Consider the following 245084-nt stretch of genomic DNA (forward strand, 5'->3'; position numbering starts at 1 on the left):
CTTCTCAATACCATCATAGCTTCCTTAAAGTTACCTTCTAGGAAATAATGTAAATATGTTCATTTTCCTGCCACCAGCCATCTACCTCCCCCTGTTCATTCATTTCTGCTTGTCTCAGATATGGCTATCAGCAAGTTTCAAAGGACACAAAAGGTTTGATTATAAAGGTAATACGGCTCTACATTTTCCCCAGTTGGAAGCCTTCCTTTCTTTTTAGCCCCCAACCTTTGCCCCTGCTGCAGCTGTCAAGTTCTGCAAACAAATCCACTTCTCTGAGTCAGATAGTTCCCGGTAGGTCAAAATTGTGTAAAACATACTGTGCACAATAATCATAAAATCACATACAATAGTAATGCACCTAGATGAAATCAACTACTTCAGCTTCAGTCCTCACGAGATAAGAACATACCAAGCCCTTTTTGTGAAGGACAGAGATGTCCAGGAAAGTCACGAGTTGCAAAAACTGTACCTTGTTTTCCAAGTCCCAGTTTAAAGCCAGAACAAAATACCCTTTGCCCCTTTTAAAAAATAAATGTTAAACTTTCCAAAGATGCTCCCAGCCATCCGACCTACTGACCTAGTTCAGCACGTTACAGAAAGCCCAGCAGAGGGATGAAGTCTCCCCTACGAATGCATCAATCCTTCACGTTATGACTTGTTAAGACAGGCTACTACCATGAATGTCTTCTTTGGGCAGACCAGAAATCCAAAGGTACAGCTCCTCAGCCAAGATCCTGTCACTGATGCTACAGAAGCCGTGACTCCAGAATGTAACTTTACAGAAGGTACCACGCGGACAGCGGCAGGCTTTGGTGGGCTCTCAGTTTTGACCATCTATGCTTCAAGGTAAGGGCATGAGGAGAGAAACCGCATTGCTGCCTGCAAGCTGCTAACGCCACAGAGGCTGGAAAGTTCTCGGAGTTCATCCTTCAAATGAAGGGAAGGGAAAGTCTTTATGAAGCCTGTGCGCATGTACTCCTATTCACATGAGAAAAGGGCACAGCAGGGAGTGCCAATTCTCAGTGCTGGGCCAAAGTTTAGCTCACATGAAATGGTTCCCCTTCCACCTCTACTCTGACCTCTGCTCCTCTCTCCGGAGTACCACATGTACAGCAATACCAGAGGCACCTTGTCATGAATAGAGACCACAGACAGCGGCAGCAAGATTACTCCTCCACTAGCAGTGGGTGCTATGCAGAAGAGAATTGCCATTTTTTTTTTAGGGTACAGAGAATTTTCCAGCTTGCTCAGGAAACCATAAACTTATAATCACTTGCCTAGGCTGTGGTAGTGTCCTTGCTTGTCACCACCTTCAGCCTCAAGCAACATCTGAACAGAGGGGAAAAAAAGGTAAAGCTTTCTAAGGACACCAAGGAAAATGAATCACTCAGCAAAATTTGAAATATACAAACTGTTTACCAAAGAACACCTAAGAGTTACTAGCCAATAAACAATAAACTTTTTTTTGTTTAAATACATTATTTAATGAGTTTTCTTTAAGAAAGAGATATTTTGAAGCTCAAATTACAATAAAGTACAATCTTCTAGATCTACAGTAGACAGTGCTATAAACAGTTACCAAACCAGGTATTTTCATATTTGCTCCTCTGCTGTTATTGTTATTAAGGAAAAGAAACTCAAAATATCTTGTTAACAGCAATCCTGTCCTAACTTGGCTATTTCACCCTAGAACAGAATAAGGACAACAGTCTATTACCACAGTCCTCTCCCAAAATACAGACCAAATGTCAAGCAGGAGCAAGACACTGTCATGATCACACACTAATTCAGCTTTTCAAAGAGTGACAAGTAAAATGGAGCAGTTGGTTGCAGGCAATATTGAAAAATGGCGTTGCTCCTTTTCCACAGGAATCACAAAAAAATGCCTTTTTGCTACCAAAGTCAAACTGCTGTTGAACTCATGTTCATTCAACACATTGGAGCAAATCTGAATTTACGTAGGTAGCTTTGAGTTCACTTTTCCACCTTCTCCTTATATTTTCCCTCTTCTCTCCATATCCAATGTTTTACTTCTCCCTTTTCTAAGCCCGCATTATACCTTCATCATTTCTATCTTCAGTTACTCAGTGCCAGTGGGATAGAGCCAGAGCACCACTCCTCTTCAGTCTTCTGGCATTGTCAATACTGTGGCAAAGGGCAAATCAATAGTGCTGAATTAGTACTGAGAAAGAAAAAAAGAAACAGGTCAATTCCTCAGAGAGTTGTTTCGTATCTTTTAAAGGCCATTGTGCATGGTCTTTAAATTCTAAAAGTACATGTGAGCTTCTGCAGTTAGTGTAAAAATGTGATTGAGCTGAAAAAGTTTCAACGCTTCTTGGTTTAAACTGAGCTGAACTACAGCAAGCTACTGTTTGAAAGCTGCTGCTCATCTATTCAGACATAAAAGCAGACATCAGGTGTAAATTTCTTATTTATTATAACAAAAATTATGACATGTTCATTTATGCATTCGGCTTTAATATAGCTCTTGGTATGTAAATGTTCTACAGCAAATGAGCTCTATACAATCATGCTGGTTGTGGCAGCAGTAAGGAACACAAACAAAACGTGTCTGTAAAAGTAAGGAAAGAAAGAGACCAGAGAAAAAAGTGGGTTTCTTTAAATGGTCTACACCACCTCAGCTCTAGCTAACTTGTACACAGCCACTCAGTCCGTTACGCTCAATGACCATGGCCCAAAGAGTCACTTAAGAAAAAAGGTCAATTTTTCAGGTTGTGTCCTTAATGCCAAGGCTACAAAACATGTAAGCATCACTATACAACACTGAGCTATTTACAGGAATTTCCCAATCAACTGTTCTCTCAGAGAAAATTAGTGAATCTCAGTGACTTAAGTCACCTGAAAGAGTAAAGCAACTCCTAGGAGTTAGTCTCCATATTCTACAAATGTCTATCATTTTCAAGACCAAAAAAAGCCTTTCTCTCAAAGAAATACAGTATTACAATATTACTTAAATCATTTAGCACTGGCTACTGCCCTGCTTTTCAAACAAAACAAACAAGCCATTTTAAAAAATATTACATCATCATCTGTTTCTCAGCAATATATTAAACCTTTTTATTATTTTTTTACTTTTTTTGTTTGTTTTTTGTTTTTACACTTGATATGTTAAGGGAAGGTTAACTATTTTAAACTTTACCAGTCAAGCGTCTCTAGAAGAAAGTCAATGAATATTAAACCTAACAAACTGAAAAGCTGCAGTTATCTGTAGTGGCAGGATAAGGAAAAGGAAGAATATAAAGGAAAAGGATAAGGAAAACCCCTGCTGTAATGCGAGCCCACTGGGTCCCGCACTCAAGTCTCCTTGTTAGTTTGTTTCTGAGCAGTAAATAGAGTGGGTCATAGTGGTGTATCGTAATAGTCTGCCAGGTGGTCCATCGGATACTGCCGCTGCTGCTGCTGTTGCTGCTGCTGCTGCTGTTGCTGCTGTTCCTGGTGCTGCTTCATGATCTCCTTGACTTCTTCTTCAAGCTCTGGTGGGATAATGAACTGGTCATCGGGATCGGGCTGTGCTGGAGCAGCGAAGTATCCCCCTGTTTTTCTGAGCGGCGCATCCGTCGCAACTTCAATTAAGTTATGGCTCCTCTCTTGCGGTGCCACAGAACCGTTGCCCCGCCGGCGCCCTATAGTGCCCGTAGCAGAACATTCAGCTTTCCTGGGAAGGCCGGACTCATCTTCATTGGCACTGATGACGATACCTTCGTCGCTGGCTTCCACCGGCACTTGGAGAAGCTGCTTCTCCTTCGCTCGGCTGCAGTGGATGTCCACCTCGACTTCCACGCGGCTGCCATTGGTGAACACCCCCTCAATCGGCTCCTCGTCGTCGCTGTCAAGGCCATTGTCAGAGAAGGCGCTGGAGAAGGTGGCACTGGAGAGCTGCCGCTGGAAGGAGTTGGACAGGCAGACGGGGTGCAGCATGCAGCGCTGCTCCCCCGGGTAGGCCGGGCTGTTCTCATTCATGGCTACCTGGGGAGGCTCGTCGGAGGCCGTGGACCCCACCTCGCTGCTCATTTCGGAGGTGGAGATCTCGCTGCTGATCTCCGAAGCCATGCCGCTGCTGGAAGACGGCATCCCAAGCGCATCTGTTGGCCTGTCCTTGATGACCACGTTGACAGACTGGGGGAAGATGCCTGGGCTGGGGGGCGGGACCCCATTAAGTTCACAGCAGCAGAAGCTGTCCTCCGTCACGTTGAGCTGAACCACGACAGCGCTGATACTGTCGTTGCAGCCGTAACTCTGGGCCAAAGTGCAAAGCTTCTTCGCGGCCGCCAGCGCGTCAGGCACGTTTCTGACTGCCTCCACCGCTTCATCCATCGAGAGGCTGTCCCACAGCCCCTTGCTCCCCAGAATGAAGAACTCATCTTGCGGAGTTAAGGTGATGGACTGGACGTGAGGACGCGGCACAACACTTGGATGAAGGAAGGTGTACCCCAAGATTCTTGTTGAATCCGTCACACCATTCACTTTGCCATCCTGAAATTAGAAAGGACAGGAAATTGGAAACAAAGTAGACAAGGATACACAGCACTTCTATCTCGTGTTTTACCGATGGCTCTTTTTGCAGTACCCTCAGCACTGCTATTTACAGACAAAGAAGACGGAAAAGCAAAGTGACTTGCAAGGAGGTGACAGAGCTGGGATTAGAGCACAGCAATGGGTGGTTTGCAATCCTGCACTACGCCTCCTACACCCTACTGATTTGTCATCAGCATCACCTATGCACAGGCCAACAAAGCAGAAGTCTGCAACAAAGAGCCATCTATTCTGCTCCTGCAGCTGTGAGAGCCAACTGGACTAATGTTTTACCAGTGAGTCAGACTTATCCCTCCTCCACCCACGATATCTGGCTTTATACAGGGCAAAGCCACACACAGCTCCATTTGATATAGGGGCAGGTCATTCGGTTATGACTCTTCTCTTGCAGCTGTAACAATCATAGGTTTCATCTTGGCTCATCACTTCGAAAACAAAAGTTAATTTAAAAACAAAAAAGACTTTAAATGAAGCATGCAAGTCAAATGCAGCAGAGAGTAAGTCTGCATTTCTCAGTCAACTGAGTTCTTGTGAAATGTTTTACCAGCCCTGATTACTTACTACATTTCCACTTAGACAGGACATTTCCAAGGGGAGGAGGAGTAATATCCAAAGGGAAAACATCAGTAAAAATGGACGTATTTGAGAAGTAAAAATCATGCATGTCCAATTCCCAGGATCCTGTCCTGGTTAGAATCCAAGCTGCCAGAATAAGCAGAGCAAATGTCTGAAACAGCAAGCCTGGCTATCTGTCAGCCTGCTGGGGATAGCTGCACCCTGCTAACTGCCTACTCAAGAACAACAACAGAGATGAGGATTTACACTCATTTGGTCCAGCTGACGACTGCAGTGGTTATTATAAAGCAGATAAGCACAGAAAAGTGAACCAAGACTAAAAAAGCTTCCCCTTTAAAACCACTCAGAAGAAAAAAAAACCTTGTCGGCTTGTTAACTTCCCCATTAGAAGGCTGACAGCAGTGATAAGCCATCAACGTGCATGAAATCAGTGAGTCATCTTAAGATTCAGCACAGAAATTTCCCTTTTCCTCTACAGAGCAACACAATGAGCATGCCTCGGTGATGCACACTACGTTGGAGTAACTCCCTTCCAACTTGTCACGTTTGAGATCCCAGTCGTCACCTTCCCATGGCAAGATCAAGAGGCACATGACTTATTCCACACACACACGTCCCTACACACACACGCACACCCTGCTCATAGGCATACAACTGTGTTTTCTGCCCTTTCCTCCACCATTAGGAGGATTCAATATTTATGTATTCCTATGTGTGCGTCACACAAGGCAAAGCAAAACTGACAGCAGTGGCTTCAAGCTTGTGAGAAAGGAACAAATAGTTTTCTCCTCTCTCATGGTTCGGCTGAGCACAGGATGGGTTTTCCTTTTGGGCAAGTGCTCTCTTCAAGAGCCGCCTGTCAAAGGGCAGCTCTGGGAACATAGGAGCTCAGACAGCAAAGTCAGCCTGCCAGGAGCAAGGAGTGTCCTGAGGGAAGGAGAGCATTGCTCCAAGTGCTCTGCCCTCTCATCCTTTTCAGTTGGAGAGGCTCCTCATGACAGCTCCAACACAGCAATTCTTCTCCGCATTAGAAGGAGGGTGTCTGCTTTCCTGTTTCAACACAACATGCTCACAGTTGCTCATTTGCTGAAGCTAACCAAAATCCAGCATGGCAATGGGATAGAAAAGCAACTTGATTGCGTGATAACTTGATTGCATGATATGAATCACCTTGAAAGGTAAAGCGCAACTCTGGAACCCAGACCATTAACACTACCTCTTAGAGGTTACTAGTATAAACATGTAATTTCATGCATTGCTGTGGAAATACTCTCCAAGGAAGCTGCAAGTTGCAACTGTCCCTAATTGCTCTCTAACCTCTGTGATAATGGCCTTATGCTGCTTAATCCTCTTCAGCTCTTCTTCACAACTCATCACGTAACACCTGGACAAAGGCAGAGGTTTCCCATTCCGGCAGAGAACAGTTTGGCACTTCCCCACGTTTGCTGAGGTTAGCGTGAAGCATCCACCAGGGTCCATGGGATCATGTTTTATATGGCAAAGGACAGCAGAACCTCCAAGTTTTTGTCCAGCTGTTCCAAGTTTCCTGGAATTTAAACAAAACAATGATTGTTCTTTAATTGGAAAACAACTGTTTCGGGTACTATGGAGAAACAGCCGCTGTTCTGCAACCACGTGCACTCAGGGCCTTGACTCTATTGGATCACTGGGACAGAAACAAAAGTCTCCACTGAAGACTGTGACACTACAGCAGCACTTCGGAGAAATCACGTGCAACTCTCAGCCAGTGTGTTATTTAGACATATGCAGATACTCAAATCTGTTCAATTTTAGAACAACGACAACAAAAAAATCTTTGCACTTGTAAGAGCTGTACAGTTGTCTCTCTTCCTCTACATCTTAAAGGTGTTTGTTTTAAAGGTCAGATCAAGGGAAACAGAGAGGGTCAGAAAAGTACTGAAGACTATTAAATGAGTACACGTAGAGCTTAAAAAAAGGGGTTCATATTATCTAGCTGGTTCTTTGGTTTCTGAACCTACAGATTTTATTATAAAACTAATAATTTTAACTGTAAAAATTATTTTTGAGCAAAAACAGAAGGCAGAGGTTCACTGTTTTGTGCTGTCTTCAGAATAATGATCTTAAACTATCAAATGATGACCAAAAAAGCACAGTGGCTGTTAACTCCACTGTAAGGCACACTTCTCATTTATCCTATCAGTTACTAACCTGTTAAATAGGTTCTTAGAAATATTTAAGCCTGTTGTTTTAGCAGGAGTCATAGTGAAAAAAAAAATATGGATAAAACTGAAGTTTTCAGAATCCTGTCATTAGAATATAAAGTCATTTCAATACTATACTGTGAAAAACCATCCATCCTTCCCCAGTATCTTGTTTATCAGGGCCTTCTCCTATAGTAATTAGGAGTAATTTAGTAATTTAGTAAACTAAAACTTATATTAAGGCTAGGTATAGCTGGCAAGAACTTTTGATTCAAAATTCTGGGGAGAGAACACATGACTAAATTTGTAACCAAGCTTCAATGTGCTTTTTTATTTTGTTTTTTTAGAAATACACTTCAGGAGTGTTGCATATCATCTGTAATAATCCTCAATGAATGGTTAAATGCAACTGGAATGAATACTATTTCTGGTTCTCCAAAGAAGTGGTTAGCTTATTTTGACTTGACACACACACAAATAAAGCAGCTTTTTGTAGGAATGCCACATTCCTGTGAAATTCCATTAGTAGCAAACAAAACCACTTAATAAGTACTTTCAATACTCGGATTTGTTATTATTTTTTAATATTTTAAGTATATGGCAACCACCTTCTCTTTGTCTACTGGTCTGAGGCACTGTTAAAACCAATTATGGGAAGGAAGCATTTTCCCTCTTGTGTTCGTAAGGTTCAATACCACCCTGCCGCTTCTGTATCTTTCCCAATATCAGAACTTCAGTATTTTTCCTTTCCAAAGGTGCAGCAATTGAACGATAAACAATGCTACTTCTAACTTGATCCATTTCCTCAGTCTCTAAGCTCCTTATTTGCTTTCTCCTTTGTTTCCCTGACCTCTATTCTCCTTTATTCAATTCCCTTCATACTCCTTCACTCGGTGTCTCCCCAGGCACAATTTCTTCTTCTGTCAAGAACAGCATGCACGCAGGTTTCCAAACCACTACACTGAGCTACTATTACGCTCACAGCTATCATACCACAATCTCTTTGGATGGGTCCTGCTTGAATAATATTCTAAGGCCAAAGGGATGACAGGAGATAGACGTTTCTAAGGAGTCAGACTACATCTTTTAAATATTTGTGTAGCCTTAAATATCCTGAATTGGTACAGAGAAACAGAAAGGATCAGCCCAGGCTTTGCAGCCAGTAGTAGTAAGGAAGTTTAAAAGATGATCAAGAGATTTATACCACTGACTTGGTTACAGCCAATTGTGAATTGTTAAGACTTAAAGAATATACCAGAAAAGAGTAAGCCTGCATCCACAACCCATGAGCATTTAGTAACTTTGCAGGTGGGGTTTGGGGTTTTTTTGTTTGGGTAGGGAGGCGTTGGGTATTTTCTCCCCACACCTGAAAGGAACAGAGGGCAATATTCACAAAACAAGCAATAAAAGAAAACACCGTAGCCAGATACCAAGGCTTTTTTCCCCTCTTGTGTTTTTTTGAAGCAAGGAAAGAGCAGGGGTCTGACCTCAAAGCAAACAAACTGCCCAGTGAGCATACACAAGGTAAAAAAGGCTTCAGATCCAAGACTCACCTCTGCATAATGATGAAAGTGTTGATCATGTATTCCTCCTCATTTTTTGTTTTCTGCAGCTCTTCCGCTAAGATGTCGCTCATTGTGCACTGCAGCAGATACGGCACTTCCACATTGCGGTCACCATCAAAAACACCATAAAGGGCCTCCCGGTTGTCACAGAAGTTATTGGCTGAAAGTGCTGCCACACACAGCCTAGTGAAAAAACAAAGCAGGAGAATATCAAGGCTGTTACCCGCTACTAGTTTCTTACCTTGTCATTCTGACCAGAGGGATGCAGCCTGGTCTGAGAGCTAGTTTTAACCACCTCTGTTCACAAGCATTTCAGGACTGCTTTCTGAGCTGGGCAGAAGAGTCAGGCCCATCAACAGTGCTAAGATGTGGAAAGAACTACATACTGGAAGTTCAAGCCAAGCCCTAAGGATTCTTCCTCCTTTCCAGCATGTGAATAAGTCCCTTATTTGCAGAAATAGGGGAGGAAGGATCTCTGAAACAACACCAGTTTAAACTGCACTTGCTCCTCCAAAAGCCCTCCTTGTGATTTAACATGCTGATGACCAAGTTGTGCGTTAAATCAGTTAACAGTAAGTAAAGGCTTGCTGGCACTTGCTACAGAAACCTAGGTAGCAGAAGATTTCTAAAAAGGTATTTAAGGAACAAAGAAAGATTCATCACATTGCCAGCAACACAGAGACTAGCAGACTCTTGGTACATTATTTGTCAAGTGCTGCCTTAGTCACAGGAGCTCCGCACACTATGAATATTCAGAGTTTTGGCCATTCTGCCTCTTCCTTTAGTATCTCCGATTTGCTTCGTAAACATCCTTTGGTTGAAGATAAAGCAGCTTTGCAAAGAGGAAAATGCTTTTAAACACTCAGATCTTTTGCAAGTACCGGAGTCTCGCACAGACAAAATGTGTCGGTTATACTTGTATCTTAGCAACTTCCCTAACAAAGACCAAAGCGAAGAGCCAGGCAGGGGCCCGGTATACAAATATAGAGTCATGGCATGGCCTCTGCCTTTGTGAGGCCCAAAATGTCCCCAAAACTTTCACTGAAAAAAGGTTTTCTTTGTATCGGCATAGAGGCGCTCTGCTGCTAGGATGCTCGTATAATAAAAACCACGCCAGGTCATACTTGTTCTTAACGCCCGACGCTTCTGTGTAACCATGACTCCACACCGCTGGCGCTCCTGAAGCATCACCCGCCGAGGGCTGGTCGATCTTGAAGCAACGGATATTGCTGCAAGGAGAAGGGAAAGGGGAAAGATGCAATGGATTGAAGTGCTGACATGATCCAGCTTAAAATATGAAGATAACACTTCTTTCCCCCTCCCAGTTCTGAGTAATACATTTAATAGAAGAAAATGAAGCAGGACATCCGAAGGGGTTACTTTCATGTGTCTGTATACAAAGAACAAAAAAGCAGTAAATAACTGAGCCTCTATGAGGGTGTCAGCTGCACTGTTTTGCTTAGCTGGCTTTTCTTCCCTGCCCTCACCCCTGAGCTATTTGTTTCAAACCTGGCCCAGTAAGAATACAAGGCAAATTTGTCACTAGCTTGATGAAATCCAGTACAGGGGAGTAATTGTCTAACTTACACATTTCTCCCATCCATTTTAACAACAAGTCTCTGGGCTCATTTCATTGTACCCAGATGAAACCTCCTGTATGACCCACACCATCCCCCCAAATGAAAAAAAAAAAAAAAAGAAAAAAAAAAGGAAAAGAAATTCTTTAGGAACAGCAACATGTAGTAACAGCCTTCTATGAAAATGCCCACAAAACAGAAATTCACTCCATCCTGGTCCTGCACCAACCTGCAAGAGCCAGCCTGCGGTCCCGACAGCAGGCACAGCCCTTCTGCCTTCCCCAGTTGTGCAGTCCAATTTTTACTTAGGCCCTTGATCCTCTACCCTCCAATTTACTACCAACATAGCCTTTAGCCTGAATTTCAAATCTCTCACGCAGCGTAGTAAAGACTTAAAAAGGGCCCAGCCCTCTCTGTTTATACCCTTCTCTTCGCAGCCCTGCTTTGCTGGGGAGAGATGACCTCCCGCCTGCTCCCTACTGCTCTCTTCCAAAGGCAGGGAAAGCGAGCTCCCCACACGCTGCAGACACTTCAAAGGCACCCGAACCTTTCATGAACCAAATGAATCATAAAAGGACACAAGCAGAAAGGTCTAACTGTTCACTCTGAGCATTCATTTTTCTCTGTCCAAACCCCCACCTGACCTGAACGCACAGAAAAGTCTTTTCAGCGTTGCACAGCCTTCCTCAAATAACCTGAAGTACTGTCACATCCAGTTCGATTTCTTTTTATGCTAATAGTCAGGATGTGCATCAGAGAGGGCAGATTAAAAGCAAACAAATTACATAAATAACATTAGAACCACTGGTGCTTCAAGCCCTTGGTTTTGCAGCCCTCTGTGTGACAAACAGGAGGCAAACATCTCGCTGTGAGCATTAGAAAAGATTATCTGACCCCAAATCAAACTGGAAACCTGGATCTCTTCTAAAGTAGCAGAGATTTTAATTCTGTCTGTGCCTGCAAAACACTACACACACGAGCAAACACACTTTCTTTGCAGACTTCTCATACAAGGTACTTATCCTCCGGGGCAGAGGAACTTGGATCAAAAAGGTTTTCTGTTTGTTTCTTTTTTAACTGGGTTGACCAACGCCTGGTTCCTGGGCAGGTCAAGGACCCAGAGTTGTCTCAAGGCTTCCCAGCAGTGATGAAAAAAGCTACCTCAGTGCATTGCTTTCAGCTTCCTCAGTGGTACCCCTACAAATAGACCATGTGCCCAAAAAGGAATGATATCCAGCAGCACATCCTATGCAGGGAATATGGGCTAAGGCTTTCAGACAGCATGTTTTATTTTCCCCCTAATTTAAAATGACAGTTACAATTGAACTAGATGCTCCTTCCTAAAAATCAGAGTAGCAGCATCTTTTTTTTTTCTTTTTCATTTTAATTACTACTGAAAATTCTTACATCCAATAAATCACTTGGCAACATCCTCCTAAGCATGGAAGCCTCTTTTAAGATCTCCATACATATTAAAAAAGCAAGCATGCATGACAGGACTCTTCTCCTCAGCACCACTGAGAATACATATTAACCTACTGCCTGCTTGAATCCTGCCAGGGCACAGATGGAGAGCTGCCTTTCACATGCAGAAGGAAGATATAAAAAGTACCAAGTGCACAAGTATTTTTGTGCCTGCCACAACAAAACATGTAAAAGGAGAACCTCCTTCCCCACAGACAATTATAGCAGTATACTGTAGAAGTCAGTGTAGTGTATCAGTACAGACACTAAGAAGCCCATCAAGGGGCCTGAAACACCTCACTGCGGCTACAGAGTATTAGGACAGAGAACAGACCCGAGGTCTTAAGAATAGTTTCATAAAAAACCCCAACCAAACAAAACACATGCACAAGAGGAAAAAAGTTTTCTGTGAATTAAGGACAACGCAAATGCCAGTGAAAATACGGCATGTAACTGGGCTACAGTACTCTTCTACCACTTAGGACTTAAATTTGTAGAATACTGCTATAGGGCATGATGCCTGAACACTACAGTGGCAAGAGTTTGGCTTGCCCATCTTGTCTGCTGGGTTATAAACAAGAACAGCTGATCTTTCACTTTAAGTTTTGACACAATTCAATTAGCTTTGTAATATATATATATATATATTTATTTTTTTTCTCCCTATGAACCAGAGCAACGTTACACACTACTTCTTCGGGAAGGTTTCCTATATACAATAAAGCAGCTCTTAAAATAGAGGAACAGCCCTTTTTTTTTTTTGCTCTCTGCTGCAGAACTTGGGCTCTTGTTTTTATCTGTGAAAACTCATCATTATTCAAATTTCCATTTAAATTTTATAAAATCCACTGATTCAAGCTAAAAGCAAACTCACACTGTAAGTTTCCCTTGCTTGCACAACAGATGAGGTTTACTACTCCAGTGTCTGATCTTAACCATTTAAAAGCAAACAACACGAAGAAACTGCTCAATCCTTAAAAAGCAAATCAACCCTTCTTGGAATCATTCAATATTCAGGGATCAAAGAAACTTATTTCAGTTACTGATGACACTTAAGTCCCAGGGTAGGAAACAAACAGGTAGACAGGAAGGAAACAGAGGGACCCAAAGCAAGGGAATTAGCTTTGTTGCAAGCAGCGTGGGAGATGCGAGTCTTCAGGAGAGGTTTAAATATGAAAAAAAAAAAAAAATTCTAGGACAAAAGCGGAGAGGTATGAAGGGTAACAAGAAATAGTATGTGAAGAGGTAAAAAGCAGCACAATAGCAAACACAAACCCAAGCACATGAATGCAAAAAAATATAGTAAGCAGCTACTGGCATCTCGATGGTGGAATGAACTAAGTATTTTGGTTGAATCTAATGTCAGAAGTAAAATGAAGATCAAACTGGTCCAACAGTGGTTATCAGACTAGCAGATCCCTTCAGGAGTTACAGCTGAAAGCAGCTGCACTGAAGTGGGTAAAGTCACCATCTTTAATGAAGCATCAATTTCTGACCTATCTACATAACCCGTTACTTTCCGACCCACGGACAAAAGGGAGCCCTACTCCTTGAAAGAGGTTTACACTCCTGTGTATTGTGGTTTTGTCACATCCTACTCACAGGAGTCGTTCTGCCCCCTCCCCGCTCCGTAAGGTAACTTACTTCAGCAGCTCTAGGGTTTTGTGATCCAAGGCTAATCTGGGATTTCCAGTCAGGTCCAGCTCTTGTAGTTTTGGAGGCAGGTTTTCAGGCAATGTGACTTCACTCAGTTCATTGCAGCTTAGGTCCACGCACTGCAAAAGGAAGGCAGCCAAATAAGAAAGAGAATTCAGCTGTCATCAAGATCATACAAATTTTGATTAAACGTAGTAATGCATGTTTCATGAACAAAAAAGTCTGCAACTGAGACCTAAGACCATTCATTTAAGTAAGTGGTTCTTACAAAGGAAATGCATATGGCATTTAGCCATCTTACCAGATGTCTGGGACACCTAGAAATATGTTCCCTCCATTTCCATCTCTGGCCAGGTGTCATCTTGTTATAAAACTAGTAAGTTTTGCCTGCTCTTCACAGAGACAAAGATGGTCAGTGTATTTTCAAGTATTTGAGAAAAAATGTTACTGATGAAACCAGTCTTTTAATAGATAAAGGAAATGGATATTAATACATTTGGGGCTTCTAAGCCACTGGCATAGCAGTCCCTCCTCCAAAGTCAGTTTAAACCAGCACGAGTATGAGCAGGCTCTCAGGAATTCAGTATTTACTGAGGGATATTAAAATAAGCAGGGTTATGAATGCATGTGGAGGAGTAGTAGAGAGGGAAAGGAAAAAAATATTGGAACAGTTTTAAACATGGTTTTAATTCGTGTCATCTTAGATGAATTAATATTTAAATATGAAGTCAATAAAATGAGTGAAAAAAATTAAAGCTTAAATATTTCACAAAAAATATGACAGAAAACAGCAGAGAAACTTGCTGGCTATCCACCAGCTTAGCACAAATTAGCTAGAACAAGTGCACTAGAAAGACAAAAATCCCCAAACATCGTTTAAAGCCACATATCCAGATAAAAGTTAATACACAATGAAAAATATGGCATTTTGGAACAAAACCAACTCTCCAAACCCTATTACAGGGCCATCAGTGCGGCATGCACCAAAAATTGCACACAAAAAAATCTGGAGAGGACAAACCAGGCTGGTATTTAAAAGTATAGAAGAACTATGAACATCTTGGAGAAAGATCATTTTCTACTTTCAATGTGCAAAAAGAGAAAGACTTCAAAAACTTTAATAAAACAAAAAGCTGAAAGGGGTTGGGGGAGGTTTTTCCTAGCTGCACATTTTGACCATTACATAATTTCCGTTGATACAAGAGAGACACTTTCATTTCTGTAGGTATATTCAAAGAAATTGGGTCCTGAGCTGGAAGAAGGCATAAGATAACCTAGTCAAATCTGGAAAAGAAAAATGTCCTGAAACTTTATTAAATACAGGCAATGGAAATAATGAATTTCCAACTCAAATCTTGACTCCTGAGGTTGTCTAATATGGAGGCCTTATTATCTATGAAGAACAAACTGCTGACGTTATCTAAGCCTGATAAGGAAATCAGAGTTTAAATCTGTCACGCAAACAAAGTAGTAGACAGCTTAACAGAACAGTTATTCCAGCCAGCTATTTTCCTCTGCGCAACTCCTTGCTGCTTCCAAAGAGCCAGTAATTACTTTGCAGATTAAAGAAGCTGCCAGCAGGCCTTGCTGTGTTCAACACCCCAATGCCATTCCAAATTTGATGGAAGAGCATGCTGGAATAACAAGTACAAAAATCAGTAAAGTAATTTCATTGTTCTCATTAAATGCCCAATAAGCCAAAGGTAGCAACACGCTACAGCAGATCCCTTCGTCCCTAGGCACTAGTGAAGACAGCTTATTTATCAGGTTAGGATTTCCTAGATTTTATTTGTACTGTTTGAACAATAGGCTAAGAGGGACTTTCTGCATATCTATGTTAAATTAGTCCTTATTCTACTCCACAGGCAAGCATATTTCCTAACTGATCCCAATTTCCTCATGTATTATTTAAATGCAAGCTGGTTTAGCCCCACCCATGCAGCACCAGAAGAACAACTCCTGCAACTGCACACAGGATTTTGCACTGGACGGGCCAGCTGAAAGGCAGGGTTTAATATTCAGCATTTGCTTACACTGCATTTACAGCTTTGTAACTGTTTCGTTCAAGGCTGGAAGGGACTTGAGATCTCTCCAGTTGCAACTGAAGGTGGTCGTACCAATACTAAGCTATTTAACTAGGAGAAAAACTACCAAAGATTGAGAGCTTCGTCTTTAAGATGCTACTGCTACTAGATTGTGAAAGACAAGCTTGACCAAAAACCGCGACAAGAAACCTCCGTATCACCCTCACCGCCGCAGTCCAGCAAGACAACCACAAAAGAGAAGCAATTCATCAGTCATCAAAAACTTTATGATAAAGTAAAGCCAGATCCCAGGTGGGAAAAGCAAGCCTGGGTCCCTGAACTCTGTTCAAGCAGTAAGGACTACTCAACTGTTTGACTGCGAAAGAACACCAAGACGCTGGATAACAATTTAAAAAGTGCCCTTTTTTATTTTGTAAGGCAAGGAAACTGAAGTCAAACAATGGCTGTAAGGAAGACTCTGCTGGGGCATTGACTCAGGTGTGTGTGCTTCCAGCTGTTCGACCACTCGCAGAAGACCTTTCAGTGTGCACAGATAAACCTAACTCTGACAGTACTGTCATAAAATACAGTAATAACCTTAAAAAATGTACAGGATATCTCAGAGACATCCACCAGGCTCTTTAATGCAGGGGACAACACATAACTTCTGTAGCCCTGACGGTAGTGTGTAAAAAAGGCTTAGAGACAATTGTACCACTAAAGTGACCTTGTGTCTGGAAATCCTGGAGTTACTGCAAGTGTAGAACCATCATCATTTATACCAGCTTTCCTTCTGAAATTATTTCAGACAGCATAGTAACTGCTGCTACTAACTGATCCAGTATCACTGACTCCAAAAACACATCAGCCTCTCAGGCTAATTTAATACAAAACAGCCATTACCTCAGGTAACAGAGTTTCCCAAGAAGTTTAGAGTGTTTGAATGCCTCTTCAGTTAAAATTAACCATCAAGTGTGATATAATCACAGAGGTGACATGAGACTATACAACTTTGTGCTTTGCTACAAGCAAGCTCCTTTCACCAAATGATCGAATCCACACTTAAGCAATAGATTCTGAACTTAGTTTGGCATATTTTGAATGCTCTCATGTACCTAAGAAGGAGCTCTGGTTAAGCTAAGTAACAGCTACAGGCAGGCACCACAAGCTTGGCCTCCAAACTGACAAACACCAATCCTGACCTAGAGAAATCACCAAGAGGCCAGAAGAACCCCTATGCCCAACAAGGCACCTTCCCATCTGGCAAATATATGAACTCATCTCATGTAAGTCAAGACCAGGCTTGAGTACTGACTAGGCATTTTCTTTCCACAAAGGTGGAGTCCCAGAGCACTGTGCTGTCTTAGATGAAGTCAGGCACTGCTATCCCTGCAGTCCCAAAACAGTTAGTGACGTCTGTGACTCTTCCTTCTGCTAAAGAGAACTAAGTAACTGTAGGGAACCAGCAGGAAGAAACTGCCAGGTCTTCCAAGAGCGTTTTTCTGCTAAGTGTTGTGGCAGAGTAGCCACACTACGTCTACTGACGCTTTTATAAAACATTCTGCTTTCCCCAAAATGCACGAACAGAAGGAAAAAGCTGTTTGTTCCCTATCAGCCTGTTTACATTATCCTCAAATTTTTTTTGGGTTAACACCACCCTCATATTTTTAAAGAAATGTTTACCGCACAGAGCCTTGCTCCCCCACCCCAATTCTTCCTCTCAGAAAAAAGGTTTTGCTTCTGATTGATTCTAAATGGCCCTCCGCTTCCTCTGGCCATTGTTCCAAAGAGGGAGGAGTAATCAAAAACCCACAAGTTTGTTTGAGATTTCCTGGCTAAAACCACAAAGCTCATCTTTACATGTACTCACTGTCCAACAGAATTATTGCTCCTGCTGCTTTGCCTGACCCCAGACACTGAGGCACACATGGCAGTCTGGGAACTTAGCCTTTTGACTTTACAGAGCACCCGAAGGACACTTAAGTTGTTTTGAGTCCATGAATAGGTAATCAGTTCTCAGCCTCGGAGAACGACAGATTTTCTGCTGTATCACAAGATTTGTATGCTGCAAGTTAACTGTCTCCCAGCTCTGGCCAGCGGAAACAGCACGCAGTGTGAAATATTCTGCACTACAGCCAGGCGAGAAGCAGGAACTCGATTCACAAAAGGTAAGCAGTAGTGCTCTTCAGCGTGGTCAAGCAAAGAATGCGTCCCACAAAAAGAAGTGTCAGGAAAAGTACAGAATTACTTCTCGAAACACATACAAGAGACGGATTAAGCATTCCTCCGGTTGTGCAAAATATGACTGCAATTAGGAAAATTAAAGTAGCTTGCCTAAATACTCAAATCCTGTGCTCCTGGAATTTATCTCTGTCCCCAAGGCCTATCCTATTTTGCAGCTTCAGCGGTTTTTAACACGTGCTCTAAACAAAGTCCATTCCTACACAATCAACCAATTGCCAAGGCAGCAAAAGTTAATTACACATAGCTCTTGCCAAATATTTAAGTCCTATCATAACAGACCGTCACAGGAAGACAATTAACACTTATTTGGCAGAGAAGATAGGATCTAGTGAAGGTGAGTGTAAAAACCAGATTTTGAGGCTCTTCTTCCATTCCACTCTGAGGCAGCACAGGGGTGAATATTTTGCATATGACCTCAGAGGAGAAAGAAGCTGTCAGATCTCTGTAATTTCTGAGAATATAAAATCCTGTAGCAATGAGAGACCTGAGGGGAGAATAAAATTGGTAAAGTTGCATTATACTTGTTTCTTCCAAAGCACATTCATTCCTTACCTTTATTTCAGAAAGCTGCATGACTTCTGGAAAGACTTCGATGCAGTTGGAGTGAGCAATTACAGTATGCATACGTCTGCAGTTCATGATGGTTGTTGGAATGGCTTTCAGTTTGTTCCCACTAATATCAATTTCCTCCAACTCTTCCAGCTTGGCCATTTTGCTATGAAAACAAGAGTTTGAGAATTCTTCTTTTAAAAGACATGCATATTTTATTTTGCAGTGGTGATAAGAGCAGTGGTTTTCATTATTTTAAGAAAATAAAGTCGTGGACTTTGATCTTTGTTCACAGCAGTGCCTGTCACCTCTCCTCACATCAGACAGTAACACAGTGGTGGAACAAAATGTGTGCTGCTTCTGTCAATGTTTTGTTAATGCTACCTTTCAAATGATTTATTTTGCTTACATTGCCCCTGCTCACCACCTCACTTTCACTCTTTTTCCTCCTTTCTTCCCCTTTCTTTCAACCCTAGTTTCTCACTTCATCCCAAATTTTCCCCTCCACCTTCTAGCATCCCACTCAGCCCTTCCCCCTAATTCATCTCCCTCCCTCCCCCTTGCCGCTGAAGCCCAGCTGCTCAGAACATCACACAAGGACAGAGATGTCTCTTCCTTTATTTATTGGCATCTCTTTTCCAAGGTTGTACCCCATCAGCATTACAGCACATCTTACACTTGAAAGATTTCTGATTAAAACAGAGTGAACTGAAAGTACAGAAATTGCTGCCAAGGCAGAATCTCCTTCTGGAGTAAGAGGATTTTTCCCTAGTGGAGTTTAGTCCACTTCCAGAGGACATTTCCAGACTGCTATGCTCAGAAATCTTTTGTAAGGAGAAGTACACCAGGTGTAAGCAAAGTGACTAAGCCAGGGAAAACAGAAGACCTCCTTGCTTGACTTCAAAAGCATACTGTGGTCATGCTGGATTAGTCCAGTTGAAGAGAGTTTCAAGTGCAATCAAAACACACCAACTAACACGTAGCGCTCACTTGTCTGGGTAACCCAAGAGAGGGTAGCAAGGTGCAAAGGGCATAGCAGGTGAATCCACCCGCTGCAGTATCACTGCATTCAAAATACAGCCCGTGCCACCACATCTCTGTGCAATTTAGTTCTCGCTGTGAAAATGTTTCATGATGCCCACCCCGCCGGTGGGCCAGAGGCAGTGAAACCAGTTACTTACCTCGCAGGGAAGCTCTGTAGACGATTGTAAGCCATGTGCAAGATTTTCAGGTGAGGATGGCCTGTTAACAAGGGTACGCATTTATCTGTGAGGTTGTTATTGGTCAAATACAGCTCCTGCAAGATACTATGGGTTTCTTCAGAAAGAGTGGCTGGAGGAAGCATTTCCAGTTTGTTGGCAGAGGCATTAAGAAATCTCAGGCTGCGAAGAGAAGTTGCGTAAGAGAGTTCAGTGAAACATCCTGCAGGTTTTGTCCAAAAGCACAAATAAAATCTCTCTTTTTAAGAGTTAAGATAGTTATAAAGCAAAGATCAAAAGCAACAAGTTCACAACAATGGACAGGAAGACGGAAAGTCTAGCATTATATGAACAAAAATTCTGATCATGTTTTTAAATGAACACATTTGTACAAACAAAGTATCAGCAAAATGAGTATGTCAAAATGCCTCTATCCCCTTATCAAGATGTCAGCACTTCCGACATTAGTACAGATGTTCCTACAGGTAAGCAATAACAAACCACATCATTTCCATATTCGTTCCACATAAAAATGAATTCTGAATTCATCATCAATGAACCACAAGAGTATAGTTGCCCTTCAAGTGACTAAAAAGTCCCTGGTAAAAAAGCCAGCCAATTTTTCAGTATTTTAAATACTGGCTAGGGTGCAGACAGTATTTTGTTTAAACCTGCAGGCCTGAAAGTAACTACAAAACATGAAAAAGTACTCTGAATATTTGGGTAACTAAAGATGCACCAATCACAGAAAAAAACCCTGAGACCAAGCAGTAATTTGCCTTTTAGATTTTAAAGACAGACAGTGCTAACAGTAAATTAAATTTAAAAAGTTATATACTTGCTTGCTGATGTATGCAGCAGGACAGCCAGATCTCTATGTAGTTCCTGAATGCCCTTCCCTTACTCACCAAGTAGCAGAAGCCCTTGTCAGTATTTTCTGCAGTCCCACCGCAAGCAGCAAGGACTGAAGAAGCACAGAAATGAAGTTATTCTTTCTCCCTCAAAGGAGTTTTTCCAGGATGGAAACAAGACTTGTTGAGGTATAGGCACTGCCCACTCCTGCCAGTCAAGTTCTGAGGGCAGAGAATCCATGTTTCTTTAGGGGAGTTTAGTGATCACAGCAGCACTGGAGGAATACACACTGAAGGGATCTTGAGGGCTAGAATTCACACAAGCAATTCCAAAGAAATGGAAAAATAAGGCTATTTACCCTTTAGTAACCAACTCTGGCACGACCATGCCTTTTCAACAGAAATAAGACCTCTCTCTTCCTTCCTCCCCTTTTCAGAAAAGGCTGCCTTGGAGAACTTGCAATACAGAAGTAAGCGTGTGCCTGCTAGTCTGCAGTGACCATGTACAAACCAGGCTGTACTGCTGCTACCAACTAACAGGAACTGGCAGCTGCAAAGTTGCATTCAAGAAACAAGACTCAGAAATGAGCTGGCTGAAGCCTATAAAGCCACTGATCAGGACACAAAAGGTAGATGTGCTCCTGTCATCAATCATAAGAGAAAATAGTAAAATATTGATAGCTTCTCCCATGCATGCAGGAATCCACACTGACCTTTAAGATCTATTAATGAATGAAATGGATTTGCAAGAGTTGCAGCTGGCTGAAACTTGCTTAGCAGCAAATAAGGGTCACACATGCTACAGAGGAGTCACGTGGAATGCCAAAGGATTATAAAAGCCACTATTTCCATTAGAAGCAAAAATCTCTTAGCACTGCACACAACTGAAACTAGGTTAGCTGTTTTACACAGACAGGGGAGTCCACTTTGGAGAAACACAGTTTAATCCTCAGGCTCATTCATTATTCACAAGGGTGGTAAAACTCCAGAGCAGGAAGGGAGGAGAGGGAGTATTAATACAGAGAAGGGAATAAGCAGCTGAAAGGGCTTTTAAAATTATTTATTTATTCTAAAAAGATGCTGCTCAATTTCACCCCTTAGCTATAAACTAAAAATATATTAAGCTTATTCAAAGTTGGATTATTAAACTGAAGCATACCACATCAACGGTTCCTGTACTTAATTAAACACCAGCAAACACACCTTTTGCTGAAGTACAGACAACTATTACTTGGCAACTTGAATCTAATATGCATGATAGTCTTCTCTCTCCACAAAAAAGGCACTTTGATTAACATTAAAGCCACAATATCCTTTGTACCACTCATAGTACAAAATAGTTGTCTCAGCTCAGCCTGGAAAGGCTTAAGTAACAAAAAGGTTTAAGGCTGCCGGGAAAAGTGAACTTTCACAGGAATACGATGGGGATGAGGAAGTGGCAGCAAAAACAACCCCAAGAAAGGGCATGTTCCCCTACCCTGAAGAGGAATCTGTATTTTACTTATGTTCTTGCAAGCTGCAGCAGAATAACCTGGAGTGTTTCACAGGTACCTTCTTTTAATAACCAAATGGAGCCAAATAGATAACCTAGAGAGCATCCTATGGCTATGAAGTTCAGAAGAACTTAAGTTCACTGAAGTACAGCTAGCCAAAAGCTTTAGGTAAGAAAAGGTACATCGCTATGATAAAGCTGAAATTAATACAGACTACTGCACTGAAGCCATTTTAAATTCAAAAGAAAAATGAATCAACCAAAAGCTTTTTCTTTTTAATAAACTTTCAACATTGGTGGACTACAACAAGAAATTTCAAGCTGTTCCCTCCCTGGTATTAAAAGTGAACAGAATCTGTGTATTCCTGCCAAAAATAAGTTTTGATGCATCTATTTTCCAATGGGGAAAGGAGAAAGGAGAGCTGTTGCTCTGTACCCTCCCACCCTTTTGCTGAATCTTCCAGAGAGCGATACGACAATGTTGGAAATAAAACCCCACCATCCTGACCTACAGCTTAGTGCCTTGACGTGAATAAGGTTTAGGTGGCTAGCAAAATCTTGCCAAGGTCTAGAATGTGAACCCTGTGGTAGCAGGGTATCTCATTTACCCCATACGTAACAACACATGGCTGGGTAACACTCAACAGTCAGATTCAGGATAGTCACATACAAATCTCTGTCTGTTGCTGACATCATTAAAATTAAATTAACTTTTTAGAAAAGAGTATGCTGCTTATTTACATGTTCCTTTTGACCAGCTGTTATATTAAAATGGTAAAAACATTCTCAAATGCTAAGTCTTTCAAGATATTATCTGATTTTAAATAAAAAAAAAAAAGGGGGGGGCGGGACACCATTCTTTGGGCAGAAAACAGAACAAACCAGCAGATTGCTACTGCCAAAGCTTCATCAATTCTGTGCTATAATCTTATGTCCAAAAAAGAAAAAAAATATCTGTACTTGCCTATCAGGTTTCCCCTCACACTGATTTAAGACAGAAGTCCTCCTCCAGGTTATTTCCACTCCCCTATTTCTTCATTCTCGTGCAACATGCCAGCTGCCTCCTTAGAAGGCACATCTTACAAATGCCCTCCAGAGGAGTGGAAATTTACTTGGGCACAACTGTTCCCATCTCTCTTGTGCATGGACTTAAATTGATTCATGTTCCTTGAAGATATCCCACTCATATTGCTTATCAGATGGAAGCAGAATGTCAAGTATTAAAGCTCAGTCCAAAATTAATTGTTTCCCTTTCCAATTCCACCCACACACTATACCACAAGCTCATGAAAAAAGTACAGCTTCACTACAAAAACCTGAATTCAGCAGCCTGCACACATACCAGAGTATAATATAGCGAGGAGAGCATGAATTAACAAGTACTAAAAGAGTGTCGGAGATTAAGAAAGAAACGAAGGCGCTGGCAGGGAGATGCCAGAATTCTTCAGCTTTGACAAGGTGCAAATTCTCCTCTGGGGTAATAATATAAATATTGATCTCCGGCTGGAATAAGTCACCTTTGGTTTTATGGGGTATTAAAGTACAATCCTTTGCTGGATTTAATTCTCCAAGAGACAACATAGACAAAAAAAAAAAAAAAGAAAAGAAAAGAAAAAAAAAAGACTGTCCCAAAGAAAGGCTAGAATCAAGGACATGTATCTAATTCAACAAAACAGACCTAATATGCAGTCACACGCATTCCCTATTTGAACCCAGAGGACTCTGATCTCAATCTGAACTTCCAAAAGCAGAGGAAGAAAATCTACTGAAAACTGCAAAAGGTTTGAAATCTTAAAATCAATGCCTACCTCTAGCACACACAAAAGCTGAATATAGACAACTGTGAGAATACAGCATCTCCCAATTCCTCACTGTTTTCTGAGATAGCTTGGCAAACTTGGCTTGCTGGTAAGACAAAACCACCACTGAAAAATCTAAGTCCTCCAAAAAGCTTTGGAATGTTCAACATTAAAAGCAGCAACATAGGCAACTGCATCCAATGGTGAAGCAGCAGCAAATCAAAACCCCTGTGCTTAGCTTGAAAGTACTGATAAGCATTGGAAAGAATACTGCAGCTGCAAAAAAGAATATGCAGAGAAATCAAGATCTCCAGTTTGGCCTGTGCCCCAGGATCTCCATCAGCACTGAGCAATCAAAATACAAAATTTCTTCTTCACTCCCTTCTGCAGAGACATGCCCTCAATTTCTGATCATCTAATCCTAAAATAATTTATGATTGTGGTAGCAGGTGTGTGAGGAAGAATCCTGTAAGCTAAGTGTGTCTGGGAGGAAAAAGAAAGAGGAAAGAAAAAAAAAAAAAATCAAGGCAGTTTTGCCAGCCTGTGCAAAAGAGGGTATTTCCTCTCCTTTTAAAAAAAATAAAATAAATGAAAGGACGGAAACATTCAAGTGAATCCCCTTCCTGTTGAGGGACTGCCAAAAAAACCACTTAACTGCTGCTGTCTCCTCACAGCTCTTACTTTCTAACCTATCTTTAGCTGTTTCATTAACTGGGATTTCCCCAGTTTCTAATATATCTGCTTGCAAACCCTAACCTACCAGCAAAGAAACAAATGCAGCTAAGCATTTCTGCAACAAAAGTGTCTGCATCAAACACTCAGATAGCTCTTTGCATTCATTTGACTTTGTTTCCTCCCTCACTTCTGTATCCACGATCGGACTGAATAGTTGCATCAAAAAGCAGCAGCCACAGTGGGTAGAAATGGCAAATATCAAACAAGAGCAAGTTTAACTGGGTCACCTTCCAGAACTCCAGCAAAAAAACCAACCCCAAACCAAATTAAATCAAATCAAAACAAACAAACAAACAGAAAAACAAACCAGATGAGAACAGCTGAACAAAGCTGAAAACAAGAATCGTGCAGACGAGAGCCTAAACAGGCTCCAAAGAGCTGACACCGGCTTAGCCCCTGCGGCTGGCCACTACCAGACACTGCAAAACAAAGCCCAAGGTTTAAGCTGGGCACATCACAGCTACACATCTTCACCACACAACTGCTTTAAATAGTCCAATGGCTGTTCTAAGGTTTATACTGAAAACATTCCTACTAACTGGAAAGGAAGCTTAGGCAAGAGGGAAACCCTCACCCTTCACCACTGTGTCTCCATTTTTAACCCCCCTGACCACTGCCACCGCTTTTCTACCATACCCAGCTAAAGCTCTTGCATGCTTACTCGTCTTATCCAAAGAGCATTTTATACAACAGTTTCCATGCCATTAAACGGTAGTTTGCTGCAAGCTGGTCAAGCAAGGCAGTAAAAAGTCTGTATGAGAATTGGACAGAGGGGGAAAGGCATCGCAACAAATGAAGCAGTGGATAGAAATGAAAGGCTGCAGGAATGCAGGTGCACGGAAAAAGGTTCAGGACTCAGCTTGGGAGTTTTCCCCATCAGCCGTAGCACTTGCACAAATTCTCTGTTTTTGCAGCATCTGGTAATGAGAAATGAAGAGATTATCTGGCTGCCTCTGTGGCGCTCATCTTGCCAAGAAAATCCCCACCCTACAAGAGAAATCCTTGCTAACATGATCAAGATGTGCATACTTTCAGTGCAATAAACAGAACCAAGTTCTGTCTTGGTTAGAGAAATGTTTCATAGGCTAGTTCTCAATTTCTCCTCGAGTAACAGTTTAAAATAGAGAATTAATTAAAAAAAAGACCAACAAAATATCCCTAAATTATACTCTTCAGCAGAGGAGGACACCTTTTCATTGTTTTTTGAAGGAATAAGGCAGAGAAGCAATGTTTGTTGATTCTTCTACGAAGAGAATGGAGGCTTTGAAAGTGTTTTTTTCTTTTTTTTGGTGAAAGTGATATTCTCTCTTCGTGCACCAATGCACTGATTTCCCTCCCTTCCTCAGATGTTCTAGATGTCAAAGCCCACCAGTGCTTGTGCTGAAGTTCGCCCAAGGCACTTCACACCCACTTCGTCAAATATTCAGGATTGAGAAGGAGAAAGCGTTTATAATTCACAGCATGAGACTTCATATCCAGACAAGATCTCATCTGTCAGTTGCACAGAGCCGAGTACCTTTCCAAAAAAATAAACTAATCTTTTCAAGGCTGAAAAAGGTAAGTCATTTTATGGAGAGACAAAGGTTCTGTAAAGTAAAGGGATTTGTCCAACATTACACGCTGGGTAGAGACCACGGCAGACCGCCCAGGAAACCCAGTTCTCTTGGCACGTCTGGCAGTACAGATTGTGCTTCCCAGGGAATGCCTGGAGGAGAGAAGCATTTTACCTTTTTAAAATAAAACAAAACCCCTGAACACCTTTCCCTGGCCCAGACCCAGATCTGTTGACACTTAGCTGCTGACAGATGTAAACACTTGAAAACAAAATAAAAAGAAAGATATTTCCTGTAGGAAATTCCAAACTTAAAACTCCGTGCACTGATCTGCACTGCTGTTTTCCTTCAGTTACCACTTTTGCAGCAGTCAGTGGAGCACCAGCATGGACGAGCCTTTTGTAAGCCAAGTCATCTAAACCAGTAAAGGGGTAGGGAACAAGGGGGAAAACCCCACCCAAGCCAACTGCTTCTATTATCATCACAAGCCAGGGAGACTGCAGCGGTGGTGAGATGCCAGAATGGGTAAGCTCTGTTCAGCTCCTGCAACGGTACATGACTTTGTTAATACCCACAGAAGACTTGGAAAACACAAGACCCGTACTGCTCGAAAGCTGCAGAGGGGAAAAAATCCCCAAGTCTGAATCAGCCATTTAATACTGTTATTCAATATATTTTTTAATTCTACTTCTTCTCAGCACACTTTCAGCAAACTTCTGGAAATCTACCCCCAGTTGTGGTTTTAGCCTGTACTGGTTCATTTTGGCATCACACACAAAAAAAGCTGTCTACAGTTTTGTAGCTCAGTTTAAAAAGATGAGTGGCAGTACAGAAAATTTAGGTTCTCTCTCACTGCCAAAATTGCGCTAATCTACATCCTAGACCTACAACCTGTTTTTTATAGAAATTTTACAAAATTATTTCTCTCTTTGCTTTCAAAGATGCCAGTAGCTTTCTGAAACTTACTTAAAGGTTTCCTTCCCTTCCAAGTTAACAGATAGGAATTTCAACTTGGGACCTGTAAATAGCTTTTTTTTTTTTTTTTGACCTAATTTTGCAACTTCCTGTACAAAAAACTTTTTACAAGGTTTCATTTCTGAAGTTCATACAATCTCGAATGTACAATAATTTGAAAAATCATCCACAAGACAATTACAGCTGCTGATGTGAAACATCCTTGCCACATGAACAGGCTATGAATTTCACCACTTTTAAACAGAAATGTGCCAGATAATCGCAATTATTACAGTAGTAACATTACTAAATGTCAAAGCGTTGACTGCACTTTTATGTAAAGTCTCAATCGAATCAGTAAATTAACATCAGAATAACTTTGCTGATAATCAATTTATTCCAAAGGTGGTATCCTGCTTGGGCTTGAATGTGGACAGTATGCAATAGTGTTGTTAAAAAATAATAATAAAAAGAATCAAAGTACAAAAATTATTTTAAAGATTCTTTAAAGCAAATCAAGACCAAAATGTCATACTGGTTTCCAGAACCAAAACCCTGCCCTAGTGAAGTTCACCTTTTGAAAGATAATTTTTAACCTAAATGACAAATCCCTCAGAACATTACTGTTCAGGAGTAAGTCAAGAGTTTATTTAGAAATCATCTCAGCCACCAACCTAATTCTCCAACTCCCAACGCCGTGAATCCCAGGAAATTTAACCAAAGATTCATGACAGAATGAACAACAGTATAAAAGTAGGGGGTTTGCAATACTCTTAATCGGGTGAGGAGCTGTGACAGTGAGATCACCACTAATTTTGCTTCTCCACCTCTCAAGAAACCCAGGAGCTATGCATTCCTTTTCTCACAGCTAGGATCAGAAATAAAACCCCACAGCACACAATCTCACTCTCTGTTAAATTATGCATGGGTTGAGCACTCAGAAATCCCATGACTGTATGTGGAAGCACAGAGGTGCAAGGAATGCTTGACACCAAGCAGGGCAAGCCCATCCACCATCCTCAGACTATGCTACCAACCTCCCATATTTCAATCACAGCCACTTTACAGTGAATGTTCATATCCAGGAAGAAAGATTATGAAGACTCTGAGACTAAAGAAACAGCAGCCTAAAAATAAGAATCCAGAAAGCAGATCAAGTGGTGACACCAGCTAAATTAGTGGCAAACATATGAAAAGCATAAAAAAATTCACAAAGCAAGGACAGGGGAGCAACTGAGTTATTCTGACAGCCTTATGCACAGATTTTGTTTTGTTTGACAGGTATAAATAAGTTCTAGCCTCTGACTGAAGGGGAAAAAAAAGCTTTCACACTCCATCAAACAAACCTAAGAAATATGTATTTAAAGAAACTGCCACTAACCCATCTCAGTGTATGTAGTAGAAAATAGCATGTGCTTCACTTTACAGCTAGATTTCAAGAAGTAGGTGTTCAGCAGGAGCTTGGTGGGGAAAAAGAAGCAACCATATAAGGCAGCAAAACCAGAATAAAAAGAATGTGTTTTGGTGAGTTGGGCAGACATCTGTTCTTACCACACAAGGCTTGGCAACTTTCAAATTAGGGGAACCTCAGATTACCCTTTCAGCTAGGAAGTAACACACAAAGCAAGGTTCCTCACGTGCAAGTCAAGATCAAATTTCTTTATATTTACCTGTCTGCTTTCAAAAGCAGGTTAGATGGCAGTTCAAGGAGCTGGTTGTGTTGCACGTCCAGGACCTCCACTTGCGTTCGCTCGAGCCGATCCGGTAGCCTTCCTAACATGTTATGTCCTGCCAGCAGCTTACGCAAGCTACTATTGTAAAACAACCTTAGAGAAATAAACAACACCAAAAATGAGAAAAACCTAAACCAAAGAGTTGCTTTGAGAATTTAGGAGCGATACCACAGTTCATTACAAGAAAGTGATTCAGCCAACCGATTAGCAGACATGGTATTAATTACGCACAGATCCAAGAACGTCTTCCCACTCTCCACCAACTTCTTGAAAAGGTTGTTCAGAGACAGGGAAGGAGGTTTAAGGATGATTCAGGAGTTAAAGTAGTGAGAAAGGGTTCTCTTACTGCACTGTATAAAACATGAATATAGAAGCACGACAGTGAAGGAGGTAATTGCTAACAATGGCTGCAGAAAACTGCACATGTGGGATCCCCCTAGCTAATGGAAGAACTTCAGAAGTGTGGGTGAAATCACCAGTCACCCCACAAACTTCATAGTGCTCTATTCATCATGTGCTGACTCATAATCCAATGCAACTCCCCCCCCTCCATTTTCCTTTTCTGTTAATACCAGGCTAACATAAAGCCTCCTTTCCAGTTCTACAGCGAATGAAATTTATCTAATCGGCTTTCCTTTCTTGAGCTTTTACAAGCGATAGATGACCTGGAGTCCCATCCCCCTGCTCCATTTTCTGGGGGGACTGGGTGAGAAGGGGAGAGGGAGAAGAGGGCAATGTAAAGAGACAAGAACAAACAGCTGTTTTGATCAAATAGTAAAGCCAAAATTTGCAGTATAAACAACATAATAAGGAGTTTAAAATCTGCACCTAAAGACCTCAAAAATGGAGCAACTCTTTGCTTTTGAACAGGAACCACTTTCAGCAAATTACAAAAAAAAAGATTATTCTTCATCTGCCACCTGTCTTACATTCCCGCTACTGTACTGTTTAATCTGGCAAACCTGTGCATCATGCTGACCTGTTTCAATCAAAGACTCTCAAATTACTCAGCATTAAAGCAAAAATCTTCTTCCCTCTGTTACAATGACCCAAATACACATAAAGAGCCTCCCTGCCCCTTCCCTACAATACATCAGGTCATCGGATTATTGTGCCAAAATAATCATTGAAGTATGCTGAGTATTTTCCCCTTGACAGATACAGTCATGCTCCATATCTGTGTGCCAGCATTAACAGTTATCTCAGTTGGCTGGATTATCTGTGTTATGACCACGGATGCAAGTCAACAGCCAGCGGTATCATTCCAGAAGGCTCAACACAGGGTGAAAAGACTTACCATACAGTGATAAGCATATCTATTGTGTTTTCATCATTTAACCATTTTTGTTTCACTCCACTTTTACTTGAAAATCTCCCTCAGTTACGGATTTGCCTTTCTATTCTACTTCCTTTTCTAATCAAGACTGGCCAGCATCATCAACACCAAACATTACAGGAAAAAGCAGAATTGGTTGACAATGTCTCCAAAAAAATTTATCACTTTGGGCATTTTTTTGGATAGGTGGGGGCAGTGCCACTTTAAAATAAAAAACATTCAAATCATGGCAAAACCCTTCACAATCAGCTTTTCCATGAAAATACATTTATAAATAATTCAGAAGAGCTGAGTACGTCTTTGGGGTTTTGTTTGTTTTCTCTATTTTCCAAGTTACACAAGCACCAAAGGAACTGGGCTGCCTGAAGAGAGACTGAACCATGAGCATTTAACTAAGCAACTCCCGATGAGCCTGGGACACCTAGTTCTCAAGCTGGGTGGGGAACCAGAATGCTGGGACTGCTCTTCCCTATGGGCAGCTTTCCCACTTGCCCAACTCCCACTGGAATTTTTGATGGGATCAAAAAGTTCTAAGGACAAGCATGTCACTCAGCATCAGCATCTTCTGAGAAAACACGGTGAAAGCATGCAACCAATTCCTTTAGTAAGCAACTGTTCTAGAGAACACAATGTTGAATACAAATAGATCTTAAAAAAAAAACAGACAAAAAGGAACAAAAATACATACAGACATCTGTTCACTGGTGGTGGCAAGGTCATTTTGGCAACTCGTAATTGAAGTATTTCCATTTTCTTTGGGGAATCTTTGGCAACGTCAGTTTTATGACAATGAATTTGTCTTGCATAGCTAAGACTAAGTACCCTTTTTGTTATTTTTTCAGTACTTTTAGAGCAGAAATGGCTGTATTACAGCCCAGTGTGCGTTGTTCCCATTTGCTTTGAGACAAACATTAGTACACAATCCTCTATCTCAACTGCTTCAACTCTTTTGTCTTCAAGGATTGTTTTTCTGTTTCAAGAGGCAAACGCACACAGAATCAACTGTAGTTTGTTTAGGTTAGGTGCAACCTTCAGCCTTCTGGGAAACTGCTGGTCAGTCAAGGCTTGGACATTTGTGGTTAGAGTAGCAAGTGTCCTCCTAGGAGAGTCCTGCTCACTCACCCCACAGGTTTTCAGAGTGCTGCTCTGTGTAGAAGGAAAAGCACACAACAGTGCACATGAACACACTTACTGGGCACTAGAATTTACCTGACACTCCACATTAGGTCTATACGCCTGAGCCATTTGCATTTGAATCCAGACCCAAATTTTCCTGAAGTTCAACAGACGTTCAAAGCTTGTGTTTTGAACTGGGCCTTAAAACTGAGCTGACTTATTAGGAGCTACACTATCTAGACACATACTACAAAGAGAAGCTTTCAAAGATAAGCTGTTTCCTGGGGTTAATGATAAGATGGCAGGAGAGACAAGTGGGATGTTGACTGTACCTAATTTCAGCTAATCATTAATCTCCCAAAGATATCCGGTATGCCTTGATAGTCCTTGCTGTTATGAAGTGCAAATGAAAGGCAAATGAACTTTTGCTCCCCCCACCTTCTGAGTAGGCACAGTTTCACTTTGTGTGAAAAAACAGAGGGATTAATAGTCTGCATGTTAGCCTGTTAGTTTCCTCAGTAAATCTCTTCACATCCTTTTCTGCTCACATTTGTGAAATCTATTCTGTTCCCATTTCTGACACTAAAACTGCCAGTTTACACCATATGGCACACTCATCTGACCCAGACAAAACTATCCTTTTTAGTTTCTGATGCTCTTCTGTGCTGTACAGCTCCATAAGGAAAATATTTAATAGCTCACCATATACTAGTTGTCTACAATCTTCAATGGCTCTGCACATCCCCATACAATTTCACCCTTTGTGCCTAGTATGTTCTCCCTCTTTCACAATATCTTTTCTGAAGTGCACAGAGCAGCGAAAACTAACAGCTCTCTTCCAGTGAAGTCAGGGACTTAAAAACTCTCAATACCAGCACCTGACCAGTGATACTCACCTGGAACAGGTGTCTCTAGAAAAAAAACCTGTAAGAGCCATTCATTATTTAAACTCAACTCCTATTTTCCTTTCCTGTTCACTTGCTTTCCTATCATTTGTATTTATCAATTTTATGTTTAGACTCCTGTAAAAGAGATTATCTTTGTAGTGAAGGCGGTTGCTCTACTTGCAGGAGTTTGCTTGCTTGATGAGGCTTTACCTTCTCCTATCAACCCTTTTTCAGTCAAACAGGTCTGTGAACTGGAGTCTCTAGGCACCACTGAAACTAAGTTACAAGCTCTGGATCTTTAAACTGTCATGCAAAGTTATGGCTGTTAATATTTAATATTCAGTATTAAAAATGAAGGGCTTTCCTGCCTGAAGAGCCACATGAACAGCTTCAAAACTTCCACCTGGAGTTCAAAGGCACTGCTTTCTCTGCATGAAAGTAAAAGAAGAAAGGCTGGGTGGAAGCTTGAGGCATGACGACACCCCACAAGGTAAAAATAAAATCAAACAAAAGATAAAACGGGCCTGACAGTCATAGGAACAAGCTAAACACTGAATCAGCAATTATTTCTGAATTGCTTATTCTGTTCCACATTGTGCAACTGGTCTGCAAGACTCACCGGGCAGGCAGCTCACGTATCTGATTGTGGCCAACATCCAACACTTCCAGTTTCCTGCTGTCACATACCCACTCAGGCAGGTTTTCCAGGTGATTTCTATGAATAAAGAACACAAAGAGGTGTAACTAAACGATAATCGAGATGTAAAGGCTACTAGCAATACAGCCTCAAGAGAGGTGTAAATACCTGCAGGAAATAAATCTGCTACATAATATATTTCCTATGAGATTGTATCACCCCTCCTTCTCTAAGGGCACTACCAGTGCAGTAAGGTTCTGAACGAGGGGGCAAGAAAGCTAACAGCATTATTATCTCCCTAGATGTGCATCCACTAAGAAAATGGAAGAAGCTGCTTCCAAATTATTGGGGAAGAAATATTAAGAGTATCAGAGTATTGAGGATGAAGAAGTCTCTCCATGGAGAAGAAAACTTGTGAGATACTGCTCAGAAGATATTCACACCCTACACAGTTGAAACACACCTCTTCGATCCCCCATAAATTCAATATAAAACCCACTCTACCACTCTTCAGCTATCTCACTGAACAGAGCAAAATCTTTTTTCTTATGTATCTTTAAAGTCAAGCACTCAGCTTTTCTTGCATTTGTCTTCACCGAAACTAACCCTTCTAAACATTAAGTGCTTAGAGGTACGTTTTTCCAAATATTGCACTGAAAACATGCAGCTAGGCACAGTGGGGCAGCCATGTATCTTGCCTTAAAGACAAAAATTAGCGGCACAAAATACATGGAGCAGATTGTGTGCATGTGCATTCGCATAATCACTATTTCAGATAGACAGATGCAAAACTGGGCATCAAGTGACGTTCAGGCACTCACAGACTTGAAGTTCAGGAATAAGAGCCTTACACGGCATGAACATAAATCAATACTCATGCTCATTCATGTACCTGTATCCTATAGTTTATTCATGCAACGGCCTTTAACCAAAATATGCAATAGCAACCCATCCCCTCATCCTCACATAGCTTCCTTTTCAATATCAAATGGATTTCCCAAATTCCAGGCGAGCCAAGAAGCTAAAGACACGCTACCCATTTAGTTACAATGCCACCACTGAACTGAGGCACAAAAAGGGTTTTGTAATCAAAATCATGCATTCTGCACCAATTTCATTTACAGCTAAATGGAGAACACAGCTTTACAAAGAAAGCTTTTCAATAAATCACACGTATTTAATCACACCTGTGTGTAACATTTAGGTGCACAATGCAAGTAACTCATGGTTGATGAAACTTTGAAGTTGATGGCCACTCGCCCAGGTTAACTCACTAATTGATACAATCACCCTCAACAGCTTAAGAGTGCTTTAAGCAGGCTTTTTAATGAATGAGATTATCACTTCAACATGCAGATGAGTAATTCCTTAAATAAAACAGACATTAAGCACATGTATAAAGTGTTTTCCTGATTCAGTCCTTAAATTGTAAAACAAACTAAAACACCCCCATTTCCATTTCTTTCCTTATCCCACCTCCCTCGTTAAGGTGAGATTTAGAGATGCATACAAATGGCAACTGCAGACAGCCCTGCAGCAGCCAGGGCTGCGGAGAACAACGACGAGCTGCAGGAGCTGCTGAGTGAACTATCAAACTGTCACCTACGCTGGGCTTGTGACACAGACATCCAAAAAGGAACTTTTGTACATGTCTCTCACTGCTGTACGTTTGAATCATTGTGTTCTGTCTCTATAAAATAGGAAATCTTTAAATCAGGGAAACCCTTTTCCTTTAACTATAAAGGTGCATTTTGCTTTTAGCACAAAAAAAAAAAAATTTAAAAAAAGTAAATCTATAAAAATGAAACAGGGAACAACTGGCCAGTACAAAAAAGCCCATCCTCTACCTCTGAAAATCAATATTCTTGTATCTCAAGGTCCAACTCCTGCCCCAACTCCCTCCTAGTAAAATACCAGTGAATGTCATTTTTCCATAAGCCTCATTGATGTATATTTTACAGGCCCAAGAAAAAACATACTCTTACCTAGAAATATCCATATAAGCCAGGCAATTAGGAACTGGATACACATCAAGGTGAACAAGTTCTAGGGGGAAAAATACATAAAAACAAAAGTGGTGACAAAGATTTGCATCTAAATGGCTGTTCCATAAGAGTTACTTTAAGCAGCTAACACCCAGAGATTTCAGAACAAGTCAGTAACTTAAGAAACTTCTGAGAATCTGGACCTTTGTGAAGTGAATTTTGTTTCTTTATTATGTGTGACTACATTTGCTATATTACGTTGTACTTGCTATGACAGACTGCATAACTGATCGGAGAGGACAAACTGGAGCATTTTAAAAGTTTCATGGCAAATTCTCATTTTTCCATGTTTGTCCCAGAGCTGTAACTTCACCTCCACCACGCTCTGCCCAGAATAGTCAGTCACAAACCTGCTCTACTTTTTGTCCAGTGGTCACTAATGGTACAAGCACAGGAAAGGGAGACTCCCCACTCTGGAATAGCAAGCTACAGAATACCCCAGAGTCCTCCAGGTCATGGCAAGATCCAGAGTATTTTTCAACACATTACATGAACCTTTCCATATGCCTCTGGAGTTCTGGTTGCAGGCAGCCTTACAGACCTTTCATAGCATCTCAGCTCCCGCTAGTAATGTTATATTTTGATTGCTTCAATAATATTTCACATCCTAAGGTTTTTAGGTAGCTAATGCTTAGCATTAAGGTTGAAACAAAACCAGCAGACACTTATTTAAGCCTACAGAAAATTCACTAAAGGGAAAGTGTAACAAGCATCACAGTTCCTTTGGAAGATGAGACTAAAAGAAGGTGGCTGAGCGTGCAGAGAGACGATAGCCAGGAGGAACAGCAAGACCAAATAGGCAGTTGATTGCAAGATATGGGTTGACTTGGGTTCTCAGCTCACATTGCACAGCACATGCTCAGATTATGTTAACTTTTCTCAGCTACAAAGATCCTGGCATGAATACTTAATGAAGGCACAGGCTTGGATATCATTAAGATGACAGCCTTTTAAAGGCAGTTCAGACTGTTCCATCAAATTCACAGTGCTCTGAGCTTGCATTTTGTTTATTCCATAACAAACTACTCCAAACAATAAAAATGCTGGTGAAAACTGAGTATTTTAAGTAATAGCAGCTTCCAGAGACAGATCAAACAAATCCTATTCATGGAACACAGGAGTTATTCAACTGGAAAAGGCTGCATTATTTTTATTATCGAATACATAAGTTGTTACTCATTACACATTTTGTAGCTTTCTGGCCAGAGTAAGCAGCTAGAGGTAGTAGCAAAAATATACATTGTTTTAGTTTGTCTCACAAACGGCCACTTGTTCAAACTTTCTCAAGTCTGTGGAGAAGCAATAAATTCCTTATTTGCCTTAGTAAAACACATTAATACAACCCAAAGAAGTGACAACTTCAAGACCCCTCCCTGCTGACAGAGAGAGGAATTTCAGCCCAAATTATAAGATTTTCACAGTTTTGAGACCTCCAAATCAGCGGCCTGGTGTTATTTGAAAGTCACTTCTGAAGCTCAGAACTGCCAGTAGCATGACACCGCACATGTGAAACCCTTTTCTCCAAGCGTCATGTCAAGAGCCTCCCAATTATGTGCAATGCCCTCCACAAGCATCCCACAGACAGGTACAAAACCAGAAGTCCGATGACACCACCACAGCTGCCCTGAAAATGCACTTACCATTCGAGGAAGCGTACAGCGCTTTGAGAAAATATCCACTGATTTTGAGGGTTACCAGTTGATTCCGTTCACAGTGTAACACTTCAACATTGTTAAAAACTGTTGCATCCAGCTCCCCAAGTTTGTTGTCTCTAAGATCCAGTTGGGTCACGTGATGCAGAAAATCTATTTCATCACCCTCCAGCCTCCTAATTGAGTTCAATCTTGCAAACAAAAAAGGAGATTAAGTGCAGTTACACAGCAGGCTCCTGCTGACAAACCAATGCTCACCCTACAATCAGTTGCACTGGATTAAATTAGCATGCCTCCAGATTCTGATCAAGGTTGATTTTAAATATTTTCCCCTTTGTTATGGTATTTTTAAGGCAGGATGGAGCTGCTCTGTCGTTTTATCCATCATGACAAAGGAATGATGACACCAAGCTCCTTTCCAAACTACTTTGAAAACTACTGATAAAAAGCTCTGCAAGAAGGTAAGTATGTGTCTATAAAGGTACGTATGTGTTATTGTGTCTATAAAAATAAAAGGTGATCTGGCTGTTATTTGTGCCCGATAGTTTGGAAAAGAGCAAAACCTCTACAGTTCCTGGTGGCCTATCATGAGCATCTGCTGGAAAAGCCTGGCAGATAGGAGTAACCTGCGAGTCTCTTGCCTTACTGAAAGGCCAAACTGAGATTTATGAATTCCCATATATTTGCCTCTCGCATCACCATGTTCCACAGCAAGCAAATTCAGAGACCTGAAAATGGGTGTGGAAAGAAAACAAAGCAAAAACCCAAGACAAGTGGATCTGTCAGATAAAGAGAACAGGTTTTATCACATCTTCACTGCAGTGCATTGACACTGCCAATACTCAGCAACTTCCCCAGAAGTTACAACTGAATGAGATTATCTATAACCCAGCAATGTTTGAGACTGCAGAACACTCCAAAGAGTTCAGTTTCAAATTCCCCGCTCTGACCAGAACACTAAAATCAGTATAGTAACTTCTGCTGGCCCATTAAGCCTCCCTAGTGAGGATAAGGGCAAATACCTACAGTTCTGTTGCTGATGTTGCTTTCAAAGAGTTGCCCTCTGTGTAACAGTTGTATTTTCAGAGCAGCTACATTTTCCAGTTAAAAGAACATGGGTAACAGGTCCCCTCTAACACCACAGCCTACTTTTACTGTTTTCAATTTACAAGCAGTGCTTCCTTCTGATTTTACTTAAGCAAAGCACTTCACTGTGCAGCAAGTACAGTTTACAAACATGTTTGACATTTACGATTCCAGGTAGCATGACAAAGAACCACTGTTCACCGCTCGGTGCAGAAAGGATGCAGCAGACAACGAGAGGGCTGGAACTGCACCACTGGAACTCATGGCCAGCTCAACCACAGCATCCCTACTCTGAGGCCAATTTATTTGTTTATTTGCTTTTAACATACATACAAAGACATAGACATATTTTGACCCCACCATAAATGCTTCAGAACTCATCCAACTATTTTAGCTATTTTCTTAACTTATGCTGGCCCTTCCTTGATTGCAAAGTCTGACAGCTACACAGCAGTATGGTACACTAGGTTTTAGCTTGAATAGCTGAACTAAATGGTTCCAAAATTCATTGTTGTTTGGACCTCATGGTCCAGGCTCTGAACTGAGCCTTGCCCAGCTGATTGCAAAGGCTGGCTTCCCCAAAGACCATAAGAATAAAGAACCACCTCATACCGGAGCCATTTGTAATAAGGATCTGTTCAGACTCTGCTGAGGGCATCAATAAAATAATGTTACTCATGGTGGACTAGGTTTTTTAACATACCAAGAAGTATTAAAATACCTATTTTTGTCCTTTCACCTTCACTGCCCTTCTCTTCATCTCACGCATCTGTAACATTTCAGACAGAAGCTTTTTGGGTCAGGGACTGTCATTTATATTATATTAACACTGCAGCAACAAGAACTGCAGAAATCACCAGTGTCCCAGGCTTTGCTTTGTTTGATCTTTTGGTGTAAATATTAATTTCCCCCCAAACTCATTTTCCTATCTATTGATCCCCCTAAATGCTACCTCCTCCTCAAAGAAGAATGCTAAGTCACGGCAAGTGCTGTGAGTTACATAATACTGCCAGAAACATGGTTCAATGGACTAATGCAAGAGATTCATACCCCGGGGGCTATTCTGACAGTCAAGGAGAAACCATTTCAACACCAATAATTTAGATCCACTTGTTTTTAGCTTTTTCCAAATACCTACCTTAGATCCACGTGTTTAATATGAGGCATCCTTTTTAACACCTGTAGGTTCAGGGTATCGATGCAGTTTCCTGACATACAGAGCTTATCCATGGCAGTCAGCTTCTCCAGCACCCCTGGAATGTCGGTGAACTCATTGAAGGACAGACTCACGTAGCTGAGCTGATGCATATGCTCCAATTCATCAGGAAGGGACTGGAGAAAGTTGCCGTCCAGCAAAAATGTCTGCAAGCTATTAAAAGCAGGGGAGGGGAAGGGAGAGGGAAGAAAGTGAGTGACTTGTTAAATCACATTTCCTCCCTATAAACACACAAATCTGCTGCAGTTACAGTGACATAAAATATACAAAAGGGCAGAAGAAAGAAAAATGTTATGGAATAACGCCTTAACATCTGCTACAGAAGGTATCGACCAAATAATTAAAAGCCTTGGCAACTATGAAATGTAGGCTGTATTAGACAGTTGTATCATATCTTCAAACATCTCCAGAACTGTGACTTGGGTGATGGTTGAAGCACATAAGCAAGGAGGTTTAAAGATTTTCTTCACCGTGAAGGTGACCTTTGTGTCAAATGCTGGGGACTGGCAGAGCTTCAAGACACGAAGTGTGCTTCCCCTCCATCCGCAGCTCACAACTGCTTCCACACAGATCTACAAGACAGTCTGCTCTGACAAAACCCTAAGTCTAAACTGTTTCTCATAGCAAAATTATGTACAGGGTCATCAAACTGCTTGTTGCCTTTATTATCAGGCCATGTACATTAAGTTTTAAGAAAGTACTTGCTTGTGCATCTCGCCTACAACTGCCGGAACACTTCTGAGGGCATTGCAGGACACGTTGAGTTCAGTCAGGGTTGGGATACTGCAGACTGCCAGTGGGAAGTCTCCTAAATTATTATTGGAAAGATTAAGGCTCTTCAACTTGGTGAATCTACAATGAGATAAGAAAAAATAAAAAAAAAAAAAAAAAAAGTGACAAATAAGTGGAGCATAAACCACACCAAGTTGCCTTGCATTAATTAATACAAGGTAAGTTTGGTTATGTAAATATAAATTACATGCATTTTTAGTTTATGTACTCAGAACAACCAGGGAAGCTACTAAACACTCAAGTTCAACACCACTCGCAAGAGTTCACTCACATTAAGCTGGCATAGAGAAACAGGCCCCCCTGAACAACATGTTAATATATTTTCCTATCAGTGTAACAAAGAACAAAACCCTTGCCATTCTTATGACATATGCTGTTTCTTCTGTGGCATCTCATCCTGTAGTAAAGCATTGCTATTTTTCTGAACACATTTCTTGCTAGTAAGACTACCCTAGTGACACCAGTTACAAAGCGGAGGAAATTCTCAGCCTATTTGAACACTAAATTTTTGTGGTGCCACTCAGCTCCATCCGTGTGAGCAGATACTGCCTTTCAACCAAAAATTCTCATTAGAATAGGTGGGTTTGTATACAACTAGGAAATGTACTGAATTAAAGCAGAATTTAGCAAGACTTCTGTAGTGACAGAGGCAAATCCTTACACTCTCAATTAAGTACGATGTCAAAGCTCACAGATTTAAAAATTTTGTCCTTGATGTGTCACGGAACTCTTAAGAGCCTCTTGGTTTATTACATCAGCCAACGAAGCAACTTGCATGTGCTTGCCTTATTAAAGATGACCAAGACCATTTGAACAAAAAACCCAAGAAAGGGACAATCCAATTAGCCAGCCTGAATGTTCAGCAATGTTATTATGGTTGCCTAACAACCACTGGGAGGTATGCCTAAAGGCAAGTAAAAGGATGAATGAAAAGATCTGTGTCAGATTCCGATAGATGGGAGGAAGTTTCTTTTCTGGCATGGTTTACACCAGGACATTTTATTTGGACTTCATTTTCCCTTCGTTAAGGCTCAGTCCTTTATTTGTGCAAGCAGGCTTTTATATAACACGGCGATGGAAGCAAAACTGCACCTATGAATGCTGCTCTTCCACATGAAAGCAATCTCCAACAGCATGTGCCAGTGCATCCATAGCCTCTGCATCGGCCCAGCACATTCTTACCTCGAAGGACTTTGTCCTCCCCCGACCAGAAAATATGCACAGAAAATGCATCAAGCATTAAAACATTAAGAGTTTCAACACCAGAAGACTCTTAAAAATCCTTACCAGCTACTGCAGTCAACTGGCACGCACCTTTACTATTGCCTAAATCAAACTCACCTCACTGACTAAAACTCAATGTGAAAATGTAAGTAGCACCTTTGTATTGTATTTCAATGGGGGTTTTAAGTGAAGTGTGGATTTCACCCCAAAAGACAGACCGTAAACACACTTAACGTTTACACAGGCTTGCAGCAAGCAAGGGAATGCTGTGCTCTCTATTGGTATTTTGGTGCAAAGATGGCAGAAGAAAAAAAAAAGGGAAAAATCATGGCCAGAGTTATCACAGATTTTGAACACTCTGTGCCATGCTGGAGGCAGAAGAAGTTTGGAACAGAGTTAGATGGAGACTAAATGAAATCTTGCAATCAAATTACTGCTCCAGGGGAAAAAATGCTACTGTGCAGAAACAATGACTAATGCATCTCTAGAGGGAGAACTGTAAAATAAAAAAGAGGCTAGGGTAAGCTAGCTGATGTTAATGAGGGATGCTAGCCAGAAGAAAAATGCACATTTTAAACACTATACCTTCATATTCCTCTACTTTGAGAGAAAGGCCTTAAAAATCTTGAACCTAGAACTGAAATGCACAATCCTGCATTTATCTTGAAGATAACTGTAGACTTAAGGCCATAGATATACTGCCCTGAAATTTAGGGTGATTCTGTGGTGGAACAGCTGTCCCACATCTTCCTCAAAGTCAACTGCAAATACAAACAAGAATGCTCTAAGTAGTGGACTCCAGGGCCTTTAGAAATTACTTTTTCTTTCAGCATTTAGGTAAGTGCAAAAACAGTAGTAAGACAGGAAGATTAAATGTAATTAACTAAGCTGCTGGAGAAACATCAAAATGTAACCATTCCAATTTTCAAGTCACCCATGAAAAAAGAATTAAACACATTTAATAATCAACACCAAGGCTACAGCCTTTACCTGTGCCACTCTGGAGTCTCAGAAGAGCAGTCTTGGGGCTTTTGCCCACTAATAAGTGAAAACTACAATCTACTAGAAGACCCCAAATACAATCTTGAGATAAAATTACAGAAGATCAAACTAATACACAGAGGAAAGAGAACTGGGGTGGGGGCAATGTGGGGGTATGTGGTGGTGGAAACTAAGAAATACATTAACTAACTCCAAAGCAGTGTTCAGCTTCAAGGTTTCCTGTACACATTCTTGTGTATAATTGTCCTAGGTCAAAGATGAAAAGAAAAAAAATCACCACCCCCACCCCCCCCCAAATGTATCTGGATTACATCTCTACTACCCTAATGTATGTTTTAATGTCTGTTACTAAGGACACAAACTGAACTGGTTAACAGGTCTATACAGTAAGTAAGGGAGAATGAGTAGTACATCCAGTACTGGATATACTCATACAGAAGCTGAAAATGCACATGTAAGTGTATGTCAAATAATCCACAAAGTAGAGTTCATTGTTAAATCACATTTAAAGAAAAGCTGAAAGACAGACACCATAAAGCTTAGCTAAAGTTAAGAGATTAATTTAAGACAACTGGCAGGAAAGATATATTTTCTTCCTCCTTTGTAAACATGTTAATTGACCAAATGCTAAAGTCGCATTTCTTCTCATGGAGCACTGTCAAGTACAGAACATTACTAAGCCAAGCTAGCAGGCATTTGCTCACAGTTAAGATCTAAGTCTACCTCTCATCTTTGGCCACTCACTTCCCACGATCCACACTGCACTTCCATTGTGGAGAACTGCCATGCTGCACGTTTAAAATGCTGAATTTTTTGGAGCACTTCTTCTATCTAGATAGACTTACAGTCAGTAGCACCAGTATAATTTGTAGCATCAATATAAATAAAGTAAGAGAGAAGTATTTTACAGACTCAAGTTTTCTGTTGCTGTGGAGTTTGCACAGTGTCAGGCTTTAAATATATTTTACAGAGTAACATCTTTGCTGTTTTCTCACACCCAAATCTTTACTCCTACCAGAAGCAGGGGCACACATCAATGCTGGCCCCATGGCATTGCTAGAAAGAAGAAAAGGCACAACATCGCTTGTCTGAGGCATGACAGTGTAACAACCTCATATCAAGTCCATACATATGCTTTCCTTCCTCCTCTCCCTCCTTCCCTGGTTCTAGACTTTGTTATCTGTTAAAAAAGTCAACCTGTAAAACAGCATTTCTCAACGCACTTTGTTCAGTTAGCTTACCAAGCTTTCTATCGTAATAACCAATATATAAACACTCACTTCTCTGACCAAAAGAGTCTTTAAGCTAGAGCAAAATGTTGACATGTCAACCCTTGGGTTTAAACATGCAATATGACTGAACACTAATTGCCATAATTGAGCCCAAAAATGCCCAGCTACTTAATCCTGAAGCTGCCACTTCAGGAGTGGTTTTAGTTTGACATACGGAAAATGAGGAGAGGGACTAACAAGAGAAGTTTGTATCACAGCAAAGCAATGAACTGACACACTAATTTCAAATTCAGATCTACCCAATGTGCACAGCAGAGGAATTTCCATTACATAGTACAGCATTTTGGCTCCACTATGTTTGAAGCAGGGGGTATAATATATTTGAACTGGCCATTCACTGTCATTGAAATGCAGCCATAGCAGATGCATCTGACAAAACCAGTCTTGCCCTCCTCTTACCAAAAGCAATTAAAAAGCAGTATTTTCCTGCACCCAAACCAGAAGACATGGCTTAATAAGACACTCCGTTTAAGGAAAATAATCACTTTCCCAATACTATCTCCAGTATTTGGGCTGTCTCATGACTATGCTGTGGTTGCAGTTGAACATCGTTTCAAGCAGCAGCACAACTGTCCCCCAGCTTCAGCACCATTTCCGAGCAGATCGATGGCACTTGCCTAGCAGCACTGTGGCCCCAAGTGCTGGAACTGAACTACAACTTGCCACTTTCATGAACGCTTGCTACTTTGGTCACTAACTTAATCATTAAGAGAATTTCCATATAAACCTGACACACCAATTTCCTCCTTGAAATAAAAGGTCCAATTTACTGCCTTTTTGCAGTTATGTCAGATTCCCCATCCATAGCCTTATTGCCTAAGGGAGCAGCTAGCCTAGTGCCAGAAATACTGTCATAGCGTTTCCCTTCCCAGAAAGGTGTCATTGTGAAAGCCTTAAATTAGACGATTAAAATAAACTATTCCAGCCCTCTTGCCCTGCTAATTTGTCAAGACAGCTGAATATAGGTTTCTGCAACAGCTAGGGAGATTCAGTTGGATACTGCAGGTGAAGGCTTTGCCTAACTGAGGTATCAGCCCTCCCCAGCCTGGGCACAGTAGAGTTTTCAAGAGGTAACACAGAGAGGAGGAAGGAGGAGCTCTACTTGTGTCTTCCACTCCTTCTCTCTGGACAAGACTCCTGTTCGTCCAGAAACCAGGTAGCTCATGTCACACCACACAAAAATAGATGGAGTAAAGTCATCTCAGGAAAGAGAAGCTCACTTAGTTTGAGGGCAAAGATTGATTCTGGTCAAGTCAGAAGAAACTTAAACAAATTCACCCATTGATTATCAATTTCTCCATTAGCTGAATGAATAAATGAAAACATAGTTTAACTGAATTTTTATTTCCTTCCTCCTTTCTTAAGCCTCGTGGGGGAAAAAGAATAAGAAAGAAAAAAAGCAGACTGATAGCTGCAATTTCGGTATCTTCACTACCCTTTATGCCAACACACCAGGAACAGTCATCCTGATATTTCTCCCCTCTACTCACATTTATAACAATAAAAGGCACAACAGCCCTGGCATACAGACTTGAGTCTATATGCCAAAATTAACTGGTAGATTGTATTAAAAAAAAAAAAAAAAAGAAAAAAAAGAAGAAGGAAGCAGACTGCACTGCACAAAAAGGATTAACCTTAAATCTAGGCAGTTATTTTTCAAAATGTACAAATAATCACAGATGTTAAGTCAATTTCAGACTACCTCCAAACTTAAGACAATAATAAAGCTTTTATTGTGTTACATAGTTGGTAAGAAGACCATAAAGACAAGAAAAACAAAAAGTATATTTTGTTAGTGGAAATAATCCAAGCCTACATTACTGTACTTGGCAGTTCTCAATTTCTGCACATACCTAGCACACACTGCTTCATTAGGGGGGAAAGACTGTCCGCAGAGAAAGAACAAAATTCCTAGGAAAAAAGTTAAAATATATTCTCCTTCTCTATAGTGGAAATATATATCTGAAATAGAAAAGCATTATCTAGGGGTGGACCTACAAACTGAATCCTATTTAAATACATGAAAAGAAAACCCTTATTTTGGAAGCCGTACACCAGAAAGCAATAGACAAGAAAATTGGAGCAGGCACATACACAATAACCAGATTCCATAAATATGTTCACTACTTTTTGAAGCATTACTTAGAAGAAATAATGCTGCACTTAGCCTAGCAGTTCCACTAAACTGAATCTTATTAATAACTGCAATTTCTACTTTTAGACTACAGTATTTTTTAAAATGCTATTTTATAGCATATTTCTTAGTGCCACCTGTTTTTCTACTGCTATTAAGGAGTTCACCATTCCAACTTAAACAATCAAAAAAATCCAATGTGTCTCAGGCATTAAACCAATTCTGCAATCTTCCCCACTTGGTCACTTGTAGTGACTTGATTTTGCAATTTATTTTTCTTTAATCAAATGTCACTGATTTTTGCCAAGTATTCACATGAGGGTACTTTCTTGAGTTCAGAAAGGTACAGGAGCTACGTAGAACACAACCAGTCATGAAGATTTGGAAAGATGCACTAACAAAAGCAAACTCTTCCTTCAATGTGTTTACAAGCTGAGTAAAACAAAGGCAGTGAAGTTACATGAACATGTTCCAGGTGTTGTCTTTAGTAATATAAATAGCAAAAAATATTCCAAGGCTACAGGGCTGAGAAAACAAACGTAGCACCAGAATACAGCAAACACTGGTTGGAGTTTGTTAGTCGTAGACCTCTGGTTGTCAGTATCATGCCAACTTCTTCTTGCTCTACTGCTTAGATGGCTACGCTTCAGTCTCCAGCTTCCAGTGAAAGAGGAGAAACAAGTATAAAAGTAAGGTTCCCTGGCTCTGAGACCATCAGAGTGTGAGAGAAAGCTCCCAGCATCTTCCCACACCATGGAGCATGCAATAGCACTCCATTCCCTGCGGTAGCAAACTCCCAGTGTCAGCTGAATTCATTTAAATAACTTCAATAAATGTGTGCATTTAAAAGCAAATTCCTTTCCAGAAAAACATCCTAAAAAACCCAAAACAAAACAAAAAAACAAACAAAACCCCCAAAACAAAACTCCGAACAAACAACCCCCCCAACCAACAAAACAAAACAAACAAACAACCAAAAAAAAAAAGAAAAAGGAGAAAGCTCACATCTTTTCCAGCACATCTACTGGCAGTGCCCTGTGGGGTCTGGCAAGTGGGAAGATGTATGTTTGGCATGTCATTAATCCATCCAACTTTCTTCGCTAACCTCAGTTTCATACACTAAAAGCAATAATCACAAGGAGCACTTCAATGCACTTTGAGACCAACAAAGAGGCAGGCTGGAGACTTTCTTCCCTGCTCCTCAATCTCTACGGACAAGCTAGGATCAAGCTACATCTCAGTCTAATTTCCAGCAAGCTTGTCTGCTGGGTTTACACCAGATAAAAACAGCTACCCTACAGTTTGAAGTAGCAAGGGATTTCAGAAACACTTGCATCAGCATCTCAGAGTCCTCTAGCCTTCTCATACTCTATAAACTCAACTTCAAGTTACTGCCACTAGCCCAGAAGAGTTTCAGCTGAGATGCCAGAGGGGACAGTTCATTTCTAGAGAGGCTCTGGGAAAAGATACCAACAGATCTTAAGATAAAAAACCATATAATCACTGTTAATAATTAACAGCCACAATCAGAATAACAACTTGTTCTTCAGATAAAATTGGCAAGCATCATTTTGTTTATTGTTAAAACAAACTTTGTGGCTTATTCTATCCCCTCTTTCTTTCTTTCTCTGTTTGTGTTTTTTTGTTTTTTTTTTTTTAATCTGCAACAGGCTTATATTAAAAATCCACATACTGACAACTTACTTTTCAATATTAACAAGCAAACAGTATTCTTCATGCCAACAGTTTTTTTCCAACAGCACTGACTGAAACAATTATGTATAAATATAAAGTGTGCTTAGCCCAGTGAAGCAGAGCAACAGTAAATAAAGACTACCGTTTGTTCATTTGCTTCAAACCTAAAGCAATAGTACTCTGCAAAACTAGTAAGCCTGAACTCTTGTTTACATTTCAGAACAAGAGCTGTGAAGTTGCATTGTAGATAAGGGGAAAGTGAGGTTTCAGAACACAGTGTACATATAAATCTCAACTTTATGGTTAAAAAAAATAATCCACCAACCAACATTAAAAGAGTGTAAGCAATAAAATTTGTGACAACTTAAGACAACAGAATGTCTTCAGTCACTCCATTTGCAGTATACAGGAGCTAAAATACCAAGGGCTTTAAAGGCAAATTCTGACTCAATGGGGATATTATCACAAGCGACGCTTCTAATACTGCAACAGCTGGGCAATCTTTCAACTGGGCAATCTCCTCTCTCCCCCAAAAGAAAAACACCGTTTCCTATCATTTTTAAAAAGCTACTGTGATAGAGAACAAGTACCAACATTTCCTGTGTTTTTTTCAACACAGATGAATTTTCAGACTGCCTACTTTTATACTTAGTATGAAATATGTAATCCCTGGTAAGTAGGAAAAAAATACCGGTAGCTGCACATACCTTTCAACATTCACAGTTCAGTTACAGAAGTTCACAGCTGAAGAGTAGCTACAGCAACAGAATTTAAAGTTTGAGGGGACAGTAAAGCAAGTGAAAGTGTAGCTACTGGGGAAAAAAAGTGCATCTACACCTCTGTAAACCTTCATGTGGTACCAGCAATTTAGTTCCCGAGATGGAGATTTTTCACTTATGCCACATAGTGAGCAGGACTAAATATTTGATTCAGAAATGCAACAAGTTACCTTATTTTAACAATTGAAAGAAGTAATGGCATAAGCAAAAGTAGGAATTCTTGAGTTATTCCCAGTCCATTCCTGACTGTACCTGCCAAGTCAGTGCATATGTCAGCATCTCATTACTTTGACCCAGCTGCTTGTAAGTCTACTCAGAGGGTAGCTGAAAAGTAGGTATTTTCTTCTGTCTTCGACATACCTCTTGTTTTGAAATCCAACATTCATGAGCATTTGTTAAACTACCACCAAAAGTGATTTATTAAGAGGAACAGCTAGCAGCAAGAGCTGCTTACAGCAAGACAAATTTTCCTAGACTGCCTTGCTAACCAGATTTTAATCGAAAATTGTACCAGGAAGGGTAGGTGTATAAATGCCAATGCATTTTGTTCACAACATCCAAGCACATAGTTATTTTGGAGCCTTAAATACTTCTGGGCTTGATTCACTGGTGCTGTGCCCTGTGTGCGGCTGCAATTTAGCGATTGAGAATTTGGTATAAAAGCCAACAGTACCAAACCAGAACAGCAGAGATTTTGTACTTGCTTTGCAGTGGTTTGAAAGAACATGGGCAAACAAAAAAAGACTTTTGGTTTATCCAGTCAAGTTTTACCTCATGTAACCCCCAAAAGATCTGAAAATGGTTTTATGAAATTGCATTAAAAAAAGAAAAAAAAAGTCAGACAAATAACAACTTGTGTTCCCAGGAATGACTGAGCTTCCCTTACTTTCCACATGCTTTCAAACTGGGATTCACTAATAATTCTGGAAAAATACAGCGTTCCCTTCTTGCTAGATTTTTGTGTATTTACTCACTACAGAAAAGCAGACTTCCAGTAGCAGTCGAGCTGGCTCAAAGCTTTTTGGCAGCACAAGTAAAAATCAAGTTTTCTCACCCTAAGGGGAGAAGCCAGCGCTGTGTTTCTTAGGGGAGGAAGGAACATGGCTTGGGAGAGCACTCCAGGGCCAGGCTCGTGCTTTTGCTGTGTCGGAAGGCACAAGATAACTGATGGAGCACTGCTCTTCCCAACCCTCAGCGGGAACTACCACCTCACACAGCCCTTTCCACTGGCGCAGCAACAGGAACAGCAGCAGGAGCTTCCAGCTACACACTGCTTGGGCGATGCCACCTGTGCTGGGTTAACGCAAGGCTGGAGGACATCAGCAGTGGCAAAGGCACCATCAGCGCCAAGGGGCAGTTCACGAGGCACTGGCTATGATCCACTGAAACGTGTAACCTTCCTAATCATTAATTTTTTTGCTCCAGAAGTTCGCAGACCTTCCCCCAGGCCTTCCTGACAAGCTCAAAGCAATGGAAGCAGGGCAGACTATTACTCACTGACAGAATAGGACCAGCTCTCAGAAAAACAAAACAATATTTTGCACCACCTCGGGTATATGCCACTTCTCCAGATTTTCCTAATGCAGAATCTCAGAAAACAGGAGAGTTTTATTTGGTCACCTGAACTCTTTCACTCTTACACGTTCAGGCTCACATTAGCGAGAAAAATTTTAACAGTTGATTAACTTTCAGCAAGATTCTTCAGCTGTTCCTACAACTGCAGTACCAAGAGAACATTAACCAGACACTGAATATTGCCCATCACATTATTTATAAATGCTTTCTAATCCCAAAGAGAATTAGCTGTATGTACATGGACAAAATACAATCAAGTATTTCCTGTACACTTTCTGATATTTAAAAAGGAAAAAATGAGAAAAAAAATCATTAAAATAAAGACATTCGTTATTTGTCCACATTCATCACCTAACTTATGCTAAAATTCCACTTGCTATCTGGAGAACTATAATGACATTCACAGAACATTTAATCCAGTATTCCTCTCCAGACCGTGTTCATAAGCTCTTGGAATCACTGCCTGCTTTGTTTGTGAAGTAGACCTGCTGGGTTCATTCATCTTCCATTATGCCAAATTTTTTGTTTTTCCAGCACAAAATTGGGATTATATAAAAATACAACAGCCCGCATAATCCATTTTGTATTTTTCGATTGTTTTTCAAAGAGGAATAGATTTAGAAATGTGGTTTAAAACATTTTGTTTGAACAGGACCATCCACAAATACAATCCTGAGGTACTCTGCAATTCAGTTACCACTGAAATTAAAATCACAGTTTTATATTCAGTATGGAAGCATTCATCTTTCTGAATACAGAAAGCCCACTGATTCCACAAGACACATACATTAAATCATTCAGATCACCGATCGTGCTGCTGTCTACCCATTTGTTATATTCTTGGATGAGCTGCGGTGGAAAGCACAACTGGAAGGTCACAGTTACTAGGAAAAAAGAACTAGGGTTGAGCAGACTAGAAAGAGGACAGGAATCAGGCTGAATTTATTAAATCAGGGCTTGCTTTGTTTGGGGGGTAACAAAAAACTTCTAAGTCAAGTCACCATAGTACTGTTCCTACCTAGAATGCATCCTTTTGATGGGCAGCTCACCAACTCATATTCACTCACGTGAATCAAAGACTGAAGAACTACAGTCTGGTCTCAGTAGGTAGATAAAACCCAACACATTCTGAAAACTGCATTTTGGATTGAAAATAGCCTTCTATTTACAAGAAAAACATTTAAGTTTCTTATGAAAGGTAGTCTGTTTCTAACACACACAGTTAACCAGTTTCTGAAGCGTTACAGCCAGGCCAATCCTCCACAAGAGGAGATAGTTATTTTTTAGGAAAGTTCCTGCAGACCAGTGGTCACTTGGTTCCAAGGGCAGAGGAAGACCAGTAGTACCATATCACTTTACCTTTGCAATTCACTAAGCGCTCTACTTGTGGATGGGCTAGGGTTTAGCCTCAGGAAGTTCTGCTTTAAATTGAGATGAGTGAGGTCTTGGCTATAAAACAGGTTGGCAGGCAGGTGCTCCAGGCTGCAGCATGAAAGATCCACTGAGCTTATGCGTTGTGATGCAACCTGGAAGTCAAGAGGTACACCAATGAGTTAATATTGTAATAAAACAAGAACACTTCCTTCACCTCTACTAGCACAAGATAAACTGTTTTTAAGCACAGCAGAAGTCAGTGTCGGCATACATAGCTGGTCTAACACGGTTTACACCATTGCTGCAAGTTATGCCATGATCTCTTGCTTTGTCTCAGTGCTAAAACCAGGTCCACAGATGGCTAGCAGGGGGAAAAGCGCAAAGGTTTGTCAAACTAAGTGAAATGGATTAATTTTCATCAATGAAGTTATGCGATACTCTACAACCAGAAACAAAAGCTAAGAGATTTTACATGAAGTTTGGTTTAGTCCTTTAGTTAGCAAGTTTGTAAAAAAACAAAAAACAAAAAACAAACAAACAAACAAAAAAACCAAAACAAAACCAACACTGCAATGTAGAATTCTCATATTTTCTGTCCAATACTATTAAAAATATCCTTTCATAAAGTAGAGTCATGGAGCTAGGTACATGACAAAGCACCACCACACAGTAGTACAAGGCAGTGCAGATGGTGGGCAAGGAGGAGGGGTCAAATGCTAGAAGGATGAGAGGGGTTTTTGGAGCAGGGATGGCTTAGATCAAAGGAGGAGAAGCAAACAACTTCACTATTTTAGACTTCTGGGACTACACAAACAGAGCTCAAATGGTTACATGTTCCGTCAGCTGCTCATGGCAAGCGAAGCAAACATTTCATTTTGTCATTGGCACTTTTACTGGCCTCACACGCTAGGATTCTGGAAGTACAAACACCACGTCTCAGGGACAAAAAGAGGAAAAAAAACCCCACCAATTTATAATCAAAGCCTAGTGACAGTCTATAGGAGCTTCTGAACTCTGATGAAGGAGACATCACCCAACCTTCTGGGCAGAGATACAGCCCTTACCATAAAGTACCCTGAAACTAGAGACATCAGGTTTTGCTGGCACAAGTGAAGTAGCTTGCCACTGAAAGGAAGGCCAAGGAGTTTTTTCTTCCTTTTTTTCCTCTCCAATGCAAGCTACAAAAGCCTCAGGATAAGTGGTCTCTATTATAAACACACAGCCGTAAGCTTCGAGAGGAACAGACGGTGCAGTGTTTTTCTCTAATGCGACCGTTAATAATCCAGTCCTCCCACATCCATTAAAACGCACAAATCTTTGTTACTCAATTAGTTCAGTCCTTTTGTTACTGTAGCTACTATTTTTCTTCCCCTTGTAGTATTAGACAAAAATTATTCATAGGCTATTCTGAGCAGTCATTTCTGAAAGCTAGGTATTCGGTCTGTTTATGGTGCCAGAACCTGCCTGGTACAGTACAGTTCTCATCACGCTGAAAACACAAGAAAAAAAAAATGACAAGAAAAAGCATTGACACCCGTTAAATTAAAAAGGAGAATGTGTAATTTCAGGTGTAATGCTTACATACACTGTGGCTCCAAGTACTTGTTTGGAATGTGATATGAACAGTAATAAGCAACCCAGCAGTGCTTAGCAAGACATGTTACTCTAAAAATATCTAAAGCACCAGAACTAATAAAGCAGCCAAATCCAAATTCTACTCTCGTCTCAAAAAGGATGCAAATCCTCTCTTAAAATCATCAAGCCCTGTGAAAAAAACCTAATTAAACGTAATTTTGTTTTTACAAGTTGTATGTTCTGGTTATTTTTTGTTTCCTTGTTGTTTGTTTTTTGTGTTTTTTTTTTAAAGGAATCACTTTGTTATACGAAGAATTTAATTAAGATTTTCATGCAATTAACATATACTGAATGATGCCGCTACCAGAGAGATAACTGTAAAAGTTAAAACCACATTTTAAAAGGTGTTAGTTCTGGACTCAACTGTAATTTTACTGAAGCCTTTTTTGTTAGCAAAACAGTACTCTAAGAATTAACTTCTGAATTGTTACAAGGAATACTCATATAAACAAACACAGTTATTCTCACAGGCAGGGATAAAGACTTTTCTCTTTTCATTGCTCAATACTGTTCTGTAACAAATTCCTAGAGAATAGAGGAACAAGATGAAAAACAAAGAGTGACAAAGGAGAGCAACATCTTAACAATAGTTTCTTTGGTTCACCAGAAACTTTCATCAGTTGTTTTGAAGTTGAGCATTGAGATTCTAAAATTATATTGTTCCCAAATCAAACAAGAAAGGGATATTTCAATCTTGCAATCATCTTCAATTGACTTAAATGCAGAAAGACTGTGCATGTGTGTGTTTGCTGTTGTTCATCAAGAACAAAGATTTTTCTAAAAGATCATACAGTTTTTAATAAAGCACTGGGTTTCCTTGACTCACTGTGGGGAATCACTGCAGAGATAAGCTGATAAAGGGTAAGGAAATGCTGACTAGAATGTCCCTCACAGTCAAAGAATAAAAAGCATCCAGAGGAAGGGACATTATTTGCAGAAAGTAGGGTTTCCACTGGAAGAAAAAAAAAAACCCAAAGACATTCCGCTGTAAATAAATACCCCAACAAGTTATCTGGGCTGGGTTCAACAGATCCATGCTCCAACAAGAATAGTGAAGAGAGTCAGTGTGGTAGCAATGGTAGAGGGAAAGGCTTTCTGGATACATGTGGAACCTGTATCAAGCGCTCATTATGGCTTGTTTGGTGTTTTCTTTCGGAAAACTTAAAAGTGTAACTGTTTTATATGCTTTACATACATATATAAAAATAAAAACACAAGCAGCACAGTTCACGACTCCCCAGGCAAAAGAAGCCATTGCCCAGACCAACCCCTCTGGAACGTCTTCTCATCACATCCTGAACTGCATGCATCCTTAACACTTGTTTTCACATGAAACCCCTGTTGCATTTCCAGTACTAATAACATGGGGAAAATGGCTGGGGCTATGACCTTCTCGGAAGATGGTGTATGACACCCTCTCAGGTATGGTAGCTACAGCATAAGCTGTAGAGTCAACGCCTGTCTTTCCCAGAGAAGCAAGACATGCAACAGCTTGACAGTAGGGTACCTTGAACATATAGCAAGATCTTATACTTTTTGAAGTTCACTTTTCAGCTGGGATTTTTAATCATCACAAATATAAAGAAACAAGATTAAATATGCAGCTTTCTCCATTCCCTGGATATGATTTTTAAACACTTTATGGTCCATCGTATTGTAATGTCTCCCACTGTAATACTAGAGGAGTAGTAATGGGGTAAGGCCAAATTCAACTTTGCACATCAAACCGCAAAGTCCAATAGAAGACTTTTTTTCCAGTTACTGTTGCAACCTCAGTTATGCAGCCCTGGCTTACAGCGGTTTAAGTTCTTTTTTTTTTTCCCAGTCTCCATGCGAGTATGGCATACTGAAGTGCAGTTTCGAAGAAGTGGTCTACAACTATAACGCACGTACTACAAAGAGCCCTGGATCTACCCACTGCAAACACCAAAAAACTGTCATCGTGCTTTTAAATTTCCCCCAGCAGCAATAAAATGCAGATTTATTCTGTGAATACCACCACAAATAATGCTGCTGGAGGGCTCTCTCCCTCCCTTAGGCAGTACGCCTTCTGTTACTCCCCACCTAAGAGTTGCACATGTGGCAAAGAACTAGGAGTCTCCCAAATATGAAAACTCGCTTTTAAATATGTGTTACTTGTGCCACAATAGTACTTACAAGCATAAACAACGATTCACAAAAGCCAGCAGTACCTTAAATAAAAAAGGTTTTGCCAAGGTGTTTCAATTTTATTTTTTTTTATTATTATTTTTAAACAAGGAAAAAGTATTTCAAGACTGGTGAAAGTATGGTATGGCCTCACTGTAAATCTTTAGCAGCTGGCAACAAAAATACAGAAAAATACTTGTATCAACCAATATTCTTGTCTCTTCTTGCTACACAGGGCTAAAAAACCACTTTGCTTTGTCCATCAGTATAATGCCACCTCTGTCATCAAGCTATGCAACAAGACTGATTACCGTCTTTGTTTTAAAGCCTTGGCTATACTACAAAAATGATCTGTTGCTGACAATGGATGTCAGCAATGGACACAGCTGAACCCAGCTGTATGGACAAACACAAGCCTTGTTTACACAAGGACATCTTTTGGTGTGACCTATGGTGTGAATTTAAAGCAATGTAATTATGTCTTTTTCCTGTTTACCCTCATCCCATTCCCTATAGCTCTATTCAGATAAGAAATTACTATTTAGGACTTTAACAGAAGACAATTAAAATAACCAAACAGCCCACACTGTACAGGCAGCCAAATTCCCAGGCTGTTTGAACTGAGTTGACGATGTTAAATTACACCTGCTGTAGACATGCTAATGCAAAGGCAGTGTAATTTTTCTCCTTTCGCATTTGTTTTTAAACAGTTTGATAATCATCACATCCTACCAATGCCTGCACAAGGCTTAACTAAACAGTGATATATATGCTTGAAATACCTAAACTAATCGCTTAGAGCAAACGGGTTCTCCCCACCTCAGAACTAACCTTGCTTCAAATCCTAATCCTTCTTTCTATTCGAACATCAAAGCCCCGCTCGGCAGAGAGGCCTCCCTCTGCTGAGCTGAACTCCACAGCCAGGAAACACATCGGTGCCCTCAGCCACAGCCAAGAGCTGAGGAAAGGAGCTAATGCCAAAAACCTTCATGAGAGAGGGGAAAAAAGAAATTAAAAGGTTTTCTTTTTCTTTAAAGCCATATATTCTCATCTTTAAATGACAGCTTTTAAAATGGGTGCAGTCCAAAGAGTGAAAAGGTAATGGCTTTTCTGGCCTCTCCTTTTTGTCTTCTTTCAATCGTTAAATTAGACGCATGCCAACTCAAGCTAAGGGCCTTGGAAAGAAAAGATAAACCTCAGCAGAGGCTCGAAAGCACGTCACTCAGCTTCACAAACCCAATGGGCAATGCCATAGGTAAGAGCCGTAATCGCCTACTAAGACGAAGGGCAGGAGCGCACGCCGGTGCGGCAGCATTCACAGGGCTTGTGCTTCTCACCCATCTCTCCTCTGCAGGTGATGCAGCCAAAAGCCTCCAGTACAAACACCTCATGCCAGCAAGACTCGGGGGCACGAAGATTATTTAACTTGTCCCTGCTCTCCACTCCTTAACTCTGAACAAAAATTTATATAGCATGCAGAAATAGCTCACTTTACTTTTGGCCCTTGCACAAAGCTGTAACAACTTAACTGAAAACAGTAGTAGCAAATACGTGTGGGGAAGGCGAAATGTGGAAGCAATGAAGCAGAAGTTGCACTCCTTCGCCCCTCATGTCAGAAGTCCAGAAAAAATTTCATAGATGTGAAAGTCAGTGTCCCAGGTTTAGCATCAAGATCTTGAAAGTGAGAATTTGTCAAAAAAAAAAAAAAAAAAAAAAAAGAAAAAGAAAAAAGTGCCATTTGTCACCTGTCATTTGGAAATGTTTGGTACTATCTGAAGTCATTACCAGAATATGGGCATTTTTGTTCTTCCAGGAGGAAAAGTGGTGTTCTTTTAGAGGTCAGGTACTGGTATCAATATTACACAGGGAGTGATACCAACACTGTTACCTTGGTGGTAAGTCATGCTGGGATATTCACACTGATAAGATCCCTGCAAGGACAAGGGTTAAGATGCAACTTGGAGTTAAGGGACAGTAATTAACTGTAGCATTAAGCTACTTATAATTCAGACATGTGAATCTCCATTTGGTGGGAACAAGTAATATTAGCATCCTTAAAACAGCCTGACTGAAAACAATTAATCTGTGCATATTGCAAAACAGGTAACAGTCTCACAAAAATTGAGAAATACCCCTTTTTCTTCTTCTTACAACTTGTTTTAGATATAACTTTTTACCAAAAGAAGCTGCTGTACTGCCAGCAAGCAGACTTCGCAATGAGCAGCCCTCCAGCAAAGACTTTCTTTCAGCATCTACTATAGATTTCAGACACCTGGCAGTGAGACTTCCAATAGACATTCACTTGCCTGAGTCTCCCCAGTCCCACGTGGAGAGGGTTGTGGGGTTTTGTTTGTTTGTCTTAAATAAGAGGTTATGCTAGGTCCTCAGGTTCTGACCTAGGTTCTCCTGCACAACTGCATCATATGGATTAATTCTACAGTGAGATGAACTCTTTTCACACCATTATTTCACAGTAACTCAGAAAGGCCTTCTGACCCAAGTGTTTTATAATACAATCACGAATATAACTCTGCTGGCCCGGGGCCTAAAACTGATCTCCAGCACTCATTTCCTCTTCTCCCTAGAGACCCTCCTGCTTCTCTACTGACTGAAGAAGCCTAAGGAGACCAAACGTCCCTAAAATTAGTTTTTGCTAATAATTCCTCTCCTTTTTTCCTCCCTGCTAGACTTGACTTAGAAAGGCTCTCAGTGTTACAGCCATTCAGTTTCAAGGCCAACTCAGTTATCACCTTAGACATACCGAAGTACTGTGCAATATGTCAGTCCCTGCAACTCCCTCCAGCCCCATGGGGTCTGCTCACCACAGACACTTAGTTCCCCTGAGCTTCATTAAAAGCAAAGTTACATTCCCCCGCTCACTCCTACCCTTCTACCCCCAGAGATTACTGAAAACACGTTGGGATCCTCCTGGATTGAACACACCTTAAAAGGTAATATCTGCGACACCTCACTGAGCTTCTAGCTGTAAGCCATGGCGATGCTTTCCTGTATTTATGCAAGAGCTGCAAAAATTCAGCTTCAATAATATCAGAACCTGATTTAGAGGCTTCAAAAGACATTACTTGAAAGCTATTCCAGATGTGTGGGCGATACCTAGTTTTCTGTTCTCACTCGGCTGCAATACTTCAATAACTACTCTATTATTAGCTGAAGGCAGCAAGTCCAAAACAAGGACTACAGACTCTCTAAATTTCAGCAAGGAAAAAGAAAAAAAATTAAAATAGCAAAGCCATTGTTTCTCTAGAACATAAATTAAGAGAAAAGCTCGAAGTCACCAATTATACCACTTTGGAATCAGCTGAACTATTTTGACATGGAAAACTAATCAGTTGAGCCAAAACCCCAAGCTTCCCTCCTGAATCATTAAGAGAGAGACTACACTGAAACACACTTAGAAGTTCATTTCCAAAACATCAACTAACCTCTAACAACAAAAGGCACAAAAGAATAGGTTTTGTGGGGAAAGAGGAGGAGGAACACTTTCAAGTGTTACCATCAAAAGAAAAACAAAACTGGTTTTAAGTTTGCTTTGCCCAATCTTCTGCTTTCAGACTTGAGGTGACAAGAAGCCACCCACAGCAAGAACGACCAGATATGACTACAGAGCAATGGTCTCAAATATTGAAGATTTTGTACACACACAAAAAAGGAAGTCAAGTTCCACATGGAAACCAGAGGTTTGTTTATGTTCGAGTACTTGTAATCACTGCCAAAAGGAAGCTGTGGGTTTATTTTTAGGGATCTATTTTTAGAGAAAGCATTATCTCAATATTGTCATTTTATGGTATTAGAGGAAAAAATGGTTTCCTTGTACTAAACTTAGAGTCATCACGTTTCCTGTAAGTAAGGATCAGCTCAAGAGAAGCTCCACTGAAAAAAAAGAAAATCTTTCAGGGTTCTTTTTTCTTCACTAGGTGTTGAATCAACAGTTGCAAACAGGCTTATGGTGCTGCTTAGTCTCACAAATGCGAAGAAACTCGAATAGTTGTTATCCTCAAAGAAAATTAAGCTTTTTGCAGAGCCTTGGATTTGGTTAAAGGCTATTTTCAAAAGATGCCACTGATGTTGGCATTATACTAAACTCATTTTTAGGTCATACTAGTATAGAGACTCATTTTTCAAGCCTCCAAGTGCTAGTGGCATAAGAAACAAACCAATTACTGCATGGTTACCCTCTCAGCAACCAGCACGGCCCAGACCTCCAACCTGTCCCCAACAGACATGTAAACACAGTAGCCCACAATCATGATGGTACATTCAAACACATGGACTAAGACTACAGAGTTATAAGAAAAGGTCAGAAACTCCTAACTGCAACACAAGTAGTAAGTTTGTTGCACGCAACAATTGTCTCTAGAATTGCCAAAGGTAATTAACAATAGCCAAAGGTAAAAGCAAAACCACTCATCTAGAAATTCAGATCTCATGGAAACTAAGGTAAGGTTCTCTACAATTTTTCTCCAGAAGAGGGATATCCATTGCTTAGGAGACTAAACAGACATCTGGAGAGAAGATACTGCATCCAGTGACTCTAAAGTATCAACTGGCAGCACTATAACAAGTAACATCCCAAATAACTTAAAATAATCTACTTCATACTTGCGTATGATTTTCCCTACGCTTGCCATTGGCATCGCTCTGTGGTCAAGGCTTTGGAAAAAGGTATTCTGAGCTGGTTCTGACCAGTAAACATTAGAAAACCCTGCCCTTAATGCCTCCAGAGACAACTAAGGTTTGATAATAAAAATCCCTGCAATGATGAACTCTGTAAAGATGTTACAGATCATGATACTATCTAGAAACATATGAAACTGGTCAATCGGCTAGTGGGCAAGCCAAGGCAAATACAAATACAACATAGGGCTAATTTAACCATGAGACTAGTGGCTTCAAGCCTTCTTTACAGGCTAAAGGCCATATTTTGTATTAAAAAGCTCTGCAAAGTCTGTGTTCCACACTGAAATTGGAATCTGCACTTAAGTCTTTCTCCTCGTTGACCATGCCTGATTATGAGAAAGTCAGACATTAGCATCTGACAGTATCTGAAATAAAGATGAAGCTATAGGCACAAGTAGATATGGTTTATAACCCATCACTTTAATTAAGGAGCAGAATCTTCTGTGCTGAAGGAAAAGGCAGTCCCACAGTTGATTATCTTTCACTAGGCTCAAAGGTGGATGAAGCACAGCTGAAAAGCGGGTACATCTCTAGCAGTAATGCTCAATTGTTGCTCACTGCCTTTCCTCAGCACCGTTCCTGTAAAACACTTGCACAAGCTGATCATCTTGGTCTCTTATTTTGGAAATATATTTGCAGAACTGCAATCAAGTTCAGAAATACATTTTTAAATTCTACAGAATTTATTTATGTAAATATGGTCTCTAACACCAAGCTCATGTGCGGTCAAAACTCTGACCTTTTTTCCTCAGCAGAAATAAAAATCGTATTACTAGAGTCATAGATCAGCTTCATCCTCTTCACACGGTTCAGACTCATACTTCACAACATAGTCTCTGAACAGAATTGTCAAACTTGTACTGAAAAAATAGCTAGAAGACTGAGGCAGCTGGTCAAAACTAACCAGTAACTTGAGAGAAAAAAAGCTAAAAAGTTGTTTTTGCACTGCTGCTTCAGGTAGGTCTCTACACAAGTTGAGGAAATATGGAGACTACTGCTGTAGAGGCTCCCGCATTACCTACTTGTATAAACTAAATTCAAATCAGTTGTTGTTTTCTGCTAGTTTCACGGTGCTAATAAATGAAAAGAGCATTCTGCACTGACATGAAAGGAGTAAGACCAATATGGCAGCACACCCTTCTCCCCTGAATTTGCTATTCTTGCTATTTCTAGCACTTCTTAAACATAATGTACACTGACATCATAATTTAGTCTCTCCCTTTTCACAGCAGGCTAGGGTCGTCTGGAACACCACATGCATTTCCATTGCAGACCTGAAGACAAAGGTGACTGAAACAGGGAACGGAAAATACAAAGGCAGGCAGGAAAAAATTCTTAAGCTTGCTAGTTTTTAAATAAAGGATCTCTTTTTGGATATTCTTTGTATTTTAAACAGGAGGGTTCTTTTGTATAGGTGCAAATCCACCCTGCCACCTAAGCCCCACACAATAGCTTATTTCCCACTAAACACACTGTCACTACAGCCACAACTGTGCAGCTCAGCCCGGGAAGCAGTCAGCGGTGTGCACACACATAGGGCTGTGTGCCTGTACATCTCTACCTATCTACACATACAGTGTGGCCACGCACAGGCAGCTTACATGAGGCAGTCATGCATTATTTATAGACCTTGTCTCTCATCACCTCTCTTCCTCTACCTGCCCAGTTGAACCGAGCACTAAAGCAGGAAATAATTGTCGCATGAAGCTGTTGACACGCTTCCTGCTCTCCTAAACCGAGAGGGGAGAAGTTCTGCGGGGTCAGATAACCCGTCTCAGCATGCCCAGTGATGCACGCTATTTCCAAGAAGATAAAATTCTGTAATACATCCCTGCTTAAGCTCTGCCATACTGAATTTCTGAGACAGACGTTGATATTGCATTTTAATTGTATGTCTTGGAACATGGAGGACTGATACCCCTTTTTACTCCAGCCAAACCATTCGTGTCATGAGTTGTGTAGTAGTCAACACATACACAGTCATTTCACATGCTGAAAAACATTAAACTAAGTTTAGCTGTTAGAAGTGTCAAACAGCAGGAGCTCACCACCACATCTCAAATATAAGCCTCACAACAGCAAGTTGCACCACTCAGTAACACCTCATACGTAAAACCGCTCTCTCTTCTGCTACATTAAGGGTGTAGCTTTTTAGGTTTTGGAAGTAGCAAACTAGGAAAGCCCTCATCATGTCCTCTTCACTGTTAACTGCACATTCTTCACCTGTACTCCTGCATTCGACATTCAAGTAGTAAACACTGGTAGATCAGAATAGCTCTGCGAGTAATTGTGTGGGTTCCAGAACCATCATGCCAACTTTATGCAGACAAAATTCTTTAAAGCTATGAAGATGTCCCTTTCTTCCCCCTCTCAGTTGCATATGCTTATTTTTCAACATTTGGCAACAGAATGAACGTTAGATCACAAAGGACCAAATTTGTTGTTGTTTTCCTTTTGGGCTTCCTTAATTAGGGCTCCAATATTTGGAAAGTAGAAGGAAAGAAATGCACTGTGGTATGGAACTATCAATATTAACGAACAAGCCACATTTCCAGCTTTTAAAAATATTCTGTTTGAGGCTAAATCAGCATATCTAAAAGTGACCTATTTGGAAAAAGTATGTCACCAAGTTTGATATTTAGGTCAGTATTTGTGCAATAATTCCAGTCTGTCCTGAAAACAGTTCTGTTCACCTCAGGACACACACATATAGGAAAACCAATCCTAACACCTATTCACAAATCCCTTCCAAAAATTTACTGGGGCAGAACATGAGAGCTGTCTTGGCTAAGACAGATTTCAATGTTAGAATGAATCAGATTATACAGAAGCAATGCTAATTTTTAATTAAATTGAGCCCAAGTCTCTGCAAACAGGAATTCAAATGTTCTCTAGCATACATATATTTATTGCAGGAGTGATGTGTTAGGATTTGTCTCACTCTGGAACACCACTAAAAAGTCAACATTGCCAATATTCTGTAGGGAGAAAGACTGCAGAGCAAGCATTCTTTGCAAGGTCTCCTTTCAAGATTAAGGTTGTTATTTAGAAGTTAAAATAACATCATCTTCCAGCTCTTGTGAAGTATACAGAAGACAGACATGAAAATTTTTTTTCACAGTTAAAAACTGAATTGAGCAATTGTAATGAAACACTTTACCAGGGATCTCCTTCTGCATTCAAATTTATAATTAAAGCTTTCATTACACTTGTAAGTTTCAGAAGCCTCAGTTTTCAGCAGCACACATCAGGAACATGGACTGCAGAAAAACTACCCCTGAACATAAGTTAACACAAATGTCAGTTTCAAAACGAATGCCATTAAACAACATCTATATTTAAAACAGTCTTAAATATTATTCATAATAATTCACAAAAGTGCAAGTACTATATACAACACCATTATTAAAAAGGAATCTGTAATTATCATGTGACCTAGCCCATAACAAGCAACTAGGAGCTCAGAGTTAGAGCGCCATAACATCTCCCTTCCTCAATTTTCTTGCCTTTAGACATACAATGCTTTACATGGTATTTTCTTGGTTAACAAGAATGTTTCACTTCTTTGAACTTGAGTAGCTTCCAAACACTTGAGGCAGAGTACCTCACATAAATGTTGGGGATTTTTTCCTATGTGAGAATGCTAGCTTGACTGAACTACAGACCTGAAGATGAAACTTCTTCTCATTTATTTCTACATGTAGATCAGGGATGATGCACCTTACAATTAGCACTTGGACACGAACAGCATCAGCTGGAGGAAATTTGAGTTACTTTTGCAGCATTACTAGTTTCTCTGTTTCTGTTATTCAGAAACAGTGTTACTGCATAGTAAGTCCCACACAACTGCCTTGCATACAATCATGCTTGTCTCTATGTTTTTCAGTCTAAGGATAGAAAACCCAAACATTAAAAAAGCAACTTGAAGCGGCAAAGTACTGTTTCAGAATCCATGAATCCAGAACGCCAAATCTCAGGTTTTGGGGCTGAGGGGTGGGGAGTTGGGAAAAACGAAGCAACATTTTTTCCTCAAAGCATGTTTTACCAACAAAAACCACAGCATAGCGAGTTTCTTCAGTTCTGACAGTCTAAAAAGACACTTGAGACTATCTATTTTCTTTCTACTCTTACATAAGAAAAATGGGAGGTTATCATGAGTGCATGGGGATATGTTCTCATGCTGGCTATCGTCCCGATGCTGTTAGTCATTTGGGTGAACCAGAGAGAAAGAGAGAAGCACAGCATGGCACAGAACAAGCTTATGCTGCCAGTAATTCAGAGGGGCTTTCTGGCCATTTATCTCTACTTCTGAAGTTCATTGTTTTCCACTGTTTTTCTCACTCATTAGATTTGCCTTTCATTTATCTGATGTCAAAGCCTCTGGAGATGAAAGGGCACTACTCTCCCAGAGAGAGCCACAAAGCAGCAAGAACTCAAAAACCTGACAGACCGTGCCTCACCATCTCATAAAACATGCCTTGGGGATTTTTACCTTGAGCCTTAACAGACCTGAGCAGGGATGCCAGAACAGTGCCTTTCAAAAGAATTTTAAAACTTACTAGAAAAAAAACTAAAGGACATCTTAAATGATGCATGTGTTGGGAGGTGCAATAGTTACTGCTCGAAGAAAGTTTGACATCATAATCAAACCTCTTAAAAAAGCCCACAACCCAGGCTGTACCATGGGCAGTAGGCTGCATAATACATTATCGCAATCTAAAAAGACAGAACACATCTAGTGTGCCATAAATATCTCTAAGTAGTACCACACAAAACCAAGTTGCTTTACCATAGTAAAGAGCATGAACAGACAGCCCTATCAAGTATAAAACTAATGGACAGTTTAGGCCCAACTAGAAAACCAAAGAGAGAGGGCTGACAGCACAGCAAAATAACTTGTGTGTTAAAAATATAAAAATACAATGGTTCAAGATACATAAATTATTTTAAAGAGGATTTATCAAAAAAGTGGCAGGGATTAAGAGATAAAACAGGTAATTGCAAAACCAACCTTTCAACAACAAAGTGGAACTGAGGAGTCAAATGAAATAATGCAGGACCTAAACTCCCATAATAAATTGTGCTCTAAGCATAGTATAAAATTTGGTTTATGAAGTCTTTAGTTAGTAATGTTTTTTTTACTGACATAAAATGATTGCTTATTAAAAAGAACAAAAATCAAGTAGTTAAAAAACTAAAGAGAGATTCAGCAACATTTCCAAGCAAGAGAATAATTCCTTAATTCTAGAAATTTCATCTTTAGGCTCTGTGCAAGGAATGAATTTAAAAAATCCAACACTATTTTATGTTTTATTAACACTGAAACAAATTTTTAAACTGAAATTTTGACAGTTATATTTGTCATCTTTTTTGTTCTAACGATCTCACTCCATCAATCCAGCTGGATCAAGATGAGAAAAGGGAGAAAGTCCAGCACAGCACTTTGTTTACACAACCATGGTAGAAAGAAGTCTCAGCATAAATGCAGAAAAATTCACCTTCCTATTGCCTGTTACCAAGAGCTCTCAAACTGAGTTTTTTTGTGCAACACTAACAGCAGCAGCAGCAGTTTATGACAATGAACCCAGAAGAGGCACTATATCACTGCGTGGAGAAGACAGAACTGGGGGAAATGCTACAGACATTCCATTCAGGCGGGAATTAACTCTATTCTCACCTTTGATGCTTGTCGAAGCCATCGCAAATATTCAGTGAAGTTATCGAAACAAATGTAGTAGGTCTGGCTTTGAGGTCCAGAGGAGCTAAACGCTAAACAGTGCTGGTGCTTTTTCACTTCTTCCACCTACAGTAGAGACACAAAACCGTCAGTGAACAAGAATCAAAAGCCTCTTTCCAGAAGTCCCCAGGGCAAAGTTAAAGTGTGCCCAAGAGGAGCTCATCAAGTAGAGTTGGATTAACCCTCTCAAGCAATCAAGCTGGATCTTGGCTGTCAAATATTCTTGAAATCTACACAAGCAAGGAATGAGAACAGCAGGACAAATGAACCAAAGGAGAAAACCACCAAGAACGTCAACATCTTAAGAAAGACTGAGCACCATAAAAGGTTTCCTAGTGAAACACATTTAAGGCTGTCTTTATACAACTTTTAAAAGTACAATTATACTCCTGGTTATTAAAAACAGGCTTAACAAAATGCTTCTCTTACAGCTCTATTTAATTCTTTGGCATTTTTCAACTTGCTAAAAAACACTCAGAATACATCATTCTGCTACCATACACGAGAAGTCCCACACAACTTATGGTCTCAATGTCTCAGCACTGCATTCTGGAAAGCCTTTGCAAACCAGGAAGTGCAGAGTATTTATGGGGTTGAGGAAGAATATTTTTTGAGCGATAATTTAAAAAACACTTAGTTCTGTGCCAAGCATCCTCCTCCCAAGCTTTGTCAGCAGAAGCCCTCAGTACATTTTTCTCAGCTTGGTTCTCCTTTTCTTTTAAAATTTGTTGTCAACTTTCTGCTTAACACAGCCTGCATGTTTTACCTTACACGAGGCCTTTCTGTGCAAAAACAACTTAGAAATTCCATATTAAGCAATTAAAAAAAAAAAAGTACACAATCTCTTCTCTTTTTGAATTTAAGAAAAAATAAAAAACTTTTTCATCTGAAAGAGAAGGCTGATGGGGGACCTGAACCCTGTCCTCTCTAGGGTGCTACAGCCAGGAATACAATTCACTGTCAAAGTTCACCCACTGCTGCTAAAAAGAGGACAATGTCTCTACTTCAGTACTTCCAGAGAAGAGTTGAAGAATCTTGTGAAGAATCATGATGAAAGGAGATAGGAAAAACAGCTCCTAGAAGGCGGCAGTACTTTCCACATTGCTAGTATAGAATATTAATGAATCAACCCTAGTCTGCATATATAGCATTGTGAAGCTTGTTTCTCTCCCGATGACTATTAAGAATCAAACTTATCAGTATGCAAGGTAAAGAAGCATTACTTCAGGTGTAAATTCATCCTCAAGCTAATGATTCTCTTCCCATAACCTTGGCTAATCAAGCCAATAATAGTGTTCTGAAACACTACTAGGTCTTACAGTCTTCACTAAAGTTTCACAGAGTCACAGCATGGTTGAGGTGGGAAGGGACCTCTGGAGATCACCTGGTCCAATCCTAGTGCTGAAGCAGGACAACCTACAGCCAGCTCACCAGGACCATAATGATGGAGACTCCACAACTTCCCTGGGCAACCTGTGCCAGTGCTTGGTCACCCTCACCATGAAAAATAAAATTTCCTTATGTTCAGACTGGACATCCTAGGTTTCAGATGTAATCAATCAGAAAAAAGTCCAGTTTCAGCTTTTTACAAGTAACAATGTTTGTTGCTGTTAGCTTACAACAGACCAGTACTCATAGAATACTGAACATTCAAAAAACCTCCAATGTTAAAAATAAGTCCACACCCTTATTGATTACTTTTCAGATCTTAAAAGTAACCCAGCATGGATAAAGCCTGGATGAGGAGGTATGGTACAGATCATACACAATACAGCTCCATGTATCCTTTGGCTGTGTACTATTGCACATGTAAAACATTTAACACTGCACACAAGAAAAAGAAACTGAATGTGTTTCCTTTGCTTTTCTTTAGGATTTTAATCCAAACATTATAAACTGTTAAATATGACTCTGACCATAATCAAAAGTCACTTGTATACTTTGATAATCCTATTTACAGAAACAAGCTTTTGGGGGGGTCAGAATCATCATAATTGAATGCAATCTTCTCTGCATAAAGAGATAGGGGTTAAGCAAGCAAATACATAAAATAAAACATCTTACTTTTCCACCAATTAAAGGGAGAACATGCATCTTTCCAGTCTGGCTTTCTTTTACTGATGAGACAATTAGGCATGTTCCACAAAGGATAGCTTGGCGTCTTGTCCATCTGTTGACTGGCAAATGTATTTTCCCTTTTCGAACATTGTACATTCCTGAGAGCTGAATCCGTTCGGAGCTGCCAATGCTGTGGGGCTTTCCTGAAATAGAAACAAAAGCATCCACTTAATCACAGAAAATCTTTGCCTTTTTCTCTCAAGTCATCCTGAGACTTCATCAGCAAGTTTTCAAGCTACAGACCGCAGCACAACAAATGAAACACAGCTTCAAAACCATGCAAGCAGGTAATTTAGTACCACGCAAGCAGGTAATTTAGTATCAGCTTCAGTACAGGCTTCTTTCACAAATAGAAGTATATGACAGGTTGGTATCACAGAGAGCAGACCACACTAAATAATCTGCAGTAGTCACAGAAGTACCAATTAATGGTACCGGTCTTCTCTATGGGATCTGGAAATCAAATGTTCATCCTCAACAGTAAGTAATTGGTTACTCTTGAGTTCACATTGACTGTTTGGTAACTGCAAAAGGGGGTGATGTACTGCATGCTCACCCGCACCTTTGCGCTTTCATGTCTCTTCTAGCCATCCTTAAGGTCACGGTTTGAATAGCTTCAATAGCTTCCCAAAGAATACAGTTCTTACTGTCTCCCGCCCATCCTGTTGAGTCCAAACCCCACAGCAGAGGTAGTACGCTCAGCCACAGTGTAAACAGATACAACCTAGATGAAACCCCTCAAAGACCTTGCTTCAGTCTGAGTGAAGCATTAGAAAGAGTGAAGTTCTTTTGTCTGTATTACAATGAATTTGCTATTTATAATAATTTAGATTATTAGCAAGGCTATCAATTAGACCAAATCTGTTAAATGACTTTAAATGGCTCAGACACTACTAATCTAATCTAATAATAAGATTCTACTCTATAGAAACCATCATTAACAATGGCAACACAAAGACAAGCATCTCGTCTCTACTCTTACAGGACCACATTCTTTTAGGATAGAAATGGGAAGAAGCATGATTTACTCATTCTAATATGAAGTATTTATCCACATCAAGTGACTCCATCAAACCCTAAACAGTCCAGCGCAGATCTGAGTTATCCAAATATACTAAGTCTTCTGCAAACAGAAACAAGAGGTGATCATGTTCAAGTTAAACCAGTTCAAATTTCTGTAAGAACACCAGTGTTGGTGAAACTTTGGAAGGGAGCTCTCCTGGATAAACAAACCAAAGGCTACATTAATTCCAAGTAGCTTCCCTATCATGATAAAAGATAAATCACTCATTTTCCTACACTAATCTTTAGCAAAATTCTTAAAAATTAAGGAATTAATAACTAGTTAGGAGTCTAGAAAAGCAAAGTTGATCCTGTCTTCTAACCCCGATATTTCAGACCAATGCCAATTAAACTGCAGCAGTGGCAAGTGCTGCACACTATTACTCCAACTTGCTATTACTCCTGCTTGTATGACAGCTCATTTGTCTCAATGAGTCTGCTCTTGCCTTCAAATTATCTATGGGAAGATAGAAGACACCTACCACATGGCCTACCCACTGTCTTTCTCTCACCCCTGCCTACCCTGCGCCAATTCTTGCCCTTATCTTTAAAAGCAGCCTTCTTGAATCTTCCTGCTGGTTTAATGAGCCAAGACTTGGCATAGTTACCCTCAAGCCTTGCTCTGCTCTAATAAACACTAGCATTTAGGCTACCGACGTCTGCCAGTTTGGATCTGCAGGAACAGCACTGTTGCTTGAAGCTAAAAGACTGAACCTTTAATGCCTACAGGGTATCAGCATCTAATACAAAAATAGGTACCCCAAGAAAGCAGTAATTTCACTGCCAAGCAAATTCAAATCCAACAACAGAAGCTGTGGATAAACGCTTTGCCCAACAGAATAGAGGGAAACGGGGCATCCGTTCTGCGCAAAGCTACAGAAAGCCTGACAGGGAATACAAGTGAGTTACACAGAGCAACTCAGCTGAACACAAAAGCTGAATCAAACTTTACATTTGGAATATGAAAAATGTGGTTGCTAAAGTAAATGATAATTTACCTAGCTTGTCCAGAACAATGGACTCCATGCCGTGAAGCATTGATTAAAGAATTAACCACACACAGAAACAATGAAATCTCTGTAACGGAGTAAGAAGTGCCTGTTAAGTATTATAGTATGGTTGTGTAAGGAAAAGTTGTCAGGAGTGTGGGCAGTTTCACCTCAAAAATGACACTTTACAGTCATCTTCCAGAGCCTGTTTCTGGCTGTATACTCTCTAACTTCACTGCAAAAGAACAACCCACTGCTGATTAAACCCCTTAGGATTGCAAAGCACAACCTCAATCCCTTGGGAAGCCAAGCTCATTTAGCATTTTAATATAGCCAAATGCAACTTCACCCATCCAGGAACAAAGGGCATAATTCACACTTAATACAGGCAGACCTGCGTCCTGGAAAACACCAAACCTCAGAAGTTCTTCAGGATTACAGTGGATAACAAAGAGGATGAGGTCCTGCTACAGTGCTGCAGACAAGAGGCTTGGCAGAAAACATGACAGCATTCAGGAGCAATACAGAAGTAACATTACCCTGCCTAATCTAGTGGTACCTAGAGCAGCGGACTACCATACTGGGTGCCCACACTCCACAAAGGGTGCTGAAAAATTAGTGTTCAGAAAAGTTACAGTGAAAAACATAAAAAAACCCAGAAGCCTGAGAAACCTGCTTTCTAGGACCAGACCTTCTTGGACTAGCTACATGAAGTTAGGCACAGCTGGACCCATAAAACTACTCTGAAGTCTCTAAAAGGCAGTTCTTCAAATTTCATATAAATTCACAGAGGTTGTATGTCACGAGTCACAGTAACAATTAGTATCATCAGTAAATGTTTACTAGAACAGCTGGAACAGAGCCATCACTGGAAGTATTCATGCTAGGTATGAACTGTACTTTCTATCAAACTTCAGATTTGATGGGAAAATTACTGGGATAAGAATCTTCATTTATTCCTGCAAATATAAAAAAATTAAACAACAGCCCCTTCAAACTCTAAGGATTTAAGGTGCTTTCTCCCAGCAAGTACTACCCCTTGCTATGTTAAAGCTAAAAGATGAGATGAGCTAAAAGATGAGAACATAGAGAAATGTAATACTGGGTCTATTTCATTAAAGCAAATGGTTTCTCTCTTCCTATTCTTGTCTACCTCACTACATAACCAACCATCTGTTTGGACCAGATGATCTTTCGAGGTCCCTTCCAGCCTGGGCTCTTCCACAATTCTCTGATTCTGTAACTTGAAAAACCCATGTTTAATATTGGATCACATGCTGTTGCCTGAGATGCAATCTGCTCACATATTCACTATTCTTCCTGCTAAAGGGTTGTAATCACTGAGATTTGATAGTATCACAGTGTTCTACTATCATGCAAGCAGGGGTGGGGGGAGGGGAAGCCAGAAGCTGATGGCTTGTTTTGATTTTAAGTAGAGGTTATTCAAGGACATATCAACTAGTTGCGGAACCAGATTCCTAAATCTGCAGAAGTTTTGCAGGTAACCGTGAGCAAAAGCTGTTTGACGAGCAGCAGCCTTGCCTATGGAAAGATAAGCTTGGACAGACTGCAGCTTTAAAGAGCTCAGATATTTGCTGCCAGGAGAGCATAAAAGCAGGGAAAGTTTAAATGACAGCGAGCTCTGCCACAGCAGAAGCGGGATGGGACTTGGAAACTGTGAAGCAATCCTAACACTGGCTGTTCCTCACTTTAGGGAGGCCTCGGACAGCCCCACAGCACGGCTCCGGCAAGAGGGCTCATCCCGGACAGGCTGGGGGGCGGAGGAGAAGGGAAGGGCTCAGAAGTGTACCAGCCTTTCCTATGGCCTGGATAATAATCAAATGAAGGCGGCAAATGACCTTTGCCTTCCAAGTTTACAGGAGGGATGCATGAGGCAATTTGGACTTCACCAGAGCGATTTAAGGCTAAGGATCAAAGACCACAATTTATCGCATAACCATAGCGTCACCACCAAAAATCAGTTATTTTTGAGGCAACCTACCAGTGCCAGTGAAAGCACTGTTTTCAGTAAAAGCATCAGCCGTTCTGAAATTATGTTCCTCAATCTGCCTCGCAGACCTCCTGTTCAAAATTTAGAAGACTCTTGATTCTTCAGGATTCACATTCAGATTTTTCTTCAGTTTTAACTATACCCGAAGGCAGCAGTTGAGTTTTCACAGGGGCCTGTGATATTATACTGAAGCCAACACTCATGCAGATAAAATGGTAGTGATGATCCTTTGTGACTTGAACATAAATTTGAATCCTGCCAAAAACTTACAAGATAATTATTGTTGCCTCAATCAGAGTGGAGGCAAATACGCCAGAACATCTAGGAGAGTTGCATACCAGAAAATGTTTTTCAAATGCTAAGCCCAACCAGAGCAGTTTTGAGTATTTTAGCAAGAAACCATAAAAAGATTATTTTTCATTCCTGTCAGGACTCCAAGACTACAGCAACTCCTAAGCACCCCCACAACAGGACTTTTGTTCCGTGCGAGGCATTAGAGGAGATGCCTCAAGGAATTAAGAGCAGACCACTCATTTGGCTATCTTGACATTCATGGTTGAATTCCTCTCAGTTTTAGCTTGTCCCAAGTCCTGGAGGGAAACTAGTGGTATTTAGAACAAGGACAGAGAAAAGCGGGGAATTTGATTGAAATGGGGGGGACTGTCATTGGAACCACGAACCCTACCCTGCTTCGCAGGATGCACGGATGGGACACCAGCAATCTTGCCATGATGTTAAAGAACTAAGACCTCACCACGAGCAGCCCGAAGAAGCTCCGGGTATGCAACATACTGACAACCCGCCTAGTGCAAAGACTTCAAACCTTATTAAATAAATACCCACAGCCACTTGCTTTGGATTCTGGAGTAAAGCTCTTTATCCCAGAGATGGAAGGCATATGGAATACATTACCATCAGAAGTTATAAAATACCAGCTCATTATGGGACATAAAAGTACTCAGGAAAAAAACTCTCTGCAGCTATACGGCTGATTAAGTTGCAAGTACTTATTATTCCCCCCTGTTTGAAAAGTACAGCCAATAAAGTCTGCCTCTAAAGAACAATTTAAGACATTACCAAAATAAGAGCGGAGAAAAGTGTTGACATAAGAAACGCATTCACTTCTGTGCAGCGGGTCTTATTTTTATTACTAATATTGGTCTGACGGAATGAAAACTAAAAATTCTCCGAGACCTGCATGGCGCAGCCAGCCCAGCCAGCTGGAGAGACTGCCCGCCCTGAGCCATCTCGGGTATTCACCAGTGGCAAGAGAGGCTTAAGTTATTCAGTAGGAATAACGTCTAAGTTTGAGGCTTTTCAGAACTGACTGAATGACTCCGAGTGCCTAATTTAGGGATGTCCTTTTCCTGCTGCAGCTGGGCCAGCTACAGAGGTCGTCATCCTCATCTGTGCGCAGTTGGGCCCCGGGCCCGAGGCCAGCATTGCCTCAACCCCACTGCATCAGCTGCTCCTCCTAAACTGTCCCCAAGCCCTTTCAGACAAACCAGCCCGGTTTAATTTCTCGCGTCTCTTTCTGGCCGAGAGGCCTCAGGGACAGCTCACGGGGAGCAGTTCAGCGAGGAGAGCAGAGGAATGGCACGTAGGGGCCAGAGCTGTAACACGGTGGCTGCTGCTGGAGAGGATATGTAATTAAACCCACCCACGGCTTTCAGCAAGCCGTTTCAGAAATAAGCTATTTCACACGCTAACATCCTGCGAACAGCAAGTCTTGTGTGCACTGGAGAAAAACAAAACCCCCAAGCCGCCAGCCGCTTTTGAAGGCTTCGGTCCGAACCCACCAAGGAAAGCCGGGCTCTTTCCCAGCCGACCGGGCGGAATCAGCCTCAGTTCACCCCAGCAGCGCCGTCCCCGCCGTCCCTCCGAGCTGAAGCCAGGATCACCTCACACCCGCCTGGCCTGCAAACCTGCAAATCGAGGCTCAGCCCTGGCCTTGCCTAAACGTAAGCGCGAAGAGGCCTCAGCCCGCTCGAAACACTGAGAGGCCTCGAGCGCCCGTCGGGGAGCTGTGCCGCAATAGCTGCCGCTGAACCCTCGCTGCCAGATCGTCCGGCAGATTTCTACTTTTGCCCAAACCCTTTCATCAAGTACAGAGGAAGCTACTGCCTGCAATGTTTTTGAAGCTTCTCAGTCATTTAAGGCCGCTTCCCCTTGCATTCTTGTCAAACTAAGGACAGCGGTGATGACTCCAGGGAAGGCCTACAGCAACGAGATGTATAAAAATAAAGCAGCAAGTTGGACTTAAAAAAAAGAGAGAGCAGCAAAGGAAGCAGAAAGCACAAGTGAAAACTCCGAAACTATTGTACTGCTCTCAGTTTTATTTTAAACTTATGAAGAAAGCCTACTTAAAGTTACATGCTTATTAAAAGTATTTTTCCTTCTGAAGGTCCACACTGTCGCAATTTAAGAATAAAGGCACAGAATTAGCAGGTTTTATGTTCAGCTAAGACCAAGGATTCACCTCTACCAGCAACCAACCAAGAATGCTTTTGCAAAGGTAGCAGACCAAGTATATATATAGCAAAATTTCACCTGACAAACCATTCCAAAACCAACAGTTGAATTTTTGCACTCAAATCCGCTTAGACTCTTAAAAATTCCTGTAAGATTTAACACAAGGCTGCCGATTGATTCTGTATTGCTCTGTGGAAGAGGGACTTGGTCACCATTATGCTGTTCTTATGGGCATGTAACTATTAGCATACACTTTACTTGTTATACTCCTCAATTTGCTGCACTCTGTATTGTTATGGGGGCTGGGAGAAGCTCTGAAGTAGTTTAAGTTTCTTTTAGGAATTAGCAGTTCAAGCTCTACTACTTGAAGGCTGTTATCTTTTCACCTGAGAAACAAAAGCAGACCACAAATGTTGGATTTTACTGAACTGCGTTAAGTAATCTTTTTCTTTAAAGAAACATTCACTATGAGACAAAACTGGCACAGTAGCAGACAGACAAGCCTTTAGTCTCTGTGAAACATATTGCTACTTTACAGGAAGATCATCCTTAAAGACAGGCATTATCACTATATGATGTGATGCAATAAAACATAGTTACCAGTTTTATAGCAATAATCCTGCCTTCCACTTACATTAAATCCTCACTGGAGGAAAGGTTTGTATGAATCTCATAATGCAGAAAACATCCCTCTCTTTCTCCCACTGAGACAGAGTTCAATGTTTGTTCACTTGATCATTCTTTGGACCTTGTACTCACAAGACTCACCACCTCCACACAGGAGCCCTAAAACCATGGTATCAACACTTAAAAAGATACTGTAAGCAAAATGTAACAAAAATTACTTTTTTTAAAAAGCTTTTCTATCAAGTGTCACATATTTATCACTGGAAAATAGCTGCAATAGCTTTACTGTCAAAAGCCAAACGTCAACCTGCATAAGCCAAAATCTTCTGAAGAAAAACCTAACAGTGATTCAGCAGAATTCATTTAAGAGCCACTATTAACCAGCACGACTTCTACACTAGGACAACTTAATAAAGGTAACAGACTAAAGTAGAATATGCAGTGGTGAAGAGAACACTACTTGCAATTAAAAGCAAGCAAGCACCCTGGAAGTTCATCTGGATTACTATGTAGAGGCAGCAAACCCAAAACCTTGGAATCCAGCTGTTCAGACTGTAACAAGTGAATTCCAGATCTAGCTGCTCCAATGTATTTTGACAGGTTTTACAGTTGAGTACAGCATGTATAAGCAAAACCCCAGAAACACAACCCACCCCCAACGAACTGAAAACCCACCTGTTCTTAAACTCTTCATCCCATCTATCCCTAACTCCTGATGCTGAAACACAGGTCCTTCACATTCAAACTCCCAGCCCTACGCGTACCCAACCACCTCACTTGCCTGCAGGAAATTCAAGCAAGTTACATGCAGGCAGGCAGGTTTATTTCAGCAAAACAATGAGGCTCTCACAGCACCCTTGATGTCCTGACTTCTGCTTGTGTTAAAAATACAACAGGGCGCAGGCTGAATTCTGTTGCTATGCCCAAATACTTCATTTTGGAGAAAGCTCATAAAGGGGAGAGAGTTGCCTGCTCTTCAGTAGCAAAACTGAATACCAAATCCTTTGGGAAACCACCATATGCCACCTCTGCAAGGAAAAATTACTGAAATATCCAGAGAAGGAACCATCAAGAAAAAATGTCATCTTCCTCCTGTGCTTTAACAAAGTTGTAAAAAGCTGCAATATTGGTCTAGAGGCTTCCAGGAAGTACTACCTAAACCAACTTTCTGATCTTGAACTTAGGATTCATTTAAGGAAGCTACTGAAGAAATTCTTCAGTGACAGCTTCTACCCGAGTATTTTTGCTCAAAGTAAATTTAAAACAGAATTAGTCTTATGCTGAGATTTGTGCTAGTATCTGATCACATCCCTTACATATATTTCTTAAAAAGAATACTTTAGCAACACATTTCAAATTATCCCTTATTAAGATGGCCTTGGGAAACTCAACTTTCTGAACAGTTTTAGTTATATGCACTGATATTAAAGAGGTGAAAATTGAATAGATGGGGCCAAAAACCTAAGCCTTACAAACTTGCCAGTAGTACCACAACTTGCCTAAGAGCATATACAGCTTCTGTAGGATGGGACTCAATGAATGCTCAGCTGATCTTTCCCCTTTCTCCCCAACTCAGCCCCCATAAAGCACAGCTGAACAGAATGCTGGAAACGCACATTTATTTTTGTGAAGTCATGCAAAATTGAATTCTACTTGTTATACTCCCAACGTACAATAAAGCCACAAGCATAGTAAAATCCCTGGCATCCCAAAGGATACTTACCCTGTCTAAAGCAACTGCTGTATTGGCAAAAGCTCTGAGCTAACCAACTGTTTTAGGCAAAGCTGGAGTCTTGATGGAATTCAAGAGCAAAATTGCACTGAAGTTAACAGCGGCTTTCAGGTTTTATCAGTGTTAGATGTTCAACATGAACCACAGCAATATAAGCTCAAAATAACTACTTGAACGTACACTCCTCTGAGAAGGAACAATGACAGCCCCTGGCAGAAGTTCATCTATATGTTTTAGTACTATGACAGAAAGATAGAAACCTGTGCTCCTTTACCAGCAAAAGTTGAGCAAACCCCTACCTGCCTTGCCCTGAGGATGGAAGATGTGGGTAGTCCAATGTTTAAAAAAAAGCTACAGAGGAACAAATATGCACACTAGGTCAAGGACTGTTTCATATGAACTTCATATATAACACAAATGCCATCTTTCAATGTATTCTAGACTAATATTCCGCCAACCACAAGACGACTAAACTATTTTGTGTGTAAAATGTATTCAAGTTCCAAGTACAATGATTTTCTCCTTGCTCTTTCATCAGAAGAAACAAGTCAGGTATTCTACAACATATCTAAAAGTATGTGGTAATCTAAATCCTTGTAAAGGTAAAGCATTTTAAGTATGACACTTCCCACAATAGACTACTGTACCAGCATTATTGTATAGATCAAAATCTAAACTCAAGTTTAATCACAGGACCCAGCTGATAAGCAGCTTATGTCAAAACAATTCTGTACAGTATTGCAAGGCTATTACTAGCACATCTCAATTAGGTCTAGTTTAAAAAATCTCAAGTAATTGTGATATGGAACAATAAAGATGTATATGCTGTCTGGCCAAGTCCCTCCAAAATTTAGCACTGCAAAAAGAAGGCCAGAATGCTGGATTTGGAAATGTCAACACCTACAAACAAAAGCTGCATTACCTAATAATTAAAAAAAAAAAAAGAGGAACCAGTAGGTAGAAATTGAGTGACTGCTTTAAAGTTGCACAAAGACAGCAAAATACAAAACACAGAAGAAACAGCATGAGCACATTAGCTGGAGAGAATTATCTGACAGTCTTAAACACTAAACATTTAAAATTCAGCTTCATCAACATGAGATTTCCACACTATGACTAGAAGGAATTCTGGGTGGGCAATGTCCCTATAAGCCAATTTTACCCCATCATATCAGCCAATCTGCTCATAACTAGGTAAGCTCAGTTCATACATTTTCTGTCTATACCTTGGCTGCTTTCCCCACATAACAGTAGCCAATATTTTTGCGTGCATGTGATTTTATGTAGCTTGTTTATACAAATCTTTTTTACAAATAGCTAGTCAAAGCAAGAGCCTTTTTGGTTTGCAGCTTTGGGTTCAGTAAGTGGCACGGAGTACATCTTCAGCTGAAAGAGAGAGCTGCAATAAGGCAGGAGGACTCTCTCTGGTTGCCTTTTTCCCCCCTCTCTCCTACAACTCCGTAGTAGCTAGAGCCTGTTCCTAACAACACCCGTAACAGCCCTTCTTTTTCACTTCTCCCTTATCAGCAAGAGCAGCTTCAAAGAATCACACAGAAGCCTGGATGATGGAAAAGGAGAGGCAGGATCAGCAGCTACCCTTGGAAAGCCTCACTACCCCGATTTCTGCCTGCTTATAGCTGACAACCTTGTTTTGTTGCTGAAGAACATGCACACTTTGATTCGCTCTAAATCAACTTCTGTCATTCAAGTGTTTGCTTTTTTTAAGTTTACATGACAAAGGTTGTATTACATCGACATACATCAAAATTGTATGTCAACACATGAAAATACACAACAGTAAAAGGCAACTTGTATCAAAACTCTGTACTTCAAACCCCATTCCTGAGAAAAAAAAACAAAGACAAGGGAAGGAAAGCTGATTTTATTAAAGTGAGAAGAAGGAAACAGTGGGGAGTGAGAGATATGTATCATGAAGAAACATGAAACGCAACATTTTCCCAATGCCCTTCTACCCTTGGAAACAGAGGCAGAGAAGATTTCTCTCATGCCCACAGATACCGAGTTTGACACTGTTTCTTCTCTTTTCTACCGCAGAGACTAGAAGTAACTGGATAGCATATGGGAATTGTCTAGGAGTGCACGTCATACAGTTTTATTACAAAGGAGAGGAAAAAAACAGAAGAGATTGGCTTTTTCCATTCCCTTTTTAAATTAAATCAACTATCACACATCTGAGTCATCCCCAAACCCATCAGTTTTCTGTTCAAAGCATTCCAAGGGTCTGCGAAAGGACAATCGCAAGTGCTAGCTCATAAGGCTGAGTACACTCCAAGGTTTCTTGTTTCATGCTACACATCCCTATAAGAAAAATGTTGAAAATTTCCACATCCATAGCAAGAGGAAAAAAACCCTGTACAAAGGTCCAGTTTTACAAGTACACAGGCTGATTTAGAGTTCCTGAAACCTCTTTTAAGTCAGGAAGTTATCTAGGAGAAATCAAAACAAGTTCATAAATTCAGCTTTGACAGGAAAGTGAGTGTGCTAAAAACAACCCCAGGAACTTGAAAATTCATCAGAGCACCACTTTAACCCTGGTTCATGACAATTTTAGAAAGGGATCTGTAAATACCCACCATGAGTACTTTGTACAACATTGGTAGGATCAACTTGAAGCTGGGGCTGCTTGTCAAACCTTTCTCCTCTCAGTGAAAATACAGAGAAGAGTCTGAAGTGCCCATCTACATATCCGAGGACCCCATCCCAAAAAGTTGAGCACCTTCTTTACTGGCATTTGAATCCAAGACCTCTCAATACCAAGAGAGAAGAGCACTCCAGCTGGACAGCATTCAATATAATACACAGCACAAGAAAGTCTGTTTAAGTATATTGATTGTGGTCAGACCATAATAGTATTTCATTTTTCTGCCATAGAAATGAATGCTTTCTCTACCATCAGAAAAAATATTGTGGCTACAGAGACATTGTATTTAAACTGTTTACTTTGAAAAAAGAAGAACAACTGAAACCGTTCCACCCTCCATCCATGTCCAATACTAGCATCTAAAAACAAATTAAAAAAAAAAAAAACAAAAAAAAACCACTCCCCTCCAATGCACATCATTTTAAAGTCCAGCACATCTTAATCTCATTAAAACTGCATTGAACCCTCCACCCTGTAATCAGGGGAAAAACCTAAAATATGCAAGATCTTATTTAAGCAGGCTCTCCATCTTGATCCACGCTCTCTAACTGACCAATTGTCTTAAGTGCCTGGGTCCTTACAAAGGAACGGTTCACATCACATTTGTTTTTCTGAAAGCTGCTTCACAAGTCACCTCCATGCAGAGGAATGCAAATGGCCCGGACTTTACTAATATGTACCTTAACGGCAGAAATCCTCTCCTGTGCTATCTTACCAACCACTTTACTGAACTAAATAGGAAGAAAAAGACAAGGTGGATCAGAATCCCCTCCTGTGTCTCCCCTTTCTAGAGACCTACTGCATGACTGGACACAGCAACATGTCCACAACATGAAGGCACTGTTTAGAGATCACTGCTAGAGCTGATCTCTCTAAAACACATATGAAGCTTCATTGTCAGAAAAACCACAGGAAAAGTTTGTGATGCGCTCTCATTCACAAACATTTGCAGCATTAAGCTTTAAAAGCATTTGGATAGATTTTTGAAAGAATACTTCCCAAAATACTATTTTTGATTCCTCTGCCCACTCACCCTTCTTTGAGGGAGAACTGAGACTCCTGAAGACTTTTTTTTTTTTCCCTCCGCACTATCTATGTTCCAAATATCTTCATCTCCACCCCAGCAAGAAAGGGGTCATGGATATATTATACTTGCAAGCTGGTTTTTAATCCTCTCTGAATTGTTGGCACTTTAGTTTCATTTACAGTATCGCAGAAACAAAAATTTGTTCAGTGAAATTTATTATTAGGACTAAAACAATCATTAATTTTAATTACAACAGAACTATTTATTTTGCACAAGGGAAGCATGTTGGCTACAAAATGCCAAACGTTGCTAACCTCCAAACAGATATCATTCTATTATACTTCAGATCAGTAGTATTCATATTGATGATGATTTTTTTTAAATGGAAGTTTCATATACAGTATTGCCAAGTTAACTGATTTAATAGATACTCTAATTAATTTCTAGGCATTTTAAGTAGTAGAAAATTCTTAGATAGCTAGACGCATCACATTCAGCTGTGTAAAGGACAGCGAGACTTAAGCTGAAACACCATAAAATTATTCAATGGAATGTTTTTACCAAAAATAGTAAAAGATGAAGAAAGCAATCAGCTTTATTTTCTCCTATATTTCATTCATATTCTGGATATGCAGAAAGCTAAAAATGAAGGATACGTGCTTGAAAACAGCTTCCCTTAAATCTTAAGCATAAATAAGCAGGAATAGAAGGAAACACTTAAGACCATACATTGGCTAACATACAAAGCGTGAAGGCATACACAAGGAGATGCCACTCTAAGAAAGGACACTGCAAAACCAGGAATCAGACATCATAATTTAAATTGCTGCTGATAAAATAAAGCCTGTTGTTTGACAGCTGATGAAACTCACAGCACTCTGCAGGATACGGGGGACTTGCCTAAGTCCCCAGAGCAGGTCCATTACTCTGCCCTCCCAAACCTGAACTGGTGTCGGTGAGCAAATCTCAGGGCATTAGGCAGCAGGACCAGTTTGCCGAATCCCCCCCCCCCAATGCCAGTTCACTAAAGAAAATGGGGAACAGCTGCTCGGTCAGCTATTGCTGCCCAAATAACCGAACCTGTGCTAACAGAGCTGGGAACTGCCACTGTCCTTGTCACACGGGACCATGTGCACGTGGGTGCGTACGGGGAGAAGGATGAGGCCCCGAAAGCAGGCTTTCTCTGGTTGGGAAACCAACTGCTCGGTGACACAGGAAAAAGGCAACCATGGTCATCAGCAACTGCTTTCAGCTTTGACAGACGCTGGCGTCGGTATTTCGGTTTCGCTATCAAACCTAGATGATGAGAGGAAGGCTTATGAACAGCCACACACCAGCAGAATGTCTGCAAAGGTTTAATCGGAAGTAGGGATGAGAGGGAAAATTGCCCCTCCAACGCCGGAAAGTGAAACGCTTCCCCCGACTGCCCCAGTTTGTCTTGCTCAAAGTCCTACTCATAAATCTGAGGTTTTTGTAGTGGCCTCCTGCTGGTTTTTGAAGCAAAGTAAGCCAGTGACCTGGAATGTAATTAAGGCAAAGGAACTGTGTAGTTTACCTCATCCAATTTGCATTTTGCATACTAACTCGTAGTATAAAAAGCCATTTAGACATACTTTCTCTTGCTGCTCCACTGAACTATTTGTCATTAGAATTGTTAATATGTGAGAACTCAGGAGGCGAGTTTAAAAACATTTTGGTTCACATTTACTTTAAGTATTTGTCTTTTTCCTACAAAAGTGTACAGTTATCTTGACTGTTCATAAACAGAGAGGCTTTGAGCAACCATAATAGCTGTACTCAAACATTTATACAACTTAGCATTTCAGCAAAAAATCACTCCCGCAAGCTTCTTGGCCTCTATCTCAGGGAGAATTAAATCTTCTTCCTATAATCACTGTTAGTTAATACATTTTTTCCCCCCTTGTAAAGGAATAGCAAAAGCGTTTCCTCAGGTTGTGTTACTTCCAGGGCAGAACTCATCACCAGTGTCTCCACAAGCTGACTTCAGCAGCAGTTCATGAGTTCCCCAAGGAGGAAACAAACAGACCAAAAGCCTGTTAGGAAGGCTTATCGCGTAAACCAAGATCACAGTTACTTAACATGGCAGAGATTGTTTTTGTTGAAGCTACCTTAAATCCATGGTAAAAATGATACAAAGCACATTATTAGACCAATGCTCATCCAGGAACCAAGAGTGCTACATCATCAGTCACCAAGGCTTGACAGATTTTTACATTTGAAACTACCAACTGAAAGCTTGTCCTCACAAGCTGTGGAAAAAAGGGGCTCAAATTTGTAAGACACCTCTGAGGAAAGCTGGCTAGCGTATTCTAATACTTGGAAATATGCACAGCAAGGCAACCAGAACTTGCTAAGGCAACAAAACTAACCACTCTTCTCCAAAAAACAGGCTTTGTTTGAATTTGGACTTGGCAATTTCAGCTCCAAGGAGGCGATGAGTTACCAGTTGTCACTGAGGTCTTGTCTTACTGAATCATGAAGTGGAGTCTGAGGACTTCACGTAGTTTCAAAATCCTTTTACTGTCTTTGGAAAATAAACTCATCAGTCCACCAGAACATGATCATTAGAAGAATCACAAATAAGATGTTGGGGTTTTTTTAATTAACTTCTTTGCTTCTTAATTAAAAAACTTTTTTCTTCAAAATCTAAGCTGAAAGAGATCTTGGTCTTACCAGCTCAATTTGAAGCAGCCAAATCTACATAACTTAGTAATTTTAAATTAAGAACATAGACCACCTCTGAAAAAATTGTACAGTCGGGGGTGTGTGTGTGTGTGTGTGTGTTTGGTTGGTTTTTACTAAAGCAGTTACTTCATGATGAACATGGAAGTGCTCTTTTCCAAAACTTTTTAAGCTAATGCAAAAAGACATTCTGAACCCACACATGGTATTAAGTTTTCGCCACACAGGATTCAATGTGTGGAAAGAAAATTCTCATGTTCCCTCAGTAAAGTCCGCTTGTGGACAAGACAGAAATGATCTGAGAGGACTGTGCTAGGCCTCAGGATACTGTACTGAAACGCAAATTCTATCCCCAGCTTTTCTTGCCTTCTAAATTTTATGCTTTGTTTACCATTTCAGGAAAAAAGAAAGAAAAAAAAAGAAAAAAGCACACAGACAAAATTACTTTTAAAGATTTCTATGCAAGCTGCAAGCAGAGCAGCTGTGTTCATCCAACTCTCATTAGGGGAAAAATCTGTTTGGGAGCAAAGTAAATACAATTCAATACATGAAGTCAGACTTTCCTCAAAATCTATTTGCAAACTTCCTATCCCTAACTAGGTACCGTCACCATGATAACTCAGTACAGTAGCTCAGGACTACTCTTACATTTCTTGGAAATAGTTGCAACAGATAAGTTTCCCCATGACTAAATATAATCTTCCCAGAGATGCATCAGACAGGCTCATAAGTCTTCCGTAAAGGGAGTCTGCTGAAAGGTAAAAATGTGACAGCAGCAGTTTTAGAGCGAGATCTGGCCAAAAGATTGCAATGATGAAAAAAGTGCATTCAGGAAATCTGTCCTTTCAAAGCACAGGACTCCTTATCAAGTCACCTTCAGCTTTATCCACACAACTCTTAAGCAAATAATAACATTCCTGTTGAATAAGGCCATTATTTGGTGTACTCTTCTAACTTCCTCCTTAGGCTAAAGGACACTAATGCTCCAAGGCATTACTAAATTTATTATTTAATGAAAACAAAAGAGGAACGAAACACATTTAAGACACGCTTTTCTGAGATACATTACTGAAAGATAAGAGATGCTATCAAGTACAAGACTTATCCAGCATGGCATATATAGCTTCTTGCTGCAGATGTACCCCTGACAAAAACAAAGGCCGTATCAGGCTGGAAAAACAGGGAATGCTGCAGGCTCCGAAGCTGCTGCATACTTCCCACCTAACCAGAATGTCTGCCTCTAGTATTCTGTCTTGTTATGAGGTTTTAAAAAGCCTACCCAGCTTCAGCAGAAGCATAAAGCCACAATACCACTCTTATTGATAAAAGGCAGCTTCAATTTATTAAAATTATATAGCTATGACCAACTCCCATACTTCATATAAGTTATTTGATTTATTGTCTCCTCTCCTTGAGAGTTAGCCAGCACTGCAGGATAGCACATGAGAACAGCACTACACCAATCTGTGGAGAAAAAAGTGCATTCAGTCTCAATATCATTAGAGATTCAGTCTTCTATGTTATGTGCTGTGCTAGAAGAATAGTACCAGATATACATACTCAGAAAAGTATAAGGAGCCTATGAATCTACCAAATACAAAAATACTCAGCCACCAGACCCCTCAACCTCAAACTAATGCAGGTTTGTCTAGAGTCTGTGAAAACCCAAGTACACTGAAACATAAGGCTTTTTTTGTTTATTAATTCCTTAGGTTTGGGGTAGATTATGAAATACTTAAACTTTTTTCAAGCAAAAGGCACAAACTTTCTATAGGCAGCCATTAGCAGTTTTAACTGTCCCTCAACACATGTCCTGCATCACTACGCATCCCCAGTCCCATTCTTGCCTCTCTTCTGTATCCACAGATGATGATCCAAATAACATTTTCCAGCCTGCAATTATAATGAAGTTCAGCTGATTTTTTTTCCTCCTTTTTTTCTTTTGTTAATGCATTGCCCCAAGACTTGTCATCCCACTACTCTGAAACAAAAATAGTACACTTCTGCAGAGAACCCAGCCACTTGTTCTTATAAAAAGATTATCATGCCAGTACAAAGGTTGTTGTTTCTAACCGGGTTACTCAAGCATCCTGCAATAAGCCATTCAGAAGTTCATCGTTACTTGTCCAAATAGATTAGTCATATTAGTGCTGAAGCAATGGCATAATGTAAAAGGCTGCTTCTCTCTGATCTGCTTCATTAGGTCCAAATCATATTTACAAAATGCAACATGCTACTTCAGCATGTCTGCAGCAATCAGCAGTTAAAACAATTTCTTTTACCATTACCCATGATATATGAACACATGGGTGGCCAAAGTACAGCCCGCGGGTGCTATGCTCACACAACTGCCTGCTCACTTAGAGTACAAAAGGTAGAGCCCATGGAGACCAGGAGCTGCAGTTCTCATCACTTCATCGCAGTTTTAGTGGTTTTGTGCAGAGAGGTAGCCCACAGACAGACAAAGGCAGCAACAATGTGCTGCTCCATTTCTAGAAATTGTGGGTCATTTATATCTGCTGATGAAACCGAGCCATTCTCCAGTGGACAGAATTTAGATATTTATTCAACCTGACAGAATCAAGCTATTTAACAATGGGAGGAGAGCAGGGATGAAATAATGGGACTAGGATGTTATGAAGTGGAGAAGAGGTAGAATAAATACTGACATATCCCATTGTAAGTCTCGAGCTGACATTATTCAGTCGGCCTTTGGAAACTAGGACAAGTGATCTGAATCATGACAAAAAGGCTTTCAAATATACACTGTCTGCTCTTTGTTTGGATTTGAAGCAAGCAAGCAGCTTCCCTGAGCTGGCGAGGACATTCTCAGAGCCCTTCTGTTGAGAATCATTTTCAATTTACCTATTTAAGATGGAAAGTTTTCCACAGAACACAAGCAACAATTTAGCCTCCGGACTTCTTTCCTGTGAGAAACCACACAGGTTATGGATGTGCAGTTAGCAAGGTGCAGTATGTAGGCCAGACAGAATTTAAAGACTGTTACTGGGAAAAAAAATATGCATTATCGTTTGTAGGGTGATAGTAACATATCTAGAATCCTAAACCTGGTTCCCATAGCTTACTACATATACATATATATGCGTATGTATATATATATATATGTATATGTAGTGAGATAGATAAATCTCTCTCTCTCTCTCACAATAAGTAAATGACAAACTGGCTTTGTGGTTGTTTCACTACCTGAAACTGTAAAGAGGAAAATATGTTCCTGCAAGCAGTTAAGAAAATGCATGGCTCTGGGCCAGACTACATTGACAAATTTAACCAAGTCATTCCCCTCCTTGCCCATTTGCAAAGCAAACAGTATTTTTAAGGTCACCGAAATTTATGATTCATAATACCGGCACGAGCCACACGACAGCAGCGGAGCCCCGATGCCTGTCCCTGCTGCTCTGCACGCCCCGCACACTGGCTCACTCCCGCTCCTCCACAATGGGACTCTCAAAGATGACTGGGGCCCCAAACCTGGCTGAAGCCTACTTACCTGCTTATAGGCCTTCTTAAACATGATTTCTTATTTTAAGAGTTTTTTTGCATACATATTTGTGCACATTTAAGTTCAAAGAAGGGGTTGGCAGAACCACGCAGAAGTTACCACGTCAGTTTGTATTCGAGCAGGGATATGTGCTGCTTAACAGAAAAACTCCCTCAAGTCTACTGCACTAGTCACACAGGAGTTATCCCTACCAAGTCCCTACATCAAGACCATTATGTTTTTTTGGTAGATGCAGAAACAGACAAGAGCCTGCACTGTCAGTAAAGATGTACTTGCCCCAAAGAATCCCTGCCAGCGGTGGAGGAGTTAGTTCCACTCTTGTTCCAGTACTCAGGAAAAGTAATTCCTCCCACTTCAGTTTTTAGTGGAGAAAAAATGCTGTTCAAGAGACAAGGCTAGTGAATAGCTAATGGTAAGTCATGTTTTGGGACAAAGCAATGCTCTTCTAGGGGGTGCCCATCCCTTGGAGCACTAAGTGCTGCTCCCACCATCATCTATACACACAACAGGGTTAGAGGTGCCTAGATGTGCAAGTCACTGGCCCTCAAAAACCCCTGGAAGTAATGTTCTACCCCCAATGCTGTGTCTCTATTTAGTATCCCTGGGCTTCTTTTTTAAAAAGACCAAATCCATAAAAGGCAAGCCATGCAGTTTCAGGAATTCCCTACCCGTGATATTAAAACCAGAAATGGGACTCCGTACCTAGGGCTTGTTCTTTTCATTTAGGATTAAGAACTTGGGGAGAGAAGAGGTAGCATCAGATTTTGCTGGACAGTGATTCAGGACTACGGGGTGAGTACTACTTTGTTTCACAACTTCCATAAATTTTCCATGCTTCCATTAAAGTGTAAGATTCCCCAGCTTAAGTATCCCCATATATAGACCCTGTCAATTCAGTAACTTCAGCCAGGTTGCTGTACACAGCAAGAGAAAACCAAAAACAAACTCAAAAAACCCCATTCCAAACCCCCAAACAAACAAAACCCCAAAAGACCCCACTTTTTTTTAATTAATAAAAGGGACAGACATATACCAGAAAGGCATCTTAAATACCAATTCTCTGACCAGTCTGTCTATTTCTGGATCACTCCTTTTGATATGTTCTATTCTCGCAGCCACATGAAACTATTTTCCACATGCCACAGGACAGAGCCTAGCACCTGCAATACAAATGCTATGCCAGGTCACATGACAGCAAGAAAAAAAAAAGTACTATTACACCAAAACTAATCACAGTGCCATAGACACTTCCTCGCTATGGTCTCTGTTTCCTCTTTTTTCATTTTCTTAGCACTAACATGAATTTCCAAGGTCAGCCACCTCAGTGTAAAGTACCATATGGCTGTCAGGTCTTTAAGATGCTCAAGGTAGATCTATTCTAAGGATATTGCTTCAGATTTGAAAGTGTTGTGTCAAGTTTCTCTATGTATGGTTTACGTGAGCTTTTTTTTTTTTTTTTTGGCTTCTCACCCCATCTCCTGTACAGCATAAATTTTGCTGTCCCAAGATTATGCTGCCACCGTCCTACAGAGATCGTCAGGAGGTCACAAAGCTCCTTCTTAGGAGCGGACGAGCCAACAATCCTCCACCACGCACAATGGGAGATGCACACCATGATGAGAAAAGTGGCACTCAGACAACAGGTAATGATACCCATATGATTTCAGCTATCAGAAAAGCATACAAATGAAGACCTATTTGCAGAATCTGCTCCATGTGGCATACTAATGTGTTACTTCCTTCTTCAAGCATATGGAAGTAGATATGAAACTCTTACAAGCAGGTGAAAAAATAAGAAGTCACCTGCTTCAAGACAAAGTTCTCCTCGAGACTGATTGCCTTCATCTTTTGCAAAGCCTACACAAAAAGACAGAATTACGCAAAGCTAGAAAGCTTAAAATCAGTTTGCTCACGTTCATTTTTCAGCCAGGATACACAAGGAAACAGCTCCTACATCTTACTTGCATGCTTACTTTTCTATTTGCTCTAGAAATGCCAGTGAAAGACAGAGAAATGCCAGTGAAAGACAGAAGCATTAAACAAAACGGGTCCATGCTCAGAAGAAAGATGTCTTTACTTCAGACAACATGGATGAGATTCCACAGCATATCTTGTAGTTTTGAGGAGCAGAAAGCAAATCTGTCACTTGGAGACAGATAAGCTGATTTTCTGAAGGGCCTTGATGCTGACAAACCTCTGCAGCTAAAAATCCAGCTCAGATGTTTCTTTTCTTGAAGTAACCTACCTCAAAGTTTAGCATGAAGTATGCTTGCAACAGAACTTCAAAGTAGGTGTATATATAGATATAGATATTTAAAAAAATAATAATCACATTTCCTTAGCAAAAAAGAGCCTCTGTGTAATGCTCAGAGTTTTCATGAAAAGGGGAGATGGCTCAACTCATCCCCAAGTTTAGGGATTTTGTAAAAGCACAGTCTTGAAGTTTGGAGCACGGTATTTTATTACGGACTAGATAAATAAAGCTATTTTAGTTCCAACATTTAACTAAACTTATTCAGTAAAGCACAAGAAAAAGGAACCACCTGCACCTTTGAAGTGTTCCAAATAAAAATCTTTGTCTCCTGGAGACAACGTCCTTCTGTAACATTCATAAACCATCATTTTGTCCCCAAATCCCTGTACATTCTTGAGCCAGAAAAAGAGTAATGAGTCACAGCCCTAACTTACAACAGGATTCCTAAAACCATGCTGGCAACTTCAAAGTGGTGGATCAACTTCACCACCTTAAAAGGGAAAAAAAACCCCAAAAGCTGAAGGCTGCTGATGTTCAGTATTTTCAGAGCCACCTTAGAAGTGGCATCAGCAAACACTGCCCACGCAGAAATAGCTGATCCACTCAGCAGCACAGGAAGCAGAGCTCTCAGCTGAACAGAAATAACAGTATTGCTCCTCTAAAATCTCACTTGAATTAACACCTATTGCAGCCAGAGATTACATGAATTTAAATACATACAATCCTTATTTCTGTCACAACTGAATGGGAAATAGGCTACTCTGAAGCAAATACAACCAAAATTTTGTTGGTTTGAGTCACTGCTGTCCATTTATCTTTTCTTTGGAATCCTTCCTCAATAACTTAGGTATTTCACACCTTTTCATACACACACTTTAATACTGAGCTTGATGTCAAAGAGACTATAGCTTTCATGGACTGAAAATACTTAGATGCTGTTTTTAAGTGTCATGAAATCCCATCCAAGTCCCATAGAACCTGTTGTTTCCTTTTTACAGCCTAAATTCAACAGTGAAACTCCATGATGAAAGGAGAGCTTAAGGAGGTTTAATTTCTTCAATTTCTCAGGCTTCGTTATTAAAGCAACAAAAGGACTACTGCATGCAAGTAAAACCTTTATGTCTGATAATAAATTATCAATGTAGCAACCCAAGAAATTTTTACAGTACAGTCAACCTAGTTCATCTTCCTATGTAAGGGAAGAAGTTACTTTAGAACTGACATGCTCTTAACACTTTTTAAGAAGTCAACTAATGCTTTAAGTAGTTTCACATTAACGCAATATACATGGAAGGCACTCTTAAAACTCCTATCAGGGATAAGCATTTGATATGTTCAGCATCAGCTAGAGTAGACAGAACAGAATGTATGCTAGTTACTCAGTACCACATACTTTTCATATTCTAGGAAGAAACAGTGTATGTTTATGCTATTGCGCGCATTAGGCAGTCTAGGTTGCTCTATCACTGCTATGGGGCTGTTTTGTCAACAACGGTGAAGCATTGCATTAGTCTTTTAATAGTATTTCAACAGTAAAGCACGTAAGCTAGGTATCGGTAGAGCAGCATCAACAATGTTAACATGAGTTTTGGAAGTTGCTGCAGCCACTTGTCTTTACGTGCAGGCAAGCAGAGTCACACGGGCGCTGCAGAGAGGTGACTTACCTCTGGCTCTTTCTCTTCTGTACAAGCACTTGAAATGGTTTCACCACAGGGTTGCTATTTCCCAAACTCACCTCTGCAACACTTTCTGCCTCCCTCCCGTCCCAAAGGATTGCTAACCGAACGGTTGCCCCTATTTACATGTCTGATCTCTCCATGAAAGGCCCAGCCATCAGCTGCATGTTGCTCACCAACAACCAAAAATTTGGCGGGAATGGTTAACTTTAGCAATACTGAAACAGAACAAGCACAAACACCACCATCCCCCCTCTGAAAAAAAATGAAAATAAATCTGTCAATTCACTCCCTATACAACAATCTTACACACTGCCTCTGCACTCTGAATACAAAACGGCAAGTGTTCCCTTAAGGGTTCCTCCTCAGACCATGATTTCTTGACACCATGTGTCCAGTTCAACAGCAGGATCGTCTGAGGGTATTCTCATCCCTTCTACCCCTGCTTCTGCAGTTCATTTCCAGTGTTCCTTTCCCTTACCACCCACAGCCATGACAGTATGCTTGTTTGTGGGAACACAGAGTTGGTCAGACCATGAAATTATCCTGCTAAGAAACAGCTTTCTCTTTTGAGTTTTTCTAAGCTACTGTTGCTCACTGAATCCTTTTACAACTGAACACCTTGCCCGTCTCCTTCCCACCTTGTAATTTCCATGCCTGCTGTCTGCAGGTGACTTCCCCCACATGTAAAAATTCAGACGGATAACAATAGGTCAGGTGGCAATCTCATGAACTGAATACTTTCAATCTAAATCCCAAAACAAACCACAATCACTACACAAATTTTCATTCCATCCTTCCCACCATACAAAATTACACCACTGCAATCGGTCTGCAGAAGTGACGGTAATGTGTGGTTTTAAGTGGCAACACTAGGGGAAGACACAGGAGAAGCTTCCACAAAGTGGGCATGTAGCAGGAAAACACTCAGGCAAGAAGTTCTGGAGCTACACGTGATTAGTCATACATTCATTTGCATGTCAACATCCAAATCACAGTCTTCTACAGTCGAAGTAATCTTTAATATGGGAACAACCTTAAAAAAAGGTAAAGAGTAACAACCAGTTGCATATAGCATACCCAAACCACGTGGGCTAAATCTGAATCTTTCCCATGCCAAAACACTGCTTAGGGCATGTACAAAGCACACACTGGTCTCCAAACTACACCTAGGGAAACTCCCAAGCACTTCCACAAAAGACATTTTAGATTAAAATGACTTTCCTATAAAAGAGGATCACAAAACCTACATGAGAGAGTGTTTCAAAAAAAGGAAGAAATTGACCACAAGTCTTCATTATGTTATAGGTTGTATTTATTTGGGAAAACTTGTTCAACAAGATGTTTGCCTATTAAAGAAGGCATCACTGAATGTAGCAGCATTAAAGCTAGCACATTCCAGACCTCTATTCCAACGCAGGTCTCTATTCCTTAGCAACAAAAGTCTCCGTATTGCTCTTTTCAAACAAACAACCCTCCCAGCTGATACACCACACCATAGCTTGCCGATTTAAATATGTGTCAGACCATTCTCTGAAGTAGAAAGGCCGCTGAGCTGAGAGGCCACTCTGATGAAGTGAGTATCAATGCAGAAAGCTTCATTACATGAATGTGCTCAAAGGAGCTCATGCCCTGCTTGTTGAATGCTCTATGGGCTCCCTGCCCATACGTTTAGTGCCCTGACAAATGCCGTTCCAGAAAAGTGTGCTATTGTATTAATTGACTCGGAGAAAAAACAACAACAGCTAGAAAAGTCACTGGAAAGCAAGGTCGTGGAAGTTGAATATAACAGCATTTCCATCAGATAGTTCACAGCCATCTGACACCATTTGGCTCTTTCAGATAAGTATCAGATATTTAAACTTCAGTTTATATTGGATTAATAAGCACAAAGATTAACAAAGTTTGTATTGTCCACATAAGAATGATATAAAGTAAGAGGAGAGAGTTGCGCAGATATTCCTGCCTAGCCAATGTGTGTCCTGGCGGGGTTATTTTTATGCTGCTGTAAACAGACACATTCCATTCCACCTGCAGGGTCAGCGGCGGCACCTCCGCAATCCTCCTCCATTTGTTTCTCTCCTAAATTCGCTCCAAGTTGGCTTTCATTTTAAATACCTTGCAAAGAGTTTAGAGATCATTGGTCTCAGCACAGAAACTGACGCAAGGAAAAAAGCAGCAGTCGGATTTCATTGTGTAGCAGCCCCCAAAATGATAGACACCTTGCAGCGTAGGCATTGGGGTTTTTTGCTTGGTTGGTTTTGTTGTGTTGTTTGTTTTTTAGAATTTATTTATTAAAGTCATCCAGGGGCAAACTATACAGCCTGCAAATCTATTTAGCAAACTAACATTGGTTTTAGCTCCAGGCTCAAGAGAAGGAACAGTGGCAAGTTTGCTACATGTTTTTGAGTCTGGTTTTCGCAATCTGCAGGCACATTATGCTAGCTCTGTGTGATACTATGTGATCCCCTCACAAGGGAAAAAGAAAGGCTAACAAGGAGCAGGAAAAGAACATTAAAAATATTAAATTCCTTATTTTTCCTCTAACCCCAAAATGCTTTCCTTATTCTCATCTAAGTGGCTAGGTGGTAAGTGTTGTCATGGAAATTAAGTACAGATGAAGCCTTGAGGACTTCCTCCGTTGGTATACTCACCTTAGTGTTCACTATTCTGTGTCAATCAGTTTACAGAACCTTTTAAAAGATGCAAGTAGGTTTCCAAAGTTTTTCGAGTTTTGGGTGTCATATACAAATAAATGAATGCAAGCATTATTCCAATAAATTGTGTTTCCTGCCTTCCCTCCCCGCCCCCCTTTTAAATTTTATAAAATCTGGAACAAGCGCTCCCTCTCTTCCATACAGGTTGCAAAACCATGATATCTGACAAAACATCCTTGAAAACCCAAATGAATGCTTGCTCCTTCACTTAAATAACTCCTCTGTCAAATTGCTGGGATTATGGGAAAAATTCACTGAATTCTGATAAAATTTTAAAATTGCTCCCCAACCCAATGACAAGGTGTCAAAAAATTAAAAAATAAAAAAAATTAAGAAAAACAACTATTGACAGAAAGCTTTCATCCATACTACCATGCCTCAAACATGTTACTCTCCTACCCCAACACTCACAAAATTCTTAAAATATCACTTCTCAATTTGTAATTTATTGTTTGAGCCCCCAGGCTGCTTGCTCTCAAACTTCTTCTTTGACCTCTAGAATTAATTCGAAGAGTCAGATGGAACAGCCACAGCTCCCTAGTGGTACATCCCATTCTTGGTTAAGCTCGCTTTTTAATATTTAGCATAGTGCCAACAGCACAACACACCAGAGATTGCTTTACAGCTGCAGTTAGTCTTGGTCCAATTTATACTCCTGTAGCCTCTTCCAAGGGGCACAGACTTACCTACAGAAAACAGAGTGAAGCAAGGCAAAAATACTGTACTAGGCTTAGCAGCATTTTCCCTGAAAGAGACTCGGGTACCCTTCACAGGCAGAAGCCCTACAGCACTGACGACAACACCCCTCCTACCCTGCAGCAATCTTGCTTTAGTAGAGCCACAGCATACTTCGACGCTGCAAGATGGAGGTGAACCCAGTTTGGTACTCTCCCTGAAGACAATATCCCTCAAAAATCCTCTGGTCACTGGTCATATCCCCCTCCCTCCCATCCTATTTTTCATGAGCATGAAAAATAAAAGAAAACCGCAAAACTACCAAGGCTCTGAGTTTCACAGCTTAAGACCCTTGCTTCTTCTTGGCACTAAGCTGCTACCTATAGCATTTGTAGCATATTTTGGACAACTACAGAGTGTTTGAAACAGCCTTCTTTCTTCCATCACTGATCAAGAAAGGACCATGCAACTAAAACACAGAATAGAAGACCCTGAAATTGTGGGACTGCAAAGTTACACATAGCAGCCTGCTCCCTCTACTACACAGTGGAATAAGAAAAAGTATTTCTCCCAGAAGCAACAAAACATGGACCAGGTACTTCTCAGTCATTTCAGAACTGGAAATATTTAATTACCTCACTGTATCTACACTAAAATCATTCCACCACTAGGAAGAAAGTGCCTCTTTAGAGACAAATTCATCACCTTTGCCCTCCAACACCAGTGAAATCTGTCCTGAAACCTCACCCATTCCTACTAGCTTTGGAATGAAAGTAAGCCTAGGACACAGGAAAACTACATGAAACCAAGAGAAGAGGCTGACAGAACTTACAAAAAGCTTCCCCGGTATACTGTTTGTCTCATTTCTCAACCATCAAATCCAGACAAGGAATGGCAGTCACATTCAAGGTAGCTTGCACAAACCAATTTCAAGCACTGCTTTAAATGCAACCAGTAGAGTAACATCCATAATCTCCCATTTTGGGGGAAAAATAAGGGTCACAAGGATATGTGGTAAGAAGTCTGTCATCTTTAAGATATTGATAGATGCCATTACTGGAGGCAGACCTTGCATTCCTTAGTTTGAGACATCCTCAATTTACAATCATCTTCTTGCCCCTGAGAATTATAAAGGCTCCCACTTCACCTCCCATCAGGAGTATGTGCATGCCATAGTCACATAAAGAGAGAGAAACATCATGCTTGACCTACAGACCTACAGAAAAGCAAACAACACTTTAATTATTCTGGCTACTCTGAACAGTTACCTTCTTAGTTAAAAGAAAATAGACATTGGCATTGGGCTCTAACAGCCCAATGCAGTCGGAGCAGTTAGGCTTTACTCCTCTGAAGTTCACGGCACCTGTACCTACGGCAAGTGATTCTATAGAACTAGATATATTGTAAGTTACACATGACAAATATTAGCATCACTTTTAGAAAAAGTAAGTTAAATAAGAAAATTACCTTAAGACATTTCAACAGCAATTAGACAACATTTCAGTGACTCATCTTATTATAGTAAACCACAGGAGACCAGTGTTCCATCATCAGGAAAGCAATAATGATTCACAGCCACCACAAGAGGGACAAATGTGATTCAGATGTAGGCCCCTTAAAAGAAGGGAGGCTCCAGGGGAATCTCCATGTCCTACAGAGCACTGGTACTTCCAGGTTCACTGCTGGTCATGTAGGAGCTGGGTGGTGAGCCGGGAGAGAGGGAAAACGCAGTTTCTCATCCTTCCATACACCACATCGATCAACCTCTCTCAGTTAAAGCAAGATCTTCAGAAACATCCTTGCCATTAAGCAGCCTTTTGTAAAATAGGCAGGGGGGAAGGTATTTATTTTTCAAATATCAGAGAACAAGGGACTGGAGAAAGGGGTGAGGGAGAACCACACGAATAAACAATTGCTCTTCATCGCACCAGGAGGTGCGTAAGGACAACTCGTAAGTGGTATAATCACTGCCTCTGCTTCCCATAAAGGATTAGTTTTTCTAATTACTGCAAATATTTTTATTGCCACAGCTCACACTGAAGAGTAAACAAAGCTGGGGAAACAGCTCTCCCAGTCCAAAGGACAGAAGGAGCGTATCTTGTCGCGCAGTCATTTCAGACTGCGAGGAAGTCGCTGGCCTCGGGAGTTAGCCCGACCCTCGGCCCCCTGCCTCCTCCAGACCTCCCTCTAACAGACCGAGGTGTGCCTTCGTGTGTGCCTCGGTGTGCCATGCCAGACGCGATTTCTCCCCCTCTTTCCAACCGGAGCTCCTCCGTAACCGAGTGCAACGCTACTGCCGCCCTTCCCTCCCGCTCCCCCGCAGCTCGCCTTCACCTCTTTCCATTAAGTTAATCCACACTTAATCAAGACCAGAAAGCAAAGCAGCTCCCTAACAAACACGCCTGCCCCACTACCTTTACCACTCTGCTTGTTTATGCTTGCTTGAACTACCTTGGGTTTGTCTTGCCTATACGCAGGTCTCAAGGGCAGGAATTAATATTTTGTACAATGCCTAATCTTGCGGGAACCCAATACCAATTACTCACAAGAACTTCTGTAGCATATGTTATTAAATGTCAGCTTGCCTATGTACCAATTTCATTGCTATTAACAGATTGGCAGAAGCAACATTCCTGACTCCAGTTATTGAAAAAGCCAGCTTACGCTCTGAAGCTTAAAAAAACAAAGACAGAGAAATAAAAAGAAAAAAACCCAAAACCAAACCAAAACACCACCACCACCACGCCCAAAACAAAAAAACACACACCTTTTCTCCTCAAAAAAATTAATACCCTTGCTCTGAAGGCTCTTCCACCTCACTCCCATCTTACAGCTATTGCTTATTTCAATGCTATCCAATTAGAAGAAATTAAAGTAAAAGAAAAAAAAAATCAGGAAAGCTCTGTGGCACTGGAGGAAAGTGATGCTTTTACCCAAGTGACCCAGCTATTTAAGGCCTTCTAGGATGAAACAGTCTCAAAACATACTGTTTTAGGTGATGGTAAAATAAGCCTATTCATACCAAACCAACATGTTTTTAACCAAAACAGATGTAAACTCATCCCTCTAGAAACACTGATCGTTTGCAAGTATAGTTGAAAATGGTAATTCTGCTAAAGTAAGACTTCCAGCAGGCTTTTGATAAATAGTTTGTTCACAGCATGCAACAAACCAGCATCAAATCAACTGGTCCGCAGGCCATAAAAGATGCAGAAAACTGAAGGTGAGCAAGTCTAGTGAGGGCCAGCAGGGATGGTTTCAGCGACCAGAATAAAATGAGAGAAGTTGGAGGGAGTAGCAAATAACTAAAAGGACTGGTCATCAATACAGAGTCAACTGGATTAGCTGCAGAGGACAAAACCGTATGGCTGTCAATGCACAAAATGTGAAGCCATAAATGATCATGCAGGTTCAGGTGACAAACCAGCTAACTCCTTTGACAGACAGAGCCCAGTGTACAAAGGACAAGCATAATCTGCCTGGTTAACTTGTAGGTGATTACCTTCCCACTACCTTGGTTGGTGACTGTCAGCCTTCCAGGTGGTGTTTCTAGCGGAATAGCACTATAAATCCACAAAGAGGGGTAAGGAAAGTGATCTTGTAAAGACCCGAAGAGAGTTCAGCCAAAGAGAGAGATGTGGTGCCAATGGAAGATGTAATTAGGTGGAGGCTATGAATGGGGGGGGAGGGGGGGGGATAATTTGTTTCTAGCAGAGTAAGTTTGCAAGTAGTTAAAAAAGGTAATCCTGCAAAAGTAACAGACCCTGGCTTCCAGAAAACTATTAACAGGCCTAGATGAAATTCAGATCTTTTTGGCTAAGGAGGGATGGCCAGCCATCAGCCAGTACATGAAATATTTTGAAGCTATTTAATTCAGAAAGACCTCAATTTACTTCTAGACAGCTGGGGGGGGGGGGGGGGGAATAAATAAATAAACCAAACATGCAGAATGTACTTGAAGTAGCTAACCTCAGAAACACATGGTGGTCTTGACAACAGGTCAGACTTGACATCCCTGTGCAACAATTTTAGGCACATGAGTCTGGTCTGTTTTCCCACCTGATTCAGAAAAGCTCCATGCTGCTAGGTCAAAGGGGCTGGCTTTATCCTTCAGAATATAAATAGACAATAGCAAATAGGATTAAAAGTGTTGTATTACTGGTGCAACTGCTAGTGAAATACTATGGCCAGGTCTGAAATCCACAGGTTAGACTGAAATGAGATCTGATTCAAGAAAAAATTGCAAAAATAAGAAGATTGAAGATCCACCTTTAAGTGAGATTCATGAACAGTTTGATCTACTTAGCCTATTAAAAGGCAAACAGGGCAACTCTATGCTAGATGAAAATTCAAGAACTATCTTCCAGTCTTGGAAACATGTAACAATATACAGTGATGGAGGTTGAAATTATGCATGTTTAGACTACAAGACAAAGCAAAATATGTGCTTTCTTAATGACAAAGTTACTTAAAATCCCCCTAAGAATCCTATGGAAGACAGAAGTACATTTTACACACACACACACACACACACGCATGCTGCATTTTTGATTGGGTACTAGGAACTTTTCTAAAAGAAAAAGTCTTTCCAGACAAAACTTCATGTAAAAGAGTAGTACGGCTTAAACAAGAAGCTGGACTAGCTCATGGTAAGTTCCTTCTACCATGCAGTTGATCATTTGTTCTTGCAGTCTCATGGCAGAGAACCTTGCTTATCAGCAAGGAGCTGAAAATACATTAAGTCTTGTTAAAGCAAATGTGTTGTTCAAGTACAGGCGCTCTGCCAAAGGCTGGGGTCTGAAAAAAACCATCTCGACCTAAAAGTCATTATCAACTAAAGCAACGGTTTAAGTTGTTACAATGATTTGTAACACAGATGCTAAAAAGATTCACTGTATAGAGAAGTGCGTTCTCCCAGGTATGTAACGCCTTAACACCAAAGCATCCAGTTGTTCTAACAACTTTTAGAAGTACGAGAATCCAGATGTGCTTTGCTAATAAATGTTTCCTTTCAGGAATCTACACCATTTGAAACTGTAACGACAACAGTAGCCAGGTTATCACTTAAAGCAACTGAAAGGAACCAATCTAGGTAATTCTGAACTTTGGGGAGAGTTTGTGGTATCTGTCCTACCTGCATTGCTGATTCTGATTTCCCACTTCAAAGATCCCCCCCCCCTCAGATTTGAACTTAATACTCTGCCTAAATAAAAAGCTGATAGTCATTTTTAATGTTTTCCCCTTTCAGTTTTTAAAAAAAAATATACAGATGAAAATCTTTATGGACAAGATAACACACACAGGTATGCTGTCAGAATTTAAAACACTTAATCTCCTTATCAACCTTCTTATCTAAGCAGCATACAGTGCCCTTTCTGTTTCTTGCTCCAGCAGGCAAAAGATAGCAGCATCACCTCTGCTTTCATACCAGAGTGGACTGCTGCAAGAACAAACCCAGTCCCTTCCAGATATCAGCAAAGAGTGTTTTCTATTATTTTTTCAGTGAAGGACATTGCAGGGGAGCAGGGTCCCACACAGACTTCCTTTTATTTTTTGAGAATCTGAATTAGAAAAGGAAAAACAGGCTTAGCGAGCAGAGGAAAACAGAGCAGTAGATCCAGGTAACCCAATGTAAAATTAGTGCTGAAGCTGCCATCATTCCGGAACATTCCAGGTAACAATTAATTCAAAATTAGTATATTGCCTTCACTTACCATCATGGAACTTCTGTTCAGTCTCCCCTCCTTACATGAAGTATGTTGTAAGTTAAGAGCATGCAAGAATGCCAAGAACCTAAAAGAAACCCAAAACAGCTCAAGGGAAGTCTCACATCTTTCCATTTGGCTTTGTGAAGCTAAGTAGCAATGCTTTTTGCCACAGGGACTAAACTCCATTGATTTTCTTTACATGGATAGGCCATTCTTGAAAACTGCTGTGATTGTGAAAAGAAGGTCAATAGGGTTTAGAAGGATGTACTTTCTACATGAGAATCCCAGAGAATTAAGTGACTTCAAATGAGTCATTGCAGACCAACTCAGAACCCTTCTGATCTCTTTAGATAAGCAGAAAAGCAAAAAGCCACACACTAGCAAGATATGATTAAAGATATTTCGCTACTCTTATCCACCATGCTCTCACCACATTGCTGATGCTCCTCTCTTCTCAACAGTTCTCATCTAAGCCATCTGCTTCAACTGTTTCTATGTACTTATTTTGCTTTGTAACACCTAGGAATCCTCGTCATAGCACAGGAACCCACTATGCTAGTTGATAGCTAAATACAGGCAGCAAACTTACACCCACAAAAGCAAAAAACCCAAGACACATGTGCACACACAAAACACAAGCCTGTCCCGAACAGCTTACTTCTACTGAGGCCATGTCTTCCCTGAATGCCTCCATGTTCCTGTGAAGAACATGACAAACTCAGATCTTCGTGTATAACACGATTAACAAATTAATTGTCAGACAAAGTGAATCCAGTTTGTAGTTACTGTTTTTATACCCTCTGACCTCAGTCACACTCCAAATACACTCTGAGAAATCCAGAACAGAAGGGAAGCACGCATCCCGTTTCACATTTTCCACTACATTACATACAAGCGTTGTCCACCTTTTCACGTGTTCTCAGAAAACAAGACTCTTTCTCAACAACTACAACTTTTTGAATTTGCTGAGGAAGAGATCTTGGTACACATAAATTGCCTTTTTTAGGATCTGGAAGTTGGATTCATATTAGGAATATACTCTGAAGCTGGAGTGGACTACTGTCTGTCATCAATTACTTGTTTCCCTGACAACAGTTTTGAAAACATTCATTTTAATTTCTGGTCAAAGCATTGTAATGAGAATTGCCAAAGCAGCCACTCAAAAGAAGTTCTAGATCAACTCTGTCAATACTAAGAGCAATTGCAAGGAAAAAGTTTCCTACTACCCAGGCATCAGGAGAACTCAATACATGAAGAAATAGTAAGGCTCTCCTCACCATGCCTCACATGTGGCATACAGTTCCTTCCTTTCACAACCCCTATAGCTGTCATCTCGTGTTATTCAACCATCTTACTGTGCTATGTGCTCAATGAGAGCTCACAAACTCAAGCTTGCTCACGAGCTTTGCTAAGGATCAACGGAAGTCACTGGACTTGCAAATATTACCATGAACTCTCAAATTGAAAGTCATGTGCTATATCGAGTAGCAGTTAACACGTTGAGGCTGCATCGGTTAGGCTTCAAAGTTCTTAAAATTATCAGCTAAAAATGCAAGAACACAAGGGAGAGATTAGAAGAGAAAGGCTGCACCACAAGAGTCTTCCACTCTGCAAAAGAGCATTCACACCTCTGAAAAAGGGAGTTTTACTCGTGTAGCTAACCTCAGAAAAGGAGGATCTTGCTCTGGAAATGAGGCAAAATCTTCTTCTAGTTAGCAGCCTCTGCCTTATTTACTCCTCAGATGCACTGAACACTTCATTTCTCCAACACCACATTAACTGCCTCACATGCTACCAATTACCACCATGAGACAAGTATCATCTTCATCATTCTGCAGATGGTTAAGATGAGAGACAGTCTTGCCTCAGGCCACAATGAGTCAGTGGTAAAAGCAGGATCTCATCTCTCATTCCTCAGCTCCTTCCTTCAGACAGCGAAGTTTTACTACTCCCACTGTCTTAAGAATTGGTATCTTGACTTGCTAAAGTGCAGCTGATTAAAAAGAAAGATCTAGAAAGCAAGAAACAAACAACTGCAAAAACCCCTGTGGTTTAAGTAACTCAGTAAGCGCCTTGACAGAAAATAAGGATATAAAAGAATTTGTTCCTATGAAGCTGACTACAAAACCACTCTCTTGCCTGCAGTCCCAGCTTTAGCTGTCACTGCATCTCTAATTCTATCACAAATAAAGCATCAATTCAACAAACTGTCCCCTTGACATTACAAACCTGATTTGTGCACAGAAGTATTTTATGCTGCCTGCAAAAGGTGGACAATCATAATGCACATAACTGCCACAAAAAATTAGTATTAGCTTCCCTTTCAGTTTTCCAAGTGCAGACTGCAACAGTATTATTTTTAGTATAACTTATGTAATAATTGGATGAAACTTGGGCATTTCAGGACTCGGTGACAGCAATGGTTCCTTTCTTGTGACAATTTACATGCAACTGTTTCTGCAGTTCTTGCACCTCTGCAATTCATTTGCAGTGGAGAAACACGAGACTAAAAGCAGCAAAGCCTAGCTCTAGACAAGATTGCACATTTAAAATGAAGTTTTGTTTTTAAAAATTCAAAATATGTTATTATCGAAAAAATACTTTCAACTCTTCGAAGACAACACTCCCAACAACACACAATTGCTTTGCATATGACTGGGCTGACAAGGCTTGCAGTATTGATGTAGCCCTAGAGCTTTTACCAACGGATTTACAGCTTTGATGTGGCTCATCAGACTTTATAAGCTACCCTGACACAGCGCAACATCTCTGCTGACAGAAATAGCAAGAGTCCCTCAGCTGCAGACTTTGGCTGTCCATTTTAAACTGCAGTCTCCATGGTAGGATTTCCTCATCAGCATCGGATTGTTACGCTGGCAGCCATCGAAGAAGTGCTTAAAGGGGATACCATACAAAATATTTAAAGCAGTGCACACCGGACTACTTCGTTCTTGAAGTAACAGAGTTGAACATAAGTAACAATTGCTTTCATTGTCTCCAGAACAAGAGGAGAAAGGTTTTATCTATTTTCCTCATCAAGCAAAATATTGCAACTTAGATGGGACAAAAGACAAGCTAAATTAAAACAGTATTAATAAATACTGCCTTGAAATAGTAACAGTTGTTTTCATAGTCTGTGTGGCTCCTGTGCTATGGGAATTGTGTACATTTAGTGCAGAGGAAAAGAAAGAAAAAAAAGAGGTGGCAACTCTCAGCAATTTGTATGCTTTGGCATATTTTCCCTTTCATCTTTCCTGTCTGTTCTCTTTCATACCCTTCATTGCAGTTTTCCTGCTTTCTAGAGTCCCAGCTGCTATGAGAGAAACACCAGAAGTTACCCTAGTCCTCCAGCTACGACTGTCAACCTTTGTTTTACCCATCTGCTATCCGTACAGCACCCTGTGCACTAAAGAACATTGATCATCTTACAGAACAGAGTTTGACTTCAGACTCCTGCCACTTCTCTAACACAGAAGTTTTTTATTTGCAACAGATGAAGTCAAACTATACGTGTTTATAAGCAAGCTACACAAAAAGTCAGCTGCATTGCCCCAATGCTGATTTGCCTTTATATACAGTCTATTAAGGTTTTCCTTCATTAAAAGCTGCCCAACAAGACACAGCAGGCATACCAGCCACAATTTCCAAGGGGGCTGATTGCATTAAGGAGTTTGTTTCTTCCCCTCAGCTTTGCACATGATGATACATCACCCAACTCAAGAGTGCAACCACACACACACAGAAACATATCTCCTCCTACTTGCCAAAAAGCCAAACCAGCCCTGCACAGAAAGCCAGTGGGTAATGGTAATCATCCCGCTCCTCACTAAGAGGGATTTCTGTAGAAGTAATGGAAGCTTTGCTACTCCAGGAGCCCAGATGAAAACTGCTCTAAGAGGGGTGTGGGCTGATGAAGAGGAGACTCTCCAAATTAGTGAATATCCCTAGCAGTTACTTCATACTGTCCCCTTAAAAGGCTGGTGGCCATTCCAAGTGTGCCTGTCACATGCTAGTGGCCAGTTTTACAGTTATGAAAATCTATGTGCTATATTACTTTAAGAGCAAGTAGGTGACATTCAGACTGAAGCCTTTTACAGAAGGCTGCAGGTTTCCTACTAACCGATTTCATGACTTCAAAAAAAAAAAAAAAATCTGTCACCCAATCAAGCAATCCAGATGGATTACCAGAGGACAGAATCCTCTATTAAAAGTTAATATTAGAAATGTCAATGAGACCCACTATTGAATAATTCAAAGCAAGAAAAGGTCTCTCTCATCTCTTGTCACCTGCTTTGAACAATCCTTCTGCAAGATCTAACAACTGGTTCCAGCAAATGATGGCTGGGCTGAATACATAATAAAAAGGCATATAGACAATTAAAAATAAACAACCAAACAAACAAAAATACCCCAAACCAACACAACATGGAAAAAAAAAAAAAAGGAGAGAGAAGTTTAGATGCACAAGGCCTATGAACCCTATGGCTTGAAGAAGAAGAAGCTGTTTTTAGCAAACTTGGTGTACAACTGCAAGAGGACTAGCAAACAGCACAATCTTCCACCTTCACAGTGTTCCTCCGCCTTACCAGAGAAGTTCAGAGTTTTAAAAATGAGAATGTATTTTTTTGGACGAGAGCAGAGTTTGGTTAAAACAAGCAAGCAAGCTCTGGCATATTTTCATCATCCCTTCTGCCTATAAGGGAAATATACTTGATACTCCTATTTCATTTTACAGTTATAAGTATCTATTTAAGTCCCAACATTTTCAGGCCTGAAAAAAGTTATTCTTTCAGCTTTCCAACCCTGGTCAGCTCACTATAGTTTTTTCCTTCTCAATAGCAGCAGTCTCCCCAGTAAGTAACAGAAAACAAACCAAGAAGCAGCTTAAGAATTTGCCCAATATTGGCTTAGTTACGTTGGCAAGTTCAGTAAAATCTGGTCTTCATATTGTGTCATATCGAATAGTTGCTTCAACTTTTGTTATGGAATGAAAATTGATCTTAAATCTAACAACAGGGAGCAAATTAGGAGGCGTTCTCTCAGATTTTCTCCACTCCCTGCTAAAGATTTTGCTGAGACCTATCCAAGTTTCTCTCGCCCTCCTCATAAAACATAATCTTGAGGACTCTCTGCATAGCAGTCAAGACATCATTGTTGGCAAAACTTCATCTTGTATAAGAGAAAGCACTATCCCAGCAGCCCGTGGTACTAACAAGTTCTTTAAGAACATTCAGCCATGGGTTTGCAATTAAACCTAAAAACCTGTCATCAGTCTTTGCAAGCCAAAATAGGAAAGGTACCAATTACCAGAACTCCCCATTATTCTGTATAATGCTAACTTAGCAAGAGCACGCACTAGTAAGAATTCCCAGGGACATCAAATACCATTCTCTTCTCAGTGAAGAGCTGCAGAGAAGCTGAAAGGAGTGATTTTTCCCTGCATTCCTTCCCTTTTCCATGATTTCATGACTCAATTTCTCAAAGCAATCCTATTCCCTTTTTTTAAATTATAGCAGCTACATCTGAAGAGAAACCACACAATTATTTAACAAAAACAGAACCACATAATCTGTTCATTTTGTGTGTCACAGAGTGCAGTTACATTCTGAAGTGTAATCCACTCACTGCGGTTAAGACACTAGTATTTTTCCCGGTTTGTGTACAAAGAAAATTACTTCTGGAAGTTCTGCTGAGTGCTGCAATATAAACAAAACAGAAAAATCACACTATATGTTCATCAGGCCCACCTGTCTTATAGAGGGCTGGAATCAACTGCTCTGTGCCTGAATTGTTAAACTTGTTTGAAAGATTTGAGACAGTAAGACAATTCCTCCTCTTCCCTCCAAATCTCAAGACACTTTCACAGTCTAAAAATCTCTACAGGAGATTCTTTAGATATAAATGAAGGGTATCAATTTGAAACTCCAGCAGCAATAAAAACCCAAGAATAGCCTAGCTGAAACAGCTTAACTTAGGAAAAAATCTTCTTAAAAATTCATTCATCTGAAGCCTGCAACTGACTTTCTTTTTTTGTGGTAACGAAAACTAGACTTAAATTCCAGTCTTTAATAATAGATACCAGGGGAGCCTCTCCCACAATAAACACATGTCAAGCTCACTCATTTTGTAAGACGGCATTAAGTATTTGGCCAGAAATCATGCAGCGACTCCTCCTCTTGTTTTAGCATGAAACATCCATTACCCTTTGGAGCCCAACAGCTGTAGCATGAGAAAGAGTTTATCACTGGCACACCGTTTGAAGCCTGTGTGAAGCATAAGTCATTTCCTAAACCTAAAATATGCACGAAAGTTAATGAGATTCCAATATGGGCAAAACACAGCACTGAAGACATTTCATCCAAGGAAATTGGTTACACCTCAAAGCCTTTACTGAACACTCAAGTAAAGATGAAAATACAGGGACAGGACATAACCATTCGGGAAATTAAGATCTACAAGCTGCCAAACAGTCCAGCAATAGAACACCAGCCACAGAAATATAATGTCTGTCTAAAAAGCCTCCAATTTAGAGGCAACACCAGGATGGTTTCTCACTCCCTTTTGCACGCAAGTCAAACTTGTAACCCTCAACATTGCCTTTGAAAAGCTTTTAAATAAATAAATAAATAAACAATTTTTAAAAAAAGGGAAGAGGATATCCTTGTTTTCACTTGCATCCTATACAAAAGCAGCACTTTTGTATCCTGTATGCATTCAGAGAAATCCTCTTAGCATCTCAGGGGAGCCAGAAGCTCAATGCTTCACACAGCTGCTACCTTCCAAGAACTCAGTTTCCAAACTACATTTCCTCCAAGTATGTGTACAGTAAGATTTTCAGTTGCTTGAAAAGCAATACAGAAGTTTGAAGATTTTCACTGAAAGAGTAAAATACACACCGTCTGGCAAATTTTTATTTCCCCAGAATACAGAAGTGCTAAAGCTGTTAACACTCCTCCCCTCAACACTCACATACAGCCCTACCTCTTCCACAGGAAGAAAATTTAATTGCCTTAATCTTTCCTGATAGTAGTTTAAATTTTTTTCTTGAGGTTTTCTAAAACTAATTCAGAATAAAGCAGACACTCTGTATGGAAAACAAGCCCAAACAGTTTGGCTGTCTTACCAGCAACTGCACGACTCTCTCCTAGCAGAAAGCTGTCTGACAAACAAATGCAGGATCACTACCAGTTTTGACTGTATTGTACAAGCCATAAAATGGAAAAGTTTTAGTCCTTTAATTGCTTCAAAGACCCCTTTTTTTTTTCTTTGCTGCCTTAGTTATTTGCTGCAGAGGATGTAAATCCAGACATTGTGGTCTGTGTTTTATTAAAAAGCCTTCCTTCCCCATTTCTTTTTTTGAGTTACAGGATGAAATCAATCAAAACAGAAAAAAGTACTTATGAATCATATGCCCTAAAGAGAGGGTCAGCCTTTAACTATCTAAAATAAAAGCAGAAGCATCTTTAGAGACAGCGATTGCAGCTCATATATACCAGCACCACTATGGGCATCTCAGATGCTTCTAACACTGATCACAAAAAGCTGAGTAGCACGATATCTACAGGAGAAATCAGAACTGCCCCAATGTGACACCCTTGACTCCTCTTGGAAGGGACTTCAACCAACTCGACAGTGCCAGCCCATGGGAAGGGAACAGACCCTGTCGAGCACTGTCCCCCCCGCTCTCCATCACGGCTCTTTCGCAGTGCGCAGGCACAAGAACACTCAACAGCGCCTGTTCCTGTCAGCGCCTTCATCCGAGGGCAGCGGTGCTCCCCTGCACTTGGGTGTCTGGAGAAAGTAGGGACCCATGCGTGAAAAACGAGCCACTGTCCCTGTCAATCCTTGCGCTTCCCCTGTTTCAGAAGGAAGGCAGAAGAAAATATTCTGAAGAACCCGAGGACTGGAAGACCATAGGTCTATGACCACCTATAAAACCAGTCTAGTTTTGTAAGCCTTCAAATTCCCTACTAGTGGAAACCAGAAATTCTTTTAACCCTTCTTTGCTAAAATTGCATCCATTTCTCAAGGAACAGGGTTTCCAACCCTCTGGTCAATGACTTCTTCTCAGGATAACTAATCAGCACTTCAGTGCTGCTGTGATTAGACACCACAGCCAGGGAGTGCACTCTCAAGTGTTTTCACCTTGTCACAAAGTAGTCTAACATGGAAGATGTTATTTATTTCCAGGAACATTTCAGGATGAAAAAAACCCAACAAACCACCAAGCCAGCTAACAAACAAAACAAAAACAACAAAAAAAAAAGAGCCAACTCAACACTCCACCACAGCAAATCTCTTTTACCTCTAATTTAGCTGCAAGGTTGCCAAAGCCTGTGAATAACTAACATCAGAAACCTAAGCAGTAAGGTTAAGAGATGCCCAGTAAATAAACATCATTTTGGAATTGGATCCACAGCTTATCTTGACCACCCCAGATTAGTGAGCAAGAACTAGATTACTGCAGGTCATCAGCTGCAGAGTCTGAAGCCCAAGCCCTCTCTCCCTCAGAGACAAACACTCAGAAGCTGTGATATTCTCAGGAAGCAGAACTACTTGCTGTAAAAAAGCTGCTTAGTAGACTACACATTATCTTTTGGGAGGTATGATGAAATATTCATTTCTGGTCTGCGTGAGGCATCCATCGTGCCATTTGGATGCCCATTAGTTCTTGCACAGAGTAACAGCTAAGGAAAAAGACTTAGCACTGGAATGGAGACACCCAAACTGCCAGCTATAACATAGCTGTTGTGAATGCTATCAAGAACCATTCTCCCGCTCCTCCCATACCACACTCACCATCTTTCAACTCAAAGTACTACAGAAATGAATGCCCAAGATTTGGGGTAACAAAGGAATGTATGTACTGAACACCTTGACTGCTTCTGGGAAGACAGATCCATCATGCTGTTGCACAGTTACTGAGGAAATAGCAACTAGCAACATCTATTGAATATTAGGAGCCCAAAGTCTTGATGCTCAACTGTCCCAATGCAGAACTCTTCCAGATGAAACCATACATCAATAAGGAAGACACAGGGGCAGAATCATTCAGACAGGAATATGTACCCACTCAGTCCCAGGCCACAGAAAGAGTTAAAATATAGCTTTCTTACTGGCCTGTTACATGCCACTTTCCACCCCCCACACCTCCCCAAAACCAACAACAAAACACAAACTGGCATGAGGTCTGATTACATGAAGGTCTCTGCTAGGCAAATTGAGAAGAGTAGACTGGAATAAACCTGCATCATACTCTTCTACATGAAGTGACAACACAAGCTCTCTCTACAGCCTGGACGACTGTTATCCAGGAAAGCAGCAGAAAATGGCTTACTTCAAGAACTCAAGTGTCCTCTTTTACCCCAGAGTAATTACAGAACACAGCAGACATTCATTCTGGAGAGGAGAATACAATAGCTGTTTGTTACTATCAGGGTTACAATCTAGCATTTATCTAAGCCTATCACACACAGAACAGATAGCACAAAAAGGCTCAAGACAGAACTCAAAGTACTAGCCGTAAGAAATTCTAGGCAAAACACCAAGCACCAGGACTGAAGCTCAGCCCGCAGCTCACAATCTAACCACCCAGGAGTCTATCCATTGAGCATATAGTTATCCAAGCTTCATCTCAGAAGCATTAGGCATAGCTGGTCAGAGGATAAGCAGCAGAAAAATATTTAAATCATCGTAATCTACTGCTAGTAAGGAAAGTTGCATCTTACACAGCAGAGGCACAGGCTTGGTGAAGAGGAAGAGTGCCTATACATGTTTGTCATTAGAAACAAGTTGTTGTTATGAACTCAGAAGTCCATCATCATCAGAAACAAAGATGTAAAAGTCTGCATCTACGTAAGAACCTTTTTTTCTGCTTGGGTACCTCAAATTCCTCCGCATTGAAGCCCAATCTCAAATTTTAAAAAGCCCAAGGTGTTACCTTCCCACACGCTTCCCAGGTGAGAAGTTCAGATTCCTTTACTCCCCACGCATCCTACCACAGTGCCAATTTAGGCTTTCCTAAATCACAGATTTCACACACTCACACAAATCCTGCTCCAACGTCCACTTTATTTTAAAAAATCCACCAGATTCACCCACACTAGAGTTCAATGAGAAAACTGTTATCCAACATTGCCAGACAGGATTTTAGAAAGCATCAGACTCAATCTTCTAAAACAGCATGTAGCATTTTAAAAGCTACCTTGTTTACATGAAGAGCAAGATTGAAAAGCACTAGTTAGACTGGTGCGAGCTGCCAGTCCCCTCATTACTTGCACGCCTCAGCTTCTGCGAAGGAGAGCAGTCCAACAACACTGAGACACGGCATGGGAAATACGAAAAAGCAGCATCTATCCCATGCTACAAAAAGACTCCTGTCCCATCTTCAGAGGGCAACAGAAACAACAGGATTTCAGAAATATCTACCCTATACATACCTGGGTAACATCCCACCCAGAGATAGTAAGAAACTCAAATAACATCAATAAATACTTCACCCTTTCCTCTATTAGAGAAACACGCATAACATTCATAGACATTTTTTCTAAACATATTCTGTTCCAAATGAGGAGCCTAATCGTTCCACTTAATTTACTGTGGTAAGTATATTTAAGTCTCTAATTTTTATTTTTAAAGATTGCACATTGGCTGAAGGAATGCAATCAGCTGAATACAAATACTTGTTTGGACTCTTGCAGAATAGCAACACATACTTTTCCAGAAGGGCACACTGGATTGAACATGTAATTACAAGCTCAACCTTGACAGCACAAATAGACTAAACAGGCACTGTTCAAGTTACTCATGCTCAGCTTCAGAAGTTTGACCTCTGAAGCCAGAATTACATTCACAAAGGAGAACCAATTTTTCCAACAGTCAGAAATACAAACGCAAGTTTAAGCAACCTTACAAATCCTGAATAATCAGAGTACCCTTAAGTCAAGGCTAATTTCTCCATCTCAAAAGTTTCAGAGAAAATAAAGTTGTATTTCCCTTTCCAGTGCTTATACTTCTCAATAAACTACTATAACAACTGCACCACTAAATGGTAATTATTCCATTTTATCTGCATCACTAAAAATATATTTTATTTTTAAGTAGAAGTCAGACTTCCCCAGTGAGATCCCTTCCTCCCAAATCCCAACATCTCATAACTCTCTTCTCTCACAACTTTCTGCCAGAGAACACTCATAGCTTCAGGAGACAAATTGTCAGTATTTTGGTTCTTCCTATAAAGAAATACACTTAGAGCCAAAGCACCTGCAGCTACAGCTCTTACCAAGACCTTCTGCAAAAGAGGTGCAATTTCCATACTGTACTTTTATCTAGCACAAGCTAGCATTTGCAGCAGTACATAAACATAAGAGATCTTTAATCAAGTCCACTCTCTATAGGTTTTATTGAAGGTTCAAAACAAACCACTTCTGGGGTTGAATTATTGCTAAGTACAAAAGTTTTATGAGAAGGATGGCTCCATACTGAATCTGTGCAAGGTTTACCTCCCCAGTGAACCAAAACGCCATTAAAACTAGACTGCTACTGTGGAGTCAGTTCTCACAGAAAAAACTAAGCCTAAAAAGTGTCTGAGTAAGGCACCATACACGTGAAATAATGCTCAGATCTGGAGGCTAGAAAGGCCAGTTCTTCAGAATTTCTAGTTGCCAGCAGCATCAACTGCAACAGGCAATCCCAGGTTCACTGGCAATCCTGCTGGTATAAAATCACAGACACGTTATGTGGAGCAGAGCTCTGGAGGTCATTAGCCCCACCGTCCTCTTTGGATGGCCAATATCATGCCCATCTGCAAGAAGGAGGACCGGGGGTCAGTCAGCACAACCCGAGTCACTGCAGAGCCAATCTTCCTGGAAGCCCTTTCTGGGCACCTGAAGGACAAGGGCACGACTGGGAACAGCCAGCATGAGGTTAGACTGTACCCAACCAACCCGACCGTATTCCAGGACTGAGGAGGGTCTGTGCAGGCAAAGGGAGAGCACTGGGTGTTGTTTACTGCTGTTCAAGCAAAGCCTTTCGCTTGGTCTCCCGTGGCATCCTCAGTTAGTTTGTTGAGATACGGATTGAGTAAGTGGACAACACTACCAGGCTCAAGGCTGGTGATCAGCGGTACAAAGTTCAGCTGCAGGTTGTCCCATTTCCATGGAAATAATTCCAAACTTCACAGGGCAAAACCTTGAACAACATGATCTAACCAGACCCGACACGCTCTGAGCGGGAAGTGGGACCAGGGGAGAGGCCTGGAGGTCCCTTCTGACCCAAGTTATTCCATGATTCCATTATATCTTCTTTGTTTGTTTGTTTTTAAATAAATAAAAACAAAAGGTCTGTTACAGTCTGGGTTTGCTTTAGGTCATGCTTCTGCCATCCTGCTGGTTTCAGCAGATAAAATGGACTGAAGAGCCACAACAGAAAAGGAAGTACTGTGGAAAAGCAGAGTAACTGCTCTGCTTAAAAGATCCACAAGTCATTCTGAAACAAGGCTCAATATTGTATTCTCAAGCTGAGAATCTCACAACTTCGTTCCTAGTAGGGATTAACAACAACAACAAACCTCAATGAAACCCCCAAACACCTCATCCACACACACCTGCAGCTGGAGCGCTGAGAGGAGATACAGTACTAAGTTCATTACTGGACTCATGAAACAAACCCATTTTGTTAAATATGTCAAATACATTTAGACTATGAAGAAAAAAAAAAAAGAGTGCGCCTGGTTTGCAGTCAAGACCCAACAGTAGAAAGGTCCCAAAACAGAGTTCATGCATAAAAACAACAACAAAAACCAAACACAAAAAAAGCCACCACAAAAAAACCCACCCTTGACTGTCTGCATACCCAACAGAGATAAGTAAGCATCCTGAAAGGGCACAGATAAAAACAAGTTTCCATGTTACATTTTAAACTGACAGCAATGTCTTATCAAGGCAGCTAAAACTTAACAGATACCACTTCAGTTCCCCCTCCCCTCTGTTTGCATTAATTCCCGCAGAAGGACTCTAGTATTAAGCACCAGAACTAAGAGAAGTCATGGCATCATTTGCTGGATGGAGGCCAGGATCTCATAGATCCACTCAAGCTTGTATCTCTGGAGACACTGTTTGTTCCTACCATAATTGAGTTATGTTCTGCACAATGAGAAGGTGAATCAATTATGTTCACCACTGAACAGACAAGCTTAAGTATTCTCTCAAGAGCTTAAAATTTGTGCAATGACACCTTCAAAATACTGTTTGTTCTTCTTTTTTAAATAAAGAACACCACTTTGATTCAATCTCTTCTCTTCCTGGAAATTCCTGAGCTCACAAACCAGTGAAGCGCATTTAAGTTTTAACCCATTAGGGCCAGGCAGCTGGGACTCCCTAGTTTACAGTAAGTTCCCGATGGAGTAATTTAGGTTAAAGGCAGCTTCAGATAAAACTGACACCTAAGCCTTTGCTAAGACATTAAGGAAATTCAAGCAACAAGCAATCATCACCTCAGACATTAGAGTCCCATTTAAATGGAAGATTTTAATCACATGTATAAAGACAAGTATTAATAGTGTAAATTCAATGGATTTATAGTATTTTAGAGGTCAATACTCCATATTTGCTGTAATATTGTCTCACTAATTTGGAATATAGCTACAAATTGAACCAAACCACTGCAGCAGGACTTAAGGCGGCTTTCACTAGGTGTCACTCTTCTGTACTTCTTCAAATGCAATACACAGGTTACCTTACTCAGAAAATAAATTAAAAAGCCAAATTAAAGATCGATTTCTGGTTTTAGTCATACATCACAATTAAAATCGATTTCTGTTTAGTCACAGAGGTCGGTAAGCACCAATCTTAGAGTGTTTCCTGACACAGTCCCACATATATCAAGTCAGTCGTGCACTGCAAGACAACAGATACAGGTAGGCATATTTTTGGGCCAACTCTTCAGCTAGAGATAGCAGGTATGCAAGTCCTTCAAGCTATGCATTTTCGAGTGTTGGGTTTTGGGGGCTTTTTGTAAATAAAGACTGAATTCACCTGCATTTAGATTAAACATCATTACTATCAGAACTATCAAAGTAAAGCCAATATCACTTCTATTGCAGTGAATACCCAGTTTTGTAAACTGATGAAACCACGACTGGTTTATCTAAGACGTAATTACCACAGCTCACCAAGGACAGTGTGCTTACTCATGCTATCCAAGGTAAGATAAAGCCTAGACAGGTCCTTACAAAGAGTAAATAACCCCTTATTAAGAGTTATGTAAGCTGTTTTAAAGAATATACAGAACATTTGTAAGTGAAAACAAAGGGTAGCTACTTGGAAGGAAATAGATACTATAATCTCAGTCCATACTGATTTAACCTCCATTTCTGACAAGGACGCTATTCACAGAATAGAAAGTCATCAAAATAAATGGCAATTCCCTACTAATCTTATGTATTAAAAAGTACCTGAACAGGGTCATCTAGAGCAGTCATGTCAGATGTAGTGCTTTCTGCGAGAATGCAAAGTTACTTGTCTAGATTCTCCAATTGAAGCTTCTGCTATTAAAACCCATCTCCCGTGTATATTTTTAAGTAGTAAAACTAGAGAACAAGAGCTCTACAGCAGATGCTGCTATGGATAAAGCCATGGTGAACTTCAATATAGAAATGACTCACCGCATACCTCTCAACTCCATCACTTCAACAAAACAGTTGCAGAATAAGAGAGGACCTACAACAGTCGTATGCTGGAGAATGAGCCCTGCAGTTCAAATTATTGCTGCAAAAGCAGCAGAATGCTTTTGCAAGATTTGCCAGTGTTCCACAAAGTTCTTTCAAATCTCTTTGGGATACTTGTTCTTGAACTCTGAAATAGTTAATTTCTTTTAAAGGCAGAACACTGTATTCTAAAAATATCAAGAAATGAATCTACTATCATAGAAAGTTTTGCTTAAAACAGCTTGAAAAAAATTTTGCACAAACACATACGTACTAACTTGGACGAGAAAATATATTTCCATGCAGAAATGCTAATGAATCTTAACTTTTAATTCACAAGAGACTTAATTCCCAATTCAGCAATACAAACATTAGCAACCTGGAAAGAGATTCTTCTCTCTAATAAGCAGCTTTCACAATCTAAGGTAAGAGTTTTCTTTTTATTATTCGATAGCACTTACATGTATAAGCCAGGGTAGAAGACCCACCACTGACCAGTACTTCTTAGAACTCTACAGACACCTCGTAGCTAGATCTGTTTAATCCAGCATCCCCTTTTCCCTCAGCTCCACACACACAAATGGTATTCCTCTTGCTTGCTATTCCTGGAAGAGCCTCAAAGAGCCTGTCCAATTCTGTCTCCAATTCCTTCTGCACTATATTCAGCCAACTTCCATATACACACACAGCTCATTTGTGAGGAGTCAGTTGAGAAGTCTATTTTCAAAAAACCCAAGTAGCATATGCGTTTGCTTTTGCTGTGCAGTATCCCTTCTCTACAACCTTTGATTAGAACAATTTACTTCCCTTCAACTCCTGAGCTTTTCATGCAGCCTCTACACAGTAAACTCATTCCTTCAGCTGGCCAAAGTCAACATTCATCCAGCAATTAGTTTCCTGCCTCTTAAAATAATTTTTTATGAAAGTAACAGAAATTTAGAATCCAGTTGGAAACATTTCTGAGTCCATGCCTGACCTCATAGCCTCAAGGATGCATCTGCCCTGTCACACTGGTAACAAAGGATAATGTTCTAAGTATCAAATGAATCCAAGCAGAAACAAGACAGTAAAATGTACTTCACTTTATTCCATCTTTGAACAAAAATTCAAGAGCCTCATTAGAGAGAGGTTTAATGCAAGATGTTTACTAGCTGCAACTATACCTGTAACTATCCAGAGATCCTTAGAAGCCTTTTCGATTATTTTATCTTTCTAGGAGAATATCCAGGTGCCACCCCCACCCCCTCACCACAATGACTCAGGGCGGACAAGAGGATTGAAACAGCTCTAGACATCTTTCCTGCAAGCAAGTGTTTAAGGCAAGAGATGGTCCTTGCTGGAAGATCCCAAGTCTCAAAGCCTGGTCAGCTTCCCCAGCTAAGCTACAAAAAGTTCAGGCATTATGTTCATAGCACTACAGAAGCACAGACTCATACTGCATGAAGCCTTCAACATCAGAGAAAAAAAAAAAAAAAAGCAGAAGGAGACCCTCCTTACTCCTAATGAAAGGAAAACGTAAGTTTAATGCTAATAGTGATAAAGCACCTATGTAACCTCCGTTCAAAAACAACTAGAAAGGCACAGTTAGCCCAAGAAGCAAAGCAGACCTGGCTCACCAGAACAAGGAAGATCCACTGCTATGTAAAGACTTCTTCTGGCTTTTCAGTCTTGCCTTCTTGCAGCACACCATTTCTTTCTACACTTACAGCCTCTGCAACAGTGTATTCCACCAATAAGTGTCTGGAACATCTAGGTTAAAAAGAAACAAGCTTCCAGAAGGAAGCACTTGGTCCTTGACTGGTTTGAAAGGAAAAAGGCAGAGAATATTCTGTGTGATGATATGTAAATCCTGATGCTGTGAAGTGCTTGACCCACCAGAAGACACAGGACAGAAAAAGAAGAGAGAAGGGAAAGTGAAATTGAGCATAGAAAGCACTTCCAGCTTTGCCAGACCAGTTTGATACCATACATTATCTGAAGACTGGCCTGGCATTGCTTCATTCCCTGGGTTAAGCCCATTCTCCTCTGCATTGACCTGAGACAGCTGAACCTTTGTTCATAAGAGAAATAATGCTTTGTATCTGTAGACAACTTATTTGTCTATGTCACCAAACCTATTACCCTCTACAGATAGCAGACACCTAGATAAAAAATTTAAAAGAAACTAGACAAACCACGGCATAAAATAAAAGCCAGAAACCATAAAGTATTATTAATACCTATAGAAGTATTTCTGGAAATGAACCTTTGCCCCCTTTCCCTAAAGAAGAGGGCTTTAGGTACCCTCACTGTAAGAAGTCTAATGTCCAAGGTATCCCAAGCTCCTCTTTATCTATATAACTTACTCTGCAGAAAAGGCCATCTCTGCAGCAACAGAAGAATTATGTGTTCCTGGATACCTCAAAAGGTCAAAGACCTAAGCATCAGTAAGGCAACCAAACTCATCTGATTTTAACAACTTGTATTTTTGCTCCTCCATAGACATATATGTACACAGTTTTTATTTATCTATTTTGTTTAAATACAGTGGCAGGGTGCTACACATTCCCCTCCTCTCTTACTAAATTTCAATAAGTCACCCAGTTCTCCCTCCCAGCACAGTTCTGGTACAATTCGATGGCCTTAGGCATTGTACAAGAAACCAAAACCCCGCTACTGATACCAATGCAGTAGACAGCATTAAGCTTTTTGCCCCCACAACACTCACCTGTTAAGACATTTTGTACATTGCCCAACCACTGAAAATGAAAAGGCTGAACAAAGGCTGCAAGCTAATCAAGATGTTTAAAAAAAACCAACAAAAACACAAAACAAACAAATATACCAAAAAACCCCAAACACTCAACCTACACACCAAAAAACCACTGTTATACAAGAGGCAAACTACACTGCAGGACAGGGGAGAGAGGACTGAGCTCCAAAGGAAGAATTCAGAAACGCTGCCCAGGCCTGTACGGATGGTGTTCGGAAAGCCAAAGCTCAACTGGAATTGAAGTTGCAAAGGACATCAAGGGCAACAAATGCAGTTCTAGTGCTATGTAACTCACAGAAGACTGACCAAGGACAACGTGGGACTATGGATGAACAGAGCAGGCGATTCAGTGGGAGCACAAACTTAAGGCCGAGGTAGCCTATGCCCCAGTGCCTTTGCTTCAGTCTTCAGTGTGGAGGTATTCGACTCCTGTGTTTGGCAAAGAAAGTATGTTCTCCTCTGAAGAAAGTCTTTTCTTCAAGAGTTTGCTAATTCCTACCTGATAATCAAGCTACATTTAATGGGGTAAAACTCATCCCACTGACAGCAGAGTAATGTCAGATTCATTTCTTCTCTAGTAGAAAAAACTTGAAACCCATGTTTTTAAATGGGAAAGATCTTAAATGCTAAGAAGTAGTACAGCACAGAGAGAGGATGTTAGCATCTATGAGAGAGTTACAACATGCTCAGACTAATGTCTACTTTCCTCCTGCACAGCTCATTTATCTTCAAGGCAGGCTAATTCTGAAAATCTCATTACAAGAAGTAGCTGAGAAACTTTGAGACAGACACACCCCTAACAAATGTCCACTTACATCAGAGTCAAATCACATTTATTTTGCTTACGTTTCAGTTCAGTTTGCAGTTCAGAGATGGCTGAAACAACATTGTGTTAGAGGGGATGAAAGCATTTTGAGTTTTGGACGTATTCAACCCCAAGCATTTAGGTTTAGATCAAATCCTCCCCAACCTCCATTTTGCTAGCATCTAAAGTACCCTCCCCAACTTTGTAAATTCCTTTCTCAATTACCTGAGGCATTCCTTTTCTATGATAGTCACCTGCATTCAAGGAGGAGGACCTGGAACTAGCATTATAAGCCGTACTTCTGAGGGGATGAGTACAACACATGTATCTTTTCCCCAGTTATACATGAACACCTTAACCAATACTGTCTTAGGAGAGCATTTCCTTCTAGTCTTTGCAATAGAGCTCATCTGGGGATGAGTGAGGATAAAGGGACAATGTTACACACACATCCCTTTTTCTCTTCTCCCTCCCCCACCCAAATGAGTCTTCATGCTTAAAGTTTTCTCCTTCTTAGCATTAGAATCTTAGCATAAGAACAAACAGGTAAAGCCATCAATTCATTTTGGCTACAGGCTGGAAGTGAGTTTCAGGGAGGGCAAGTTCTGGAGCAAAGCTTTAAAAAAACAAACCCAGCTTCTTTGAAAACAGTGTCTGAATACATACAATCTTCCTATTAAAACAGCTGCCCAAGCTGCCCTGTTAGCGAAGTAGGCTGTTCTCTATCTAACCATGCTTCTGGGAGAACACACAGCACAGAATATATCCAACAGTGCTCATATAAGTACCCCAACATACTTCCCACTACAATGCAGACAAAGAAAGAAGAAAAACCTTCTTAAATCTCTCAGGACACATCTGTCTTAAATTTAAGCAAGCACATCTGATTAGTATAACAAAACCCCATTTTTAAATTGTGTTTTAAAATCTGCATTTGACAGCCCACACTTTCTACTCTGGAAGTCAACTCTGTGTGACCATTTCACCTGCATGTCAACAGAACTGCTGCAAAAGAAGTTACATAGTTATTTTATACAGCAATACTACCTAGTAACCCCTCAACTTGCACAAGCTGATGAATTTTACCATAAACCTCAGCAAGGTAACACTGACCAAAATACAGCTCTTTTAATCCCTCCCCCCAAAATCCCCATGCCACAAATACCACCCATATACCCAGCTGAAATATGGAACTCCAAAAGATCTAACAGAGATTACTTCTCCCTGCAGAACCATTTTCTATCTGGTGCTTTGCTTTCTTTTTCAACAAGGCAGGCCAGAAAATCTTTTTCTCAAAGGGTCTCCCAGGAAAAAAAAACACACACCACAAAGCAAAAGGACTTCCTCCAAACATTTTGGCCATCTGCACAGTGGAGAAACCCAGTGAAAAAAACCAAGTACCAGCAGCAGTGCAAAATGCTTAGTTTTAATCAACCTCATAATATCATACCAATTTCTCCTACCTCTGAGTCTTTTCTACTGACCTCTGGATCCAGAGGATGCCAGCAGATATGTCAAGATGATACTACCACTACCGTGCAAGTTACCCTAAAGCAATTCTCTAATCTGCACCAAGTGCTGCTCTGGAGAAGAGCAGAATGGACTGTTTTGTTTATGCCTGGAGCTTAAGTCTTTAAAAGTTATGCAAGTTAGGGCATTCAGGCTTAACCTTCAATTTTTGTGTTTAGAAGCGCAATCATCTTTATTCCAAATTCCTCACATCACTAGTTCATTTTTAATTGTCATTTAAGAATTTTGAAAATGTTTTCTTTAGCTGTAACACATCATGCAATGCTCTATAGTAAGAAAGCCTTCTGCAGAATTAAACTTATTTCAAAACATTAATTACACAACCAGCAAACCTTCTGTGCAAGGTGACAACCCAGCACCTGGAAGGAGAAGGAAAGAGAAGATCAACTTTCTCCTTGACAAGTTCCTTACAAATAGGAAGACGAGTTCCTTTTACCCATTATACTGATGCAGTTCCCTTTGTTTTTAGAAAGGAAGTTTTGTATGTGCAGCCTGTATACACATTTTATGATTCCTATACAAAAAAGCCTAGCTGACAGAAGGGTCTCAAACTTGAAGCAGTAAAGACACTATGAATTTTGTGTTCTAGCTTTGTTCCTTTGTACCCCTACAAGAGCTACTCACTGAACTGCATGCAACTTGTCTTTTTTCAGCATCCAGACATTAGAATTAACAAAGGTGAAGGCGCCTGGAGTTTACAGTTTTTGATTTATTAGTGCTAAAATCACATTATTATCATACTTGACACAGGATAACTGCACGGGTTCAATATATTACTAACTATAGCCTATAATATGTGGATTGGAGGGTATGCAGCAGGAGACGTGGGAGGACACTCACTGAAAAAAAGGTATCATGTAAATATTTACACATTTATTTTTAAGAAGGCTTAAGTTAGAAGCCTGTGAGAATTCAACAACTGCTAGAGATAGAGGCAAACTCCTCACTTAAGATACTTCAAAAATAAGATTTTTAAGATGTTTTTAAAACAATGTCACATCAATACCATCTGATTTTGCAGTCCCCATTATACAGAACCTTTTTAATAAGAAAATGCACATGCACAAGAGGGCACAGTTAGACACCATTACTCCGTGTTCAGCTATGCAAAAGATGTCCACAAGCACAGGTAATGGTACTGACACTCATCTACCTTATTTTAGATTTCTCTGTAGCCCCCAAGTACCAATACTAGAAAAAGGAGATGATGAGAAGCACTGTCTGCTTAACACTACACATCTGAACCCCCAGGACACGCTTTTCAGACTCAGTGTCTTACAGACACTAGGATGGAAGAACTTGTCTATGGAAGGCAACCCTACAGGAGGCATACCCTGGTGAGCAGCATCAGGCCCATGCAAACTTGTAAGATCAACTGCACCAAGCTCAGCAACAGGTACCACTTCTACGCGATTCCAAAGCAGGGTCTTGTTACCGCAACTGAAGATAAGGAATAAAGAAAAACAAAAAAGATTCCTTGATACAAAATTCTGCTATCATCCATTATAAAGATTGGCCAATCTTGGAATAAAAAAATACTGCATCTTAGTCCACAGCAGGGAGGAAAAAAGACTACACTAACAGTGCACAGAACTGTTACATATACCACCACAGCAAAAACCAAGCCAGCATCGCCACATACACCCACTCAGACAAATCAAGATCCCTCTATCAGAAGGTTTATCCCACTCCCGTGTACTTCTACAGGCTGAAAGAAATAACAACCAATAACAAGATTCTTCAAGTCACAGATCACATATATTTTACTTAACCATGCCCAGCAGCCTAGTAAGCACAAGACAGCACGCTCTCCTTTTAATGCATATCCAGAAGAGTTCAGCAAAAAGCCCCACCTAAACCCAGGCCTTAGGAAAGCGGCTGCTTCAAGAACTTTTCTAGAAGAAACGTAACAGAGCGCTGTCTTCAGTACAGAAATCCCTTGAAAAGAAACAGATTTCATTCTTGCTCAGGCCCGACCAGCCCTTTGGCACTCAAGGGTCAGATTTCCCCGAAGCTGTGCAAACAGCGACAGACTCCGCAGAGCCTCCAAGAGCAGTGGTTCAGGACAGCACACAAGATCTCTTCAGAAACAATAAAAACAAAAACAAAAACAAAAAAAAAACCCAAACCCTGAAAACTAGAACCGTTCCCTTGCTGTAAACCAAGCTACGTTATTAAAAAAAAAGAAAGGATCATCTGTTCTTTTATTTAATTAAAAATGAGTAGTTTTTAAGAGGCAATAGGGCAATCGAGATAGCAGAGCAGCCTGTACCACCTCCCTGCGCAGGAAATTCTGTATTTGCTCTCTGCATCCCCCCTTGTCTGCCCCTAAAACCACTACAACAGCAATGCCCTTGCCTATGACTGCATTTTTTTTCTTCTGCAGTAGAAAGTACACACAGCCAAAAAAAGCTGCAGTAAAACTCCAACAATCACAAATATTTAATCTCAGTAATCTAAATAATTGCCTCCAAGCTTGAAAGCAACGCTCTGAAGTCTGATTAAGGTTTAAAGTGTACAAAAATTAGAATAACATACTTGATCAGTAGTGTTTACCTAGCCTGTTATGAAGCTAGGCAGAAATAAAGCTTAAAGATGACGACTTGTTTTCTTTCCATGTTATTAGGGACCTGAAGCAATTTCTGCCTTTCAAACCCCTCCCATCTCCTCCATTTTTTTTCTTCTAAATTTTACATTTATAATCTTTAAGTTCCTGAATCTAATTTTTTTTTTTTTCCAGACAGAAGTGAAGGGAAAGGAAGAACTGAGTCCTTCAAGCAACAACTTGATTCCTCGGCAAATTAAGACTCTGGAAAAGTGCTCCAATGATTTCTTGCAACTAAACATACACTGGATTAGAAGCTAACAGGAGGTTTTATTAAAACAAGAGATTTGCAGCCATTGGAGTTTCAGATGATTTAGCCTAGTAACTTGCTAATGCAAACTGTTATAAGTTTCGACATCAGGGCCACATCAAACATCTGTGTTAATACTCACAGCTTGAACACAGCTTTGGACAGACGCTAGTTAAAATGGAAGAATGCTTGACTGCTTTAGACAACCATGCAGCAGCACGGCATAGTGCCCAGCCAATTTGTTGGAAGTTTTCCTTGGAAGATAGGTGAATGTTGTTGCTTGCAGCACTGCCCACCCGCACACCGCTGAAATCAAAAGGCTGCTGCTCTCGCGACTTTCCGTCATGTCAGTCCTACCCCAGCAAAGGGGGGAAAAGAAGAAAAGAAAAATCTCCGCCTCACAAGTGTTTGCTCCTCCAACTTCCAAGACAGAACTCCCAACAGGACACCAGCCCAGAGGTTTCTGAACGTGCTACAGAAAACCCCGTCCAGGAGAAGCCCGGGGAGAGCTCGGGGGCAGCAGGAGCAGCGATGCAACAGGCGGCTGCACTGAACGTGCCGCAAGGATCCCCCTCACCGTCCAAATACTGCTCGCAAAGGGCAAGTCAGCTGAGGATTAACAGGCTTCTACTACATGTTTTCCTCTTTTTTATGTGCAGCGAGGAAGTTAGCTTTCTGTTAGTATTCCTGTGACTTGCAGGAATCCTCGTACTAGATACAGAAAGGCACGTGATAAATACATTTGGGTGAAAAGCTTCAGTACAGAATGAACTTTGCACTCAGGCACTCTTGGGACAAAGGATTTCAGTGCTTATACTTGCACAGCAATCGGAGATGAACAGCGTGTATAGCCCACAGAGACTATTCTCTCACTGCACTCATGCTTTACCAATGCCATCTGGAATCGACCTTGCTTGTGGCTGCCACTGCTCTGTCAAACCATCATGTTTCCTCTTTCATAGGCAGCTATCGAAAAACACTACCTTGTCACTTCATTGTTTCTACTATTTAATTGCTCAAGATGGCATTACCTCTTTTTTTAAGGAATGCCTACTGCTAGAAATGAAATAACAAAGTGAAAGGGAAGTAAAAAAAAAAAAAGGCAATTCACCATTTTCCCTCCACAGTTTTAAGATCAGCACTACAGAAGAAATGTGTGTGCTAAAACAACGTTGCTCACAATTTTCAGCAATATGGAGGGGAAAGGACCAGCCGCCACAAATTTCGACATCTAGCCCAAAGCTTTCCTAAATAATTGCTCATCTCAAAATACTTAAGCAAAAGTTAAACAAAAATTTAAAAAAAAAAAAGAAAGAAAAGAAAAGCAGATGATATGCTGAGTCCAACCAGAGTTGCCTGCGTGGGTTTTTTACCCACAAAAATATGCAGACCAGAAGAATAACACAGCACTGTTATATCAGTAAGAATATACAGTTAAGTTTTATCCTGTATGGACACAAGAATCCTAGGAGAAGTTTGAGTCCCAGCTAGATCAGTCTTTTATACTCATTATAAAATGCAAACACTGAAGACCAGTGAATGAATATACACCTGTAATACCATACTTGCCAATTTTCAAGGTTTGAAGTAGAAATATTAAAACATTTTCAAGAAAGGTGCTACACGACAACAACAACAGGTTTTAAACTTACAAAGAAACTGAAGAAATGATGGAAACTTGCCAGATGACAGAACATAACAACATAACCTCCATCTGACTGTCCTGATTTGCACCAACTGGTGCTGGTTTGCACATTACACTCTTGCAAAGGACAGTAAAACATTGACATTAAAAGAAAAACAATGGCAGATAACCATTATCACCATAATAAAAGCATGTCTAGGAGCTGACTAAGTTAAACAGTACCAGAGGGAAATTCCAAAACCTAATTTTATCCTCTTAAGTATCTAGATATATAGACATGTTTGCAGAAATATTTTCCATTCACATGATGGCTACAGCATTAATTACTATCTTACAACATTCTGCTAAACACACGCACACTGACAAGTTTAATCTTACAAAGGCATACATTTCAACAGAGCAGATCCTACACCACTGACGGTGGGGAGACATGTAAGAAGTGGCTTTCATTAAAAACCAAGACATTTTTATATGTAAAGCTCATCCACACAGTAAGTCTTCGACTGCTAGTTTACCTGTGTGATGGGTCCCTAATACCAGATTAGAAAGGCAGAGAGAACAACACAATGCTGTGGAGACTGGTACTTAACAGGAGGTAGCATCTTGCACGAAGCATCTTGTGGCAAATGCTCAACTCCCTTATATAAGCCAGAAGTTAAACAGAAAGACTTGGCGTTACAGGAGAAAGGGTGACTCTTGAGCATTCATCTACTCACAGCTCTTACAGCTAGGAGGACCAGTAGTATAATTACACGCGTTCAAACACCCCATTTTATAACAGCCATCGTTAACTCACCATAACATGCTATAATAATAAAAAGGGAAGGGAATTACACTGGCAGTGTAGCCCAGTTCTCTTCTTACTCACCATCCAGTTAGACTTTCAAAGATAGTTTCCTTCTCTTTAGTATTTTTGTCTTCTGGAAGCATAAGCAAGCTAATTTAAAAACAGTCAAGTTTCTCTCCATTTTCTCTATTTTTCCATTGTCCACTCCGCTCCAACATCAACCCATAATTTGCTCTCATTTCCGAGTGATGCCAACTCACTTCTTGGGCTGCCTGGCAACAGGAGTTTTAACTTGTTAATCTTCCCTCAACTGACATACTCCCCTCCTCCACTACTCAAAAACGTGTGGAATAGCTGATGCTATTTATCTTCATTTTGCTAAAGACTTTCACAAGCTGTTAAAAAATACCAGAAAACCAACCTTGAAGCAAATGTGTGCTTCCATCCACTTTTTAGTCTTGTTATGAAATTGAGTTCACAGAATAAGTTTAAGTAATGACCTCCTAAACTCTGAAGAGATTAAAAACTTATATATAAAACGTAATTTTATACATACGGGCAAGCAGAAGGTTTTTAATATAAATCTATAAAAAGCAAAGCTGTCACAGTACTTTTATAGCTTAAAATGGTAAGCTGTTTTAAAAGGAAAAAGCTGCCATAGATATTCAGCACTATTACTTATAATACAAAACAGAAATCAAAACTCGTAGTTCTAAGAAAAAAATAAGCAATATGAAGGGGGTATCCAACGGCAGTAATTTTACACTCCTTGTTTTTGCTAGAACAATCCAGACATTTGGCATTACTTTCACACAGTTGCACGTGTGGTAACACGTGCCATAATCCATACATAAATGTTCTTAACAGACCGCTATTCCAGAAACGACAGCACCTTAAGAAAACTACTTCATTCACAACACTTAATCTCATGAAGAGGAATTCAGACTGATCTTTAAAACTTGCAAGCTAGAGAATGGAAAGGGAAAAGGGCAAAAAAAACCCAAATGCTCACTGTCAGAGTATAAGAGCAATGCTTTTCCTTACAGAAATTACAAAGGAAAGGAATGCAACTCAAAAACGTTTTTCAGTTTTCAGGAGAACGGGAAGTTGTAGGACAAAATCACAGTAGCAAATCAAGTCTCATAGCAGGGGAATCATTAAGTCCTATGCACACCAGGATCCCAATAAAGGTAGAATCTTATAAAGGTGATTACTTAGCCTTAAGGTAATCTAAGTTTAAAACATCATTTGTAAGGGTACATCGGCTTGCAAGTTTTATACCCCAGCATAAAATCGTGTACTTCAGCGCATCCTATGAGCCAGAGAGACGAATTTTGGGTTCCCCACCTCCAATTCAGTTTCCAGATGGAACATGTTAGATATAGCTCACCCTGTCTACATAAAAAGTTTTCAGCTATGGACTCTCCTGCTCATTCACAGTTACCAAATGGTGTATACCCACTGTTCTGTCAAGCACTTCTCTTTCCATTTTGCAACAGAGGATCTGGACGCAGGAGTTCACAAGTGAACACCAACTCTGCAGGAGAGTCTGCACCACCCCAAGTCTGATTGTTTGGGTGAAAATGCAACTTGTTGAATACCTGCTATACTCGCCCTAGATAGCTGCGCGCCTCCCTCAACGCATCACTTGTACCAGCAGAACACCCACGCCGAGAAGTCACTTTCCTTTCTCCTGTGCACTGTACACACGTCAATTACGTCTATCACTGTGGTATCTAGTTATAAAGATTAGATACCACAGATTAGAGATGTGGGACAGTTCCTAGGAAGTTAAGCAAATGCTTAAGTTTGCAAAGCTTTTTGTACTTCCTGTCTACTCGCTTTGATTTAGTCACTGCTTTCTCAGTTTTGTTTCACCTTCTTGGCCTCTATCTCTACCCTTCCCTTGAACCAAAGGAAAGCCACTGTTACCAGCTTCCCCCTCACCAGGCAGCAAATACACTTCTTCATCCCCTCCTCGAGAGAGCATTAGTAACCGTCTGGAAAAGACGATGAACATACTGGCTAGAGCGTTAAAACTTGAGTAGAGAAAAAATTATTTAACTCGAGCAAGTTAAGTATAAGCGGCCAGCTACCACATGCCAGAGTAAAGTTTTCCTCATCAAACTCGGTACTTCAGAATATATAAGATTACATGTGCTAACAAAAAAGTACTGGTCTACCCCTGTTCAGACAAATCCTAACATACCAAAGTATTCAGCTATCTTGGGGCTGTGGACTGTGAACTTCTCATGATTCTTTGGTCTTTCTCAAGAGCTGCCAAGTGTATAAACTGTTCCCATTATTTACTCACTGATTAACAGTTGGTAAATTGGTCCCAGGGAATCGCTGTAGAATTTTCCTTATAACCATTTCCCTTGCTTAAAAAAAAAAAAAGCCAACCACACAACGCCTTCCACCCCCACCCCCCCACAACCCTGAATGAATGTGAGAACTTCCTGCACTCAGAACAGCATGAATAGACCTGGCAAGTAGTCAGGGAGATAGTACAGGCCCATGAATGCTCTGAATTCAGCTTCTGTGCTGCCGCTAAATTAAAGGAATTCAGGAGCCTCACAAAGGCTTGGTTATTTAATTATATTATAAAATAAAAGGCTGAATCTATTAGACAGCATACGAAAGAAACCCCTTCCCGAGTGCCTGTGCAGAACAAGCAGCCCCAGTGACTCCGCCGGCCCTTCTCCCTCTCCCCGGGCTGATGTCACCACCACGCTCCTGCCAGCCTCCGGCAGAGCTGGCAATGGTGGTGGTGGCAGAGCACCGCTCTACCTGCAGGAGAGAGGCTGCACCAGCTAGTCTGAGACCAACCACGCTTCTTTACCATGTCATTTTTTTTATTTTTATTTTTTTTTTACCTTTGCTCTTCATTCGCCAGGAAACTCGTGACACTTGAAGCGAGCTACAACTGTACTCACCTCTGTACCTTCAACCCCGACTAGATGCGCTCACTCACGTGTCACCATTCAAATCCTCTTTTCACTTCAACTGCCTTTGCTAAAAACTAAAGCACACACATTAATAAGAGTAACTACAGCCAGCGAACAGTGAGGTGACAAAACCTCTACTTTTTTCCAATCATGTCCAATCATGTGCTACTTTCCCTCCCTTTATAACTAGCAAGGAACAAACACATTCAGCAATTACGGGCCCTAGAGGTCATTAGGAAACAAAATCAAAGCGGCTTCCTCTTGTTGAGGACTCTGCTTGCTCACCCAACCTCTCAACAGCCTCACATACACAAGAAAACGGACAGGGAGAGAACAGCACATAGCGGGAAAGACTGAAGTGACCCACAGCACAGCGTACTCGTTTTTACAGTCCGGCTATAGCCCTGCTGACAATTTGGAAACTAAGCCTGTTACAGGCGACACCTCTGCTGATAGCAGCACCTTGTCCTTGCGCCTTGCCAGAACGGTGACAGCCCTCCATCAGTTCAAACCGCAGCGAAACGCTCAGATTAGTGGCCATGCTCACGTGGCTTAATGAGACCTATAACTAGCCACTGCCCTGCTTTTCACTAATGAGGAGAGAGGCAAACAAATACTCACATTCAAAGCAAAGAAGCCAGGCACGCCTGTCTGCAGACAGTCCCACGGGGGTACATCCTCCTAAGCATGAGTTGCCAAAAGGATGACAGTAACTCCAGTGCAGAGAAGCAAATGCTCCAGAGAATCCGAAAAGACAAAATGGGATGTTTACGTGTAAATGATAAGACAAGGTTTGCCTAATCTTTCATTAGGGAAATAAGGATATTGCGCTATTTCCCTGCTACTGCGAATGAAGACACCGCCACACTCAGACATTTCTGCTATGCAAAGGTTAGTGGGTATTAACTTTATGACACAGCATCTGTTTTGGTATGGACAGCATCTGCATTAGGTATGAAGGTTAGACATTAGTCTCCAGATATCTTTGAACAATTACACATTTTGCTGCGAAGCAGTATAGCCATGTCTACAGAGAAAGGCTCAAAGGATTTTCAGCTGAGTATATGCCCTACATTTTCAGAAATATACGCCCTACATGTTTAGAAAAATCAGTGGACATGAGCAATAAAGAGCTGAGCAAAAGTGAAACCTGAACGTAAAAAAAGCCAGTGCAACCAAAAACCCAGAGAGTGCCAAGGCACAATGGCCAAAGGACCCATTGAAGAGAGTGTCAAATCACATCTCTGATTAAGGCTCGCCAATATGCACAGCATCCGAACAAACTTGAAGTAACAATACCACATCTGGAAAGGCAATTCACCAATTCTTTAAGTGTGATACGGTTAAGAACCTCACAGAATGAAGACAAAGTACAGGCACAAGAACAGCATGCCCCTATCAAAATTACAGCTATTCTTGACCAGTTGATCATGCCTAGCTTAGCTGGTGACAGCAAGCAAGACAGCAGCGCCAAATGCTGAATCTCCTCGTTTGCTGTACACATTCCTAAAAGGCGCAAGCCTTACGGATGTGCTGCATGTAATACCACCATTTACAAGTCAGTCTAATGTTAAAGATTCAGTACATCCAGTTTTAGGTTCAAAGGCTGTAACAGCATGAACTCTTCTACTGGCAGCCATAACTCCTACTATGCAAGATTAGCTTTTTTCTTTCTTTCATAATCAGTTTACAAATTCTTCTTCTAGACAAGCACTTTGAGAACGTTATGCAGGCCACAACTTTTGCCTCTTAAAATCCTACATTTGCAAGAGATCCACTGCTGGGTGAAGAACATAAGTGTGACACAGGATTTTTTACTCAAACAAAAAACAAACCAAAAATTTTTCACATGCCTGTTTCTGTAATATAAAGGTACAATGCCTGATCCTATATTGTTAACATATACAGACACAGCAATTTGTGTAGCTATGTGCTGTGGCTTTCTAGAGAGAATTTTGCTTATTTATTTTTGCAGCCCTCTGTTAGCCATGCTAGAATGAATGCTCTTCTCCACAGGTAACTTAGTGGTACTGTTTCATACACAGTCTTACAGATACACGGGGGGTGGGGAGGAAGGAACACCCAAAGGATCATGCTGATAAATGGGCATTGCAGAGAAAACCCCTAAAATCTTCAAGAGGACTAAAACTGTACAAAATGGGTGAGTTGGCAAATGCAGCCAACAATGCCCAAAAACTTCCTGCAGAAAAGGAGAGGAAAAAAAAAAGGAGAAAAGGGAAAAAAGAAAAAAAGGAAAAGAAAAAAAAAGTTTAGCTGCATATTCTAGGCTAAAAGGATCTACAGTTGATCTATGCTTTGCGATCTGCCGACAGACTCAAGACAGTGCTGTTCACAACTAAGGTGACAAATCTGCATTCCCCCGTTTCCACAGTGTAAGTAATAATAGTTATTTGCCAGGAACTCATAATACACGCCCTATTAACACAGAACTGAAGCAGCAAGAGGTACTGAATCTGCTCACACTCCAGTGGAGCACTATACAAAGGATCACACCCCACCCAGTGTTGCAAATTAAATATAATATATACCCCAGGTTTTAACAGACCATTTTCTCAGAGAAACACTTATTCTGACACTGACAGAAGGAATATGACTTAGTCCACTGCAGGCTACAAGCGCCTTATATCTTTGTACTATGATATCTAGTGATACTGATCAACGTATTTTTGTTCTAGGTTTCAATTATGAAGGAAAAAGCTGGAAGCTGCAAAATAAACTTGGATCTTTTACCACATGGATTCAGAAAAGAAACATTCTGAAACATTATTCTTGCAAGAGACACTTCCAAGATGGAATCTGTAAAGCAAAATAAAATAAAATAATTTAATGTACTCTTCTTGTATTAGCAGGAATTAAAGTTGTCATTTGATTAAGAAGATTAAAGAGACACAAACCAGGCAGTTCTCAGTGCTATAGTCTAATCTTAAGGAGAACGAATATACTTATACAGATGATACCATTGTTCTGGACATCATGAAATTGAAACACTTTCTGTATTTAATAGTCTGAAATGTATCACATTAATCTTCGGTTTATTCACGGAGAATACACAGACTACAGATTCTATTTTGGTTGATACAGACAAGGGACATGATTTTCATGCTACCAAAAAAGAAAAAAAAGATAAGACACATCCACAGCCACTTCACACAGCTTGGACACTTCAAAGAGTTCAGATTCCCATTTTCAGCCAGTCCTTTCTTTTATTAGCTACGACACGCAAGACAAAAAAGTTAACTGCTTGCTCTGAAAGGATATGAATTCAGCTGTACTTCTAACCACTGAAATTTTTCATCTACACAACCACACTGAGCTCCACACTTTTACCAAGACAGTACATTAAAAATCCTCAACTGTAGGACTGAAATGGGGAAAAAAATCCCTTTTGTATAATTACATATTACACTGCTTTCAACAAGCTCCTGTCGGTATTTCTGAAATGTTAAATTGCATGTCCCACACGTATGTGATAAACTTCGTTTTGAGAAACATCCCACTTGCAACCTGTAAACGATCTTGCCTTTGTGTTTGTCGCCACATAATACTGGTACCAGAAGCAACCAGGAGCTCCTAGCCTGTACACTTCAGTACCTTACACACACTAGCCTTCTTCCAGGTGTTCCGCTACTTCACTCATAACAGTTTTTGTCATTAACTTTTTTATTCCAACAGACAAGCTTTATAGCATGAAAGCAAATATACATAGATGCAGAAAGCTAATGGTGACATACAATATTAGGTTGTCTCAGACATAATTAAGTTTCATAAATAAAATGACTGCTAACGGAGACTGTTGTCCCCTAGAGCTCTGTCTGTCCCACTAAGTAACACACAGTAGAAAGAAAAACACGTTCCTCCATCACTTACAATTTGAGTCAATAATCGTAAAGTAACTGGTGATAAGAAGTCACTGGTAGATCTGACCAATCATCTTATGAGCAAGTCAACCGCACATATAGTTAGCTTTGCTGCTTGCAGGACTCTTATCACAAACCCAGTGCTACTACTTACTATCTGCTTTAAAAAAAATGTTAGAGAGAATCAGACAGGAAGAAAAAGCAAGTGTTTGACTGAGAACAACAAAGTGTCATTGTATGCAATTCTGATCAGAAAGCTCCCTGTCCACTTACAAACTTACCAGTTTCAAGGTAGCTTTGAGCCGCTCAGATAAAGGCCACCTACAGCTTATATAAAAGCAAGATCGTTGCTAGTAAGAACTTTAAGCTTTTCTGTACCATTTATTTTAAAGCAAATAACAGGTTGAACTCGGCATAGTTATTGCTTAAAGAAGCGTGCGCTTTTTCAAAGGAAAGGAGTTGGCATTACTCTCATCAACTGAAGGTGCCTGAATCACAGGTTTTGTTCTATCCTGAACGCGGCATCTAAAATTCCCTCCTCACTGGAGAATTTCACTCAGAAGAGGAGGGGCCTGCTACTTATCTTAATTACAGCTCTCACTATCTCTTTCTCTTCGGACACAAAGCTTCGTAAATCGAACAAACAGGAAGAGAAACTGCATTCAGGTTACCTAATGAGGTTTATGTAAATCACACCTACAGCCCAGGGTCCTGAACTTCAAAGGCATTCCAGCTCCTCGTTACCCCTTGGACCAAGGCCCGTTGTTTTGTCTTTATTGAAATAAGTTGGCACGGCACTTGGAGCGCTCGCAGATGAGAGGAACCGGTTCAAGTGGCTATTATGGGGTTTTGAGAATCACGAATACAATTCAGAGCCCAGTAAAGTTGAAGAGTCCTGTTGCCGTTGGACAAGACCAGCAACAATTAATCCTCTGCAGAGGGCCAAATTTACTTCTGGCCCACAAAAAATGTTGAGTTAAACTTTAAAAATCTTCCCCACTTAGACAATGACATTTTCCTTCTACACTGAGAACTAAGCTAGATAAAATTGGAGAGAAGAATCCCCTGAAACTCAGTATTTCACATCAATATGTAAATAGCTATTCTTAGCTGTCAAATCGAGGAACACACCGTTAGTTGGGCAATGAGTATTTTCAGCATCCCTCCAAATAAGTCAAAGCCAGCTGGAAGAAATTTTACTTCCCCATCGACAGAAAAAGCTTCAAAGAATAGTATGCTATGTTGTGAAATTAAATGACTCTTCACTCCAGGAGGTCTTTCTTTCTGATTTAACAGTTGTCATTTTTAAATGCAATGTTCTTCAAAGAGCAATTTTTGCCCCCTAAATAACTGGGGGTGGGGGGTGGGGGGTGAGGAGCACAAAAACTCCCAAGAGATTCTGCAACATTCCCATTCTTCCACATATTTTAACCACAACCACAGGAGCATAAAGTCTCGGCCATCAGACTCAAAGGGTCACGACTAGCTAGTTAGCTAAACCGGGAAGCAAGAGGAATCCTGACTGTGGCAACTGGCATAAAGAATTTGAACTATCAACTTACGTAACTAAATGATTTTATGTGACAGTGGCAGAGGGTACGGAGGGGGCGATCACAGCCGTGGTAACTTACAGACAGGACTCCAAACGGCAATCACTGCCAGTGTTTTTTTTTAAAAAAAGCAAACAAAGTGGGTGTGCCAGCACAGACACCACAGAAAACTGGTTTTACTATTCATTTTGCCTACCTGAAATCCTCAATAGAATTTCAGTGGGACACAATATTGTTATTCATTTACAACCCACACACGTCCCGCTGTGCTGTTAGGACAGCTGCTGCATTCCAACAGGCAAGTGATGCCTATTCTTTACATGTAACATTTTATCATATAGCACACATATAATAAAAAGTAAATTAAGAGTCAATTAAAATATATCATAAATAAAAAGACTTAAGTTTAAAATTCTCTAATACCCAAGATGGCTTCAGTACTTAACAGCAATCAGTAGGAAAACATTCAATTAGAATTTGCCACTAGTTATTTTTGGAAAGATATCTATGTTAAGATAGCATACTGGACAAATGCCAGCCTAATTGGAAAAAAAATATTCTACCACAAATACAAGTTATTTTATAGTGAAAAAATGTAAAAATTATTCTCTCCAAAAAGGTAATGCTGCAGCTAACTCAACTGCCCAGAAAAGCTATTTGAAGGACAGAAGTTACACAAAGAATAAAAAGAGGCACTTTTGAGTGAAGCATGAAGCTGAAAACTAGAATTTTCACAGAAACTTCTGACATAAAATTTGGAAAGCTTAACTACCTCAAATCTATACACAACTCTCATTACCATGCAGTTGGAATTTTAACTTAGGTTTCCAATCTCACAGATTCTTATCATAAGCAAGACGTTACTGATTATTTTAAAAATTAGGACATTATCTTCCTGTGAAGTTTCTTAAATATCTTGTGAGGAGCTTAGTGTTTCAGAATCCCTGTCTTAGAGTCAAATCTAGAAAAAGTTAAGACATGTTCCTTTTTCAGCGAGTTTAAAACTTTTTGAGTTGTTTACAAAGGTTGGTTGTATTTCTCTTAAACATCTTTGAGAAGAAAAAAATTAAGCTGGAATCGCATGGCCAAGATAGCGAAGCTTACAAAACAAGAGACTTTAGTACACCCCACCCTGTCCCTTTTACTTGAGTTAGTTTCCCCACACAAGCTGCAACTGACTCCAAGCATCAAAGTCTATTCCATCTGAATCCACACACACACACACAAAAGATACCTTACCAAAAAAACCTCAAAGGTAAATGCAACATTCAGTTCTCTGGGTCAAAGAATAAAGTTATTACAGGGCTATTTCAGACATACAGCTTCCCAGAGTGCAAATCCTCATTTGAGCAGAAGTTCTAAAATAGAGCAATAAAACTGAGTCAAGGAAAGCTGAAAACAAGTACATGCGCAGATTTATCTGATCTAAAACGCCAGTGTGCTCCATTCCACAAGCAGTGAAATAATGAAACACTGAAGACTAAGTCAAAGTGTCTTTGCTTCTACTGTCCAAGGCAAATAGAAAGTCATTCTTTGGTTTCTTTTTCCTCTTTTTCTCTCCTAAATCAAGATACTAATAGCTTAAACAGTTAATTCAAAATTACCACCCCTTAAACACAGAGGGAAATACAGCTGTGAGCACGCAAGGTACAGGTTCCCTCCAAGTTAAAAAACTGAGTGTAACAAGTTGCACTCTTCAAGATCTCTCTCTCTCTCTCTAGGCTTCTATTCTATGGAATTCTGTATGCATGTACTTTTCAAACTGACTTTCTCAAGCATGGTGTTTTATACTTGCTTCTTTTCCAGAGGATCACTTAGATAACCAAGAAATCTCTCTTTATATTGTTTTATAAAACTACAAAGTAGTTTTTGGTAGTCAAGAAGCACATACCAGTTGCTAACACTGTTTCGAATGAATGTTTCTTTTTTTGCACTATTAAGTAGTATCTTCCCCAGAACCCTGTAGTGCTTTAGATGCATAGGAGTCTGTCAGTGTCCTAACAGAACAGATGGATGTTTTAACTGCACGAAGATGTATCAGCAGTTCCATCATCAAGAGGATGTTTATGCAGTTTAAAAAAAAAAATTTAAAAAATGAAGGAAATAGCTGGTGAGATATGGAAAGACGGATAGTGTCAAAATACATAAAGAGAAAAGAAAAAAATTTTTTTTTCAAAAAAGAGAACGATGCATTCCGTGCTGCAGCAGTGAGGAAATTCAGCTCCTGGATGTACAATTTAGGTACTACTTATTTAGTATATATAGTAACTCTTATGTACATCACACTGAAATCTCCCGGTGTTGGTACTTCACACGTACTTAAATTATGGATGCTAGCCAGGAGTACAACAGAATTTAAAAGTTGCAAAAACCATTGTACTTAACAGCTGTCACATACCAAAGCTCAGCTGCGGTTTCCCCAGCATTCCAGCATTATCTGCAGGGCTCCTCCTGCGCAGGAGGAGAGGCTGCTGCGCCCTGAGAGCCCCCGAAATCTGCCTACCTTAGAAAGACCCCGCGCTCCCACTGCGAGGAGATAAGCAAAGGGCTATGCACGGGAACAGGTGGAGCAAGCCAAAGGCACTGCAGCCATTTTAAACTTTCCTGCAGAACAGGACTAGAAATTTCACTCCTTTGGTCCCGCCAAGGACCAAGCTTGGGTTTAAACACACCATGTAACTGAAATGAGATAGCTTCCCAAAGTGGCAAGTTTTAGGTATTACTTCTCTTTGCAGGAGACGCCAACACATAAACAATTACAAGGTGAAAGAACGTACAACCAAGTCACATTAAGAAGAAAAAAAAAATCAATATCATGGCAGCCCTAGGCAGAGGTTGTTTTTCTTTTTGGTTTCAGACAAGTTCACAGAGACCTCTCCTGTGCAATCACGTCTGTAAAAAAAACATCCATTCACGTTGACGTGAATTAATTTCTTTCATGTTAAGCAAGGTACTGGATTTCAGAACTAAGTCAGTGCTCCGAAGGCAGCTCTTCACAGCACAGATGTTCTCCTACCCTCAGTTAAGCAGCAGGTCTGTCTTTGGCACGTTTTCCCCCCTGAAATAGCACTTAGTCATCTTAAATCGAGCTTACCGATGTACTAAATAGCTGAACTGAGTTATTCACCAAGTAGCGCAACAAGCAGCTACTGATTCAATACACGTCACATTCCACAAAGCTCGGCATTGTCAGGCCTACGGTGTTTTCATGTAAGAGTAAGCACCTAAAACCATGTTTCTACCCATATAGCTGGAAGCCTTAGTGTGACCCCAACTACCGAGTGTACTTTTTTTAAAAAAAACCAACCAAACAATTGCTAGATCAGTGCAACTGAGATCCTGACACTAGATCTTCCCACCCATACCTTCATACTGGACAGACTTCTCGTAATGAACTTTAAGACAAAGCCGGATTCGTTTCTCCTCACAGCTTTCTAAAAGGTCACATGAGCAAAAAGCATCTCTTCCCAAATAAAATCTGACAGCCAGCTGCAAAATTAACACCCCTAATTACATCTGGCATTTCTTAATATTCTGCCTATAGGTAATCGTCTACTGAAAAGTGATATATTTGATGACACCAGCAGGTGCAGAAGCCCCATGTCACATCAAAGAGCACAGAATTTAATGGTGGCCAAGTGCCAGAATCACAAACAACATCACCTTTCAGTACCAAAAAAAAAAAAAAAGCCTCAAACATCCATTGTACTGAACCAGTCTTCACGACCAAAATCATGTTACTTGTGTTCCTTGCCGTGCAGATGCTCCAGAACACACCACTGCGTATGATTCCATGCTTATTTTTGATCTAAAGTCTCAAAACAAATAAGTAGTTTTGCAGTTTTTAAATGATGAGATTGGTGTATTAGTCTATTTTTCTTTCTACATGCAAATTATAGAGAAGTCAAGGCCACTGGGAGAACTTATGTTTTACAAAAATTATTTTTACAGAGCAGTAAGGAATAGTATAACTTGTTTGCGAGAAACCTTCTGGATCACAGCCACTCTTATGGTTTTAGGAATAGTTTAGTAAGTCTGACCTAATCGGTCTCCCAGCGACAATATCATGACTGTAATTGCACTATGGATTCTTATACAGTTCCATAACTCAGTAACATAATATCTCAGCGGAAAGCTATTTAACCGTATCCTTTTAAATAGAGATTAAGTATTACAAACTTGAGGACAGTATCTTTTGTTGAGATAGATTTCAAGAGAGAGAAAAGTTGACATGCATGACCAGTCACTAATGCCCAATTCTGCTCAAATTGATGTTACAGGGAGTAGGATCAGACCCTTAAAGCTGTAAGGGATTTTGTTTTAGCAACGGTGTTATCTGTTTAATGTTCAGACTCAAGAGACTGAAGAAATGAACCACACTCACGCTCTAAGTAAGAAAAGGAGAGGACATACCAAAATAAAGAAGCACTAACCACATTCTGAAACAAACCAAAGCAACGTACAGGAAGCACTTTTACCCTCCCAGTGTCACATTTTGGTTTTGAGGGCTATTAAATTTGGAATTCTGCATTAAAAGAACAGATATTTCATTTACAGAATGTTTGCAGACTGCTACTTACTAAGAAAGCTGTTTTGCCATAGTAAGAAATCCTGACTGTCTGCAGTCCTCCTAGCAATTTTTTTCTTAAACCTGTATTTTCCAGATTCCACAACTAGAGAAATTACCAACCTACAGTAATCGCTAAAATCATTGGCTGTATCATCTTATTTGGAATTTGTAATGTTAAGTTTCAGTACAGTAATCTTCCAGTCTTAAAACTGTCTCTCCCCAGAAATAAAAAAGCCTGAAAGCCACCACTGTGCTCTCTTCTTCTCTCCCCACTCCAAGGGGATTAGGTGAAAGAATTCTTTTTAGAAGCGATGCAATAAATCCAACCTAGGTTTATGCCATTTTGCATCAGTACAAGACCAGGATCGCCAAATCCTACTGAGACAGCTTGCAGGAAATTACAGGGATAGAGATGCTAGTGGTTCTCTATCCATTGGGACAAGCCAGGCCGCCTAAACCAATGAAGTCCCAGGCAAACAGGAAATCACTATTTTAAAGCTTTCCTTAGGGTATGATTCTGGAGGATCATTTACAAAAAAGGTACTTCTCCTAAACAAAACACCCTAACTTTGGGGCCAAAAACCAGTCCCCTTTCCACTTTAATTTGATGTGTATTCTTTTTAAGTGTCTCCCCTCCCTTTCATCCTCAGGGCGGGGGGGTATAAAATAAGGAAGCAAAAAGAACTTGCCAAGACAGTTACATAAAATCAGTACGATTACATGTCAGTAATATTTTCTTAGCTGTTTTTGGCTGGTCTGGTACATTAGATGCTGCAACCATTCTGCTACAAGCACCCGATCACAGGTGTTTTAGATGTTGATCACAGATCCCCTCAAAGAGATAAGTATTTCAAAAAACACTGCACTTTTGAAGTACAGAGGCATACTTCTTAGCATATGAACTTCCGTAAGAAATTTGCATTAATTTAATCCTATGTATGCTTATAGAAACACACTTCTATTTAGTAGTTTTGTACAAGGAAGTCCAAAACATATGAGCTACATTAGCAATCGGGTTGAGACACCGAAATAAAAGAGTTGGAACATCCGCATTTAACATGCAGAATTAATCATTTAATGCATACAAACTACATGCTAAGAGGCTTAAGACTTCACGACATTTTCTGATTGTGTTTTCTTTAGAACACATTCTGTTAGGAAAGGAGGCACACGGTCGTCCCATTTAAAACGCGCCTGTGCATCCCCATTTAACAGTGGGACTGGAAATAAAGGAAGCAACATCCCTTCCAGCATCACCTGCTGGCTTCCACCCTCAACAGCGCAGCAGAGAAACAGGCAGACCACCATCATCATCTGAAAAAAATATTTTAGCTGCTTTCTAACCCAAACATACCTAACCGACTTCTGTCGATCCCTTGAACAAGTACTACTTCTGCACTCGTTATGCTGGGGTCATTGTACAACCGACCACGAAATCTGAAGAAAAGCTGAATTGACCACTCGCCACCACTCCCACATTCTCTTCTGAATAAAGAAGGGCACTTATCCAGCGTACTGCTCTCCTTCCCACCCCGCCATTACCGCCTCTATTTGACATTCATCGGAATTCACTCGAGAGAAGAATCTCCGTATTTTTCAGAGTTAAAGCACTGAATCCTCACGGTTCAGTGAAGGACCACCGCTCAGCCAACCCGGCAAGGGGATAGACGGCATTTGCTACTTTGCTAGCGTGACCGTATCTTTGGATACCACGTTTACCTATTTCACAGGAAAACTCACTAGGTATTTGAATGCTTACTTGGACATTAAACAGTCTTCCCTCCTAGGAGAGGTGGACAGGACAGTTAAGACCCAAGGAGTTCCAAGATTACAATCAGTATTTTATGCAAACCAATTCAGCTGGCACACGAGGTATTATTTTTAAACCTCTCTAAAACTGCAGAAGGTTGCATAATTACAACGTGGGAGCCAACTTTTCCACCCAGTACTCCCCAAATTCTGTGCTGTAAGTCGTAACAGCAAAGCTGCATTAAAAAGCTTCTGCCTTTTCACGATAAAGGTTTTGAGCACCCTGTTTTCACAGGGTATGTCCTGCACTCGCGCGCTCTCCTCCCTTACTGCCTCGGTCTCTCAGCGAAGCCCCGCTACTCTAGCAAACGGGAAAATCGATCGCAAGCGCCAACGACACGTAAGGCCAAGTACAGGATTTCGTTCGCGACCTATTTCAGGAGCAAAACGGCGCGGAGCTTCGCCCCTTCCGAGCGAGCCCGCCTTGCCATCAGGCGGTCCGGGAGCACGCAGCTCAATTAAACCGCGGGTGAGCGGAGCTGCCGGCATCCCGCAAACACCCGAAACCGCCTTCGACCTCCCGCCCCCAGCAGCGGCACCGACGCATTCCTCGTCGCCGGGGAAAGCAGCGCAGACGACGGCTGACTGAACCTCGAACGCCCGGTGCCGCTGCTGGAAACGGGAAAACAACAGAAGAGCGACCTCCATTACCCACGCGTCGTGAAGGGAGGGCGGGCTGCCCCGGCACGGCCTCACAGCTCCGGGGCGGCCCGGGGCTTCCGAGCGCCGCTAACACCCCGCCTTCCCCCGGCACAGCCCGCCCGGGACCTCCCCGCACGGACCGACCCTCCCCGGCCCGGCGAAACCCCGCGGGGCCGCCCTCCACCCTGAGAGGGGACGGCCCCGGCGGAGGGGCAGCGCCCGCCCGGCCTCCCCTCACGCCGGCGCCCGCCGGACCGACGGGTGTGTGAGGCGGGGGAGAAGGGGTCGCCCCCCCCCATCCATCCCGAGGGCCGCCGCCCCGCCCCGCTCACCGGCGTAGAAGCGGATGAGGCAGCCGGTCTCCGAGTCCATGCCCTCCTCCTGCACCCGCCACAGGTCCCGGAAGCCCAGCTGGGAGAGGTAGTCGTTCTGGATCTGCAGCGGCTTCTCGTGGGCCTCCAGCCGCCGGCTGGTCTCCCCGTGGAGCTGCACGTACAGGGCGGGCGGCCCCGGCGGCGCGGCCCCCGCCGGCAGCTCCCGCCCGCCGGCCGCGCCCGCCGGCGCCCCCCCTGCCCGCCCCGGGGGCAGCTCCCCCGGGCGGGGGGGGGCCCGGCCCGGCCCCGCACCTGCTTCCCCCCCGTCGGGGGGCGCCGGCTCCGCCTCCAGCTCCTCCGAGGAGGACGAGCCGCCGCCGCCGCCGCCGCTGCTGTAGGGATCCAGCCGGTCGGAGACGCTCTCGGCGCTGGGGCTGAAGCTCTCGGTGTCGGAGCCGGCCGGCCCCAGCTCCCCCAGGAGGGAGGGGCAGGAGAGCGGCGGGCCCGCCAGGTACAGCTCGGCCGGCGCCGCCCCGGGGCTGAAGTCGGAGGGCGCCGGGCTCGGCCGGCCGCCGGCCGAGTCGCTCTCCTCGGCGCTGCCGCCCAGCGGCAAGCGGCCGGGCCGCGCCGCTTCCCCGCAGCCGCCTCCGGCCAGCCCGCTCCGCGTCCCCCGCCGGCTCCTCGGCCTCTCCTCCGGCTGCGGCCGCTGCCCCTCCGCCGCGGGCTGGGGCTCGGGCGGCGCCTCGGCGGGGGCCGCCGCCGCCGCCGGCTCGGGCGGGGGCTGCGGCGGCGCGCCCGCCTTGCCCAGCACCCGCACCACGCTGCTGCCGCCCCGGTGGCCGAGCTGCTGCAGGCGGGCGGCCACCTCGGCCGCCGTGGTCTCCAGGGTGCAGAGCACCGGGCGCAGGTAGCAGTTCATGTGGCGCTCGTAGACGTGGACGCAGCCCCGCTGCAGGTCCCGCCGCACCCAGTCCCGCTCCGGGGGCTGCAGGGGCTGCAGCTGCCGGGGCGGCTTCAGCAGCAGCGCTTTCCTGTCCAAGCTGCGGGTGCCCAGCGGGGCGGCGGGGGCAGCGGCGGGCGAGGAGGCGGCGGCGGAGAGGTTCCTCTTCAGCCTCCCCCGCCGCAGCAGCAGCGAGTTGGCGTTGCCGGCCCCGCCGGGGGCCGCCGGAGTCCCGCTGGTCGCCAGCGCCGCGGGGGGAGCGCAGCCGCCGGCTCCCCCTCGCCTCCGCCGCGGGCCGCCGGCTCCTTTGCCGTCCAGCTGCCCGCCGCCGCCGCCGCCCGACGGCTCCACGCCGCTCTCCGCGCCGGGCGCTGCCTGACTCCTCCTGCCCGGGGAGCTGCTCTCCGGCTCCGGCTCCGGCTCCCCCCGCCCGCCGCCCGCCGCCGCCGGGGCTTCTCTCGCTCGCTGTTGCGCGGGCTCCATCGCCCGCGGGGCCGGGGATGCCGCCGCCGCCGCCCTGCTGGGAGCGCCGCTCGGCGGCCCGGCGCGGCGCGGGGGCGGGGGGGGGCGAGCGGAGCGCGGCGCCGCGTCCCGGGGGGGGTTACGTAGCAGCGGGGAGCATTCCGCCGGTGCCCTCGCGCCGCGCGCCCGGCTCAGCCCCGCTCCCCCGCTGCCGCGAGCGCCATTAGGGAGGCAGAGAGCGAGTGAGCCAGCCGCCGCTCCCCGCGCGCCCGCCCGCTCCCCGCGCCTCATGAATATTAAGCAGCCCCCGCCTCGCCGCTCGGCAAGGGCCGCCGAGCGAGGGAGGGAGGCTGGCTGGCTGGCGAGGGTGACGCCACCGCTGGCGCGGCGGGGCGGGGCCTCGCCGATAAACACAACGTGACCGCGCCTGGGGCGCGGAGGGCGGGGCGGGCGCGGCGCGGGGGCCGCTGGGAAGTGTAGTTCCCGAGGCGCCCGCCCGCCCGCCGACTACAAGTCCCGGCAGCCCCTGCTCCCCCCCCCCCCCCCCGCTCGGGTTCCCGCCGCGGCGGTCTGCCTTCCCTCAGGCGGGCGGCCCTGGCGCCGCCGTCCCCCGGCCCTTTCCCAGAAGGCAGGCCGGCAGGAAAGGCGTTGGGGGGTCGGGGGTCGCCGCTTGGCGAGTCTGAGGCCCGCCAGCCGCCGCGGGTGGGGGGGGGGGGGTTGGTTCTTTGCCTGCGGGGCGAGAGCCCACTGAGCGGCCAAGCGTGAGGGCGGGAGTGTGGAATGTGCTGGAAGTGCCGCTGCCACGCCTTAGGGGCCGCGTCCCTTCTAGAATTATTCCAGGACTTTGTCCCACGCTCGATGGTTATGTTCCTTAAGTCTTATCAGAAGGTTTGACAGAAACAGCGGATCGAGAGAAGCCGTTCGGCCTGGAGCGCGGATAATGAGACCCCGTGTACAGTCACCCTTGCGCTGCGCCTCGCGGGGAAGGCCAGTGCTCGGCAGTAATTGCTGGCTAATGGCCACCTGGCAGCGTACACGAAACGGCTTTATGGGTTCAGTGACCGTACCCGTTCCGCTCTTTCCAATCTGACATGTTCTCCCCGTTGGCTGTCTTGGCGCAGAACCCAAGCGCTGAGCCCAGGCAGTCTTCTCGTCTGAGGAGGGAGATGATGTCTTCAGATCCCAGGTGGAGAGAGACATGGAAATGTGGGTGGGAAACACTTTTTTTTTTTTTTATGCACACCCCACCCCCCCAAGAAAGAGCTGCTTTGTGAGTATAGACTCAGAGAGGAAGTTTCAGTGCTATTAGTCTGTCACTATATTTCAGGGACTGAAACTATTGAAAATATTTACTTCTTGAAAATTGCTCAGAGCAGCCATTAAATAGCAACATTCCCCCCCCAAATGCAATTTTAAATGAATTACTGAAAAGAAAAATTACAATCAGATAAATTCAATTAGCAGTGTGAAAGCATGAGTTTTCATACTGTAAGGACACCATACTACGGTATTTACTCAGAGAGATCTCTTACGCTCTTGGGGATGTTTTAGCTGAGTAATGCCGGTTGGATAGGGCTGTAACTGCCTGAGATCTTTCCTTTTTAACACATTTTGTAAAATCGCAGTGAAACATCTTGCCAGATATTCATCAAAAGTGCTATAGACTGCAATAAAGTGGGAGTTCTGGGCAATTAACCAGTTACGTCAATGTTAGGGGAGATAAATCATCACTAAGAACCCCGAGATAAACGCTTAGTGAAATATTATTTTTAGTTGGTGGGGTTTTTTAGTGCATACGTATAATATATGAACCATGGATAAACCAGAACCATAATAAAACTAAAGTTTACCTCTCCTAATAAAACATTCCTCCACACTTCCACCTTACTACCTTCATATCCTGTACAAGCAGGTGAAACACATCACAGAAAACAGAGGTGTTGCCCAAGGAACTTGCAATGGAAATATGTGACTACCTCTTAAAAGTTTTTGTAACAACAAAGCCGACAGTTTACTTTTATATGGAAACCACCCACTTTCTGAACAGAACAATCTGTAAATTAATTATGGTCTGACCGTGCAGTTCACTGGCCCGTATCTGGAGTTGCGATCACCAGCAAGAGCATCTTTGGAATTCCTGCTGCGCGAGGGAGCCAGGACCACGTCCAGAGCACAGACTGACAAGATGACGGCAGCGCTTGGCCATTAAAGGCTTAAGCTGGTGCCCCAAACCTCCTTTGACAGCAGCAGCACACAGCAGAAGCACAGCACTGAGCATATTGAGCTCTGGTTCTGGCTGCTTCGTACGTTCTGGTTTCTTTCTACTGCTTTGCACCACCCTCACGCCACCTACTTCATGAAGGTTACTCCAGGTCTCCTGATGTAAATGTGTGAGAGAAATATTCTCTGTGCAAACGCACACACACAGAGACACACTCAGAAGAAGGAGACAGCAAGTTCTAGGGACATTACTGTTAACAGTGATACTTGAAATAAAAGAGTTTCTAGAAAATAGTTTCCAGCCCTTCCCTGCTTTGGAGGGAGCGGGGAGAGAGCAGCTCTACTTTTCTCAAATTGTTCAAATACCTGAATGTTCATGCACACACAGAAAAAATCCAGAACATGGAGATTCTCCCATGTTACTTAGGAACACGGAACCAAAGAGAGGTCTCCTGGGACATCCAGTTTTCTCCCTTGTGACTGGAGATACCACATCTTATGTGGTAGTAGGTCCCCCTAACACAGTAGATAAACAAGCTGAACATAATTTTGAAATGAGCTGAGCTGATTTGTCTTCCACCCAGGGCCACCCTGCCCTTGCTGTTGGGAACTTCCTCACAATCTTCTGTCTGAATTTTACACATGGGTAGTCAATACCCATTTGCTTACATGCCAGCATTGCATTGCCCTTTGACTCAAATAGCTTTTTTGGTTTCTTTGAGTCCAGAGTGTTTACCCCCAAGGTACTTACAGGCAGCAGTAGTATCCCCTGGCAGACTTGGTATTCTCTCTTTGATAGACTAAACACACTCTTTTTGTCTCCTCTGGTGAGATAGTCCACATAGTATAGGAACACGCAGTTAAGGTCATTTGAATAGCCTTGGGTCATCCTCCGTGGAGGTCCAGCTCTGGATTTACGCCACAGCTTTCTGAGTCCGCGCAGAGCAGCCGCCATCTGCGATACATCGTGGAGAGGCAGCTGGGGACTGAGCTGACCTCGCTCTCCCTCTTTGCAGGCTAACTCACCACTGTCAGCGGCCTTGCTAGTGAAAGGCTTTATGTGGTTAAAAAACAAAATAGCAGTACTGAAGTCCTGAGGATGGAAAAATTGTTGCATTTATCACTGCCCTGTGAAATTTGCTCAGGAGCAGACAGCTGCAATGAGGCTCCCAGCATCCTGGGACCATGGTGCTGCTCCTCATAGTATGAAGGCGGCAGTTTCTGTAGTGACCCAGCACCTCCAAATGTTCGTGGTACCACGCCTGGTTATTTTTGCTTTATGCAGGGAAGCGCGCTTGAAATCTCTAAGTATATGCATATTTAAATTGAACTCTCAGGCTTATGAGAAAACTATGCTATTCTCCGTTTCCCAGTAACTGATAGATACTCTCCTGCAATTGTGAGTTTTGATAGGAATTAACTGCTGTTGTGAGACATGGGAACAGAGCTTACAAAATTGATGTTTGTCAGGAGGAAGTGGAAGGGTGAAATACACATTTCGCTTTTCTAAAGTTTGATTGATGACGGCTGTTTGGAAGACAGGTAAAATGAAAAAGGATGGTTTGCAATCTGCAGTTTTCCAACCAGAACCTGGTGATCTTGAAGAAGAGTTTTCTGATTATAGGAGTTGCCAACAAAAAATAAGAGAATAAAAAGTAATTTATCGCAGATTACTATAAATGACTCCATAGCAAAACTCTTTGTACTGAATGAACAAATTACACATTCCCACAGACAGTGGCAGGAAAATGCCAGAAGGTCTTGATACCACAAGGTGACTTTTGTGGACGATGTTACATCCAGAGTTCTCAGAGCCAGAGGGTCCCCTGAGCAACAGAGCAGACCAAAGCTTAGCTGAAATCCTCGCAGAGGCCGGAGCTGTTGTGATTTTTACTGCCTACGTGTCTGCCGGCAGCTACTACAGCTACGGCGGGAGGCATCAGGCTGCCGTACGCAACTGTGGAGCCGACTGAGTAACTGCAGTGGTGCTTGGACTATATTAACTCCTGTGCAGCTTTTTCTGAAATCTGCCTCCCCCAACTCTATAAATTTCTGTAAAGCCCTCGGAGATACACTGTGCTGTTATTAGATGTTTCTGCAAGGGAAGGGACAGATTAAGGGCATCAGCTGATGTCTGTGGTTTTCCTTACTCTTTCACTGTGAATGTAGAAGAGAGGACCAGGTCCAGCTTCAATTTATATTACTGCCAGTTCTGTTCTGTTCTTTGTTAACGTTATGCCACTTCATTTTGTGTAACCCCTTGGTTTAGCTACAATTAATATTTTGCTGTGCAATTCAATGATGGCTTATCGGTATCATCTAATTTTTCTGAAATGTCTGCTGTCATGGGATAGTAAAATCAGCACACAGCCTTTGTAGACTCAGTTTTACCGTGAACTATACTCGAAGATAATTTTTTAAGTATATCAAATATGCAGTGATCACCCAGTTTGGTTTTTGTTTTCAAAGGTACAATTTCAGAATAGTATGCCCTCATTAAACAGGAATTGCTTAATCCCCAGTCCCTGACTACAGAAAACTTGACTGACAAGTCAGCTCTGGATCAAAAGCTGAGATGAGCGCTGAGAAATACTAGTGTGGGAAAGATTATATTTATACTTTCTCTGCTATAAGTCATTATCAATGGTGCTGTTAAATGTTCATCTGTGTTTTAAGAAGGTATAAATCACTTTAGTGATTCCAGTTAACATGTGAAGGTGGGGAGGGAGCTTAGAGAGAAGCCATTTAATGTCCTTCAACCCTGCAAAATGTTAGGGAGCTTACTCAGCTCTCTTCTTTAGTAGCCTGTTTTTCTAGTACGGGAGAATTTCCCTGCAGACAAGGAAGCAAGAGACTTATTTCAATGTCAAAATGCTGAAGCAAAAGACAAACCATTTGCCACCGTACAAGTAATTCAAAGACCAGGAGATGGATGAGCAAAGGGACCATTTCAAATTAAACAATATAATAATATCCTTCTTTGTAGAGAGAAATTGAATGTTATCATATGGAAGCTGTTCTCAAAATAATGCTTAATTTTATCAGTAGGGATTAATTTCATTTTTTAAAATGCTGGGTATGTACCTGTATCCCTCATCCATATGTGCAATTGTCACAACTGTAGGAGCAAATGGGATATGCAGATAACAAGGAACTGAAAATTTATGTTGATTGCGGCTCCGGCTGTGAGCTTGAGCACAACAGTGTATATATGTTCTGTGCTAGTTGTGCTCATCTTGGAGTGTAAGGCCTTCAGCGTAGTAAAGCATTTTAGATGGTGCTTATTCAAGGAAACCCTTAAGTTTAAATGTGTTCTTAGATTGAGTATACAGTTAAGAACTGTTCTCGAACTGGGAAGTTTCCATTAAATGATGCCTGAAGTAGAATTAGGCTGCAAATTATCTTACAGTTTCCCTTGTGTTTATATATTCCGGAACACTGGACTCGCATTACCCAGAAGGTTATTTGTACCTACAGCCGCCTAAATAATTTTTAGCAAGGGTTGATCTGTATTTCTGATTCCAAAACCACTTCCATACAAATAATATCGACACTACTATGTGTTCTTCAGCAGTGCACCTCAAAGCACTTTACAAATTGTGACATGCACAGGCTGAATTGTGTTAGCTTTTTAGTTAAACAGCTGGGCGGTGCAGCTTCCTTAGCAAATTTTGGAATTTTGTCTCCAGCACAAACTTCCTGCTCCTGCATCTCCATTGCTGTTCAAGGTAATGAGCAGCTGACACCGAGTTAACCGCACGGCTGAAAACCACGCGCAGAATTAAACGAATTTGAGAAAAAGAAACACCAGCTTTGTTACCTGGATTGGTAACAGCTCTGTGTTATATATTCTAGTGTTATACTAAATACTGTATCAAAATTAAAGCAGTATTTTACAGAATTTGTTTTTAATTTGTGTTGATACTAATTGCAAAGCCAGACCTTGTAATTGCCAGTAGACTCAGCAACCCCTATACACTAATCCTCTTACTGTGTCTTCGGCTCTTCCATTTTAAGCTACATGTTTTGTTTGTTGGTTTTTTTAAAAGAAAAAGAGTTTCATTGCCTGTTAGATATTAATGCACTAAAAGATTTGCTTCCAGAACTTTATAAATCCTTCCTCGTAATTATTTCTTTTTATCTTTCATGCTCATATGGCGTCTTAAGCCCTTTTTGTTTCAGAGCCCCACAACTCCTCAAGGTACAGTATTCATCACTACTGATAGCGATGGATTAATGTGGATTCATTAAGCTGCAGCCAACACAGTGACTTGAATGCAAAGGTTTTACATAATATATTGCCCTAAATAGCATGACTGGCATATTTGAAGTGACCCAAGAGATTCAGACATTTTAGGTATCGGCTTTTCATGAGGTTAGTCATCTCCCATTAATTCCCTTGTAAATATCTTAGAGGGTACTGTCTGTTGTTAAAAGACTGTACATAAAGGCCTTTCATGCCAGACTGAGGATATGTTTCCGCCAAACAGCAGGTTTGGCAACAAAGTTGGCTTAGAAAGTTCATGCCCCTACTCACTTGTATTTGCCACTTCTGCATGGTGTGTTGTCCGCTCCAGTGTGCCAGTATGACTGGAGCTGCACTGTCAGCCGGCTGATGGAAATGCTCTGCATTAAAATTAATTATGCCTTAAGAATCTCAGGTATTACTTTAATACAGTAAGAATCTATCACATAAATACACATTATTTATTTGTGAAAGGCATAAGCACTGAAGTGAGAATAGCATAGTGGAAGCTAAACTCTCAAAATACGTGTTACTGATGATTTATCCTAGTACAGAGTGCTATCAACAGCTGCATCTACGGTAATTTACTGGAAGTATAAACAAAGATGTACATTATGCCCTTTGAAGGAGCCTTTTTAACTTTATTTCTTCAACACCAAAGGTGTATCTTGTTAAGAGTAAACATAGAAATCCTCCAAAGAGATTAATAAAATAAAGCCTTATACGATTAAAATATTGGCAGGATCAACCTAGAAGTTAATACTGAAATAGCTCACTGTCACATCTGCAGCTCCGCACGCAGCCCTCTCAGAAGGGCTTTCAGGAAATCGGTAGGGAACATATCTGAGCTGTCTTTGATGAAAAGGACCAGAAGGAGTTATATCTAGGAGAGCAGAGATTTTTTTCATTAGCTACTACAGTGACGCAATGCCCATTGACTTCTAGGCGGGCGGCCGCGCACTTGTGTGCGGAGCCACCCCCAGTGCCATGTCAGCGGCACGTGAGCGTGCCTACCAAAGATGCCTCGGCTTAAAATCTTCACCCCTCCCTTGCTCGCTCTCTCGGCCATTTCAGCTATGACTGCGTAGTCACAGGGCCGTGCCGCGCTGTTGCATGAGATTAAGAGAGCTCTTAGTAATATTCTGGAATGATGGGAATGAGCCCAGTATTCGTGGGTGAGGCTAAAGAAAACTTCCAGGAAAACGAGTCCACCGTTTCACCGATAGGTCGTATGGCTCCGCACGCAGTAACCCAGGTCACTGTAAGGTCCTGCTCCGTGCTCTCTGTCAGCCTGTGCAGAAGCTGGCTTGGGACAGGGTGGAAGGGAAGCCATAGGAAAGGGGGAACAGCTAATATTTTAGCATCTGGATTTCACTGAGGTGAAAACGTGCATTGTTAGCTTTGCAGGTGTTGGCCAGGGCACAGCAAACTACAGTCACGTGTATTTATTTGGCATCCAAGCTGCTTCAGAGGCGGCATCATCCTGCTTTCGGCTTTCCAAAGGTGTCCTCTGCTGTTCTGTAAGTGCCAAGAACAGAGCTGGATGCTCTGTGGGACTCCAGCTACTCCGGTCAGAGCAAGGACAATCCAGGTTCTCCACAGTGATGTGAATTCTCATTGCTAGAGCAGAATAAGGCCTTCGTTTTCCCAAGCACATAAATGCCCGGGCACTGCCACTGGTAGCATGCTCTCCAGGATATTCAGTACCTGTGACCTACCTATTCCACAGATCAAGACATGCCTTGTGGTTAAAATACTCATCGGCCTCTTGAGAAGACAGGCGATGAACATGTGAAAACCCATCAGTGGCCCCTGCGCAGCTGGGAAATGCCATGCTTTGAGTCAGCTGGATTTTTAGGAACATTGCTTCTGCCAAGACACACCAATAAGCTGTTTTCATAATAGCATCGCAAACTCTAGCTTCCAGCTACCTGACACATTTCTTTGCCACGCCAAACAGATCAGTCCTGCACCGGTAGTGGGTCTGGGATTCAATACTGCCGGGAACTGAAGCTTTCAAGCATGTGTTTTCTGACAAAGGTGTCTCCTGGAGCACATGGTGAAGGTTTTCCTTGCAGGGTTGAAGAGGCAGAGGGAGGGAGCTAGCTTGGTACCTGTGACCATCAGCAATCAGCATTTTAAAAAAACCATCAGCAGCGGTGATGTTTTCTCCACGCTGTTGGTCTATAGTATAGCAAATAAGACCTAGCCGCAGAGCTCTTCTCCACAGCGTTTGCAGACGGGCTGCTGGCAGGGCTCACATCCGTCGTGACTTAGCACAGCTGGGCTGCATGCATTTCTGTGTGATAGCCAAATATTCTGTGTCCTACCATTCTTGGCTGCCCTTTTATATTTTCTCCGTATCAGATACTACAGTGTACAAGGAACATGCAGGGATTCTTAGGTGACTGGCGGAAAACCATTTACCACTTTATTCCCCCACATGGTGGCATTGCTTGCAAAAAGTATCTGCTCATTCCCAGTGTGTGAGGTTTTGTTTTCAGGTACTTCAGCCAGAGCTCTGCTGCCTTGAGGGAATGTTTACCTTCAGGCATGCCTGCTCTTCATCGCTTACTCTGAGAATGAATGCTCTTCCAGATCAGATGGACCATGCAGCTCTCCAAAACCAGCAGCCAGACTCAGGAGCTCTCAGGGGAGCAGTGCAGGAACATGCAGAAAGCAGAGGTTAGGAAGGCTCTGCTGACTCTCCTCCTGCCGTTGGTGGCGTAGACCAGCTGTCAAAGGAAGCAGTCACACCGCTCCGGAGTCACCGTGGGGTGACGGAGGCCAGGCAGGTACAAAGGCAGGCTGCTCCGTGACCAACGTGTAGCTCTGAAGGGATGCATGGACTGAAGGAAGCCAAGGAATTTGGAAAGCCTCTATACGAGACTTAGAATGAACACATTTATTGCAGAGGAGAAGCATCGATAAGTAAGGTGCATTACGGTGGGTGACCTCTGGACCTCCTCTGGAGGTCATCCTTCCCGGAGCACGGCGAACGTCAAAGTGAGATCACATCGCCCAGGGCCTCATCACGCACAAAACCTAAGTGAGGCAAGACTTGACAGGCTGAAATTAGCAGTCTGAGTCACACGGCAAGGAATTGGTTGTCAATGTGGTTGCTGTCGAACGAGTGTAATGACAGATTGTCAAATACCTAACCAATGGGTCTTTTTTTTGCAAGAGTTGAGATATAGAAATGATTTGTAAGTCATTTGTAAGATTTGTAAGATTTCCTACCTACATCTTTTCAGGAATATAAGTGGATTAGACTACTGGTCTTGCTGCAAAGTGGTTGTTACCCACACACTTCAAGGAAAGGTGCAAGGAGCGTGGTGGTAGATGGTGTGGGATAACCAGCCTCAGAAACCTTTTCCCAAAGCTGCAGTGGCTGGGTGCTGGCTTCTCCCCAGAAGCACAAGAGTGTAAATCCCTTCCAAAGATCGTGTTTGTTTATGCATGTGTTACCAGCCCTCTTTCGACTCCTGCTAAGATTTTCGTTTTGATGATACTAGGAAGGAAGAGATTTGGCTGAGTAATTGCATGTTGTGCAAAAAATATACTTCCTTTTTATCAGTTTTAAATGTGTCCCTTTTCAAATTAATTGAATGTTCCCTTGTGTTTATACTGTGGAAGGGAAACTAGCAGCGTGTATTTATGAGCAGATTTGCTGGACAGGGGCTAGGATTGGCTTCCCGCTGCTTCAAACCAGGGGAAATCACAACAGAGTAGAATAAGGAAATTAAGGGTTCTGGTTAATCAAACCCAACAGTAATTTGCAACAAAAGGAAAATCTTGAACAACTTCTTAGGCAACTTAGTCCTTATAACACACCAAAGATTTTTTTCTATCCCCCCACGTCCTTTCAGGAACATTTCAATACAATTTCTTACTATAAGGCAAAAATCAAGCAAACACCCTAACCCTTTGTTCCAGCTGTTAAACAGACACGTGAACATCCCTTATTAAAGGGGCTAACTGAGTACATGATCCCTTTTTCCTTCTTGTAAAAGTTATTGGAAAGCAACCCAAACAATGTCTTTAATAAAGTTTTGCTGGGAAGGTTCCGTCTTTGGCAGGGGAATGGTAATTGTGATAGCAAGCTGCTTCTGTTCCCAAATTCCCTGATGTGCTGGGGTCATGTCACATGTTTACACTCTGCTTTAGCAAGGAATAACAACATGGACAGAAGTGCTTATTTTTGGTGTCACTACATTTGAGCAGATGTTATAGGCTCAATTATCTCAGTAGTTCAGCTGTAACATTGCATTATTCTCTAAGCTCCATTTCTTTGGCTGAAACCATTTTGTTGGAAGACACTGCTTTCTGTAAGCTGGTGCTTCTGCTCCTCCACGTAGTAGAGCCTGGCAGCTACCTTCAGTAAGCAAATTTATCTTTTTGGATTGCTTCTGCACCGTAGCTACAAATCACATTGAATGTACAGCTGAACAAAATGTGGTTTATAATATGGAGTATCTGCCCATTTTAAGAATATCCTGCAGTTTAACACAGGATCATTTGTCACCAAGAGTAAATTGATAAATTATCAAGTTCTGTGTATTTCAGTCAGCATTCAAATAAACCACACTTGTGTAACACAGGTTCAGCATCCTCACGGTATAGGTGAGTATCTCCACATGTAACAACATTGTGAAACAGAAAGACACATCCTGCAGCTCCTGAATCACAGCTTTGAAATGCAGCACAACAATTATTTCATTTCGAGGCCAACAGTAATGAGCTCTGTCAGCGTGGCAAGTAATTATAAGAAATAGGGATCATTTGACTCATTTTTTCTTCCTGCTTTTGCCAAGTCTTTAAACATACCATTTTCACTGTCTAAAGCCTACTTCATCCATTTACTGCATCACCTTGCGCTGGAGTTATGTTTATGAAAAGGGACTCTGCATTCTTAATTTAAAGTTTTTTTCTCTTTGCAACAACAAAAACATTCTAAACGCTTTCTGAAGAGGATATGTAATTTAGGATGCATAAATGAAGTTGAAAATAACTGAAAATAATGAGTCAAGCCAATAAATCTTACAGAAGAATTGGCCAAATGGTAGCTCAAACAAGGTAAATCACATACTTTAAAAAGAGCTGAATAATTTTCTTTTAAAATCCAGCTAAGCATGCAAATCCTTATCTCTGTCACCTAATGTCTGCCACGTCTTCTACTTTATGAATACACATACACTTTGCTTTGTAAAAAGGCAGAATCCTTCACTACAGTGCATAGCAAGATGAGGCAGCTTTGCTCTATTTTGGTAATTCAGTAGGATTATAATGAGAGGGGACTTGTTAAAATTTTATTATTTTAGTAGCAATGTTCTCCGGAGAAAATACTAATAAATTTCTTACACTGTGACTGTCTAAACAGATTATCCAACGATTACATATTAATTATTAATCACCCAGTGATTCAGAAGCCACCCGTGGCTCTCTAGTGCAGGCACTCTGCTGCTTTTGCAACCTAATGGTATGATTTTCCCAGTTGCGGTGTTGCAATGCTCGACCAGACGGAAGACTAATGGCAGAGGGAGTGATAAAGGTACAGGGATGCCTACGGTTGTACCTCGCCTTGCTTGGCGAAGGTTATGAAAGAGTAACCTAAAACAGATTCAGCAGGCAAAATACAGAAAACTAGTTAGATGATACATTATAACTAGAATTGGAGGGGGAGCGTGTTTTAAATGATCTGTATAGGAGTTAATGGAAATACCTGAAAATAAACAAATAGGGAAGACGATCTTTTTCTCATGCCTTCCCCAAGAACCCCTTTTCCGACTCGATCTTTAAGTGGCAAGCCCGAGAGCTGTGATTTGCATTATCTGTGCGCAGTCTCGGCCGTACATGTTTGCCACGCAGGAAAACAAGATTGATTTCTCATTCTTAAGCACATTTATAACGTCTGTGCAAATGAATGTAGGGCATATCCCGGCTAGATCAATATTTATGCAGCCTACTTTAGAAAGAGCAAGGGAGTTGCTTGAGAGCCGCGGGGGATCTTGTCATTTCTTTTCCTACGGTTTCCTCTTTTCCCGGTTTTCAGAGAAATTCGCTTGCATAACACTCCGTGCTCGCTGCCAATTGAAGGGGGTTTTAACGAAGGGAGCCTGCACGCGGTTACGGCGAGCGGTGCGAGGGCAGCGGGGATCGACGCCGGGCTCCGCGGCGAAGGGAGATGTCCCGGCCGGCCCGCCGTGGAGCCGGTGGGTTCCTCCACTTCCCTCCCGACCCGGCAAAGCCGCTTGTCTTTGGCCTGTGGCTTTGCACGCTTTGTTCCGCTTGCAGAGGAGCAACAATTAATTATCCTAATTAAACCCAGCTGCAGAATACCGAGCACTGTGGTTTAGTTCATACTTTAAAGGTTCACCTCTTTCGTGCATGCTTTCCCCGTACTGCTTGTCACAGCTAATCTCTTTTCATTCATTTTGAAACAGAGGGGGGAGAGAGAACGGTGAGCGTAATAAATGAAAAGGCAGCAGCGAAACACTAAAAAGAGCCAACCTCCCAGCAGTACGCCAGCATCCATGTTTAAAAGCATCCTCCTAAATAGCTCTTTTCTCACAGCTCAGCTTTCATTTTCTTGATGCTTAGGAGAAGGCAACTTCACCGACCCACAGACAGAAGGCGGCCTCTCTGCATAACCTTTACTCTTTTTTCTGCCCTATTTACCAGAAATTTCTTCTTTTACCCTGACATGAATACACTCAGGGGCCTTTGATTGCCCCTGGTCAGGTAGCTTCCTGCGCAGCAGTGCATGTCTTTAGAAATAAATTGGGAGCTGAAGATCAGTGACTTTACAGTATTGGTGTCCTCTGATTCACTACCTCAATTTAATTCTCTAGCCAATAAAAGACACTTTACATATATAAAATATTCCCTGCAAGCATTGTTTTTTTTTCTAAAGGGGCTCCACCGTGATTCAAACGTTACAAACTCTAGGCTATTAAGGCATCTTGATTTCCATGGCCGTACCACTGAAATGCAGCATTAGCAAATACAATATATTGAATGCCTCTGTTGTAAATAGTTCAATTTTTCTGAGTAACTAGGCAATAAGAACCATGTCACTTCTGTGTTGACAAAGTATCTTAGTTACTGAGTAACTATAGAGATGTTTCCCTTATGCTTGACGTAATTATCAAAATGCCTTTCATTAGCTGGTGAAAACGTTAAAGCTCAAAGCGTAATTCCTAGAATGTAGTTTGCTGTTTGTTGTGGCATACAAATCAGAGCAGCACAGGCCAGCTATGCACTCACAGCTAAAAAGACTTTCAGTTTATTTCTTCTTGCCAGCAGCCCCTTAGAAGCAAACTGGACCCCCTGAGGCTGTCTGCCAAATCAAATTCAAAATTTGGGCTGCCCCGGGCACGCAGGCAGAACCTGAAGAGACAGCCGCAGACGTGTCCAGCAGCCACAGCTACAACACGAGTCACAAACTACTTTGTTTCTCTTAAAGCTCCAGCTCCTGGAGTCCCGTGATTAGGTAAGGACTTAAACTCTGTGTTTGCTTGTTCAGGAAGGGGGATGCATTTAAAAGTGTATGCAAAGCTTGCTCTAAGAGCTCCAAACCCAAAACGATACTGGTTTTGCTACCTCCCTGCTCTGCAGGCAAATCTCTCTGCAGGGTCCCTGGCCTGTGCTGCTTTAATACTTAGAGGTGGTTCAGATTTTGCTCTGCTGCAGTTCACTCTACAGATCTTGACTCGCTGGAGCCTCTGACGGACACCCCAAAGCTGGATGCGTCCCATGGCCTGGAGAGCACAGGCTGGCGCACTGCACTGGGGGATACCTCCCACTTGCCATTCACGCTGCGCTCTGCCTGTGTGATTTTTCTCCTACAAATGATTTGTAACATGTAGAATTCCAGCCTGAGCTGTGCTCGGTAAAGAACGCAGACTGGAAGGGACCCCACTGGGATATTTACTATCTCTTACTGACTTAGGGTGTTATATATACCGTACAAAAATATTACTTATAGTATAATGTAAATAATAATACATAAACCGCACCCACATTGTTCCAACAGATTGTCTTTGAAGACATGCAGTGATGGAGTCTCCACTGCCTCCCTTGCTGTCATCTGTCCTCTGCCTCGCTGCCCTTACCAACAGTAATTATTTCCCATTGACTAACCAGAAACTTCCTCGCTGCCCCACAGGCAGAGAGTGGAGTAATTCCCTTCCGCTTTGCAGCCCCACATGTTGAAATACTCCTCTTTCCTTCTTCAGGCAAACAACTGCAGTCCATTTGGTCTTTCCTCGTAGGTGATGTTCTCCAGGCCCCCCGTCAGCCCTGTGGCCACCCCCCACGCCGTGTCCGACCGGGATGTGCTCCTTCTCGGGGTGTCATACCCCAAACCCAACTGCCTGACCTCCAGCTGCAGCTCTGCCCCTGCAGGGGAGACGAAAAGGGCTTCTGCCCGTGCCTTGCGAGCTGTGCCCTTGTTTCCACGTCCCAGCATGGCGTTTGCCTTTGTCTCAGAAACACGGTGCTCCCAGGCTTTACCTCGCAAGCCAGGGTCCTGCCCGGCTGGATTTGTCCATCGTTCCTGCCCGATAGCACCATCTCGTATCAACTTGTCCCTGCTCTGAATTGCACCCTCTGTTTCTCCCCATCCCACCCCACGGGATGGGGGTGCGGACCAGCACAGCGTCCCTGCTGCCCTCGGCTGCACCAGTGGCGATGCCGAGCGGTGCCAGCCCTGGCACCAGCCTGCCCGGTTGTTCCCGGTACATCTTGCCACCGCGCCTGCTGCCCCTCACCCTCTTGCGATGGTTTTCCAGCAAGCTTTGTGTCACGGTATCGTAAATCTCTCTTTTGAGTTACTTATGATGAGAAGGACATCAAAGACATTGTCAAAAGTACTCGGAAGCCAAGATACATGGCATTTACTGCCTCTCTCCTTTCTGTAAGAATGGTGACTGGCTGGAAAGGGAAATAAATTTGCTTTCGCTCATTTAGTGCTCTTTCCTTTTATCATCAGGTATGAACTAGTCCATTTGATTATTTGCTCCAGTATTTTCCTGGGCATTGAAATGAAGATGGCCAGTTTTCTCCTTTTCCCCCAGTTTTAAAGGCAGCCACCCTATTTGTCCTTCTTGACTGTCACAGTTTGACTGACTCCATCAGGTCTTACAGTCAACTAACTCCCCATGGCCCAGAGGGGTTATTAGCCAGGTCTTCAAGTATCTGAGGTCGAAGTATAGCTGCCAATTTGCAAATAATTAACTTCTGCATGAACTCTTTCCCCTGCCCCTTCCTTATTAGAGGCACTTACCTCTATTATCTTACCCTTTGGTGCTGCTGGTATTTGCATTGTCCACCCACACGCAACTGGTGTGTTGGGGAAGAGAATAGAAACCAAAAGGCACTGAACGCTTCTCCTACAGAAAGGAAAGTGATGAAAGCTTTCTCATTTCAGTGAGTAGAGCTCTGCACCCACGGAATGACACCTGGCCTTCCTGTTGTCCCTTGCTAATCCCACCTCGGCCCTTTCTTGCCCCTGCGTGCTGGGGCGATGCTTTGTACATGCTGCCTGTCGGCTCGCCAAGTCTCCTCCTCCCAGGCGCTTCCCTCTCATGCTCGGGATGGAAGATGACAACAATTAAAGAATAAAAGGTGGAGCTTTTAGAGAGCAAACGAGCGAGTCATGCCCTGGGACCTGTCGCTATAAATAACATAAAGCTCACGGAGCCAGCACAACAGATACACGCATCCACAAAGGCGGTCGTCCCAGGCGCGTGATGTCCACCCTAGCTCGCGGTACCGACAAGGCTGATTTTTCACAGCGCCATTTGCATTGAAAGCAGTCGGTTCAGAGTGAAGAACGCTCTTCTACGACAGCGTAAATTAGCCCTAAGGAAACTCGGTGCTCAGCCATAGGGTGAACACCGGAGCTGTTGTGCCATTTCGAACCGGGGAGCAGGGACATCCCCGAGGGCACAGGGAGAGGTGGGGAGGGGGTAACAGGAATGCCGACGCACAGGTATTTGACATCATCTTTGGAAAAGGATAGTGGCTGGTCTTCGCCACTTACCCACCACTTCTTTCTTCTGTTTGGCTGACAAACAAAAAAACAACCATGTTTTGTTAATAAGGAAGACAAATGGCTCTTTGCTGCTGGAGCCGCAGCTACCCATCCCCAGATGTGCCGTGAGCAGCTCTGCTCAGGAGACCTACGCTTGATTAAACTGAACCCTGACTTTGGAAATACTGGAGCAAAGGCTGTTGTGGGGCTTCATCCAATACAACTGTGGGTTATTTTTTATTGCTCCTCATCTGTTTTCCCTGATTTTGACAAGGCCAGAGAGCACCTTGGCTCAGCAATCTCTGCTCTCAGCAGTACGAGGAGAACCGTGCATGGACTGACCTTACTGAGGTGCCTGTCACATAAAAACCCTCCTGCCATTTGGAGTCCTGCCTGCACCCCCTTTTCGGTCTCCTTCATGAATATTTATGGTGGCAAAACTAGATATACTCTGAATTAGTATGGAATTTTAAAATTTTGCAATGAGCAATTTCATATAAAATGAAGTTCCTCTGCAATTCTTCTGCATATTTATATCAATAAAATCCATGCATGTGCAGCTCCCAGAGTGAAATCCAAATTTTTTTTAGGAGTTGATAGAAAATTAATGTGATTCCCCATACACTTTCATTCCCAGATATTGCTGGTTTCCTCTCTATTGTAAACTGGTGATAGTGTCCTGCCACTCAATTTATATTTTCCTTTGCCCACATATCACTTTCCTCCTCCTAGGGTTGTCTCTGTTTTAGATTTCTTTTTTGTATCCCCTTTTTTTTTCATTCCTCTCATCTAAGTTCATTGTTTTGTCACAAGGCACTGTCTTCCTCAAAACGCATCAATAATAGAGAAAAACGGAGAAGCTAGGCAATGCCATGGTAGGCGAAAGGAGTAAAGTAGGTTAGGCAGTTAGCGTTCATCAAATATTTAATAAGAGAAACAAATGGAGGCCAGCTATACGGGATCTTGATATGTTTTCGCTTTGTGCCGTTGCACAAGTTAGTCCATCGCGCAAGTCCCTGCAGAGCGCGCCACGACTTACCCGTGGCCCTGACCTACATTTTGCACGGCGCGTGCACCCGCCTTTCCCCAGACGGCAAAGCCAAGTTTTGGACAGGGTTTCGCTCCCCTTTCAAGGTGCCCGCAGCCACGCGCAAGCAGAAACCCGGCCCCCGGCCCCCGCTCGCCTTGGCTGTGCCGTGGGCTGGTGCCCACGCTGCTGCTGTAGGTAAATGCTCATAAGCTCTTACTGTAAAACAGTCTGTGTGTTTCCGCTTTTCTTCTTCCACCCTTCCCTTATTTTGTTTTTTCCTCTTACAGCAGACACCGCTCTGGGAGTAGCCAGCGTTTCCCAGTGGTAAGATCAGCTCAGCCAGTGTTAATCTTCCTAAGCCTCAGTGCTGGAGAGTTGGCTTTGGTTGGGTTTGTTTTGTGTTGGGATTTTTTTTCCCCCAAAGCACCAGGAAACACGCTAAGGAAATATGCTATAAAGGCCAGGGAATGGGCTATCGATTCAAAAAGGCTTTAAGATTCCCAGGGAGGTGAAGCCAGCGAGCGCTGCGTCGCACCGGGCTTTGTCGTGCCACCCGCAGCGAGCCGTGGCGCGCTCAGGGCTCGCCGTGCGCCCGCACCGCGGTGCCCACCACGGACGGGGCCGGGTCCCTTCTTGCATTGGGCTGCGTTATAACGCAAAGACCAGTGCCCGATCTGAACCCAGAGATACACGGGCCCGGGACAAACCCACTCATCCCTGGAGCCGCGCAGCGTACCCTTTCCACCGCCAGGCTTTTTTCCCCCGCGTCCTGGGTGTAGATGTACTGCTTTACTCAACGACCACTTGCTGCCACGGGGATTCCTCTTTCTCGACAGCGAGGCTGGGGCTCCCGACGGCTCCCGCAGTTTGTCTTCGTGCCCCTCTTCCCCCCTCATCGAACCGCCCGCCAGGAACCCGCACACTTTTTGGCTCCCGCAGCCTGAACTCCCGGGGTCTTGCACAAGAGGTACCCGTGGAGTGCACCCCTTTGCTTTCATTTTTGTTTGTCAGGACACCTGCGTACTGCGGCTGTCTGCCAGGTGGTTCCCTACATGCAGGGGAGACTACGAAAACACGAGGCAGCGGGATAAGCAGTGAGGCACGGGCTCAGAAACGTGCTCCGATTTGCTAAAATTGCCTGGTGAAGCTTAAAGCAATGACTTCAGGCATTTGCGAAGCATGTAAGAAAAAGTAGCACCTTTAGGCAAACATAACCCTAATTTCTCCACTTAATAATTAAAAGGGCAAATTTAGGGGAAAATATTAATCCCTGTCCCTGGAAGACTTGCTTTTCTCTTTTACTGCAGGCTATAAGTATCAATGGAGTTAAACATTTATCAACGCTTGCACAAGCACAGCCAAAGCAAGAGAGATGAGTAAAGGCAAAACTTTTCAAGAAAGAAGCCAGAGCACCCTGACACTGGCAAGAAGATGCAGGGTTCAAAGGAAATGAAGATGAGTGAGATTGTGAAACTGGGATGCCTGCGCTTGCAAATCACTTGTAATGGGTCCAGAAATGACTTGTCTAATGATGTTGTTTTACCTTTTACCTACCACTAGGTATGCAGCTAAACTCATTAGAGGGCTGTATCGAGTCATATAATTTGTTTACAGCTACTTATTTTCCATTATAATAACAATAGCACGATACATGCAAAAGCACGCTGGCGTTTTGGTGGTAGCATGCAGGCGTGCCTTCTGACAGCAGTTTATCGCTTGCCGAGAGCCCGGTTGCAAAACGCTATTTAATCCTATTAGGAGTAATTTCGAGGGCAGACTGGGGAGCACAAGTCCTCCCTTTGCCACACACAAACACACACAGTTTAAACTTGTTTCCTTCCTAGTCACGGGTAAGCAAAGCACAGGCGCTTTTCTTTCTGCCTGGGTCATTAAGGGTTTGAAAAGAAGAAAATGAGGAAGAGAAGAAATTTTAACACAAGGGGTTTTATCTTCTTCCGTACACACTATACCCATGCAAGAAGCGCTGTCTGAAAGCGGTTTTCTAACCTCCCTGTTCCAGTTGTAACACATGCAATCGTATAACCTCTTTTGTAACAGGAGCGATGCTTCCCGCTCCCAGCAGAACAGCCTAAGCCGTTCCTCTGGGTATCAGCTCAGAGTTACTGCTTTCATTTGGCCACAATCCTTAAGCTGACCCGGTGTGCGGGGATGACAAAGATGGTGAATCAGCTCAAAAAAAAGGACTAAAAGGAAACCAAGAATCGTATCGCTGGCTGAACCTCAAGTGCTAATGGGAATTTGGCCTGCCTGAGGCAGAGTGCAGATTTGGACTGGTACGTTGTAAATCTTGGTAACGTCCTCCTTTGGCATTTGGTGCTTCTTCTAAAAAAAAATCAGATCTCAGGATTTGGAAAGGGTTTTTGCAAAGTTTTTTAAGAGAAGTTAAAAAAAAAATGCAGGGAAGTGAAAACGATTCAAAGCTTTTACAAAATATGCAGAAAACTATTTCTTTTGAGAAGCTTTAGTAGCTACAGCCAGGTTCTGACTGAGGGGCATAAACACTGTTTTTTAGAATAGAAGCATTTTTCCTGGTAATTTATTATTCTCTGAGCTTGTCATGAAGCACAGAGCAACTGTCAGTAATGTGCCCCGTGAACACAAAAATATCTTGGATAACATCTTCTATCGCAAGATTTTGCCTTTCAAGTGTTCCTCACTGCAGTGAGCACTGTGTTTACCAAGAAACAAAAGATATAAAGAGAACAGGTTCTGTTTGGTACAGTAATATATCTAGAACAATTATTTCATGGTTATGGAAAAACCCTTGCTGTTTTCACTTGAGAAAAATTCTTTCTTGCCAAGACATTTTATGAAAAGCTCAGGCTGTCCTATAAAACCATGCTGTATGCTTATTTTAATCACAGAGAGCTGATATAAAATGCATGGACCACAAACAAGAGGTGAAATCTCATGACTTCATGTGAACCCTCTCTTGTGACAGAGGACAAGTCCTGACTTCGGTCTTTTGCTGCGGTAATGCGTAAGTCCTGATACGCATTTTCAATTAATATCTGTACGAGTTTCATGCTACAGCTCCAGGGGCAAATAGATTTTGTATCACAACAGCAGACTTTCCCATCTTCATGAACCTCACCTCCTTAGCAGGGCATTTGGTGGCTGAAGGCTTCGCTTGGGAGCGTGGCCTCTTTCTTGGTCATTTTTCCCACCTGACCCTGGTGCCAAGCTCTCCCTGGCTTCCCATGTACGGTGGAAATCATTTTCCGATTTTCCTGGAGTAGTCGGTAACGTGGGTCTCTGTAGTAACCCTACCTTGTTCTTCAGGTGTGTGGGGTTTTTTGCTATATTGCCAAATCTCTATTTGCCACCAGTGCTGCCGTGCAGGGTGAGGGGAGTTTCTGGGGCGAGGGGAGATGCTGCCAACACTGACTGTGGCAGCTACGGTGCGTTTACTAAAAGCCTTGCAATGTGCGTTACGTAGAGAAAAGTCCTCAGCTCTCCTAGTCCAGTCTTCTGCGGCTCCCAGCTGAATCTAGGTGTCTCTGCCTGGAGACGGTTGTCCCCTAGAAGAGAGTCTGCTAGGGACACATCAGAAGATGGCAACTTCATTTCTCTCCCAGAAATAACCAAGGTGCTGCGACCGCAAGGAATTTACAGCAGGATTTTTCCAGAAGCAACAGGAAAAGGATTCAAAGCCAGAACCCACCAGGGCGCATCTTCTAAAATGTCCCTCTTTCTATAAGCCAGATAAATAGGAGCAGCTAACATTTTTTAGCGGTTTTTTCCTTTTTTTTTTTTTTTTTGCCTAGGATGTGCTCCTGTGGCAGCATGAGTGGCCCTGGATATGTCTGATATATGTTGGGGAAGCTAGGTTTGACAATGATTGCTTCCCCCAGCTGTTCCAAGTGGGAAATTTCGGCTTCACTGTGACCACATGTACAAGTGTGGTTTCTCGAGGTGTCACCACCATCTGATGCACCGAGCCGGGATTTTGCTGCTGCTTTGATTTTTTTCCCTATTGCTCACAGATGGGCCAGCCACGAAAGGCTGTTAGACACCTTGCATTTTCCACTGTAATAGGCACCAAGTATCAGTTCAGAAGCATTATCTTTGTTCCCTCAGTTATGCCAAGCACGTTAATCTCGATGCAAAACAAATTAAAATGTTGTCATCTATGTCGGGACAGTTTCAGGGGGCGGAGAGGGGTGTACGTAATGTACAAAGTTTCCAGTGTCTAGGGTGTGCTTCGCTACCTAAAATCAATTAGTCGGAGTTTCTTGATCCCTAGTACAGGATCCAACTGTTGTGTAACTGCAAAAACCTTCTGTTGTTACACAATATTATTTGGTGTCACCTCCATCTGCGATACAACTGTGCAATCAAAGCTGTATTGCAAGCACGAGGGTATTTGTACACCATACATACCTCTCCCTGCCCGACTGTGTACAGATACACACACCAAACACCACTTGCTTGTTTGGGCAAACAGGGAACAATCCTCTTTTTCCCCACAAAGCATGAGGAAAATGAGGTCAGAAGCTGAAGTAGGTCCATGACCACCTTGATTTTGTATTTGAACTGCATGGGTGGATGCCATTTTACACACAGGAAAGACAACCAGCCCTTGCCCTAAAGTACCGAAACCCCATGCATCCCGTGCCCAAAACAAGCCTTGCAAAAGAAAATACGAGCTGCCTGTCGGGTCTGCGACTTCAGGGCCGGCTCTGCTTTCCACTCCCAACTTTTCCCACCTGGGATTCATAAACCCTGGGTCATTCCCATTTATGTCACATCAAAGAGGAGGAGAAAACCCGCTCCTGCCGCCCACACACGTGCCCTGGCCAACCTTTGTACCCGGGGTCAGCGGAGGTGTAGCCACGCAAGACGTTTTTCTCTGTCCGGACAGAAAAGCACATGGGTGTCGCTGGTGCTGCCCCGGGCTGCAGGACCGAGCGAGTGGCAACTTTGCTGTGGTGGGAACATGCAGCCTGATACTATGAGTTGCTTTTTTATTCTAGTCAAGCTTAGCACAATGCTATTTCTTTTTTTTTTTTTTTCCTTGGGAAAACACGATGGAGCATTTCAGCCTCGCTGCAGCCCTTGGTAGCACCTCACCATAGCCCACCCAGGGTCATTAACACTGTTTTCTCTCTTTACAGCCACAGAACTCAAGCTGTGGGCAGTAACGCCAGACACAGCCCAAGTGGGGACACCAGCACGTGGTGGCTCAACTCCTTATAACGTCCCTCAGAGAAGGGCAATAAAGATCAGAGCTCATCATTTTACAAACACGTAGGGACCAGTCCTCATCCCAGAGCTCTTGCAACACCCCGAGGATGAGCAGGTAGCAATGACAGAGAGAAAACCGAGCAAACGGGTCTTCTAGCAGTATTTAAGTCCTCAGGTCCCACTGAAATCGGAAGGCAGAAGTTAGCCAGGAAGATCTGGCTTAAATGAAGCAGGAGATGGTCACACCACAGATTGCACGGTGGTAGAGAAGACAGTAATCCTAAAGTCTCCTGAGTCCCAGCCTTATGCTCTTTCTTCCTAAGTTCATGCCAGAGTGCTTAATCTTCGAGAAGCTTATGCTAAGATTTCCGTGTTTGTTTAAAGTTTTAAAATGAAACCTAATCCCCTACAGGGAATCCTACACTGAAATGTTCTTTTTTTTTTTTTTTTTTATCCCAGATGCAAAACAACCCTAAACCTGCTCTGCAGATCTGCTGACACAGAGGAAATGAAATATGATTTTGTTGGTTTTTTAAACCCCTTATTGATTTTTTCCTGGGTTCACGAAGGGTTCACAAATGAGAGTGATGGTCCTTCGGGTATGACTGTCCATTTTAAGTGCCGCCTTCTGCATTAAAGCATTAGAGGACAGGCTGCAAAAAGAACAATATGGACAATTATGCCAGAGGGCCGGCTCGTGCCCTGGAGGCCCACCAGCTTAATTTGAAATACGGTTTTCACCTGATGTAGTTAAAGCAGCACAGAGAGGGCTGTGCGGATGTCGTAGCCATTTTAACCAAGCATGGTGCAGTTGAGTTCAAAGAGCAGTGAATTCAGAGCAGTTGGCCTTCTGTAGGTGGCAGAGGGGAAGGACCTACCTCCTTTGGGACCTGCTGTCCCGTATTAGTTCATAATCGCCCAGGGCCAGATTTTGGAGGTGGTGGAGCAGGGCTCCCACCAGCACCAGCCGGTACTCAAAGACCCGCACACGGCTGTCCGTGCCACCCTCCGGAAAAGAGGACCACTACAGAAACGAGACCCGGGAGCTGAGCTCAAGTGTGGGCTTCGATCAGCTGCATAGCTGGAGCATCAGTCGCCTGATAACCCTGTAAGCCACGTCTGCTGGAGGTGCTGCCTGGTTTCCAAGCCACCACCTAGCTCTTAGTCATGTCTTTTTCAGAAATCTTGTTCTTTGAAATGGTAAATGAGCACGTAAACGGGAACAGCAAAGGGAAAGAGATGAACGTACTGAAAGAAAAGGTGCTGCACAAAGAGCTTCTCTCAAAATTTCAACCTAAACGAATGCCTCTGGTAACATTACAGGTGAAAATGGGCTCTTATTATGGGAGGTGTTGGACAATGGTGACTACACTCGTAGTTGCCTGAACTACAGGTATACATATAAATGAAAAAATAAAATCAGGTGTACCTATGAACAAAACATAGAATCACCCAATAACTAAGGTTGGAAGGGACTGTCTGGCCCAATCTCTACCCAGAGCACAGCCAGCTTCAAAGTCAGAGCAAGCTTTTGTCTGGGAGAGTTTTGCACATCTCCGCGGGAGATGGTTTGACCACCATCCCTGTGAAAGTTGTTTCCTAATGTCTAATTGGGATTTCTTTGCATGTAGCTTCTGTTTGGTGCCCCTCATCCTTTCACCAGGCACCTCCAAAACAACCCTGGCTCTGTATTTCCCGTAAGGTAGTCGCAGACAGCAGTCGGGTCTCCTTTCAGCCTTCTCTTCTTTAGCCTGGACAAACCCAGCTCCCTCGGCCTCTCCTGGTACGCCACGTCCTTCTGGTGGACTTGCTCCAGTGTGTCAATGCTCCTCTTGTACCAAGGACCCTACAACTGGACACAGTACGCTTAGACGTGCCCTCACAAATACTATCTGTGTTCTTCCAGAGAGGCCGATGGTTTGTTTGGTTTGGCTGTATTCTAACTTCTCTTAATTTAAGAGATTTTGGGTTTCCTGTTGAAATACGCTACTGACTAATTGTGGACGTATGATACTCAGACGGATCCTTCAGCTGACCCCACGTGGCTGCTCCCATCTTCTTATCCGGTTTCTAATCGTCAGAGCAAGGAGGCTCCAGAACAACATTTTACTGAGAGAAGCAGGACAAAATCCAGCCTAATTACCTCTGCAACGGAGCTAGGGCAGTCTGGAACAGAAGCCTACAGTGAGCTGAGGCTGATGGTAGAGGTTGCAGTCTTGGACTGGAGTCTCAGGATGTCTCTTAAGCCCCTACATTCCTCCTCGCCATTTTAAAATGCAAAACCTGTGCTTTCCCTTACCTCAGTGCCTGTAAAGCAAGGCTCAGCCTGCGGCAGCGATCTCAGGTCGTGCTTTTGTGCCGCTCCTTTTTTCCTCCAAATATGCAGAGTCACGCAAGGCGAGTCAAGCAGCTTCTCGCACCCCGCTTTCCTCGCCCCTCCAGGCATGGGCGCTGCTCCCACTCGCATCCTCCCTCTTCCACACACTTCGTTTTTCCCTGTGGTCAGACTTAGACCTTTTTTTTGTAACAAGCTCCACCTTGGCTCTGTGAGAATGACACGGGCTTCAGCGCGTGGGCAAGACTGGACCACGCGTTTCCTCCAGGGTGGTCTCCGTCCATTGGGAAAACATCGCACTAAAAGCTAACCAGCATTGAAGGCTGAGCCAGCTTTTACCCTGATAAATGATCAGGTCGCATAAGCGTTATTAGACACAATCAGTTGTGCGATCTCTGCGGGCAAGTGCTTCATCAAGGAGGGAGAACTCCTTGGTGCTGCGCTTCGTGGTAGAGCCAGAGCTTTGCGCAGTCCCCAGCCAAATCCTATCGCGTCTGAGAGGATCACATTTGCCTCTGGGCAGGCAGGCAAGAAGGAGCAGGGCAGGGGCACTGCGGCCAGCTTTGCAAAGCCTGTCTTGCTCCTCTCTGCCCTTCCCGCGGGGCTGGCTGGCTCCCTCCATCCCTCCATCCCTCCTCCATCCCTCCTGCCTGCAGGTTTGAGGCGAGCCGAGGCAGGCGGCCATCCTCCGGAGCGGGAGCCGGTGCGCACCAGCAGATTTCAGCCTCCGGATGTTTCCCTTTGAATAGCTCGACAGCAAAAGCTTTCATCCGGGAGAAGCCCGACTCGCATCCGCGGCTTGTCCTCCCGTGTCACTGGGATTTGCACACCAGTGGCTAAAACCTGGCTTTGGCTTTAGGTCGAGTGCTCGAGCCGGGGGGGAGCTGCCTCGGTGGCCTTCCTCCCCGGCTTCAATCCCCCTGCCCTCAAGGTCTTCCAGGGCAGCCCCGGATATATGGGATGTCTTATAGCTGAATTGCACCTTGGCAAAGCTGCTTAGTATTCATCCTTTGGGGCCAATTGCTGGCTATCATACAGAGCAAGGGCAATTCACGAGGAAGAAAAGGCATCTTTTTTAAAAAATAAAGCGGGTTGGGTTTTTTCTTCCCCTCCAAGGAAGCCTGTGAGGCAGAGTGACAAGATGCATGAAGAGAACATTTATGCAGACGAGCAGCGTGGCCTATTTAAGAGGAAAGTGAAAGAGCAATTATTCCACAGCTCCATTCTGATGTTAACCAAAAATAAAAAATGTCGGGATTCGGCAAAAGGACCACACGCAGCCGAGGAAGCGGCACTGGCAGCGGGGGGGTTACGCCGGCGAAGGGACCCTGAATGGGAAGCAAACGAAAGCCGAGGCTCCCGCTCACAAAATCACCAACCCAGGACTTGCAGGAGCTATTGCCATTAGTAAAAGCATTAAAACCCCTCTGCGAGGCAGACCGGAGGCAGTATGGAAATTAAGCCAATGACTATTGTACTCGTTTCCCCTGTTCAGAAAGGCCACGCACAGCAAGGGCTAACTCTGCCCTCTATTTCTGGCCAGCCAAGCTCACACAGCCTGCGCTGCACCTCGGACTAAGCAGACGGCAGAGCTGCCTGTATATTCTATAGGCACAACCCATTAGCTCTTACGAAGAGATTTTGGAAGCCTTTGCAGAAGCCATCACTAATTTACGCTAAGAGAAGAGCAACCAGTTTTGTCTACAAAGCACCTGTTTTCTCATTTTTTTATGTTGTCACTTAAAGGAGCTTTGCTTATTTCAGGTTTCAGAGAGGGGAAGAGGGGACTAGGTTTGAGGAGAGGGTACCGGGTTCGTTACCCACCGTGCAGCTGAAGTGGGTGCGCTGACCCTCTGTCAGCAGCTGGGTTGACACATACAGCAACAAGGGAGAAAGTGAATGTGATGGGTCTACGGCAGAGAATTAATTGGTGTTTGGAGCACCTGTCTCAGATTTCTGAGTGGAAACCTCACTGAGATGAGCAAGGGCAGCTCGCGCAGTGTCAAACCACCTGCAAGCTTCAGCACAGATAACCCTCCATCCCCGCTTACTCCCTCCGCTTTCCAGCCCCTTTCTGCAACAACGTACGACACAGTGGAATTGCCTGCTCCTGTGCTTCTAAAAGGTGGTTCTTAAAGACTGACCCACACTTGTAGGTTCCTAAGCTCTCAAAAGCAGATTCCCAGGGTACTCTGTTAAAAAGCTCCCTGAATAGCCTAAAGTTTGCTCTCCTAAAATGCAGGGTAGCAACCCTGCTGTCATTTATGCTGAAAAACTTAAACTCAACCATTTCATGATCACTGTGGCCAAGACAGGCACCTACCATCACATCCCCTACAAATCCTTCTCTACTCACAAGTAACAAGTCTAGGAGGACATCTTTCCTAGTTGGCTCACTGAGTACCTGTGACAAGAAGTTATCTCCTACAAACTGCAAGAATTTCCAAGACCTGCTTGTCACAGCGGTATTATATTCCCAGGTCATGTCTGGGAAGTTGAAATCTACCATAAGGACAAGGGCTACCGATTCAGAAATTTCTCCTAATTGCCTATTGAATAACTGATCAGTGCTTTTTTTTTTTTTTTCCTCTGAAAGAGTGGATTCATGCTCTTTCTTAAACTTGCATTTGGCATCTAACTTGGCTGCTCCCACCCCCCTGACTACATCGATAGGGATGTACCTACATGGTCCAGAGGTGCACAGAGGAGCCGGGTCCACCACCGGCACATGCTGCGGCATCGTCCCGCCAGATCCCAGCTGCACCCCCCGGGGCAGCGGTCCCAGGGACGGCGCGGGCAGATGCCCAAGAGGCAGCACGGGGAGGCCACCGCGCGCCGTGGGGCAGGGGGCTCAGCTGCGTGGGGCTGAGCGGTCCTGTGCACCCCAGCCCACGGTCAGGAACACGCCTGGTGTAGGAGCGTTGCCCAGGGCTCCTAACACCCGTTGCCCGCGTTTCTCCCAAAGCCAACGCCTGCTGCGGACGACGTGATTTATCCCTTCGGCTTCATACCTCTGTTTACAATCAGGGGACAAAAGCATCTCTGTGTCTCACAGAGGGATGGAATTAATTATAGAGAGAATTCCTAAGTGCTCAGATAACTTGAGTTTTAGGACCCCTCTACCTACTGTAGCTACATCGTCAAGGCTTAAAAAGAGAAGGAAAAAAACCCCATGCCACAAACGTCCCCACGGCTGGATACTGGCAGGACGCAGAACAGGACACCTCTCCTTCCAAGTGGGACAGGGAGCGAGGCATGTGGCTGCATGCACACTCTCACAAGGGACACGTTCAGAGGGAAGGAAAAAGCAAGAAAAAGAGAAGGGGAGCACGCAGCACCAGAGGGAGAGAGGAGTCCCATCAGCAGCACTGGTGCCAACCTCAGCTATCAGAGTCCAGCAGGTGTGCTTCCATTCGGATGCAATTCCACTTGTAACTAGCACAACAGAGGGGAAAAATTGATAAAAATTGATAATCAATTGATAATTGTTAATTTTGCCTGTTGTTCCCACTGTAAAGGGCACGCAGCAAGGGCCTCCTTCACCTGCCTGCACCTGGGTGTCTCACTGCCACCGAAGCCACCCACAGCTCCTTGTGGCAGCAACACAGGGATAGAAAACAAGGCTCAAGACATATAGGAGACATGCACGTGTCTGGAGAGGCAGCTGGAGGCCTGCTGGGGTGTGCCAAGGTTTCTCAAAAACCACTAGGCGTCTGTGCGTGGGCTGCCGAATCGAGCCTCCTCAACAGTAGCAGATACGACATTAAGTAGGACAGGAGGTAGCAGCTCATTAAGGAATTGTCATGATGAATCTAGAAGGGGGATGTCCCGCAGATCTTGTTTTGCGTGCTTATGGAGGCACTTGGGCGTATCAGCGATGGGAATAAGCGGCCACCAGCTGCAGCATAGTCCTGGGGGACATCGGAGACCCGCGGGACTGGCAGCACCGGCTGGGTTGGGGCAGAAGGAGACACGCTCCCCCCTCGCAGGCGTTCACCCGGAGCTGCTGAGCCCGGCAGCGCGAGCTGCAAGAGGTACGCCAGCAGAAGCCATTCGGCGTCTTGAGGGCAGGTCAGGGGAGGAGCGAACCGCGTTTCTTAGCTTGCGATTCATCTGCGTGCTTTCACCTGAAAGGTTTCTACTGCTGTTCTGTTTTCAGTGGGCACTTCAGCATGAGGACACGAAATTTTAGAGGAAAAGAGAAGTGCTCTCAGCCTGTCTTCAAAAAACAAGTTGGTGGTTTATGTTTTTAATAGAAGAGGGAGAGAAGACTGTCAAGGGAGGAGAGCCTCAACCCCCCCACTGGTGGTGGCTTCGGAGCTCCTTTGCCCCAAGCAGATGCCCCAGATACCTCGGGGAGGAGAAGTGTCCAGCTTCCAGGCAGAGAAAGCAGGATGAGGGCACCGCAGAGCCACCGAGATCTGCCTGCTGTGCTGGCTGAGATTCCCACCGCAGCTCCTGTCTAAGCCTCACGTTTCCCACGGGCTGTAGCACAGCCAGGTTCGGCTCTGGTTTGGTCCCTCGGGCAGCAGAAGCACCCTGAATACAGGCACACTCCATCTATGCTGGTGTAGAGGTCAGCCGTCCTGCCACCCACCCAGCTCCAGGGACCACCGAAGTGACCCCCTCGCCTGTGCCCGAGCTTCCACTTAAATCCTGCGGGGGACAGAAACCACACCTACGCTCCTGTCCAACGTCCCATGCCCTGGACACGGGTGGGCCTTGTCTTCCCGCTGTAACTGATGCTCACCATGCGTGAGAAGACAAGGCCAATCTGCTCGATGCTCAGAAGAAAACGAATCTGGAGGGTGAGCTTGTCCCCGGTTACATTTTCTGAGCTTTTAGAGCTCAAGCCAAAACATCACATCATGCTAACACAACACGATGGTAAAATAAACAACACAGAATAAAAATACATAAATGAATTAAAAGATAACCCTAAGAAATCTTAGAATCATAGAATCGTTTAGGTTGGAAAAGGCCTTTAGGATCATTGAGTCCAACCATCTTACAGCCAGGGAAATCCAAAAAAACAGGGCAGAGCAAGGTCTTTGTGGACGCACCGAGGCAGGCAAGCAGCGAGTACAGTGTTCACGAGGGGATGAAACGGGAGGAAACCACAGGAAAATGGTGTAAGGGAGAACAGAAAGTACTGTCCAACACGCCCAGCGGCAGACCCGGCAGCGGGGATTTCGCGGCTGACCCCATTGCCTCGCTGGAAGCGAGCAGGTAGAAGGAAGAACGTGGGAGGCGGTAGCGCAGTAGGGTTTGAGACCAAAAATGAGAAGATAAGACCCAACAGAGGCAGCGCAATGGAAAGGGAGATGAAGGGACAAACGACCTTGTCTTTCGTTTGGATAATTGTGCCCAGCTGAGCCCAAATTGCTCCTCCCAGGTGCTATCTGCACACCCCACCTGCGAGAGCCCGGCTGGAGCTGCTCTGCTCTTAACAGATAAAACAAAGGGCAGGCGAAGCCCTGGATTGTGAACAAGCAGCCTGCAGGCTTGAAACATCTCAGGCGATAAAACACCCCTCACTCAAAATGCATTTGCATTCACATTTGTAAGGCAGCACCGTGGGATTATAGCTGTTCTTTGTCTCGGGGAGAGAAAAGTGATGTTTTAGACACCGAGTGGCAAATGAAGTTTTTAGCTGAGACTATGGTATCTGTAAATTACAGAAATATATTTTGCTTTCTTCGATAAAGCAATGGCGGTCTGGTGCAAAATCTGCCCTCTTTCACCTGTCCCCGCTGCCTCAGGCGCACTATGTAATACCTTATTTTAATAGGTCTCAAATGAGCGGTGAAATCCATAACCGCACAGCTTAATGGCTTCCGCACTGCTGCAAAAATACTTGCATAAAAGTGTAGCTGCAAAGCCCTGTTTGCTTCGCTGGAGAGACACAGCCAGCTCAATCAGCACCGCGTTCCTTTGCCTTCCCATTTGTTGCATGACAGAAATTAGTTGCAGAGTACCTGGAACTGAATTTGAACCTGAACCAGCCTTAAATAAACAATATTTAGTGACTCTAACAGCTACATTTTAGTCTGATTCTTTCCACTTCTTCTTCCCTCTCCCCATCTGTGTTTTGCTCTTTGGTTTTGCTGCAATTATCGAGCACTCAGAATGGTGTTTTCTGCAAACTGGATGACCCCCATCTCTATTTGCCACCCGCTGTCCTTTGGCCCATAGCTGATACAGAACCAGTCAGAAGGAAACCATCACCTACCTGGAAGGGGTTTTCAGACAACACGCTGCAGAAGGGATGCCACGCGAGATGAAGAAACGAGCTTTGCGAGACAGCGGACCACCCTCGCTGGGGACCCCCCGGCAGAGGCAGCGGCTGGGAGCGGGGCCATCGGTAGCCCCAGAGCAGGTCCAGGGTCCACCCGGGGGGTCGGGGGGGGGGGGGGCACCTATAACACAGGTCTGACACCCGTCTGAGAAGACCTGTCCATCACTTAGCCGGGATGAGGCACACGGACAGCATCGCTCCAGCAGGCACCACAGCCCCCAGTTGAGCTGAACTGGGGCTGCTGGGCCCAGGGCAGGGTGGGTGGGTGGGTGGGTGGAAGCCCCCACAGGAGGCTGGGCAGGCTCGTTAAGGCCTATTAGTGCTCCCAAGGCCCTGATAATGCCAGCTGTTCATTTTTTGCCTTAGCTGTAGCTCGTTTTCCCCTCGTCCTTTATTGAAAAAACACACCCCGCTGGCGCTCTGCGCGGCGGCGAAGCACAGCTCCCCGCTCGGGGATGGCGCAGCCAGCCGCGGTGGCCGCCCCGCCACCGCTCCCTCTCCCGCCTTCCAACTCTCACGTTTCCTTGTATCAAAGGCGCAGCCAGCTGTAAAAATAATATCCTGGCAGGGATGAAACAATTACGGCACGATACGCAAACACCTAAGCGGAGCAAAGCGACACGGTGTACAGCTCGAGAGAAAGAGCATTTGAAGCGTTCGAGAGCGTTGAAATTCATTTTATTTAATTTTATTAAAGGACCAAGGGCGCTTCCCAGCTTTCAAGTGGCAACAGGAGGAGCCTGGCATGTCCTTCCATCAGAGACAGAGACGGGAAGAGCTCGCTGACCAGAGGGAAGCAAGCATATGGAATATGTTACCCACGTCCGTCATAGAAGTAAGGAGCTTGAAAGAGTTCAGAAGGAAACTAGATACATTTCCAAACAAAGAAAGGCTGAAAAATAGGGGGTGAGTGACAATGCACGGCAGGGAGGGAAGGGGAGAGGGCTCACATAGCCTTCCCTCCGCCTGAGTAAGCCTGAAGGCCTGAAGTCTTTTGAATATGGAAGTTGTCTAAAACTGGTTAAAGATGTGCACTGAAGAGCTGAAAGATGAAACTTTAAGGCGTTAATCAAGAAGGAGTTTTTTTTGGGAAAAAAAAAGTAAGGGCCCAAATAAGTGATTAATCTTTGCAGGTGCTCACACTCTGGCTATACACGCCATTGGTATTGTCGGGCTGTCTTGACCTACTCCATCCCAACCCTCACTGCACTCGCTTGCGAGAGGACTCCTGGCTCGGAAGGTTTTTGCTTTTAAAATCGAACAAAAAAGCAGAAATGACTGAAGTTTGGAAATGAAGCTTCTGCAGCACAGACCGCTGCCGAGCGGTCCTGGTCGTCCCGTGGCCCCCGACCCCAGCGCCCACTCCTCTGCCGTCGTGTGCGGCATGTTCCATATCCCCACCCGGGAAAAAATCAAAACCCGCTTTGACACTACCTAGCTGTGGTGTCTGTCACCTGCCACTGCCCAGGGGGTGGCATTCCCCTGCCCCTGGGGATCTGGGGTGCTCTGGGAAGAGCAGGGAGGTCCGGGCAGATCATCAGGTAAATGCAGGGTGACGTACAACTGGTAAGCCACGGGATGGTCGCTGCTGAAGGGAACTAATCTTCCAACCGCTAAACACCTCCTGCTTCTGTCGCCTCTGCCAGAAGCGATGGGGCTGTCGGTGTAAATGAAAACAAAGGAAAAAAAACCTTCAGAAATTGAACATCAGCACCTTCTTTCTTTAAAATCCAGTGCCAGGGTTTGGGTCCTTAGCAGAAGGCAGAGTGCTGAGGAGGAGATAACCGCCCCGCTCCTGCGGACCTGCCAGCTCCGCGCCAGGCGCTGGGGAAGCACCGCACCGTCCCTCCGGTTGTCCATGTGGGCACTGGCATTAGGAACCTCCTGGCAATAGATGGCAATAAAAGCATTACGGCATTCTCTTCCACGGTTGGGATCAAAATTCAGGAAAGCGGTCTCAGAAGTCTTTAGCAGCTTGGCTAGACAGCTCTGGCTTGGACAAAGCGACGGCTCTGTCACCTCTCAGGGCAGCCGCTCTCTCCGGTGGCCCTGGAGGCGTGACAGCTTTTGGGCATCACGCTTTAGTTGTACAGTAGCCAAGCACATTTGTTTTCCTGTCTAACTCTAAATTAATATCCCATTCTTTGCCTCCTCCACCGGAGAACATGCTAGAAATGAGAGATCCTTCCTTAGAAAGGAAGAAAAATGGGATGGTTTCAAAGTGCAATGCTACATCTCAGCTCCCATTTAGCTGCCTTTGCAAGGGCAGGTACTGGCATGGGCTCACACTGAAATAGCTACCGCCTTGCACAGGTTATTTTATTTAAGATTAGCAACTTACCAATATTATTGTTTGGGAGTTTGCATACCATGGATTAAAGCATTTCAAATGGCTCTCCATCATGTGCATGGTTCTAGCATGGATGTAAAAGAGACTTTAAAAGGGTAATCAGGACAAAAGCAAGTTAAAAAAAAGAAAATATTAACACATAAATTAAAAATGGAAAAGAAGACAAAGGGAGACAACACTCTGAAGGGCATATTAGCTAGCTGACAACTCTGTGTAGCTGTAAGAATTATGAACACTGTAAGATTTTATATGTATTATTGTAGTCTGTTCCAAGTCCACATGATTTAGCCTTATGTAGGTTGCTGGAAGTGCCCATCTCCTCCGTTATGTGTCTGATACGGTCAACTGCACTGCGGTGAAACGCAGAATTCAGCTGGTTTTGTACCAAATAGACACAGTTGCTTTTTGAAGTTCTTTGCTATGAAATGGATCTGAGCTGCGGTAAGAAATTGAGTGATGTGTGAAAATTGTCTCGCCTCAAGCACACCCCAGTGCCTGTTGGTTATTTTTTTGATGTTGCTGTTGCTTTCCCTTCCCCTCCCCTCCTCACATGTTACTGATCTCTTCATTCCTGACTTTTCTTTCGTGTGTTGGCAGAGGCCAGGATTTACATGCTCAGTTTGAAATACCTAGAAGTCCTAGTCAATATGCACCTCAGAGCCAACCTGCTCTTGAAGGAGCAATTAAAATAAGTCCCATGATGTTTCCATCCAGAAGTCTTGCCACTGCTAAGCTGCCCACTCTTTTTCTGGGGCATGTACATATCCTGTAAAAATACTTTTAAAAAAACGGGAAAGAGCATTTTGATAGCAACACAATTACTTTTATACATTATATTGACTACTGTACCTAGACATGCCATCGGTTTCAAAACTCAGTTTCAGCCAAAACAAGAAAAATATCTGAAGCTGTTGAAATTGCCATGGTTTAAACCTTCAAACTACAAGTGATGTAAAATAAGACTATTTCAATGTAATATGTTATTATGTAAATGATATTTTATTATGTATAATACTATTTTTTTTCTAAGAAGTCCCTAACCAGTACTTTAACACCAAACTTAAATGGCAAGTAAGTTTTTTAAGCAACAATCCCCATCTTTCCTTAGTCCCACAAATGAGAATCAGTAGGAGTTAATTCTTAACTTTCTATCAGTCATCAACATCCTGTGTCCCAGGAAAAAAACATACTTCAGAAGTCAATAAAAAAATGGCCCTTTTAGATCAAAGAGGAGAGTTCTAAAATGAATGCACTAATGTTAAGATACAGCTATTCTATCCTTTTACCAAGTTCAGCACATTTTTTTCAGATGGTGCTTTTGTACTTTGTTTTATTGACCCATTCATACAGCAGTGACCCTTTACACTAATCAGGAAGCATGTGTCAATATCAAAAATAATGTGTTTATTATGGTCCGTCTCTCCGGCAACATGTTCCTGAGCACAAGATATTCCGGATAAATACCTGATCTGTGGACCTTCATACTAAGTAGAGAGAGATAAATAAGAAGCATTATCCTCAAAGATAACCAGACTCCCTCAGGAATTAGTCTAGTTTGCAAAAAGTTTTACAGTCCTCAGAAAGCATTCCTCATTGTATGACTACAAGTATCTAGAACCATTTTAATGCTCAGTAGTTCTTAAGACACAGTTTTCACATTTGAGTGCAACTCTCCGGGTCTTCAGTGTTCACTATGGGACCCGGGCTGTTTTAGCGCTAGGTAGTTAATACTTCAGATAGGCATTTAGCATGCTTTTTTTTTGAGACAACAATTAGTATACTAAACATGAGAAAACCCTACAGAAAGTAATGTTACCAAATCGCAAGTCAAAGAAATCCCCCTGATAAGCTTACTTTGATGGCACAAAGATGTTAAACCCGAACTAAACTGAAGCATCTCCCATGGCACCTCGGAAGTTCCCGTACATTCCACTGGTAGAGTAATGCTGCCATCTATTGTGAAGATGAACTCGAGAGACTCATTTAATTTTGCTGGGTGACACGTTTGCAACAATTACTACTCGTCTTTCTCTTTTTATTAACAGTACTTTCTTCCTAAATATCTGCTACTGATCATTGCTGCAGACAGGCTGCAGGCATAGCTGGACTTTTGGCCTGACCAAATCCAGCTGTTCGTACATTTTGATCTCTAAGCTACTCCAATGTACAGAACTCGACTGCCCGCCACTGTTCGCTCAAAGGCTGGATCAAAACTAGAACCCTGCTTCTCTACCCCAATTAGCTACCGAGACGTACAACAGCGGCGGGTAGAGAGGCAGCACGCTCTCCCTGCGATAACGCTTTGAGATGGGCTTTTCCTTCCTCCCTTGTTAGAGGAGCGCAGGACCGTAGGTTAGTACCTGGAGCCTGTCCGCGAAATGGGGACAGCACTTGAACCCCAGTATAACCTCAGGATTACGCCTTTAGGTCACCTCTTCTTCTTCCTCCCAAGCACAAGTGCAATCCACATACCCTTTATCTATATATTGTGCCTGATTCTAGCAGCCATAGTTACCAGCCCCGAGTAGGAAGCACTATTACCCAAAGCCGCTTTTTTGTGTGCGCAGAATTCAGGCAACCTTATTGCAGGAGAGCAGCTGCAGGAGGCCCAGGTCAGCACACCTCTAGAGGCAGCCATGAGCAAAACTGAAACAAATTACAACGGTACTTCTATCTCTTTACAACTAAAGTAGTTTGGCACTGGTTGAGTTTCGCAGTTCTCAGCGTACCTTTCACTTTCCATCTACCTTGACATGATGCATACGCCCTCTCTTCCTTCATCTCTCTGCTAGTATCAGCTAAGTCAAGACCTAGGCATTAAGCCATCGGTGCCATCCTAAAGTTGCTTAGCTGGGAAAATGAGGCCATCTGTTCACTCATAAGCAAGCAGTGTGCATCACCGCGCTCCCTTGTGCTCTCATTTTTCCAACCCTGTCGGTACTCGCCTCATCGTTCAATTTTTCTTCCAGCTTTAGGAACCAAACGGTTTGTACAAACAATAGATTTCCATCTGCAGCAGCACTGCAGCAGGCAATACAAACCAGGAGCAGTGCAGTACTCGGGAGTCACTCCTGGACAGCTTGCATAGCTGTTCAGGCCAGCCAGCTAGTAGGACTTTCTCATTTATCTTTAGGGCATTCAACTGTTTCCAAGGCATTCAGTGGGAAGGAGAATCTCTCTCTTGAACTGCAGTTGTAGTTGAACACGACCACCCACACAGAAGTGGTGCAGCCAAAGAAGACAGCTAGGCACGAGAGCTGTTAGGTCTCCCGCAAAACAAGCATCAGAACAATGAGGCATTTTATACTCTTTGCTGTGCCAGAGGGTATGCATTTTTAAATTTTTGAATTGATAGATCCGACCAGGATCTATTAAAGTCAGGGTTGCTTGCAGCATGGAGGCAAATGAGAGTATCAGCAACTTGGACACCATGGTAAGTAGCAAATTGCATTTTCAGAGTAACACGGTAGTTCACAAATTCCTTGGATAGGTGTACACACTCCCTTGAGTCTGGGGAGGAGATGACATGTATGATGTCTTGTATGATGAAGGATGTCATCTGTGTGATGATGTCTGCATGACACCTGGCTTCAGTACCCCCCCCCATTATTTCAGGAGTTGCCTGAAGAAAAGAGGTTGGGTTCATTGGCAGCTTGGACCCCTCTCATCCCGTTAGTTGGTTTCTCAGGAAGCAGGCTGTTCTGGGGAGTAAGCTGGGATAAAGATCTAAGATAGTCTGTGGTCCTCAGCTCTGTAGATAAGCTGCTGCTAAGCAGTAGGAATTAGAAGCACTGTCTATACAGTAAAGCGAGGTGACAGAGTAGTACCCTTCTCTTTCTCAGTACAACCCAAGCACACACGGGTACTACATTTGTATCAGGCCCTTCAGCTGTAATCCGCACATTTCTAAGCTTCTTCCCTACTCCTGGCAACTCCTGTTGTCCTTCCATCTATTTTAGCAGATAGAAGAAAGGTCTCTTTCCATTTAATACATGACTAGCACACACAATACCTGCACTGCAGTCAAAAAACTCCATGTTTAAACTGGGTCTTTGCCCAAATCCAGGAGCCATCAGAATATAAGACAGGCTTAACTGTTCTGAAAGAGCTTAAGTCAAAGTCCTGGGTCTATCACACAAGGTCATCCTCTTTCTCCCAAGAGATCTATCTATCTTAAAGAAGTTTAAATTAAGAGACAGTATCCTGACTTCAGATACAAGACTGACCTTAAGTCAAATACTCTCAGCTTTGTCTTAAAAGTGACAGATTCCAACCAAAACAGTAGCTTGCCAAAACCTTCCACGATCACATCCCTATACCCAGAGGCAGAGCATCACACTTATTCCATTGTTCTCAGTGATAAAGGACAGTACTTGCACACAGGTACTTTTTTTTCTTTTTTTTATTGCTGTTAATTCAAGGAAAAAGGTTGCATAAAATCCAATCTCTTCTAGAAATATAAGTGACCTTTCCAGTACATTTCAAATATCAAAGTATATGGTAAACATACAAATAAAGAGAAGGTAACATACCTCCTATTTACAGTACAGTATTTTAAATCATAAAATAAGTTCCATAAAGTACAACTGGCAGGTAATTCACAATACAAGTCCATTGGTGGTTTAACACCCTCACTTCAACTCAAACGCAGTTCATTCATTTCAAGTGGTCCAAAAATACCCAGATCAAATAAAAATTTTAATCAAAATAATTTTCATTTACTACTTAAACTTTTTTTTAAATTAAAGCTTTCATCTACCTCCCTCCCCATTCCCCCCCTCCAAGAAAAAAGTTTCAAAATGTACACTGGTGCTATAAATATAAATGCTACCTATGAAGAAATGTAGTAATCAAGCTTTTTTTCTTCAAGTTTTTTGTTTGTTTAGCAATTTATTAGACGGCTGAACCAAAGATTGATTTTATTTCATCCCTCTACCGGACACCAAGTCTGATTTTAAGAAAAAACATTTCTGCCATGAACTGTGAGGAATGCCAAACCCTATGGATATACAGTGGTAGTTGTTCATCGGTGTTGAATGCAGCAGTCAAAAAATACACTCATCTTCCAGATAACCTCAGTGCACTTTAGGAAATCAAATATTACCTGGAAGCAATTTAGTACATATATTGGCTTTTAAAAATAAAATAAAAAATACAGCAGCATTAAACTTACTTACTCATGATACTGACATGATTAATACCATCTTAACACTCATTTCAGTCTTTCACATTATACCGTAATTACGCATAGTGGTAAATTGTTATAAAATAGTGACTTTGCTATTTGGTAGACAGGTTCTAATACTAATACCTGACTATTTTGTAGAAAACCATAGCTTTTGTTCAGTTTGAAATAAAACATTTACATTCTAAGTACAATGCAACACTGTAATAGTTTAGGAAAAAATATTCAATCAAGTAATGTTCATTCTGTGTTGACACGATGTAGAATAGCTTTAAAAAAGGAAAAAATGCTGTCAACTTCCATTACAAATGCAAACACACTGAGTACAACATTCATACCATTTTTTTCACCTTTGTTGCTGAACATACAGGCTAAAAAGCTACAATGGAAGAAAAATCTGTCAATTTAAGCTTGTTCATTTTTCTGTATCTGTTCCAGTCCACACAGTTTCAGCCCCTTCCTGCTCTATGTATTTTCATTTATTTGGGACTCTCAAGAGCAAGCTGTGTACATGTATTATTATCAGATATAGTACACATACAGTATTGTGTGCTCCTTTGGACTCTCCTAATAGGATGTTTGAACATCTCCCCTCAATTCATGAGCATTAATTTAGAGTACGGGCAGGGTCTGTATGATATGCTAAACACTCATGCAAGTCCAACGAATCCACGTGGACGAACAGGGAAAGAAAACAAAACAGCAGCATAAGGAGAACAGGGAGGGAGGGAAGAAGATTGTGGTGGGGAACATGACCAAGTTTCTTCTTTCACCATATGGCTGCTCCACCAGTGATGTCAGAGGTCAGAGGACTTTTTTTTTTTTAAAAATGCAGTAAACATTGCACATGTCTCAAGTCTTCAGTGCAAAAGCATGGTTCGAATGCTCTTTTTGATTGTTTGGCTGTGTGTTTGAATTACATGCATTACGCAAGCCTTTTGTAGAACCCGGAGGAGATCAGGGACTCAGCTTTCTTCTTTTGTATGGAACAGAGGTGCAAAAGCAATGAAAAATTCCAAAAGAATATAAAACCGGGAATGTCCCAAAACACAAGACCAACCCCCCCCCTCCCACACACACCTTCCCCCAATTTCCCAAGCTTCAGTTTAAGTAGGCAATGTTTACTTGTTTCAGTCTGCAGAATCCAAGGTATCATTGGAAGGGGGAGGGGGAGGTGCGTATCTCAGTCTGTAAGTGCCTAAAACAGGAAAGAGAACTACTAAGTCACTGCTCACAATTAAAATGGATTACAAAACCACTACAAGGTATCAAAATGGACATGCTCTTCAAAAGGCACTATCATCCTTCAGTCCTTTTAAAGTAGGCCCTAAGAGTTTCTACTATTTTCTTTCATCTGCTTGCTAAAACTGTAAGTTTAAAAAAGATATAGATCGTAGATATAGGACTTTACTGGAAAAATGCAAAGAAAAGAAGACCCCCATCAAGGTTCGTCTTTCCTGTTCCAGTCCAACCAAACAAGTCAGAATGGGCACAGGCCAAGAATCAAAAATAGTTTATGCTCTATGAAACACTGCATTTTCCCCATTCTTCTAGATGGAGAGAGAAATGGCGTATACGACTGAAGCCATTCCTTTGATTTTTAGTTCAAATTGGTTTCCGCCTTTTTGCTGCAACTTTTCTGAAAAGTTAAAGCATGTTTCATTTATGTATTGCATGATGGGACACAGAACGATGGCTGATTGTGCAAAGGTAAGCTTTAGAAAAGTTAAATTATCAAATGGCCAGTCTGTTGTTTTTTTTAAATTCTCACATGTTTTAAGAATCCAAGTTTGTATCATAGACAGTAATTGATATCTTTCACTTTTTGCCAACGAATTCTCTCAAAAAAACCACTGAACAGGAACAAAAAAATTGAAGCAACATGCAAGTCTCAACATAATGCCAAAAACGAACCAGTGAAAAAAGAATGACAATTTAGGACTAATATAGTTTGACTTCCCAGGTCCGAATTACACACATTTTCAACTTCACACTGTGAACCCCATTCCCTTGCACTGTTCTACAAAATTTTCAGGCAGAGATTAAGATGCTTTGCAGTTTTAGAGCAGGTCACTAGTGCACAACCATTTACACAAAACATACACACGCACGCACACCTTTCTGCAAGACCAGAAACAGCACATTCAGAAAGGTAAAGAGAAACTGCTAAACTCAAAAGCAAGTCCGCTGGGAGTTATCATGATTACCTTGTTGACTGGCCTCCATGGATGACTGCTTACAGTCCTGCGCATAGTGTCCACTTACACCACAATTGTAACATGAAACGTTCCCATTCTTCTTGGGTCCCGACCCATTTGTGTTGGCAACTACGTTAGGTGCTGGATATACAGGATAGAACCTCCCAAATCCTGCCATCTGCTGCATACCATAGTTGGCTTGGCTCCCCATCACTGGGTCATGCATAAGCCCATTTGCATATGGAGACTGAGGCAGGAAGAAAGGAAGTTGTGTTCCATTGCTTTGATGTGCTTGATTGAGGTAGCTGCCATTGCAAAGTGATGGCAGAGTGAAGAAAGATGGAACTCTGTAGACTTGTCCATGAAGTGGGTTATGATAAAAATAGCTATTAATCTGAAGGCTTCCATTGGTCCCACAACTACACCTACGTCCGCAAGAACCGCAAGGACCAGATCCCAACTGCTGCGGAGGTAACATTGTCCCGTTAGTGTTATTATTTCCAACAGCGTTTATGTAGGATGTGCTGTCACTCTGTGCAGTGCTGTGTGTTAAAGCAGGGCTCGGGCTAGGGGCAGGGCCTGGCGTATGGGTAGGTATTGCAGGAGGAACAGTGGACTGGACCTGACCAACACCTAAACCAGCTGACTGAGGTGGTGAGGAAGTTGCTACAGTGTTTAGCACATTTGTATTCTGGTTGGGCAACACACTGGTAGCATGAGGACTGCCTGGCAAAGCGTATGAAGCTGGTGGAGGTGGCGGTGCTGCTGTGGAGAGACCAGCTGCTGGAAGAACTACCTTTAGATTGGTAGGCTGAGGGATTGCTCCTGGGTTTCCCTCAATGTGAGGCACCATTTGATTCAGTCCTACCACCTGGGATGCAGGTTTTGTGATGGGATCTGTAGTAGGAACTGGGGATCCTGGGAAACTACCTGGATTGTGGACTGGGATAAAGGCAGTATTTGGTGATCCAATACTTAAGTTTCCTGTCGGCTGCTGTGGTCCATTAACTGTGCAACTTTCTGATGATCCCTGTGGAGAGGGCATTTTCAATCTATGTATTGCCAAATGTAAAGCAGGGCTAGCAGGCTGGACAGAATGTGGGAGGAAAGTGGATGGGACTGGCAAAGGGGAAGCCATCAGCTCAAGGCGTTTCTCAGGTTCACCAGAGGTCACTGGGCCCATTCCACCAGGAGGTGAATTTGCAGACTCTCTCACTGGCGAGACAGCAACAGGCGTGGTAACAAGCATTCCCATTGTTTTACCATCTGCAGATATGGGTGGCGGGACAACTGCTTCAGGCTTTTGGGCAGCGCTGTGCATCACACAGTGTAAGGCAGGCATGAAGGAAATATGTTGAAACTTTGCATTCAAAGGATCTTCTGAAAGGCTTCCATTTTCATTATTCACTGAAGAGATCTGAGCAGATGATTTGTTCATATTTGATGAACTGACAGCACTGTAGCCTGTAAACCTGGCTGTATTTTGATTCCCAGAGTCCTCAGAATTGCTGTCTGTATCTGTGGAGACAAAAGCATGTCGGTCAGAACAATGAATCTGAAAAAATATAGTCATGCCCTGGACTCATTTACCCATATAAGACTTTGTAAGTTTGACGAAAGAAGTGATAGTTACGTCTTCCTGAATTATAATAACTTTGAAATTATTTTCATTCATCCACATCAAGCTAGGTCAATCTCCATCACTTGCCTTTATCAACCTGCCCAACTAGCTATTGTGACTTTGAGTTGTGTACATCTGCAAATGTGAAGAGTAGGACACAGTCCGAATTAGGAAATTGCATCTATCTAGAAAGACATTAATATGGCTTACTCAAATTGGAAGGAGTGACAAATTAAACCATCAATACAAAGAAGGACCTCTCAGACATGCCACACATAACTCGATATAAAACCAGTCCCCTTCATGCCAAAGTTTTTCCCATTACTGTACTGCTGAAATTTCTCAAGAGAGCTATGCCACTGAGGTCAGAAAATTACTACATGTATGTAGCAATCTAAAATTCAGCAGTATTTAAACAGCCCTGCTATTTGCCAGAAGCCTTCAAACCATCAATTCATGAAACCCATAAAGCAAAATGTGTTTTGTGGCTAGTTCAGAAATAAAAGCAGCTAATAAAACTGAGAAATGAATTAAAATTTATACAAGAAAGAAATTGGTCTAGGAATAAAGACATTCATGCACGCTCTCCATAAATACAACCTCTGTCTTTTTCTTCTTCACTATCAAAGCTTTCCCTCCCATCATGTCGTGGACTAGAAGGAGAACTGTAACTTTCAGATGATGTTTCTCCACATGTATCATGACCAGATCCAGCGTCCAAATTCAGTTCTAAAAATAAAAATTGGCATTTTTATTTTTAATCTCAGTATATGGAAGTGAGGTTATTCTGGTTTGCTCACATCTCGGGCTAGTTCAGATTTTTGTTTGTTCCTGCTTAATTGCATCTGTCCCCTGTATTCCTAGCATTCCCACTCCCAGCATTCACAACTGGTCTTGTCCCTAAATTTGTGATGACTGAATCCTTAAAGGAGGTGACACGGAAAATTGATATTTATGCAGAGTAGTGAAAAGAATGATCATCCTTAATAAATTCTGTGATGCTTATACCAAACTGTACTATAATAATTTCCACCAAATGCTAGTGATCAAACATTTCCATTCAAAAATATGCAATACTCCTTGGTCATACCAGCAAAGGCAGAAAGCTAGCTAACTCAGTGGGCAACATAAAAACAATACACCTTTTCATAATTAACTCTTCCAGAACAGGCTTTAAGCAAACTGTATCAACAAAACCTGTTTAAAGAAAAAGAGGTGAACTGAAAAAGTGTAAAATTGTTTTCTAAATTCTGAATGGGCTCACGGGAAACTCATTTGCTGCAAACCAGCCTTCAGGGGGGGTTTAGATCCTATTAGTGAAGTCAAGTAAGTAGCTAGTATGCTCTGGCTTTCAAGTTCAGCCTCAGAGGTGAAGGAGCAAGACAGATGCACCCTCTCTCAGAAGGTATGCCAGACACTAGCTTCAAGGAAACCCCAACCCCAAAGTCTTGGTTGGCAAAACTCCAGGACAGAAATTAGAATACTATCGTTTATTTTATTCATTCTAACAAATTATTATTGTTTTATTTGTAAATTATTAATTCATTTATTATTGCTAGTCCAAGTTTAACAGGTTGGGATAAGTCATCAAAAAGCTGCCTTAATGCTTCAATTCTTGAAATAATTTCCTGGATTAAACCTGTAATTGGTCAAATTATTTTAACAAGTGTTTTGAATATCTAATATAACCTGGAGCAGCAGTGTCAACCTCACATCACTGAAAGCAAGAGTCTAAAATGCGAGTCACAAAGTTTGAAGTCTTCAAAGTTACAACTGTAACTAACTGATGCCTCAGAAAAGCTAAAAATAAGGAGGTAAAAATGGAAGAAAACATGATGCAGTTAAGAGTTAGTAACCCACAATAGAGCATTTCGAACCAAGCCTGGATATATAAAGCTAGGCAGACATTCTGACTGCAACATGAAATGTTTTCTTTAGACTATGTCTCCAACAAGGTATCTCAAAGGACATTTTGGTATTTGTACACAAATGCACAGGTACAGGTCTCTGAGCAGGACTTAATTGCTTCCAGCCTCTGTGGGTTGCAGTTTCTTCTTGAAGTGGCCTTAACTAGCCAACAGTATTAGGCAGGCAGTTTAACATCTGTAGAGTAGCGGGTAGTGAGCGGACAGAACTCCTATGGCAAAGGACTCCTTATTTAACTTTACACTACATCACAAAATTGCACCACCTCTTAAAAGTTATTGTCAGTTTGTAAAAGCTCGGTGCCTGACAAAATGAACAGTAATCAGAAATATACGCAGCAAAGCTATCCTGTGGTATATGTTTTCTGCTTGCACAGCCCTTAGCTATAGCTTTCTAAAATTGTCTTGGTTTTGCTAAGTTTGTGAACTGTGAATTTACTTACAGTTTTAGTCAAATACTGTTTGTAGAAGGTAACAAAAACTGCCCATAAAACACATGACAATAATTCAGAATGGGATCCACCTGAACTCTCAAAGGTGAGAAATGGTGAGAAGAATGAAAGCTTAATCAAGACTGTACCCCAAATGGAAGCAAGAGGAAAACCTCGTAAGTGTCCTTTCAACACTTACGCCAACTAGGTGATGTAGAAAAAAGCAAATTCTTTGTCAACTTTCTGTCATAAGAACTAAGTATAAGACATGCAAGCCTGCAACTGATATTGGGAGCTTAGAAAACATCTAGATGGCAAAGTCAATGGGCAACACAGCCCTTCAGAAATTTGTAATAAGGCTTGGAGACTCAATTTACTAAAGGAACACAATTATAGTTTTGTCTTATAACTAACTGACGTACACAAGTCTTGGCCTAGACACTAGATTATGCTGAATCACCCAAACTTGAAAACCCTGTTAGGGCAGCACACACAGTACTGTGTTGTACCTCAGTGGTCACTTGTTTACATACTACAGTTCATCAATGGTTCGCAACCAGAGGGTTTCTATACAGGTTCCTCATGTGTGATTCCACAACAGCTGAAGGAACTAGTGAGCTGCAAAGAGAACACTAATGACAAGGTGCTAGACCTCCACACGCTCAGACTGTTAAATTTCATATGGAAGTAGCCCAACAGTAACTGTTTCTGTAACTACTGCTCCACATAAGGCAACCTATGGACATTTTACTAGTATTTTCCAAGTTACGCATAAAAAGAGACACACTCTAAACAACTGCATACAGAAGACTAAGTCTAGCATGTTCTATACAGCAAGTCAAAGCACAGAGTAGACAGCCAACATGCTGACTTGCACCAAAACAGATTTCAAACTTGTGATTTCCCCTTTACAGCAGAACCACGAAAAAATCAGCAAAGTTGGAAATTCTGTTTCTTACAAACAGTTTGGGAAAAAACATCTTACCTTTTGCTGTCCCTGTACGGATGTGCTGTGATGTTGCAACTCTAACTCCATTAGTCCTGTTATTCAACCGGCAGTCAGTTTTCTTTGCTTTCTCCCTGTGTAAATAATTTTCATATTTTTTTTTCCAAATGCATGGGCACAAACAACCAACCACAAATGAACATATAATGTCACTGTAAACAAAGGCAGTGACTCCAGGCCAGAAATGTGTATTTAATAGACAGAACAACAAATGTAGATAATAAACAGGTAAAGACTGTTAGTGCAATATACCAGGAACTAAACTGCAAGCAGTGTTACTAAACACTACGAATAAAGATCTAAAAAAGAAAACACACAAAAAAAGAAATGGTACAGCTGATACTGAAGTTGTCTTTGAAAGCTGATGTGTGTAATGCAGCCATACACCAGACTAGCATAAAAGCATACGGCTACAGAGTAATGAAATGACAGAAAGTCAACTTGGAAGTAGGCAGAGTATTAGATAAGGGTGGAACTGCGTTCACTTCCTCAGAGTGCAGGATTGTGTAGCCCACAGGAAGTTCTGAAGCCCTCTGATGTGCAAATTATCTTCAATAAAATATCTCAGCAAGTTACCACCCACTGTGTAATGTTAAAGGTTGCTGCCAATCCTTATTTGATTTTCAGTGTTTTCTGGACAGCTTTACACCTTTTAACTTTCAAATAAATACAAAGGGGAAAAAAGGCAATTTGGTATAGGTTAAGAACCTACTGCTGCTCCTTCATCTTTTTGCTAAATGACAACTGATATTTTGAGAAATGAATGCATAGAATTACATTCTATTTTTCAAGTTACTTCTTTTCAGAAGATAAAATAAGGATTTTTATGCAGACTGGCTTCACACTATGCCAGCTCTTTTTCCACAATAGCAAAACAAAGCAACTCATTGATTGTAGACTCTGTTTAACAGAATGAATGCATTACACTTTGTTTCTGGATAACTGGTTACATTGGAAACCTACTTTTCCAGCTGTGGCTTTCCTTTCTTCTTGCTTACTGTAGACAGACTTCGTTTTTCTGCTGTATGCTAGACAGAAAATACAAAGATGCCAGTCAAACAACAGCATTTGTATCATCAAAGCCAAGCAAAAAACCCCTTCTAGACCGACACGTCCATGAGTCCAACACCAGTGTGCCCACAGGTGCTATAAGCATACAAACAACTACTTGTACAGTGCATCCAGGCCTTTAGAATAATTATGTCATTATCAGCAAAACACTGAGCAAATTACTACTTGCAAATATTCCAAAGATATCAATCAAATTATTGTTTGCACGCTGTCTTTCCTCTTGAGGATAAAAACAACCATGTTTCATCACATACCTGCTAAAAAGGCTAATCACAAGGCTTAAGGGGCTACAGAATTTATTGATTTAAGTGGAATTATTTGATGGTTGGGGAGTGGGAAATACATGTGGCAAATTCTTTTTACATAGTGACAGAGCAGGTACCCAGCCTTAAACTGGAGGTTGCTGCTAAATTAAACTCTAGAATATAACCTAGAAGCACATAAGAAAAAACGTAGCATCTGCATAATTCTTTAAGTATACTATTACTAGCTGCTAGTAAAATAACATATTTGGCAAAGGAGTAAAATTTATGAAAACTCAGAAATAATCTCTGTCCACATATACTGCATTTGGACATGCTTAAAATAGGAAGTAGCTGTTCCTCTGCTTTAGTGTATTCATTTTTTTCCTTGCCTGAAGCTTGCAATATTTCAAGCTTTGATGCACTTTACCATTTCTCTTTAGAAGCAAATCTCAATTCATTACGCTGCTTTGCGAAATGAGGAAGCTCTTTTTGTTTGGCTTGCTATTCCCCATATAATAATCAATAGTCAAATTCTGCATGTAGAATAAGAGTAATATTAAGCAATTCTAACATTCGAAGTTTTTCAGATGTAAGCAGTGAGCAACCTTCCTTCCCCAAAATTCAGTAGATTATTTTATTTATAATTATTCTTCTCAACTATACTCACAGCACAATTGACCATTGAAAAGTCACAAATCTCACAAAAAGTGTATATGCATCTAGCTATTAATTTTTTTCAACAAAGATTAATACTTAAGTTACTTAGATAATGCAGGAAAGATAGAAAGAATATGCTTAACCTGTTGTCCCTACGGTAGCATTAATATGGTTCAATTATTAATACAGCTTCTAGTTTGCTCCTTGCAATAACATAGAAATTCCCCAGGCATTCCAAAATTCTCTGATGACAATATGTACAGTAACAGGAAAGTGTCTAATTAGAAATGAACATTAGACTTTTCTGATTACTTATATCCTACTGGGAAATTTTATTTACAAATTCATAAACAAAATATGCAACTTTATGAGACAATGGTAAGTAATTATGAGGGTTTTTCTAATCAAGACAAGTCAGTAGCAATTTGAACTTCAACACTTACTTGTACAATTTTAGCAGGACTCTTCATTTTTTTAAAGCTAAATCTAATCACGTGTAGTGGACAGTCTTCTCAAGTGTCTCAGAACACTGCTTTAAAGAAAAAACAGCAACTCACCTGGTCAAGTAGGTTTGTACAGTGCTCTGGGTGCTGCTGGACAATGCAACTTTTTCTTCTCCAGTCCATTACCCCATTTTGCTCAGAGTGCTGTATGTTAAGGCTATCCAGTGAAGAACATTTTGCACTGCTAGTGCTGCTGAAAGGAAAAAACACAAGTTATGCCAATATGAACAAACTTGCAGGCTTTCCTACTAACATACACATTTTTGCATCATGTTGGGAAACTGCAGTATTCTGCTTTCAGAAAACCCTAGCAATTCTCAAGAGATTTAAAAGATGTACATTACAGTTCTTGTGCTCTAAAGTAATACTAATGGTCTGAATATAACTGGAATTCCTTTTTCATTTGTCTACTGTAGTTTGACGCAAAATTCAGAACAACAGAATTTGTAGAAAACAGTACTTGAGAGAGGAGTTTCCATGGATACTCTGCACACAGTCTTTTTGTTTGCTTTTTCATACCAGACGTGGGGAAATTTTCCAAATAGAAACATATTCTGAATTCATCTTCCTTCTTCCTTATCGTTAATGACAAAGCTGGAATTACTTTGTAATCCCTATTTCAGAATTCATGAGACATTTAAGAAAAGGAGTGCATGGCTACTTACAGATCATACTGTGGCTGTGTTTGAATTTCAAAATAGTCATCTTGCTTTATATTTTTACCTTCAGGATTGCTAGTTTTGAGTCATGCTTGGAAACCAGGATTGTTAGTTTTGAGTAGTGCTGGGGAGGGGAGTTGCATTTGGCATTTGCTTTGGATCTTATAATGACTTCTATGAAGCTTCTCTTCACAGCAGCCAGTCAGAAGCAGTATTTAACTAGCTGTGAGAGCACTGGTCAACAGAGACTGCCAGAAAAGCAGTCAGGGTTCTGACAGAATCAGTAGGGCACATGGAACTATAAACTTTTCATCTATCATACAAAACCATGCCCTACTACTGACTGGATGCCAAAAAAAAAAAAAAAAAAAAAAAAAAAAAAAGAGTTAAGACTTCTAAATTCTTATAAAAATATTTGTGCTGATAATTGAAAGTGCCTTTTAATTCAGGGCTGTTGGCAAGTTGCTTCATGAAGGTTACTGCAACATGAAATGTTACTCAGTTCCCATGATGGCTTGAAATCTAGCTCACTCCAAAGCCCAAGACATGCTGAAGTCCCAGTAGCTACTTACCAAATACCTCTGGAAGTAAGTGCTCAAACCATTTAAAAGATGTACAATAGAATATTAAAAAAAGTTTAAGAAAATGGTGAGAACCCAAGAGGGTCCCAAAATACAGACATGAGCCCCTGACCACAGAGATATAAGCAAGGTCACTTTAGAAACTTCCGCCGAAGGGAGTTAAGTGAATCTGCTGCCAAATTTACAGTCATTTCATGTAAGCTGTGATACTACTGAATTTTTTATTTCATACATCCGATCTCATCCCTACCAGTAAATTTTTGGACCCTTCCAAGAGTAAGACTGTCATACTGGACAAAAACAAAAGGTAGACGGATGTAATGTACAAATTTTCCTGAAATGTACCAATGGTATTTGAGATGAACCCCTCTTGACTCTAGACAGTTTTATAAATATTTAAAAGAGAAAAGTTTCATTCACTGCCATTTCTTTAGAACCCATAAATAGCAGGCACAGTTTTTAAGAGGACAGACACATATAATGCAAACAGGAGAGGACCAACAGACCTCTAGCAGTCAAGTAGTAAACACATTTTCCCCTCTCAAATAAACAGAAAATAATAGCCAGCAAAAGGAGTTTCTACCACGGAAGTTTGTGGAAAGGCCTGTCCCTGTCTTTCCTACCTGAAAGATAGATGCTAAACTACAGTCAGCTTTAGTGTATTTTATTATACAATGAATAAGATTTTTTTTTTATTAGTAACTATATGCTAGTACGTTTGCATCCCACTCTTACTTGTTAGTCTGACTTCATATACGACTGGTATAATTAGAGATTTTGTCAAGATGACATTCTCTTCTTAAAGAAACGCAAGTTAAGAGTAGGTAGGAGAGTTAAAAAACAAAACAGAAACAAACCACCAAGTTGTCTAATTGGTAATTTGACAGAAATCTTGTCTGTTAAAGATATGTGAACCTTAACCAACATTGTTTTGTGCTATGTTTATATTCTAATTATTGTAATTCCAGATAATACCCTCCCGTCCCCAAGATAAATATAATTTAGAAATAAAACTACATAGAACAAAACTGTAAACCACAATAAATTTTGTATCCATTTTTTCTCTTAATATAGTTGAAGAACTGCACAACTACGTGCAAACATAGCTGAAGTTTCTCGTCAAAATACATTAATGGGTGAATCCATATTACATAGTTCATGTATCTGAAAGCGTATCATAGAAACATGGAATGGTTTGGGTTGGAAGGGATCTGAAAGATCACCTAGTTCCAACCCCCCTGCCATGGGCAGGGACACCTTCCACTAGACCAGGCTGCTCCAAGCCCCATCCAACCTGGCCTTGAACACTGCCAGGGATGGGGCAGCCACAGCCCCTCTGGGCAACCTGTTCCAGTGCCTCACCACCCGCACAGGGAAGAACTTCTTCCTGACATCTAATCTAAATCTACCCTCTTTCAGTTTAAAGCCATTAGCCCTCGTCCTATCACTACATGCCCTTGTAAAAAGTCCCTCTCTGGGAATAGAGGGCTGCCGTAAGGTCTCCCGGGAGCCTTCTCTTCTCCAGGCTGAACAACCCCAACTCTCTCAGCCTGTCTTCATAGGAGAGGTGCTCCAGCCCTCTGGTCATCTTTGTGGCTGCTCCAACAGGTCCATGTCCTTCTTATGCTGGGGGGCCCAGAGCTGAACGCAGCACTCCAGGTGGGGTCTCACCAGAGCGGAGCAGAGGGGCAGAATCACCTCCCTTGACCTGCTCGCTGCGCTTATTTTGATGCGGCCCACAATGGGATTGGCTTTCTGGGTTGTGAGCGCACATTGCTGGCTCATACTCAGTTTTTCATCCGCTAATACCCCCAAGTCCTCCTCCGCAGGGCTGCTCTCAATCCACTCATCACCCAGCCTGTATTTGTGCTTGGGATTGCCCTGACCCACGTGCAGGACCTTGCACTTGGCCTTGCTGAACTTCATAATAGTATATAAACTACTTTAATATGGTTAAAAAGTGCTTCCACCTACAATGGACATAAAACAGCAATGCATACGTGCTTTTGCTACTAAGCAAGCTAAAGAATGGACTACCTTCTCCTATAAGGTAATCTCTGAAGCTACTGAAGAAAAGCTTAAAATCAACAGCACTGGAAATTTTCAGTATACGCATGGTTGTGTGTGCACATGGGAAAAAATACATGGAATACAAATTTATGTTACTCAGCTTATAAACACAAATCAAAACATCAACTCAAGTAGCAAAGATTCACAAAATTTGGGAAAGAAGAGAGTTCCAAATGACCTAGAGCTACAGACTTAGAAATAGCATCTTTTGAAATATTCTTCTAATACAGATTGTTAGTAACATCCCTCCAAACAACAAAAAATAAAAAAAGAACACCCCACCCCAACCAAACAAAAACCCCACAAACAAGCTTTAATCTAGAAGGAAACACACACTCTCAAAGCACTAACAAATGAAGTTCAGAAATGTATCACGGTCACATTACATCCTAGTACCTACTTGGCAACAGGACTTTTTCCATTATGTTTCTTGTGAACTGCTGTGTGTTGCATTACATCTGGAAAAAAAATAAAGCATAATTTCAATAGCAATTCCTATTTCCTCTTTTAGATCAATCCAACAAATTCACCTTTCCATCACTACCGGACTCTTAGCAGAAGACATCTCCAATAAATAGGCTAGGCTTTATTTACAGTGCTGAAATTAACAGGTGTTGCATAGAGGACAGATCAGTTTGTACAGACAGTATAATCAGGACTCTTCACCTTCCATTTCACAGAAGAATGAAACAGAAAAATAGGAACCGTAACAACCGTTTATGCTTGCTCACCTCTATATTTAAGCATAAGGACTAAATGCACGACTGAGCATCACCCAGTATGAAAGGATGGAGAGAGAAGAAAGGACTCAGAAAAGTACAGAATTTTGTAATTTTTTCTGAATTGCTAAAATTCATCTCAAAACTATGTCACACATTCTGAATAGTAAATGAAGACAAGTCTTACACAGAAGTATTGCACTCTGAACCTCAAAATTCACTATGTTAGTAAAACTTTACAAATTACATTTGACATAAAAAGAAATACTGCCTCAAACAAGAAACAAGAACTTTAGAGACATAGTCTACCCTTTCTTTAAGGCAACCATTAAATTTTAACAAAAGCAACTTTTCTTAATTCCAACTGTTGATGATCTTAGCCTTCTTGGTAGCTATCATTTTGCCTGAATTCCTATCAATGCTACACAAGTCCAAATTTTGATTTGGAAAAAAAAAAAGAAAAAAAAAAAATCACAATTTTTAAACTTCTAGTAGCACTTCACTAAAATGGCACAAAAATTGTTCTGAAATGCATTTGTAGTTTCATTAGATGAACAGTTTTGTTTTTTTTTTTAAGGACAGTATATAAACCACTATTTGAGCAATTTCCAAATATATTGTAAATTTACTTGGTGCGTTCTGAACTCTAAAGAATATGGTAATGATTTTTTTTAAATAAGAAAAAGCTGTCTGAACTGCATATGTGGATTAATGATTGCACATCAGGTCAACTGCAAGCTTCTTATACTGTTACACATTAATAACTAATAAGAGTGGTGTCATTCTGTGAAAGCTAGTGTAAGTGTTCAGTGGTCCATGTTCACCTGTCAGTCCCATTTCTCATCCTTTCCACTTACCAGAAGCTTATACTTGTTTGCTACTGAAAACAACACAAAACTGGCTTGCCATTCCTTTCAGAATGAAATTACTGACCAGCCACTAGGCCGTTGCTTCCACATGTGAACTGTTTTTGAGGTATTTGGGAAACACCAGCTTTCAGACTGTAATTAATACTCCCTATAGTCCCAAACAGTCCTTATTAACAATCCAGAGTACAAAAGCAGCATAGGTTAAGAATAAGAAAACTTGAACATCCTTTCTGTGTAAAACTAAAAGCTAGACAAATTTGTCACATTTAATGCAAAACAGTCTGCAACTCTTGAAGTGCTGCACTCAACTTCAAACCCTGGTAACTAAAGAATGGGTAAAGACACGAAAAGCTACAAACAATCTTGGCTCAAGTAAATTGTAAAGTATATCTTCCTGGTTGCTCAACACAGCTGTGAACTTCTGCCTTCAAGCTGTCTATGAACACTCCCACTCCTTGAATTACATAGCAACCTCCAAAGGAAACTGCTGAAAGTATATAAAAATTCTTCATTTACATAGCAGATTTCATTCAAATCTCTCGGCTTTGTACCAATGAAGAAATCAGTCAACTGTATGATTTCCAGAACTGAGTGTGGTAAAATTTCTCAGAAAAGAACCACCTTTGAGTAAACAACTACCTTCCTCCTGACTTGAAGCTTCTGAACTGTCCTCCTTGAAGTGTTCTGGTGCCTTAACCGTCTTCAAAGAGGGTTGTAAGTTACCTGCAGAGAATAAAGTTCACGTAGTAACTTTATAGATCTTGAAAAACTAGACAGTTCCTGAATGCTTGCACTAAACTGGAAGCTAGGGAAATGGAAGACTGAACTTACTCGTTTGCATGTGGCAATAATTTGAACATTGTCTCCTTCAAAGCAGGCCATCTCCAAGAGTAAAGGCTCTATGGAGATACTTTTATTTTGAAGAAAAGAGTGTGCAAAACAATTTTAAAGCTATGGTGCAATTTCAAAAGGTTGGAATTGTGATTATAGTATTAGAAACATTCCTATTATCCTGCACTTCAGATTTTTTTTATAATCCTTCTGTGTTACAGCAGGAAATGGGAGGAGACCAATGATAGTTATTAGAATTCTTCTGCAACAAGTTACACTCCTCCATTGTCAAATCATTTGCCTGTCAAAAGAGACTTAATTTAGGCTAAAGTCTTCTAGTGCCCTTAATACAGTCTTCACACACAATTTTTTCTTGTTATGCTAGATGGGATGGAAAAAGAAGTGGCAATATTAACAGTTTTGTTGCAAAAATACCACTGCCATGCTCTGAAAAAGGACTTAGTAGTTCGGTAATGAATCTAACTCTAGGAGTCTACTCTTTCCCTCTCAAAAAGTTCCAAGTTAGTGCAGGTAAAATCATCTGAAAGCTGTTGCTTAGGAGTTTGAAACATTGATAAGAAGATCCTTCTGAATATTGTCTGCATTGAAGATACTAAGTCTCCAGAGATCATGCTCTAATAAAGTCTGTTGGAATCAAGAGTCTACTGCAACCTGAAAGTGTAAAATAACTGATGTTATGAACCAGGAGGGAGATAATTGATTTCCTCCTTAATGGAACCATGGTGGCATAATTACACTTACTTAATATATTATTCAGTGTGAGATCCCAACTATTATTTAGGGTATAAAGACCCTTCACTGAACATAGAATTTTTTTCCACATAGGTTTTACTAAAACCATATTCTTCAGAAAAAGTGAATATTTTTGTATTTCTGTGAAGAGATATTTTTATCCCCAACTCTAAATACCGACTGAAGAAGGATTTAAGCTACAAATCCTTTGTCTGCCAATTAATTCTGCACATCTTATTTGAGAACTGTGATGAGATTTTTCTTAAAGATATGCTTCCTCCCCCAACGCTGTCACCACATTCAAAATATGCTACCACAGGCTAACTTGCAATTGCAAGTATTAGCAGTATTCCAGGAATCCCAAACAGGAAACCTAGAAAAACACAGAGGCCACCAATAAAAAAAACCTCGAGCCACTTAACTGTGGTAATTTTGGCAATGAGCAGGATGAGTACTTTTGTCTTAGTACAGCTTCTATTAGCCTGCACCATAGGAAACGTGATTGTGAGCTACCCCAGACAAGTCACCCAGTCCCCCTTCTCAAAAGAAAAGCAACTATGCTTAAATTCATCGCACTATTTGTCTTCACCAAACTTTTTCTTAAGATCTGACTCAATGTCAGAGCCCTGAACCACACCAATGGGATTTGCAACCTCTTCCCCTGCCCTCCCAACGGCTTCACCTGACTGTGCTCAAGATCCAATCTGATACAGCGCAGTTTTGCAATTTTGGGTGAGACTGCTGGGAAAATAACTGGAAGAAGCCTCATCCGGGGCCTCCATCCTTTGGCTTGGGAGCTGCATTTGAAGCTTATTGCTCAGGTCCTTGCCTGGGGTGCACGGCAGCCATGCCTGTGCCTGGCCACATACCTCACTGATCCTGTTCTTAACCGTGACCTAGTGACTTGTTTTTCTGCCTTGACCTCAGACCTGCCTCACTGCTTCAGACTTGTCTGGTAATCACCAGGTTCTTGCCTGCCCCTGGTCCTAATCTTCCTCATAGCAAATTAAGCCCAGTGCTTTCTGTCTTAACCATCAGAGAGAGCAGATGATCCTCTTTACATTACGACTCCTTGGTATTTGAAGACTTAAGTCATCCTCCACTGGAATTTTTCCTCCTCTCTGCTAAACAATTAAGTTCCCCATCCTATCTGTCATGCATTCTAGATCTGACAAATCCCAATGAACTTTCATGTACCCAATTATTTATTTATTTAATTATAAAAATTACCTCCCTTTTACAATCACATTATAATTTGTAAGACTTCCTTCAGAATTGACATCTTTCCATTCTACCCTTCTGATTTACGTACCCTGCAGATCATTTCTGCCCTGCACTAACGCAGTCAAGTCTATCATGATGGAACCCGGCACTGGTTCTTTTTCAGACCATTTCAAACTATAATCATGTAAAACAATGCATTTGCAAGTCTTTCCCACCTAGATGTAGTCTACAGACTATAATATGCATAGCCTGTGCAGTGTGCCCGTCATTAACATGAATCTTTCTGGACTTTGGGAACTCTTTCCTCCCCATGCAGCCTTTCAGTACAACAGAGTTGTCAGAATTTTCACAGCAGTAAATTCCAGCCAGTTTCACAACTATCCTGGACCTCATTAACTTAACATTTTCACTAAACTGCCATGCAAGAATGTCCTCAGTGTTACTAAAAAAAAGAAAAAAAAAAAAAGCGTCATAAAATGACCTCCAGCTTCTACCCTAATCACAATGCCTCCATCTCATCATGGAAAGACTACATTTGTCACAGATCACATGCAACATTTCAAATTAAAGTCAGCCGTCACTCCTCTATTTTCTTCCAAGCGCATATGAGCAGTCTGTTTGAAAACTCCAACTTATTCAATTCCTTACTAAGGTCTTCTGCAACTTCTGAAGCAGTGGCCTCACAGTCAGTGCCTTAACTGTCATGGTGTAAACATGCACTGAAAGAAGAAAAGATTCAACAGAAACAAAGATCACATCCTAAGGCATCCACACAGAGAAGCTAAGCTTAGGTCTCACAAACAATTTGTAATACACAAGTAGATAAGAGGTCCACCAAGGAAATCTCTGCAACGCAAATCCTCTGAACGAGATTCTGTATGTTCTGAAATTAGGGCCATCCCACCGTTTATGTACTATGTACCCAAAATGAATCTTAGTTTAAATATCAAGACAAACACTTCATCTACAAAAGAAACCAAATAAAAAACAGATGTGATTTTTTGGGTCAGCTCAAGCTTTTTGTTCCAAAGTTTAAGATTTCTTAAAAGGAAAAAGTCCTGAACTGTTGCACATACTCAATTCATTAATTACCTATTTTAATAGCATGATGGTACAGGGGAGAAGAAAGAAAGAAAGGAACACAAGCTGATGCTACATAGCACGTTCCCACCGTTAAAAGCATGAGAATCTGCTGAAGCCACTACTCGTTGGCAGGGAGTTCAAATACGACCAGTGGAATACAATGTAACATGAATACATAATTGTAAAACTGTAATTAGGCACAACAGGAAGAATAGCTTTTTATAGACTTTTTGTTATATAAAACAGTATTAGGATATTTCTTACTGTGAGTGTGCAAAGATTCTGATGAAATTGATTGGAAGAAGTTGTATACTCTCTGATTCTGAAGAAAAGCTTGCGATGTATTTGAAAATAGCTGCCTGAAAATTAAGTGAGAGTTTGTTAAACTGTAAGCAATATTGCATAGGAAGAATACAAAAATTTAGTACAGTACCATTTAACAGCAAATTAGGCAGTTCTTAACAAGTCCAAACACTTCAAATTGCATGTTCAGCATAAACAACGTTAAATGCTACTTTGGAGTTTTGTTGTTCAGTGCTAGTGTAAGGTCGGAGTACAGCCAATATAAGAAATTGGTATGATGAATTTTTTTAATTTAAAAGTAAGTGCTTTTCAGCCATCTCAATTCAAACATTTTAGCCACCTGTAACATTTTATCAAAGAGGAGTTTGAACTGAGTCAAAAAGCACTGGACCTTATTTTTCAACTTTTTTTTTTTTTTTTTTAAACTGAGAGGGCTTTTAATTTCCCAAAACAATGCATCTTTTCCTTAAATACACTTATTTGGTTAACTACAAAGTTGAATTCACCAATAATGTCAGTATTTGAGTTTCATAATTATCTCCAAGAGCAAAGAGTGGGATTCTCAATATTGCTCCACACTGCTCTGAGTCTGTTCCCAAGAGGTCAGTGACAAATTCTATTAGCTTCAGATAAGAAAATAGGCCAAGAATGAATGGGTTTTACATCTCACACCAAGTTTTCTGTTACTGCTTGCCAGGAAGCACTACCCAGTTCTACTTTTTTTGAGGATGTGAGCAGGAGAGCAATTTTTGGCAATTGGCACAACTTAAGACCCCCAAATAAGTGTATATATATATCTGCTAAACTTGACACTGTAAGAAAACAAAATTTGTATACAGTAATGCTATTATCATGAGATTATTCATGTAGCATTCCAGTATAGTCACAACATAATTTGCAAATTGTAATTGTAGTTCTATACTACAACATGGTTGGATATGTTCAGAGGTTATCCTCAAACTGAATCTCTTGGGTTTGTAATTACTGTGCAGTGAGGCTTCACAACCTTTCTGTATTACAATACATTCTCTTCAGTCAACCTCTATGTAACAAGTTTGCTCATTTAAAACCAGAATGTTTATTAGCCAAAATTGTTTGCACAGATTTAGATTTTGGCTTGACAATCAAGCCAATAAAGACAGACAAATAATATTACAAATCAAAATAAAAGAATATCGGGAAGGAGGAGGTTGAAGCACACAGTGGCTCCCTATCTTCTTAGGCTAAGTTATTAAGACAAAACCCAAAGGTCTGATATGCTTGGACCCGCAGTACATTCTGAGTAGGGGCTTGAAAAGCGGTGCCTGATTCAGCAAGTACCCTAACTCAAGAGATGCTGCCTAACCTGATGACTAATTTAAATTGTTTTGAACAAGGTTGAACAACCTTGACAGAAAAGAACAAATGTAACAAGACATCTGTAGCAAACAAAATGAACAGGGAGGCACACCCAAATTCATATTGCTGTTCTGAGTTACAGGATTTGACCAACATGTCCACATCCCAGCAAGCACTCTCATCACTAAATAGTAGGTTATGAGGTATGGGCCATTTTCTTACAAATGTGTGAGCTACATTTAATTTTACATACATGCCTCACTATTACTGTTTATACTTTCCAAATTCTATTCTGTCTCTCACTCTAACCTGTCATAAAATCAGAACATATGTTCAGAGTTACTGTTTCTAGTATTTCTAAATATACCCTTGGATAATGGAGGTAAGACCCTCACAGAAGTGCCAATCATTGCTATATACTGCTACTCAGGACAAATATGTTTGTACTTGTATGATTACTTCTAAAGAAGTAATCTATTGAAGTTTAATAAGAGTCTCAATTTAAAGAAAAAAGAATAAGAGTCAAGAATATCTATTTCATTACTGCCTTCCCATTTTCTTCACCAATTGTGTTTAGGCAGCAGAATTTCCATTGTCCCTAACAGTCACCTAGTTTGACTCCAATCACTTTTCAGGTGATGCATTTCAGGTTATTCGCTAAAATATTTACCTGATTACGGGCTCAAGATCAGCATGCCTTCGTTCTTCCCTCTTCTGAAAACCCTGATTTAGTGCTCTTAAAATAGTCTTGTCAAATGCTTCAGTAGACAGTTCCTTTGGGAGCTGAGAAAAAGGTTAATATGAAAAATGAGTAGCTGACATTTTAAAGACTATATTTGCTCACCATCAGTCTTTATACCTTTTGGTATCAACAAGAAACTCTATTGTTCCAGTCTGAGTAAGGTAATTTACAGACCAAAGGTACAACAAATCATCATAATTTAGTTTTGCTAGAGAAACACCTTGGTGTAAATCCTCACATCAAACCCAGGTGTAAGATGGTTTAAAGCTCTGTTTGAAAGAACTACATACAGAAATTTACCAATACTAAGTTCTTTTCCAGAGTAATTTACAGCCTTTTTTATTTCTTTAAATCTTTCACACACAGAAAATAGCTCTGAAAATAACATTAAAAAAATTACCAGGGAGGACAAATGCACTGTACTTACTATCATCACTTAGCTACATTAAATTATTTTAAAGAAACAGGAGTAGAAAGGGGACTGTTTCAGTTATATAATACACTAGACTTCAGTGGGCAATACTGAGATTACTCAATAGCAAGTCCTTCTCCAGTTGCCATTAACACTGAAACTTATGAAAATTCATTGTAACTCTTTCCAATATCAGTATTACAAAGTGAGGTCTTCTGATGTTCTAGTTCAGAAGGCAAAATTCCTGCTACTAAAGTGCATGTCTATTTTAAATGAAAATATTCCCTAGAACAAAGATTTTTCACATTTACCACTTCCAAAATAATGTACTTAAGTACATTAAAGCTGATCAAATTCATTAATTTATATTTCAAAAACTCCTTTAATTTGGGGGCAATTAAAAGTAAACTGCCATAGCAAAAATGCTTTTTCCTGAAGTTAAAAGCTATTGCTAATCTGGTTAATATCTGCCATCAGTTATGATCAACAGCATTTAGTAATTTACACTAGAGCAGCTTCTTCCTCTAGCATATCTGGAATACACCCAATCCAGAGTGCCAGCTGGATATTACATCCTGCTAGTGCTACAACAGCAAAGCACTAAGTAATTCTTTCACTGAATGAAAAGCTACTAATAGAGAGACACTATGTCTAATGTAGATAATTGCTTGGTAACATACCTAAAAGCAACTTCTGGAACCCACACAGACAGGTGCTGTTAGTATTGGATTAGTACAGTGCTATAGCACCTGAAGTGTATTAGATACAAAACCAGAAAGAAGTGCTGAAAGTAGCTGTTCTTAACTGACCCCTTTGGCTTTAATATGTGCTATTGAGGAACTCTGAAGAATTAGTCAGTATTAACCAAAAGGTACCAAAAAGCTACTGCAGAAGCACAGAGGCAAGCAAACCTCCTGTCCCGGTGTTTTGTATTTAAATTTGTCCCCAGGAACAGCCACAACTTTCTTCTTTAGAACTTTCATTAAAAGGAATTAAATTCCTTCTGTAGTTAAAGATTCAGTTTACAAAACCAAGATTAGGTGCTTGAATTATCTTAACTTCAGGTAATGAGATATAAGCTTGTAAGTAACAAGGCTTAGTCCTTCTTCCAGATACGTGGGTAATTTCCTACATGCGAAGAACTTTTTACGTTTCTCACCTAAGAGAAGGTGCTCTTTAAATATAAAGCATCCAAGTTATCCCATTTACTATCTTAGTTTTTCCACCAATGCTTCTATTCTGAAACAATTTTTACAGTTATCTTACTCCTATCACCCACAACCTTGGAATTTCCTATCAATTATTTTGACCATTCTTTTCTGTCCTTAGGAAACTGAGCATACTACTTAACAATGCCATGCAGACTGGAAATAAGAATAACAAAAAGCCAAAATGCAAGTGCATATGTACTGGACAGCATTCTCTTCTACAGTGCTTTTTAAAGCAAGGTATAAGTTTTATTGTGCTTTATTTAACAATTCTGTCTTTCTTCTCTACTTATGGCTATCAAACCAACACAAACCAAATATATTTTTCAGCTATGCACATTCTCCAGAACACCTCAGCAAGCTTGTAGCAGCCTGTGGTTGTCTTCCTCTTGTCCTGCTACCTTCTATGTATCTAGAATCTGCTGGAGCAGTCAAGCCAGCACATGGAACGCTCCACATCTGAAGAGCTGCCGTCAAACTAGATGGCTCTGCAACATTTTGCATCCTGTTTTCCTGGCTCCTCTGCCTCCTCCTGGCAGCAAGTAGGTACTAGAGGGTCCACTTCAGAAACTGGTGTTCATCTCTACTTTACAGGTAGGAGAACAGGAAGCATGCAGCTGAACACTCATCTGCGTGGGATCCTGTATGACAGTCCTGTTTTAAGGTTCTCTTCAGGAGCAGATGCATGTACCCTACGTTGTGGGACACCCCATCCGCAACCAGACATGCCATCCATAATTGAAATCCTCACAAATCAAGCTCTGGGAACTCTTGGAACTAGGTATTCCAACTAGATTAAAGCAGCAGTGAATACTCACTGCTTCGTTTCTACAATGCTGGAAAACGTAACGTTGATAACTACAACAGTGAACAAGACAATGACCTTTGTACAGTAACTGGCTTTCCACTTGCAATTAACACTGCAGTTAAGAACACCAGATGCCATCAAAACATGGCCAAAGCAGATCTTTCATTAGTCCCCTGAACAGTGAGTTTAAACACAGAATCTCCCAGAATAGGTGGAACCCCAAATAGTAGACACTGGCAATGAAACACACAGTTCAAGGTCACCACACGCATATGGTCTGCATGTGGCCTATACACACAAATGCATTCCCTGCTTGGGGCGGGGGGGGAGAACAACTTAGAGAACTTGTACTTTTTTTAAACACACACACACACACACACACACACACAAATAGTTGCTAGATTTTCCTCAAATGTAATTCCTTGCAACAGTGAATACGCCTGCCTTTACTCCACTGAAGAATACAACAGTAAAATTAAGAACTTTTATGCTCATGGCTCTGCTTCATTAATTAAAACCAACAAATAATACTCTTTAAGGTCATTCTAACAGGGACACCAATAAGCAAACGAGCAGCACTTGTACCTACATGTTAACTCTGTGGGGAATATTAAAAACTCATCTGGTACCTTTATGGTAGCTCAATTAAAACTGTAAGATCAATTTCAGATGAGACAAATTATTTCCTCCTGGGAAACTCCCTAAACATTGTGTCAACCTTCTTCATCTGTCAAGCTGCTCCACCACCACATACGTGATTTAAATGGTTAATACAATTGTGAAGTACAAAAATCTGGTAGCATGCTTTTGTTCCTGTAATTACATTCCAGAAATCACAGCTCTGCTAGACTACTTCTGAAGTTATAAACCTGATTTTTTTTTTAATATTTCAATACATACTTTTAGCAGGAATTCCTGAAGCTCCTGGTGTGTTTTTGTTACACATGTTACCGAAAGATCGGACCAGGTTACCTAGTAAGGAAGGAAAAGAAAAAAAATATGAGGAAAGTTTCTTTTTCCAAATATCATATCAGCTATCTGATCTTAACATTTCCATAAATCTGACAATCTCGGTTTAAGAGTTAACACTTGCAGATAAGTAAATACCAGGCAGTACAGGGATAACTGTGTACTTTTTCAAAGACATGCACTAATTTTGAGTGTACGTTTTAAGATTCACCTTCATGTTATTTGTGGCTAAAGGGAGTATGAACAAATTCAGGTGAATGCAATCAAGTCCCTCAAGATTACTGACTTACTGACTCAGAAAGAAGCCAGGTAGAAGGCTCTGTAATTACAAGACTTTGGTATCAAACAGACATCATTAACTGCAAAAACCAGGTACCAGATAAAAGGACTGTAGATCAGACATACTGGACTGAGCTCTTCTTGCCATTATCATGAGTAAAAAAAAAAATAATTTCTCTTTTTGTTCATATTGCCTATAAAATAAGTTTATCTGCCTCACGCTTGAATCTTACATGGTCATATAGAAGTTGTCATAGGGTACAATTCATAAAAAAGTACTAATGCAAGTTACTAAAGAAGTTACTCAAGAATCAGACAGCATTTTGGTATATGCTTGCAAAAATTTCAGTAGCTTATTATTCTGACACAACATGCAAGTAGTAAAACAGCACCTTCACATGCGTACTTTGAGGAAGTAAAAAGAAGTAAGCTTGGTTAGATGAGTGCTACCTGGCTTTAAGCCCACTTCTGGGCTTAAGATTCCCATTACATGCATGGGAAGATTCTGTGTAATGGGAGTGGACATGGCAATTATAAATATTCATTTACTCCCAAGAGTTGATAGAATAATGTCAACCACCAACTGCTTTCAACGTAGTCTCCAGAAATGCCAGCTACTCTTGGTGCCCTCAGTTGGGAAGCCATGACTGTAATTGCTGTTATAACCTTAAAAAAGCAGTGTCTGGGCAAGCATAAAATGATCTGCAGTGAGGAGCACAGTATATACCTGTACAGATGAGAAGAGGAAACTCTATCCTAAAAGAACTGAGGTGGAGGAGTTTCAAGCTTACTCAAATACTTCCCAGAAAATCTCCACATTCCCCCTTTAACAGAGAAATTCAAAACCACTGTCAAATCCATCTACGTGCTGAATTTTCAAAATAGTTTTGTGACTTTAAATGTTAATAAGCCATATGGGCATTCTGTACAAACCTCTCCTACCTACTATTGTATTTTACCTAGTACTCAGTTCACAAACTATTTGGACAAAAGATCTATGACAAGGTTGAAATACTTGGGCAAGTTAACCTTTAAGACTTTGAAGGCTACATTCCACGACAGTAGTGTGGAATGCCCTCAGTAAAAGAAGAGGGCAGAATTTTTTGCAAATTTCACCTTCAGACATGATCAACCACAAGGTATCTGTTGCCACTACTTTACTTCAAAAACAGAGATAGTATGCATGTCAACTTAACTCAAATTTCAAGCTTCTAGTAATACCAGGAAAGACTAAACTCTGTAATTCACATCCATTTAAAGAATACAATATCAAACTTTGGGATCAACACATCGGTTTTCATCTCAAAATGGCATTTTTTAAAGTTTGTCTCTTCAAAGAGTTCCCACGACCCATGTCATATGGCCAGTTATGGTTCATCTAAAACATTCTTTTGTTTGGGGGGAAAAAAGGTAAAATTTAACTCTGTGTGCAAAACTGGCATACTACCAGACTTAATATCTATTGGCCAAATGACTCATGATGTTAGTCAGTCCTTGCTAAGAAAATTAGTACTTTGATTCAAATAGAACATCACCACCAACAGCCTTAGCAGCTATTATTTAACACCTACAGACTTTAATACCAGACCTCAATATCGAAAGCTTCTCTTCCAAAGTAGTAAGCAGCAGTGTTTCGGTTTTGTTTAAAATTCACTCACATAATTGTTTTATATGTTGCCTCTGGCTATTGTAATACATGACGATTATACCAGGTAGGCCTTCAAGTTTGTTGACATTTTTTAGCTTGTTTGGTTTTACCTTAACAAGCAAACAGACCCCAAAACAAACCAACCAACCAACCCTCAGTTTTGCCAAAAACCACAGGAGCCATTCTCTTATGGTAAACATTCATGAAAGAGACCTAAGATGACCATATGACTCCAAGAAATATATAGCTGCAGACATAAGAGCTGCACTCCTATGCCACTTGAGCAAACGATCAACTAGTTTTAGAATTCTTTGTAATGCTTACCCCAAATTAGGAAATGCCAAGTTTCCTGAAGTCATGTCACACACCCAGCTATGGCTGGTGTTTTACACATTCCCACCTTATGCCCACAATTACATAAAACACCTGATCTGCACACAGAATCCAAGAGAATTATAGGATAATTCCAAGAATCTCTGAAGACCCTAATGTAATTCAAAATTGCCTTCTGAGCAGGTATTTGAAGCAAGCTATATATATCTACAATACATAGATATCCTGAAGACAATTACTTTAATATTCTGGAGGTCATTTGCTTACTTTGAATGTGTACTCCAAATGTTTGTCAGCCCTTTTTCTTGGTACTCCTTTCAGGGTTATCTTCTCAATGTGTACAGCTGAAAGAAAAACACCTTATTGTACATGTCAAAATTACAGTCTGAAAATGCATCTACTTATCTAGCCACTGAGAATCACTGTATGCTATTTATTGATTCACACAACCCCACTCTTCCTCAGATGCTATTTTACTATAACAAACTGCAGGGGGCAGGTGGAGCCTTGTTCTCTACAAAGTATTTCTCTGGCCTAACCACAACCCCTTCATTGCAGATCATGGGAATCTGCGCATTACCCAAAGAGCTTATTTAGACCAAAAGTCACATAAATACAACAATATAACCACTCTAGGTGAAAAGTCAATAAAAGGAAGTCAAATTGCATCTTTACTCCAAGACGTAACAAGTGCTGATAAAAGCCAGTGACAGTGCCTTCTACATCCACGTTTCTGAAACATCAAGTAGTAATAAGAACAAACTAAGGCAGAACCACTGTATTTCTGAAAGGCACTTAGGTGGAAGGAAACACTTGGGGAAGGCCTGAAGGAGAGAGAAATGAGTGTTAGCAAACGGAAAATGAAGAGGAGAAGCAGAAGGCTACTACAAACATACCGTAAAGAGTATGATTAAATTTAACTGAAAAGGAAGAAAGGTACTTTAAAGTACTTGCTACTTTAACATTCCTTCCCCATAGTCTACTGTATTCAGGAATAGGCAAGTTATGGCTGTGACTTGGAAAGCAGCAGCACTATATGGCTTTCACAGCCTGGAGATCTTGAGGGCACATGACATTGTTCAGGTAATACTCTATATAAAAATCCTTATGTAGCCGAGATGGGCTTTTCACTTTTCCTGCTATGCTGGCCTAAGAACTCAACAGAATTTTATTCCTTTACAAGCATGAACACATCTTTATATGTAAAAAGTTTTATTTAAAAAACAGTTTGAGGAGCCCTACACCATCAATGCTTCCCTTCAATGCTTTTGAAACTTTTCTTCTTTTTTGGGGGGAGGTGGGAGGACGGTGGTGTTACCAGATAATGTTTTCCTTTCAATTTTTAACTGTGTGGGATATATTGGGAGATACTAATAATAATAATAATAATAATAATAATAATAATAATAATAATAAAAAATAAAAATCAACCTCCTACAAGTGTATGTTACAAAGCTTATTCTTAGAGATTAGCTAATTACCATATCATCTAACTTGAACATCTTTAATGAATTTTGTTAAAGTTACAATTGAAGTATCATCCCCATCAAACATGCCATTTCTAAGAGAACTAAGTATTGGCAACTTCCTTAAAGGAATAACAAGCCAGCATATAAGCCTAGTGATATTATTACAGCTTCCCATCCTTGCAGTAGAAAGACTGACAAATACGGAGTCTGCTGGTGTACACTGATTGTAACCCTCTACCTGCGAGTTAGAGAGCTAGACAGTAAGTTCATTTTTATCTGTTAATGAAGATTAATTCTTACAAAGCAATCTAAGATGAGCTAAGGATGCCAGACAGTAACATACATCAAGATACCATGAAAAGCCAAATGTTTAGTGACCTTAATCTTTACTGTCTGGTATAGATAAAAGCACTGTTAGAAAAAGGACTATGGCAAAACATGAGTTTTGGTGCAGTAAAGTTTCTTAATGGCCAGTGTTAAAATTGATACCATCAGCTGAGCTGATATTCATAAGTTAATTAAAAAGTTGATTCCCATGACTGGAACTGAGAATAGTGGTTTAAATTGCATTTCACTACATGCATATATTTAGCATACATAATTATGGAAACTAACACCATTAACATTCACAGACAGTCTTCTTTTCTAATGAGACTGTTTATTTTAAACTATTGAATGCTCTCAATGTTAAATACATTTGTCCTCAAGTATAAAGAAATTTTATTACACAATGTAATATCTTCAGCTTCTGTAACTTCTTTTTGTTGCTGTTGCATGCTTCACCACAGTAAGTGATACAACAGGTAATTACAGTGTTGTTGCTGCACAGCTTTAGTTCCACAGTTTCAACAGACCGCTTTAAAATTCTCTTTCCACAATTACACTTTAAATATTCTAAATGGCTAGACCGAGAAGAAATGTTTGAATATACAAGCCAATGAGGTGTGTTACATCTCTACATCTATTTTGGACACAACAGGTGTTCAGGAGGATTAAGTCAAGCATGTATACGTTAAACTGCTTTCATTTTAGAGTATAAATCAAGATTTCTAAAATTCATATTCATCACAGCTGAGAATAAAAACTATGTTTTATTATCAGTGCTATTTCTAACCCAGTAAGGAGATTTCTGTAGTGGGGACTTTTTCTATCACATACCTATATAGCAAATATCACAAAATGATTCTGATCCGTCACTGTAGTTTCTAACTATGACAATACAAATGCTGAGAAATATTTAAGCTCTTTGCTAGATTCAATTATTCAACTTTTCTGTGCTTCTGTTACTTAATTCAAGAGCGTTGCTAAAGAGAGTCTCCCTTTTGTGTTTCTAATTTGTGCATATGAACACTTTGAACTCTGTAAAAGGATTTGAAACAGGTTTGTTGTCTGTAATCTGCCATAATCTTTCTCTGTGTTTTTTTTCAAGGAATTTAAACTCTCAATTTGCCTGCCTTCAAAGTGTAATTAAATCTCCACAGTAGAAACAAAAGGACATTTATGAGGACAAAAGGAATAGCAATAGTTTTCTCAGATTGCCAGCTCTTCACTACCTGCAGGATAGTGTAGACTAATTTTGAGTAGACAAGTGATTTGCTAATCTTGTTGGAGAATAAAGGGTAAGAATAAATCTGTTTTCAGTAATGCTCATTTCTTCAAAGAGAAGAAACTGTGCTGACAATTGCACAGAAGAGTTCCATTTACACTCTGAAACCTTGTTCTCATTCTCCCCAACAGAGCGAAGACGACTGATTTCTATGGAAAGCCTCTCACTTCTCCAAACTACCACTTCTATAAAACCTCCTAATTATGTGTTTTTCTTTCTTTGTTTTTTAAGACTAATCGCATACAACTGAATCAAGCAGCAAAAGCTATCCACTGTTTCACAGTACCTTCATGTTAAGTTTTACTTTAAAAATCTGAACACCGCTAATACAATTGAATTAAATTTTCATGTTTTCTCCCAAATCCCACCTCTTTTTTTCAGGAGGAAGCCCATTTGCAAACAATTTTCATGCATGCAGTCCCCAGAAGTTAGCAGCTAACAAGAATGGCATCTTGTTATAATAAAGAAAAGACCAAGCAGGCAGCAGAGAAGTTATTATACTTACCAATCATTGCAGTTTCTTATTCAGATAAACAGCAAGACAGATGCAAGATTTGTACAACTCCAGGCAGAGTTTAGCGTTCAAAGAAACCTTAAAGTATTCCTCAAAAGAAGCCTCAGACAACATACCTTCTCGCTGAGGTCTATGGGAAGCTATCGGTAGTCCATCATGAGGTGCTGTGGTTCGTTCTAGCAAACTGGTCTCATTACTTGACATGCAGTCACTATGGGAAAAGTCATTCTAAATTGAGAAGGAAAAAAAAGGAAGTGTCTTAATAGAATGTATATTATCAAAGCTTGCTCTGAACAGCAGAAATTAAAAAAAAAAAGTTCCTTATTTGGTATTCTGTGGGAGAAAACCCTGAAGTTCTTGACAGTGGCAAAAATGTGGTCATTAGGCATTAAAATTTTTATTTTATTTATGTATTTATTAAATGTCAGCTATAACCGCCAATATTAAACTGACCTTATTTTAAAAACAGAACAGGGTGGGGGGCAGGTCATGTGCCGTTAGGGTATCTCAAGCTAGCCAATTCAGGATCATTAGCTCAGAGCTTCAGTGCTAATTTACTGTTAGTATGAACTCTTTCAGTTACTAACCTGTGAAGTCATCTACTTGCTACACTCTAAACAGATTCTCCTCAATTATATTCATGCCCTGTATCTTCAGCCTGCCTCCTCTTCAATATAGGAAATCATGAATAACTGTTTGGACAGCCTATGAGGACATACAGTCCTAACAGCTAAATCTATGCACCTCTTACTAACTAAACATTCAGCACACAACCAGTTGCCACCAACACCCTCTCTTCCATAGAGAAAAGGACAGACTGAAAGCTCATCTCCCCCCACATTTGCATACAGACTTCAAAATTATATGCCAAGAAATACTACTGTTTTAATACAGTGCATAAGGAGGGACAGAACAGGAGATCATACAAGACAGGTAACATGGACAGATAACTAAGAGAAGAAAGAACAAACTAGGCTAATGACAAATTAGAGAAAAGTATTAAATGAGCATGGACTTCAAGTGGCTTCTCCAGGGTAACAAAAGCCTATGTAATTTTTCCCAAATTAAGATAAAACATTAAAGTATCAATTTGCATGTTCTTCAATGACCAGCTCTTGTTAAAAACCAAACTGACCAACCAAGCTAAAATTCAGGCATGTTGTAAAATGTTCAATGATTTCAGATGCAACTGCTTTTGCCAGCTGACCAGTGTAATTCCATGTTTTAAGGAAATGACACATTGCCTTAAGTGAGGCACCTCTATTTATCTGTAACAAGTAGTATAACATATGAACTTAGCAAGTACTTAAATGCCATCAATATGCAAATACCATATTGATGATAGCAGCAGTGGCAGCAGCACAGAGGGGGAGAGAAGGTGGTTTTCTGTTTAGCACTACAAATCAACCAAACACTGTTTTTTACTAAGCACTGGAAGCTAAAACAGAGGGTAGGTTTCTTGGGAAAACTTTCAAAAGAAGCAAGTTAAATAGAGGACATTCAATGCACCACAAATATTTTGCAACTGGTCTGCGTGAAAACTAGAAGGTAAATAAATAGCTGCCTTACTAGTAGCTCTATAAAATAAATAAAATTCCTGGGAGAAATGGATACTTTTTGGAGATACATATTGAAAGTTCGAAGACTGTTCTCTCATTCAGGATGAAGAACATTGCTCCACTGAAAGACCTTCATAAAAGATGGGTGGAGGAAAAATATAAATCTTGAGACAGTACTCTTATTTTTAAATTCATGAAGCGTAAGATTCTGGAAATAAGTGCCCGAGTATAGGTGATTTATTTTTTTTTTCCCCTGAAGGACTTGTGCAACATGACAGCACAAACCAGCAACTAAGACTAGTTACCTTGTTTGGTACAGAGGGCTCCAAAACTGTCACAACAGGCAGACTAGAATGAGGAAGCAGAGAGGTGTCAAAAGACATCGGAATCCCCTTGCAGTCTGTGAATTCTTCAATGAACTTTTTCAGATTTGACAGATGTACCAACTAAAGCTGGCTTCATCTTACTAAACCAGCTTTACATCATCTATAGCGTGGGCACAAACTGCAGCAACTCCTAACAATACATTCAACTCATTTAGGACCCAGTAAGACATCAAGCCTGCCCTGGGCATAGTGTTAATCTAACCTCCATCAGTCACATCAACACAGCAGTACACAATTAGCAAGTGAACATCTATGTGCCTTTAGACTGCACTACAGGTGGTCTGAGGAACTGAACTGACATTTTAGCCGTTTCATCTAAATCAGCGTACGGTTTGTGTTCTACACTGACTGTCAGTAATTTCAGGTTTCAAAGCAATCAGATTTAAAATACAGAGAATGCTTTGTTTCCTCAAGATGAAACTCACACCGGTCCCTAGTCACTCAGTAAACAGTCTCAGCAAACTTAACTGTCCTGGTTTCAGCTGGGATAGAGTTAATTTTCTTTCTAGTAGCTGCTATAGTGTTAAGTTTTGGATTCAGTATGAGAAGAATGCTGATAACACACTGATGTTTTCAGTTGTTGCTAAGTAGCATTTAGACTAAGTCAAAGATTTTTCAGTTTCTCATGCCCAGCCAGCAAGAAGGCTGGAGGGGCACAAGAAGTCGGGAGGGGACACAGCCAGGAGAGCTGACCCAAACTGGCCAAAGGAACATTCCAGACGATGTGACGTCATGTCCAGTATATAAACTGGGGGTGTTGGCCAGGAGGGGTGGATTGCTGCTTGGGAACTAATTGGGCATCGGTTGGAGAGTGGTGAGCAACTGCATTGTGCATCACTTGTCTTTCTTGGGTTGTATTTTCACTCTCTTTTTGTTATCTTCCTTTTCATCACCATTACCCATTATTATTATTACATTTTACTTTTTCTTTCAAATATTAAACTGTTCTTATCTCAACCCATGAGTTTTACTTGGTTTCGATTCTCCTTCCCATCCCACCAGGGGCCAGGCAGGAAGAGTGAGTGAGTAGCTGCATGGTGCTTAGCTACTGCCTGGGCTTAAACCACGACATTAACTATCAAAAGAGTATTTCATGCTTCAAACATCTAATAAATTATGAGTGCATTGTCAGATATGCAAAAAGAAAGGAAAATAGCTGTATACCAACGAGATTGCATTTTAACAGCTTTAGCAAATTTCCTAGTTTAGTTTAATTAAAAAAAAAAAAAAAAACCAACCCACAAGCATGCTCTGGAGGGAGCCACTTTCAGATCTTTCAGAACTCCCATTGATACTGTTTCGTCAGACATTTCATAACAACTGTGGACATAACCAAACCCAAGTACTTCACTTTTTAAGTGTTAACTCCTGGTCATGTATTATTCACAAAACTGTTGGCATTTGAGCATTAAAGTTACCCTGTTAAAACTGTAATTCATTTAAGACTGTCCATAAAAAGTACTACTACTATGATTAACTGGCTGTGTCCAAACCACATAAGCTAACAAGTTTAGCACATTCTTCAGTACAAGACTGAATGTCTTCCTGACATGAAATCCAACAACTGAACAAAGTTTTCTAGTGAAGATCAATGTCAATTCTCTGGTGGAAGTGAGGTCTTCCTTAAACTACAGCCACACGCTTTGCCAAAGCAGCTTTGGTATCTTTCTTCCACACTGCATACAGAAGATGACAGACATTTGGATTAACTCTTGAGAGAGGCTCTCAAACTATTCACTTTGTTTTACTTTTCTAAGATGTCTTCTTTCACCTCCAAAATCATCAGCATAAGAGCTGAAGGCAGTGCTTCATTCATTTTAAGGAACAAGGTGAGACTTCCACCTAATCAATTACTTTTTTTTAAAATTCATAAATGGATCTAAAACCAATCAAATTTAAAGTCAGACCTTCTTTTGCATTCAAAGTCAGGCTATTTGTTTTCATTAATGGAAAAATAAATTACAGTCTATCCTAATAAATAATTGCTAGTTAAGAAGTCAAAGAACTTGTGAGCAGTTTCTAGAAGAGAGGTGTGGAAATAAGATTTACTTTAAAGATGTATTCTGCTCAGCTTATGTCAAAGAAGCATTAACTATTGCTGCTACACTTCCTAATACTAGAAACCTGCTTCTCACCTAGCACATACATCATCTTTGTAGCAGTGTTCAAATATTTTTGCAGAGAATTACTCTAGAATGGTTACTTTTCTATCCATGGCAGCGTTCTGTACCAGGTGAACTACATCCACATTTGAAGGCTCCCTCTAAACTGGAAAATATTACATGGTTCAAACCTCTACTTAAACAAGTCCCGATACCAACAATTTTGGAAAACATCGTTAACTGTAAAACAGTTCATAATTTATTCACTTGAAAAATTCTTCTGCTAGAAAGTTAAACCAGTAATATGTACTGCGTGTATTCTGTGAATGACAGCTTTTACAACACCTAGTGGAACACAGGAGGTAGATGGTAGGGTAATCCAGGGCAGTCATAGCTTTACCTTACAGCTTACAGCCTGAAAGGGTTGTTCCTCTGCCAGCTCCAGACCCTATCTTAAGCTGCATTACAACTCTTCACATTTAGTGTTAGCTACTCTGACAGTCCTACATCAAACACTCACAAGTAACTAAAATACAAGTGGCATTGTCAGAGCGGACAACTCTAGCACGCAAGTGACTGGAAAGTCAAGGCAGCCTGGAGGGCCTCTGAGTATTAAGAGTGACATCATGGGTCGCTACCTGGTGCCAGTCACACCATAAACACAAGTCCTTTAAAACTGGGTATGCTGCTGAGGAGTTCCTGTCCATGGTCATGCTGTATAGTGCTAATTGTGCTAGTCTTTTCCTGTCAATGAATAAAATGTATGCACACAACACGTGCAAGTGTAAGGTTAATTCTTGCATAAGCCTTTGTCACTGCAAGGCTTTCACATGCAAGGATTCACTGCAGCTCATAGTGCTGCTGCTAATGATTAAAATACAGTGAAGCAAGAAACGTGGGTGGCCCCAAACCAGTTGCCAGATAATTAATTTAATAATCGCACAGATCTTTGTGACAGGCTAGAGGATTAACTCCATTTCTCCTTGAAAGTGAAACGAGCTAAGAGAGCACTCTAAAAATTCTCTCCTCTCACAATCTAGACCAGAGTTTTGTGTCCAAGACATCTTTCCTCATACGGTTGAAAGCAAGTACCATATTAAAAAAAAAAAAATTACCTATCACTTGAGATATTTCCCAGGACTGTAAAGATAAGCACCAAATGTCTGAAATGGAGAGCCATCCTGCTCAGAAGGATGTTGCTCTGTATAACTAACGTATGTGAGCTGAGCAAATCTCAACTAGTCTACACATGACAGATGTCCAAACTCTGCCTTCTCTTAACGTAGATGCCTGATCAAAAAATGTCATACTGGTATTGGTTTGGCAATAAGTAGTGAAATCTGTTATTGGATAGCCTACTAATCATCATGAGCAAGTGACTGATGCACATAAGTCTTCTGATGTTTGCATTGCACTTTCATAAAAGAACTGTTCATGCATCAGCTCTGATGAGCACTAACAAGAGAAACCTGCTTACAGCAGCTGGACAGCTTGATTAGTTCTACATGCCCAAATATGAAAGCTTATTTTTCTGCAAGACTTCAGTAAATGTGCTGTTAGGGACAGCACCACTTAGCCTTGCAGGATATGCAGATATAAACCGGCACAGCTCATTCCTTCATGTACAAGTGGGAACTGGCAAACAAAACCAGATGAAAGAAGGCATCTTGGAAGAATCAAGGTCTAACTCATCATCATGAGTTATCAGCTACAGCACCTGTACCTTAGAGAAATTTGAGTGGTGTCAGAATAATCATTACAGATGCAGTGTCAGTTACAAGACCAAAGCCGTGATTTGCTTAAAACAATCCTTACAGGCAAGCTACCACCCTTATTGCTTCACAACTGTGATACACAGATGTTAGCACAAAGGCTAAACATCACCTCTTAAGAAGCAACAATCAGCTGAAACTGCACATGTACTTGTGTGCTGCTGAACCCTCTCTCGACAACAACAGCAGCAAAGAGGAAGCTTTACTCAAGACTGTGTGCAACTACATCTGCACCCTATCAGCTAATTCTCACTGTTGCTTGGATATAGGGATAGAACATTCGTGCCATCTTATACTTAAATGGAAATCCAGCACATGCATTTAATACTCACAAATGCAAACATACAGGGCAGCAATGCTTCAAAATCTGTTTGATGTTGACAACCGTTGATGCAAGAGATTGCCTCCCATGCAAAAATCGACTACTGGGTCTTGGACAAGCTGCTAGCCAAATGCAAGATCAAGACTGAAGACAATTGCTCAACTGACATTGCTGCTAATTTACGCTTTGGTTTGCAAGCTTTGAACTACGCAATGGCACTGTCCGATTGATTTGAGATGCAGAGAGCTGTCCTACAAGACTAAGAACAGAATCGGCCTCAAGATCTAAGACCACAATGATCTACCAAACGATCTCTCTTTCAGCTACAGCCAACAAACAACTTAAATGCTTCCTGTTAACTCTTTTCACATGCATAATCAACCTCCAGAACAATGCTGCTTATTCCACATAGAATCACAGGCTGGAGAAATGGGCTGACAGGAACCTCATGAAGTTCAACAAGGGGAAGCACAAAGTCCTGCTGCTCCTGGGGAGGAACAACTACAGGCATCACACGAGCTGGGGCCTAACCAGCTAGAAAGCAGTTTTGCTGAAAAGGACCCATACATATAAAAATGTATATATGTACACATCTGAAGGGAGGGTGCAAAGAGGACAGAGACAAGCTTTTCTCAGTGGTGCCCAGGGACTGGCCCAGAGGCAATGGGCACAAACTGAAACGCAGGATGTTCCCTCTGAACATCAGGAAACACTTTTTTTTTACTGTGAGGGTGACCGAGCACTGGCACAGGTTGCACAGAGGGGTTGTGGAGTCTCCATGCTTTGAGATACTCAAAAGCCATCTGGACATGGTCCTGGGCAACCAGCTCCAGGTCACCCTGCTTGAGCAGGGGGAAGTGGCAGACAAGATGACCTCCAGAGGTCCCAGCCAACCTCAGTCATTTTGTGGTTGGTTCTGTGACCAGACATAAACCCCCACAATATGCAAAATAAAAGCCTGACTGGCTGAAGGTATGGTTCACATGGATAATGTGCAACTGTCCTCTTAACTTGTATCTAGTAAGCTGGACTGCATAGAGAGAACACACAGTTGCCCAAGAGTGCTTTAAGGCATTATGTGTTTAGCGAAACTATTTTAAGAGCTCACTTGTGAGAGGCAGCAACAAAACACTACAAGGGAGACAGAAACCTTTTGAAAAAACATCAGCTGATTCAGGGAGGAAAAGCACACCATATGACAGCTTCAGCAATCACATACTGACTAACTTGCAGCACCCTGAAATCATGAGAATTTTGAGACAAAGGGCATACCAACCTCTTACGCAGCATTAACAACTTCAGCTATGAAGGCCTGTGGCAACTACACTTGAAGTATCAGACATGGCAGCTACAGCAATGATTTACAGTGCTGGGGGAATACCGCACCTTGTGTCTGCTAGAAACACAGCACATTCTTTCTCTAAGCCTCATTTGCATCTGAGCTTTTAACTGTACTTAAACCACAGTTTCAGTCTAACCTAGCTAGCCCATGACAAAGTGGAGAACTTGAAGGTAAAGCCAGCAATGTAACAGTTCAGATGTTACTGCATCACCAGTTGGCTGCTCATCCAACAACTCTGTTAACTTCAGTGCTGTTCCAGTTGTCTGTTGAGTGAATAAGAAAAAAATTACTTGAATGTATTAGTTCAGACTGATACCAGAAAATATTCTCAAAATGGCCTAGAGTGGCAGAAAGATCTAAAAAAACATTTGCCCCCTAAGAGTGGTTCACAGAAGTACAATTAGTACTGAGAAGAGACAATGCCTTCATTACTACTTTTAACTACTGGCAGAGGGTAATAGGTCATTTTGTCCAATTCTTGAACCCAAGAGGTCTAAGCAGCAGAGTTTAAAAGTATTCTTTCATGTATGGCAGTTCCGAATAACGGAAAATCTCTGTCATGTTCTTATCTCACTCTTAAGACACTTCCCAAGGCATTAAATCTCCTTTCACTATTAAAAGTATTTTTACTTTTTTCTCCCCAGAACAACAAGATTAAGAGGTTGAAGAAAGGCAAGAAGCTCACAAAGGAATGCAGTTTCCAGCCAGATCTCTGAGTATGTCCTCTGCAAGCTTCGGTCTCTGAGAGTATAAACCCTTGGACTGGGAAGATACTACAGAAATTCACCAAGTCTTGGAGGAAAAGTAGACATTTAGTATTAATTATAGTTAATGGAGAATCAACTGTCATTTTTTCTAGGGCAGCTATGGCTAGACACTGATATTAGCAAGTAAATGAGGTGACAGAGATTTAAGTAGACAGAATCCTATAGACTTCAGTGGTTTCACAGATACAGCCATCTTACTGCTGCTGTCTGCATCCTTTTCTGCAGCTCTTCAGAAATTGCTGAGAGTCCTCAGTACTCCAAGCCCAGTGAGATCCTGCTATCTACAAATAAGTCAAGACTGGGCAACACTGAAAACCGGACCACAGCTTAACAACAGTAATCTCAGTGCAAGCATGAGGAAGTCATGTGTATATTTTCAATGCCCTCAATGCTCTTTTCTTATGTCGGCTAAGAAACTGGCATGGAAAATGAGAGGCTGATTAACCATGGTATAAAGGGACTGGGCAAGGCTACAAACTTGTCTTGTCCTAACAGCTCATATTTAGAGCTAAACGACTGAAACAACTGAAAGCAGTGAAAGTTTTTACTCCGCAATTTCCTGGAGCATTAGCATGCACATTTAGACAGAAGCCTTTCATTTTAGGCATTGTCTTTTACCTAGTTATGACTTCCTTTCCAGAAGACTTCCCGTAATGTTTCTGGAAACCCTTAACTCCTGTTTGGAGCCAGAGAAATTCCTGTTCAGAGACAAGGGTGTTAGGTTCACTAAGAGAGCTGGAATACTTTTTATCTCAGTACACAAAACTTGTAAAAACATTTCTATCTTCCTGGAGCATATCACCATTTAAAAGATCTTTGCCAGGAGTAAAATGACATTTTTCAATCTTTCTGTCTCTTATTTAAACCACAGTCTGAAGACACACTTTTCCTTATAATCAACTCTATGACACTAAAAAGAGTACACTGCTGTTTGAAAATAGGATTGCCTGTATTTTTGTTTCCACAGACAGAGCTCTTAGATTCTAACATTAAGTTCTGCTACCTTGTTCTGCTGCAAGTCACTGAAGATCAATCATAAAAGTACTCTTCTAATTTGCAGACAAAATATCCTATAAATAGAAGCCTGCTAAGAAAAATACTCTGTAAATAGAAACCTTCCATTTGTTTGTAAGTAGAGACTTTTTCTGTAAAGAATCCTCCAGCCAGCTAATTATAATACTATTCAGCAAACCATTATCTCCAGGAGATTGCTTATTTCAACAGAACCTTAGTTCTATTACTGTCAAGTATGCCTGATTAAATGTTCCAGTGCCTAACACAAGCCGCATTTATTATGTTAGCACATACTCAGACTTCCTTCAGTATTTCAGCATTCTGATCTCAGATCTTGCATGGGATGGAGCAAGATAAGCAGTAAAGTCAAACAGCTTTGATACTGATGCACTTATTAAACAAATACAACCAAGACAAGAATTAAGCTACGTCTTCTGTTACTTAAACCAATATATATAGTGGAATCAGCAGATTCTTTGCACATTAATGCTTGCTTTATGACTACAGATGTGAATGCTGCTGATTTATTCTTCACCTTTAGATTCGAAGTTTATATTCTGCACAGTTTAACATACCAATGACTTTTTTCCAAAAGGTGTTATTACGAACTACACCCTCATTTAAAAACCTGCAAATAGTACCAAACGTTTCTACCTTAAGAAAAAAAAACCCAAAAAGTATTTCAGAACGTTTTCTCAAAGAAACAAATTTTATGCAATTATAAAGCAATCCTACCTCTGCCCATCCCATCCCAACAGTCCTATCTCCTACAACTTTTGAATTTATCAGCCATTTCCAGCTAAATTTGTTAAAATGTATCACTAAGAAATGTTAAGTTCTTAAAGGATGGTTAAAAAGGGAGACCAAGAAGAGCAGCAATCCTATTAATCCTTTGACAAGAAGCAACTTTAACGTGAGCTCAATCTTAACAGGCTGCACAGACCCTATCCAGAAAACGTAATCCCAATCATGGGAAAAAGCAAACTGCTTTACGTTCTAGTAAATCACCCACAATTTCTTTGGAGGTGAACCCCTCGAGTTCTGCCGCTCGTTATAGCTAAACTTTACAGCTCCTTAAGAGCTCAAACCGAGCCATTTTGTTAGATAAGCCACATGCAATAGCAGAGTCCTGGCCCTAAGGAATTCGGAATCTGAACTTGACAAGTAAACTACCTGGTGCGATTCCAGGTCTGAACTCCATCGCCTCTGCAGGCTGAGTTCACACCACCGTCTCTGGCCACCGGGACATACGATTTCAGGGGACACGCGAACAACGGCTCTCCTGCCGTCTCCAGACCGGCGAGAAGACAGGAGCCGAGAAAGCCCGGGGCCGCCACGGAAGGGAAGACCACCGCTGAGGCAGCAGCCCCTCCGCACACGACTCCTCCCGCCGTTTACCGGCCCGGTAAGCCGCGCACACCGCGGCCCGGGGGACCCCCCCGCGCTCGGGGCAGGGGGCGGCGGCGGCGGGGCCGGAGGGGACCGGCCCCACGCGCCGCCCCGTCGGCGCCCAGCGGCCGAGCCCCTGCCCGTTACGCAACAGAGGGCGCCGCGCGCCTCGCCGCGCCTCGCCTCCCCTCCCCCGGCGGGACGGAGAGAAAACCGCCCTGCGGGCACGTGACCAGGAGCGCAGGCTCCGCCGCCGCCGCCATCTTGCACGGGGGCGGGAAGCCGCGGTGACCATTAGCCGCCGCATCCCTGCCCGGGGAGGGGTCTGGCGGCGCGGCTGGCCGGGGACCGGCCCTTTCGCCCCCACCGGCACGGCGGGGAACAGGGGCTGCGCCCTCACGGGGCGGGGAGGCGCCATGATCCATCCGTCCTCCCCGCAAACAAAGCGAGAGGTCACCCCCTCCCGCCGGCCGGTCTCAGGCCGGCAAAGGGGCGAGACCTGCGGGCCGCTACGGCGCTCCCCCCTCCCCGCGCCCCCCCCCCAGAACCCGGCTCTCCCTCTTTAACGGGGCAGGAGAAAGTTCAAGTCCTTTTTCCAGGTGCGGCCATTGCAAAACGTGACAGGAACCGCCTGCTCCGGGCGCTTCCCGGGCGGCCGTGAGGCGCGGCAGCAAAGGCGGCCCCCCGGGGGGCACGGCCCGGGCCGGGGGAGGCAGGAAGGGCGCAGGGCACGGCGGACATCCCACGGGCGGGAGGAAAGCCGCTCGTGGTACCGCACGGCTGCTGCCTCCGTGGCCCCAGAGCGGGTTATAAGCAAAGAGAGAGCCCAGCCCTTCTGACCCGAGGCCAGCCGAAGAAAAATGCAAAAGAGGTCTTTATGAACCGTTCTAGTTGACGAACGCAGAGCCCCGAAGGCACTTACATTTCAGAGATTAAAGGAGGATACAAAAGCCTGTGGACACCTGACAGGATTTTAAATCAAGCCCAATTTAACAGTACAGCTGCACTTTGCCAGGGAAGTCTTCGACCGTGCTACTAACTCCACTTCCCCCAGCGTCTTAGCTGCAAGGGTCCCACTGTCCCTGTGAACGTGAACTGAAAATACTCAGCAGAAAACCACCGATCCCCTCCGTTCCCTGTCAGCCATTATTTCCCAGAAGAGGCTCTGCTGTACTTACAATTTAACCATTAAAAAAGGAAAAAAAGCCTACAGAAGGGATGCCGTTTCAGTCCTGCGTGGACTAGGGAATATGTGACGTGCATGTTCAGCCAAGCTGACTTGGGTCTCTCAGTGTTCCCTGAGTAAACAAAACCTCCACGACTTGGAAGGCTGCTTTTATGCCGAAGCCAGAGTGCTGCACAAAACAGGCTTCAATTCCGGTAGTTCATGAGAGCCTGATCTCCTTATGCATTTGGTGGGACACACACTGAGCAGCTACAACTGATGTGCCAGTTTCAGGCAGGAAGTATGTTTCCAGTTCTTCGTGCTTTAAACCCACCAAGAACAGTGTCCGGTCTTACCACTTCCTGCAACTCGAACTTCTCCCCCTAAAGATGGACTTCCAGAATTCGTTTTGGGATAGAGCTAGACTTGATGCAGGTCAATGAGCCAAAATAAACACTTTTTGGACTTATGCTATGAATTCATTATGACTTCAGTACCGTAACATCTACCCACTAGTTTATGACCTGCCAAATGTGCTTTGGCCTTAAAACGATAGAAGCATTTACTTCATGTGTTTGAAGGCTTAGAAATTAATCTGTCTCCTCCAACTACTCCTCAAGAGCATATCCCGTCTTTACCAAACAGAAAATGGAGCCATTCCTTTTGTATGGCAGGCAGCGTGAAACAGTTTTCTAGGAGTGGCTGAACTGGATAGCACTGTGAGCCAACTTAGAAGCAAAATCCAAAAGCCCCAACCCTTACTGTTTTGTACCTTCTTCTGTTACGTACCCGATGAAAACCTGATGTGTTCGGTTGAACAGCACTATAAACAGCTATCTTCCAGCCCTTTCTTCCCCTTTGCATGAGAGGCCATCTATAGACCAAAAACTGCAGAGCTCCACAACGATGGCTTGGTTGCATAAATACGGGGCAGATTTTAAAGCCAACGCTCGCCAAGAGGGCAGCACTGAATGGCACTGGGGGAAAACCTCGGTTTAAACGTAACTGCTGCACAGGAGAACGCTTCAGTGCCACTCACTGAACGTCTTCATTCTCGGTGACAGCCACCTTCTAGCAACAAGTGGCACATCTGCTTTCAAGATGTGCTTTGCTGTTTCCCGACAGCCACCAGAAAATCAGCTTTTCTCCGAACAGAAGCTCCAGTTGTGACATTTGAATTTGCTGCCTTAGTAGAACGATTACTGCCCCTTCGCAAACCTCTTCAGCCACCTTACCGAACGTGGCTTTTCAGAGAACCAGCTTGAGAGCCGCTGACCCCTGACTGCTGCCCTGATCCTTGCCAAGTCCAAGCCTACATCTCATTTTGGAGGGGGGGTGGGAAGCAGGTTCCACATGAAAATTATTTCAACGCGTTCTATTGTTTCAAGCCCCTAGAGAACACTCTCTTAGGCCGTACGGTTTCTATCTAGCGCTATTACTGTTATTTTTTTAAGTTTAGTCAAGCTGTCGCTTGTACTTCTGCATTGTACAACTTCTCCCGTGGCCTACAGCGTACGAGGCAGCCAGTCAAGCTGGAGCAGTACTCTGCACCCTGCGCTCCAGCAAGGCAGGATTCAAAAAGCGGTGCTCCAGAAAGCACGGCAGGCTAGAAGAAGAAGTCCTCCCTCCCTCCCCAGTTCTACTACGTCACGGTCAGGCACTGTTACATCACAACAATAAAAAGAAATTATTAAAATACTAGAGACTCTACAGCAGCTCGTGGGGGTGGCCAGGGCCTACACTGCCGGGGGGGGGGGGCGGGGGGTGTGTGTGGGGGGATCGGACGAGAGACGAGGCGAGACGGGAGGGGCCGCATCCCCGCGGGGGGCTTCGGGGAAAGAGGCAAGCGGCCGCCCCCAGCTCTTAGAAAATCGGGAGGGGGTGAAGGAAGGAGGAGGAAACCGCCTGATGAGATGGCGCAGCGGGAAGAGACCAGGCGCGGCGTTACCTGGGCTTGGTGGCGGCCGAAGCCCTCCTCCTCCTGGTCCCCGCACAAGGCCCTCCGCAGCCGCTCCAGGTGCTCCCGCAGCGTGACCCGCTGGTGGAAGGAAAAGGCCGGGTGCAGCGAGGCCATGGTGAAGAGCAGGAGCAGCTCCTCCTGCGCGCCGAAGCCCAGGCCCTGGGCGGCGGGGAGGCCGGCCTGCCCGTTTTCTCCCGCTCCGTCCATCACCACCACCACGTCCTCCTCCTCCGCCCCCTCCTCCTCGGCAGCGCCCGCCTGGGGCCGCCGCGCCGGGCAGCTCTGCAGGATGGAGTCCACCTGGGGCAGGAGGCGGTGGAGGCGGCCGGCGGCCTCGCGGTTCTCGGAGCCCAGCAGGGCCAGGTAGACGATGAGCTTGGAGCGCACGGCCGGGTCGCGGAAGTCGCCGAGCTGCCCGGGGTCGCTGAGCCCGTTGGCCTTCGCCTCCGAGTCGCGGAGGCAGTGGTAGTCCTTGCGGGCCAGGTCTTCCAGGCAGGAGCCCAGGAACCGCAGCTCCAGCGGGTTGCACAGGTCCAGCAGCCCCACCATGAACTCCAGCCGCTGCGCCGAGCCCAGCACCAGCCCAAACCACTCGTAGACCGTCTCCTTGTCGGTGCGGGCCGCCGCCGAGCCGGGCCCGCCGCCGCCGCCCGGAGCGGTGAGCGCGGCGGGGGGGGGCGGCGGCGGCGGCGGGCCGGGCCCAGGCCCCGGCCCCGGCCCCAAGCCGTGCAGCTGGCTCGGCCTCTCCAGCCCGCACCCCCTCCCCGCGGCGGCGCCCCCGCGGGCCGGCGCCCGGGGCACCTGCTGCAGCTGGAGGTGACAGTCCAGGGCAGCGCCGGGCTCCTTCAGCCCCAGCCCCGCGGCGGCTGCCGCCGCCTCTTCCGCCGCCGCCGCCGCCGCCTTGTGGCTCGTCTGCTTCAGGGGCAGCTTCATCTTCAGCATCCTCGGCGCGGGGGGGACGCCAACATCCGACGGGGCCCGGCCCGGCGGCGGGGGGCAGCCACGGGACGCGACGGGACGGGACGGGACGGGACGCGGCGCGGCCGGCGGTCAGGAGGAGCCGCTCATGCTGCCGCGGCCCTGCCGGCGCGGGAGAGGCGCGCGCAGGGGCAACGGTCCCGGCGTGTGCGCGCGTGGGGAGTGGGCGGGCGGGTGGGGGATGGGCGGGCCTCGCTCGCGGCGGCGTCTGCGGCTCCCGCAGCCGCTCGCCCCTCCCCCCGCCCCGTGCCGTTCCCCAGCGCCCGTGTCCGCGCGCGCGCGCGCCCCCGTGCGCCCCTCGGCGCGCGCCTGCGCGCGCGCTCCCAGAGCCGGAGGGCGGCCGTCGGCGCTCGCGGCCCCGGCCGGCGCGGACTGAGCCCCAGCTCCCGGCGGAGGGGGGCGGGGCAGGGGGACGCGGCCGAGAGGGGGCGGGCGGAGCGCGCCTCTCCGCCTATCGGCGCCGGCGACGTCAGCGCGCTCGCCAGCGTGCGCGGCGCCCGCCGCCGAGGCCGGGGCTGAGGCCGGGGCCTGGGCAGGGCGGCGCCGCGCCGCGCCGAGCGCGGTGGGCCCGGGCCTGGCAGCAGCCGCCCCGCCCCGGGTCCCCTCAGCGCCCGGCGGAGGCCGAGGCCGCCTCCTCCGCGGTGCGCCGCAGGCCTTCGGGAGGTGCCTTGCCGCGAGCAACGGCGGCGGGCGCCTGGAGGAGAGGCGTCCCTCGCTTCCCGGGCTGGGGGTGTCGCTCGTCTCTTGGCGAGAGGGAAGCGGCGGTGCCCGAGCCCGGGCCGCGGGGGCTGAGCCGGGCGGCTGCCCCGGCCCCGGCGCTTCGAGGCGGCGGAGCGCGGAGTCGTGCTCCTCCGGCGCCCCCCCGCAGGTCGGTGGCGGCCTGGCTCCCGGGTCGGCCCCGGGTTTTTTGCCTCACGGGTTGGACGGCGCACGCCGGTGGGAACAGCTCGGGAGTTCGGCCCAGAGCAGTGGGGGAGCAAATCTCCCCCCCTCCTGTAGCCGGAAGATTTTCCCGAGATAAGGCCGAGTGTTGGCCGATGACTAGGCTGCGGTGTGCGGAGAGAGGCAGGTGGATTTACTTGCAGCCGGCAGGACCGGCCCCGAAGCTGAACTGCGCCGATGGAACGGTGCTAGTTGCCTACAGAAACACGGCTTTTACTTTTCTAATGCAATTGAAACTATTACTATCGTAAGATGTCTCATTTTTTAATTACTGTTGTTACAGTGTCACGTGGCTTTCTACCAGGCTGCTTTACAGGAGGGAAATACAGGGAATACTACAGGGAAAAAAAAGTAAGGCAAAACGGCTTAGGGATAGTCCGTCGTGAAATCGCAGGCTTGTTTCATTCTCATTCCCCCTAGTCTGTTCCCAACTGTTGCAATCCACAACGACAAAGAGCCTACAATTACAAGATTAAGCAGTACCCAGAGTAATCAGAAAGTTGCAATGCTCCTTGCTTAGGTTCCCGCATATTTACATAAAGACAGTACATTTGAAAACAATCGAGCCCATGGCTTGCAGAACAGCACAGTGAAAAATAAAATGTGTTTTAATTACAATTATGCAAAGCAGCATCCCTGAACTGCTTACAGCAAGAAAGTATAAATTGCCAGTGCTAGCTCCCTCTTATCTGTCTGTCCAGAAGCCTACTGTGCCACAATGAAAGGGCCTGCTTATTAAACAACTAAGTAAATGTCATGCAGATTATTACAATCTTGTACGCATCGCTCAGATTTGCCACAGAGCAGTCTTGAATAGTGGTTATAGACTAAACCATAGCCTGCATTTTTATATATATGCAGCAAGTATATGTATTTTATTTTAAAAAATTAAAGGACTAACTTGTAGGTAGCATATGTTAGGTTTATACGTTCCTAATTGCTGCTCGATCCTCTTCTGGTAACACAAATGGACTTGAACCTGACTCACTGCAGCTCTCCTCGCGTCGTCACAGCCTTTTCCAGGAGGTGTGGTGTCAGGAGTGCAGTGGGGAGTGGGAAATGGGTCGAGACTTACCCTTTCATCCTGGACCGCCGGCAGTTCTGTGCTGGTCCCAGGACTGGGAAGGTGAAGAATAGGCGCAAGAAGTCTCATAAACCCATTTTATCCTCTTTTATTTTATAGTGTTTGCTAGTTAGGGCCTGGCTGGACCCGTGAATCATTCCAGATCCCTACGGTTATCAATCAATGCAGCTGTCATAATACCCCAGGATAATATTTTCTTTCATTGTCATTATGAAGTAGTAGTTCTAGAATTACAGCAATTCTTGTTATATTGCCGTTATGTTTTTTCCAAAGAAAAATTACTGTGACTATCTCAGGGGATGTGCCAAGCTGGAATCATGGAAGCACAGAAACAAGGTTTGAGGTTTCTGCTTAGTAATTTGAACAGATACTTAGTCCAGATGATAGAATTTGCAGGATCAGAATTACAATGATCTGAATGTTAGAAATAATGTTTCCTACTTTAACAACGTGTGATTCAAATAAAACATGACATAGTTCCAAATAGGTAACACCACAGAGGGTGGAAAAGGAATTTAATTTGGGGGGAAGGGGAGGAGGGGGATGACAGAAAGAGAAGGACTGCTGATCCATTCATGAATCCACAAAGGTAAGATAAATTCCACACACGAGGGTAACGGTTGAAAATACGCTCCTTGAGTCCAGAAAATACTTGAGCCCATCTCTATTTGTGATAGTTCCCAAGCTGATACTTAGTTTCACAAATAAGCTTAAGAACCTGATTAACTCAGCCCTTCTTAATTTCCCCTTTCTTAATGGCTTAAGCTATGATACTTGAGAAAAACAGATTTGAAAGATGTGAAGTCAGGAAATAAAAATTAAAAAAAAGGAAGAGGAATAGCATAAGAAAGCAAAAAGAAGACAAAGCTATTCCAAGTGGACTTACAAGTATTTCAGTAGCTGAGGGAGGTGGCAGCAAGAAAGAGGACAATGTGGAAAGGGAACTGAAACTCGAGAGCCCAAGAGAAATGAAAGTGAAACTCAGCTGTGAATGGAAAAGAAGGACACCGTGGGGAAATGCACGATCACCAACAAGCTGGCACAACAGGAGAGGCTACTGTAAAATTTGACTTGCCCAGGGCCGCTGCCCTTGAGGTTTTTTAATCTGATTTTCTTAAAAAAAGTATAGCTTGTGTAGATCGTTAATGACTGTTGGGCCCACAGTCATGCTGACTTAAGGTGAGCACGGTACAGAGCCTTAGAGGGAAAAATATGTCTGTAATCTCCCTCAAAGTTGAAAGCCAGATGAACTCTGATGCAACACGGAGCAGGCGGAGGAGCAGGCAGGACGGCGCTGCCGGTTCGGGAGCCGCGCAGCCCCGCGCTGGGAAGTGGCCCTCGTTAGCGTGCAGCAGGGGTCTGGCCTCGCACCCCAGGTCAAGGCCCAGAAACGCGCCACGCGGAGCAAGATGCCGTGTCCGAGAGAGTGGCCGTTGCCACAGCTGGATTTGGGGAAACAGGACTAGCGACTTCTCCGAGTCTTCCTCCACCTGCCGTCTTTTCACCTCTACAGCATAACCCCTGCTCAAATTATCGAAGCCTCGCAGCCGCCTGAGTGCACAGAGGCTTCATCGCTGGTCCAGAAATGTTGTCCTTATTGATAGATCCCTCTGTGAACTTGGTTGCCACAGGCTGCTGGCTCAGCTTCTACGCCTAGCTGTGGCGGTCGCAGTTTGGATGAATGAGCTGTGGAGAACACCGAGAGACGCACAAGCCAAGGAGCCCCCGTTTTCCTGTACTCTGTGTCACCACGCTGTGTGCAGGCAGCCACAGTGTGTCTCTTGAGGAGTGAAATGGCCTCCCTCGCTAAGTCCTTGCAAAGAAGTCATCGGCATTTGGGGGGTTTTGTTCAGCAGGTCTAAAACTTCTCCAGCAGTGCTTTTAGAAGGAAGAAAGCCATAAAGAAGAATAAAAAGCACAACACCGGGACGCTGGACTGAATGCTGAAGCTAAAGGAGGAACTAACAAAGTAACCTTCAGCACTATCCACATACAATTCTTTTGTTTTTTAAATTATCCTATTTTTTTCAGTATTGACTTCTGACCAAGGCAGTCAAAGATTTTCCATTAATTTCAGCAACATATAAAACCAGTTTCATAATCTCAGTCTGTTTGATCCTTAACCACTATTAAGGATCTGCTAAAACTGGTTTGTAAGGGTGTGAATGAGGTTAATCTGTGGCCCATTTAAAAATCAGATAGGGAGGCTGTAGGACATATATATATATATTGCATATAGAGTAGTGTATATATATATTTCATATATATCAGGATATATATTTTTTACATGTTGATACTGTTCTCCAGCTACTGTCTGTGCTATTAGTGTTTTCACTTTTACAAGAAGCTGTAAGAAATGCTCAGTGAGGTTCTTTGCATGGATCCTCATACTACAGGGTAGAAGATACATAAATGGGGAAACAAAATCTTCCTTTCCTCCCCTTTCCCAGACTGTAGGAAGATCAACTGCCTCTTTATACAAAGTTTGCAAATGAGTTTAATTCACTGTCAGTAATATGGACTATTGTCAGGTCTCTCAGCCCAACTCCCGAGGTGTAAGGGAATCGTTTCAGGCAGTGTCACCCAAATGTCACCCAAAAAACAGCCTGGAAGAAAATGTAAGTTCCCTGATAAATCTTTGAAGCAATTTTGCTGACTCATGATTTGTCATTTATCTCATGATAGTTGGCATTTTTTTGAGTATCTTACCTTTTGTGAAAGAGGAGGTGCTTACCTTTCAGCCCTGAGATCTGGAAGAAAAAGTCTTGAGAACATGACACTTGAAATTCGCTAAAAATAAAACCTGACAAATCACTAGGTTGTTATTACTTATTTTTTTATTTTTATTGCTCTGATGGGTTTTGAATATTTGAGCTGGTTTATTCTTTCTTTAGGCCTCTTCAGCAGGAGTTGAACAAGCTTATATTTGAAAACTAAATACAAATTTAAGAAATTACATTTTTTCATTAGGCATTTATGGAATGAAGACAGGCATTTTTAGGACTTTATATTCAATACGACTAGTAAAATGCAGAAGATGACCCGTAGTCCTAATTATGTTAGCATCCTGTGGAGGAATACGCATACAATTTTAAGCACAGTTTAAATGGTTTAAACATAGTTTTGGATTTAAAGTTACTGCAAAATAAGTTCAGCGTAGGCAGAGCGTGTGTTCCCAGGATCAACTTCATTATGAAAGACTATTTCTAAAGTCAGAGGTGCTGGTTATTCATTTGCAAAGGTCACCTATCCCAGGCCTCTTCGGCAAGCTTGCCAATAAAGGTACTGTTACGAAACGGGGTTGCAAATTTCAGCTCACCGTTCAAGGAAAGCTGAACTGAGGCTGCGGTCTTTCTTTTACATTAATGTCAAAGGTGAACTATTACTATTTTCAGCTGGATGCCACTCAGAAACGTAAGAAAGATGGAAACATTACCAAGCTGCTAAGATGGGGGGAGCTTATTTCAACTTCTGTGCAAATGGAGCGGGTTCCTTACCTGCACGGCGTTCCAGCCCGTGGTACGCATGGAGCCTGTATCGGTTTGCTTTTCTCTGTGTAAAATAACAAACAGAAGTTATCAAGAGAGTTTAAGGAGAGTTAGGAATACAGTAGCACTGGGATATTCTTATCCTTTGGATCTTCTGGCCAGCGGTTTCCCTATGCTGATGGAAATTCTCAGTGGGATTTTACCATCAGAGTACAGCCTGCACTGATTCGGATCATGCTGAGTTCAAGCCGGCATAAATTGTGCCGTGTCAGGATACACTGTACCCAGAACTGAAATTTGCACAGAAAGCTACTACCTGATCTAGATGACAATTCAGTTTTGGGGAGGAAAGCAACGGGATTTTCAACAACATTCCTTCAGGACTATTAGAAAGCCTGGAGCTGACAGTGGTGAACTGCCTGTGCCTCCAGAGTGAACCACCACTGTGTGCCTTCACGGCGAGCAGCAGATGAACTCGTGCACGTGGGCAGTCTGCACGCACAGCCTAGCTAACGCCAGGGCTTTGCTGTCATGGGAAGTCCTACTTAAATAAGACCATTAGACAGAAGACCATTTAAGGGTATGCCCAAACCAGTCTCTGCCCTAGTTAGCAGTGAAGTATGTCCTTAAGTGCAAGGCATTGAAATTTAAACACCTACACAAAGAAGAAAATACTTGAGCCACCTTAAACATCTGATGAAAGTGAATTGAAATCTGTCCTGAAATGAGGGCTCACAGGAGGAATGTGGGTGTGGCTCAGGCACGAAGGAGCCTAAGCACCAGGCCTGCCCGATATTAGTCACGTACGTGATAATTATGTACACAACGAGCACCAGGGAATCAAACTCTCCTGGGAGGTTTATTGACTAGATTATTTCATAATCTCTACACTTGGGCCAGGAGGAGAAGAGCAACCTGCCGACCAAACCGTAAGGAACCGTCGTGTGCACTGGACATTCTTCAAAGCAAAACTCTCGCCAGTGTGGACTCAAAGGTACCGGGGAAGCAGCGCTACATCCTGACCTTTAAAATCTGCAGTCACAGTCACAAAGACCAAGGGATGCCAGCGTGAGCTGCAGAAGAGTCATGAGTCACTTGTGAGATCTGTGCTGCAGAAGGAACACGTTATCCCTTCGCTCTGCTGGTAGTGCCAGTCTCTTTCTGTCTTAAATGATCCATCTGCTGCCGCCCAAATTAGACACACAGCTCTCGCCGTCACTGTGCAAAGTGGTCGCCGCCAGTGCTCAGAGCGTGGCGTTCTCCGTAGCTCAAGCCTTGCCTCGCATCTCACCTACAGCCAGGGAAACCCCCTCATGCCAAGCGTGGCTCACGTCCCACTGAAGCCCTCTAAAGAGGAACGGTTGCTGCAACTGCCAGAGCCAATTTGTCAAGGTCAGGACCCTGTGGGTCTTTGCCAGGAAGCCCAGCTGGAGGACAAAAGGAGAGATCTTCCTGCGGGGGGGGAGTTGCCGTCATGAGCCTATGGACGAGATGGGGTCTGGTGCAAAAATGAACATCTCAGCTGCACAGCTCGGTGCTACTGGAGGTGTGGGGTGGTCATCTGCTACTGCTCCTTTGTCTTCTGCTCCACACGACTTGTTTGGGTCAGGGCACACAACGTCACTGCTCAAAACCTGCTCGAGCTTCAGCTCATCTCAGTACGCCGTTGCTGTTTGTTTGTGTCCACTGCGTGCATTAACCTGAAAACAATGCAGGAGTGCTTACCAGAGCAGGTGTTACACGCTGCCATTCAGTTATTTTAAGTAGGTTGTGAAAATATGTAAACCCAAAGAAGCAACCTTCACTTTCCTCACGCTCTCTCCCACAGTACATGTATTTATATTGAGGTGGCTCTAGTTCATGTTCTCTGTCCTTGAAAGTTTTACTCTTTGCTCTTTGGGGACGTGCACTGTTCAGTTCAGGTGTGAATCCCTGCTGCTAAAGCAGGCATTCTCCATTTGGCAACCTCTCGGGTATAAAACAAGGAATTGGAAACCTCTTGATGGGTAGGTGTTTCATACTGGAAGTGTTTCTGGCTTTCCACTTGTGAAGAACGAGTAGGTTGCCTTGAAATAATGACATTTGTAGAAGCTCTTTAAGTCTGATGTGTATTTATTAGGACTTCATGGCATATAAGCAGGATGGCTTACAATCTGGGGTATATGAGGAAAAGCATCACAAAACCTATTCTGGAAAAAAGAAGAAATTCAATGAATCAGTCAAGTGGATACCTCCTACAGAAAAAAAAGAAACCTACATAAGCTCTTGTTCCTACTGAAATTAATAGCCCCACTTCAGTGGTTTTTAAAGGATCAAGGCATCAAATTCGATGTTTAGTGTCAAAGTCTCGAACCTTGAGCAAACCTGAAGTAGGGGACCATTGAATGGAAAATATCTAAAGCATCTCGGGGCACTGAACACCAGCATGGGTCCTTGGAGCTACTAGTGCAGCCCATGGGAGGGCAGCCCTGCCCTCAGCTCAGCCAGTCTCCAGCCTCACCCCAGGGGCATCGCAAACTCCCACAGAAAGGCTCTCTGCTTGGGTGGTTTGGTTATTTTGATGGTAGTGCCCAGTCTCAGGAGCAGCTGCATTTCTTTTTCATAAGGAAGAGTAGTAATTTCTACATGGAGGATATAGGGCAATCTCCTCACGTCAGTGGGCGCTCTTCTCATTCCCACTCCAGTTCAGCAAGGGCACTCCAGCATACGCTTAGCTTGAACTTGCATGTAAAAGTGATGATGCTTGTGCTTTGTTTAGCAGAGAAAGATGTTTCATGCTGTTGAAGCCCAAAGCCTTATTCTTTTTTTTTTTTTTTTTTTGTCCTCAGTTACAGGCTGTCCTTCATAATTGAAGACAAGTGAAGGGTCATAAATTACCCCATTTCACCCTGCCCCCATTTCATCCCTATCTCAAGGGATGTTTTCAACAGGATATAATTATCATCCACAATCATCTACTAACTGTTGAAATAATAGTTTAGTCATGCCTAGCTTTCTCTAGCATGTATTGAAAGAGCAATCAGTATTTGAAAGAGGAATACCCTTTCTTTCCCAGAAATCTGGAAAGTATTAGAGGCTCTGAAGAACTAAAAAGCCTGGCTGAAAAATCATTGGTAAGAGGCTCGTTTTTAATTAATAAATTTAAGAACTTTTCTGTCAAAAAACCTCTTAACATCATCTTCTCAATTAAGCAGTTCAAGATTTACAGACTTCTTCTGTATTCATCCCATTTTTTCTCCTCTCTGTGCCATTTTATTCACAACTGCTCTTCTTCCTTAAATACTTGCCATTGGATATCAATGAGCTTCAGATGCCTTTTGATGGCCTTTGAAAGTTATTCCCTTAATAAATCTGTTCTTAGCCCAAATGATGTTTTCTTGCTGTGACCTGTGCCAAATCTCTTAGTCCCTCCAGCTCCAGCCATCCCTTCTGCTCTTGCAAGGCTGGCCAAACAAGGTTGCTCAGCGTCTTTCCAATATTGCCTGCTGCAAGGGAAGACATTCTCTGTAGAAGTCAGGCTGCCTCAAGGACGTGGATGGGGCCTGGGCTGCTTCCAAGATGAGCGGAGAAGATGCTTCCAGGGCTGGCTGGCTCGGGGCCAGTAGGGACTCCTGTGTTTGCCTCAGGTCCCCATTCGAGAAATCCCTTTTCTTCTACGCTACACTTGAATCATCCATTTTGGTGATAAACTCATCTGGCCATGACAGAGCCTTTCTCTGTATTTGTGCAGTGGCCAAGGCATTGATCAAAGCCTCTAGAAAGTAATAAGGTACATAATAAAAGAGTAATTAAGAAACCCACTCTTAGTCAGGGACACGTTGCTTTCTGTATCTTTAATATGCCTGGTGTACTTTGAGAGACTAAAAGAATAACAAACTGTAATACTTTGAGTTTGCCTGAAGATGATGAAAAAGCCCTGATGATAGAAGGCTTAAATTGGAAAATGTTGTGAGCACACAGTCCACAGTGCAGCGTTCTTATCTACCTTGACAACCAGCTTTATCACCTCCCAGAGAAAAGGTGGCAAAATCAGTTAAATCAAATGAGTTACTGTTGCAGCCTTTTGCGGGATCCCTAAAAAGGCACTCCAGCTACCTGGGAAAGGATGTTCTGTACCTGCATTTTAAATCATTTCAAGAATTTAACTTTTTACCAATTTAATTACTAACCAGTGTCAGAAGCCAGTTGCAAGATAATTTTGCCCAATTCTTTCTTTCTCTTCCTTTCCCATTTTAAAGGTTCTCCAGGGATCGCCATTCTTCAGTCCTGAACACTATGTTTAAATACTTAAAAAAAAAAAAATCTTTGAAATGCGAACATCTAGCTTGGATACATAGCTTAAATCTGGCATCTAATGAATTCCAAGGGGTTCCCAGCTCCCTCAATTCCTCTGAACATCACACTTTGAATAATTTAAAGATTCTATTGTCCTAGGAGCTCATGTTTTTTAAGCAGTAGTAATGAACACGAGAGAAAAGCCAAAGGAATGTGACAGAGACATGAATTTCAAACTGCAAGTGCCAAAAAAAGCGAACACTTCTTTTCCTTTTGAATAAGCTTGCAACCATAAGAGAAAAAAAATGAAAATAATTGTTGAAACTGATTTGAGACATGCAGCTTAACAGAGGTTTCCTCTCGCTAGATCTCTGGAAACTCTTGGACTTTTTTTGCCATCTGCAAAGCGCTTTTCAAACATTGTTTACTTAATCTTAACCCTCTCCTGGGGGACCAGTGGGAAATTACTGCATTCTTTTTCAAGGTGTAGAAATTGAAACAAACATGGTTAAGCCTCATCATTTAGGAATTAATTCCCAGTAGATGTAATCTCTTTGGCAATTCCATCTTCAGGAGTGATGGCTGGAGGGAGCAATTGGAGAGGACAAGAACTGGGAAATTAGAAAGTTTCCAGAAGAAGGGAGCTTCAGCAGTGAACAGGGATTAAGGAGGAAGAATATGCAAGCTGGAATCATGCTCAGGAGTCGGAACAGTTATTTGGGAGCCCCGTAAAATGTCTGAGGGGTAAAGTAAGATCCATAGGCCTGGTGGGGCAGGGGGAGGTGAAGATGGTGTCTCAGAGGAACATGCACGTGAGTGGCACAGCCTGCCTGGGGCTGTGGCACCAACCCTCGCCTGTCTCTGTCTTCCTGCCTCCCGTCTGTGAAATGGACCTAATACTTAGGCAGATTTCCTCAGGGAGGGGATGAAAGCACTGTGAAAGCGCTGAACAAAGGAGGGCATTTAATGACAGAAGTGAGAAATACAGCTGCACCACATTGCCTCTGGTTAGCCAAACACTGACCAACCACCATCTGCTGTTGCCGCTGCAAAGACATATATACCCAGCACGCGCTTAGCACTGCCAGTTCTCTTGTTCTGTCTTATGCTAAAATATTTGTTTGCAAAAAAAAAACAACCCTGCAGGTCAAAAAAACCTTGACAGCATATCTGAAGAATACACACTTACCCTGCCGTGCAACGTCATCGGAGTAGTAGTGGTTTACTTGTTGGCTATAAGACCCAATAGGCAAGGTCTAATAGCTTGCTTACCACTGGCTTCTCTCTCCTGTGGCCACCTCAAAGCTTTAGCCTGAGAAGCTTGGCAGAATTGGTCCATAGTGTGCAATTAATTGCAGATTAAAAATACAACTTCAGGAACTTTGCCAATGAGATAATGTCAGACAGCGCTCCTAGGCGCTCAAGTAGACTGATTTATCCCTAAGCAGTATCTGCCCTTTTAAAGATGATTAGAGCAGTCAGAACTTTTGACTTTAAAAGGAAAAAAAAAAAAAAAAAAGAAAGAAAAAGCAAAGCTTTTGAACATTATCCTGCATTGCATTCAGTGTGAATTAGTGAATGATGTCAGACCTGGAATGTATTGCTTTTCATAAACAATATTATTTGCAATAAATCCTCTATCAAATTGTATTGTAAGGGGGGCAGAAGAAGCAGGACATTATGTTAGGAGCTCTGTATTCCTAACCTGCATTGCCTGACCCTGTCAACAGTCAACATGAAGATCCATTTTACTGCACTGTAGCCATATAAAAAGGAGTTTAAAATGGAAATAAGATGATTGGAACCAAGAGAATATCCAACAAAATGAATTTGCATTGAAAAAATGTTGTTTTGTCAAAGCTGAGATGATTTGTAGGGATGCATTAGCTGTGATGAAATTCTTGATGGTCTCTGAAAACTAGTGTTACCTTCTTACTGCTGACCAGGACACAAGCAGAAATAAAACATTGGGATTTTTCAATCTCACAATAGATGCTTCAGCACAATTTTGTTCTGTTGCATAAAAATTGTTTCAAACCCTAGTGCAGCTTGATAACACATTTCCAAATGGTGGGAGGGAATTCGCGTCCTGAGGCTAGCTACAAATTATACTTGTGTCTTCTTTAAAGCCCATTTACGTGACTACAAGGGTGCAAAATTGCTTTTGTATAAATGAGACTAAGTCAGAACATAGGGAGTATCATCTCAAAAGAAGCTCGCTTATACACCCACAGCGCAAGTGTTGGATACTGTTTGCTTTTATAGATGTGGTTTTCTATGCCAAGAAACCTATAAAGAAGACCAGGATAGGTGTCATCAAGGAACAGCTAATAAAATAAGAACCACTGAAAGAAATAGACCCTGCCCCATCCTTTGGATCATCATTTGATATATCAGAAATCCTGTCCTTCTGGAAGGCCCATAAAAACAGCAAATTCTGGATACTGTTTATTCTATAGGTATAAAGGGTGTGTATATTTTTGGTGGAAAATGCTGCCCATTAGCCTCATGCTGTCCTTAGCACAAGGGAGGGGAAAAGTCTTTCAAACCTCAGACCTCACTGGAGGGAAAAGTAGCTGACAGGAAAGCAGGCTGCATCAGTTACAGGAGGCAATTATGGAGAACAGAGTTAAAAAAAGAAAAATTCAAAATGGCCAGGAGTCAGCCGCACAGAGGGAGACGAGATGGAAAGGCTGCGAAGGAGAGCAAGGTTCAGAAGAAAGCCCAGGACAAGAAAAGCTGCCAACTAATTTCTAGTGCTCAGGAGAGAGGTCTGAGCACTGCTCCAGGTCTGACCCAGCCACGTGCCTCAGCTGTGTGAGGGCGCAGGACGACAGTGTCGGCTGCTGGTATTTTCCTGATCCCACTGCAAATTGGTTCAGGCAGCTGAGTGAGCAAAAAGTTACTGGATTTTTTTAAATATTTTTTTTTCCAACTTGGTAATTTCAGTTTTGTATCCATTAATTTTCCGGTTTGCTCTTTGAACTGTCTCACCATCAGACAAACTTTGTGTTGGGGCAAAGCGAGTGCCTGGCTGGAACTGTGTTTGTTCCAGCTCTGACTTAGACCAGCTTAAACTGTCACGGAAATATCCGCAAGAAGTTTTCTAAACCTGGTGTGAAATCTGCAGGCTTGGGTGAGCGTTAGTTGCTTTAGAACTATTGCTAGCTGTACACTGGGAACCTCTTCAAGTTCAAAACTTGTTTTTTTGCAGAGACCACCAAGCAGACATCACAGACATAATAGTAATTAGATATCACATTTGAGCTTACTTAAACTAGCAGTTGATTTGGCAGACGCCTCAACCCCTATTACACATACTTTGAACTATTCAATCTCCATTTTCAATGTTCTTTGCTTAAATCCAAGCAAATCCAGCGTCTTTCCTGAATCCCAGCCCACCCGTAATGCTGAAAGATCAGAGAACTTTAAATATTTTCATTTGTGCTCCCTTGTCAGAGACATTAACAGAAGACCATGGATGTATACCGCATTTGTATGTGCTAATGCACAGGTAAGGTATGCTGCTCTACTTAAAGAGCTGCAAGAGGCAGTCGCTTGATTTGGATAAGTTATGAATGCATTGCCGTTCCAAGAGGCATCCCTTCCCTTTGGACTAGCACAGTAAAACTTATTCCATCCTTGTCTGCATGACGGTTTCCGTCTGCCAGCAGGCAGGGAAGAGGCTGCTCTGACACAGCGGTGCTGCGGCGGGACTCGAGAGCAATCGGCTGAAAGCAGGAACGCTCGCCGACGCGGGGAGGCTGGTCGCAGAAGTGGTCAGGGCAAAGTGACATGGATACGCATCAGAGAAAAACATAACGTAACCGAACGACTGGGCGGAGGTAATGGATATATCCCATGGAGATGAAGGGTGAAAATTACACAGGACAGAGGGGTGGGGTATTATCACAAAGTTGTTTGGTCCCAATCACTGGTTTTCACTCGCATTTTAAGCGGTGCAATGTGAGCACAAAATGGTTGCTGCCACCTTACCTTTGCTGGTTTTTACCCTGGTTATTGACTGGTGTAAACATAAGCAGTTACAAAAAATGCACTGCTAATCCATTAACAGCACCCAGAAAAAAAGCATTTTATGTCCTTACAAAAGCTTCCGTCATAAGATCTTACAACAAATTGCAAAGAGCAATATGGTAAAGCTCAGAATATCTAAGCCAGGCAGGCTTTTTTTCATCTCGTGGTGCAGATAGCAAGTTGAGGTGCTGAGAGATGTTCAGTACCTGGTTTAAGCCACAGAGGCTTGAGCACAGCTCAGACCCGTAACTCCCAACTTGGACTTCGCTCAGCAAAATGAGAACCCTCCTTCCCTGACACAGTAGCTTGAAACAGGACGCAAGAAAAGAAAGCAGCTTTGACCAAATTTTAAAGTTAGTTTTAAATTAGAGTAGGTAATGGGAATACGAATGGATAATGGATAATAATAGGAGGGGTGGGGAGGGAAGCAGTGAAGGAAGGTAGGCTAGAGAGAGGTGGTGGCATTAAACTGATGAGGTGTTTTTCTGCTAGCCGTAACAATAAACTGTCCAGCAAAACCATAAAGGAAACAGATATGGCGTGACTGGAGCGTATGCACACACGGGCTAGCTCTAATCCTGCTGCCCCAGGTAACGAGAGCAACAAAACCGCAGCAGTGCGGACCAACGGAATCAACTAACTGGCGGAGACTTGTTGCCTCCCAATACATCCGATACCGCTGGGTACCCGAGGAGATTCCACCACACAGCTCCGGGTTGCAAAGGCAGCCGGTGCGTCGCTGCCTCGCGCGTCTCTGCGTGACGCTTTATCGCACGGCCGGGATGTGCTCTCAGAAACCGGCCCAGGCGCTGATCTGCCAGAGGAGTACTTCACCGGGTCGTGCTGATGAGAAAATCCAGACTTGCCAACCAACTATTAAGAGGAATGAGTGAGTGGGTTTTTTCCTGTCTTTGAGGAAGAATCTTTGCCTGTCGCTTTTAATTAGCCAAATTATAGCTGTCATTGTGTTCCGCAGCTCATTAAATACTAGGAGTCTGCTTCAAATGTTATGGGGAAATTAAAAAGACAGTCTTGATAAGATCCCTTCTTTCAACCAGAAAAAATACGACCTCTCTTCTATCATGACACTTCACTGAATCAAGCCTTTGTTTCATCCAAGCTTATTTTTCCCCTGCATTACACCTTTCTAGTAATATCTAGGGACTTTAATAGAGCGGTACTGTTCTCTGGAAAAAAAACAAAAGAAAAAAACCCAAAAACTCTATAGATGGACAGGCCTCTGCTACCAGGCATGCTGACCTCTCACTCTTAGAGCCGGGATGGTTGAGTACTACACAGCTTTGCCTCAAGATATCTTCCACGTAATGTCGTCATATTCTATCATCAAAGACACACAACCACATACTCCTGAACTGGAATTTTCCCTCCCTTGCTGGAGTTTTGATTATAAATGTGGCACACACAACTGTTGTAATTTTTTCTCTGCATAATGATTTATCTATCTACTGGAGGCAGCTGTCGTACAGGCCTTAGTTCAAATACAGTGTATTACAGAAACAGACTCTACCTTTCCACACTGGCTGTATTTTTTCTTGCTTTGCTGTTGCTCTAAAGAAAATACAGATCCAAACCTAACTAGATTATAAACCATTCCTACTAAAGCATACATTTATATACAAAAAGCGCAGGAATAACCAGTGAATAAAAGACTTCCATGTTTGAATTCTGTATTAAAGTCTTACTCCTGCCATAACAAGAGTTGCTAATGGATAGATTTCAACTACTCTTAGTCTTAAATATTTAATTACAGACAGCCTTTGGGATCTCAGTCAAGGGTGTGGATCCCATTGTACTCAGCACAAATCCAGAATGAAAGGATGGTGAGTTTACAGCACAGATATAAGGCCAGACGCAGTGGACAATAAATGGGAAGATACATGGAACCAATGAAATTATATTGACATTGTGCAATGTCCTGGTCTCAGCACCCTGGTGGCTTAGCCCTTGTCTTTTCTTTCTATCAGCACCATCAAAAGCAGGGTGCTTTCAGGTAGTTAGTGAAAGCAGTTAATAAAATAGCCTTGTGCACACCTTCAGTAAACTCCATTAAAGTAGGAAAAGCGGCATCAGAGAAAACCTGATGGTGTTCATTTCATTAGCTCTTCAGAAAGCGAAGATGGCAGCATCTAGTGGAGACCAGCTCAAGGGGCTGGTCCTTCGGTAGGGCCAGGGATGGTGTTGCTCAGAGCACGAGCACAGGAAAAGGCAGAGAGAGGGAGAAAGGAGTCCGGAATCAAAATCAGGGAGGAAGGGCAAGTGGGAGCAGTTAGACACGGAAGATGGACGACATATGGCAATAATATTGAAGGGGATGGAAATAAAATGCTGTGCTGTTTAATACAGGATAAAGAGCACAGAGGAGAGATGTCAGGTGGGGCAGACGCTGGAGAGCAGCTCAACTCTTCCAATACATTTAAATCTAAAGAAAGGAAGACTCACAAGAAGGTGTGTGCAAGGACGCTAATCAAGGATGCTTCTACATTGCGTAAGATCCTGGGACCAATATAGCTCTGTAACTCTGAAGCTTTGCCTATGTTCCAAGTACATTTCCAGGGCCTGTTATTAAATACAAACATACTGTTTACTCTCTCTTTTAGAAATACCAAGTCACACTGGGAAAATACAGTTAACATTTTATAAAACTATCAGCACACTGCTTGGTAATTTTAGTCCCATCTAAGTCCTGCCATGCGGTTAAAAACTGGGCCGTGTGCTTCCTGTTAAAGCAGAACATTGTGTCCCACCTTGAGAGACACACCACGTTCAGGTGTCCACATTTCATGGGGCAAACTAATAGGTCTGATGGGGCAGCAAATCTGAGACCTCTACAACACTAGCCACTCATTTATCAGTCTTGCAAATATGCAAGTAAGATACAGGCTTGTCAGTAAAATACATTTCAACTTCATTTTCTCCAAGGCAGAAAAATAAAAGAAGAGACCCAGAAAGAAAAAAAAAAAATTTGGCGCCTGAATGTCTATCCTTTCATTTTCAAAATCTGCTTTTATTTATCCTCTGGTTTTCATTGATCTCTGGTGATAAATGTGCCAGCTGAGAGAACTTAGTTCTAACAGACAGTTTTTCTTCCCTCTGCCAAAAATGATCAGGTTTCCTCTGTGCGCTGTGCTTGGGAGTCTTCAGTCAACTTGAAATATATCTCAATTCAGCAGATTATAACCAAATTAAATACAGCTTTGCTCCAAAACCTTTTTTTTTTTTTTTTTTTTTTTAGGGTTTTCGGAATGAATTTTCATTCCTTTTCTCTCTAAAACACACAGGTTTATTGACAGCATGTGTTGGTCTCTGAAATCCAGCACAAGTTTCTTACTGCACCTTATTATGAATCCCTCCTCTGATCTTTCTCAGCCAAGCATCTCCTCACCCACCCGCTCTCTCCTTCCCCTGCCGTTTCCAGACCCAAACCCTTCTCCATCGCCCTGCTGGCACAGTCTCCTCCACGTGCCTGGCCATACCGGTCCCCAGCGTGGGGCAGGACCACCCCAAAGGCACCCGCGAGGCCCCTACCAGTACATCACCCCACAGTGATTTTTCAGCTGGACTTTGCAGGCTCCTGGGCCACCTCTGGGTTTGCTGCTCAGGGGGCTCCCAGCCCACTGGCAGGAGGCAAAAATGAGCTACTGCAGGTCTGCAAATGGAAAAAGGTGGAAAACTGTGGCTCAAAACCAACCCACTTCCTCCTTGCTGCTGCCAGTGAATCCCTTTTCCTCGGCTGCTTCCCCCAGCTTATTTCCTCTTGAGCCTCTCTGTGTGCATTTGCGTATTTTCTGACTGCAAGCATCCGAGTCACCTCTGTCCCATCCTGAGGAGCTGAAAGTCCCTTTTACAGCATAGAACTTAATTCAATAGGAAATCCCAAGGAGCAACCGATTTAAGCATTGTTTAATTAAGGGAAAGTGCTTCTTTTAGCCTAAATTTGATGCATCCATATACCCCAAACATATACTTAGTGGTTAAAAAGGCTTGATGTGGTATGCTGTTGCATGCCCTATTTGCAGCGTGAGTACTGGCACTTCTGTAAAATACTGGGAGTGCTGAGACTACGTACTAGCACTTCTCCATTTGCATACTGATACTTCTGAGTTTTCACATGGGGACTTCTGAATTTCCCCTGTGACTGACGTATATAAAGCGTGGGTACATGCCAGAAAGTAAGAACATACTTCTACCTGTGCTTGCTCCACTTGGTCTCTGTTTTTTCCTCTATAATGAAACCTCCTAATCCATTTAAATCAGGAGGGTTACATTTTAATGGTTCAAATTTCCCAACATATAAAGCAATGGGTAAGTTGAACATTGATTGTGCTTCAGTAAATCAGGAGTTACTTGGGGGTAGTTAACTAACTATGACCTGGTCTTTACCACAAAGGAGTTGGTAGCTCAGACCACAACAGGGTCTTGTAGAGAAGTGGTTGCAGCTCCATTACCGTTATCATCTGGTTGGTTAATACTATTAGTAGCATGAGTCAAACTAATTTCATTTGGTAATGGTGAAATAATACATCTATAAATAATGCTCAACACCTTATGTAAAAATAGTGAAAGTAAAAAAATGGTATGACATTTTACCTTTCCTGAAATTAAACTTACTGCCACTACAGAAATTCAATTTTAACATACTGGTAAAAACCCAGGAAGAAAAGCAATACAATTATTATTAACGGGTTAGTAAAAACCCCCTATGACGCCACCAATTGTTTCACTTTTAGGTAGGAAACACGTTCAACTTCACTGCTTCTTCTAGTTGTTTATCACCAGCAATCTAAATATCCTTTGGTCGGGGCTAATGGGGCTTTTTGTATGCAAATTCCCACGGTGCAAGTAAGAAAGTGAAAGTGATTTATAGTACGTGCAGCCAGGCGCACTTGAGCATCACACGTCATCGGGGCGAGCTGAAGCCCAAAGCCTTGGCCCCGGCGGTTCGAGGCGTGGAAGGGGTCCCTCGCCCCTCGGCTGGTGGGACCGACGAGCAGGGCACCCCCATCCCGGCCCCATGGAGGAGGAGGAGGAGGAGGAGGATGACGGCGTGGGACCAGACGGCGGTTGTTTAGCTTGGCCATCCTCACCTCCCACGGCAGCCGCTCTCTCTGGCAGCATCCAGCCATTCCCACAGCAAGCCTGGTCTTAGCCTGCGATGCTTGCGCTCCGTTATTACTTTGGACGTAGCTGAAGTTTTCCTGAGGAGCTCGAGCCACGGCACGGGAAGCACATATTTCGGTTTGCAGCCCGGGCCAGAGCTGAGGAGGATTTCTCTGGCAGGAGGAAGGCGGCAGTCGTTTCGCCTCGGGCCCCTCTCCTGGCTGGATGGCGAGGGGAGGTGGGAGAGCTCCGCGCAGAAACCCACAGGAATCTCCTCACCCAAAGCCTTCGGCCGCCTGAGACACTGGGCTCGAGCCAGGTCCCCTGGAAGTGAAAATAACTACTTAACAGTTTCATAGCCTTCTTTATGTTTATTTGTAAAGCACTTGGCTACAGGTGAGTTAACATTAAGCCCATTCCGCAGAGAGCGGAAGCAGACAGAGATGCCCAAAAGCACCTGGCAAATTAATGGCACAAACATAAAGAGAAGCTGGGGCGTCTCATCCATAGGCCACACGTAAAAAAAAAAAACAAAACAATTAATGAAATCCATGGAAAGTAAGAAAAGCACATTTGTCTGTAAAAATGTTTTCATAGGATCACTGTTTGAGCTGTGACTCCAGCTGATGTTTAAGTCTGTGAGCAGACAGCGGCTTCGCAGCAAGCTCTCCTTCCCTGAGGAACCACATTGGGAAAAGCCATTTGGACAGAGGGAAACATGGCTTGGATGCTGACAACCTGACTTAATTTCTTATTTCAGGGTGACCTAAGCCTTCAGAGGTCTATACCAATGAGCTCATAACTTGTTAATGATGTGGTAAGTCACCACATCTCCATTTTGTTTAAGAGATGTAGAAGACAAATTAACGGTCTGCTTTATTGTCCCTTGAAGAAAAGAACATTTTGTTCCATTTAAAAAATGCAGTCCCCTAAAATAATTTTATAAAATTTAAATAATGGGTAGACCTATGTCCTTGCTCAAAGCCCCATAACAACCCATACACACACCAAAAAACCTGCAAAACGATGCAGCAACCAACCCAACACAAAGTATCATCAGCAAATGGCTCTGAATCATCCGGGGAAATGCCTGTCGGCATCACTCCTAGAACAAGAGTCTGTGGCTGCTCTGCTCTTTTTATTACCAGAGAAGAATCTGATGGTGGTAGAGCAAACCATGTTTTTATTATTTGTTGCACAGGTCCCCTGTGGCACTCCTTTATGTAGCCATCCTTGTTAACTTATGTGCGGAGATATCACATTGCTCAACTTAACTGCACCCTCGCAATATCAGAAATATGCCTGTAGAACCAAAGAGATAACTTCATTAGCTCAGCCAGCAGAGGGAACTGCTAATCAGCACTAATTGCTCACGAAGGTCTAATGTACATCCTACCAAGTTCAGTAAATATCCATGGTTTAACCCCAGCCAGCAACTAAGGACTATGCAGCCGCTCACTCACTCCTCCCCTACCCAGTGGGATAGGG

At 42.3% G+C, this 245084-nt stretch overlaps 2 protein-coding genes across 5 annotated transcripts; both read right to left on the reverse strand.

The window, feature by feature from the left end:
• Positions 1 to 2413: 2413 nt before the first annotated feature.
• PHLPP1 (PH domain and leucine rich repeat protein phosphatase 1) lies at positions 2414 to 140985 on the reverse strand. The gene is made up of 17 exons (XM_075052511.1): positions 139532 to 140985; positions 66833 to 67029; positions 64709 to 64834; positions 50536 to 50702; positions 39389 to 39535; positions 38606 to 38836; positions 36370 to 36572; positions 34670 to 34730; positions 32667 to 32762; positions 28646 to 28801; positions 19574 to 19774; positions 18396 to 18558; positions 13564 to 13694; positions 10003 to 10107; positions 8867 to 9061; positions 6448 to 6676; positions 2414 to 4494 (listed from the first exon to the last, which is right to left on the reverse strand). Exons 1-17 carry the CDS (start codon positions 140934 to 140936, stop codon positions 3361 to 3363), a joined length of 4947 nt encoding a protein of 1648 aa, XP_074908612.1. The 5' UTR covers positions 140937 to 140985; the 3' UTR covers positions 2414 to 3360.
• Positions 140986 to 179028: 38043 nt separating this feature from the next.
• ZCCHC2 (zinc finger CCHC-type containing 2) lies at positions 179029 to 224816 on the reverse strand. Of its 4 annotated transcripts, none has more exons than XM_075052432.1 (14): positions 223665 to 224816; positions 210015 to 210126; positions 206577 to 206653; positions 203981 to 204052; positions 200581 to 200693; positions 198534 to 198628; positions 195018 to 195101; positions 193191 to 193248; positions 189535 to 189670; positions 187968 to 188032; positions 186984 to 187078; positions 184243 to 184371; positions 182031 to 183539; positions 179029 to 181021 (listed from the first exon to the last, which is right to left on the reverse strand). In XM_075052432.1, the coding sequence occupies exons 1-14, from the start codon at positions 224616 to 224618 to the stop codon at positions 180954 to 180956; spliced, it is 3567 nt and encodes a 1188-aa protein (XP_074908533.1). In that variant the 5' UTR covers positions 224619 to 224816; the 3' UTR covers positions 179029 to 180953. The 4 variants fall into 4 exon arrangements, with proteins under 4 accessions (XP_074908533.1, XP_074908532.1, XP_074908535.1 ...); XM_075052431.1 differs by having other exon boundaries at positions 189535 to 189673; XM_075052434.1 differs by lacking the exon at positions 195018 to 195101.
• Between the last annotated feature and the right edge of the window lie 20268 nt (positions 224817 to 245084).

The sequence above is a fragment of the Buteo buteo genome, chromosome 20, assembly GCF_964188355.1.
Source record: "Buteo buteo chromosome 20, bButBut1.hap1.1, whole genome shotgun sequence".
In the NCBI taxonomy this organism is placed as follows: Eukaryota; Metazoa; Chordata; class Aves; order Accipitriformes; family Accipitridae; genus Buteo; species Buteo buteo.

Coding starts and splice junctions, on each gene's coding strand:
- PHLPP1 (XM_075052511.1), bottom strand. CDS start 140,936: ATGGAGCCCGCGCAACAGCGAGCGAGAGAAGCCCCGGCGGCGGCGGGC. Junction 32,763..34,669: donor GCTTATATGGATATTTCTAG/GTAAGAGTATGT, acceptor CTTTATTCATAG/AAATCACCTGGAAAACCTGC. Junction 4,495..6,447: donor ATAAGGCCATTATCACAGAG/GTTAGAGAGCAA, acceptor TTCTAATTTCAG/GATGGCAAAGTGAATGGTGT.
- ZCCHC2 (XM_075052431.1), bottom strand. CDS start 224,618: ATGCTGAAGATGAAGCTGCCCCTGAAGCAGACGAGCCACAAGGCGGCG. Junction 187,079..187,967: donor GGAAAGCCACAGCTGGAAAA/GTAGGTTTCCAA, acceptor TTATTTACACAG/GGAGAAAGCAAAGAAAACTG. Junction 181,022..182,030: donor CATGGAGGCCAGTCAACAAG/GTAATCATGATA, acceptor TTCCTGTTTTAG/GCACTTACAGACTGAGATAC.